At 43.3% G+C, this 243793-nt stretch overlaps 9 protein-coding genes across 11 annotated transcripts in view; 5 read left to right on the plus strand and 4 right to left on the minus strand.

The window, feature by feature from the left end:
* Positions 1-2280, plus strand: part of use1 (unconventional SNARE in the ER 1 homolog (S. cerevisiae)) — a 7335-nt gene extending 5055 nt beyond the window's left edge. Inside the window, exon 8 of the mRNA XM_030048963.1 lies at positions 1-2280. This exon is cut by the window's left edge and continues 267 nt beyond it. The gene's annotated coding sequence lies outside the window, so the exon portion shown is untranslated.
* Positions 2281-22365: 20085 nt separating this feature from the next.
* On the plus strand, positions 22366-109689 carry insrb (insulin receptor b). The gene is made up of 23 exons (XM_030049282.1): positions 22366-23712; positions 48378-48926; positions 86388-86596; positions 86796-86929; positions 94441-94580; positions 95243-95387; positions 96001-96215; positions 96765-96891; positions 97053-97303; positions 97546-97713; positions 97832-98030; positions 100502-100637; positions 101257-101410; positions 102402-102550; positions 103783-103939; positions 105145-105241; positions 105720-105787; positions 106003-106232; positions 107108-107218; positions 107431-107593; positions 107686-107815; positions 108057-108191; positions 108370-109689. Exons 1-23 carry the CDS (start codon positions 23619-23621, stop codon positions 108722-108724), a joined length of 4116 nt encoding a protein of 1371 aa, XP_029905142.1. The 5' UTR covers positions 22366-23618; the 3' UTR covers positions 108725-109689.
* Positions 109690-119600: 9911 nt separating this feature from the next.
* arhgef18b (rho/rac guanine nucleotide exchange factor (GEF) 18b) lies at positions 119601-167249 on the plus strand. Of its 2 annotated transcripts, XM_030050395.1 has the most exons (32): positions 119601-119718; positions 123574-123734; positions 123885-124537; positions 125851-126043; positions 126376-126502; positions 126916-126967; positions 127635-127679; positions 128212-128283; positions 129480-129588; positions 129885-130056; positions 139603-139670; positions 140277-140322; positions 142028-142244; positions 142976-143082; positions 145202-145342; positions 145446-145696; positions 146108-146233; positions 146388-146505; positions 146629-146883; positions 147098-147174; positions 147437-147615; positions 148022-148095; positions 148366-148551; positions 148736-148882; positions 149507-149625; positions 150081-150152; positions 150342-150389; positions 150932-151213; positions 152134-152283; positions 159681-160032; positions 161037-161180; positions 163528-167249. In XM_030050395.1, the coding sequence occupies exons 1-32, from the start codon at positions 119643-119645 to the stop codon at positions 163863-163865; spliced, it is 5157 nt and encodes a 1718-aa protein (XP_029906255.1). In that variant the 5' UTR covers positions 119601-119642; the 3' UTR covers positions 163866-167249. The 2 variants fall into 2 exon arrangements, with proteins under 2 accessions (XP_029906255.1, XP_029906256.1); XM_030050396.1 differs by lacking the exon at positions 127635-127679 and having other exon boundaries at positions 163528-163865.
* Positions 167250-184519: 17270 nt separating this feature from the next.
* On the minus strand, positions 184520-196548 carry enc3 (ectodermal-neural cortex 3). The gene is made up of 4 exons (XM_030050162.1): positions 196258-196548; positions 193789-194823; positions 192880-193657; positions 184520-184918 (listed from the first exon to the last, which is right to left on the minus strand). The coding sequence occupies exons 2-3, from the start codon at positions 194809-194811 to the stop codon at positions 192911-192913; spliced, it is 1770 nt and encodes a 589-aa protein (XP_029906022.1). The 5' UTR covers positions 194812-194823; positions 196258-196548; the 3' UTR covers positions 184520-184918; positions 192880-192910.
* A 3814-nt stretch (positions 196549-200362) lies between these two features.
* On the plus strand, positions 200363-202525 carry timm13 (translocase of inner mitochondrial membrane 13 homolog (yeast)). The gene is made up of 3 exons (XM_030049969.1): positions 200363-200609; positions 200803-200871; positions 201275-202525. The coding sequence occupies exons 1-3, from the start codon at positions 200490-200492 to the stop codon at positions 201371-201373; spliced, it is 288 nt and encodes a 95-aa protein (XP_029905829.1). The 5' UTR covers positions 200363-200489; the 3' UTR covers positions 201374-202525.
* A 646-nt stretch (positions 202526-203171) lies between these two features.
* Positions 203172-210635, minus strand: tmprss9 (transmembrane serine protease 9). Of its 2 annotated transcripts, none has more exons than XM_030049968.1 (16): positions 210498-210635; positions 209302-209529; positions 208962-209089; positions 208815-208882; positions 208529-208704; positions 208358-208402; positions 208048-208161; positions 207624-207789; positions 207061-207335; positions 206662-206804; positions 205566-205851; positions 205255-205368; positions 204999-205167; positions 204504-204769; positions 204107-204243; positions 203172-203431 (listed from the first exon to the last, which is right to left on the minus strand). In XM_030049968.1, the coding sequence occupies exons 2-16, from the start codon at positions 209444-209446 to the stop codon at positions 203270-203272; spliced, it is 2394 nt and encodes a 797-aa protein (XP_029905828.1). In that variant the 5' UTR covers positions 209447-209529; positions 210498-210635; the 3' UTR covers positions 203172-203269. The 2 variants fall into 2 exon arrangements, with proteins under 2 accessions (XP_029905828.1, XP_029905827.1); XM_030049967.1 differs by lacking the exon at positions 210498-210635 and adding an exon at positions 210320-210452.
* A 1024-nt stretch (positions 210636-211659) lies between these two features.
* On the minus strand, positions 211660-213710 carry lsm7 (LSM7 homolog, U6 small nuclear RNA and mRNA degradation associated). Its single transcript, XM_030048809.1, has 4 exons — positions 213584-213710; positions 213253-213343; positions 212946-213017; positions 211660-212170 (listed from the first exon to the last, which is right to left on the minus strand). Exons 1-4 carry the CDS (start codon positions 213587-213589, stop codon positions 212028-212030), a joined length of 312 nt encoding a protein of 103 aa, XP_029904669.1. The 5' UTR covers positions 213590-213710; the 3' UTR covers positions 211660-212027.
* Positions 213711-214437: 727 nt separating this feature from the next.
* Positions 214438-216550, plus strand: LOC115357947 (kelch-like protein 23). Its single transcript, XM_030049709.1, has 3 exons — positions 214438-215428; positions 215596-216004; positions 216185-216550. The coding sequence occupies exons 1-3, from the start codon at positions 214438-214440 to the stop codon at positions 216486-216488; spliced, it is 1704 nt and encodes a 567-aa protein (XP_029905569.1). The 3' UTR covers positions 216489-216550.
* Positions 216551-217619: 1069 nt separating this feature from the next.
* On the minus strand, positions 217620-234106 carry LOC115358110 (ceramide synthase 2-like). The gene is made up of 11 exons (XM_030049934.1): positions 234066-234106; positions 232895-233068; positions 229356-229473; positions 227135-227253; positions 225724-225781; positions 225454-225504; positions 223436-223528; positions 222341-222469; positions 220583-220689; positions 219931-220087; positions 217620-219741 (listed from the first exon to the last, which is right to left on the minus strand). The coding sequence occupies exons 2-11, from the start codon at positions 233065-233067 to the stop codon at positions 219532-219534; spliced, it is 1215 nt and encodes a 404-aa protein (XP_029905794.1). The 5' UTR covers position 233068; positions 234066-234106; the 3' UTR covers positions 217620-219531.
* Between the last annotated feature and the right edge of the window lie 9687 nt (positions 234107-243793).

A 243793-nucleotide genomic window follows, 5' to 3' on the forward strand; every position in this document is an offset into this window, starting at 1 on the left:
TTGGAAGGGCCAAGAACCAAAACAGTTTGGTTTGATGAGTTCAAAAGTTTAGACATTGGAAATTAAAATTGTTCCTCATTGTGAGCTAATCTGTTGTTTCAAGCGTAAGTCTCCCTTTTAGAAATGTATCAGAACTTAACACCCATGCACAGAGATAGAATATTTAAAAACAGACAGAGGGTGGGGGCTTGCACCGTAGTCTTCATGTCCCGCAGAACAGACTGTCTGAGCCTTAACCGTTATGCTCCTCCGTCATGTAGACTGATGGTCTACATGCCATACAATGCAGGTTTGCACGATGTACCCATCAGATTGAATCCAAGTTACATTTTTGTACAACAGTTCATTTTTAGCATGCATTCCTCTGTGGAACTTCATGAACCGTCCACAACCACTATTGGCAGTCCTGGGAATCCACAGCGATGTGCTTGAATTGATCGAAACACTAGCCCTAAAAATCTGATTTATAAACTGTACTGGATGTACTGAAACTTGAAATCTTCCACTAAAGTGAAATATATTTTTTCTGGACCAGGCAATGGATTGCAAACATCAGTTGCATGTTTCATTTAGTCTTGGGAGGGTCTGGAGGTGGTCATTGTGAGGAGGTTTAGAACTACAAGCTGTTTTACCCCCTAATGATTGAAAGGATAGTCTTCAATCCTGTTCACCTGTCATCTAATTGAATATTTAAATTTTTGGCAAGTATGTACATATCAGTGAGTTATTGAATATAAATGTACGTCGGGTAATGATAGAGTTGAGTTTTTTGACAGCTGTACGGGTGATGGTGCTGACATTGGAGGTGTAGATGAAGTATGTACGTATTAAATGACTGAGTGTTTATCCCCCTTTTGCTCTCATATCCAGGTTCAAAGAACACTAACGATGGCAGTTTTGTGTGCATCACCCTGTCAGGCTAGCTAGTTTTACAAAAGCATGGACACACTGGATCGCTCACTTTCATCCCAATCCCAGACAAGACCGTGATTTTCCAAAGCCTTGCTGTAGATGTTGACCTCTCACTCCACCACAGCTCCATTTCCCTGTAGTTTTCAAGTGTATTCATACAGTGTATTGTATGTGTTGTGGAGGCTGTGAATGACCGGCAAACTATGGCCTTCCTTCTGGAATAGAAATGCCCTATAGCACCCTCTAGTTGAAGAAATGTCTGATGTAATGACTCTGTGTGGCCAGTGTGTGTCAGGCGTGGCCTTAGAATGGCGGCAGATAACCTCCATGACCCCAATAGCCTGAACAAGCCATGAATCCCAAATTAACCCCACTACCCATTTAGAACTGATCAGAGGATTGAAGTATGGCTAAATAAAGACAGTTGGCTGCGGAATTGAGTACAGGACAACCACAGGGGACCTTGGGTAATCTTTTACATGTGGCATCTTCTGTAGTTCCCTCTTAGTCTAGTTAACATTAGAGCATCAGTGCTTGGATCTCTGGAACAGTGTTTTAGCATATATTAGAGCATATACTAGAGAAAGTGAAAGAGAAACTGCTTATAAGTTAGAATCAGGTTAAGACTGGCCCTGGTTGAGAGCCTGAGCGCAGACTGCAGTCTATTCTGAGGTGTGTGTATGTGTGTGTGTAGCCGTGTGGCTTGCCCAGGCTTGCTGCTCTGCCCCTGGCCCTTCCTCTCTCTATCCCTGGCTGCTGCCCCACCTCACGGCTGGCTGGGCTTAGGCCCGGCTTGCCTGCTGTGTATTTTGGGATCCCTGGGGGGTATTTCTGCCTGTCGGAAGCTGAGGCATGCAGGCCACCAAAGGAGACCAAATGAGGTTGTGTCAGAGCAGAGGAGTCATCATCCCTCAGTTTCATCACAGCTGTTTGCGCCTCCATTCTCGGGCTGTCGCTAATGCTCTCGATGTGCGATCAGCTCTCCGAGGCAGCAGGCCTGGCTTGAGGAAACTGGCCTTTGAACTTTTGCTGCATTGCTTTATCACTTGTGTGATTTATCAAATTTGTTATGATCTTGTTATCCCAGGTCTCACAAAAAACAATCCAGTGTTGTTTTGCCCACTTTCCTGCATAGACTCCAAAGCATGGAAAGTGTCAAGTCCATGTTGTTTCATCACCAAATGCTTTGAGCTCTGTGAGGCAGAATGGACACGCGTATAAAGGTTTATTAATGCAATACTCAGTTTAACCTCTGACCCAACCAAACTGGATGAGATCCCTCCTGTTCTCCATGGCAACAGCCTCAAAGTAGCAGTGGACCCTATGAGTTCACACAGCGCCTTATTTTAATAAATAATGTGAAATGTACTTGGTCAAGACTCCTCTGTTCCTCGTCCACCTAACTGTCTCAGAGAGGCGTCTGCGTGCGTTTGAGATGGTGAGTGTGTGTGTGTGTGTGTGTGCGTGCAGTGGCATGCTTGTAATTGGTTTGATCTTTAAACAGCAGAGAGCAGAAGAACAAATTGTTAAGCATGAGAGAACTTCCATTCCTCCACAGTACAGCACAGCACTGCAGCTTTTTAACACCCCAACACTCCAGTCTATTTAATTTAGTTTTTGGCTGCAGCTACAGTGAGGATTTGGGTTGCCTACAGAGATGAAGGAGATTTTTTTCTTTCTCCTTTTTTCTTTTTTTCCAGTTCCTTTCCCTGCCTCGAGGGTGCAAAAGGGTAAAGAGGGTTTTTTTCCTCTCTGCCAAAGTTTTGAATGCGCTATAATGTTAATGACCTAATGGGAGTGTAAAAAGGCTGCAGCTATTAAGCTTATAATGTGAGTCACTATCATACACACTTACTCCAGTTTATAGTGAGGAGAACCAAACTGCATGCCTCCTCAGTATTAGTCACTGAGGCATAAATTACAATCGTGCTGAAATTGTACAATTTATTGTTTTTTGCTCTTATTATGAGCCAATAAACCTCATTTGGGGACAATTAAAGCCCTATTTGGATGGACTAAGTTTTCAGGACAATGAATGTGAAGTAATAATTATTGCAGAACCCCTGTAATACATTTGGCCTATTTGGATGGGATAAAGCATCTTCGTAAAAAGGGGAGTTTCGACTCCATCCATGCATTGTTATCACACCAAAAATGCTCTATGCATCTTAAGAAGTCTGGTTTAGTTTACCCAAAATTTAAATGTATACCCACTGAATGATAAAACAACTGCAACAGTTCTTACAGATATGAAGACAGGCTATTACATCATAATTCTAGTGTAACCAATTATGCAGAAAACTAAAAGTGCTCTCAGCAGAGTGAAGGTCTCCACTAGGCGCATCTCCCCTTTTCCAGCCTACAGTCTACCCTATGTGCTGAGCAAAACTCAGGGAGACTCAGCTGCCAAATGTAGTGTCAAACAGTTTTCAAATTACAAATTACTGTCTTCTTGAAATATAACACAGAATAGTATTATATATATATATATATATATATATATATATATACACACACACACACACACACACACACATATATATATACTCGAAAAGCCTCTTAAGTTTAGCTGTTTCTTGTTCTGATTTTATACCTCTTACTTTACATATATAGGCCACCAGTCATTGGAAACCTCACAAGCTTTGCTCTGTCAGCCTGAAATTTTCCAGAGATTTTGCCAGAAACTGCTCACAAGCAATTTCTGGCTCTTTGCCAGAACTCATATGGCTTTTGATAGAAACCACATTTCATAAGAGCACAAATTAAAATAGCATAATTCTAAATCACCACTAAGAGGTCTCTTTCTCAATCTCTATGTAGGCTATGTAAGCTATTTTAACCCCTGCTCTGACACTTCTTACAGTGTGTGTTTTCCTGTGTGTCTTCTCTGTGATCTGTTGACTCCCTTGACACTAGTGTGTAAACTTTCCCAAAAAAAAAAAAAAACCTCACTCACGCACACGTCCTGGATTTCTTCACCTGCAATTAGAATGAGCACAGCCTTAATAGAATTTAAAAAATGAGCAAACTAGACAGTGAATGATGTGAGGGAGTGGTGTGGCAATCAAGGTATGAGTAGAGAAAGACAGAAAGAAGAAGGGAGTAATGGTGGTCAAGCGAGCTAGACAGTGAATGAAGAGAGAGGAAAAACAAACATTTTGCAAAGGCTTTATATCACCACAACCAGAGGTTCTTCATCATACAGGCATAACTGTGCACAGAAAATTTTAGGCTGATAGACCCAGTAGTTTGCAAGATTACCCGCCAACAGACAGACACATACACACACACACACACACACACACACAAGACCAAACACACGATCTCCTCAAGGCTGCCGCATAACAGAGATAATAAGCCTATTACCTCCTACAGATAAATGGTCTCACCCAAGCTACGTTTTGATTGCCTTTTTTTTTTCTTCTACGTACAGTTGCATAATAATTATGCCATGAGCTTGGACTGAAAAGAACTTGCACAAGTGCCTCCACCATTATCAAAAAAAAAAACAAACAAACAAACAAAAAAAAAAAAACAAAGAATAAAACCAGGAACAGTTATTTCCAACAGGAAGTGGAGAGGATGTGAATTTGCATCGTATCACCTGTTATTTCACAGCAGTCAAAAGTATGTAAAAGACACTGGATTTTTCAGCTGGTACTGTAGCGTAAAAGTTACTGAGATGACTCATTCGGATGGGGCTAAATAAGCGGAAATGCTCCAGTAAATATTACATGACCTCACCTACCCCCTTAAAATTAATCCTGGCCAAATTTTTTCTGTTTGCAAAATACAGAGTTATAGCCTACTTTTTCATGGTGCAGGTTTTTAGAGTTCACATACTCCACAGGTAAATCTATGTGTAATGGAAAGGTGGGCAGTCTTTGTTTTGTTTTGTTTTTTGACTGTGATGCTGATTCCCATGTTTGCCAGTGTCTGTGTTGTTCTCCCTTGATCTCACCAAGGTTGATCTGCTAATCTCTCTTGTCTGCACAGGTGCTTTGGATGTCTCTCTGCTTTGGTTTTACTGTTACTGTCTCTCTTGAGAGAAGTCGCCTGCCCTCCCTCCGTGTGTGTGTGTGTGTGTGTGTGTGTGTGTGGGAGGTAGGCTTGCGTATGTCTGTATCTGTGTCTGTCTGTGTGGTTGTGTTGTGTCTGTGGCTCTTCCCCAGCCTTAACACCCTAATGAGGGTTCCTCTATCTGACAAAGCTGCTTGCACAAGACACACACACACACACACACACACACACACACACATACAGCTGTGTTGTGGCAGCTCCTTGCCTGAAGTGCTGGAGTCGCTGAAGCACCTAGAAGGACCACTTTCACCTCTCTGATCTGTGACGGCTGAGGAGGTGTAGGAAATGGAACCAGGAAATGTTGGAGCAGGTTTATTGGGAGAGAATCACACCTCATTATCCACCGAGAGGCAAATCACAGATAGACTGACCGGCCGTAATAGTGCTACTCTGTTCCCTGCCTGTGCTGTTCAGTGTGTGTGCTGTGTGTCTGGGTCTGTGCGGGTATGCACGTACGCCTGTGTGTTTTGCCTGTGCATGCGTGTTTATTGCACCCCAAAGACCTAAGCTATATGTCATTCACAGCAACCCCCTATTGCCCCTCTATCCCTGCGAGTTCCCAGCCTAGTGTCAACATGTGGGTTAATGCACTGAACCTTCCAGCCTATTTGTCAGGCAGCGCAGCGCTGAAAGAGTCCCCAGTGAAAGAAAAACCTCCCTGCTGGTTCCTGCTCAGCCTTTGATGTATAGAGCCCAGGTAGTGCTGCTGAGAGGCTTAATTTCTTGGTTCTTTGCTCTTTCACCTTTTAGTGATTCAGGATTTCCCAGTGGGCAAGGTTTGAAGGCTGGAGCTGGTACGAGGCTTTGTGGCAGACAGGGGAGGCTGAAGCTAGCGGCTCGCTCATAAGACAATATAAGCTCAAGTGAGTGTTTGAAACCACAGCCAAAGCTGAGGTGAGAACCAGGGGTATAATTTCCACTGAGGAGGAGAGGAGGAGGCAGCATCCTAACCCACCCGCCCGTACACTCTTGACTTTTTATTCTTAATGTCATATAGAAGAAAAAAAATGCTCACTATAAGATTTCTATAAATACATTTCTGCATTTCTGTTTGCCTATAAATACAACATGATATTCAGAGATAGTTCTAGAAACATACTTTACATTACTGATGTATGAACTACATCTGTGATTTTGTTATCACATATGGAGAATAATCCATGATTTAAAAATTTCACAATAGTTTGCACCTCAAGTTATTTCGAATCAATGGAACTGGTAGTAACTAACATCAAACTAGCACATTTATATAAAAATGGAACCAAGTTGAATGTTATTGACATGTATCCACATCGACGCATGTAAGTATGTTTCAGCGAGGTGGTTAGTCTCGGAGTCATGTGAGGTTGTGTGACATGCCCCCGCCACCCTCCGCCCACACATACACCCACACACCTTCCAGGCCATGGTCACAGCCCCGGTGGGAACACAGCTGGAGCTGGCTGCAGGTGGCTTGGCGCTGGTGTTTGTGGAAAGCGAGGTCTAGAGTTTGAGCGTGGGGCTGGGAGTTGATTCTGTGAGAGATGAGGAAGCCTGGAGGCAGGTGGAGGCAGTCAGGGGCACAGGGTGCTGCATGTAGCATGGAGCCAGATCAGGAACAGGTTGTTGAGACTCTGGGCTTGACCTGACGCTGCAGCCGAGACTGGGACACGGCCCTTGGGAAGGGAGGGAGGGGTGAGGGGGTACACGGTGTATTGTTTAGCAAAACTGGTTGGGAACAGTAGCACGTCACAGGGGCCCACCTCAACATATTTATCCACAGGAGGCCCCGCGCTGCCCCAGCAGGTGCACAGTCCCTCCTAGAACAAGGGAGGCTCCTCAGGGTTGCACAGATTAGGGGTGTATGTGTGTGTGTGTGTGTGTGTGTGTGTGCCTGTTTGTGTATGTCCTCCTGTCTACCAGCCTCCCTTTCTTTGGTGTGCCATTCTCCTTGAACCACTGTAAAGGAACATTTCAAATTAAAATGAGCCTCTTCACTTGGTTAACAGGAACATTAAGTCTAAATCGGAATCAGAATCAGAAATGCTTTACTGATCTCCGATGAGAAACTGCCCTTATGAAAATGTCACATGTCAAACACAGATGTAAATTTACCATTCTCACATGTGAATATCGCCAGTCATATGTGAGAATGGTAAAAACACTTTCTAACTAACAACTAACACTTTCACATGTGAAAAGAAAATAACGTCACATATGAACTAGATATTTTCACGTGATTTGCTGTTCACATGTGAAACCAACACATTTCAAATTTGAGATTGAGATTGAGATTAACATTAATTCCACATTAATTCCACATTAATTCCACACACTGATGTGTGACTGGACACTTCTTATGTGGACTATAATTTTTATATGAAAACACATCACATGAAATCACAAGTGAAATCTGCACCTTCATATGTTAATTCCACACTTTTTCATGAGACTGGATTCTTCTCATATGGATTATAATTGATGTGAATGTGAAAAGAACAATATTTGACCTGGGAGATAACCTCATAACTTTTTTGGTGATATCCCGTTGACACTGAAGTCCAAATTAATGACAGTGCTAGTCGTTTACTTCAATATGTAGCCTATACAGTTATAGTTAGTCTGCATCTATATAGATGCAGAAAGCCTCCCTGTGAGTGACTAATGAAAGACTGACTTAGTCACATTTTACACCTGCTGAAAACCTGTGTGTACAGCCGGCTACAATGCTGAGATAAGTGTGTTATTTAGTAATCTCAATCAACTGAACAGAAGTCTGAATAACGCCACATGTGGGAGAAAAGCACTTGAAAAGGTAAACAACATAAATCCAGCGCCTGTGGCATCCGTCAGAGATGATCAGAAAACGTTTTAAGGCACAAGAGGAATCAAAAAAGAAATGTGGAAACCAACAAATGAAGCAACGGGAGGAGCTGGGGGTGTTTCGTTGCCACATAAGAAGCTTCATTTCCCCAGTGATGGAGCCAATCAGGCCTTATGCTGTGCTGCCAGTGACAGCCAGCAGCCACGGGCCACGGCGCTGATGACCTCAGTGTGTCACCTCAGTCAACACCGCAGCAAATTCAACTTCTGCTGGCAGCCGGAGCAGCCAGCGACTGTCAGTGGATCTGGATCAGCTGCTCATTGGCTGCATTTTAACGTCCGCGCGCGTTAGTGGTGTGTGTGCGCGCGCGTGAATGTCGACGTCAAATACGCACATCCGCATCACGTTATTTATTTATTTATCGGCTGCACTTGATTGATTTGTTTTGGACAAACAGCAAAGCGACGATGACAGCCGTAAAGGTGACGTCACGCGTAGCGCCGCCACGGCCAAGGCGGCATCAGGAGCTGTTCGTGGTGCTGAAAAAGTGAGCCTGGCCGCGGTCCTGGGGCCGCAGGACAATATACACTGTGTGTGTATATATTTATAGAGAGCCAGTATCATAGCATTCCAGCAATTGCATGTTCTCTCCCCTGGTCCAGGCATGTCCCAGTAGCCCACTTGTCATCAGGCTCCCCAACACCTGATGCTGAACTTGTTGACCCAGGTGACGTCTGAGCACGTGTGGCTTCTACTTGACTGCTTGTACTTGACCCCAGTCAACATATAGGCTTGTAGCACTGAGGACCATGCCTAAGGGCCCACACTGGATTTGACCACACCTTGACCAGGATTTGAACCTGCAGTCAGCAGTCAGTGGTATTAACCACTGAGCTATCCAGCTATAGTTCTATCAACTAATATACATATGTACACACACACACACACACACACACACACACACACACACACACATATGTATACACAGGTATATGTGTGTGAGTGTGTGTGTGTGTGTGTGTGTGTACAATACTAAATGTAGTAATTGCTGTTCTAAGATATTTCCAAGGGCATTTTCCTCCCTGAATGCATCTCCAAACTAACTACACAACAAGGTCGCAATGGTCGGCCTGTGACGTCACAGTTTATACATCGCTACGTCATTGACCTCCAGCCTCCAGCCTCATTGACGTTATTGACCTCGAGCCTGACTGGCTTAAGAGAACCCAGAAAACTCCAAAAACTAACAAGGAGCACTGGCACCCAGGCTGGGTCTAAGCATCTAAGGTCCAATGACCCTAAGCCTACCCATGCCCGCACCACACAGAGCTGCGACCAGAACGTGCTAACCAGGCTCTTTCTGGTGAGTCATCATGTCCCTGCTGCAACCTTTTATCCAAGAAGGAGTTGCAATGCAGGGCAAATATTCTGTCTGGTCTCACAGAAGACATTTGAATTACAAACACCCAAAGCTCTCTGGAATAGTCAAACGACATCCTGACTCCTGTGAGCTGCAAGTGAGACAGTGAGCCCTGTGGAGACTACTGAAGGCCCACCGCTGTTGGATGACTACCAAGAAGAAAAGGACACACTTGCTGAGGAGCTCCAGGCCTGCAAGGCTAAGATGGAAAAGCTCCGTAAAATCGTAAAGCTGCAGGCCATCACCCTCAAGGCTTTAGAGACAGACAACGAGGCTCTTGTCCACCTCCTGCAGAATCTGATGACTCAAAAAAGAGTTCCTGCAATGATGTGCAGAGGCTCTAACACTAGCTCCACAGTGCCAAACAGCAGATTGTGGAGCAAGAAAAAAACAGGCACGCTCAAAGAGGCACTTAAAGAAAGGTCCAGAAACAGCCAGATGCAAGCCATGGGCCTCAAGGCCGCTGACACAGAAACAGCACTCTGCAAAACCACAGGACACCATCAGAAGATGTCCTCTAGCACCAGTGGGGCCGCCATTAAGAGGGATTCTCTCTGACAGAGTAAGAAGATGTTTAATGATGACATGATGGTGTGCAAAAATCTCTGGACTTCAGCGAGCAGCAACAGGCTGCCATGCTGAGGTCCTCAGAGATGGAGAGGGCATTACACAAGCAACTGGTGGAAAAGAATCTGGAAATCCACGAGCTTACAAACAAGCTCAAGCTCAGAGACTGAGCAGCAGGAGGCTCTGGGCCTTGAGAATACAGCTCTCCACCAAGAGATGGATGAGCTGACCATCAGGTTTGAGGAAAGGTCGGCCCTTCATCATCAGCATTAAAGTCGAAACAGAAATAAGAAAAGCAGAAACCTCGCTGGCTAAGAAGACTCTTGAGGTCTGGGACAGCAACAAAGAAAAAACTCCAGAGGGGAAAGAGGACAGTGGAGTTCATTTCCAACAGTCTTCCAGCACTGATAGCATTTAAGGGACTTAGCAGTGGCCTAACCGGCAGCATGTGTACCACAAAGGCAAAGTCCTTGCTGCAGCAACCTGGGTAAAAAAAAAAAATGTTTTTAGATTTTTTAAGTTTAACCATTTTTAAATTCAATGACACTGACGCCGACGTCACCGCCATGCTCTTGCATCACTCTCATATCACTTGTGATGCCACGCCCACTTCACACCCATGTGAGGTTTTTTCATTATCAGATGTGACATACATAAGCAGTACATATCAGTGGTGCTGTGTCATTCTGTGCATTTCTTGAGGAGATATTCACCACAAACCTTCACTGTCCCGGTTTGCCAGGTGTCCCAATTCAACAATACGCACCTTCCTAACGAACTAACCTCCAGTTATTGATCAGAAAACCTGTCTGAGGCCCAAATTATCCACAGTAACCAGTTTCTTAGTTGAAAATTGTTGTCAGAAAGTGCCAACTCTACTGCCAGCTGCATTAAAATAGAGCTAGTCCTTTACTTAAGTGTTACTGTAAGACTTATATAGACACTTAGATTTACCTGTTGCATAAAGCCTCCCTGCGAGTGACTAATGAAAGACTGACTTAGACACATTTTACACCTGCTGAAAACCTGTGTGTACAGCGGGCTACAAAGCTGAGATAAATGTGTTATTTAGTAATCTCAATCAGCTGAATGGAAGTCTGAGCGACGCCACGTATAGGAGAAAAGCACTTGAAGAGATAAACAGCACAAATCCAGCGCTCGTCACAATGAAACAAAACAAAGAGGTAACCGCTTTGGAATTTCATGTGAAATTGGAAAAGATCTGATGTTGTATGAGGAAAAACACTGTGCTGAGAAAAGCACCGAATCCTTGACTGAGTTGTTATTTTGTAAAAATGGTGGAGACCAAGGTTCTTTTCAAGGGTACTTTCAACGTCATTCGTCAGATGTTTTGTCCACCTCCGAGAATGAACCAGTTGGTATGTCAAGGCCAACCAGATGCTCAGCGATTCATTACAAATACAAAAGTGGCAAAACACCTTTTGAAGGTTGTTGACACCATATGACTTGCTCCGTCCAAACTCAGTGCAGTTACGAATGTAAATGTGACGGTGTAACTGAGTAACTGAGACCCTTGTCAAAATGCATAGTGTCCAAGCATTATATTCAGGAAAATTTAAGGCTATGTTGTGTCCTGTCATGTTTTCTATGATCATATCCTTTATCATAGCCTGAAGTGTATGAGCTAATTCTGCCTGCACTGGGGGAAAAAAGTGGGGTGGATAGTGCAGGAGATGCTTTCTTCTCTAATTCATCATTTTCTAGCCAATCCAGATCAATGCTGATGTGGGTTATTTGGCTGTCGGACCAATGTCAGCCCTTTGTACTTGACTATTGATTCTCCTCTGTCTCAGTTTCCTGTGCTTTGTTAAATGACTGTCTGCCTCAGTTGGGGAGGACAGAGGGAAGATGTGTGTGTGTGTGTGTGTGTGTGTGTGTGTGTGTGGGTGTGTATAGAGAAGAGAGGGAGGGAAGATTGGAGGGTAAATTGTGAGCATCCGTACGGGTAAAAAGGTCTTCTTCTGTTTGTATTGGTGAAGGAGATCTGACCTTCTTGGAGGCAACGGAGCAAAAGTCGATGAGGGGGAAATGGAGTGGGTGGGAATGCCGTTCCTTGTTCCACTTCAATAAGAGCCCATCTACAGGAGGTTTTTGTGTTAGGCACTCCATCCTGTATTCCTGGTGCTGTGCTTTAGGCTAATATAAAACCATTTATGAAGGAATGAATGGCCCCACTGCTGCTGCAGTGGGAGGATATTTGATTTACAATATGCTCAGAAGTCATTGAGCTTTTACATCATATCTGGTGATTTTGTGCTGTACAGTACTGCAAGAGCCAGTACGATGAGAGTTTATCATATCTAGGCAACAGCAAAATGCAGCCTAGAAATAGTGTACATACACACACACATAACTAGGTGTTCTTGTAGCATCCACTAAATTATGCTATAATCTAATTCTGTGAATAAATACAATAGCAGAGCATCTAAGGGTGTGAATCATTGGCTTAACAGTGATCTATTTTGATTCATGATTCACTAGTTGCCAACTCCGTTTAAGAGCTATTTTCCTATTTGTAACAATTCAGTTTGACTCTAGTTTGTAAACCATGAATCAAGTCAACAATTTAATATTTACAGTGTTTAATACAGTAATACAGTATTTTTAGCCAAAAATGTATAATCCAAGACTACATTTGATTCCTCTGAAATGTGAAAAACAAACATACAACAGAACTGGTAAACTATTATTCATTGTTAAAAATACAACATTATTGTATTCTGTGAAATTACCACAATGATGTTGTTGTCTTTTAAAGAATTGTGAATGATTAAATTCAAGGGATTTTATACTAATTCAGGCCAACGTAATTTTCTTTCTGTCTTTCAGCAATGTGGTACAATTTATCCTCAGGCAATCAATCTCAGGCTATCAAGGCAATGACTGACTCATTACAGCCCAGTGGCATCATCAGAGTGAGAGATGATTAGGATGTACAGTAGGTCAACACAGCCTGAAGACTCCTCGGGATGTAAAGCTGCATTATTGTTTTAGAAAAGCTAAAACCATGGCCTGGAGCTCTGCAGGGCTCCCAGCCAGCCGGGTTTCACGGCCAGGTTCAGTCCACGTGCTGGGGGTTGGGGGGCTGCTTTGCGCTGCCTGCTTGTGTTCCCCCGCACAGCCTGGTGTGAAAATGTCAGTGTTCTGTAAAAATTTCACTTCTCGGTAAATGTCACGCTGTCCTCTGGAAGTCCAAGCAGATACAGTGAGAGCATCGGCTCCTGCGCCGGCGTGGCCTCGGCACTCCTGCTACTACAGCTCGATATTCCATTCTCTCTCATCTCCCTGACCATGTTTCTCTGTTGATCCCGACCTATCTATTATTCAGCTATATCACTCCTGTTCTTTCCAGTTTCTACCTGCCTCCCTCTCCCTCTCTCTCTCATGCCCTCTCTCTGCCTCCCCTTCCCCACCCCACCCGCCCTTCTCTCCATCTTCCTCACGCTGCAACACAATAACTCCTCACTCACAGAAGGGAAATGTTACGCCTGAATAAAATATAGCACCGGGGAGAAGGCTGTGAAAAGCCTTGACCTGCAGAGGTTAAGCTTACATTCAGCATCAGAATGTTTTCACTCAGAGAAGTTTGCCAAAACCCCTTTGCGTGACAAAACACGGCTGGATGTGGGATAATTCGGGAAATAAATGGTAACAGTTTTTTTTTTTTTTTTAAATAAACCTTTTCTGTCTTTTACTGCAAAAGGAAAGTAAACCCAACTCTTCTCACTCTTGAGTCTTTTCATTTCGTGGCCTGTGAAATTCTCTTTAGCCATTGATGTCACTGAGAAGTTAAACACTGATCTTCCTGTTTTTTTTTTTTTTTTTTTTTTTTTTTGAGAGACAGGGGCTCAGAAGACTAATGACAGCTCTGTTGACCATAGTTCAATGCCAAGATACACCAGCAACCCTTATCAGCTTGACAATTACAGATTGCTTTATTTTGAAGGAGGCCGACATAGGAAATCTATATATTGCTGAACAGGGAAGAGGAGACGGGAGGGAGGAGAGAAGAGAAAGATCTCACTGCTTTTAACACAGCAGCATGGCTTGTAAACACCAATGAACATCACACACACACGCACACACACATAAACATTTAATAAGGGCCAGTACATCTCTCACTGATGTGGTTACCACATGTCCCTAATCATCACATATCTAATCTTAGCCTCCATGCTTGATGGGATTGGTTATTTTTACACACACTCTGAATTTTGATGTCCTAATTTGGGCTATTTTTCTCTCATGTTTTCAAACAGGGGTTATTTATAGTGACTACTCACACTTTGCTCTCGCACAACAGGCCTCTTTTAGGCATGTTATCTCCCCACACACACACACGCACGCACGCACACACAGCCGAGCGAATGACACTACATTACAGTTATTCTTGCTTGCATAAGTCCGAGCTGCAGTTTGTTTGTTGACTCCCAGACCCCTTGCTGAACTTATTACAATCGTCCTACTTCCTCAATCCCTGACTTCCCCATCTCTCTCCATGTGAGAACATAAACAAACGGGGTTCTTTATTATTGTCGTTCTGGGAAGTTCGAGACACAATATGGCCCCCGGTTCCTCCCTTTCTCAGCGTGCAGAGGCCTGGCCCCGGGGTCACGGGGCAGCTATGTGGTCAGCCAGGCCTGAGGAGTGTTAAGTGCAGGATGTTGTAGTAGCGAGCCCCAGGGCTGTGGCTGGAAAAAGGCCCTGGGAATAGAGAATAGTTACGGCTGGCAGGCGGCTCCACTCTGCTGCTTTGATGCCTGGCTTCCCTCCTTCTCCTCCTCCTCTGGGAGCAAAGAACAGGCCACACACACTCACACAAATACACATACACTCATGCCACACTGTCAGCTAACTGACAAGGGGTCCAGGCCATTACTTAGGCTCCACTCCAAAGGGTCAGTAACAATAGTAACAAGCAGGAGGAAGTGGAAACTAATCAAGGATTTTGGCAGTTTGTTTGGCAACCATGTTACTTCTGATTTTGTTTGGGGAAGAGATTGTTCAGAGGGGGAAATAGCTTCGCGTAGGATGTGAGGGTTTACTTGCAAGAGCAGCAGACAAGTCTCTTGCTCCCCTGTAATTGATGGTGTCACAGAGAATGCAATCTGTCTTTGATCCTCGCAGAAGAAGTAGTTCTCACCTTGGATGTGGTGTTTGCAGCGTCCAGGATGGGCGGTGTGCGGCTGGGCTGGTTTCCTCTGTAAACACTAATACAATGCTGCTGCATTTATCCCGCCATCGGCCTGGCTCTCAGGAAGTAATTAAGTCTGTCCGGTTTTTCTCATTTTGGTTTGAGACGATCAGTGTGCCAGGGAGCAGTTCAATTTGCACTCTGACCTGCATTAGCCTCCCAGTGCTATTTAGGTGTCTGCATTGTTGAGGAAAACATCTATGTTGTTTACTTTTGCCTTCATTGCACATCTGCTCTACTTTATTCATAGTTTCTTTCATACTTTCTCGTTGTATAGTCTTGTTCTAATGTTGTACAAGGTCCCATGTATTTTCCAACAATTTCCTGGTAAGGTGAAAGGTCACGAAAAAACTTGTGGGTGTTAACTTGCTAGTAGTGCTTGGTAATGCATGGTACAAGCCCAATAAAAGTTTACAACTATCATTTTCAGTGTGAAATGTGAACTGAGCGTTTCCTGCTGCATACTTTGATTCAAACACTTGTACCTGGAACCGGTGCCAGTTCACAATGTTATTGCTTGAGAAGCAGGCAGGAATTGTACTCAATTGTACTTAAATTTGAAATGTTGCATCATCCTGAGCTGCTGTAGGTAATGCAACTTTAATTCATATATCCAGCAACACATGGTTTGCATTTGACAACAATCTGCATAGATCTGAATTAGCAGAGCAATTACTGAGCCAAACAAAAAGTCACCAAATGTAATGATGATATTTCCAAGGTGAGGGAGTTGGTATTAGAATCTTGAAGTATGCAGTTCATTATGCCAAAGAAGGTGCCGCCAAGTTAAATGTTTGCTGTCAAAAACAAGTGCTTTCTTATTGTCACCTAAATCACGTGGATTAAGTGTCAGTCATTTGGATAGGCTTGGCCTTGATGGATATTTTAAGCCAGGGTGCATGCCCCTGCCACACAAGGGGTCATTGTAAAGTCCTGTGTCACAGGAATCCTGGGAATTTTTATCCCTGCTCTGATCTGCACTCACAAGTCGCCCTGTTGCAGATTTCACATGCAGACAAGAACAGGGATTGACAACTAAAAAATACAAATGACATGGATGGGAGCAAGTGTGTCCAAGCCCAGCCCACCTACCTATCTCCAACGGAAATGTTTCTAAGGACTGAACTGCTCGTGTAGGGTCCATCCTGCATGTGCGTGTCCACGTGCATGCATTTACGTGCGAAAGGAAGCAACAAAACAACAGTGTCCTCATAGTCCCACTGTGAGGGGAAGTGTAAGAGCCAGACTTTGATGTTGTGCAGCACATACACACCGTTCCCCTGGGCCTGTGCTGCTTGGGATGGGCGACATTGACCTAACCTTGACTGTCCCCTGTGTTACTCTCATCTCCGTGTCTCTGCCTGTGTTTTGCTCTTGCTCTTGCCCCAGCACTATATGGATAAGGCTGTCACTGACACTTCCTCTCAGGAAGGGGACTCAGGTTCAAGCTTCCCCTCTGCTTTGCCTCTCAAGTTCCTTATCACTGACAAAACTAATCCTCTGGGCCTCTACATGGCCCCATGGCCCCATGAACAGGCCATCAGTGTGAGAGGAACAAGGAAAAAGGATTGGGTGGGCAGAGGTGAGGGGCGGGAGCAGGACAAAGGTGAGAGAAAAAGCAGAAAAAAATGGGGGGAAAGAGGGAGCCAAAAAGGTACGAGAAAAAGGGCAGAAAATAGGGAGATAATAAATGAGCCAACAGGGAGACAGAGAGGAATGCAGACTCAATCTGTGAAGAGAGCGGATGATGATTTGTAGAAGAAGAGCAGTGGGAAAGAGGTGAGCGGGGAGCAGAGGCGACCTTGACAGTCTAATCTGTCCACAGATAAGTGTGTTGTGCTCAACGTGTGGGAAAACAAGGCTCTCTGGGATGTGTGTGTGTGTGACCCGGGGTTAAGTGTCTCACACACAAACCAAACTGGAACACACGCGGATACACCACAACCAGCACACAAGATGGACTGTGGGTGTAATGCAGGGGTGCAGGCCGGGTTCAGCGAAGGGTCCCGCGGTTCAGGGCGTGATGACAGAGATCCAGCACTCTGTCTGTCCGTCTGTATTGTTTATTTTGAACAGCGAGCCACCCCTGATACCTCAGAGCTCGAGGAAAAACAATAGTCTCTTCTCAGAATGGACACGAACGGATTAAACGAATGGGTGAACAGGCCTCCTTAATGTTGGTTTTAAAAGGCTGATTAGCACACTCCCAGAGAGGAAGTATAGCTTTTCCCCCAGCAAAAAAAAAAGAAAAAAAAAAAAGAAAAAGAAAAAATAAGCCTGGTTTACGTTTCCTTTTATCTTGAGAACAGTTAGAGAATTAACTTGGTCAGGCTCAACGCACGAACAAGAGAAAATTAGATTGCATGAACAAGGCTTAGCATTCAGATGCTGCCTTTTGCTAAGTTTGCAGAGACCATTTTAGAAACATGCTATAAAAATGAATTAATAGTGAAAATGGAAATCTTCCAAAGCGGCTTGAAGTATCACATGTACCTAAATGTCTTGCCCTGTTTAAAAATTATATCATATTAAATTGTATTGTATTGAAAAAATATCATATCATATTGGAACTTATTTTATCCTATTGTATCATATCATGTTGTTTATACAGACTGAGAGAATTTTTTTGCACTTTTCAATAAGGTGGCAATAAATGCTGAATTTTAAATCTTGAGAATGAAGGTAGACGAGGATGAGGAAAGTTGTCCCGCTCTAAATATCCACTGTGAAACAGTAGCTTCCGTGGCTACTGTCCAAATCTGATGCTGAGACACAGGCAACGGTCCCTTGACAAGTGTGGTGAGGTGAAGAGGCTGAACACAAACACACACACAAACACATACACACACACACACACACACACACACACACACACACATACTCACCGTTTGATCCATGGAAGGGCTGATCAGCATATGTACTCTGTAATTCACAAATCCCCAGTAATGCATATCAAGCCGCTTTATGGATGACACAGTGTAACCTTGGTGACAATTTCATCTCGGGCAGAGGTGACGGATCAGACAGAAAGAGGAGGGGGTGTGGGGGGTGGGGGCAAACAGAGAGACAGACAGAGACACGGAGAAAGAGACAAACTGGAGACAGATCGCAACTCCATGGATCAATCTGAGGACCGGAGAGAGGACGGTTATCAACATGGATTAGGGCTTTTGTGCTCTATGTGTGAGTCTTACTGGATCACTGTACGCATCACAGTGCACATAATCACTGCGCTGAGCCAGGCGCGATGTTCTCTCCAAGGGCTTTAGCCTTCCTCTTCCACGGCTTAGTCTGATATCTATCGACATTGTCATCAGCCCACATCATCGTCTCCCTCACCTTCCCTCTCTCAGCTAAACTGTCTCACACTGAAAGACAGGCTGCACCTCCACTTGACCTGGGATCATCGTCAGCCAATTCACTTCAGTTCAGCTCAATTCAATTAATTTCAATTCAATTCAAACACTGGGAGTCCTGCAGAGGATGTTTCATTTGCTCTCAGGGTTTGCAATAAAAAAAAATGCATGTGGAAAATGTCATTGATTACCATTACTATACAAGTGTAATGCCTATTTATCAAGTAGAACATAACTATAAAATGTCTTTTTGATAAAATGGCACTGTGAGACCCCCAAACACTGCACCTGCACAGGAAGATGTGGTGCTCATGCTCTACATCATAAATTGTTTACAGTTTTTCTTTTTCTTTTTTTTTTTTTGTATTTCAGACACAGTGTAACCACATTAGCTTTTCAGAGATACAGTGGAAATTTGTTGATCCTGAGATATTTTCTGCAGATGTACCCAAACACAGAACTTCCTTTCGTCCCAGATAATGCGTTTGCAGTCTTATCAGCCACGTATCCTGTAGTATATTGTGGCGTATCCCTTTTCCTGTGTCACATGTGTATGCAGAACATCATGCTTTGTCCTGCTGGCGAGGCAAGTGATGTGAATCCAGCCATGTGCACCGCTCATTCACGTGAGAGGAATAGGTGGGGTACTCTCGTTTGTCTCCCTCTCCAAATGACAGTACATGTGATTGTATTGTGCTTGTGTGTACGTGTGTGTTTGTGAGACAGAGAGAGAGAGAGAGAGAGAGAGAGAGAGAGAGCATGTTGTTTGCCTGTTTGTCTGAGCTGCAGGCTGGGGCCTCAAGTGCAGAACAGCAAGTGCTAAAAGAGTACATCACTAACACAGGGAGCCATTTAAAGACGATAATCCAGGAACGCTTTGTCTGTTTAGCTCATGACCCTCTTCTGGGTGGACATAGACTCACTCACACACACACACACACACACACACATACAGAGGCTAAACAGAGGCTCCTGCTTCCTGGCTCCCCAGGCAGCTAATTACTGAGCCTTCCACACCAACAAAGGAGAGAATCTCCCTCCATTCAAACGTATTAATCCTTCCATTTACAGGCTGCAGCAGAGGCGACTGCAGGGGGAATGAGCGGGAGTTTGTTTTGCTTTGTGTGTGTGTGTGTGTGTTTGTGTGTGTGTGTCTGAGAGAGAGAGTGAGAGAGGCTGGAGGGAGGGAGCGAGACAGACAGAGTAAGCAGGAGGAGTTGATGCAGCAAAAGTGTATGTTTTTGTGGGGGATGAGGGGGAAATACAAGTGTGTGTTTATAATTCCTACATTTGCATGAATGCCAAATGTAAAGAATGCTGCTATCCTCTGTGGAGCTGTTAGGTCTCACCTGAGTGCTCCTAGCCTGATGAGGCTGAGGGCTAGAAAATATATTGAATGAACTGAAGTCCCATGGGAGCCAGACTTGCATGGGGCTGAATTTAAACCGCAGGATATAATAATATGTAGTGCGATTGGCAGATTTAAGTGAATAACACAGCGTCAGTTACATAGTGTGACTGCAAGGGCTCAAGCCCTAATCATTAGCTTCCCTTCGTGTGAGACTGGCTCATGTAACCCATGTGTCCCCTGCTTTAGGAAGTTTCTATTAATTGTTTGTAAATGACAGATTTAGAATATTCTCTATGACTGTAAATAATAGTAATGCCTGCTGTCATCTACATGGCTCTCATCTCATCCACCCAACTCACTGATAAATTACAGCTTCTGTCATCAGGACATCTTCATATGTTCCAGTCTGTAGAAATGACCAAACGTCCATAATCAGGTGGGAAAACTCCAATTCTGCCTCTGAGCTCTTGAGAAACGCCACAGTGTCAACACCCTTATGCGTGATAGGCATTACTTATTTGCAACACCCATGACCCCGGTGGAGAAACTGGCCCAGGCAAGAAGTTATCCTCATTTACCCTCCATGTTACACTATACAGATAAAACTATGTTGCACAAAAGCTTTGTGTGTGTGTGTGTGTGTGTGTAGAGATAACATGAGGTTTTAAAATAACACATAACACATTCTTTATTGAAATCCTTTACAAAGTGCTTGTTATTTAAAACATTGTGTGAAGTTGTCCTAAAGCCACACAATATATCTCTTGATAGAATCACATTAGGTTATTTTATTTGGCATGACCTATTTCAAGCTCCCTACTCTTCACTCTCTGGTCAGATTTAATCCTATTTATTCACAACATTGTATCCCTTTGTCCCCGTTTGACATTTGGAGTAAATGAATGGGTGCAAGTCATTTTTAGTGCCACCTATTGAACTGAAGTTGTAGTACAACAGAGGATCAGCAGCACTGCACAGGTGCTGCATATACAAGTATACCAGCACTCTAGGTAGGTTAATAGGATATATACACTGGTCAACCCCTGCTGTGGCACCGAAAGGGGAAGGAAAGGAGGGAGGGAGTGGTGGAAGAGAGGAGAAGAGAAGAGAAGAGAAGAGAAGAGAAGAGAAGAGAAGAGAAGAGAAGAGAAGAGAAGAGAAGAATGACCTCTGATTGTCGCCAAGCAGTGTGACTGCCAAACAGAGATCTGTTTTGACTAGATTCCACAACCCTTAGTCCTTCAGACCTGTGACATTTAATCTCACTAAGTCCTCATTTACTCTGTTCACTGACTAACAACATTCCACAGATTAACAACTACTCCACAGGCTCAGCAGAGCAGAGCAGTGTGTGCCCATCCCAGCACACAATCTGCACGGCATGATAAACAATTTACAGGAAGCCTTAGGATTCTATTCTATTCTATTCTATTCTATTCTATTCTATTCCAATACCCATGAAGTTTAGGCAAATGAAACAAATAGACTGTGGTCTGTTTATCATAAACTGCCAAGAGCCAACCACCCACTGAGTGGTGACAAGAAGAACTTCCAGGCAGTGTGCAGTTAAATCCCATCAATAGGACAGGTTTATTACAAGGATGTTTGTTATGCAAAATGGAAGGAACTGTAATGTGTACCTTCCTCTCTGTTTCCTGCCTGCAAGGACAAGGGAGCGTGTAATATTTACACTGCTCTGAGAGACACTGTCATTTCAGTATGCCTTCTGTAAAGTAAAAAAAATCAGCAGGGGATGAAATTAAAAACAGATTTTTTTTTTTTTAATAATTGCATGTTATTCTGATTGTTATTTAAATGTATTGGCCCATTTCAGTTGGTGCTATGTGCCACCTGGCTGTGCATGCATGCAGGGTGCTTGCAGGGTGCTATATTTGGTCCTGAACAAAAAAAAAAAAAAAAAAAAAAAAAAAAAAGGACTGCAGTTGCTTCACTTGTGGCTTCTCGGTTAAATGTTGGTTATTCCCATTGTTCTTGGCTACAAAATGGAAAAGAGCGTGCGCTGCCAGTTCAACTCGAGTGCCCTCCTCACCAGTTCTAAAAGCCCTAATTTCAAGGCCAAAGCCAAGGCAGACAAGGGCAGGAATACTCACTAAATTCGTGGTACAAATCTTGTCTAAGAATAGCTTCTCCACAAAAATACCCAGTTATACACAAGTGACCCCATATGAACTAAGTCAGCCTGTAACACAAAAGACTTATTGTTTAACTTGTTGACAAAGACCCATTATGCATGTAGTAGGAATAATAATAATAATAATAATAATAATAATAATAATAATAATAATAAAATCAAGTTATAGTCTCATTCACTATCTATATAATTTGCATCAGTTTGGCATTATTTACAATGGTGCATACTATAAACCAACTTCAGATAAATTTGTTGTCATGGTAAAACGGTGTATAAACTCTATTCCTTACACAAAAAGGTAGGCACAGTGAGTTTTACCCGGGTTTACCTTCCATTACATCCCTGACAAAGAGCAGCGGTCCAGCAGCAGCGCTCGGTCAGACAGTCCAGATCCGCACTCCGCGCAGTGAGTTGGCGGTGATCCGGTCCGGCCTTTGCCGCAGACCATGTGTGCCCCAGCTGACTGGCAGGACTTGTTTACTGGTGGAGAGACTCACAGAAGAGACGGAAAGAGGGGGAACCTGAGGGAGAGCCACCGCTAAACGGAGATCCAAGTTTTTACACTTGACCCTTCTTTTTAAGTCTTTTACGTTTGTTTACCTCATCGTTTTTGACTGTCGGAGACGGGATACTCACTTTGCTATTTTTTTTTTACTCTACCGCCGACACTGAAACCTCGTTTGTTTTGGATTAGCTAGCTAACGTTAGCTGTTTCCCCCCCAGCTAACGTTAATCTGAGAAAAAGAAACGGGCGGCGTGGTGGAGAGTTTTTCTCACTTCAAGAGCAACGTGCTAGTGAATGCTGCCGCTTTTTTTCGTTTTTCACGGCGACTGAAAAAAAAAGAAGTAACGCCCGCCTCAAGTTTTTCTGTGTGTGTGTGTTTTTCTTCCCCCCTTTTGTCGTTTATGGGTGTTCATTTGTTCGCGGCGTGGTCAGCGGGGGTGAAGGAGTTCAGAGGAAGGTCGTAGGGAAAGCTATCGCTGCACGTTTTTCCTGCACGTATTCAGAGGAGTTTCCTGGGATGTGCTCCTGTTTGTCTTTACTCGTCTTAAAAAGGTGAGCTTCCCGAGGAGATGCAGGCAGAGAAAGGGGGGATATAGCGACCTGTGGACTAAAAACAAAAAAGCAAAGCCAGCCAACTCTTGTTCTTGGTTTTGTCTTGGGCGATATCCATGACTTCGGCCCAGATCGACTGGACGAATCGAAGAGGAGACTTTTTTTTTCAAATGATGTGCACAAAATCTTCTCTCCCAGCTGTATATGAAGTGGGTCTTCAATCATTGAAGCAGTGTTTTACAGTGGAATGAGCCCGGGGCGAGTGGATCGCCTTTGGGGAACTCCTCACTAGCCCTGTGACTGGGATATTATTACTATTTTCCCAATTGGATTCATTGGAACACTACACTAAACAGATGAACGTGAACTATCGCATCCACTTATGGAAAATGAAGCTTTTTATTCGCACATGTGCCGCCAGAACCCAAGATCACGTTATTTAGTGGTCTGCATTTTCCAGGGCTCACATATATCAGAAACTTGGCTGGGAGGGTATTTTTGAAATTAAACTAAAACCACGTTGGACCCCCACCCGGCCTCTTCTCAAGGTGGGGGGGACATATTGACAAGTTGATTATATTGTACATTGCGTTTTGGAGAATGGTTTCTTACTTTTGATATTCCAACGCATTTGAAACAAACTTTGCTCTTCAAAGATCATAGTTTCTGAAAAAGCCTCAAGAGGAGAACATACCCCGAGTCAAAATGAGGCGGTGGACGATAAAGCTGCGAACACAAATTGTGCTTTTTATTGTCTGCATCTGCGTTGTATGCCAGTGTGGACTAATAAATGGAGAAAGTAAGTATTTTAATTTTTTATATATTTTCAGTGTTTCTACATGTTTTGCATACCACATTATCATCTAACTTGCATTTCATTATTTAAACTTAAACACATGTAGGCAAACTAATCATAGTTTAGAATTGCACAGAAAGTACCTCTGAAGTGTTTTTTTCCCCAAGTTAAGTCCAGGGAAATAAAAATATCATAATTCTCTAATGATTTTAGGATGGTACACAGCAAAAGTAAAAATCCTTGTAGGAATATTATAGTGATACTATAGGAGACAAAACCACCACAAAATATGATTTGGTCACTATAAACACACCGCTGAGTTGCAGTAATGTAGTGATACCACAGGAAGTAAAAAATATGAATTGTCATAAGGTCATTTTAACATTTAGCATTCCAGTTACCACAGGTAGTGCAAGTCCCCTGGTGTACTATTTCAGCATTATTGCTTATTTTCGATCAAGGAACTTAGAAAACAGTGCACAACTCGTTTTACTGTTTTTCCTTCATTATTTCAGAAAGTGATTTTTATTCATAGCAATCCTCATCTCGACGCGTACCCAGAGTTTTACAGGGTATAGGGTCTAATTAAGGGGCTGGTAATTTTAGTTTTCACTTGGCTGTGTACTGATAATTGATATTTCCTCGTAAAGTTATTGAGGAATATCCCCGCCCCCTGCCCTGTCTCTTAAAGATACATATTGTAGAGGCCTGTTGGATGCGTCAGCCCCAGGGCCAGATTAGTCGCTGTAACTGGACGAGGGTGGTCTGCTGCAGCGAGTCTAAACTGGGAGTTGCAGGATTGGCCCTGTGAGCGCAGCTAGGCCTCTCATGGCGACTAGCACACACCAATAACATACATACACGATGCCGCTGCTGCAGCCTGAACGTAAACACATTTAGCCACCGACGCTAAGAAGTTCCCGAAATCCCCTTAAAGTGGCGGATTAGCCTACATTACGCCCCAGCTTCAGTTTGGATGCTCGGATGGGCGTTATCCTACCGGGGAATGTCTTGTTCCGTGTTGTATTTTTATCAATGAAATAGGATTTTGATCGCCCACGTTGGACTTATAGGAACGTGGGATCAAAACAAAGCAGTGATATTTTGCGTCGCTGCATTTCACAGATAGAGAGTTACACCTAATGGTCCCGCTTGTAAATTGTGTAGGGACCTCGTCGTAACGTTGTTATCACTTAAGCGATGAATTGTAACCGGGAATTTCTTTCTTTCTTTTCTTTCTTAATTTTTAATATACACGATTACCGGAGAGCCGTGCCAGGGATGTAGTGGAGGGCATATACACTCGCCTTACCCATGTTTTTACTGGCTGTATAGAAGCGATCCACCACCTTTATTTTGCCACAAATCTTTTTTTGAATTCATATTACACATGCTAGTGAGCAGTGCTAAACTGCACACACAAATAGTGTATTTTAGGGAAAAACTTGTTGGTTGTCTGAAAGGAACTGATTTTTGTTTATAGCTGGACATTTCGGTTATGATGATATGCCTGTCTTGTTATTGTCATTTATCACTACATTATATACTGCATTTATATGAAAATGGTTGCATTTTTCCAGCCATTTGTTGTTTTGCACCTGCTACAGTATATTAACTGCATCCTAAGTGATTTTTATACAAAATGTTAGTAACTTGAATGGGAAGAAAATTGGGCCATATTAGTTTGTTAGAGCAGATACCACACTGAGCCACGTGATTAGCCTACTACTGTCATGCTATCTTCGTTTGAATTGATGAATGAATGTCTTCATGCAAAGCAGATCCATTGCGGTTAAAAGTATTTTTGAAAGTAATGCAACCATACAGACATTGAGTGTGTTTCTGTACATTTATTTTGTTTTTAATATTAATGTAGTGTTTTGTATTTGTACTTTTGAGATTTGTGTTTTTGCATTGGGATGTGAAAGAGATGTGTTACCCATCCATAAGGCATGTCAGTGCATGAACCAACTCCATGTGGTGATAGCAAGTGAACAGTAAGACCAAGATAAAAGGCAGAAAACAAACACCCAGATGAAATTGTTAATAAAAACGTTAGTTTTTTTTTTTCTTTTTTCTAGTTTTCTATTCTGTGGCATTAGTGGTCTTCCCACTCTGAGTTATATCACTTAAAAATGGCTCCTGAGGCCAGGTTCAAAGGAAATGTTCTGGGTATTTTACACAGGAGGCCCCTGAAAGGGGATCTTGTGAGACAGGACTGCTGGTACAACACCACCCCCTTCTCTCTCTCTCTCTCTCTCTCTCTCTCTCTCTCTCTCTCTCTTGTCTTTCTTTTCTCCCTTTCCTTTCTTTTCTCCTCCTATGTTTTCTCTCTCTCTCTCTCTCTCTCTCTCTCTCTCTCTCTCCCCTGTATCTCTCTGTCTCTCAGGAAGTGGGGTACTTGTCATTGGCTGTTTCTGGTCCCTGATTTATTCAATATTATCTGGGAAGTGACCATATTTGGCACTCTGAGACGTTTATAGCTGGGGGGGCAAACAACGACCAAAATACTTGGAATATTTCATTCTGAATCCACACGTTGCTTGACATTCCCACCTCAGTCATGGGAAAGGGGAAGTACTGATATGTAAACCACGCTGTGGCTGTGATCTGCTGACTGCAGGCTGGAGAATGTAATAAAGTGGTTTTTACAGGCGGTTGTTAGTTGATGTTGATTGGGTTGTTTGTCATGGAGCCGGTGAATGTGAGAAGACAGAGTTATCAGTGAGCAGCCCTGTGAAGGAACTGGTGAGCTGTTGTGTTCTCCTGGGCTAACTAGTGAAAAACAAGTTTTGCAACCAGGAGCCTTGCCCCCTTCTTGTTCCTCTCAGGCTTGTGAGCACAGCTCTGTTGGAAAGGCTAGTGTGCATGTGTGTGTGCATGCCTCAGTATGTATGCTGTATGCTTCTTTAATCGGCACTGTCAGACAGACTGCATGAAAGCCTCCAGAATCCCACATACTTTTAGACAATCAGAGTTAAATATCCAAAACAGTCTTCCTCACTCAGGAGGAGCTAGTCGAGTCCTTCTGAACCATGCTGGTGGAGTAATATGTTGACTTGAAAACAGGGTAGTAGTAACATGAAAGATATACTAATGGAGATGCTCTCCATATTATGTGTGTGAGTGAGAGAGTTTGTCTGTGGCTTGTGTGGAATCCTCAGGCACCCTTCACTGAAGCGCACAGTGGCATTTTCCCACAATGCCGTGCGTGGTGTGGAATGTGTTTGAAGTGGCCCACCCTGTAGGTGCCTGTGTGTATGTGTGTGTGTGTGTGTGTACACGCACATGCATCTACACACCAGTCAGACTCTAGTGTCTGCAGGATCATTTCTCTCAGCTCCTGACCTGCTCTCTTCTGGGCTGTCTGTGTTTTCTGTGTATCTGTGTGTATGAGAGAGAGACAGAGAGAGAGAGACAGAGAGAGAGAGACAGTCTAGTAGTGGAGGCCGTGTATGTGAACAGTGTGTCCTAGGGCAGCAGCGTTAAGGGGTGGGCTGCATGCTGTGCCCATTGTCTCCCTATACACCCAGTTCATCTAATGGGTGCATTGCATAACATGTGTCACCACAAAATAACAGGATAATAACAAACTGCACAATGAGCATTTGCCACAGAATAATATTAAGGTTGGACTGGTTGGTGGAATGAATGACATTTTACAGTCGATTTTTAGGCAGATTCAAGATTAAATACTCATCGCTGATATGAAGGTGAGAACAATATTTTCACTCTCTATTTTGCTTATAAAAATTCCTGCGTTTAGAATATGTAATATACTTGAGTATGCAAAGTGTAGTGAATGCTTCCCTGGGCTGCTGGGTAAATCATCAAAATTAATTTTCATAAGAAAACACTTTGACTTCCAGATAGACATTTATTTTAAGCAATTGATCAAATGTTACCCACAGTATATGGCCATTGTATCTCTTGTTCCTATGCACAGTACGCCTCTATGGAAAGATAGTAATATGTCTGATAGCTATGTACAGAATCATGGCTGTCACAATGCAGCCACACCATTGGTTGCAGATTGCCATTGTGTTTGGCTCGTCCACAGAGCCAACACACAGTCAGCACACCACTTGCATGTTACACTTGGGGAGTGTTAGCCAGGAAGGCAATATGTACTGCAAAGGGAAATTAACTGTTGGGGTGCCTTTCCTAAGTACTTCCTCCTCTGCGCTTATCTTTCTAAGTACCCTTTTCAAAATTTCCTTGCTTCCCCATTGCACTTTTTTTTTTTTTAAATCTTGTTTGCACTTGTGTGTGTTCCAAGCAGCCTTTCTTGCAGCACTCCTTGTCCAACAGCGATAGAAGTGCAGGATAAAAAACACATCCTGACCTTTGACTCCCACAATGCATCACTGTTTGATTGGCTGACAAGCAAAAACATTCCTTCAGCATGTTTGCTTGTGTGCTCAGCATTGTCTGCTTTTGAAAAGCACTTCATGACTAAGTAACGCTGTTACTCAGTTTTTAGTCATTAATTGGAAAGGCTTTTTTTTAATCTAGTCTTTGAAAAAGAGAGATGATTGATTAAAATGACTGAATGGATTTTTTTAAATGGGTGGTGTTGCTCTGGAGGTAGAGCAATCTTCTGGTAATCGGAAGGTTCCTGGTTTGATCCTCAGTTCCTCTAGAGCTTGTGTTGAAGTGTCCTTGAGCAAGACACTGAGCCCCTAACTGCCCCTGAGGGGCAACTTGGCACCTTGCATAGCAGCCTCTGCGATCAGTGTGTGTGTGTGTGAGAGTGAGTAAATTGGTCAATGTGAGGCAAACATAGTAAAGCTCTTCTAGTGGTCTGTAAACTAGAGAAACATTATAGAAATGCAGCACATTTATCATACAGCTGAGGTTTTTTTTTTTTTTTAAATGAGACACAGCATCCTGTCATGTGAAAAGAGTGAGGGATTGGAAAAAGTATGTGCGTCTGTACAGGTCTGTGTATCACAGGGCTGTTTTTTTAATGTGGAGCTTAGCTGATGCCCTGCTCTTTGACTCCCATTCCTAGATAGAGAACTATGACTGTTTATATAAACCTCTGCTCACCGCAAAGAAATGTGGCCTAGCTTGGAGAGGGGTGGGGGTGCGGGGGATCGCACACAAACACACCGAGTGCACCGTTACGCTATGCTGCAGCAATCTGATTTGATGGTGTTGTTGCTGTTTGGATCGGCCCTATTTTAACTGTCGGTGACTTCACACTGTAAAATCCAAGTTGAGCCATCCCTGTAATGCCGGGATCAGCAAGGGGACCCTTTGGGGCCCTCTGGCTGGTGGGACCAGACAGTGGCTGGGGTTGAGAGTAATGCTCAGGTTTGGGTGGAATACCACATGGGACTCTGTGTTGATGTGTTTGTGCAGCCTGGAGGCCTGGTTGTCAGAGGAGTCAGACGACTGTCTTGCAATTTGAAGGTTACATGTTGAATAATAGCATTGAAACCATCAATCAGATAGTTGATAGACAGAAAATCAAGTGATTGTAATTTTGATAATTGATTAATCATTTTAGTCATTTATGGATTTTATTTGTTTGTTTATTTTTTTTCTGGCACAGTCACAATTGATGGCACCCTTAGATAGCTGCCACAGTGATTAGACATCTCCTTATTTCACTGGTAACTGTCCCATTTTATTTTTTGTAATATTTATTAGGACTGGGTGACATATCAGTGTCTTAATATTGTTTTATGAAACCAGATATCATCTGGGATTTGAGATAATGTTATATCCTGATTAAGTGTTGCCTTTTTCTGGGGTTAAAAGCTGCAGTCAGAGTAAAGAGACACGATTCTCTGAACTTATTATACTGCTCTAGCTGTTTTATTATTTATGTCTACTCGCTTGTTCATCATATGCACACTACTGATGATTGTTAAGCAAAAACTCTTGCGTGTAAATATCATATGAAAACACAAACAGTCATCCCTACAATATCACAGAATTAATATTGAGGTATTTGGTCAAAGATAGTGTGATATTTGATTTTGTGCATATCACCAAGCCCTGTTATTGTTTTAATACACTTAGTGACCACTTTAATAGGGCCTCCTGTAGAATCTAATGCAATTCAGTGCAACAAATCTGTCATTAATTATACCTTTTTAAGAAAGTTTATAATGTTCAGTTTTTGTTGACATTGTGGAGAATGTGTAAATTTAATAATATGTTTATTTGTGAGGTTGTAGTTTGCAGAGGTCTTCTACTGGACTGCATTATATTGAGAGGCGTTTCTAATTTTTTGTCCTCCCTTTTCATATACATGAGGGGGACAGAATATTAGAAACACCTCTCAATTAATGCTGTCCAGTACAACAGCACCACTAACTATGAGCTCAGTGTCAAACACATAATTGAATTAATACCTCTATTAGTGTGACAAAAAGAAAACCTGAGTATTATAGGCATCATAAAAATAAAGTTTGTGGCAGAACATTTGTATTGGATTGTATTAGATTGTACAGGTGTACCTAATAATGTGGCCACTGAGTGTATATAGGTCGTGTGAATGTAAGCTGTGTGTTGTACCAACTCACCAGAACAAATTCCTATAATGCCAAACATTTGTTGATTACAGCTTCACTATGATCACTAAAATACTAAGATTTGCTTGCTTTTCTTTTCTTGTCATTTTATGATGAATACTTTTTCTTTCTGGTTGTTGGACGTGCTAAGGAACCAATTTGAAGACATCACTTAGGGCTGTGCCAGCTTCCTATAAGAATTTGTCATTATTTTGACACTTATTTTGACTGAATGATTTATCGATTGAATAAAACATTTTAACAGATTAAGTGTAAATGAAACTAAAAGTTGTAGATGACTTCAACTAGTAATGTGCCCGTCCCTGCCAGTATGTCCTTTAGCAAGAAACCAAGCCCCTGCCTGTTTCAGGATTGTCCCTCCTGGCTCCCTCTGCTCTCTGATGGCTCTGATGAAGGTCTATTTAGATGAATGTGTGTTTGTGTCTTTGAAAGATGTGTGAAGGAACAGCTTCGTGTTTACAGTGTGTGTAATAAGGCTTCTGAAAATGTGTGATAGAAAGTTCAAAGACTTTGGAGTAAATGTGTATCTGTAACCTGCTTACAGTGTGTGTATATTTATGCACCGAGACCGATTCCTGCCTTGGCATCTAAGCATCTGAGCTTATACCTGCATTTGTGTTTGTTTGCTTGGAGCTGGAGTGGCTTTGTAACTGAACCTGATGGGTTAAAAGTATTTTGAGGTCTGTCATATGACTAGAGCGGCCCTTCGACGCACAGCCCAGCGAATCTCTCAGTAGTTAATCACAGCTAGACCACCCCCAACACACACACACACACACACACAGCCACGGGATCCCAATGTTGATCACTGTTACAGCAGAATGGAATGAATTGATTTAAGCAATGAAATATAGGAATATTGGCTAAATATAATGAATGTGGCTTAGCCTAACTGATTGATCGTAGATGTTAGGCCACAGTTGGAGTTACATGTCACGGAGAGACCCGGATGGCTGTTGACATTTGTTATTTGAAAAATGAGGTTTAGTTTGGTATTGGAAATGTTGTGATTGATAATAGCCTGGTATACTCCAAGTTGACAGTGAAGTTACACGGAAAGCAGCTTTGGCTAAAACAATTTTGTTACCTCATTGGATTATGGAAGAGTTGTGCTGCAGTGCGTAGAAGCATGAAAAATAGTCCTTCTGTAGCTTTGGGAGCTCAGGGAGTGAGTCAAGATTTGAAATGGAGCTCATTGCGGCCTAAGACAACAGTTCGCTGCATGCAACAGGTTCTCCTCATGGGTCTCCCTGTAAACATCTCAAAAAATGGTCGCACTTTGCTCTTTGGGCCCTTGTTGGTTTACAATTAGGTCTCATTAATCATTGAGAGCTTAACATTAATCCAGTGTGCTCTTAATGGCTACAGGGAGTTCATTTGGTCATGTTGTGTTATTTTTACCAGAAGACGCTAGCTTGATTTTCCAGTTTGTGCAGCGTTATGATGCAAGAGTCGTCATTTATTATGTTAATGTTACGCAGCTAGCTTACACCAAACAGACACCTTGTATATGTATGTATGTCTCTCTGGCAGATACAAGTTAAATGTCTATATAACTACCTTAAACCTGACACTATTATGTGCTTATATGTATGCATCTAGATGTACATACACTAACCTCAGCTTAACAGTGAGACAGTCTACATGTTTGGGTATTGGAGCCCTCCTTTGCCTCAGAGGTATTGTTATTTATTTTTCTCTTCCATATCTTCCTCACCTTCCCCTTTCCCTCCCATGTGTTGTGACTCTTGGCTTCATCTCTCCTTCCCTCTCCACACAGACACTCCCTCTCTTCCCATATCCATCGCTCTCTCTCTCCCTTCCTCCCTCCCTACCTCCCTCCCTTCTTGCCTCTCCTGCTCTGTGTGCGTTTTCATTGAGGGGTGAGAGGGTTCACTCTCATCCACTGATTTGTTTTTCTTTCACACTGCAGATGCGCACAGCCTGCAGACCTGTGTTCCACACACACGGACACACACACAAACACACACCTGCTAATCCCACTCTGTATGGGGTGGGAAAGCCTCGTCTTTCATACCTCTTAAAGGTGTGAACGCCATCCATTTGCCACCTCTCTCTCCCCTCCCCCTTGCCTTTTTGTTTTCTCCTCTCTTATTAGGCCAGCTTGCTCCAGCTGGGCCTAAGTGATGCTTAACATGTACACCTGCACATCATGAACAACAGCACCCAGTCACATGGACCTCTGATTATGTTGTGTTTGCTGCTGTGTGTGTGTGTCTTTGTGTTCTTGTGCACCTGTGTGTTTGGTGCGTCCTTTTATGAGTGCTTATGGTTGTGTGTCTTATGTGTTTGGTGATGGGATATGCGAGTGTAAATTGGGTGGGGGTGGAGAAGGGGGGGGCTCTGTTTTTGTCCTGATGAACCAGCCTGAGATGGGTTACTATGGTGACAGCACTAGCTGTGCTAGTAGTAGTCTACAGTGCCCCCCCGCCTCCCCTCTCTACGAGTCTCCCCTCTGCATTTAACACACTTGTTTTGTCTCAAGGAATTGTAATTCATGCAGTTTTTAAATGTTGCTGATTATCAAATGTGGCTGTGCTGAAAGGGAATGCTGTGTTTAAAATCAAGCTTTAGGAGAGTCATTTTTATAATTAGAATTTGACTGATCTGATTTGATTTGCATAATAATTGGTCATTATTTGTCTGAATTGTTCAAACCTCTGAGGTCATTGGAGTCTTGTTTGTAAACCTAGGAAAGGAACCAGGACACTCAGCAGCATCCCAATGATAGTATGAGAAGCCTAAATAATAACTGACAATTGGAGATAATGTGCTTCATGCTAAGCCTTTGAGCAGGAGTATTGTTTAGGTTATACACAGGTTTGAGGTGTTTTTCCCCACCTTTGTCTCTGGGCATAGAGCCCTGAGCTTTTTGTGTCCTTAGCACTTACTGCTACATTGCAACTGCTGAAGGAGGTAGATGATACCCCCCACCTGCCTCGCTTCTTCACCACTTCTCACTGTCAACAGAACAACAGGTAGAGAGAGAGGGAAACCACCCGCTTCATGGAGAGGCAGTAATCACAGCATCTTCCTTTGCAGCTCATTCTTGCTCTGCTCGGTCCACTGCAGTGTCCCTGTTTGTGTATGCAGTTAATTGTGTCTGAATGTTTCTGTGTTTTTCAGTGTACCCCTTGTGTGCGTATTAGTGCATGTATGCATGACAGAGGACTGTGACGATATACTTATTTATTTATTTTTATTTTATTCAATTTATAAAGGACAGTGTGCACTTTCATTAGCTATTCAAGGAATAAAAAGATGACTTATTTCACAATATGATTTAACTTCATGATTCAGTGTGATCATGACATAATTTGCTGAAAAAGTTCAATGTTAAAGTATTTCAGAAGAATCATGTTTATTTCTGAGTCAAAAATCTGTCTAGCAACATTGTTGGAAGTTTAAAAGTGAAACTCATAATTTTGATGTACGGCTCGTGAAATTGCGGTGAGTCATCCCAAAATAAAGTGCAGGTATTATCACAATTCATTTTGTGCCCATGATACATATTGTCACATTTTGTATTGCGATACATTGAATAGTGATATTTTTCCATCCCTAGCAGGCATGCAAAGGATCATTTTTCCATATCTTTGCAGTGGCAGTATTTGGAAGTCCACATCTCGCATCATGTCAGCCACTTTAGCCGCAAGAAAATCTGAACGTGCCTCACAACACCATTGGCCAAGCAGTAAATCTGATCTTTTAATTATAGAAAGTACACTGGTGTTTTTTTTTTTTTTTTTTTTTTATTATTATTATCTATGACATTTGATTGTTGACGTGTACAACCCTTGATCTGCGCGTGCGTGCGTAGGTGTGTGTGAAGTAGTGAGGAATGGGATGAAAGCAGGAACATAGGCATACAGAGTGAGGGGATTGTCTCTGGGTGGCAGAACTGGTGACTTGCATCTGAGAGAGGGTTAGTGAGGGAGGGAGTGATGCCAAGATGGAGTGAAGGGGGGCAGAAAGACTGAGAGCTTGCGCCTAGTTTATGAGGGGGCCCATATTGAATGCTGCCTTGCTGCGAAATGACAGCGTAATGAATGGAAGTCATTTTACAATGCCGGCGCAGCCACAGACCCTCCACTCCGGGGACCCATCTGTCAGAGGCTAGGTAACAGTGAGTGATTTGTTGGCCAGGGGGCCTTTTGAACGTTGAAACGACGTCAGTGTTCCATCCATGCCATACCTAGCGTGCTCACGGATATCCTATATGGAAAAACCAACAGAGGGGGAGCATTTGAAAATCTTTGGGAATCGGCAGGGGTTCCTGTGGAAAAACAAACAGAGCAGGAAATATTGGTACATAATCAAAGCCTCGGGTCTGAATGCTTCACTGATGCTCAGATTTGATTAATAACAAGTTTATAAAAATCACATGTAAAGCCATGGAGTGATATTGTTAAATAAATAAATAAATACATAAAAAATAAGTGCTATGGCTGGACGCCCCGGTGGCTCACTGGTCAAGAGCGCACACCATGTACCAGGGCTTAGTCCCGATCGCAGTAACCGTGGTTCGAATCCGACCTCAGGTCCTTTGCTGCATGTCATCCCCTCTCTCTCCCCTGTCTTTCCTGTCTATCTCCACTGTGACTGTCAAATAAAGCAGAAATGCCAAAAAAAATGTATCTTTAAAAAAAAATAAATAAAAAAAAAAAAGAAGTGCTATGGCAGGGCAAAGATTTCTCTAGTGATTCTGAAATTTGGCTCAAGACTTTTTGTTTCTGTTGTTGTAAATGGAAGGAGGCATTGAAGCTGTGGGTGTAGGCCTAAATGCTCGAAAAGGGTAGCGGGAGAGAGGTAGGATGTGTGTGCGCGTGTGTCTGCCTGCATGTACGTGTGTGCATAAATCTGTGTGTATGTGAGGTTTTCCTGCAGCAGCCAGTGAGAGCTGGTGGTCTAACAGCACAGACAAACAGGGCATTAAACTGACCTGGCCGCTCCGCTTTCCATCCCTCCATCCACCCCTCTGCTGGTCCCTCTTTCCCATCCTGGTTCGTCAGATCCCTCCCTCTTGTCAATCCCCCTTCTCTCTGTTTGCTCCTGTACCTTTTTGCTCTCCCTAGCTCTCAAATTCTGCCTCATTTTTGCTTTCCCATCTCCCCTGCTTGTTAACTTGCCTCCTCACACTCTTTATAGACTCTGGCTTTGTCTCTCTCTCTCTCTCTCTCTCTCTCTCTCTCTCTCTCTCGTACATATATACGTATACCCAGAGTCTCATTTCAAGGCAGTTAGAATCAAATTATTTTCCCCTCTCTGGGTCTTTTTCTTCGTTTGCATCAAATTTAGAATTCAACTGTAGCTTGGAGTTGGCAGCCTTGCAGCAATCCAGTCAAATCAATAGGATTTGCCATGCTTGGGATGAGCTCATTCGTCCATTCACCACACAGGGAATACCTCTCCTAAACCCCTAAACAGTTATAGCTGGAGGTTAAAACTACCAAGTGTCAAAAGGCAGCGCTAGTGTGTTGAGCTAAATCCAGGGCAGGTGCAGGTTAGATCAAACCATTCTTGCCTTGTTTTCAGGCTTTCTCTCTTGTTTCCACAGCCTTTTGAAATCTTTTTTTCCAACTTTATGATATCTGTAGAAGCTTTATGAAGAACTTTTGGCTACTCATTTATAACATAACACACATTTTTACTTTATGGAAGAAGGGTTTGCCCATCTAAGTGCCTTGTTCATGGGTATCTTGATGGTTGTGGTTTAGGGGGCAGATTTTCAAAGCCAGGGATTCAAGCTTGAGACATTCTGGACACAGTCTTTCTTCTCATACCTTGAGGCTACACTTTTAAGTGTCTTTCCGCATGCAGCTTTAGTGTCCCATCACAACTCTGTCCTGTATTGTTAATTCTTGTGCGCCTGCCTCTTGAACTCTGAGCAGCTACGGCACAATGTTCATACATGGACAGACGAGCAATTAGGTAGAAAGACAGATTTCCAAGAAGGAAGAGACATTCTCACACACACACACACACACACACACACACACACACACACACACACACACACACACACACACACACAGGAGGGAAGAGGCTGACTTGGCAGAGCCAGCATGCAGGCGTAGCTCCTCCAGCCCCATGCGTAGCTCTGGTTTGTGGGTCGGTGTGTTGGTGGGGTTGGGCCCTGCAGCTGCTGCCGTGTGGCTGGAAGTCGAGCAGGAAAATGGAGCCCTGACTACCTCCCTCTTAGGCCGAGGCTCACCACACCAAGATGCCGCTCTGCTCCGCTCACTAACGTGGGAAGATGAAAAGGAACATCAGATGTTTTATGTATTACTCACTTGGTGCGTCTGTGTGTGTGTGTGTGTGTGTGTGTGTGTGTGTGTGTGTGTGTGTGTGTGTGTGTGTGTGTGTGTGTGTTGTCTGTCTTGTCTTGCTCTATATCTTCGCCACAGTCCAGTCTGCAGTTGATTACCTGCTCCCGTTTCATAGCCCTCTCTCTGTTCCTAAACGCGTTGACTATGTCAGGAATGCTGTTTCCCCCAGCATGCTTTTTATTTGTATGGAGCACCACCTGGTTTAGACGTTTTGTAAGCTGTGGCCAGAAGGGTGTTTTTTTTGTCTGTGTTTAGTTTCCTATTATTTTCCAGACAGTGAACATGTTGCTTGTTGTACATTAAGGCCTTGTTTATCATGGGAACCATGTGGTATTCTATATGGACATAAGCAGAAAGAAATGCAGCGAAACTGTAGGCCTATCTATTGATCGTATACATTTGTTGGAAAATATGTGTTGATACGTGCAGCTAGCAGCAGATGACTGGACGGTATTGAACATCAGGTTGCATGTGTATACAGACTTTGTTTTTTGACTTTTGATTGGGGTTTTCTGTTTGCTACAATGGTCTGAACATTCTTTCGAAGACCCATCATATCTGAGGGGGTTTAGATAAATGACGCTGCACTGCGCTGCAGGAGTGTGTGAGGCAGAGGGAGGGAGAGGGAGAAAGCAGAGAACTGGAATGAGGAACTGGGCAGTAAGGAAAAACCTCAGATACAAAGACAATGGCAATCTTATCTGCTATACAAAAGGACTGAGGCTTCTGAATTCTTGGCCTGTGTTTGCTATTATGAGACTGGAATCAGAACAGGGGGTGGCAGTAGGCTAAAGGTTAGAGAAGCAGCCTCACAACCGCAAGGTTGTCAAATCTCTGGGTTATCCTGGAAAATCTGGGCAAGAGGGCTGCATAATGCTCTGCCTTCCCTTAATGCCTTTGAGCATGACACATAACCCCCAAGTGCAGTTTTACTGGGCAGCCACTAGGAGTGAATTTGAATGAATGAAAGTAAAAATGGCTGCTGCTGAAAAAGCGCTTGTTGTCTCAGTAAAACATTGCCTGGTCAAGTAATTGTCAAACCTATGAAACCTAAATGAAATTCCCTTTTATTTTTCTCAAAAAGATTTCAACATTGCTACTTTGGCTGATGAAGATGCATTTTTTTTTGTCATAGTGCAGACTAATGATTTAAAAATGTTTTAATGTATTTCATGTTTTTTAATGTTTTGTTAACTTTATTACATATATTTTTTTAAAAAAAAATGTTTTTATATTTGTTTTACTTGTGTTTGACTTTTTCTAACTTTTGTGCTGCAAAAAGGTCTACCATAAATAAAAAAGATTTTTAGATAGGTTTTTAGATGAGTCTTTCCAACAAAAATATGCACCTTTGTAGGCCAAAATGTGGATTTTTTAATATTGCTTTAAAGAAATAAAGGGAATTTTGTGCAGTGGTGGGGTGTTTACATTTCAAAGGGTTAAAGATGCATTATCAAAGTCTAATGTCCTTTAAAAGCGTAATGAAGTAGTTGAGTGGGAGACAAGACAAGCTTCATCATCATACCACACACAGATCCATACATGTGGATGCTTGGTGTTGTTAGGATCTTGAGAGCAGTGATCAGTTGCTATCAGACTCTGTCATTTTAACAAGACGCCAGACAGGGCAATGCAGGCGTTTACTTTTGCTCTGCTCATCTCTCTGTTTACATCCTTTCCTTTCTCTTTTCATCTCTCTGCTTTTTCATCTTTTTTCTTTGCTACTTTGCTACTGCCCCCTCCATCTCATCTCCTGTCCTGCTCTTTGCTTCTTTTCTCCTCCTCTTGCTTCACTTTTGCTCTCCTCCCTTCTCGCAGCCTTGAGTCCAAGGTCAAACCAGGCTTGGTGGAATAACAAACAATAGTGAGTCATTGTTTTGAAAACAAGTGACAATGACCCAGCGCCTCGCCTGGCCCCCTCACTTTCTTTTTCCCCTTCCTCTCTCTTCCTCCGTGTTTATAATCTGTCTCTTTGTGTCCCTCGGTCTCTATACTTCTCCCCCTCCGCCTGTGTCCCTCCCCTCCTCTCTTCTTTGCCAGTGCTGGAGGGTAGAGGGAAGGAGGCGAGCCAAAGTCACCAGTGTGATCTGATTTAGGCCTCGCTCTTCTCTTGGCCGGCCGTCTGACAGCTCAGGGCCTGCATGTTGCTCTTTTCTCCCTGCTTCAGTCTGCCACAGCCTGGCCCTGTGCCACAGCTGTAACGGGACCCGATGTTGTATATAAATAGGCTGGGCCGCTCTCCTTGCCATGCTCCTCAATGGGAGGCAGAGGCAGTGGAGGAACAGGTGCTCCCCCTACCACCCATACCCTCTTGTCTCCCCTTCCTCAGTTTCTCCCCCTCTCCCTTTCTCCCTTGATCCGATGTCCTCATGTGGAGTACAGGTCAGTCATGATACACTTGTTAGTGATTCTAGTTTGTCATATCACTTGGTTGGTCGTCAGTAAATCTAATATGCATTAGCCAGGTATTCATTACTTCTGTTTTGTTATTTGTGTTTTTGTTTTTATGGCACACCGAGCCTATTTCTTCTCTACAAACTGCCCCCTTCTGTCGCTTTTTCTGGCACACGCACTCTTTGTTTTAGAGGTACAAGTTGGTACATGTTAATCAAAATGCCTCTCATGCAATTTCTCAGCATCATTTTTCACTGTAGAAGCCACAGCTTGGCAGTGGGCGCACAGGGAGCTGGCTTTACTTCTCAGGACTTTCCACAGCTATATTAACAAACAAACGCATTTTTCCACTGGCAGTCCACTTGGCATTGAAGCCGCATATTTTCTCTCCCGGGGTTTGTTCAGCAACTGAGCCGTTGACAAATCTATAATCGGCAGATCACCTCATCAGTGGCAGTGTCATCCCAAGCTGACAGAGAGAGGAAACTTCTCACGGTCCAGAGTTAGCCACCACCTGGTTTCATGCTAGCCAGGTCTGGTTTCACGCTAAGCTAACGTGTGGGCTGCCCTTCCCTAAAGTGAGAGGCAGAGGCAGGCCGCTCTTTGGGCTGCCACATCGACGAGCCGCCAGAGAGGGCTCCACTCTCACCTTCTAAAACTGCCGCTGTGCTCCACTTTCCCACTGCCAACCAGCACTGGGCTAGCCAGTCTGCTACTATTGGTAGATGCGTATTAAATTCTCTGCAGGGAGCGCATCTCTAAAAATAAGATAAGGATCTGTCTGAAATTGTAGCTACATTATGATGGAGGCTGCAGCTGTGGGTGCTCACTGAATAACAGCCTCACAGATAGTAGTTTCTGATATGACCTCAGTTACACCCGTCACGCCAAAGTGATTTTGGAGATGTAATCATGGTGATCTAATTCTGTGAGGTTGCTTTGCTCGGTGTCCTCATGTTGCCTGAAAATGTCAATTGTCACTTTCCCTGGGTCTTTAAGCGTTTGTTTATGGCATACATTCCTGCTTCAGATTTGATATTTGTGTACATTAAAAGAGAGAAAGATGAGAGAGTATTGACATGCAATAAATATCGGGAGCTTGAATTAAATCTATTCACGATTCTCTTATCCAGAGTGACTTTCAGGTTTCAAATATTACATTGGTTGCATTGCAGGAAGCCAATAGTAAGCAGTCAGAGGCACCCTCACAGTATTCCTGAGATCCTAGTGTATTCATGAAAGTGACATACACAAGTAAAAGAAATAAAAATCTGAGCTAAGAAGAGAGGTAAACGGATTTTTCCCCCCAAGTCACAGTGTTGTGATGATGTGCTCTAGCCCATTAGTCCACAGAGCTTTGATTGGCTGTTTGGATAAATCTAAATCAGATTTTTTTCACTATGGCTGGATTGTGTCCACAACATGAGGAATTCTTATTAGATCTTGAGTTCCACTGCCTCCAGATCACAGCTAGAAGATTTGATAGCTGATTTTCTCTTTTCTGGCATGTCACTTTCTAATCAGAAACATTTTAATTTACAAGTACAATAAACACACACTATTTGGACTTTATCAATGCAAAGACAGTTTGACAGCACATAGTGACACAAGATGGAAACTGCGGGACAGATAATCAACAGTGGATTATACATCTATTCAAGCAGCATGCATAGTGACAAAGTGTGTCCTCAGACCTTTGCTTTAGAGGAGGTGACATTTCTGATGATGCAGTTGCATACATATTTTAAAGATGGATTTTTTAGGTTTTACAAATATATATATATATATATATATAACATTTTGGAGTGGAACCCGGTATTTGTTCGAAGTCATCTCCATCTATCTCCAAACCTTTTTCTCCACTGTTTCTGTTTGTCTGACACCCCCCAACACCTCCCTCCTCCTCTTCTCATTCCTGCTGCCAAATTAAGTGTCAAATAGACAGGGAAGGCGGGTGGATGGCCCACATTTCTCCTATAGAGGTCCACAGTATGGTACAGTACGTTCCAGCCTCTCCTCTGTTATTCCATTCTCCGCTCTGCTCCTATACAGGCCTCGAAGCCTCCCTCCCCCGGCCTCATTAGTGGCTGATTGGGTTGTTATTGTAATTAAGAGCTCCGGGACAGCCAGTGAGAGCACCAAACTGTCTGCTTATGGGTGGTCCTCAGTGGGAGGGTGGGCTACAGAGGGGTCACGGTCATTGTCCCCCACCCCCCTGGTCAACGTCTAGCATTCTTTTCTATATCACACAGAGCTACAGACTGGGTTTTGGGTCATTACACTTGATTCAAACCGTCAACTAAACCTGCTATTCACTTTACCATTACAAAAACTATTTTATAACAAATTTGTTCCAATTTCATTTTGATTTGTTTAGGAGTAGAAAAAAAATTATTTATTGAATTGAACAGAAATCTGTCCTTGAGTTTATTCATACCTCTGGGTTTCTCTTCTAATCTACCTTCCATGAGAGTTTGTGATGTGTGTATTTATGTTTGTGTGTGTGTTTGTGTATGTATGTATGTAGCCTGTCATGTAACGGTGGTCTATAGGGGTCTTCCATTCATGCATGTGAACCCCAAACCTTCCTGGAGGCCCCTTACGTCACCCTGCGTGCCTGCCTGCCTAGGCTCAGGTTACACTCCCACCCCCCATCCTTTTTTTTTTTTTTTTTTTTTTTTGCCTTTGACCCTTTCCTCCTCTCCCCCTCTTCTTTCTCTCCCCAGTTGCGCTCGCCTCCCCTCCCCTCTCCTCTTCTGCGCCTCTCCTGTCTCCCCCTGCTCCTAAACCTGGGAGGAAAAGAGGGAGGAGAAGTCTCATTGTTTTAAAGACACAGCGGCCCTCGGCGCCAACCCTGACTACATAACATTTCTATCCCCACCCTGTCCTCTCCCCTCTTCCTTCCCTCTAACCCCATCTGTCCCGCAGTGACCCCCTCCCCTCTAGCCAGCCCTCCTTCCATCTCTCCCTCGTTGCTGTCAGTCCAAAACAAGACTCCATTTTGCGGCGCGAGCTCCCAGCAGCCCTGTCTAGTGCTTCCCCTCGTGGCCCGCTAGCGTGTCTTTGTATCAGTAAAGCTCCTCCAACAGGAGCCATATGTTAGCATGCGTCGAGAGGAAAAGTATTTCTTACTTATAGAGGAAAAAAACCCTCAAGAGTCTCTTCTCATTTGAGAAGGTCATGTTTATGTCCTCTGTGCCTCTTGAATATCATTGTGTTGCATCCTGCCCACCCCACCACCCCACCCCCCAAATGTTGCGTAATGTAGTTTATGTTGTTGTGTTGCACAATAGGTGTCCAGTTAGTGCTGCAGGCCGACAGCAGGTGGGTGGCCTGTAGGCCTGCGTGTTGTGTCCAGCAGATAAGGCAGGAGGGACATGGAGGTGTAAGGTTCCTCTTATCACTGGGAATGACACCTTCTGCACTGGTTTACACATCTCTATCTCTCTGTTTCGATCAGTTTTTCTTTATCTCTTACTCGTTCTCTCTCTGTCACCCATGACAACAACACAGTGGAAGAATTGTGTATTTATTTGCTTGTTGTTTATGGAACTGACGGCCTTTCCTGTTTAAATGATGGAACAGCCAGTAGGTTAACAGGTTAGATTGTGTGAATGTGTTGCTACCGCAGTGGCTTTGAACAATTGTATTTGTTTACCCACACAGATTTAGTGTTTGTTTGTTTTGTTTTTTTTAAATGTATCCCAGCACGCGCCTTATCTGATGGGTTGAATAAGAGCTGAAATTGGATTCATTGTCCTTTTACCAGTTGGTTTTGGCTAGCGGCAAGGCTGGCTGCACACTGACTTGTGCTAGGCTGAATAGACTGCTTGTCTGGGTGTGTTTTTGTGTGTGTGTGTGTGTGTGTGTGCGTGCATAAACGTGCAGGAGAGAGTGAGATGAAGAAGGAAATAGTAGCTGGTTTACCACAGTGGATATTTTGGTGGTCGTTTAATTTTTTGTGTGAAATTATAAAAGAAAAATGCATATATACATATATGTTTTCTGGTGTTGTGTCAAGGAGGAGTTTTAACAAACTGTGTGTATTTGTGTGTGTGAGTGGAAGCACATGTACGTCACTGTTCACATGGAGGTGAATTATGTATCATTCACAAACACGGGGTCAGTTGAAGTCTGACATCCCCACGTTGACAGAAAAGTCATCAGCCAAGGGGGGTGACATCAGAGATTGGTCGCTTCCCTTTCCTCTTCCTCCTGCCTGCCTTCCTCTCTGTCTGTCTGTCTGTCTCAGATAATTGATTGGCGCTGAGGTGGAAGGGAAGCGTGCAATGCAGAGTATGTGTGAGAACCGCTCAGCCTCAGAGGTCCCACCACCAATACACCGACCAAACCCTGGAGATGGGTGTGTGTGTGTATCAATGGGCACATGTTTGCATTTGTGTGCATATTAGATTTCCAGCCATTATGGGGCTCACTTCACTGTGCCCTGGGATTCAAATTGACTCCCTAACCTGTGAACCGTCATTAGCTTTCAGTGTCGCCCATTAGAAGGTGAGATCAGTAATTGAACAGGGAACACTAACCCTAAACCTGTTCAAAGTGTAACTTTGACTTGAGGGTTAAGTCTTGGGTTTAGTCCTGACTCACGAGCAGCCACTTGAAGTTTTTTAAGTTAACAGCCTGCTCGCCTCATTTCAGTGTCTGTGGGTGGCTGCTGATTTGGACAGAAGAAATGGTTTCACTAGCAATGAGGTGAACACCATTTTCATGGCTACGTAATGGGCTTGGGTTTGATTGCCAACCAGTTCACATGATTAATTAATTAATTAATTATTTTTTTTTTTTATTTTTTTTTTTTTTTTGTCTGTGTCCCAGCAATATGAATATAATGGAGGACAAATGTCATCCCCCCTTGGTCCCATCAGAAACTGGAAAACCACTCTGTTGGCTGTGCTTAACCATGACCAGACACCAGCCTATGGACTCAGTGCACTGAGTCTCCAGCTCTTGATGGGTCTCAAAACTTTAATACAGTGTAAAACCCACTGAAAAATGTAATATTGCATGTTCTTCATATGGTCCAGGGTGCTTTCTCTTCATAAACAGCACTGCAGACAAGGGAGGCTGAAGAATATGGTAAAAAAAAAAGAAGTCATTGTCATTCATTTTACAGATACTGCAATTGCAATATGATTCACAATTTTAATAGATATCATTTTTGTATTACAGATTTCATTTTCACTGAAAAGGCTATTAAATTGATGGTGTCATCTGGAAAATACCATTTGCCAGGCCATCTCTGTAGCACCATCATGCTTTATTTTCAACGATGTTTTGTTACACATCAGCTGGTGCAACTTCAATATTGCACTTAGCCATATTAGAGATTAGTAATATTGCGATAACTTGTTCAGCCTTAGTATATGACATTGAAAACATCACTGTTTGGATTTGCACCTTTGACAGTTTGGTCTGCTTTGTTGGTGTCCAATTCTGTGGATATCAAGAGCACACATGGTGGCTTGGGGATATATTTTCTAATTAAACAAGAGCAAGGAAACAGCCTTTAGTTTTCATGTCTTCTTGTCAGACTTCTAAGTCTTCCAGTCAGTTTTGAAACATCCTCTTAGTGAGTTATTTCCTTGAGAAATCGGCGTGTTTATGCGAACTGGTGCTAACCTGTTGCTATGGAGAGCTGTTGCCTTTTTTATGATGTTTGTCCAATTATGTCTATAGGGACATGATGCAACTCAGCCTTCCTCTATTCTTGGCCTCACTATTGTCTTTCAATCGCTAGTGGCCTAATACCAAGATCCACCTTGACACACATGCACGCTCACATACAGAGGTTATGTGTACACACACACACACACACACACACACACACTCTGTTTGAATAGTCAGTACGCTACAGGCTGACCATTGTAAAACTGAACAAACGAACAGACAGCGGCTGCACTTGGACTTACACCATGTACTGAGGTGTACAATCGACCTGCTGATTAGTATCTTACTTGGACTAATGCCTTTCATTGAAAAAATTGTGCCACTATGGCAAATAAGACCAATCTTATATCAACACACTTGGCTTTGTTAGGTTCCCTACATGGGCATATGACAGGATTTTGGAATTTGTACATTTCCTATTGTATGTTTCTCTTGGTGAAACTGTTTTGGTATGGTAAAGCCATGATGCTCTAGAAGCAGAAATTACTACAGGCAACTTGGCACATACTGTGCAGTATTTACGTGAAACACTAGTGCTCCCTTTATGTGGGGAAAACAATATACGCCCTATAATTATTACCAGTGTAGACCTATCATAAGTTGGTTTAAGTATTTGTAATAAACGTAGCTTTATCTTTACATTGTCTGATAACTTTTAAGTTTGGATAGCTCGTCCTGATTACCAACAAAGGTATTTTGCTGTTGGTTTAAACTGTTCAGTTATGACAGGCCTAGTTGGCTGCTAGCCGTTCAAAGAAGGCCTCTCATTTCATTGATGCACTGCTGTTCAGAGTTTGTACTAGAATTGTTGACATGTTTGTCTTGTTAACCATTAACAGTGATAAGTTAATAGGTAGCTTACACCTGGAGGATGATGAGGGTCAGCAGCAAATACTCCATGGCAATAGTCTGCAATGAATTCTCACTTTTGCTTCAGTGAGTGTGTGTGCTTTTATTAGATTTGGTCTTTGTTAAATAAACAAATGGAAGAATGGGGAGAGATGGCAAGCAGATGAGATCAAAGTCCTAGCTTTTATTGTCATATGCACAGTTAAAAAACATGTTTCCCTGTACAATGAAATTCTTCCTTTGCCTTCCACTCTGAATGCCATTGTCAAAGAAACACAAGGAATAGAAAAAGACAATATCAAATACAAGGAAATAAGTAAATAAAATAACAGTGGTGATAACAAGAAAATAAATCCAAAGACTACTATTTGCAATATAAAATAAATGGTGATGATATATTGTGTTTGGGCAGAATACTATGTACACATGGTAGGCCTATATATAGAGACATAAAATTGTACATTCAGACAGTGAGTAAATGTCTGAGTATGCAGTGTGCATTGTGTATGTACACCTGCGTGGGTGTGATGCTTTGTGTATGTTAGGGTGGATGGGATCTGTTATGGCCCGAGGATAAACACTGTCCCTCAGCCTAGAGGTCCTGCATTTCATACTTCAGTACCTTCTGCCAGAGGGTATAAGTGTGAAAAACCTGTGTTGGGGGTGGGTGGAGTCTGTGATGATGCTGCAGGCTCTCCTATGGACTCTCTGGTGGTAGATGTCCTGCAAAGGTGGTAGGGGAACCCTAGCGATCTTCTCAGCAGTCTTGACCTCCCTGCAGGTGTTTGCGTTCCCATACTGCACAGTGATGAAGCTGGTCAAGATGTTCTCTGTAATGCAACTGTAGAAGCTGCTGAAAATGTGGGAGTGTCATGCCGAATTTCCTCAGTCTCCTTAAAAAGTGCAGGGGCTGTTGTGCTTTCTTGATCAGCTGGGTGATGTTACATGTTCAGGAGAGGTCATCACTGATGTTGACAACCAGCAATTTAAGGCTGCTTACCCTCTCCATCTCAAACTTGCGGATTGATTGGAAGCAGCTAAACAGATGTAGACTGAAATCAAAGTGCTTGCGATTTGCATGAAGTCAACTGACTGGCCACTGCCCCCAACACCTGCAAATAAGCAGTAGTGCAGACCCGTTTTCACTTTGTGGATGACATTGTTACAGTCTAACATTGTTAGTGTTAAAAAAAAAAAAAAAATTGGATTTTGTTTTTTTACATGTGTAACTTGTATCAGTTGTAGTGTGTCCCTGATGACAACATATTAGGAGTTTGTAGTGCAAACAGTGTTTCCCTGTGTTGGTTATATTCTTAGTGAGGCTGATGTAGTCGCATTTGTGAGACATGATACTACCTATGTGTGTGAGCACAACTCCTGTAAGGCATAGGCTATGAGGAGGCACACATGCACTTGTGAAAAGGAGAACAAAACCCATAGACATCCATTACAGAAATAAAATAAAGCATTTAGTTAGTTAGTATACTTTAGTTAGATTAATTTTCCACTGCAGATTCAACAATTTAAGCATAATACAATGCTGCACAGCTGCAGTAATACTTGGCATACTGATTTACAGAGTGTATGAAGCACTCTTCCCTCCCATGTGGTGATTTCCTCTCACACCACTGTAGAACAGAGTGGAGTTGTGGATCTTATTGTTATTAGTAACAAGCAGTAGCAGCTCCGCTTTTCCGTCTGTACATCTCTTAGAAACTGGCCCCTAATGAATTCTCCATTCCTCTGATGTGTGTGTATACACATATGTGTGTGTGTCTGCTTTTGCCTGTCCAAGTACAGGCATATGTGTGCGTGAGCGTGCAGCAGCTAGATTATGAATGAGTAGAGAGAAGCGTTTTTGCTTCCAGGCTTTTATTTTTGTTAACCCTTTCTCATCTGCTTCATTCAGATAAGATGGTGCCATAAGATCATTTCCTCTCAGGGGAACTACTCTCGGAGCCAATGAAAACAGAAAACGTGTCTGTGACTGAGTGATTTAATGGCAGAGAGACTGCCTCATGGGCACTCAGATAGTTGAGGGGTCTGAGCGAGGCTGCTTTTGTGAATGGCTCTGCTCTACTTAATGCAAATCACTAGTGGTTTCATGTCTTAGAATAAGAACGACCCGTTGATGCTCATATCCAGTTGTTAGTACAGTAGCAAACTGAGGCTCTTTTACCTGCCAGGCATACAGGCCACATTCAAGCAAATTGCAGGCAGCACCATATCACTTCATTTGCATGATTTTTGTGCTGTCTTCATTATTTCTATGCAAGTAATTAATACCCAATAGCGAAAAATATACTCAGGTGGGTAAAATGAAAATGCATCATCACCTCTGCTGATGTGCCCTTGGGCAAGGTGCTTAAGACAAAGCTTTAGAAATATTACAGTGAAGCATGGCAGTGCTGTAAAAGGATGTGTATAGTCAGTGTGTGTGGCAGCAAAATAGGAAGAGATGGCAGCCTGGTGAATGTCAGAGGGAACTCCGTATGACCATGTACAACCTGCCGAAACAACCAAAATAGTAATAATAATGATGATAATAATAATATTTTCCCCTCAGCAGCATCAGACTGTGGTGGTAGAAATTAATGTGTGGTGGATCATTACAGTCTTAATACTTTAATTGGAAACCTTGCCGGTAAATGTTTCCTTTTTTGCCAGTTAAAGGAGTTTTGTCAGTCTGAAAGGTCGTCATTTAAATCAGCCCTTAGCAGTTTTAAATAGTACACCTTTAAGTTGACTACAGTAATGCATAGTGGTGGTTGCTAATGTATTCCCCTCTCATTTTTATCTTTTATCTTTATCCCCATCTTCCTCTTCTCCATCCCTCCAGTCTGCCAGAGTAAGGACATCCGAAACAATGTGACCAACCTCCAGTCGCTGGAGAATTGCACCATCATTGAGGGCCACCTGAAGATCCTGCTCATGTTCAAGACCAAGCCCGAGGACTTCCGCGGCCTCAGCTTCCCCAAGCTGCGGGTGGTAACCGACTACCTGCTGCTGTTCAGGGTCTACGGCCTGGAGAGCCTCAGCGAGCTTTTCCCCAACCTGACTGTGATCCGTGGCAACAATCTCTTCTTCAACTACGCCCTGGTGCTGTTCGAGATGCTGCAGCTGAAGGACTTGGGCCTCCACAGCCTCATGAACATCACCCGAGGCGCCGTGAGGATTGAGAAGAACCCAGACCTCTGCTACCTGGCCACTCTGGACTGGTCGAAGATCCTGGACTCAGTAGAGGACAACTACATCATGGCCAATAAGAATGAAAAGGAGTGTGGAGATGTGTGTCCTGGCACAGCACAGGGCCAGACCATCTGCCCGCAGAACACCATTAACGGACACTTCAGGGGACGGTGTTGGACACAGAACCACTGCCAGAGAAGTAAGTCTATTTGTCTGTGTGTTTTCAAAAAAGAGCGAACACCTTCTTGCATCATTCTTTGAAATATTGTAGATACTCCGTCCTTTTCTATATAAAAACACCCATTAGGAAGTCGATTGTTCTCAGGCATTTAACTGCTCCAGGTGGCCTGATAGAGGCCAAATTAAGAAAAGAGTGACATTATTTTACTCTGAGAAGCAGAAGAATTTCCTTATTGACTGGCTATTTTGCACAGAGGTGATAGTATAACATCTTCCCAGAATCCATCATGTTCCTTGTTGTTAAGCGGCCCGTTGAGACACATAATGAGAACATGCACCGGAGATTTTTCCTCCCAGAAATCAATTGGGGCGACTGATGTTTTCGCTCCAAATGGTTTCCCTAATGATTTCTATGATGTGGAGGAACACTCTTAATATCAGCAGTCAGGGGTCGTGGACACGCCCCACCCTCTGATTAGCATACATTGACTGGAGCATTGTGGGTAAGTGTTCTGTAATTACAGGCTTAGAAATCAGCTTGATGTGTGAAATCACTCAACTGCATTGTAAAAGGGGGAACTACACACTGACAGGTATGCATTATGGGAAAAACATGCAAAGAAAGACAGAGAGTAAGGAGTGAGGGTAAGAGTAAGGGAAACCTAGAGAAAACAGACACAGACAAATGTGATTTATAACAGCACGTTGTTTGCTATGAATTATACAGATTTTATATCCTTTGGTTAAAAAGAGCTGTGGGTTGGCTTAATGCTGCTGCTGGCCAGCCAGTGTGTCGGTCGGTCAGTCACTCAGTGAGTCTTTCCTCCCCTGCCCTAAACACAGAGAATGGCTTCTATTGTAAGACACACAGAGAGAATGCTTATTATTTTTTGAAGGCGATTATAGCTTGTGTTGTTTTTTTTTTTTTCCTGTCTGTGTGTCTGACTGAGAGGCTAGCGTTCAAAGCACGACGACCTCGGCCATGTTTATCCTCCAACAGTGACTGTTACAGCCCGCATATTATGTTGGCTCCTCGATTTTCTGCCAGACTTAACTGTCGGGAAAGCATGATACAGGAAACATCTCTTTGTGTGTTTCTCTCTCTCTCTCTCTCTCTCTCTCTCTCTCTCTCTCTCTCTCCTCTCTCTCTCTCTCTCTCTCTCTCTCTCTCTCTCTCTCTCTCTCTCTCTCTCTCTCTTTCACACACACACACACACACACACACACACACACACACACACACACAGTCTTGGAGATTTGACTTTAACAAGTATGTGTACAGCGTTCCAGTTGAATGGTTGAACCGGCCATTTTTGGCATTATAGCGGAAGAGTAATGGAGCACAAGCATGTGATTTCCAGGACTTCAGGTGTTTTGATTGCAGCTCTCTCCTTCATTTACAAAGGGGATCTTTCCCCCAGGTTTTCTCAACTTGTTTCCTTCTTCTGTGTGTTGTACTTTGAGTCACACACTTGAGCACTCCAAACCTGGTGTCCCAGTGTGTGGTGAAATGAAAGGCAAAGAAATGGAAAACAGTTTTGGTTCATGTAGAACTGGAATCGATTCCAGAGATAGACAGCCAAGGAGAGCATTAAAAAAGACATGAATGTCCATTGAGAAAAAGAGAAAAGTGTGTGTGTGCATGTGCGTGCGCGCTTTGCTTCGGAAAGGCCAGGGGAGCAGGTACGACACTGTGCTCCGTGTCATGTGATAGATACCAGTTTAGTCAAGTGCTGTGTGTCAAAGCAGGAGCCATTTCTAGAACATGATGCAATGCATCTCTCTCTTACTGCAGCGAGGGGAGTGTGTATGTGACTTTGTGGGGGGCATGCATGGGGATGGTATGTGCGCACGTACTGTAAATGTTTTTAGGTGTTTGTGAGTGTGTGTGTGTGTGTGTGTGTGTGTGTGTGTGTGTGTGTGTGTGTGTGTGTGTGTGTGCATGCGCGCGCATGTGCACATGTGTTTGCGTAGTCCCCAGCGGAGGTAAGAGCTCCAGTTCCATACTGCTTTAGACACGTGTCTCTCTCCCTCTCTCTCTCTCTCTCTCTCTCTCTCTCTCTCCCCAGTCATCCAGCCATTACTACCCAAGGCCCCCTCCATTCTCTTTGCTACACCTATAGCAGCCAGCCATGAGTTTACTTCAAACTGTATGTCCTGTTAGTTCTGTTATGACTGCTTTGCAAAAATCAGCACCGCTTAAATCTGTCTTTGATAATAATAATCAGAGCAATAATAATAGTAATATTTCAAGCTCATTGTACATCTCATAGCACTTCTTTACACAACTTCATATTTTGTGATGCAACAGGAATCCAGAGCATGTCAGAGCCTCACAGGTTGGCCTGGATGAGATGAAAGCATGTAAGATGTGAACAGGGGAAAAAAATTGTTTGTTTCCTTGAGAGCTCATGCAATGCCATACAGTGGAACATGTGCTTTGTGGCGGGTTCAGGAAACTATAGGATCTTTTAATTAGGGCTTCTGAGAATTAAAACTCACAGTTTACAAACTTAGATGCCCACATACACATGCGCGCATGCACACACAGACATGGGCACGGGGCGGAGGAACATTAGATGGAGCATTAAAGTTTATGTGTGAGTGGAAAATGTGGGGTTGTTTTTGTTGTGTTTTTACAGGGTTTCAGTTGCCTGAGGTAAGAGCCAGGGGAGAGCCTGCATTCCTCTGATCCAACGCATGCTTCTCACAAGCAGGAACACCACTGTATTTGTGTATAAGTGTGTGTGTGTGTGTGTGTGTGTGTGTGTGTGTGTATGTGTGTGTGTGTGTGTGTGTGTGTGTGTGTGTGTGAACCAACAAATGTCATATTTAACTGCATCCTAAGTTACTTCTTGGTAACCCAAATAGCCTGTGAGAGGTATATGATATCTGACATTCATTGCCCAGTGCTTTTTTTCTCACTTTGTGCGTGCATATGTGTGTGTGCAAGAGTGTGAATTTTTGTGTGTGTGTTTGTGTGTGTATATGTATGTGACCAGCTGTGTGCAGGTAGCTGCGCGGATGCGGAGGTCAGTCCAGTAGTAGGTTTTGTCAGACACTCTCAGGGTGCAATTTTCTCAGCTTTTACAAGCTGTCACAAGTCACTGTGGCTTTGCTGCCTGATTGAATGTTGCTGGTTGCTCGCTTTCCCTCTGGACGATGGTAGTTCAGTATTGTGTTGCGGTCGAGGATAGTAGTCTGCTGCATGCGTACTCTGTGTTGTGCTGTAGAGCTGGGTATCAGAAAGTCCCAATTTATGACACTGATGCTGTGTAAAGGCACCAAAAACCTCTTGAAAAGCCTTAAAAGTTTGTGTTTATTCTCTGTGGAAATTCAGAAGGATTCTCATTGTGTAAAGGGAGGTTCTACGTCTGATTCTGTGCTTGGATGTCCCTGTAATTCCTCAGGAGGGGATCAAAATTATCAACAAAAAAAAAAAATTGCATTTATGTACTTGAGTTTATATCAGACTGACAAAGAGGGGGGAGCTGACAGTCATTCCAGGATAGAAGAGGAAGGAGGGCTGTCAGGTTGGAGATCAGCAGGGCAAACGCAGGGCTTGTGGACTACTGTTACCTCCTGCAAATGAGACAAACAGAATGCGTAGGCCTGTGAATAGAACCCAGGCACGCACAAACACCCACGTACACACACCCACACATGTGCACACGATGTATCCGAGATGAGTGCTAAAGTTTGTGCCAACGTACTCTGGCATTAGAAACATAGATTTGGGTAGAACAAGGCGTTTTTGTTTCTCAGATTGGTGTATTCTGAGATTACTTTCTCAGTAAATGCCATAAAAAGCAATCTCTTGATGTGTCTGTATCTTCATTTTGTTTATGATTTTGAATTTAAGAGTTCACCTGTCCTTTTACACACAAATTTGGCCTTCTGTGGAATGAGAAACCTAGGGAAACTGAGTGTCCTTTAAATATAAGAGTAGATGTTTTTTTTGTTTTTTTTTTTTTCTTTCCTTTTTTGCTCAAAAAGAAGGAGACATTTTAAAGATATTACACTGAACAAGATACACAGAGTGGACTACATTTACAGCTGAGACAAAATTAAGACCAAAGAAATTAAGGAGGAGAAATTACCGAATTTATAGATGAGACAGAATTTGAGTTACATAAGAGACGCAGGGACAGATGGATGGACAGACACACTGACAGGCAGATAACTAGATGGAGGGCAAGCCAGAGGTCTACATTTACACAAGGGAGACAGATAGAGAGAGAGAGGAGTAGAGATGGACAAAAAGGAACAAGGTGGAATATATTCACAGATGAGGGAAAGAGAGAGAGGGAGCAAACAGCCAATCTCCTGTTTAGATAAGGCTCTATCTGTTGCTGAGGCTTGGCACACTCTGTTCAGCCTCACAGACACCAGTCAGCTCCATGCTTGCACAATACACACACACACACACACACAGAGGAAGAGAGAGAGAGCTTTTCAGGTCAGAATTCACGTAGCCTGTGGTTGGATGCTTTGTTTGTTTGCTCCAATTGTTTTCAGGCACGCACATGCAAACACACACGTGCGCAGCTGTAACTCCACCTCACAGTGACAAAAGCCATGGAAGACAAATGTCCTCTCTTTGTCACAAACCCGTTTTGTATGTTCATTTGTGTGTGTCACTAGGTGTGTGCATACTGTACATGTGTGTAGTTGTACCGGCCTTTTCAATCGAGACTAGAAGTGCATTAATGCCCACATCTGTAAGAGCATGGTAATCTGGTCTTATGACTGATTTAAAAATTTTTTTCAAATTTTCAGAATAAGATATTCCAGTAAGTGGTCAGCCTGTGAATCTTTGGCTTCTTCAGCTCAGTTTGAGACAACAATTCAGTTCAGTATTTTTAGCTAAAATATTATGTCTGTTAAAAAAAAGTGAAATAATGTAAGTGAAAAAAGTTTAAAAAAAAAAAAAGAAAGAAAGAAAACAAAACAAACAATCAAAAATTAGTATCAATTGAATTATTAATTGAATGAATAAATGAATCAGTTGAAAGCATTTCATATTGATTCAGGCTAACTTAGGAGTGATTCACTCTGTTTGTTTCCTTTAGCAGACCAGTGCAGTCAGCACTATTTATAAAAAAGAAACGTTACACAAATGGTATTATACCAATTATCAATATTTTTACATTGGAACCTGTGTTACTTGTGTGCACCCTGAACATTGTATGTTCATGTTGTTGTCTTAACTAGTTGGCAGTCATGGCTGTCACGGTAATGGAAATTGGCCTCAGTGTCATTTCCATTAGTATTTGATTTCTCGTGGTATGTAGTGAAACTAGAGAGAGCAGAGGGTTACATCAGGGTCAGAGAGGAGAGAGAGAGAGAGAGCGATAGAGAGGAAGAGTCTAGAAAAAGAGAGGAGGGGAATGGAAGGGGTTGGGCAAAACAAAATAAACAGAGCAAAACAAACATGGCGGGGTGTTTCAAGTGTGACTCCCAGGTACACACACACACACACACACACACAAACCCACACACATTTTTGCCAGAGTGGCAAGTGGCCAAGCTAGAGCAGGCTAAAGAGAGAGAGAGAGAGAAAGAAAGAAAATGAGAGTATTAAGGATTGGCGGAGCTCAATGAAACATGCTGTTGGCCAGCACCCACAACCAAACAAAAACACGTCCTAGCCCAGCCTCGTAGCCGGGGTGTAAAACTGTCTCCTCTCAGGACTCCCAGACTCCCTTTCTCGCCTCGCTCCTGTTCTTCTGTCCTCCTTTCTCTCGGTCTCTCCCTCCGTCTCTAATGAGAAGTAAATGAAAGAGTGTTCCTGAGGCCGCTGCTCTTAATTTGCCATTTACTGCTCAATGACACAGAGAATGCAAGAACACACACACAGACAAGGGGACAGACTGCGTGGACAGTGTAAAAGTTTCTCTCATTAAATGGTCACTGCTTGTATTATAGGAGACAAACTAGTCTCTGATTTCTGTATGGAGTGTGTTTGTGTGTGCTGTCCATGCTCCAGGTGCTGACAGATGAAGAGTTTTGAATCTGATACTGATATTGATACGTACAGAGCAGGATCACAGATCAGACTTAACTTGTTTGTGCAGTTGTTTTTGTGATAGTTTGTGTTTCCCGTTCCTTACTAAAAGAGATTTTTACTTTACGTGGGAAGACAGGAAGGGAAATTATAAGAAATGAAGACAGCAAGTTACTCTTGTGGCTCAGTCTGTTGCATTTGAACAACAAAATTCTTTGTGGGAGTTTTCAAAATTCACAGTTTAAATTTTTTTCCCCCATGGATAACAGTCAAATATAATAAACTACAAGCACCAATAATATCTGTGGATATGAGACAGTCCAGATAGAGTTTTCCAAGCACTTGCCTATAATAGTGGTGTCCTGATATTTTTTGGAACTGGTGTTCATGCACATGTGGTTGTATGTACACTATATATGTCCATATGTGTATTCACTGAGACCTGACATCAGCTCTCTCTCTCTCGCTCACTCTCTCTTCCTCCTTGCGGCTGCGGCGGGTTTGGTTTCTGGGCCACTTGAACTTTGACCCAGATGCTTTTTCAGTGAGAAGGGACTCGAGTTAGAAACGCTATCCTAGCTGTCCTCTGGCTCACTGGAATATTGGAGCTGCCTGGAAATGGGAGCGTCACAGCTTTGATATAGGCTACACTTCCCTGATACACAGTGAGAGCTATGCAGTGAATCCACAAACCTGAGGTGTCTGATGAGTACCCTATCCTAAGGAATAACTGTGTGTGAGAGACATGTCCCATGTTAGCAGCATGTGACCGGGTGTCCGGTTTGAGGTATGTAGCCAGGAGCTGGTAGGGTCTGTGGGGTTCAGCTGGTACACATCAGTTCACATCAGGCTTGGGGTTAAGGCTCATGAATACAGCTACAATGATTATTTCGCTAGATATTGGGATTATATTTGTTCATTACAGCTTTTTAGTATGACAGTTGGAGGAATTTAATTGCTATATTTGGGTGAAATCGAGGTGTACAGTTGTTAAATTATTGGTTGTGCCACCCTGGTTCTGGTCAGTTCTTTCAGTTCAGACACCACACAGAGTTGAGTTTCTTCTATACCACCAAAAGGGAAACTTTTTTGCCATTCTTATATCCATTATTAGAAGTTGTAGAAGTATAAAAACTCATTATTTAGCGACTTGACATGGATTGATTTCCATTTCTGATTCCATTTTGAATATAGGAAACTGAAAGCGATGCGATCCTGATGGTGATATACACTATCACACACACTTGCATGGAGAACTGCATACATTTGTTCTCATCTTTCTCTCATTCATTACTATAGACACTGGCAAGCTCCTCTTTGATGCTGTCCATTTGTGATAGTTAAAGCTTTTCCCTGGTGCCTTGCCTTGCATCCACACATACACACACACACACACACACACACACACACACACAAACGCATATGCACACACTCATGCCTGCGCTTGAATTACCATGAATATCTTATGAGGGATAGGGAGGGAGAGGAAGATAAACAAAGTGAGAGAGAGAGAGATAGAGGGGATGAGAATAGGGTGTTACATCTATTGGCAGCTCTCAGTGGTGGGTAGTCTCATCTACCTGCTGTGTGATGCACATCACCTTATTTGGACATTGCTTGCAGAGTTGGGGATGTTCCCCAGTTACAACATTGCACTACTGACATGCATGAGATGCGCTCAAAGGGACTCCATACCTATTGTTCCCCTTGCCCTTTCCCAGAATGTTTAGGTTGTAAATAATTATGCAATAAATAATAAATCTAAAGAAATAATTACCTTTAAGTTCCTGCCTGAACCTTACATAGGGAGGGAGGGAGGGATCGAGGCAGGCAGATAGAGAGTGAGAGGTAGTAATCATGCTCTTGTGTTTTTCTTCCTGGCAGTGTGCATCTTTGTTAACGAATCCAAATTAACTTTGATAAGCTGGCATCGTGTGTGTGCTTGTGCATATGTGTGCACGTGCGCGCGTGCGTGTGTGTGTGTATGTGCGCTGTTCTGCACTCAGCACGGTCCATTCATTCAGCGTGTGCAGTAGCAGTCAGGCAGCGCTAGCAGAGAGCCCCAGGGGATCTGGAACACTCTCTCTCCTCTCTCCTCCAGCTCATCAATGGACTGGCACTCCCACACCCTGCTCTGCACAAGCACACACACAAAGTGCACGTGCATATAAGTATGCGTAACGGTGCACATGCAGATCAACGCATGCACAGTACATAAACGCTCGCGCACAGAGCCAAGTGGAGCACAAACATACACACACGAGGCTAAGTGGAGCACATAGCCGCTGCTGTCCACTATTGTAGCTGAAGCAGTGGATTTGCTGATTTGAGTGTGGAGCGGATGGGGGCTTCTGAGGATACCAGCATGGTGGAGTGAGATGCATAGCAACTGCTGCTGCATTGTCTGTGTGTGTGTGTATCTAGTGAACAAGGACACACATTTTGTATCTGTTAATGCCTGTGCTTCTCTTTTGCATTTCTTAAGACGCACTGAGTTAAGTGAGGACAAAGAAATACTGAGAGGGAAACTGGTGCACTTCACTCAAGAGTAGAATAGTTTGGTTCACAGTTATGGTTTTGGCATTTACAGATATAGTCGTGTGTTGGAACAGTGCATGTGTACGAACACGTTTCTACATATTAATTTCTGTGTTTCTCTGTTCAAATGTGCACGTGCACTTCTCTGTTTCTGTTTGTATTAGTGTGGTGGCGCTGAGGTGTGGAGGAAAGCGGGTTGGCAGGCAAGCGATTGTTGCAGCCTGAGCTGTCTGAAAGGACTTCCTCATTACTTCCTGCCTTTGTCCAAAGCACTTCCTACTGCCGAGCTGTACAACTGGGCCCGGGGGAAGGCTGACGGGGCATGGAAGGGGGTGGGGGTGATTGTGATATCTGTATGTGAGACAGGAAAGGACAGAAGTAATGTTAGACAAGTGGTTATTAGCCTTGTTGATCTGCAGACAGACAGAGCAATACGAAGCCTTGATGGTGCTGCAGATATCCATTTCTGAGAACCAAATTTATCACAAATTATGAACATTATGATCCTCATGGTGTGAAACACTATGTCAGATGATCAAGCCAGCCCGCTTGATGAAATAAGAATATGGGGAGCTTAGAGGAGAGAAGAGCAATAAGGATTGCATAACATGTTTGCTTGTGTGGAGGAAAAAAAACACGACCCTCCCTCCAGTCTTAGGAAGGGGATTGTTTTCAGGTGTTGGTCGAATCTGATGACTGCCTGCATGCAGTTCTGTAAGCCTTCACCCTTACACTTACACACACACACGCACACAAGCAATAAAGATGTAATGATGCAGGTTGATCAGCAGTAGTCCATTCCCATAGTATTATGCCAACATAATTCAGTGCTCACATGTCTGCAGGTGAACACAACCAAACCTTAACATAGCAGCCAGGATTGTAGCACTCATATTGAGCCCTCTCTCTGCACCCTCTGTTGGCAACACAAACACTACAGGCACTCTGTGATGAGTGAATGCTACTACTACTGTCTAGGCCAAACCAGTGGCCATAGGTATATCTGACATTGCATGCTGGGTGAAATATCTCAAAAAAGCTTTGAAATATCCACCAGGGGTGAACAGTAATGAAGTAATTGTCAAAACAAAACTGAACCTGTAACACCACAGAATCTGAATTAGTGTTGCCGCACAACCACAGTGTTTGTGCAATATCAGTGTGTTACAATATCACGCTTCTAGTAAAATGAAATCATAGGAAACTCCACCAGGTGATTTCACTGATCACCTCACCTCCAAGCAGAGAGAAGGGACTAATCAGTGAAATCACCTGGTGGAGTTTTTGGTTGGAATGAAAACCTGCAGCCTCTCGGCCCTCCATGGCACCAGTTTGACACCCCTGATCTGACGAGTGTGATATCTGGTAAATTGCTCTCTAGGATTTACACAAGTTGAAATTTAGGAACACATTACATTAAAAAAATTCAAAGCAAAGTTCTGAAACTGTACCCTGAGATGCACATAACATTTTTATTGCTGAGATTTCTGACTTCAGACCTTCAGAAAATACATAAAATATGAAATATAAAACACATCAACCTGTATAACAATTGGCATTAAAGATGCGTTCTAATTTCCAGGCCAAAGAAAATGACAAGAATAAACTGACAACAGAAATTTGTTCATTATAGCAGCCCTGCCACATGCCTAGATCAGCATGAAATTAACTGGCATACCGTACCCTGGTCAAAACACATACCTTTCTTTATATCATTAAGTCATTGCTGGTTCCACTGGATTAAGGAAGTTGAGTGTGTGTTCACACACGCTCTTACAGTCTCAGCCCTGCTTGTTTGGCTCATTAAGGGCTTAACATAGTCTGTAAGCACAGCTACTATGTACTGTATTTGGGACATCTGACGCTAGTGCTTCAGCGAATACTTGGAATTTCATTGGCGGCTTTGAGGTGGTACGACAGCTCGGATGAAGGGTTCGGGTGGGATGTTTGGAGATTTGAAATTCTCAGGAATTTTGTTGTTATATCACCTACCAGGGAAAGGGAACAACAGAGCAGCATGTTCCTTGTAACCGAGCTGCAGAACAACAAATTATATATATATATATATATATATATATATATATATATATATATCTATAATGCAGCTCAGCCGCAGGGATAATTCTTTCAAACCTAAATTTATTTCAAAGGGGGCGTATCCTGTTTCTTACAGCATGGTGCTTTGATCACAATGAAAAGTGAATAAACATCTCGCCGACTAAAATCTCGACTGACCGTTCTAAGGGATGCCCACAAGTCAGTGCTAATAATTCTAAGTAAAGGCAGTAAAGCAGCCACCCCCTGGAGGCTGCAATGGTGCGGTCAGGGGAAGCTTTGTCTATTTAAGGCGATACTCGTGACATTGGGCTTGGGATTGGCAGGAGTAGGACAGATGTAGGGTCACATTATAGGGAGAATGTGACCCCAAGTTGACCGACCCAGGTCAGGGGTCAGCTACTAGGATATAAAGGCTAAGGGGGTCAGAAACTAGTCGGCCATTTGCTGGGCGTAGCTATGGGATAGTGACACACACACAGATTCCAGGAGAGCTAACCAAGACTGCATGAACCAATGTGGAATAAGAAGAGGTTGGTGTGTGTCTTGGCCTACCAGAAGAGACAGCAAGATGGGGAGAAATATTTCCCCTTCTGCTCAGTTATTCCAGTAACGACACATCAAGACATACAATTGTAATGGATCCAAAATAATGTATATGAAACAATGTTGATTTCCTGTCAGACTGAACAGCCAGCAAGCTCTACAGTAAAAGTAAAATATCCTCTTCTGACCCATAAATCTTCTTTTGAGTAAAACTAGCTGCTCAGTAACCTGTCATGAAGTTTTAACGAGAGTCAATGTTTTTTCCCTCTCAGGCATGTTTCTTCAGCTGGAGCACTTGCAGCAGAGAAGTTTCAGTTAGGTATCTCATGAAGAAATCTCCTATTTCATCAAGTCAGGAAATGGTGTCATGCAGCATCTGCTTAACCCTGATGCCAGTCTACCATCCCTCTGTCATGAGTAATGGTTCAGCGGGTGTGTCACCTCGCGCTGTTAGCATCAGCACACAGATCGGCACTGCTCCAGTGTGCAAAACAGGTGCATTCCTCAGGCCTACAGCTTCTCTGTGTCTCTTGTTATGGTATTTGGTATCTTGTGTTGAGACTTGCAGCATTTCTGAGTGGTAGAAATGTTAGGAGAAATGTTAGAAAGTTTACACAAAAATACCTAGAGTTGTGTGGGTTGGCTGATGCGCTGGAAAATTTCCCTTTTCAGGTATAGACAACAAAGCCTAACATATCCAAAACCATACACAGGAATGACTTAGGGCTTTTAATCAAAACTGACCTCTGTTCTGTTCCTGGATGCAAAGAAGCTGCAACCTGCTGACAGCTCTAAGTTTCATCCCAAGCCACAGCTGGCTAGCTCCATCAAATAGGGCTTTTATTGAAGCTGTAGCCTATGTATGATCATCCAAAAAAAAAAAAAAAAAAAAAAAAAGCTACTTTCTTCCCAGAATGTTACTGTCATCATTTCTCTTCTCCATTAGTTCTCTTTCTTCAGCTGATGTACCTGCCTTACTCCCATTGCTGTCATGAAACACTATAGAGCCATTTTCTTCTGCCTCTCCACTCTCTTGTCCTGATCATGACAGAATGGTCCCATGTTATAAAAGCAAGGCAGTAAAAACATGAACCCAGCAAAGTCTCTCTGCTACCTTCACCATCTTCTCTCTCTTCATGATATAATGAATAATTCCGGTATTTTTTTAACCTGGGTGCTATTTTTCTGCCTTTTGGGATCCGCATGACTGATAGGGATAAAAATTGGTCCAGTATTGAATGAGAACACTTCAGCTGGCAGCTGTGAAATGGGCTCAATGTAAACACACAAGCTAAGGTTGTCTATTAAATTATTTCCACTGAAAGTATTTGTTTTTGCCACTGACAGACTCAGATCGTTATTATAAGTGTCTGACAACATTATGGAAAGGATCCCTACAGAGAGACATTTTCAGCAGGTCTCTGTGCTGTTGGAACAACATTTTCCTTTAGGTAAAAGTGCTTTTGTGTAGGGTTTGATATGATAATCCTTCTCGCTCTGCCTTAATGCATCCTTCAACAACAACATGGGAACAGAGCTATAGGACCACTGTAAAAATGGCTTCTTTCTAACTGATAAGTTGCAGTCACGGTTATGGTATGCCCACACCATCTCCACGCCTCTCCGGACTACGCTGACGGCCCCATTTCCCTATAGACGAATGATTAGTGTTAGTAGTTTTAGCTAAATCTGGTCAGGGTGTCCTGTCTGTCTAGTTGTGTTTGTGTGTGTGTAAAGACCTGTAAGATAAACTGGAGGAACCTCAGGCACTGCTCAAAAAGAGCACAAATGGCTGTCTCTTTCTTTCTCTCTCTCCATTTCTCTGCCGCTGCTTCTGCTGCTCCACCTTGTGTCAAAGATCCTCCCTCTGCACTCCCTCCCTCCCTTCTTCCTCTCTTTTTTCCTCTCTGTCCCTCTGTTCCTTTGCTTTGTGTTCGTTCTCTCTCTCTCTCTCTCTCTCTCTCTCTCTCTCTCTCTCTCTCTCTCTCTCTCTGTCTCTTTTCCCCCTCCCTCCCTCTCTCTTTCTCTCTCTCTCTCTCTCTCTCTCTCTCTCTCTCTCTCTCTCTCTCTCTCTCTCTCTCTCTCTCTCTCTCTTCCTTTCCCTCGCATGCTGTGGTATGCAGACATGCAGGAATTTCTGGGCCTCAAAATGATAGACCAAACTTGTCAGCTCTGGCTCCCGTTACTAAAGATGGCTGCCTTGGCAGTGTGTGCGCCTGTGATTGGTGCACATCTGAGTTACTTCCCATGTGATTGGTCGTAGCATGTTTGTCCACAGCTCATATGTTGCTGGCACAAGCATGTATTTCTGTGTTTTGTTTGTATGAGGTAGAGTCTCTACATGGATTAGAGTGATTTTTTTGGGGGGGTTTATTTTTGCTTTCTCACTCCTGTTTTCTCTCTCACAGTGTGTGGAGCGGCTTCAGGGACATACGTGTTGTTGCATGCTGGTATGTGTGTGTGTTTGTCAGTTTGTGTGCGTGTGAATGAGAGGTGTCTTGTAGGCACCACTGTACCCAACTTAGGTAAAGTGAAAATGGGAGAAATGTTTTAGCACATAAGATGAGGAGAGGAGTGTTTTGAAATGAATGTTAGAAGGGGGGAATGAAGAAGTATGCAAAGAAGGCAAAGTTTCTCTCTAATGTAAACCTCTGTGGCTCCTATCAAGGCTTCTGATTAGCATGTGAGGACATACCAAACACAAAAAATGTGGCTTTTTGTATATTTTTGGCATTTCAGCCTGTATGAGACAGGCCAAAGTAGAGAGAGAGAAAAGAAAGATTGGGAGAGAGAGAGGGAAGAAGATGACTCAAGACAATAAAGTCCTAGGCTAGATTTGAACCCCGGACGTCATGATTACAAGGTGTTCACTGTAGCCAGCCGAGCCACAAAGATGCCCCAAGATGGTTGTGTATCTGTTATGGATCTGGTCTGAATGAGTGCATGCAGTGTGTGTGTATGTGTGTGTGTTATCATAGCCAGTTATGCCATTCTTGAATTGCCTTATTTCACTTTTACGTCAGACATAAATAACGCATTGCACCCTGGGATCAATACAGAGGTAGCTGTAAATTCAAAGTAACTTATCCTGTTGACTTACACTGGATGGGAGTGGAGCAAGTGCCAAACAGCTGAGCACCAGTTAGTCTCACCGTGTATTGTTGCATTATCAGATTTCAGTATAAAATCGCATATAGTGGAATTAGATCACATGTAGCGAAAATAGACAATAAAAAGATTGAGTATTTTCTGGGGGGCTTTGTGGGTCTTTTCTTGATTTGAAGAAACTAAACTCTGTTGAAGACAGTGTTGAATAGGGATTGCAGCCCATGCCTGATATAGACTATGAGCTAGCGAGTTAGTCTTTCATGGTGTACTTGTGTTTGTGTGTGTGTGTGTGTGTGTGTTATCGATTAGGCAGCATCACATACAGCCCAGCTAATATTTAGCATGCCTTGGCTGTTGCTCCGTTGTCAGCAGCTCTGGGCCTTGTGACGGTATTATTGTAACTAAAAAAAGGTTCTGATCCTGTGCTCAGGTCTGAGCCTGTCACACACACACATTACACAATATATACACACATACATGCACACACAGAGCACTCTCTCAACCATGTTATGCTGTGCGTGTATATGTGTACATATGTATTCTCAAATATCAGCTGAGAAATCCTTGTGCAATTTTGCAATTTCTATCTTGACAGAACAGGAGAGGAATGCGATTTTTTTTTTTTTTTTTTCATGAAGAAATTTGTCGTCATGTGCTGTCGGTTTTCCTCTTTTAGCTTGTCTGTGTGTACTAACATATGACCAACATGACTGAATTGGGGTTAATAAGATCAGCTGGATCCACAGTATTTCTGGTGTGTGTGTGTGTGTGTGTGTGTGTGTGTGTGTGTGTGTGTGTGTGTGTGTGTGTAGCAAGCATGTGATCCAGTGTAATTCACAGCAATCTCAAGGGTGGTGCGGTGGGTTTCTAGCAGACACACAACTACAACCCAGTCTATCTACAATGTCCTTCTCAGTGTAGCTGTTGTAGAAGTAACAAACCAGATAAAACATGGTCTACTTTTTACACTCCTTTTTTTGTGTATGGACCACTGTGCCTGAATGGGAAGATGAGCAGGGACTCAGAAGTCAAGTGGGTTTCTGAGGTTGACAGATCCTGATGACAAATGACATTGCTCGTCACCCACATGAGGTTTGGGCCCCCCGAGTGGAATGCTGGGGAACGTCCCCTTATCTCCCACCATCTCCCTTCCTGAAGCCTGCCTCAGCCAATCAAGGCAAGCCATGCACAGAGAGGGGCCCCATCTGGCCACTTCCAATGAGCTAATGGGCTGCAAGGGCTTATGGGTAGAAGGGAGTCGGGGAACAGAGGTGAATATCTATGTGTGTGCATGTTTGTACATACATTTGTTCAAGGGGGGAGGACACAGGTGGGACCTATTTTATGTGCGTGTCTCTGTGTGTGTGTGTGTGTGTGTGTGTGTGTGTGTGTGTGTGTGAGAGAGTTTATCCCTTGGCTCTTTCCAGAGTGGGAATGGGAACACCATGGGGAGGAACTGGGCGGGGCTCCTGAGAGCGTGACCAGCGCCGAAGGGGCAAATGTTAGCAGAGGGTGGGGGAAGCGTGGAGGTCAGCATAAACAGCTGGAGATGGGTGCTATGGATCAGAGAGAGGGGGAATAGGAACATAGAGGAGAAAAGTTTTAAAGTTTTTTTTTTTTTTTTTTGATATTTGGTGGGTTACAATTACAACTTTACGAAGAAGAGCGCAGATCTGTGCTCATGTACTGACTTGTTGAAGGACAGCTAATTACACCAAAGTGGTTTTGCTGTGTTCCAGTGATACAGCCTCTGGAAAGAGAAAAGGAAGAAAGTCTTGAAAAAATCTAACCATATAGGCTAGATATTACAACATGTAATCATTGCATGTTGTCTCTCGCTTACTTTCTTTTTCCCTTCTCATTTGAGGCCTGTGTTGTCCATATTCTCTGTCACTCACACTCTCTCACACACACACACACACACAGAGTCACTCACTCACTTCCCTGGACAGTCTCGTCCCAGCCTTGCTTCAGGCCTGTTGAGTGCCTCCGTGTACGGTGTTGTGTTGACTGCTGGCCTTGGTGAAACAAAAGCAGCCACATTGACTCACAAAGCAACTGAAGCGTTTGACACTGATGGAAGAGGAGCAGGTTATTGAAAAAGCAACCTGGGCTCCTCATAAAGAGATTTAATACCTGCCTGATGAGGAGGGTATTTCAATTGCTGGATCAGGAAAGTATATTTCAAAATGTCTCATACATTTTGCTGTAGTCACTACTGTACTGCTAAAAAACATCTCTCATCCATCTGGCATTGACAGTTCATTTCAGACATTGAGTTTTACTGCCTATGATCATAGATCAGAACCACACAAGGGAGGGCCTACGCTGCTTCAATGAAAAACTATTCTCATGTAACTGCGATTGGTCCCAGAAAGCCTGATTGTGCACGACTAATTCTAATACACTGTTGAATCAATGAATGTGCAAGTGGATGGGTCAGTGGACAAGTTCATCAATTCATGAATGGTTGAATGGGTCAGTGAATGAATGTTTTGAATGAAAGCCTGCATGTCCAGCAGTATGCTTTTTACGACTGGGGCTGTCCTATATGGCCCTGTAAATGTGATTCACAGTCAGTGCCCCGGTCTTGTGTGTGTTCGCCTGCATATGTCTGACACCTCTGATGAGCGGAGAGCGGCGATGGAGCGATGGATGCAGAGAACAGCTTGGATGACAAACACGACGCTAGGTTTTCTTCTAGGGGAAGTACGGCTGTAGGAGGGACTGTCTGGCACTCCATAACTCCATACTGTGGGCAGTATGTGTATGTGTAGATTGAGACAGATGCTCTGGTCGCTTCATTTCACATGTACCCGAGACAGAGATAAATTTGCCAATAGCACTCTTCTGGACACCAGAATAACAGCCGTGGTGACGCACAGCGCTCACCCTCCTGTGCTAAGCGTTCTGATTGGCTGCATGTCTCAGCTTGAGCCTTGTATTGGCTAAGTTTGTCAGAGCTTGCCCGGCGATTGCTGGACGTGGTTGCGGCAGTGGCCCGATTGATGGGCAAAACAAATTGTTGTGATTTTCTATTAATTAACAAAGGGGCTCTAACTTCATTTGGTAATCTGGGTTCTTCAGTGATGTTTTGCTCAGTGACAGCGAGCGGTTAACTTGATTAGATGACATCTATTTTTTGTTGGCTTGTTTGTGTGGGGTTTTTTTAATGTTTTGAGATGTTTCAAGCAGTCCCTTATTTTTTTCTTGTCTCATCTCCCAGGTTCAAGATTTTTTGTTTTTTTTTTTTTCTCTGTAAAATAAATGAACTTAACAAACAAGTGTAGGTTATTTTCACATTGTCATAATTTTAGTGACACAGCACCTGTCCATGGCAGCGCACTGTTTTGCTTGTGCACAAGACCAAACAGTTTGAAATATTCTGCTCTGGTTCACCAGTTAACAAGTGAAAACTCCAAAGTAGCTTAACTTTGTACTCTAGAAGAAGTGAGTGTGCCGGCACAGTTTGTGAATCATACTATTTATATAACTCTACCCACACCATTGTGAATGGGCCCCTGAATGAACACTTCCCCATTGTGGGAGTCAGCCATGACTGCAGATAGCATCAATCAGGATACCTGCTCATTGTTATCTCCTGTTAACTCTTGTTAACTGCTCTCCCCCTGAGCATCCAGAGCCTCCCATCTGCACTGATTCAATTTGGCCCCTCATTCTACTTTTCAAAATCTTATTACACACACCCATGCACATGTTTGCCTCTGTCTGTCCTAGGCTCTGTGGCAGAAAATCATGTGTCTGTTGTACACAGTGGTGTTCTGGCACCGAAGCAGATATTTCGTATTGAGAAACGAGAGAGAGAGAGAGAGAGAGAGAGAGAGAGAGAATATGTGGAGTGCAGACCTCAATAAGAGTGCATGACTATTCCTGTTCCGACAAACCACTAGCTGTCCAACTGACACATGAACTCTCTCTGACTCACACAAACACACATACACACTGCAGGATTTCTTAGAATTACAATACAGTTGCAAGCTGCACTGGAGTCAACGTCCTTCCTTCCTCAGTCGCCTTCATTCCATTCTCTTAGTCCACAAAAAAAGTGTATCTTATTGTTTTCCAAACGTGTGCACATCAACACTGGATGGCGTTTTTTTCTTCCTTGCCCTGATCAACTGCTCTTTTGTGTGCGACATGAATGCTCTTAGTGTGTGATGCTACTGCAGCATTTAAGCTTTATTTAACATTTATTTAAACAGACAAGTCAGTAAAGAGGATCGTCTTATTTAGATCAATGAATAGTGTAAGTCTGAACTGTTTTGAAAGTGGGAAAGAGATGGAGTGGTTCAGGGATCTTGTAATTTACTGTTCAGCCTCCTGTAAGTGTCATAAACTTCATTCACTGAAAATAAAGGGGCTGGCTTGAGTATCCAAATCATCCACTCGCCCTTTCCTCCTAACATCCAAGTTAGGGTCCTGCGAAAGCATTTGATATGGTTTATCTATGGTAATGAGCTGCATAAGGGTGTATATTTGGGTAAATGTGTAATATCAGTGGTATGTTCCACTTGGGCTGTTAGTTTTCCCATTCAGACTTTTAAAGTTGCTGTGCTCTTATTGAGGAAGAGACTGCAGCTCTGGTGATTGTCAGAAACCACAAACCAGAGTTGAATGGATTGTGGTTACCTCAGGGGACTCATTGAAATTAACTTAGATTAACTGCACACCAGCCAGTGTTAGTCATAGAGATAGAAAATCAAGATATGCACGATTGAAATGGTGAATTTATGTAGAGTAGACAGGAGTTAAGGGACATTTTGTTGTCCATGCTGCCTTTGTTATTCCTCCCTGTTGAATTAGCACCAGCAGAGGTAAAGCTCGCCCACAAGGCACAACGGGTAGTCTGTCGCTCTCCTTTTCTGTCTTTCTCCCTGTTTACCTCTGGCTGCTGTGTTTCAATGAGAGGCTTTTCTTTTTGTGTGACACCCACCCACCCAGGCTGCTTGCCTGCCAGAGGGGCCTCTGTTGACAACACCTGCGCCCCCCAGGATAAGCAGGGCCTCTTCAGCCCCCCCCACCCCCCTCCCAATACACTTTTCCCTTCTTAATGCCTGTGTTTTCTGTGTGCATTCTTTATTCTTTTGTCCTATAGCCTGGTGTACATACATTATATATGTACATGTGCGCGCACACACACACACAAAAACACAAACAGGGGAGCTTGTGTGTGGCTGGACCCTTCCCCTCCAGCAGTCACCCCGCTGTGTAAATCCCTGTGCTTGGGTTTGTTTTTCAGTCAGACGCCCATGTGCCTGAGCCTGGCCCATAGCTGGGGCTCCTCTCTACTTGCTGCCTTAGCCATCCACATCATGACTGAGCAGCAGCCATAATGGGCTGTGAATGTTTTCGGAATAAAACAGCAGCTCAGACACCATAGTGCCTGCTGCCAGGGGCGTAATTGGCCTAAGTGAGCATCAAGCACCAGGATGAGCAGTTCCAAGCTTGGTATGGCTGCTGGAACCTAATGCCTAAACCTGAGGCCAGCAGCGATATTGACATTGACTTTTTTTTTATTAAAGCCAGACTCACTGTACACATCAGACAAGACCAGTAAGCCAAGTATAGCTACAGAACATTCAGACACACTGAGCACAACTCCCTGTTATAGGTCACTCTTCAGTAAAGCATGCAGCAACATGTTATTATGTCCCAGCGGAAGATAGATGATACACTAGATTATGTGTTTTGCATTTCTGATATCTGATATTTGCATTCTTTGAAATGGAATATGAAAGCCACGTGCACTGGTGTTTGGTGTTTGTGGCACACAGATTTGTTTGAGGGAAGATGTCTAATATTTTAATCTTTAGATTCAAAGTGTCGTTGCCATGACTGTTATGTTATCTTCCTTTATTTCTGCCAAAGTAGGAAAAAAGTGCACATTTTTCACTCCTTAAGCAAATAGTGTGTCTGCTGTTGATAATCTTGTTTTTGAGGAGACACCTCACCAATTCCTGTGCCAAGAGAGAAAAACAAGATGGGGGAGGGGTGGTGTTTGTCAGAGCGAACTGATCAGAGAGAGACAGACAGGGAGGGAGGGAGGGAGGGACGGTGAGCGGGAGAGGGATGGAGGGACAGAAACGGAGAAGTCTCCACCCCAGGCCACTGCAGCCACAGCACTCTGGCATAGAGAAGGTGTTGTTTTACAAATTGTTTTCCTCGTAGAAGCCATGTGGCTGCATTCGCTGGCGTTTCTCTCCCCTGCCTTACTCCATCTTCATCTATCGTCTTTGGTCACGCCCTCCACGCTGTTGCTTTTCTCTAGCTCTCCCTCCCGTCCCTCCATCTTCACCCCTCTGCCTGGCCCCCCACCCTCCATCCCTTCTTGGCTCCCTCCCTCTGTCCAGCCCTCCTATATCCTATGCATATCCACATCACTGCATTCGGTATTGCCTTTCTTTCAATTTACACGTGGCGTGTTGACTGGAGCGTTGATCTCACTCTCTTCCTTGTTGTTTTTCTATCTCTCTCCCTGAAAAAGAACCAACCAACCCTGCTCTCTTCTCGCATGTCATGTTATGGCAGGCCGGTTGACCACAGTGTTGCTAGTGTTGGTTTATGGCCTTGTTCCAAATCTCCATGAATGCTGTTAATCTCACATGGAGGCACATGGTCGTGTGTGTATGCTTCCATGTGTCTGTTAGATTGCCTTTGCATCTTGCATGTTGTGTCTAAGAGGTTGCCTGCCTCCATACAGCCTGTTTAAAATGTGGCATCTGACGTGAATGTGCGCACACACACAAACACAAACACACCCATCCTCCCTTCATTCTCCGCTTGACAATTAATAGTGTGTGCTTATGGCAAATCTCTTTAGCCTGGCAGTTATTGGAACCAAGATTTTAATTAGGGGAGGTTTTAGAGTGGCGCACGCTGCATTAGCATTACAACAGGGACATGTTTGAGGGGTGGACAGGCTGGCAGACAATGAGCCATCATCCTAACCAGCAGGCATATCAGTCCTGTCAAATAGAGAGCAGAGACGGCAACGTAAACTGTGATGTATGCATGCTGTGTTGGTTTAGCATAGTCTAGACAGAGATGTGATATTTCAGGGTTTTTTCAGGATTACTTTTAGGATTAGCTACTGTGTTTCAAGCTTTTTTTTGCATCCCTTGTCATATCCCAGAGTCTGGGGTCATGTTGTCTGACCCAGAACAAACCCTTGATGTCAGTGAGACCTTGCGGTGATTAACTGAATCATTTTGAAGCCTTTCGTATGGGCCTGGAATTTGATCTGGATCTAAATGGAAATTGACTTGTAAATATGCCTGTACATCTGCACTATTTTCTGTTCCTCCTGCAGCTCTCCTCAGACACCACAGGGCTTCCTCTCTCGCAATTTTTATCCTGGTCGTGGGACTGATACGCATGATCCACCATTGAATAGGATGGCTGTTTTCAAAGCAGCTTTCATATTCATATGACCATGTGACTTGAGACTTGAGGCATGCTACCATTAATGTATGTTAGCTGCATTTTTTCCCAGCCTTGATTCTAATTGCTCTATGGACAGCATCACTCAGTGCAGCATTGCAAACATGTTAAAATGTTAACTTTTTTCTGTGGAGGGCCCCTTAGATACTTAGATTTTGAGATCCATAAAAGTTCACTGAGCCATTTATAAACCTGTTTTCCATGAAATCACCAGAACCCAGTGCTGGTTCCAGTCTGGTCTGACTCAGCCCAGGGTCTTTCCACTAACCGTTCATCTCAGACTCCTTGTCATCTTCACACACCACTCCCTCCCTGCATGCAACCAGTGCAGGACAAAAGGAAGAAGTGTTGTGATCAGAGAAGTGGCTGACTGAAAAAGTGGAGTAAACAGAAGCAGGAGTCAATTGCTTGCTGCCCTCACACAGCTCCTAGATCTTCCAGATGTACTTTGACGCATTCAAGCTCAAATCGGAGTTCACACTGTTTTGCTTATGACTAACACTCTCCATCATCAGCCCCTTCACACCAGCCCAGGAGACCCCTGGCCAGTCTTCTTGGCTGTTTTCATTGGCCGCTTGCTCTGCTGATGGAAAGATGAAACTCAGTGAGGTCAAACTGAGGCTTCAGCAAGTTGAAGAGAGGGTTGCAAGAGATGATGTTTGTGAACTGGTAACCACAATTTCATGGCTTTTTGAGGGCCAATAACTTGTTGCCATCATGTCACAGTTTTTTATCTCAATTTTTCTTTTTTCCATAGACTCTGTAGCTGAGTGGACCTTTGCATGCTGAATAGGTTTCATGACCAGTTCCTGTGAAACCAGTGCCAGAGTTTTTCAGACAATGCAACTACTTTTTCTCTCCTTTTTTTTTAAACAGGCAAGGGCTTGGTCAGACTGACATTTACCCTTATAACATTTGCAAGTTGTTTGTTCCAGCCCTGTTAAATACTTGCAAATAATTGGTAGTGTCTCATTTAATCTTTCTGAAAGAGCAGATGTGTGGGTTTTGCTGCATGGGAAGAATGTCCTGAACCGCACCTACAATATGTTATGAGTCCAAGCAGGCATAAATTAGCGATGCATTCAGTTTGATTCAGGCTGGTAACTGTTGTGTCATTCTGTAGTTGAGGGGTCAGGGGTTGAGGCGCAGGAAGGGAGGGCTGCTTGACCCAGAACAAAGGACCATAGTACAACTGCATGTGTCTGAAACATGTGACCTGTGTACTGTATCTTTTGTGTATGTTGTGCACATGAGATGAGGCAGTGTTTATGCTTGACCTCTTGACAGGCCTGTTTCTCCTGTGTATGATGGAGAGTTTCCCTCCTTCCTCCCTTCCTAACTGGCCTTCCTGAGGCTGTTTGGGATAAGAAGGGAGGGGGAGGGTTAGAGATAGGTGGGTGGAGACAGATGGGGGGAGCATGTTCAAATTTGTCTTGGTACAGGGAGCATTGAGTATTATTAAAATGACATCTGGCCACATTTTAAAAAATCATGCGTCCCTAATTAAATGGCTGATAAAACTGACATGCTTAGACCCTTGTTGGTGATCAGTGGGACAGATATTATTTGTAGTTATTTTTATGCTTGGTTTTATCATAGCTGCATGCCAGGTAATAAAGATTATCATAGGAATTTGTTTCCAAGTCAATTTAATTAACAGTTGTGACTGACAGTGTGTGAATTGTCCTGGTTTGGCAAGCCCTACTTCATCTCCAGGGAGTGCATATGCTAAGAATAATCAGTAAATGTGATTTCAGGTTTGCCACATGCTGTATATAAGATGGTCCTGCATCAGTGTTAATTCGCTAGTGTGTGCTGCTGTTGTAAACAAGACCTGATGTTATGTGTGTGGGTCTGCTGGACGACCTGACCCTGCAAGTTCAAGATCATATTGGAAATGTTTTGATGTTGTTACAAATACAAGTACTTAAAATTGAATGTCTGTGGTGAAATACCCTTAATGTTTATCTTGTTTTCCTGTCTATATAATAAAACAATGAATATTTATGTTACACTTAAAAGAGTCCAAAATTTGGAAGATTTTTCATACGTCTCAATACTTGGAAAATTCTTTAGAAATATATAAGATATCATCAGATAGTGATCATGGAGCACTAAAAGTTTTTTTTTTTTTTTTTTTTTTTTTTTTTTTTTTTTTTTTTTTTTTTTGACATCTAGCTATGTTCCTGGTTCTCTGGCCACCAGCTGCTCTGTTGTGCGTGCATGCATGCATGCATGCGTGTGTGTGCGTGTATGTTTGTGTATTTGTGTGTGTGTGTCTGTACCATAGCTTTGCTCTGCTTAGTGCTATGCTGTGAATATGAAATAGGGCAGATAGCATCTGCACTGCAGCCTTCCCGCCCCAGTCCCAACACTGTGCCTGCTGCTTAGTACAGCTGGCCAGCCCGCAGAAAGACAGGAGCACCAAGCCTGTGTGTGAGCCTGTGGGTCTGCGTTAAAGAGGAAGGGGGTTAGGTTTATTTGTGTCTGTGCGGTTCTCTTGTTTATCTACTCGTCTCCCTGGCTGTTGTTTCTGAGAGACTTTGTTTGTGTTTACGTGAGGGGATTGATTTCCTCTCCCTGTGCTGCCGTATTTGTCCTCACATTTGCCCGTGTGCTTGTTGCTATGTCTTTATCTGTGTCTGTGTGTCTCTACTATTAGCTCCTCACTTATCAGCATGTCAGTTTGGTTTAGATGTGAGAGGAGCCCAATAAAAATTCCACAAATCTTCATTCACTTTGAATTTTGCCCCTGAGCAGAGAGGTATTCCAAGGGGAACTTGGTCTTAGTGCTTTCACAGGCTAGCTGAAGATAGTAGAAAGTCTTAGCGCTCAATCTGGGCGGTGTTCTGGGGTTTGGCGCTCGTTAGGGAGCCCACTGTTTGGTCTGGCAGTGCTGAATCTTCGTCCTGGTCTCGCTGGCCATCTGAACTCAAAGCCCCCGAAATACAAGGAGACCAGGAGAGAGCAAGAGATAGAGGGACAGGAAAGAGAGAAGGATGGAGTGAGGGAGGAAAAGAAGAGAAAGAGAGAATGCATGACAATCAGCCCTTTGATAAACATTTTCTGGGTGTCGACTGAGGACAGAGAGAGGGTGACTTGAGTTCTCCCTCTCTCCCTCTTTCTGTGGCTAATATGAGGAGATAATGGGCCATTGAGGCAGAAAGGGAAGGCTTAAAAACACCTTAGTCATGACTGGGCCGCCGCTCAGTGCCACTGATTAAATTACCCAGATGAGGCGGGGTATTTATCTAAGCACAACTGCAATCCATAAAACTGCACTTACAAGTGCCCAGTTAAAGATGTCAAATCACTGTCTGCAGCTCTGTGTGTGTGCGCGTGTGTCTGTGTGCGTGTGTGTGTGTGTGTGTAGGGCTGGTATGTGGTAGACAGAAAGTAATGTTTAATGTCATTTAATTTGGGCATTTAATTTCCTCTGTGTGACATGCTAGAAGTTGGAACTGCAGTCGTCTTGTGTAGCCAGACTTTTCCCCTCAGATCATTTCATTTGGGCTGACAGGAGAAAAGTCTGCCTGAAGCCTTGGTCAAGTGGGAATCATGGTCAAGAAAAACCCACTGAAAATTTGCTTCAGCCAAGCTCCATTTAGGGTGATGTTAAAAAAAAAATAGGTGGGGTATTGACGGGCATCATCCCGTGTGTTCATTGGCTAGTTGGACTGCTTATGGGAAACACAGGAGATGATTGGACAAAAATAAAAAGCAGGAATCCCTGTTCCCCTGTTAAACATCATTTTAGCCAGCCCAGAACCGCAGTGGAATCAATGGCGCCGATTATCTCCAAATCCAGTCCACAGTATTTGATGTGCGTGTCACTCCAGGCGTACCACTGACTTGACAAGGAGTTGAAATCCGCACTGACCCGGCTTGTGTGAAGAAGATGCAGAGTCTTTAGAGAAAGCCATAAAGAATGCCTGACTGCTTGACCTGACAGCAGCCCGCTCCTGGTGCTGGGCTTTTGTTGACTCGCTGAAGTAAAGGGTGTTTGTTTGATAGAGGGTGGCGAGTGTTTGTGTCTACCCGCTCCCTTTCTTGGTGCATACACAGTTGGGCTGAATGATACGGTGTAAAAAAAAAAAAAATCATACTGCAGTTATTTTGACAGACATTGTGAATACAGTATGATTCCCAATTTTAGTAGGAATCTGTGTTGCACCACAATACTTCATTGCTCACAGCATTTTGTCACACATTTTACCCTAAAAATGTGGCTCCTGCAATTTTGATGTTGCAGTTTGCCATATTGCAATTTTGATAATATTGCGATTAATTGTGGAGCCCTAATATGATTGTGTACCCACTACCTCTGTGTTAGTGTGTGTGTGTGTGTGAGTGATTCTGAGTGTTGGTGCTGTGAAGGCAGATCATGAGGTTGGTGATGCAGGCGTCTTGTTCACTAGATGGATGTTCACCAGCCGCCTCTCTCCATCACCTTCCCGCTGTCACCAAACCGCCCAGTCAGCAAAACATGCTGGACCTCTGCAAGTGTGTGTGTGTGTGTGGATGTGGATGTGTATCTGTGTGTGAGAGAGAGGGACTCAAAGAGAGTGTTGAGTCCATGACTATGTGTACAGGTGTATTTTGGCCTTTCTGTGCATGTGTGAAGAGTGTGTTGACTGCAGTAGTGTCTGGGTAAGTGTGTGTGTGTGCTGTTACAGGCCCGTCTGTTTTTTGTGTATTTTGTTTGTGTCTAGATGTCATAAAAAGTGCAGCCAGCAGTATGCTGCGGCTGGTGGCAGTGTGACAAAATTAAGGAGGCGAGGAAGGATGGAGAGGGAGGTAAGGAAAGGAGATGAGAAGGCGAGTGGAGCATTGAACAGCGGGATGAAGAGGGGAGAATGACTGGGTGGGAGGCCAAGAGGGAGGCATAGAGAGGGGAGTAAGAGCGGATGTTTTTTAGGAGAGGACAGTAAGGGAGTGGTGAGGGCAGCCATCAGTGGGACATATTGATTTTAGCCCCATCCTGAGCGTCTGTAATGAGATCTAGTGGCTGTGGCTTTCTGGAGGAGCAGATCTGTCACCTGGGGCTAGACTCTGTGGCTGGGGGGGGGGGGCAAGGGAGGGTCAAAAGGAGCAGAGGAGGAGGCAGGAAGGAGGAGACGGCTGAGGGGATGAAGAGAGTGAAATGGGAGAGCGGTAGAAAGCTGAAAGGGATAGAGTGAGGAGAGAGATGGAAAGTGTGTGGCTTTAGGAGAAGAACGACAAGACACAAATGATGTCTGGAGGGGAATCTACGAAAATGCCTGTTAGGAGCGAGCTGCTAATTACTGCAGACAGTCTGTGTCTTGGCTCATCTCCATGGCAACGGGATGGGCCTATCACGTGTTGGCAGGGCTGGCCAGTACACAGGAAGACACAGGCAAGCAAATCAATGAACAGACAGACAGACAAAGGAGGGAGCAAAACCATATTCATTAAGCCACATTCACCCTTTCAGTGAGTGTGCGCATATGTGTGTGTGTGTGTGTGTGTGTCTACATGCATGTGTGTGTTTTTGTGTGTGTATGGATACATGTATTGGTACTGGATCGCGTGGTGTCCCTCTGCCAATCAGTTGAGACGTACTGTTACATAAAAAACTATTTTCTTCTACTCTTTGCATGAAAATATTTACTGCTAAGGGCAAATGTAGCCTGGGAATGTGAGAAGTGCTCTCGTGATCAGAAGGTTGTCAGTTTGAATCCTGTGTCAGCTGGGATCATCTGGGTAGTGGAAGTGAATAATAAACTGTACCCTCACCTAACAGCTGCTGCTGGGATGCCCTTTAGCAAGGCAACAAACCTCCAATTGCCCTTAAGGAGCTTTAGTGGCCAGCAGTAGTTGTTACACTAGGCAGCTGCCAGATGTGGTGTGTGTGTAACTGTGTGTGAATGAAGAAGAACCCTGCCAGAAAAGAGTGTGTATGCTCAAGTCAAACTTCCCTGTATGAATTAATTTTAATTTTAGTTTTGGTCATAATAGCCACCTTAATCCTTTATGAATTAAGCCTGGGCAATATTGACCAAATCAAATATCACAATATCTTTAACAGTGTACAATATAGATATCATAGAGATGACCACTGGTGCTTTCCTGAGGTAATTACATGTGAGGTTTTTGATAGATTGTTGTTATTAATATGGATATGATGACGACGCAGCCGACAAGTCTAACAAGTTCATAAAATTGTATCCTTTTACTGTAATTCAGCCTTTAAAACCAGGAAAAAACAACACTTATGCCATATCACAATATTCTGATACAAACAGTCCCAGACATTATCTAGTCGTGCATCATAATATCAATATAATATCAATATGATGCCCAGCCCCTTTTTTGAGGTATAGCTAGCTTGATTCCACTAGCCTCTTTCTGAGTCCATTATATATGACAAAGTCATTAAGACTCATCATTTTCCAGTCTGTGGACAGCAGGAACCATCAAAGATATAATTAGGGTTCATTTTAGATTCTGTACATGTACACATCTGTTGGAGCTTTGCCATTGAAATGAATGGGTCCACCTGTTCTATATGGGGGATTGATGACATTTATGTAAATAATAAATAGACATGTTGGGGGAGCTATGAGATTATGCAGTTGGGAAATTATAGTTTTACAGGTTGAAAATAAAGCTTTTAAAATGTATGTGTGTATACTTCGTGTGTGTGTGTGTGTGTGTGTGTGTGTGTGTGTGTGTGTGTGTGTGTGTGTGTGTGTGTGTGTGTGTGTCTGTGTCTGTGTCTGTGTCTGTGTGTTAGTAAATATATTCATGGTCAGGAGAACCCAGCATCACAGCGAAATAAGTTGATGACCTCCAGGAATCGATTTGAATTGAATCATAATGTCCCTGCCAGTGCCCATCACTTTCTATGAGTATGATGTCTACAAGTAACCATGACATTTTCACCCACTTAACCTGCTTACAAAGGTGTGTGTATGGGTGTGTGTATGAGTGTGTGGGTGGGTGGGGGGCGCTTTACTAGCTCGGAGTAAAGAAGATTTAGTGGAGCGATTACAAGGGACAGAGAGACCCCTGCATGAACTGTGTGTGTGTGTGTGTGTGTGTGTGAGGCCCTGGTCTCTTTCAACTCAATCCAACCCTCAGTAACCCAATAAAGTCAGGGTCATTTAGTTAACAGGACAAAAACACACACAAACACACACGAACAGATACTGAAAATCAATAGGAAAGCTCCAGTCACAGTGCTCGTGTAATGTAATTTCTGTTTAAGAATGTTTTCTGATACAGGTTTATCTTCAAAGATTCATGGATCGACTTACTGCTGTTTGTGTGCAGTGGTGTTTGATGTTGTCCATATAGGGTCACACACACACACACACACAAACCTATATTAATGTGACTTAAAACAATTTCTTATGATTTTCTACACTGTTGGACACTAATTCTCCTGTCCTATGTGGCAAATCCCTCGTGGTATTTTCCTCAACTAATGCAAAACACGAGTATTTACAAATGCTGTTTGACATATGCCTATTGTCTACGTTTGTGTGAGTGTGTGTGTGTCTCGATCAGATCACTGTGACACATTGACGTAAACCATTACAGTAAATGTCCTGGCATAGTGACCGACCCAATCTCATTACTGAGTGTTGTGTGTGTGTGCGTGTCATACAGAGGTCGCCCCTCAGTCCGTGAATAAACCTCCTCTGCATAAGACCACATGGACACGCATAAATGTCTTATCCAAACATTTACCATTTTGGATTCAAGCGTCAGTGTGTGAGTCATACACACTGTGTAAAGAGACACCGCAGAGCGTCATGGTCATCATTGTCTTGGTGACAGCTAAGCTCAACAGGATTACAGCTGATAGAATGAAAAGGAGATGTGGTGATTGGTGGAGAACTCCCCTCTCAGGCTGTTCTCCCACAGTTAACACAATACTTGGTTAATTTGAGAGCAGATACACACTGGGCTAATCGTGGGGAAACACTGGAGGCCAGCGGCATCCAAGCACTTGCCTCCATATTGTTGCTTTCATCACACAGGAGAAACGTGCTCCTAGAAAATATTTTTTAACCGTGTGTCTCACAGTGTTGCTGGAGCTATTGCACGTATACATTTCCCCTCTCCTCATGGCATTTTATTTGCTTCCTTCTTCCCATCTTAGTCCTTTTCACTTGGTTGTTCATTTCAATCTCATACAAATTGAGTAAAGAAAGTCTGGAAAAACAGACAAAGATCCTTCTCTTGCAGATTCCTATCCAAACTATTATTTTTTATGTTGTATCTAAACTGTCATGGTGAAAGTTAAGACAATTTTTCATTAGACTCTGAAATGATAAAAATGAATATATCTGTAATGCTAATAGGTATGAAGAAGGGCTGGCATGTACCCGGAGGCTGTGTGTGTGTGTGTGTGTGTGTGTGTGTGTGTGTGTTCTTTGTTGGCAGGACTGGTGATGTTCAGAATGTGTTGGCTTGAGGCTGTTTGTCCTTTTGCTACCATTTCTCTTCATCAAATCAACTAGTCTGTGGCCCCAGGCATCTCTTTAACAACAATGAAATGCCCTGTTATTCATGGGCACACACACTTGAAACACACTTTTTTTTTTTTTTTTTTACCTGTCCAACTGCATAATATAGACATACAGACAAACAGAAACAGACAGACACTCACACCTCGGGTTCTCCTGCCTCCGCTGTTTGCAGAGTTGCTTGCATAATGGCTGCTCTTTATCTGTGTGTCAATAAGCTTAAGAGGGAGTGGCTGTGAGAGAGAATGAAAGGAAGGGTATGGCTGTATATACTTCACTTTTCATCCTCTTATGTGTGTTAGGAAAAGTATGGAAAAAGATTAATCATTTTCTCCTCACAAAGGTTTTTTTTCTGTCTAGATATGTGTGTAATTGACCATTTTATGTAGCTTTGCCCCCAGTATTTCTCAAGTTTTTAAAACTGCACCTCCAGTTGGTACAAAGATAAATGATGAATCGAAACAAAGATGAAACCATCTGCAACCCCCCTTCTAAGCGGGACATACACGCCACCTCATTGAGAGAAAGAAACGCAATCAGTTCTCACGGTTCAACACTGACAACATGAGGCCGGTTAGGAGACGTTTGTTCATGACAGGACCTGCAGAAATTACTCAAGGCTATGTGACATAACTTGTGTAATAGTGTTACAGGAAACATGCATAATACAGCACCGCTCAATGTGAAACACTGCAATGGCTCATGATGTTAAAATCTTACATTTTCAGTCAGCGTAACAGCATAGCATACCTCGGTTAGCTTTGCAGCCAACTTGGCATCATGTTTAAGTGTTTTGTTCTGCCTCAGGTTCCTCTTCCTTTCAGTAGTAATACCAATGTTGATCATTTTTATGACCTGAATTTGAGAAGCATACCCAAAGTTTTCCAGTCTTATAACCTGCTGGTGTGCCATATTTTACATTACACATCAGTCGTTGGAGGATGCAGAGTTGGTTTAGCCTGGACAGCTATAAAAGGTGGGAGGGTCTCGAGCTTTAGGGCAAGAGCTTTTTTTATGGCCCATAAAAATACATTCAGTTAATACAGGGGACCACAATAGGGCTGTGTAATATGACAATATATCATGGGATTAGAGAAAAATGTCTATCAATAGGGATCTTCCTCGCCTGCCGTTGTCACGAAAGCTGCTTCATGGCAGTATTTTTCGTCACTGAGTTGGAGTTCCTACTTGTCTTGAATGCACCATTACCACACGTGGGCTCAAATAACAAACAAACTTGGAGGAGCATGACACAGAACGAAACTCCCCACAAAACTCGGGTGCAGAGCAGGCCTGAGCCCGATCGAGACAAGATGAGGCACTTGTACTGTCTTTGGGACATGGCTTTGACATAAGTCTGACACCGACCAGAAAACAGTGTTCACCAAATATGCTGTGCAGCGGTTCCCACGTCCGACTCCGACACAACAAACCTCTCCCACCATTGACAGAAGAACCATGAAAGGCCAGACAGGGAGAGGCTAAAGATGTGAGCCAACGGAAAGCAAGTGCTAAAAGAAAACGTAAACATCAGTACTGTTCAATGTCACTTCCAAATAAAAGGACAAAAGAGAACGTGCCTTTCATTTGTATTGAGTTTGTAAAGCTACTTATCAAAAAGTAGTCATGACCTGTGTTTGTTTTATTTATTTATTATTTATTCATTCATTCATTTTTGTGATTTGTTTTTGGTCTTGTCTGGTTTATTAAACAGTCACAGTGGAGAGAGACAGGAAAAACAGAGGGAGGGAGAGAGCGGATGACATTCAGCAAAGGGTCTGGGCCAGATTCAAACCAAAGCCACTGTAACTTAGCCATAGTATTGGTAAGTGCCCTACACATTGAGGCACTGGGACGCCCTGATTTTGTATATACAATTTTTTCTTATCAAAGTTACAAAAAGCAAACTATGTTGTGATATATCTTGTTATCAAGATATGAAATTATCTATATTTTGATAGAGAATGTTTTCCATATGGCACAGCCTAGACCATAATAATAAGTGTAGAATGAATACATTGTTAGTTGATCCCTCCACCACATCTTTTGACCTACTGAGGGGACTGTAGGCATGACGAAAGTGAAAATTCTACACAGACTGCTTTTAAGGTCTGGGAAGTTTGTGGAATATTGGAATGGAAAATGGAAAATGTGTATGAGCCCTGTCACATAATTTCTGCTCTTTCCCTTCTCTTCATTCCACCTCACCTTGCTTACTTTTGCTCTCAACTCCTGCCCTTATCTTTCGCTCTCTTACTGCAATCACCTTGTTCCCGTTCTTCCCTCCCTCCTCAGTCCCCCTCCTGCCTGGCCATCCTGGTGATTACATTGTTTTGTCACACTTATCAATACTGCCAAATGAAGTCAACAGAAGCAGACCTTTGCCTTGCTGTGTGGGTTGTGTGTGCGTGCATGCTAGCATGTATTTTGACACTGGTGACGACAGCAACACTCCCTCTCCTCCCTCTCTCCCAGGGATCTGTGTGTTTTTGTTTACACTGTTTCCCCTCCCCCCTCTCTCTTTCCCCCTCTCTCCCCCTTCTCTCTCTCTCTCTCTCTCTCTCTCTCTCTCCTTTAGTCTCTCAGGGTGAATGTCTAACATCAGATCACTAGAAGCATTTATAGCAAAGCTTTTGAAGCTTAGGACTCCCACCGTAGCCAAATATAGTAAATGTGAATCCAGCAGCTGTGTGTGTATGTGTGTGTGTGTGTGTGTGTGTGTGTGTGCGTGCGCATGCGTGCGTGGGAGAGGGTGCGTGAGTGTATGTGTGCGTGCTCCTGAGTAAATGGCTCTAGGGTAAAAACGTGTTTGTTATTGTTCCCAGCGCTTTGCCTGTAGACAACACTACCAATTAAAGGGGAGGTTTTATGTGTAAGAGCAGGAAGTGTTGCCGTGTGTGGCTGCGCGCTATTGGCTGCCCAGCCTCTCCCATGTTCCTTCCCTGGGGACTGAGCAGCCAGGGCTCTTTACTACCACAGCCAAATGAAAGGTAAACACGGCACACCTTTGATCAGGCTTTGCATTTAAAGCCCTTACTGGAACTGTATGTGTTTAGGGAAGCAGTGAGCGAATTATTGAATGACACAGTGAGGTTTGCACGCATGTGTGCATGTTTAGCTTAATGAGAGATGAGCTCTCCAGGATGCTGCTGCCTCCTCCTCCTCCTCTTGTTGTGGAAGCACGAGTGAAATCATCCTCCATCCGTCTCTCCATCCCCCCATCCACCCAGCATGAAAACAAAACAAGGCGTTGTATGAATGAAAGTGGGAGGGGCAGAGTGGCCTAGAAAGGCAGGCAGGCAGATAGAGAGAGAGATAGTGGTGCAAGGCAGGCTGAGGCTGGAGAGGAGAGGAGGAGGAGAGAATGGAGAGGAGCACAGTGGAGGAGGAGGAGGAGGAGGAGGAGGAGGAGGGGATGAATGAATGAGTTAGCTGACTGGAGTGTGTTTGCCAGAGAAGCTAGCTTGTGTAGCTCAGCTCTAGCGTGAGCAGAATGGGAATAACGCTGCTGCAGCAGTGGTGCTAGCGCCATGCTACTGTAGTACTCCTGCTGAGAGTGCTGTGCTGGGATATGATTGAAGCAGGAGAGGGGAAGTGGTAAATATACCCCTGAGGATAAAAACCCTTTACACTGAGAGAAGAAGAAAGGATAATATCTGGGCAATACATTGATTTGCCTCCTGTTTTTATTTTTATACCTCATATGTAAACAACTATGCACATTTCCTGCTTTCTAGCCCTATATTCATTGCAATCAGCAAAAGGCTGATTTACTCGCTTCATCTATTGGCCTGCCTCCAGTCTCAAACTTGATCTTTTTCACCCAAAGCAGCAGCAGTGGATCCAGTAGTATCTTCCCTGGTACGCTGGTTCCTTGGCCGTGTCTGCCCCCTGTCTGCCCCAGTGAGGCCAGGGTTAACCCTGGGCGTCTCTCCTCCCGACATGGAGGAGGCCATTGAATGGCTGCCTCCCCCAGCCAGCAAACACATTGGCTGAAGCTGAGGGTGGATCTGGGGCCGGAGCAGCACTCTGGCATGGATTTCCAGCTGGAGCTGGATCAGGAGTGTGCCTCAGCTCTCTCTGCTCCGTAATGGAATGGCGATGGGTGGTCACAGCATGTACACACACAGCAGACAGGAGAGAGGGGGGAGGGCTGGAGAAGAAAGAGCTATGCATTTTTTTCTTGTGAGGGCAGGCTCTCCAGCTCATGGTAAAGAAAATGTAGAGGAGTGATCAAGAGTTGGAGAGAGAGAGACAGAGAGAGACCCCTGCATGAACTATCTCAGAAGGTCGGAGATGGTGTATTGTTCTACCTTACTTGTCTTCTCTCTTTCTCTCTCTCTGTTTTGCCGCCCATCCTCCCTCTCCTTGTTGCTCCTTCAGGCCCCTTATCCTAAATCTCCACAGCCACGGCCCTGTCTGTCCTCTCAGCTTTTACTCAGGCAGCACGATGGGCAGCCCTCCCATGCAGGAGAGGGGTCCTAGCTGTTTCCGTGGCAGTGAGAGCTCATGTGATGTCCTCACAGATGTGGTATCCCTTGAAGGCTGGTACAAAGTGCCCCTACTAAATGTTTTTTTTTTTTTTTTTTGTCTTCAACTCATTTTTCTTCAATTAAAGAATAGTTACACTGGTTAAATTTTTTATCATTTGATTGTGTTATGTAGTAGATATTTTTGAGTCTAACATCCCACAAGTTAGTCAAAATAGTGAGTTCCATAGAGGTTATCAGTTTAGCTTGGTTTAGTTTATTTGCACAATAATGAGGATACAGATTCATTCAATAGAAAAGACAGTACAGTACATTACAGTGCCTGAGTGGAAAGAAGCCTAAAAGGCTTATTCAGAGTCCTCCCCTTATTTAAACCAAAAATTTAAGAACGACTTTTCTCATCAGAAATAAAACTAAACAAACAAACAGCACAAACAGTATCTACATACACAAACACACAAACAAGCATAAACAGAAGGAGGAAAAAAGAAACAAACAAAAAACAAACCTAGAATAAGTAGATCCAGCAGCCAACAAAAGCATCTAACATAAGACTCAAGATGAATCGAGAAATATTTTTAACTGTGTCCTAAAAGCTGGCAAAGACGATAACGACTTCAGTGTCATACTCAATGAATTCCACAACTGTGGATCTCTGAATTTGATTTTTTTTTTTTTTTTTTTTAAATGTCTTGATGTACAGCAATGCGGGAAATGGAATTTTTTTGCCTAGTTGAATATGAATCAGTGTCTGATGATAAAATATAAAAATTGTGAAAAGAATCTGGAATTGCTTGTAATTCATGTATTTAAACACAAAACAACTCATCAGATTTGTCTTTGACTGACAGCATTGTCTGAATTGCCTCGGTGCTTTAAATCCCCACCCATTATGGACTCAGAGCAGTTGAAAATATACCAAGTAGTGCTGAACAGTCACATTTTGTTATTTTGTTTTGTAATTTTGTTAATTGATTGATAGTTATGAAGAAAAAATGCCAATTATTTGCTGTTTACTGCTTCACAAACACTAAGGTTTGCTTGTTTTTCTCAGTTTCATATCAATACAAGATACATTTTTGTTTTTTGTTTTTTGTGTGTGTGTGTGTTTTGGCTGGTCAATTTTAACGTATCATTTTGGGCTCTGATAAGTTGTTGAAAGGCTTTTGTCATTATTTTTATTGCCAGTAATGCTAAGAATACTGACAGCTAAGTATTTGACCTTAGTTTGCCCTACATACAGTTTTGCTTATTTCGTTAAGCATTATTGTTAAATTTGCGTGTGATGGCTAAGCTGACAGTATACTGATGACATGATGTGAGATACTGATTAACACACAGGGTCACAGACAGGAAATCTAATATGGACTCAGAGTTGTCCTATATTTCCATATTTTTTAGTCTCTTCCCCTCAGACCTGTACATGGGACGGATTAGATAGTAAAAACACCCAAGATAAGCAAGTTTGTTTTCACTCTGTTAATAAGACTGTTATCCATAATGGAAAATCAGGAAACTTGCAAGAGCAGGAAACTTACTTTGTTGTCTAAAAGTCAGAGTGGCTGGTAAATCCCAAACTATGACTGTCACACTTGACTGCTGGAGTTTTTTCTAATAGTATTGGGCATTCAGGTGATGCTCTGTTACCCTCCAAAGTGGCTGGTAGATTAATGCAAACTTACCAGCTACAGTAAACACTTGCGAGCTTGCGGCTAGTAGTGATTTCCAATCCTGCTCTCCATCAGTCAGTTGGTCAGTCAGTGAGTCCTGTTGGTTGCCCCTTGACCAAGCAATAGCAACTAGTTCATTAGATCATTGCAGGCCACAGGTCAAATCTGACAGCTAATCCAATCACAACTGACACTCAGCTTATTTGACCAAGTGGTAATTCCCAACAGGTCAAATCAAACTTGACATGAGCCAATGACGTTTAAGTTTGAGCCCATTAGCAATTAGGTGACTAATCTACACTTGGTTGGCAGGAAACATTTGAAGAGTTTTGGTCTGATCATTTTAACACTGGTGTTATCAGTGCATCATCTGATCCCATCCTTATGTTGATATGTTGTGTTGCCTCTGCTCTTTTTTTTTTTTTTTTTTTTTTTTTTTTTTTGTAATAAGAAGCATTTAAACGTTTTTTTTCAAATACAGGATTCTTTCCGTGGGCAGCACACTATTCTCATTTTTTTCCCAGAGTAAGAACAGCTGTAACACATCAAAAGGTATCGAAAAACCACAAAGCCTTGCAGAGAATACCTTTGGCTTTGTATCATGAAGGCATGCACATGTGTGTGAGTTTACGTGTAGCTTAATGTGTGCACCCTCACTGCTCTCATATCAGAGCAAACCACCACTTGGTGGCCACTTTGACCCTGGGGTTTTCCTTTGGTCAGCCCCTTCCTGTTTTAATGTTTTGTGAGAGGTTTTACTCTGGAGTGACAGAAAGTAAAGCCTACAGACGGTCCAGTGCTTTTTTTTTATTTGGTACTTTCTTTTTCATTTTATTTTGCCTCTGCAGTCTTGTTGCTGTAAAAGCAGTATGTTTTTTGAGTGTTTTTGTGGATCTTGGGCGAGTCCCAGCGCTCTCCCACTAGTTTCCAAATACCAACCAGACTATGAGCGGATGTAAAAACACAACCTGGGTGCACACGTGTCGCTGTGACCAGGGGCCAAAATAAAGCGTTATTGATTGCAGACACAGATGTCCACGTCCATCAAACATGATACTAAGCACCTCTTACCTCTCTCTTTCTCCCTCCCTCCCTGCTTCTCTCCAGTGTGCACGGACAACTGCAAATACGGCGCGTGCAGCCTCCAGGGCCAGTGCTGCCATGACCAGTGCCTGGGCGGCTGTTCAGAGCCGGGGAACTCCAGCAGCTGCGTGGCCTGCAGGAACCTCCAGCACGGGGACACCTGTGTGGAAAAGTGTCCTCCAGGATACTACGTCTTCAGGGGCTGGCGCTGTGTCAGCTTCTCTTTCTGTCAGGTTGGTTATGGGCAGATTTTCAAGGTTAACCCACATCATATTAGCACAAATGCCTGTGACACACTCATAACAAATGAGATGGTGTATCACATGACTCATTCTTATCCAGCTTTAAAGATAATTTAATATAAACACTCACTTGCTCTCTCCCCGTGTGTGTGTGTGTGTGTGTGTGTGTTGTCCCTGTTGCTCTGTCCAGGACCTCCACAACCAGTGTAAGCAGACAAAGAAGTTGAACCAGGACAGGGAGTCAGGCTGCCACGAGTATGTCATCCATAACGGGGCCTGCATACCAGAGTGTCCTTCTGGATACACCACCATCAACTCTACTACGTATGTCTGACACACACACACACACATATATATGCCATTCACACACCACCCTCAACGTGTACACCTGCACACTCACTCAGGAACACACACGTGTACACAAACAATAATATTAAAGCGCTTTGGTATGGGCTTGGTCCTAGAATGATACCACCATCAACAGTGTCACTTTATTGATGGTGGCCGTCACTACATGATCGTAGATGTAACTGTCACCCACAGCAACCCATTCCCCATGACCTCATCCGTACAAGTGTATTGTGAACACTCGACACACACAATAACATTTGCACAGGTGAAGTGACAGCAGTTGGAAGTTGATCAAACAAAAAGGGTGAAATACAAGTATTTTTATTTCCATTGTGGAAAGTCTTGTTTCTCCTGTGGAGGAGGAGCTGGGCTGTGGAGAGGACAGTGAGTTAGATGTGGCAATAAAGGAGCAAAGAGGGCAAAACATCACCTGTTCTTCTGTTAATTACATGCAGGTCCTCAAGATGTTTGTCTGTGAAATTACAGACTAGATGTGATCATTTTTTAGTGTAGTTTAGATGTGTCATTTTTAGGGTGGTCAAAGTTAAGTTTAGACTTATGGGGACAATATTACATTTTTATTAAATATTCAGTATCGGCCTTTTGGTATTGTTGAAAGCAGATTTGATGGAGGCATTTTTTTTATTATTATTAATAACTTAATTTATTTTTTTTTAATTTAAGCATAAATGTTTCTCGCCATTAAATAGGAGTAGGGTCTCAAACGACTTAATTTTTTTGTCATGAAAGTGGTCAAATCTAAAGTATATCCACAGTAAGTATCTGCTATGAATTTGGTCTGAAATATCTGACTAAGTTGAAATGTTATTTAAGTACTTTACTAAGTACTGAGTTGTTGGTAGTTTGCTAAATTATAGTGCTTTAGCTGTTGATTTGGACTAAGGTTGATGTACGCATTAGTTGGCAAACTTTTTCGCAACACACCGCTTATACACACACACACACACACACACAAGCACACAGTGGCATCAGGGAGCTAATTGTGTGTGAAGGAAGGAAAAATACCTGCTGTGTGTGATCGTGTCCTGTCGAGGCCCTGGATGCCCCTTTTGTGTCCAGGCAGGTTTACTGAGGCCTGTAGATACAGCAGCTCCTGCCAGCCCAGGGAAGGCAGACAGCAACACTTGATCAACTGCTTACAAGCATAAAAACTTCATAAACTGTTGTTAATTTGAACAGTAACTACATTTATTTTATTTTTTTTAGAAAGTATTAAGTTTGTTTGCATACAGCATTTACTAACTGGTAAAAAAAAACAAAACAAAACAAAACAAAAAAAAAACTTTACAAACACCTATATGCACAAACATCAGTTGATAACACAAGACAAGGTGTCAGTAATTTAATACTAATATAACAATAAGCTGATCATCAGTACAAAGGTCTTATACAGGCACACGATGCCACACGACATCAATGCATATGCAAATGAAGTAATCTAATTTCATTTGGGCTAAATGAGTCCCTGGTGTTTTTAAAGTCTCATTCTCAGTCTGTTCTCTGTCGTTATAGAGTCACAACCAAAGTAAAAGCCTTACCAAAATGACATGAGAGAACAAATGTTTGTACACGGCAGTCGGTGAAAGTTTTTCAGCATTTTAGTATGCTGCTTATATGCTTACATTTATTTTACTTTTGGTTGTTCAGATGGATTATGTGTTGCAGAACTGACTTTGTAACAGAGCGGAGGAACATTTCTAATCTATCCAAAATGTTGATTGTTTTGGCAGTAAGGCTGGGGTGCACTGGAGTGAAGTAATGTGATTGGGTCTTTACACACCTAATAGCCAGTTATTTTCCTATTGAATGGATTATTCACTAGGAAACTGGGCTCCATGTTATAGTCTTTCAGTCAACTTTCAAAGTTGTCCAACTCAGCAAGTGTAAGCAAATTCCTTTTGCTCTTCTCTGCAGTTTGATCACAACAGTGAATTTATGGATTTTCTGTGTGTTTGTTGTTCCATAGACAAAAGTGTTTGGTCTTAATTTGATTGGATTGATGTTTATCAGCAATAGAGCTGCAGTTTCCATACAGCTGTAATTGGTACATCTCCAAAATGTTTTTATGGTTTCATGGATGATGTGTGGAGCATATAGGTGTCATCTAGGTTTGCACAGTCCTTTAGAGAACTTTTCATGTTGGTGAAAAGTCATGATCAAGGGCTAGGGCTGCACTAATACCGTTTTTGAAGCTGATACAGATATCCAGTATTTTCCCACCAATAAAAGCTGATATTTATATTCATATTTGTAAGAATCGTGTTATAAATTCAGGTGAGGCTTTGCAAAAATGCTTATCTTAACATAATTGTTTTTTAAACAAAAGACTGATTGTTTTATTCTGTTGCTAATTTGACAGTTGTATTAAATGACACACTCCTAGATTTATTTAAAAAAAAAAAAGATCAAAATGCCAGTTCCATAATTGGCCAAATATTGGCAGGATAAAAATAATATTTGACTAATACCATTGATTGCTTTGAAAAGCTAATATTCGCTGATGCTGGTTGTCTGCCGATATATCAGCTCATCCCTGGTAAGACTTTGAATGTAAAAGCAATCTCACAAGCTGTCTGGACCTCACTTGGTCCTTTTTCAGTTCACAGCTTCGTCTGGATGTGTTAAAAGCAAGGGGACAACTATGTAGCAATGCTGCTGGTAGTAAGGAGAGAGAAGAACATTATTGGCATCCTCACTTAGCAACAGTAGCTGTTTTAAGGACAGGCCTGCTTGCATGTTTTGAAAACACATACTTAGAATTGGGAAACATGGCCAAAACATCATTTTCAAATAGAATTCAGACCCATAAATACTCCCCCTGTCCCTCTGCGTGTAGACAAATCTGATGAAATATCCATCATAGGAGCTGCCCAAGTGAAATCATCATCATTCTCTGCCAAGTCACGTATCAGGAAAAACAAGTCAAATTGTACGTACATGCTTCAAGGATATTTAGGTTATCAAACACCAAACTTATATAAATAAGATAGTTCTTTCCGCTTCCTGCCTCCTATGTACCAAATACTGTGAATACTATGAGCTACTGTAAAGCGGGGCTCGATCCTGAGATGGGGAGTGCTTTTCGCTGATATCAAGACAGAGATGAGGACCTTACAAATAGAGGGTGGAGTTGGAGGACAGACAGAGCGTTAGTGAATGAGGAGGAGGAGGAGGAAAGAGAGGAACAGAGCCGTGCATTTCTTTGAGTTTGTTCTAATAAGAGCAGGTTGTGTGTTGGAGGTGTCTGCTGTGCCAAAAGCCACAGGTTGCTGGATGATTGATGGTGTTTATGTGTTTCTGGTATAACTTTTTGCGTGCATGTGTGTATTTGTGTGTATAGGTGTGTGTGTGTGTGTGTGTGTGTGTGTGTGTATAGGTGTGTTTGTGTGTGTACATACGCTTGTTTTGTGTGTGTGTGTGTGTGTGTGTGTGTGTGTGTGTGTGTGTGTGTGTGTGTGCAGAACGTGTTTGTGACTACATTAGCCTGGCCCTGTAAGGTGTTTGGCCGTGTTGCTTTTTCCAAGTGCAGTCTGGGGGAAATGTCCACTGTGTCCAGATAGGGAGAGGTATAAATAGATGTATTTATTAGGCAAATAACACACACACACACACACACACACACACACAGTGAAAAAGCTTTTTTTTTTCACTTATGTCCTACATTAAATGCCATAAATCCCTGCTGCTTCTAGTTCACCCAGAGGGGACAGTGCTGAGGACATTTCAACCAAACTTGACTCTCTCTCCCCCTCCCTCTCTCTCTCTCTCTCTCTCTCTCTCTCTCTCTCTCTGTATCTGTGTATGTCTGTGTGTGTCCATGTGTGTCCGTGTGTGTGAGAGACTTTCTCTTACATGCCAGCCTACAGGGATTATCAGGTGCTTAGGCAGCCTGAGGCATAAGGCAGAATGGTGTCCTTTGTGTGTATGTGCCTTAGTATGGATGCATGTGTGTGAGCATTATGTGATATACCAGACTTTTCTTTTCCATTGGGATTGTGCTGGAGTTGCAACATCAGGGTGTGTGTGTGTGTGTGTGTGTTGTGCTTCTATGGTTTGGTTTCAGTAGGAGCAAGCGTCATCACAGTGGCTTGGCTGGCAATGGCTACACCCAGACACACAAATCACCCACCCAGACAGCCAGACGGACCCACACACACACACACACACACACACACACACACACACTTAATGATGAGGATGGATGAGATCTAGGGATGGACGGTCCAGAGGTGGAGAAACGGCCAGGCTGGAGACTCAGAGGTTTGCATCATGTTTTGTCTGTAAAGGAGATTTTTTTTTTTTTTTTCCAGCTGAAATTGAAATCTGTCCTGATTGAGCCGTCCCGCTCAGCATCTCCGCCGTCCTCCTCCTCCTGTCCCTCCCTGTCTCTCCAGACGGCTCGCTGCACTCTGTAGGCATTCGACCTTTACTAACATCCGTGACGGCATTTGCTCATCTTTCCTGGAGTCTCTGACAGCGCGGCATTGTGTCTGTATGTGTGTGTGTGTGTGTGTGTGTGTGTGTGTGTGTGTGTGTGTGTGTGTTGGTCTGGTTCCGCTGGACCGGGGCCCAAACCAAACCCAAGCGTCAGCTGCGGCCTCTGTTCTAGATGGTTCTAGCAGACCCTGAGGCCCGAGTCACAGAGTTCAGCTGGACAGATATACACTGTCCCTTTAAGAGCCGCCGCCGGACCCAGCCTGTCTGCCTGTGTGTCTCTGTTTTTCAATACAACGGCCCAAAACATTCTCTCTTTCTACGCTGCAACTAGAGCGTTACGTTTGAGAAGCTGAATTTACGATTTTCCATGTGGGGGGAGCGAGAGAGGCAGAGTATCCGCTCGAGTTTTTCTTCTCACTGTTGTTTTGGAGAGGTCATTACAGAGTGTTTCCACTCAGTCACAAGTCATGAGGGGGGGAAACCATGCAGATTTGGCCTCCGATTTATGTGAATTATTAAGAGCTTGATAAGATGGAATCTAGGAGAAACCGGGCGTGTAATGGGTCATTTGGCACTGTCAGGGTGGATGGGGAAGGCCGGCCAAGGACCAGAGCAGCACGACTGGGATTCAGAGTTCACTGTCACTATGGAGAGCGACGTCTGCGACAGGGTCTCGCCGGTTTGGGGGCGAACTCGGGGGCAAGATTTGTGTTTTGTGTTGTGAGTGTGTTTTGAAAGTTGGAGGGATTGCACGGGCACATGCCATGCTTGTGTGCACGAGTTTGTGTGTGTGCTTGTGTTTCCTGGGCAGGGGGATTATAATAAGAGCTGCATAAACACAGAATTAAAACAGGGTGAGCTAGCAAATGGCAGTTCATGCAGTGCTAGCGTGGCCCCCGCAGTGAACAATAGCAGCCTTTGTTAGCTGTTCCCAGGGCTTCGGGGCTGCTTTAAATAGGTGGCTGTTAAGGCTGTCTTTTGATGCCATTGTCTCCTCACCCCTGAGTTTTGGAAGCCTGATTGGACTTCTTCACAAGCCGCCCCCCCTCACACCGCCCCACCCCATTTCTGGATCGGGTTTTTCCAGGAATTAGAAAATTTTTGACACAACTCTCTTGTTTTTCTTCCACGGCCACCTCGGATCAGAGTGGCCCAAGTGAAGCATTCATGCAGGAATAAGTCGTGTTCTGTAAAACATAGCTTCACCTCGCCGACCCCCACCCACCCCGTGTCCCTTTTCCCCCCACCGACCCCGCTCCTCTCACTTGTTTGTTTTCCACATGAGCAGCTAACGGCCGGATGAGTGACGGAGAAACACCGCTCAGGACGTGGTGGAGGTTATTGGTCGTTGGGGTGTGATTCAGTTGCAGGGTTGGGGTGGGTGTCAGGGGCAACGTGTTGAGGGTATCCATGGTTGCCGACCAAGCTGGAGCCTTTTAGCTTATGTCTAAACCAGACCTGTGTGGTTGCAGAAGTCAAGGCTGGAAGTGGAATTAAAGAGAGGGATTATGTTCTTTCGAGAGGGCTTCAAAAAAAAAAAAAAAAAAGTGCTCAATTGTGAATGAAGCGTCAGGTCCCTCTTCTCTATGTGCTGTGTCCCTGGCTGCTTGCAAGACTACGCCTGGCTTTTGTGAATGAACTCCTAAAAGGCAATGCTATCAAGGCCACACAGCTCAGTGTAAGTGTAAGTGTGTGCGTGTGTGTGTGACTGTGTGCGTATAAGTGTGTATGTTTGCAGGACAACACTAACAGACCTGAGAAAGAAAGAGAGAGAAACAGAGCAATGCCTGTTGGGAACTGCAGCTGGTTTTCCAGCCATGTTGTTTTTGTTGTCTTTGATTGTCCTCTCTCTCTCTCTCTCTCTCTCTCTCTCTCTCTCTCTCTCTCTCTCCCTCTGTGTGTGTGTGTGTGTGTGTGTGTGTGTGAGAGAGAGAGAGAGAGAGAGAGTTTGTGTGTCGCACAAGCAATGGAACTAATTGAACCAAAGGATGAGAGAGCTGTCTCCCCTCTCCCTCAGTGCTAGTAAAAGGAGGGAGGCTCAGATGTGGATAGCAGATTACGTAATCTAATTCCTCTCCTAAAAGCCTATGGATTCATTACAGGGCTTATCAAATTAATTGAGAGAATTATACAGAGCTGCCTCTGAATCCATCAGCTCATTCATTAGATTCAAAGGTCCTGTCGATTGTTTCTTGTTTGAGATGCTTGGCTGGAGAAGCCTTTTCCTCACTGCGACACCAGTGTTTAACCAATTTTGGCATCATACATTTTGTTGCTGTTGCTTTATTTATGAATTCTGAACTTAATTGTAACTAGAAGTATGAGAAAACTTTTATTATTTGTTAATTAATCAAGTCAAATGTACTCATGAAGTGCTTTTAACAATCAGAGGGTAAAACACAGAAAAGAAGGAATATAAACAATAAGCACATCACAAACTTGCTGTGTTGTTGTTCTTGTGTGCACATGAGAGTAGATATGATGTACAATAATCAGAACAGATCCCAGTGTGTAGAGCAGAGTTTGTCAGATGATTATCAGCCAGATTTCTCTGAAAAGATTAGCCCTGCTGTTTCAAAATGCCATGTCATCCCCCATCACATAGCATTCCAGTTTCATTCCATTCACTCCTTCGCCATTCCATTCCTGCCATATCTGAGCGCAGAAGCATTCTTGGTATTTTCTTGTTGTCTTCTTGAAAACCAAGTTTGTTGTTTGCTGGGAGTTCAGGCATTTCTCTGTGACGTTTCGCTGACGTCTCAAAGTGTCTCGACAGTCAGCTTGCCATGTAGGAATGCGAACGAATAGCAAAAAGAGTGCGTGGCTGTGTCTCTAAGCTGTTCTGTAAATTGCAACCTCACATGTTGTCTTGAAGCAATGGAAGCTACTGACTGCTTACATTCAGCAATGGTGGATGACCAAGTTCTTACGCAGACCGGACACACATTTTTTTCTTACCACATTCACTGTGATCTTGTTGTTGGGCCTGTGACCTAACCTGTGTGCATCTCTGTCTTTCTGTGCAGGTTGATCTGTTCTCCATGTGCAGGCCTGTGTCCCAAGCTGTGTGTGGGGAACAAGACTATAGACTCTGTAACATCAGCCCAGGCTTTGAGAGGGTGTACTGTACTCAACGGCAACATGATCATCAAGATCCGAGGAGGGAGTAAGTGCAGCACCTCACCAGCTGACAGGCCCAATAAACAAACGGGAACTGGTTCTCTCTTACCTCTTTTCCACCAAGCCAGTTTTAGGGCTGGTTCAGAGCCAGTGCCTAATCTCAAATCAGTTCTTTGAAACGCAAAGAACCAAGAAAACTGGTCCCACAGCGGCACCAACTCTTTGCTGGTCTACAACAGCAAACCACGTTCATCAGCGGCTGGGGGCAGGGTTATCGATCATATCAGTGTTCAAACAGCAGAGTTGAGATCCTGCTGAATACTTCAAAACGTCACTAAAAGCTCAGTTAGCCACATCAAAACAGTTGTGAACCTCTGATATTTTTTTACAGTGTTTAAGATACCTAATGATACCTTGATGAAAACTGGTGAAATGACCTTTTCTGGTGGGAAGTTGTTGATTGATAGATCAGATTTCTCAGCCTGCGTTTATGTATTTGTCTTTCTGCAACAGGATTGGAGACCACCTGTATCTGCTGGTCATTGTCTTTCAATGTTGTTTTCAATGTGAGGTCCAAGGACCCCCAAGCGTCCTTGATGAAATAGTTTGAAAACCCCTGGCCTGTGCCATCAACTGTCTGTCAGTCTCCTTGTAGCTAATGTATCAGTTTCTCTAATCACCTCTCTCTCTCACCCTGCCTCCTTGTAGACAACATTGCGGCTGAACTTGAAGCAAACTTGGGCCAGCTCGAGGAGATCACAGGCTACCTGACCATCCGCAGAGCGTACGCCCTCGTCTCGCTCTCCTTCCTTCGCAAGCTGCGTGTCATCAGAGGAGAGCAGCTGGAGGGAGAGTAAGTCCTCCTCTTCTGGCACTGTATTCATTCAATGGGGAGCTGTACTTTCCCGTTTTACTGTTCATGAGTTTGGCATATTGTAAATATTTGATGACAGATGATGTAAAATGCATACATAAAACACATGTAATGTTTTTCCCGCTTCATAGCTAGATTGTATAGGCCCAGCTTTCCCAGCCTTCAAAATGGCTGTGGAACCTTTGGTTATTAAAATAATGAAAACAATACCTTGTGGCCATTAATGAACTGAAGAACTGCTTTCATAGGCTTTTGCATTGCACTGAATATACTGTAAAAAAAAAAAAAAAAGAAAAAAATGCAGTCTGACTCACTTACATTGAACAGTTAGAAATAACAGATTGATTCCTGTCCTGAAAAAATAAATGCTTTCATCTGTAGTCGTACTCTAAATGTGAAAGTTTTTTCTCAGCCTTGTGGCTACTGTTGTTATTTACAGTACAAAAGAATAAAAAAGAGGAGAAAACAAGAGACCTTTTGTCTTCAACTAATCACATTGCTCTGATGAAACTTCCAGTTATATTATTTAAATAAGCTGTACATCATACATGGTGTCTAAAATCCGCTCTCTCTTCCCTTCTGCCCCTCACAGTTCCTTCTCCTTCTATGCATTGGACAACCAGAACCTGCGAGAGCTTTGGGACTGGTCCAAGCACAACCTGACCATTCAGCGTGGTCGCACATTCTTCCACTACAACTCCAAGCTCTGCATGTCTGAAATCCGTAAGATGGTGGAGGTGACGGGAACCAAGGAGCGCAACCTTAAGAACGACATCGCAGTCCGCACCAACGGGGACCAGGCTTCCTGTAAGAGAGGATGTTATGTTGTATTTCTGAACCTGATTAAGACATAGCTACCACAGCCTACCCTTTTCCACCTCTTCACCAATAAAAATTAAGTTTAAAAATGTCCGTTTTAGCCCTTTTGACGCAGTTCAGGTATTGTTGTGATCTTGCAATATCGAGATGAACACAGTGTTGATTAGTCTAAGATTTCTCACTGTCAGCCTGTTTTGTCTTGCTTTCTCCCAACGTTCCAGTTCAGTTTTGCTTTCTTTGGCATTCTAGCACTTTTTATCAGCTCCTCTTCATGCAACAAATAACCCCACACGCATTACTTCTCTGTGTTCTCTGTGTTTTTCCTCAGTTCTCGTCTTAATAGTTCCAATTACCAAAAATGCAGAGAAGATCCATGCGTGCATGAATCAGCATTCTTTGTATGGTTTTAATCATTGAGTTGCAGTTTCCTGCACCTCCAAGTACAAAGCAGTGGTGTGCAAGATATTCCACTCGGTTCCTTTGCTCTTTTACCAGAGCCGTTCACTATAACCTAACATTGTCCTTTTTGTCTTGTAGGTGAAAACCGCCTGCTGAAATTTACCTTGATCAAGACCTTGTCAGATAAGATCATGGTGAAGTGGGAACCTTTCTGGCCCCTTGACTTTAGAGACTTGCTGGGCTTCATGGTTCTCTACAAGGAGGCGTAAGTAGCTGCCAGATTCCATGGGACCAATGCACCATACATGAGTTAATTACCAAATCAGATGCACATAGTTAGTCACAATGTGTAATTACCGTCAATTAATCACATTTGATTTGTAGTTTTTGGTCCATGCCTCTCACATCTCCCTCTCTTTGTCCCAGGCCGTACAAGAACGTGACTGAGTTTGATGGACAGGATGCGTGCGGTTCCAACAGTTGGGTGATTGCTGATGTGGACGCACCTCCCCGCGCCACGGAAGGCAAGGAGCAGCAGGAGCCAGGGTACTTGATCCGCCCACTCAAGCCTTGGACCCAGTATGCCATCATGGTCAAAACGCAGCTGTCGGCGTCTGATGAGCACCAGGTCCATGGAGCCAAGAGCGAAATCATCTATGTCCGCACCAATGCGACCAGTGAGTCACAGAACTTTTAAAAGAGAAAACACACCCGCACACACTTGAAAATCTCATTCTTCACCTCAGAAAAATACTGTTTTTAGAGATTTGGTGCAGCGTTTTGTATGTTGACAGCTGGTTCAACATAACCATAAGATCGTAACATGTTGGCAAAATCACTGCTTTTGTAAAGGTGACACACAGTGGAACACTTTTACACACTTTTTAACGCTGTTTCTTCTTACTCCTGCCCCTCTCAGAGCCCTCAGTGCCTCTGGACCCCATCTCTTCCTCAAATTCCTCCTCCCAGATCATCCTGAAGTGGAAGCCTCCCACCAACCCCAATGGCAACATCACCCACTACCGGGTCATCTGTTGTAAACAGCCCGAAGACAGCGACCTCTACAAATTTGACTACTGCCTGCAAGGTTGGCAGCCATAGTTTGCTCCGTTTGTGTAATAGAGAATAGCTGCTGTGGGTTGATACGCCAGACAACCCACCTCACTCTGTCTGTTTGTGTCTCTCTGTCACTTTGACCCTTTCAGGAATGAAGCTGCCATCGCGCACTCCGACCCACCTGGGCAGCGAGGACGAGCAGAAGTGGAACCAGACTGACGAGCCCGCTACCGGGGCCAAGTGCTGCGCCTGCCCCAAGACAGACATCCAGCTAAAGAAGGAGCAGCAGGAGTCGGAGTACCGCAAGACCTTCGAGAACTACCTTCACAACGAGGTCTTCGAGATCAGGTACACAGACTTGACTGATATTAGGTGTCTTAAGTCTGGTATGAACAAATGAATTTAACAGCCTTTTTTCCGGAGCTGGTGGTGGAAGTAGCTAATGTGTGAGCCCTCTCTCTTATTTCTCTCTGTTGAGAGCTGCACATTCATGGTACCGATTAGGCAGGATGTATGGATGGGCTAATGAGACGTTGCAACCCTCTATACCAACCAAGCCAGTAGGAAATCCAGCAGGTTTCTAGGTTAGACACACGGCCTGGGTTAGATCGCTGGCCTCTCAGTTACTAGCGCTGGTAGTCTTAATTTTGTCTCCTACCCTTAGGCAGATGTGATTAGCATGGCCTCTGTACTTGGATCGCTCCATTTTCATACCTGAGGCAATTTTATCAGGAGAACAAGCAAACAGAGTTGGCTGAGAGATGTATTGATGATTGAATGAGCCTTGGGCTAGCAGACACACATATAAGCACACACACAATTTATCATTGTCATACAGATTTTATGTTTGTTTTCTGCGCTGTAGGTACAGACATTGAAGCAAAGATACACACATTCGCCACACTGTGAACTAATTCAGGACACCATAAGGTGATCACACGGTTATTAACAAAATGCTGCTTTTCCGTTTAAGAGACAAAAAAATACCTCAAGTAGCCGCTTCTGTGAATCTTGGTTGTGTGTATGTGCACACACTGTATGTATGTGACCTATAGGATGTTCTGCCAACTCAAACAGAATTGTAGTCACACAAGTTTACAAGAACAGGAAATTATTTTTCATTCCTGACATTCTTGCAGAGGCATGTTGAGAACTTAGTGTTACAATGCAGAATGACGCAGCACAAGACTGACAAGTTAACAGTAAACAGACAACAAGTCACATGATGGACATTAGTAGATTATCCATATCAATAAAAACACCATTGCCTGTAGCTCATCCTTAAATATCTTTGAAATATAGGCTATTCAATTTCTGTGATCATTTTGTCAACCAAGGACTTGCGTTACCCATCATCCTTAAAAACTAGAACTTTTCATTTTTTGCTGTCAGGCATTTTGTAAGCATTTCATTCACATTCTTAATTCAGATATTTATAAACATTATTATATATATTACAGTAACACCAAGAGGAGCAGGTTGTTTGGTGGCTGTTTGTGGCGGAGCAGGAGGAATGCTGGAGCCCTCCCTGTCCAGCCGGACTCCATTGCCCCTTTTTTGTCCCAGACACCATGATGTGTGTGTCAGTGTGGCCCTGTGCCAATTCTGCCTCATCCATCTGTGTGTGTGTGTGTGTGTGTGTGTGTGTAGGGTCTTGTTTTTGTATTGGGGGCTACTATGGGGGGCTGAGGATGGGACATGCTGATTGTCTGGGCCCCCATGCCTCTACCCTCTCCCCTGAACAGAAAGACACACACACACACACACACACACACACACACACACACATAGTCTTCCTTCAACTCTCCCAGGGGAGTGATTACTGTGCCTATTATCATTCATGCCAGTCTGGGGTGCAGTCATGCAGACTCCCTTTGGACACACACAAACACTTCGTCTCACACACACCTCAGCTGGACTCTGATCCAACACTGTAGTGTTAGCCAAGGTCACTCTCATACACTGGAGTAAACAAGGAACTCCTCATGCTCTCCTTTGCCATCACACGAAGGGATAAACTTGAGACTTCATGTTTTCTCCTGCTTGAATCTTTGATAGACACAAATCTGGTCCCACACCTTCCCAACGCAATGAGAGAAGCTTCACTGCAGCTTACAGTGTGTTGCTTGGCCCTTAGATGGTGATAGCTGAGAGAGAGTTGTTTCATTCACTTTCACTAGGCAGTAATTCAGTACTGTTTTATACTAAGGTGTGCAGCAGAACGTGAACTGATATGTGTTTAAATTTAAGTTTATGACCTCCATGATGGGCTTAAACTCAAACTTCTGACATTTAAATGAAGGCAGTGTAATGCTCATTGGTACCACCCAGTGGTGAGGGTCAGTAGCTGTAGGTGCAGGGCAGTATGTCATAGTTGTGTTTAAATATCATGCAGCCAGCATTGCTACATGCTGTAAAGGTCAGTGTGTGCAGAGGGCAGAGGTCCCCTCCAGCCTCCTTCACACTACCGCTCCATCTTTCCACAATCCATGCAACTACTTTGACTTGAGCACCTCCTGTCAGTAATTCTGCATCATAATAATGAAAATTCTGCATCATAAGTATGAACAGAGGTTCCACTAACCCAGATTAAGCCCTGTATGTCTGTGTTATGAAAGCAGATATACTATGGCAAGACAACTTTATGAACATCTTGATAATTGGTCCCGCCTCAACTCTGAGTTATTCATTCCTGAGAATTTCAAGGCGAATCTCCCCAAAAAATCTGCCTTTGTGTTTAAAAGCTTTCTCCAGTCTGTTTTCCAGTGGCATTTTACCTGACCTTTGCTAACTGCTTCCCCACTGCGCTGTCTCTCCAGACCGTATCGTCGGCGACGCTCAGTAGGAGTTGCCAACGCCACACAGACCCATTCTCAGTTCCCCACCACACCCCCCAGCCAGCCATATGGCTCCACCACGCCCGGCCCTGCCAAGGAGGACAAGGAGGGATCCAAGGTCTCATGCACTTTCTTTATCATATGCTGTATACACAATATAATCATTATACGTTCTCATTTTTGGGTCATTCATTGTTTTAGTGACAAATTGCTGTTTATTAGATTGCTGAGGGTCCCACCTTATTAAAAAACAAACAAACAAAAAATGGTAGATTTACAATCATGGGAAACGTGCAGAAAGAGAAAATGAATAAACATGTCTTAGAAGGTCACAGGCCATTCGTTTAAAACTATTTGTCACAAGCTGCTTGCTGTAATATTTTCATATTACCAGAATTACTTTTTACCTCCATGTTTTATCCATTGTCATAAAATACAGTTGAATATGTTATATCAGTTTATTGAAGTATCTAACTATTTTAATGCACCCTATATAATATTTTTGTTTTTCTATGAAATAATAACAATTTTGAAGAAATCTTCAGTTGGACCAGAATATGCTGATTTCCACGAAATGGCCTGTAAAATGATATCTGCAAATAAACATAACCTTCAGTGCCTTCCAACAATCTTGTCTTTTTATAGGTTATGATTTGTGTGTAAAGTGAGACTGCACATTAAATCACTGATGCCACCGGAGTGATGTGACCTTATCTTCTGTCCTCTCCTCTGCTCAGGTGGAGCTGAAGGTGTACACCAAGGAGTCAACAGTCATTTCCAACCTGCACCACTTTACAAGCTACAAGATAGAGATACTGGCCTGTAACCATCCCACCGACCTGAGCCGCTGCAGCATGGCTACCTATGTCAGCGCCCGCACGATGCCTGAGGGTAAGGCCAAATGCAAAATCAGACTCTCAGACACACGTGTATGCTTGAATACACATACACACACATGCACTTGCCTTGTACATCTGACACTGATATGCACATTCGCTGATTTTATTGCATTGAGTCTGGTAGTGCTAAAATCCACGTGTGGCTCCAAGATGCACCGAAGTTATGATCACCCTAAACATAGTTTAATTTGGTCACATTAATAACAATGTGAAGATTATGTGCAGAATACAGTAGCTATTATAACTAACTAGAATGAAAATGGGGATAAACTTCAACCTGCAAATCCAACCGGGAAGCTCACACAGATCAAACAGGTAGCAGGCAGCTGGAGTAATAACATATTAGTCAAAATTATCTGTAAACATATTTATGACCAGGGGAGCAAGATGAGGTGTTTACATTTATAAAGGAGGTTTTAAAGAAGTGGTGCCCAAAGCAGTCCTCAAGGTTCCCCTGTCCTGCAGGTGTGAAAGAGTTGTTTTAAAGAAGAATCTGTCCATGACAGTCTTCACTTTGGCAAAGAAAGTGGGAATCAGTGTGTACAGTGGAGATGCATTTTAATGCCAGTTGTAAATATTATCCAGCTAAATCATATCTTCAGACAATCTGCATAAAAGACGCACAATAAACCCGTGTGTCAAGGGTCACACACACATACACACAGTGTCATACGCTGTCATGTTAAAAATATCAACACACAAATATATATCTTTTCAAAGCTGATGACTTCCGTGCACATGGAAACATATTCTAAGCCACTCTCCACTCTGCTGTACTCTTTTGTTTTTCAGTGTGATAGCATCGTATGTACAGTACAGGGCATACATTTGTCAGGCACCGTGCCTGGTTTCAGGCATACAGCCATTTCACATCCGTAAAAAATGTAATTGAAAATAATGTATGCATATCCAGACACATAATTTTGTCTAGCTTTAAACCTTGTATGTGGTAAACATGTTTCTTTACATGTGTGACCCTACAGAGAAGGCCGACGACATCCCAGGCCCTGTGACGCACGAGATGATTCCAGACGAACCCAACTCTGTGTTCATTAAGTGGCAGGCACCTCGTTCTCCTAATGGCCTCATCATTCTCTACGAGCTGTTCTACAGGAAGGTTGGAGATGTGGAGGTCAGTAGCTGTGACAGGAGTTACCAGGACTGACTTTGTAAGCTGGAAGGAAGGAGACAGGGAGGAGCACAATGAGGGGTAGAGGGAATAAAAGAATCCATTCCTCCCTATCACGAGGAATAATCTTGACTTGCACTGTAGGAGGGAGGGGAAAAGGGAGAGAGGCATACAAGGAGAGGTGGATGTCAGGTAGGAAGAAATCCAGAGAGCCTGAGGAATGATCTGCATTCACACTGGGGAGTGGGAGCAGGAGACAGGCGAGGAAAGGATTGCTGTGTACACTCTGAGACCAAGTTGTGCTCTGTTCCTTATATAGATAGAGGAACAAAGAAAATATTTGTTTACTAACTCCCAGTGCTACCAGTGTGTGTGTGTCGATGTTTTCTGTGCCGTGCGAGTGTTTGTATGTTATTGAGATTTTTGTGTATGCATGCGTGTGTGCACGCACAAGTGTGTTGTTGTTTACTTGCTGTGAATGTGTGGATTCATCTCTCATTGCTATTCATTGCTGCACTGCCTGACCCTAGGAGCCAGTAGCAGCTCTGTTACCATAGCGACGGAGGCAGGAAGGAAGAGTAGAATGCAGTGGCAGGGATGGACTGGCGTCTCAGATGACATCTCTAGTGCACCACACTACACTGAAAACACTCTGCTTACTTATACACCCCACAGCCAAAGCAAAAGGCTCTGGATTTATACAGAGTGACACTTATAGCACCAGAAGGTCCACCCTAAGTATCGGCTTCATCTTAGCGTTGGCATGTGGCAGAGCGCGTAATGACTTTTCCAAATAAAGACTGAACAAAACGAAATCATTAAACACTGCAATATGTTTGATCCAAACCTCTCATGAACTGCTCTGTCAAGTGAACAAGAAAATTATCAATGTTCAAACAGTTTTGTGAAATTTCTTCGATGATACCTGCAATGGAGAATATTTTGTCTTGTTTTTTGGACTCTCAAACTTTTTTAATACTGTTGTAAATGCTTATTCACATGCCAAGATTCCTCTGGAAAGCTTTGTGAAGTGTTCATTTCAGAATGAGCCTGCATGCACAGTAATATTTTAAATAATAATTTTTGGTCCTGAATATCAATGGTAGTCACGTTTCCTAACATTTGTGTCTATTAAACAACCTACATTGTGGAGGAATCTGGATAAACAAGGTTCTGTTCTTCTGAAGGCATTGCTGGAGTTGATTTCACTCTTTTTTTCTTCTTTTTTTTTCCAGGTCCACACAGCCTGTGTGTCGCGGCCAGCTTACATCAAGTCAGGTGGCACCAAGCTGCGGCTGGTGCACCCTGGGAACTACAGTGTGAGGATCCGTGCCACTTCGCTGGCAGGAAATGGCTCCTTTACCGACACCACATACTTCTTCATGCCCGACAGTAAGGCTGACAAACTAAAATTAACTCAATCCTTCTTATGTGCCATTAGAAACAGTTTGGTTAGACCGCAGTTTTACTCTGACTAACATTTATAAGCATGTAGTTGTGGTATTAAGAAGCATGACCACATAACTGTCTAAATCTAACTAGTGATTAATAAGCATATAGCTGTGGTATTTGACAGTATGGCTACAGCACCGTCTTAATCCAGCAGTGCGGTTAGGCTTAGGTTTGGTATGTATGTGCATCCTGACAAAACTACAAAAACATTTCCATTCTAAGAGAAAAAAGTGGTGGCTGCTGAAACTTCACCTGCTCATGTTTAATACCTTGTAAACTACTTTACAGGCCAATGATATGCACTCATGCAGCACATGCACATACACAGACACACACACAGACACACAGACACACACACACACACACACACACACACATACACACACACACACACTTGTCCGTGTATTTGCACTTCATTTACATATGCTTCTCATTCATTCTCACTTAGAAATTTATAGGCATTACCACATATATGAGTAGGCATTCACGCAAACATTTTAAGTCAGAATTAATTAAATGCAATGAAAGGGCTTCTTTTGGACTATTTACATTCTCATTCATTTCATTCTCATATTCTCAAATTTGCTTCAGAGAATGAGAACATCAATATATATGTAAAAATGAAGGCAATATACACATAATATATATGTAAGTATTTAATTAATTATACAGATACTTGCCTAGCAGGCATGTATTACTCACATGTGTTATTGTTGAAGTTGTAATCAGTTGTGTAACTGAACTGAAACCTGAAGACCAAGTAGTGCTGCACTTCTAAATTCAGTGTCTATGCTAGCTAAAGCAGGCAAGCCTAGATAGACAGATAGATAGATAGATAGATAGATAGAATAAATTAAAGACTGTAAACTTTGTATGTGTTGGCCAGATTCAAGTATGTGGACATTTGTTTTAAGGTTTATATGTTGTTGTTATTGAAAATATGTGGAAAATGTGTTGAATTAAGTTCTACTTTAATGAGTTTCTCTTACAGAAATGCCCTTTGTCACAGTAGCATTGGGGGAATTAGACATATTATTACTTTGTAGTAATATGTCACTTTGTAGTGATGGACCTTTTAGGTCCATCACTAGCCTTTACTCCACACATTTTTTTCCAACGTTGAAATCCGTTGTTATGTATTGCAGAAGACACCAGTGTATTGAAGATTGTGATCGGTCCGGTCATCTGCTTCATCCTGCTGCTCTTTGTGGGAGGTGGCGTCTTCATGATCTTCAAGAAGAGGTAAGACATGCATCTGGCATGCCGCCCATCAGAAATGTAAACCACCCAGGATTCATAACCAACACAGATTAGACCAGGGGTACGCAACCATGTGCCATAGAGCACCGAGAGTCTGCAGGTTTTCACTCCAACCAAAAACTCTACTAGGTGATGTCCCTGATGAGTCCCTCCTCTCTGCTTGAAGGTGAGATAATCAGTGTAGGTTTTGGTTTGAATGAAAACCTGCAGACTCTCAGCTCTTCATAGCTCATGATTGCTTACCCCTGGATTAGACTGCAGGACATCAAGGAGGAAATGGGGTATTTTTTTTTAGCTGGAGTATAGAAAACCTTCTATACTCTAGTTCTTTGCCTGCTCCTACCTACATGTGTGCCAGGACAAGTAAACAAGACAGATTCTGTAAGTAACTAGAAGGAGAAGGTTCAGACTGAAATGCAGTCTTAAGTGTTTCTAACTATTTTTTGTGGTTGTCTTACAGGCAAACAGAGGGCCCCACAGGACCTCTCATCGCCTCCTCAAACCCTGAGTATCTCAGCGCTAATGATGGTAAAACCTTTAAGTCAGCTTTACTCAGAAATACATCTGGTCTCATGTCTCAGTTGATAAAGCATGGTATTAACATTGTCACAATTGGAGTAGAGTCCCAACATCTATTCATGCATCTATACATGCATCTTGTGCGGTGTTACTGTAATTAAAAATAAAAGTATTGCCTTAAGGGTCCACACAACCAAATTGGTAAACTCGGCCTGTTTGTGCAGTGTATGTTCCAGATGAGTGGGAGGTGGCCCGGGAGAAGATCACGGTTCTGCGAGAGCTGGGTCAGGGCTCGTTCGGCATGGTGTACGAGGGCCTGGCCAAGGACATTGTCAAGGGAGAGCCAGAGACACGCGTGGCAGTCAAGACAGTCAATGAATCGGCCAGCTTGAGAGAAAGGATCGAGTTTCTCAATGAAGCCTCCGTCATGAAGGCGTTCAGCTGTCACCATGTGGTACGATGCTGGAACCTCGCTCTTTCTTCTTTGAACTCTTTCTTTTTACAGTTCCCTTAGTGGCTGTTGTTAAAGGGTTATTGAAGCAGCAAACAGTAGCCTTGTCAGTGGCATTGCAGCTTTCAGACACTGGCTGAGACCAGATCGGACTGGACTTTGTACTGTAGAAGCATAACTTGTAGCAACATCGCTCTTCTGCCATATTGACTCCCAGTTCGACTCCCACAACAAGCGCTCAGAGTTAGTAAGAGAATGGACCTATAATCAATGTTCACATTTTCTTACCTGCCATGCAAAGAGGAACAACTCTTGGAGATAAAGTACTTTTGGATAGTTTTTCCATCCTGAAGTGTAATACCAGAACGCATCAATACTTTTCTGTGGCTGAAGGCTTTCACCAGAATACAGAGACAAGTTGTGAATAAGAGGTAGCAGGTTATATATATCATGCAACGACGGATCGGTGCAGACTGTAAAGATGTCACTGATGTTGGAGGCAGAGAGTAAACGTCACATCCTCCAAGGAATCCAGTCTTTTTCAAAATATTTTTACTTTTCCTCCAGAATCAGGCGAGACGTTTGCTTGTTCAGGGTCGCTTGCTCTGTAGTTTGTGGTTATGACGGGACAGTATTTGGGAGGCAGTATGCCACCGACATCACCAAAATCACTGGAAGTCATAAATGGATCGCACTCTGAAAATCAGTTTGGCTGGTGAAATAGAGAACTTGGTTTTGGAATTGAATTTACTTAACTTTTCAAGTGTCTTAAATCAAACCCCATCTATGAATGCCTTTGCAAGTATTTTATTCTGACGTCTTTGGTTCGACTTCGTAGACGGTGGCATGAGTGTCTGACCATGTGTGTGTATGTGCAGGTGCGTCTGTTGGGTGTGGTTTCCAAAGGCCAGCCCACCCTGGTGGTCATGGAGCTGATGACCCACGGTGACCTGAAGAGCTACCTGCGTTGTCTCAGACCGGACTCTGAGGTACGTTTTATTACATTTCCATCTCACTTTTCACATTCTTACAGTCTCATTTTGACACCTTCCTCTCAAGACACTTTGTTAATAATTGTGTCCTCATCTGACCTGTGTGGTTAAATAAATGAAAAACAATCCAAACTGTTTCTAATGGCTTAAATTTAAGACTTGCCCGCATTGCTGAGCATGTTTTTTGTATATATGCATGTGTCTTGTAGAACAACCCATCAGGCCGTCCTCCACCCACGCTGAAGGAGATGATTCAAATGGCTGCAGAGATTGCAGATGGCATGGCCTACCTGAACGCTAAGAAGTTTGTCCACAGAGACCTGGCAGCCAGGAACTGCATGGTGGCAGAGGACTTCACCGTCAAGATCGGAGGTACAAGATCAGAGATTTTACTCTGTGCCTACTTTGGAAGTTATTGTTACTTACAGACTGTATCATAACCCTGCTCTCTCTCTTTCTCTCAGACTTTGGTATGACACGAGACATATATGAGACTGACTACTACCGCAAGGGAGGAAAGGGCCTTCTTCCTGTCAGGTGGATGGCTCCGGAGTCTCTGAAGGACGGAGTCTTCACTGCTCACTCTGACTGCTGGTAGGTCACCATCGGGATGCAATCCTCAGTCATTTCTAATGGGGCACAACTTTTTGTGCCTTTCATATCACAGTATCATCATTGCTCCATCAGGGTGAGACGATGATCACTGCTAGGATTTAACGTATTGACCACAACAAACATTAGCAGGGAAGAGCAAAAGCAGTCAATGTGCCGTTTTTGTATTCGTGGTGCACTTTAGCAAGTTTTCATTTTTACACTTGTGCGTCTTTGTCTCCAGGTCTTTTGGCGTGGTTCTGTGGGAAATCAGCACACTGGCAGAGCAGCCCTACCAGGGTTTATCCAATGAGCAGGTTCTCAAGTTTGTCATGGACGGAGGCTACTTGGACCGGCCGGAAAACTGCCCTGAGAGGATGTGAGTAAACAATAAACAAAATTTATCCAACGTGTCTTTTGTTGGAGACTTTTTACGCTTTGCGCATGCATGTCCATGTTCTCTTGTCCCTGCACTCCATCACCTTCCACTTCTCCATTCTCTTTGTACTGTTGACACATTTTTCTCCCTTTGTCCACCATCCTCTCCCGCCTCCCAGGCACAACCTGATGCAGATGTGCTGGCAGTACAACCCCAAAATGCGGCCGATGTTCCACGAGATCATCGAGATGCTGCGAGAGGACCTGCACCCGTCCTTCCAGGAGGTCTCCTTCTTCTACAGCGAGGAGAACAAAGTTCCCGAGACGGAGGACTTTGACCTGGACCTGGACAACATGGAGAGCATTCCCCTGGACCCGTCCTCGTACTCCCAGAGAGAAGAAAGCCTGGGCAGGGACAGCGGGCCCTCAGTGGCCCTCAGGGGGAACTATGAGGAGCATGTCCCCTACACACACATGAATGGTGGCAAGAAAAACGGACGAATCTTATCGTTGCCCAGATCCAGCCCTTCCTAACATTTCCTGTTTCTTCGACAAACTGAGTTAAACTCCCCCCTCCTCTCCCATCCCCTAAACCTCCTTCTCCACCTTCATTCCCTTCCAGTCCATTTTCTTTACCCTCTTTGTTCCTTTCTCATTTTCTGTTTTTTTTTTTTTCATTCTATTATTCTTGCAGAAGCCCTTCAAAAAAGAAACCGATCTCAGGACTTTTTATTTTCTTCCTCATGGCTGCCAAGCAAAGGCAAGTGAGGGATGCAAATACAGTGTAACATTTTTTTAACTTCATCCACAACACATTGGACTTTCTATAACCATATTACCTATCTATTGTTTTTCACTATTGCCAAGTTTCCAGGACTCATTGTAATGGAAACAGAGAAAAAAACTGTGAACACAACAAACCTTAGACAACCAGAAGGCTGCTTATGCTCAACCTCTCAAGACTTGTCCCTCCACTTCTCCCATACCCTACCAATCTGCATTTTGTGTTGCTTTTTTTTTTCCAAGTGAAATCTTTTACTCAGATAGTGGCCTTTTTATATGTGGCCTATAAACAAAGAGAAGTGTCTATCAGCGCTTGTACTTATTTCCTTTGAACAATGACTTAATCAGTTTGGAACTGTTTGGAACGGTGGGATGACTCACAAAGACTTGATCCTAGAACAAACGTCTATTCGTAGAGGAGTTTTGTTTTGTTTTGTTTTATTTTGGGGTTTTTTTTGTTTTTTGTTTGTTTTTTGTTTTGTTTTTTGTTTTTTTGGTTCTGCAGAATTCCAAACTACACACAGATTCATTGGGTGTTTGGTGAATAGTTTTAATTTATTTGCTTTTATTTTTTTATTTTCATTCTCTTTCTCTCTATCTCTTTCTCAGTTTTATTTCTGTGTCCTCACAATATGGCTGAAGGATATTTAAACAGTTAAGAATTGGACAAAAGAGTTCCTCAGACTGACCAATAGCTGCTGCTTTGATATATTTTTAGTGGGTATAGAAATATACATACGTATATATATATATATATATATATATATATATATATATATATATATATTGGTAGTATATATGGAATATTGGTATTTATATATCAATATTTTATATATAATATATGAAATATTGACATTTTTGTATATAGTTCATATTTGTAATATTTTTCATCAGAAGCTTTGCTGGTAAAATGTTTTTCTTTGTCAGTTTTTCCTTCTGGGTTTTTTATTTTCTTATTTTTTTTTATCCCCAGAAATCACACTGATCTACCGTCAGTGCTCTCTGTGTCTTAGGCCTCCAGCCCCCTTTCTACTACTCTGTCCACCTGGGCAGGACCAGGGGGAAAGCCCTAGAGTATTGTCAACTCACAGCATCGTTGTTTTTTTTTTTTTTTTTTTTTTTTTTTTTTTTTATAAACTTTGTTCCCACCAAGAGCTGTCATCATTAGGAGGCCACTTTGCAACGAGAAAACCAACACAATAACCAAAAAAAGCTTTATATAAGGGGAATGAGGTCCTTCTAGGTCGAAGTGCACCTGGTGTATGTTTGTCTCTGTGTCTGTTCTTCCTCTGGTCAGATTGAGCTGGAGTCGAGGTCTCTATGTCTTTTATGGGTTTATAACATTCACGTGATTGTGTCAGTCGTCTGTCAGTCTGTGTTTATTATCGGTGAGGTTAGGGAGTGTGTTTAGAGCCTGTCCTGGCCCAGTGATTGTACTTCCTTATGTTAGCTTGACAGTAATGCTCGTCAGTTCCATGGGTGCCGGGTGGAAAATTAGCACCAGCCGTCAGCCAAATTCAGGCCAATTGGACGACAGAATCTCCTGCCCTGACTCTGGGCAGGGTCGCTCCCTTTTGTGTCCATCACCATGTGGCTGGTTTACGATCAGTGCCGGAAGCCTTCAGCAGCTAGCAGGAGAGCGGTGGCACTTCCTCCCTCGCTGACCTGAGATCCGGCTCAGCGCCGAACCCCAAAGTCAGATGTAAGGTTTTGATTAAATTCACACATTATGGTCGCGCCTCTCGTCTCCCCGCACTCTCGTCGCTCTCTTTCAATTAGGTTTGCTCTCCTGCCCTCTCTCCTTCCTCAGTCTCCCAGAGGAGTCCCACTGGCTGTCAGGCTCTCTGCTCAAAATCAGGCTGCTGGAATTTTCCACGTTTTGTGGTCGAGGGCTGGAGAAGGATCCGGAAAGTTCCGACTGTATTCAGAGTCCACAGCAGGCAGTGGAGAGAGGGGCTGTTACTCTCCCTCTCGCTCTCTTTCTGTGTGTGTGTGTGTGTGTGAGAAAGAGAGGGAGAGTGTGTGAGTGATTGTTAATCCTATTATTCTCCCTTCTATCACATGTAGTTATGCAGTCAGGACACAGTGTACAGCAGCCATTTCACTCAGGTCTGACATTCCAGGATTTAGTTAGAAAACTGCTAGTTCCCCTCATCCCTCTGTTTTGCCTGCCCGCTGGCAAAGCTTATGTCATCACCACGCCCCGACCGATATGCACACAAGAAACACTTGACTTCTTATTTCTTAAATATCTGGTGGCAGAAAACATTTTCTTGAACCTTCAAGAAGCAGAAATTAATCATTACATTTTCTAGAAGTCAGAGTATATTTTTCGGCAACATGTTTGTCCCTTCTTGCCGGGAATCAGAAACATTCCTGTCACTTATACCCTCATCATGCGAGACAAAGCGACAGATTTCTCAAGCCCTCATAGCTGACCCTATATTTTTGTGTAATTAATTCATTACCACTGTCATGAAGAGCCTAAATGCTGCCAGAGTTTCACAGCAGGGCCTGCTGGATCTCCATGGATCTTCACAGTAATCCCCTCTCCCCTCACTCTCTAACCACGTCTAGATGTGTCGTCCACGTAGACACGGGAAGTCAGCAGACGAGTGGAAGTGAACATTCTGTTCTGAACACATAGACCAGTGTGATAGCCAATCTAGCCAATCAGCATTCAGCACTTATACTATAGCCAAAGTGTTGGCGGCTTTCTGTCAACAACGTAGAACCCACAGAATTGGAGTCATACAGAGCGGAGAAGCTGCCTCCATCTTTTACCAGTGCCTTCTCAAACCCAGAGCCACGTCCAGGCTAGTGATATTGACTAGTGTAACACAAACACACACACATACACACACACACACGCGCGCGCCTCTGTGCTCTCTCCACATATTATTTCACGGGACAGAAGAGGCATAGAGATAGAAACTGCATCTACATTGTGGAACTCAAGTTGTCTTTTTAGGTTGGAGTTGTTTTCTTTGCGAGGAGAGGCAAGTCTTCAGGAGAGTGTGTCAGTTTCTGTCAGCTTGTTGTCAGTGTGAGGTTTGAACAGCAAGTTCACTCAGTGCTTTAGTGACGACACTGTGGATCGGCCAGAGTCTGTGCTGTTGTTAAACCACCATGTTGGCACTCAGACACGCCTAAGGGTATGATGTACGACATAGATTTTAGAGAATTATTCTGAAAAAGTAAAGTCTTGGGGCTTTTGTACTTTGTAAATAATCTGTGACATAGTTTGGAAAATGAAACTAGAAAAAAAGAAGAAAAAAAAAAGAACTGATGCCCTTTGGTTGTGTGTACATGACCTTGACAAAAGAAAAAAATGGTGGACATCTCGTCTTGACCTTTGACCTATGTTTCTTATCTTGTGGTGGTGTACACACACATATGCAATTTTTAATTGAGATGGTGCCCATATCTTTGAAATACCAGATATCTTATTTATTTTATTATGATCATTGTCATTGTATAAGAAGAACCCAGTTAGCTTTTTAGTCGAAGCATTTTTAAGGTGTTCGGAGTGGAGCGATTTAAAAGCCTAGTTTGTTTTTGTACAGGTGGAGTAGCTAGTGACGAGCAGAAGGAGTGCTAGTTAGTTAGTAATTGTTGTCGTCTTTGTGTTTGGCCAGAGTCTACCTCAGTGCATATGGAGGAATCAGTCTAAAGAGCCTAAATCATCCCCATCAGTTGCTCAGTATCCCATCATTTCAGATGATATCAAACCAAGTTTCAGAGCACATTATCAAAACTGCTGAATTTCTTTTCCCCACTACGTCTCCTCCTTCCACTCCCTACTCTCCCTGTGTCCCAGCGGGAAGCTCTGCAACCTTCGGACAGAGACTTTGCCCAAGACCACTACAATGTGTTCAAATTATGGGGGCCGATGTTTTGGCCAGATGTTTTGCTCATAGACAGTCCTCTGTGAAACAGAATGGTTTAAGCACAACATGTCAAGACGTAGTGCTATCCCTCTGCTTAGATTTAAACCTACAACATTGTAGTAAATCAGGCAGGAGGGTGGCATTATGACGGGCGGTCTGTCCTTTTGATTAGTGCTACCAAATGACTCGTGAGCTTTGCTTCCCCTGGGCGCTGGAAGAAGGAGCGCAGTTCTAGTACGTCTGTCGCCCGTTTCCTATCAAGACACTAACCTGGTCTGTACCGACTGCTCTGGACTGACTGTGCTGCAGCAGCGGCGCTACTGGTTTCTGGGGATGTGACGTCAGCATGAGTCAGATATAAAAACGATGGGAATGTCTTGACTCTCGATGCATATCTGTGATCACCAGCTTGTGGCCAAGGCCATCCAAGCTCTGGACACTTTATTTGATCACATCTAGACCAACCTGTTCTGTCGATGCCCTCACTTGTTATCTGTTGGAACAGGATGTCCTATTCCTCATCTTCACTCTCTCTCTTTCTCTTTCTCTCACTCTCACGCTGTCTCTCTCTCTCTGTCTATCTCTCCTTGGTCAAAAGAGTCAGCATTCAAATCCCAAGGCCTTTCCATATTTCCTCCAGTCTTTGTCAGTTTGTTTGTTTCTCTGTTCAGATGTCGTTTCCCAGATTTTTTTTTTTCCTTTTTGTGTAATTTTTTTCTACTGTGAATATCAAAAAGATGACCATTATTTTCTGATGCCATGTATTGGATGTGTTTTGGCTGATCGGGACGTTGATGTCTGGGCTGGTCAAAAAGTTTTTAAAGAGGAGGATTCCCCACCCCTCGCACCCCCGCCCGCCCCTTCCCTTCCCTCCCCCCCTTCCTCACAGAGGAGAGCTGGACTGGGACAATCCTGTGTGCCATAAGAACTATTAACAGACATGAAAATCTAGATTGTAACTTTCGTCTCAGGGAGGCGGCCCGATGCTTTGTGATTGGAGGAGAAAGAGGATGAGGAGGAAGAAGAGCTACCTACCTACCTTTTATCTACTCTGGCTGAAGTTCTCAGCAATCCTTGGAGAAGATGATGGAGATGTTAAAGCCCTATGACAAGTTTTCAACAACAAAAACCCAAACACCCTTTCATAATATCAATCCCCCGCCCCCCCAGTCAAGATAATCAAGATCAGGAGTAAAAACATCCTCTTCTGACTCTGATGTGATGTGGTTTGGACTGCCCCCTAGTGGCTGGATGGGAGTGATACAGGTCAGGGGTGGCAAAGCAAACAGGGCCCCGACCCATAGTGCCTTGCTCAGACTGACCGCCCTCCTGACCCCTCCCACCCTGTCCCCCCCACCCAGCTGAACCATCACCGACTGGCATGTCTCCACCAATCACTCGAGGATTACTCACCTCCAAAAATTCAAAGAAAACACACAGGAGTTCTGTTTTTTATGCATTCTGTAGACAGGAGATGGGTTTTTCTTTAGTCGTAGCTGCAGAGAAAAGGCAAACACTCTTAACTGCTTGGCGATATCATACTGTAATTTGGGATTATGTGAATGATGATGTTCATGGTGTTAAACCAAAAAAGAAAAAGAAAACACCACGTTGAACTCGTGTCTCTACTCTGCTAAGCTCTGGTTTGCTTTGTGCATGGAAAACGAACCATCTATACCAGCAGACAGCTTGTTAATTTGACGCTAATTGATTTCGCTTCCCAGCAGCCATCATCGATCTGTTTTGACAGCGATGCCCCAAAGCACATGTGAAAGAAGAAGAAAAAAAAAAAAAAACGTACAATGAGCAACAAGTGATTGCATGACATTTGGGGGCGTATTAACGTCCCATTTGAAATGCACTCACTTGTCAATTTTCGCAAAAAGAATTAATTGATAAGCTCCAAACTGTAAATAGCAGCCGATATCCCCTTTTCTGAAAATGAAAGCACTTGATTTAGGGAAGTTTAGGTTTGTTTTGTTGAACTCTGATGACCTAAGACGCGGTCGGACAGAGCATGCTAGTTAAACGCAGTGCAGGGTGAGAACAAAGCATTGTATGTATTATTGTTTTAAAAGCAAAGAAAAAAGTATTACATTTTAGAGATGTTGATTTTTATTTTTATTTTTATTTTTTTTAGCCAAAATAGGGAGGGCAAATACAATTACTTTTTTCTGACTGTAAACTTTTACTACTCTTGTACATTATGAATTTAACGTTGTTATCAATGTGTATATAACTTTTTCTAAATAAAATTAAAAAGATAGATTTTTTTTTTTTTTTCGCTCATGATGACACTACCCCACTACACAGAAAAGAGCAGAGTAGAGTCTGTCCATGTACTTTTAAGGGAGCAGCACAACTCCAGTCTGAGGGCTTTTACCCTGTGTAACAAGACATAATGTGGCCTGAACTGTTCCGAAGTGAACCCCGTTCTCGATGCGATGCATGTTCCGAATGTTTGGCCGACAAGACGTCATGCATTTTGACCCCCGACCCCAACCACGCCCCCACCCCCACCCCCACCAAGTCACCTCAGCATGTTGTCCAGAAAGCCTTTCCTGTATCACAAATATCACAGATGTTGTATGGAATTGAAAAAAATATTACTGTTTCTGATGAGTGGACAGAGACATGATGTTTAGTTTGCAAGTGTTTATTTTGTTTTGTTTTATTTTGTTTTTTTTTGTTTTTTTTTTCTTTTTGATGTGAAAAACTGGAAAAGACCACTGCACGTTGTTAGAGGGCGAGGGGAAAAAGTGATGAAACCGTGAATAAGCTAAAGGAGGAAGGAAGTGTGTTCTTTACCGACGTCCCAGTCCAGTAAGGAGACTGTAAAAAGTGTTGAGGTGGCTGCTGAGCTCTCTGTATAAAGACAAAACACTTTCACCTCTCTATGAACTATGTACTAAATGTCGTCTGTCAGCATGATGATGAACTGTTTCTCCTTGTTGTTATTGTTGTTGCTTTATTGATGAGAGACACACACACACACGCCGCTTAAAAATACCCATTTGGCCGTGAGGGGAAAAAAAGAATAGTGATTGGGATCCTCGGCTCTGAAGTGTGGTGTCGGCTTTGTGTTACTGAGGTGCCACTTTTGCAAGTTTGGGTTCATTTGCTCGAGGCGGGCGGGGTGTGTATCGTCGTAGCCCCCCCCCCCTTCCTCCCCGCCGACGACCTGAGCCTGTTTGTTACATCACAAACCGGTCAATTCATCGTCCAAAGAAACAGGCTTGAGGCAAAGCAGCCACTTCTTTCTAAAGGGTCTCTTCGAAGTTAACCTGTCAGTTCAGTGGTCTGCTCCAGTTTCCACAGCAACAACAACGCCTTGTATCTGTCTGTCCTGGCTCCTGTGCTGTATGTCGTTTATTATCGATAGACTTGTGTCTGTATTGTCCTCGGTTGAAGTCTTTACCATGGCTTTCTTTGTGTTCTCTGATCGCTGCTTCTCCTCTTTCTCCCTCTCTCTCTCCCTCTCTCTCTCTCTCTCTATGTTGGTGCACAGCGGTGCCCCTTCTCCCCCCCTCCCCACTCTTCTTTCCCCCAGAATGCTGTGTGTAGTCTTGCAGGATACCTCTTTATTAAGCGTAATGTCATTTATTGTCAAATGGATATGCTGATGTATTAATTGGGATCTGTTGTGTATACATTATGTTTGAAACATCGGTGCGTATGCAGACGGCAGGTGTATGTGTGTATGTACAGTATGTCAAAAAAAAAAAAAGAAAAGAAAAAAGAAAAAAAAAAAAACCCAGCCCACAACCACAGAGATTGCTTCATCCCTCACACTGGATCCAAATGTGCCATTATCTTTATGTATCACATATATCATCATATTCACACACACACACACACACACACACACACACATACGCACGCACAGACACACAAACACAAAACACACAAACAGAAATACATGCATATTGTACAGGATCAAAAATGTGCCATGACTAAATAAACGCTTGACAATTTATTTTTTCTATGTTTTCAAAGGAGAGCCAAGCAGTGACATGTACAGAAAATGTTGGAATGATATGAAAATAAAAATCTTGCTGTGTGTAAATTATTCAACAATTAACTGTTTATATTAAAATTATGAATAAAATTATTGGAGAATATGTGTCTTCTCACACTCTTTATCCACAGAAAGTTGCATGTAACCACAAATTGAGGGATGAAACCAGTCAGCAAGTTTATTTTTTTGTCTATATTTTTATGTTTTGGTGAAATTTTTTGATACTCCCACACTACATTTTCATTGCAAATTACACTTATTTATTTATTTGTTTATTTTTTTCAGGTCAGAAACAAAACCAGAAACAATCATGAAAACAGTGCCATAGTCAGATTATTTTATTTCATTTTTTCCCAGTTGTCACATAACCAAGAAATGTTTTTTTCTGAGAATGTACACTCTGCCCTGCCTCATCCTCACAGCTCGTCCTCATGAAACACTCCACCAGAGCAAATCACTGGATGTGCCTTGCTCAAGGGTACAGCATTCTGTGAGAGCCGCAGACAGCGATTCTTATTTTGTTTTTCCCTGCCCAGATTCCCCAAGCTGCTCTAACACTGGAGGTAAAAAAAAAAAAAAAAAACTCGCTGGTTAATCCACCGCTGCCCTCCCACTTAACCTCTGCCTCTGCTGCAGTGGAGGCTTGTCTCCTCTTGAGCGTGCTGTTGGGTCTGCTTTAGGAACATCAACAATCAGAGGAAATGATAACACAAGTACAAAGAAGAGATTACTATCAGCAGACAGTCTCTTCAGTTTTAATCTAAATGTTTAGGCATATTTATTTTAGATAAACGGGACAACAATAATCAATATTATTCTGCCTCCTCTCAACACCTGTAACATCTTCTTTCCACTTTTTATGTAGTCCTTTAAATGCTTCACCACGTCTCACTGCCTTTGAGTTGAGTGAAAACTGCAGGCTCTCACGCCCTCCCCGTGCCAGGCCTGCAGCATCCATTCATGCACACGCTCGGATCTCAAAGTGGAAGATAATGAGCAGCGGCATCAAAGTTTGACTCTACCTACGCGGTGTCACAGAAACCGCCATGAACGCAGCAAGTTCCACCTAACCCCGTTTCTGAGTGCAGGCAGGCGTAACCGGCAGAGACTCTGACATGCAGGAGGCAGGCCTGCACATCAAGGTCATGATCTCTGTGGTAGCTCTGTGTGTGTGTGTGTGTGTGTGTGTGTGTGTGTGTGCACCTAGAATATTCAACCATCACGACTGAACCTGCTGAATGGGTGTTGAGAGTGTCTCAGGTGATGAAGACCATCTGAGCTGTAATCCAGAGAGTGTGTGCACAGGTCCGTCACTGTCAACAAAGGATTCAAAGTAAAAGCCACAGTTCCTCTCAGAAAAAAAAAAAAAAAAAAAAAAGTGTGTGTCACCCCAGCCCCTGTGTGCGCTGCTACATTTCAAATAGGCAATGATGTGTGAGAGCCACAGAGTTTCGTTTTGTCTTCATGTGGAAGGGCACAGAGAATGAGAAAAAAGAGGAAGCAGTGTTGAGATCCTGTGGTTGGTGTTGTGCACTCACTGTACGGACTGTAAGTCACACAAAACAGGCCCAGAGCGCTTGTCTGCTCTTTGCTCGTCACTGTTGGTTACTTTCTGGACAACTGATGGGATTTACGCTGTCATCTGCCACCTATAATTGCATGTGAGTAGTTTTCTCATTGTCTTTTTTTTTTTTTTTTTTTTTTTGCTGTTGTGCCGTGTACTTGACCATTTCTGTATGTAAAAGCACATCTAAGCATTGTCTATGAACTGAGAGAAGAGCGTTGTTTCCACTCGCCTGGTGTAGTGTGCCACTTCAACTGTCTGTGGGAAAGTAGGGGGACTTTTCCACTTGATGTGCACTGGGCTGAATTTGACAGTCATCGATGGTTACACTTGTGCAAATTAGGAAGCGCAGTGGTACAACAGTTGTCAAGGGTAATAGCTGCCCATCTAATAGATCTAGCCGTTATTAATGCATAAATCCTCCCCCTGTAATGACCATTCTTCATACTGGGTTTGCATTTTGAACCACTTCAGTTTTGCTCCCCTTGCAGCTGATCTGCTGATCACATTCCCCGCGAGTCAGAGTGAGAGAGAGAAACAGCGTGACAGACAACCATGCGCTGCTTAAACCTGACAGTCTCGATTAATTCACCGCTACACTTCTCCCCTTCTCTTTCTCTAATGCCGCTTCACCTTTAAACCCTTTGCTGCCCCGCGCCTCCCGTGGCTCGCCTTTCATCCAATGAGCTTTCAAAACGCCCGGAGTCAGCGAGGGTTCATGTTCCCATCGCTTTATAGTGCACACTACAGATGGCCGGCATGTCCAAAACAAACCTCTGCTCTACCTTCACTACTTCTCTTGTATACTGTTCTTTCTTTCTTTTTCTTTCTTTCTTTTCTTTCTTTCTTTCACCCCCCACCCTGACCTCTTGTACTGGAGCCTCTAGTCAGGTAATCCCCAGCCACCAGCTCCCTGATCCAAGCCTTGGATTCTCACTCTTACTCTTTCATTTTCTGTCTTTCTTGCTTTCTCTCTCACTCACACACACACACATATAGGCTTCTTTCTCCCTTATACTAATTGACTCCCCTCCCTCCAGTCTGGCATCCCCTGCCCCCCTCCCCCTCACCCCTCGGTCCTGTGCTCTCCCTCTCCCTCCCTCTCTCTCTCTTTCTCTCTCTCTCTCTCGCTGGTTGCCAGAGCTCCAGTGTGAGCGAGCCCCGGCTCCAGCTGGCCTCCCCCGCTGCGCTGCTCCCATGGCGGACTCACCTCTTAACAACTCCTGGCCCTCCTTCTCCAAACTCTGGATGAAGAGATGGTCCTTCAAGAGAGGTACGCAGGTCTAGGGTCTCATTTCACGTTGAAGTGGCATCACGCAGTGGAGGTAAGGGAGGACAGAGAGGGGATGACATGCAGCAGAGGTCATGTACGAGACGTGAACCTGTGAGGTGGAGAGTGCGTGACATGTGCTTCAGCCCGCTTTTGGCTCTCTCTTGCTGTCTTCGCTCTCACCTCTCTGCTTCTCAACTCCCTGGCCTCTTTCATTCACTTCTCTTTCACAGAGATGTGGCTGGCCTCGATGTTTGCGGTGTATCAACGGTTGCAGTTTTGTCTGTTGAGGCTTTGTAACGTTCGGCAATTGCAATTGCAATGAGTCATTTCTAATCACTCAACTTATGTATCACACACCAGTGTTTTTAAAAGCTGCGGTTATGACTTAGAAATAGGTCACAGGAAAGGTGAAATGGTCCCTGAAGTTAAAAAATGTAGCCTCTGATTGGAAAATGATCATTTGGTAACTGTCATTGACTATATTTGGATGCTGTAGCATTTCCAAAGCTTTGCAAAATAAGATTTTATAAAATACTGTAGACTGGTGGGTTAATTGCCTGAAAAAAGGAGTTTAGTTAAATGGCGCTTGATGCAGCACCCTGGAAAGGAAGTTTGAAAAGTGTTGCTTTATGCACCACAGAAACAATAAACTTCTCAATTTTTTTGTTTTTCCCCCCAGCCTTTGTCTGGTGCTGTTAGCATCAGAGGAGGGTGATGTGTTCGACACGCTGAAGTTGTATAGGAAGCTTCCATTTCACTCGAACTGCTCGGTGCCGGGCGCTCGCTGCTTTGAAACACTGGTCTAATGAATACATGATCAAAGAGGATCTGTAAGATGACAGTTGTTTTGATGTGTGCTCTGACCTCAGATCTAACAGCCTCTGTGTTCTGCTCTCACCTACACACAACATCTGTCACACACATGCTCACACACACACACACAATCACACACACACAATCACACATACATGCACACACACATACACAGACAAACAGACTCAGATCCCACCATACCTGCACACGGTACATGAATCATCCAGGTACTGAATGGTCGCCACAGCCTCAGCCCAAACAACAAGAAAGGTACCGAATAGCGTGTTAATGCTGAATGACGTGCGAGTGAGATTTTATCTTTTGTCATCTGCAGTTTCTGCAACAGGGCTGCATATGTGCTCCATCTGTGTGTGTGTGTGTGTGTGTGTGTGTGTGTGTGTGTGTGTGTGTGCCTGTGTGTGTGTCACAGTCATCTTAACCCTATTGAGCAAGGTGTTTATTATACCACTGACTCTGCTGGGAACATATCTATAGACAAATCTACCTCCTATTGTAAATACAGAGGCTTTTAATAACTCCCTCCTTGCGCTGTACGTAATGAACAAACCGGATCATATGATGTCCCATTTCCCCATGTGATTGAAATGGAGCTTGTGATTGTAATGGTGAAAATGTGATGGTGCTTTCTGGCAGACGCAATGTCATTTCCTTCTCTTTGCAAAAGATGAAATGTCCTCTTTTTCAGGCAGCTCTAAGAAAACACTTGGTGTTGCACTACACGTTTGACTCATATGTGGGCACAAACAGTCGACACCATGCATAACATAGTCGTTTTATTTCCGTGCTTACCAATGAAAATTAAAAAAAAAAAAAAAAAAAAAAAAGGTACAGGTTTAAGTTCAACTTTGTTTAAAGCCAATATCACTGTTTACAGTCTCAAAGGGCTTTACATGTTAACAAGTTTAAAAAAAATCATATTGTTTTAGTTGTTCATACAAGCTGAGAGTTGAAGCAATTTTTTTTGGTCAAAATTACTTTGTTGATATTGTTTCTTTTTCCACACTGAATTGTTGAATATTTTTATAGAATGAAATAAGGAGAACTTATATGCCACAGTAGAGAAACTAGAGCATTTCCAATAATCGTCTTAGGTAACTCTACATTACACCACTGTATAGTGTATGTGTCACACAACAGCACCCTATCCAGCTTTTATCTAGTTTGGCAACATGATTATGATTATTTAATACAGTTTCATAACCCTGCTTTTATGGAAAACATACAGTTTAAGTGAGCTCACTTTAAAAAAAAAAAAAAATCAACTCTTTATGGGGCTTTCTGTGATTTCAAATGATAAAATACAGTAGTTTTAATACCAGACCAGTTAGAGGTACTGTACTAATGTGAGCAGCCAGAAAAACAACTGACTATGACAGAGCCAAAAGCCTCATGGAGAACCTGGGAAGCCACACACACACACACATACACACACACAAACACACACACACACACACACATGAGTGCGTGCACGCACCTGGGCACGCACTTGTTTCATCCCTCTGTGATGTATTAGCAGATATGAGAGGCCAACCATAAAAGGCTACAGCAGCACTACAAGACAGCATCAAGCAGTAGCAGCAGCGGCGGTGTCTGCAACAGCCGTCTCAGTTTACACTTCACACGAGTGAGATTTGGACGCAAACAAATTCTCCCTCCAGCGGGGACCTTGCCATCCACTGCGCCGGTGATTTAGTAATATAGAAAATAGATCTATGTCCATCTGTGTGTTTATGTGAGAGCATCTCTGGCTGCCGCTCTGAGGAGGGGAGTGGATGCTGCTGGTTTATAACAGGACATGGTGTCGGGCTCCGAGTGTGGCCCAGCTGAGAGCTGCACTTCATTTCAATACCGGAGCTCTCTTCCAGTCACCACATTATAAAAGTGGAGGTGACTGTCTGCTGCTAACATCACCGTCACACACAGATCTCTTTAACTGGAGCCGGGGGTCCTGCAGGGAACTTCATGAATTCTTCAGTTTTGTTTTCATTCATATTTAATGCCTTTCATTTCAATTCAAGATTATTTAAAGGGTTAGGCCCCTCAACTTTATCTATAATCCTAGTCTTATACTATACCTCTGCTTTATTGGCCTGGGAATCATCATTCACAAGCTGCTTTTGAGTGTCTTTTATCATTCCCTCCTTAGTGAAGTCAAGGATATGATAAAACTAAGATTTGTGGTGCAGAATCTATGTTAAACCATAGATCTAGTTTTCATCAGAAAAAGGAAACTGTCAACTGTCAGGACAGTTCTTCACAGTGAGAGTTGAGTCAGGCCTTTTAGAGCCAAGCAGCCATTAGGCTTGGGTTCACAGAAGTTTGAAGTTTGTCTTATGTAACATCACTTAGATGGGCACGGTGGCTGAAATCCTTACAGTGCACACGGGCCTCTCAGATGCCTTAATAGACTCTTCAGATACTATCAGACACACAGGAACGTTGTGTAGGTAAACACAGCAGTGGTCAAGGCACCGGTCATTGTGAATGTTACCGAATATCAGATCACAATGTAAATTTTGCTTTTCCGATATGAAATGCAACAGATATTAACATTTCACACCCAAAATATGCAATGCCTTAGCCTATCTGTGCCTCCACTCCTCCTTCATATGGTTTGTTTTTAGTGTTCAGAGCTCCACGCTGCACCTTAAGCAGCTTCTCAGCACAGCTAAGGAATAAGCTCCAGCTCTCCAACACTGACATGGAAACTAATGCTGGGTCACCGGGCGGTTGCCAGTGGTGACGGTGGTTTGTGGCATCATGTGAATCAAGGAATCTGTTTATGCAATGGAAATGTAAAGGAGCTTTCAGGGAGAGGCTGGGGTCAGGGGCTGTAACTGAGCTTTGTTCCATTACACACACAATTGCCCAAATTGATTACACAGGTGCTTTACAGTAATGTTGTTGTTTTTACGCTGTGTGTTCCATGTGGCCTTGGTGAAGGTATTGCATTACACTGAAAATGTTTAAAGTAAAGGTATAGCTCATTACCTTTACCTTCCCATATCCACTGTTTTTCAGCATCAGAGTGTAAGCCATGTAGCGAGTCCTGTGAGCCGCCTGGTGCCCAGCTGAGCGGTCAGCCATTTGCCCCCAGTGTAGCTGGGACAGGGTCCTCTTCCTCACTGTCTCCTGCTTCTATCGCTGAGGATGTCTTTTTCAGTAACACCAACGAGGATGAGGTAAAGCACGCACTCTTCTGCCTTTGCATCATATTCCTTTTCATATTTCTTTCTCCTCTCTCGCATTGTTCACATCGTTCCCGTCCTTTCCCTCCTTTATCCCCTTAATGTTCCCTTCCTTTCCTCTGCTTTGGCTCCCTTCCTTTCCAGGATACCTGCTCAGTAGTCAGTGATTACGACTACCCTGGTGTGGAGGTGGAAAGCAGTGTGGAGGACCTGCTGGGCCTCAGCTCCTCTCTCAAAGACTCTGAGTTCTTCAGAGACCTGGAAGGAGGCTTGCTTCCTTCACAGTCTACAGCATCCACAGTACCCACAGCACCGGACAGCCCCACCCGGACTGTGGGCCCTCAGGTGTCTCTGAGCACGGACAGTCCCGCTATCAGCTGGCCTGAACAAACTTCTCTGAGCACACACTGCCCTCAGGCCAATGCACATCTGCCCTCCCCCCACAGACAGCCTGGAGGAGGATCACAAGAACCCTCTACCAGCTTTGTGATCACCCAGCTTAGTCCTCGGACATTGCCAGGCTGCATCATTGACAGCTGTGACTGTGAAGACCCTGCAGTGGGGCTTAGTTTGACAATTAATCTGAATGGACTATTGGGATCTATGGAGTCAGGAAAATACACCGCAGAAGTGGTACCACAGGGGATGATGGGACCAGGCGGAGTAGAGGGGCATCCAGCTAAGGAGTTAGATGAAGACCAAGACCTTGACAGCTTCCCTATCCTGGTCCGATCCATGTCAACCTCTCGCAGGCACAGCTGGGGTGTGCCTGTATCCCCTATTAACCTGGGGCGGAGGTAGGATGAACACACAGGTGGATGGATCAATGGATGCGTGTGTGTAGATGAATGAGTAAAATTCAGAAGATTCCCATTAGAACCAATGGAAATATGCCAAAACATCGCTTGCTTTTGGCAGAATTGTGGCATAAGTCATGTCAAAATTTATTTAAAGTGAATTTAACCCTTTACAGACAAGAAAATATATATATATATTTAAAAAAAAAAAAAACCCAGATAAAATACAGGCAATACTATACAATAAAGTAAGTAGTAAAAAACCTTAAATGCCAATCTTCTCATCACTATGATGGAATATTTTTTTTCTGTTGCTCTTAACCCTCCTATTATGTTTGGGGTCAATTTGACTCTATTCAATGTTTAACGTCTCTAAATAAATGATTAACATAATTTTTTTGGCTTCATATTTAATGAGTTTTCCTAATGTAATGGGTACTACCGGGTAAACATGAAATTCACATAATGATATGTTTTCAATGTCCTGTACACACTTTGTAACGCATCGGTTATAAATAACAAAAATCTGTATCTTTCTTTCCAATATTAGGTCAATCACTGAGATTTTATGCTGATTTGCATATTTTTTCATAGTTGCGTAATAGGAATACTGGATGTATAAGTGGGAGTGGGGGGGGTTATGTTTTATTTAAAGGGCTATTTAGGTCGTCAACAAAGAAACATAAAGTACCTGACACATAAACTTTGGTAACAATTTTAATTATAATAATTTTGTGGAGGTTTAAACTGCTGGAGTCAAATTGACCCCAAACATAAAAGATGCTACTAAATTTGGACACAACAGGAGGGTTAAAAAACAAACAAGGCATGAGGATTTCATGGGGGCTTGTTCACACATGAACAGTCACAGCAATGAGAACTTCCTCCTCGCTGAGACATATAACCAAGCTGAGTGTTTCACAGTTTGGTTTGTAGCTTTTTAACAGCTAAAAGTGTGAAAGGTTATAATGGTGTGAGAATGTGGGCAGAACACCAAAATGCGTCTTGCAAAGGTGAAAAATACAACAAAAGTAAGCACAGGTCATAGAGCGTGTCGCTCAGTCTCAGGGCACTGTGTGTGCAGTGGTATTTTTAACACACTGATGCACCGCTGCTGCAGACATGTACACAGAGAAAACACAGAGCACATGTGTTACTCATATATGCATCATATTATTTTTTTTTTTACCAAATTTATTCTGTTTACTACATGTGTTCCATGGTTGTTATTGCTTCACTGCTGGTTAAGATATATATTTTATTGTTTGATCAACTCTGCCTGAGCTCTGTGTCTCTCTCTGCCGTGTTGCCAGACTGAGTCTGGACACCAATGCAATGGACAGTGATGGAGAGAGAGAGGATGAGGAGGAGAGACAGAACAGTCTCTTCCCATCTTCCCATCAGCAGACCCACGACTGCCCAGCATGCCCTGAGACTGGCCAGGGGGACGAGCCAGATGGTCCCAGGCGGAGAGTCTCCTGTCCCAAAGCCAAGGAGACAGGCAAGGTAATAAGCCACCTCAGCAACACTCAGATACGTTATGCTTTTTGGCATTAATTTGCACTTTGGACACTAAATAAATGCAATAAATTCTTGAATATTTCATCCTGTGTCATTTGCAGCACTTTCAGAAAATGAAGGTAAATATTTGACAGACCACAATAACAAAGTAAATGATTAACTAAAATTTGAACAAATGACAAACTCACAAAGGCTAAGACTAACAAAGCTTTTGGCTGTGTGTATTTCAGCTAAATGCTGTGAGGGTGAAAAATGCATACATGCAGTGTGATGTGATGATTTTAAACTGCTTGTATATACTTTCCCTCTGATTTCAGGATGCGGGCACGCCTGGCAGACATCTGTACTCTCGTTCAGACATCCTCGCCACAGACGAATGTTCCCGTGCTGCACACGTTTCCCGTGTTGTCGAGACATCTAAACAGGCTGCCAGGGCAGCAGGAGGTGTGTATGTGCATATGTGATTGCATAACTGCACTGTGAAAATCTCAGTGTTAACCAGTCACTAAAACTCACGTTCAGTCGTAAAATCGTATTTTTCAAAGTGATCAAATCAAGTGAAAAAAAAATGTGCTTGTGAGATGAGATAATCCCACTTGTTTTCAATACAGTTTTGTTTATTTCAGGACTTTTTTCTGGAAACAAATATAAATATGTGGACACAGGGCATAATAAGGCAGATCAGCCGTGTAGTATAGAGAAAATGACACTTGATTCAAGAAAAATGTGGAAACATCATGTATGTGTAGGAAGTCCATGCATACACATTTGTCATGGTTCCAGTCCATAAGCAGTTACAAGAGGCTCTTACAGTACTTGTGACTTCTCTGTGTCTCTGTGACTCTCTTCTCTGGCAGAGGAGCTGGACCTTGAGGAGAACCTACAGTCTGCTGAGGGACAAAACCATATGTAAGTGTGCACGGTTACGCATCAGACGACTGCCATGTGTTGGGCTACATAACCATCATAACTTGGACTATCCATCTCCCCTACAGATTCAACTTCAGTCAGACTGACAGCTCAGTTTCAGTGATGCCCATTACAAAAAAAAAAAAGTGTTCTACTTTTGTGATTCACCTGAGACAACAAATTGTTGATAAGTTGTCTCAGAAGTGGTTCAGTACAGTAGTGTACTGTACATACTGTTCTGTAGTTATAGCGTGTTGTAGTCTGGTACAGCTGTCTAACTCCCACACAACAGAGGGGCTTTTCCCATTCCCTCTTGACATCTCTGCTCCATGTCATGTCTGCAACCTCCTCCTCCCCCAGCCATCTCTCCCAGCTCCTTAGATGGCCCCTTGGTGTCTGTGGGGGTGTGTATGTGTGTCTGAGGGAAGTGTGGATGCAGCAGACATGGGAGGATTCTTCTCTAAATCACAACCTGACACTCAGCTCCTAGCAGTCCCCTTCTCCTCTCCTCTGCTCTACTATCCTCTCTTCTCCTCTCCTCTCCTTTCCTCTCCTTTCCTCTCCTCTCCCCTCTCTCCTCTCTTCTCCTCTCCTCTCTCTTCTCCTCCTCTCCTCTCTTCTCCTCCTCCAGCACCCCCACTCAGTCTCAGTGTCTTGTTTGTCTTAGGCTGAAGGTACAGAAAGTTCTGCAGGAGCTAAGGCTGTACCATGGGTAAGTAAACAGGAGAGGGAGGTCTGCTTGCTCCTACCACTGTACAAACGCCACCCCGGTCTTCAGAGCCACAGCGGGGGCAGGGCAGGCTACAAACTGAGCCTGCATGCGTGTGTGCGTGTACACGCCTGTATGCATAACGACTGCACGTGTGTTTGCATTTGCATGTATGTGCACTAACACAGCATGAGAATATCTCTGGAGTAGGGGCACCGTATAGCTCTGCCTGTGGAACATGACATACATTTTCCAAATTTTCCAAAATAACTCAATTTGATGATGCTGAAATTAAATGGAAATGAAACCCAACTGAGTGAAACCTTAACTGTTTACTGCTGGCTAAGACACCTTTGGTTGTCACATGTTTTTTTTATTTTGCTCAGCAGCAATATTTAAGCATGACAACTAACACAAGTATAGCTTTGAGAAACTTTAAGTCGTGTATTTAAAGGCTTCAGCATGCTGTGTTGGCAACTCACAGCGTTAGAGATCTAAGTTAGACAGATTCAAGACATCTGGTTGTCTTCCACAGAACCAAGAAGAACAACAGATCAGAGGCCAAGGATTCAGGAAGTGTCACTTGGTACGAGTTCCTCTCGAATGAGTAAGTACTGACCTCATCAGTCTGTGGCACTTTAGAGTTACAGAAATGTGCACAAATCATGTAACTTCATAGAGAAACCCATAAAGTGCTTTTCACATAATTCACTGCTTAATTATTCAGTGCTGTGCGCCTTACTCATCTTTGTCCATTCTGCATGGAGGAGTATCAACAGTCCATCAAGGCTACTATCTGTCAGCCATACAGTAGGTTTATTGGAAACATCTACAACAGGATATGGTCGAACCAATTGTGACACCAAAATAAATTCTCACAAAAGTGAAAGGTGCTGATGGTTCAGCACCGACGTAGCTTACATTTCCTGTTGTGGAGAAAAAGTCACATTTTTTTTCATCACTGCTGCTGCTTCTATTTAGACAAATCACCCAGATGTGTAGCAGAATGACTAGATCTGCTGTATATACATGTCTGCAATATAGAAGTAGTGACTTGGTTTATGAGACAGACCTTTACAGATCCAGTGAAATTTAAATGAGTACAGAAAAATTCCACTTTCATTTCCAGCACAAGGGGCATTTTTTTTCTTTCAGTTCTTGAATGTGACATGGTACACAGTCTGGGAGTTAGGCCTTAACCTTCTCTATAACTGTGTCATTCACTGCAAACCAGTATTTCTATCAGTGGAGAACACAAATCCAGATTTGGAAATTCAGCAACATCCAGCAATAATGGATACACGCAGATTTTGGCTTGTTTGGCAAGTAGCTGGCTATTGTGAGTGTATATTAATAACCATGCATGTTGTCCACCATTTAAATCAGTCATTACAATCTTGTTGTATGTGACATGGTTTACACCAGGAAGTAGACTGGAGTAATAAATCTGTTTGATTCAGAGGAAGGGTTTTCCAAAAGGCACTGGTCAAATTTCTGCCAGTTATAACATTATAATCATTTGGATGACTTTACAACAACAGGTGTTGTGTTAAATCATATCAAGAAGTTGACGTAGCTGTTGGACCTTTAAGCATCCTGAACCGAGCATTTAAGGGACATAAGGCTTTCAAGGCAGCTTTTTTTATGACTTTATGAGTCCAGGTGATGTCAATACATTATGCATAAATATAAGTGATGAACTAAAAACACTAATGGATTTCTATTACGGTGGTATTTCCTGTACTTTACCACACCTTGTACATGGCAGACTAACTGTGGTTCATCCTCTGTTTCTTCCACCAGGAATGAGGAAGAGGAGGATCGTATAGAGAAGGTGGAGAAAGGCACCAAGGTGAAGAGAAGGCTCAGCTCTCTGAGAAACAGGATGACTGGCTCCTTCAATAAAGACAAGGTAAATCTATACCACATACACCAGTGTGATTGTCACTGACTGATTATTATCATAATACCTGATTTGATTTTGACATAGATGACGTTTCTAAATATCACAAGGACCAAATCCTCAGGTGTAAACAGCTGATTGCGAGCATGCAGTTAAATCACATTAATCTCCTTACACAAACCTTGTTATTTACCCTGCCTCTGATACAATTATGTGATGTGACGCCCAGCCAGGCAAAATGTGCAGCGCTGAAAGCAACGTAAATGCAAACATCCCTGTCTCTTTGTTCCTCCTGTTCTTTTCAGGGTAAGAACCGAGAAAAAGAGCAGCAGAAAGAGAAGGGGAAGGAGAAGGAGCCCAAAGAGAAAGCATGTGACAGCAGCAAGCATCAGTTGGTGCCAGGCGCTTTCTCCAGCTGTGCCACCTGCTCACTGTGCAGCAAGACCCTGCAGAGAAAGCATGGCCTGCAGTGCGTGAGTGAGTAACACCACAGGCACACTTTCACGCTCACCCACGCTTGTTTTTCTAGCGCACACACCCTGGCACAGGTGCTCTGCTCACACACATACCAACTCCCAGGCACTTTTTACACATACTAACCCACAGACGCGCTCTCTTTCTCGTGTCGCAGAAGAACAGAACACACACACGGCCACAAAAACAAACAGACGAAGCCATTCATACAAACATACCCAGACGAATAACAAAAACATTCATCATTTCATCCATGAGTATTCAAACTCATGTTATGTCAGTAGGCTTGTATCTGAACACACAGCTTCAAATACAACATATGCAACAGCACAAAAGTTTTCACTTCCTCTTCACAACTATGTCATAACTCTGAATGTGATAATCACACACCGGGCACCAGTCAGTTGGGTTTTTTTTGTTTTTTTTTTCTGCTCCTCTCCGCAGAGAAGTAGCTACTATTCCCTTTCAGATCCTCTTTAAATGGCAGCTGAACTTTGAACTTGTGAAATATTTCATGCCGAGGTGCCAGCCGCGCTGAACCTGCCCAAAGCTTTGCACATTCTTGACAGTGTATCAGGGGTCTAGTATCTGCTGCAACTCCTCACCAGTGTTACACAAGTCATCTAGCTACTTTTGCTTTTATTTTCTACTGCACTCACACCGTCTTCTCACAGTTGTTTATGATAACATATAGAGGACGAGCAGAGGGAACAACACCGTCACTCAGCCGTTCGTAGTAGAGCTGTGCTGGACATTTCAACACCCCCTGGCTCCTCTTTCTGTCACTCTTACACCACTCCCATGCAGCCTGCAGTTCTGCTGATAAGCCCTGCAATACATGATGAAAGACACATGAAATAGCCCTGTTTGTTTAGTACAGGCAGTATAGTGGGAATGCCTTGACCAAAGAATAAATGCTGCATTGCAAAACTGGAGATACAAATGGTTTGCCAATGAGTGTAAGGGAAGGATATTTTATTTTACTTTTCAGAAACTCTTCCCCTTGAAATCATCTTGAAATAGCCTTTTCTGGAGCTATAACTGAAATTTAAAAAATGAGGAGAATCTGTACAGGTGAATACAAAAGCACATACTACAGTTAAAAGCAGACTCTCTGCATTGCTCCAAATGCTTCATATATGTGCACAGCTGAAATGGTCCCCCTATCTGAGCGCTTGATGTTAATGCTTTCAAAATGAAACAGCCCCCTCCTCTCCTCCTCAAATCCTCCTGATATTCAGGCTCGGGTCTGCTCAGCCGCATGGATTTCTGTCACAACAGTTGCTGACATTATTGTAATCCAGAGACCGTCTTCCCGTAGGCCACGTGGTGCTGAAGGGGAATCCTCTTCAGAGACACTGTGTCTGTAAACAGAAGGGATACTCTCGGCTATGAGCAGCTCTGGTTTCAGTGTCCATTTCACATCTCTGAATAAAGTTTCCAGCCAAGAACAAGGAAATGGGACTATTCTCACTGTTACTGTCATTTCATTTCCTTGCCCCGGATTAGGGTACATTTGATCGCACAGGGTGTGAGGAGGTGCAGAGGCAGTGTTTCGAAATGCCTATATGTATATATATAAATATATTTTTTACCTCTCAAGAATCCAGTTCAAGTCAATTCAGCTCAATACTGATGTTTCATTGTTTCAGATGCACGTTTGTTGCAAGTTTCAACCGAGCTCCCTGCGCTCTGTGGGAGACAAAAGCCATAATATCTCCAGAACAGCCATAAATCTCGCAGTCAGGCGGAGGGAGGGAGGAGGAGGGCGGGGGGCATAATGTATGACTGTTTTGATTAGTGTGCTTATTAAACAAAGTTGTTCTGGCATATTTCACAAGGCACAAGGCACCACACATTCAGAGTGCTCAAGACCGCACTGCTACCTTTTGATTTAACATTAACCAGTAACCAGTGAGAAAACACACACACACACAAACACACTACTACACATACTGTCTCTCTCCCTCCCTCCCTCTTTTTTCCTCTGGGACAATTTCTCATTTATTAACTGTTGAAAACAGTCAACTTATGACTCTTAATTTCTGGTACCCATGTTAATGTCACATACATATAGGCGAGAGAAAACAAGTGAGTATCCCTTTAATTTGAACCAAGCCCTGGGGGGAATCAGCCTAGAATCAGCCTGTGGAATGCGTCGTTTGTATGCCAGAAATTGTTCCCAGTGGAGAGCAGGACACAAAACTGGACAAAACGAAGAGTGTGGAATACGTGTTTGTACTGATTTCAGGGGCTGCACTGATTTATCTGGCTTATGAACACACCACATCTTCTTTTCGATGTAGCTGGCTGAGATAAGCCCGGGTCCTGCTGAAACGGTAAGCAGCAGTGGTGTTAGTCTCAAGCGGGATCAGGTGGATAACTCCCGTTGTTTCGCTCAATGGACTTTCCAGACATCCTGGCCGCTAGCTAGCCAGCTAATGCTAAGGATACCCGACAGCTCTTTGCAGTTTGCTGCTGAACTCTTGCTGTTATATCATGTTTATGTAAGTTTTTCTGGCAAGTGGAAATCCGCTTATTTTCGCCTCTGCTGAGTGGTCGCTCATAAGTAAGTTAATTAGCCCAGTTACCGTTAGAAGCCACTTGCAGCCGTTAACGTTTACTAGCCAGTTAGCTTGTTAGCCAGCGTGCTAGTTTAACATTAACACCCCGCTTGTCTAAACAAAATAAGGTTAGGAGGCTAGCTAGTTAGCCTGGTTAACTTTAACCACTACTTTGTAGAGTTGGGCAAGTTTTTTTTTCCAGGCTGTGTTTGTCTTTATCCCTGAATGACGCATTTCACTCCGCTCCAGGTTGTGTACTTTTTCAGCAAATGTTAGTTTGTTTAGACTGGGTTCATCTGTTGCAGCTCAACAGGTGATTGCTAGCTGCTAAAGCTAGTTGTTTCAGTCAAGTCGGTTGTTAGAAATTGTCAGATTTAACAATCAAGTAGACCAGTACAGTGCACTGAAAGATTGTGGAATAGCAATAAATAAGATGATTCTCTCTTTGTTTCACCCCCTCAAAACATCCCTTAAATAGTGCGATCTGTTGTGTCAGGCTAGCCTCTATCTACCATAATTTTGAAGAGCCACAGGTGCATTTCTGTGTGTCTCACAGTATGTAGGTGTTGTTGAACTGTATAATCTGTGGGATGTTGTGGGATGCATCATAAATGTGAGTTTGTGTTCATTGTGTGGCTGGGCAGGTGATGCTCTGTATCAGTGGCACAAAGGCAGCAGGCAATAGGAATGGCCTAGGCTGAGGGGTGACCGTCCTGCCTGGCTCTGTTCACCTCTGTGCTCTGACTGACCACTCTGACTGGGTCACATGGTGCTAATTGTGCTTGGCAGGTCTGCCAGTGCATAACAGCTCACTCCAGTGACTCTGGGTCTCACCCATCTCACCCTGTTAGCACACCACTCCTCCATGCATCGCTGCTTTGTCTTCCAAAATGCCTGCCTCTCTGACTCTCTCCACTGACTGCATGCTTTGGGGACTAGCTGCCTTATCTCCACTGACCAGTTCACTATAATTTTCTCTTTACTGTCTGCCTACCTGACAGTTAGCCACCATTACTCTCTGTCTTACTGCCTGTTTCCATGACTGGTCAGGTGGACAGGTTAAGGTACCTTGGACAGACAGGCTGTTTCATCAAGAGACAAAATCGGGGCAAGATGAGATGCAGTACATTAAAACTGTGTAAGATTTGACTTTTTCACACAACAACCTATATCATTTATTTGTGCCGTGATATTTCTCAAGGTTACACCGCCTCAGGTTTCCCCTTAGCCCCCCTTGGAAGTGTCAGTATTCTCTGCTGGTCTGTAATGGTGATCATGGCTTTCCTTTTTGGGAAACCTGATCAGTAAGAATTGTTTTGCCTCATTCAGTAAACAGCTCCCCAAGCCCTAAGTCCTCCTGTTTCACTGGATGATGTCATCGATTGGCTGGCAGCTTTAGAGTTTGCCCCAAGTGTTGGTGTTTTTGTCCCATATTGTCTCAGTGAATTAGAAGTAGCTGCTCACACATACAGGAAGCTGGTGATGTCAGTGTTTGGCTGCTCTGTAAGAAAGTAACGCCTCCAAAACACTTGTTGTGACCTTTTTTCCTCTGACTTGGTCTGTACAATTAGATTTGGCCTAGACAATGTACAAACTACTAACAGACTATATACAATACAAACAATATAAATTATAAATAAGGCAAACAATATACATAAAGTGTAAAATGTATATGAATTGTGATGTATGAAAAGAGGAAAAGAAACTGCATCTGTGTCTTGTAGTTTTGCTATATAAGGATGTGTAGTGCCTACTAGAGGAGAGGAGTTGAAAAAGGTTGTGTCTAGGGTGTGAGGGATCTATTTCATTTTTCCCTGCCCTTTTCCTGGTTCTGGAAGAGTACAAGTCTGACCGGGTGGACAAAGGAGCATCAGTGATGCAGTGTAGAACTGGCTCAATAGCTCCTGCGTCTGACCAAACATCTTGAATTGCCACAGAAAGAGCATCCTCTCCTGGGCGTTTTTGGTGATGGAGTTGATGTTGGTCTCTTGTCGGAAGCTATTTTCTGCAGACTGGACAGGATATGGAGGACAGACAGGTTGGTTTTATCTAGGTCTTCACCCACTGCAAGAATAAGATTTGATGTGTAGGGAATATAGAATACACAGACTTAATACATCTGTGTTCCTCCAAGTAGGCTTCAGCTCAATATGGTGGCGCTACATTGTGCAGAGTTGCAGTGTGTGACATGAAATAATTGGGTGAAGATGGTGAGTTTATTGCACTTAATCGTTTAGCAAAGAGAACAGTCGGTACTGTAACTTAAATTGAAAAATGCTGTGGCATTTGAACAATGTCAATTTACCTGGCAGACATTTAGGCTCTAGCTATTATGATTACTACAAGAAACCTGTTTTAGAGACCTAAGCTGAGCTATACAACAAAATTATAGACAAAATCTAACATCATGAGAACTACAGTGCCACACTACAGCCTGGCATCATTGGTTTTGGTTAATACCTAATGGGCAGGGTTCAGTTCAGTCGTTTATATACATCATCAAAAGGTTGTTTCTGTTTGGATGACGTAACCTGATAGCACTTTCCTTGGAAGAACCCAGCCTTTACTATCTGGATCTCTGGCAGTTCTTGTCTCCTTCAGTAAGATAACACAAGCCAACACATTCTTTGTGGAGGGCGGGGGCAGCACAGATGGGTGATTTAACATGTTTTGATATGGCCACTTATAATGGTGATGATTATAAGATTAATGTCATCTTATGTCAACCTATCTTGTTGGAATATTGGTCAGGTCTAATGCATGTAAACCTAGCTAGTTGGCCCATGTGTCAGTGAGAACCTGCTATTTACTCTCTGAGTAAGTAGTAGTTAGTGGTAAGTTGTTCACATTTTCTCCCTACCAGGACAAGCCAGAGAAAATGATGCACACCTATCATTCTGCTGATCACAAGGTTCAGCTTGGCCTTGTTTCCATCCACGGCTCATTGAGTCAGTCAGTGGAGTGTGCAATTTACACCATAACTCTGCTTCCTGTGTGATAGGGTATTTACCACTAAGCAGATGTTTGGGTGTGGTGTTGGTGCCGAGTGTGTCCACTAGTCAGTTGGCTGCAAACCACAAGACTGACCTGAATTTACCAGTGTGATGTATCATACTGCCCAAGAGTTGGAGAGCTGGTCTAGGATCATTTACTGGGTCTGCTCAACAATCTTATTCATAATGAAAGAAAACAACTGAAAACTCATGTGTGAACTCAAACATTTGATCTGTCCACCCTGGCTATCTGGTACAGCCTTAAAGAAGATTGTAGGTATTTTTCAACCCAAGCTGTATAAACTCTTGATATCCATCTTTACAACTGTACATAGCACAACCTCAGAGCTAGCTTTAGTGATGAGAAATTCACCACTGGGTCAGCTTCTCACCAGCCTTTAGCACAGTCTACAACAGGGTACTCGGTTTTGGCCCCAGAAATACATTATAAATGCTCTACAGTTCAGACGAATATGTCTTGAAATTGTCCACTTAAAAATGTTTTCACATTGTGCTTTACAACAGGTTTTATTTCGTATTTTTGATAATACATTGCCTTGTATGCATCCAAACTGTTCTGCTGCTTAGTCGGCTAATGCTGTGTTCACAAGGACCTCAGACTCTGGAATTGCCATCTTGCAAATTTCGATAGCTTTGCATTCATGGTGTCAGTCTGGACATAGTTGATTGGTATTTTCTTTGGTATTCCACCTCTTGTTGTTGCGAGCACTTAGATATTCTGAGCAGACACTGGGAGCATCATGTTATCGCAGGTTGGGTGCTTACAAGACAGATATTACAATGTCTGAGATCCCATAAATGCAGAATTAGCTGCAGCGGAATGGTGTGGATGTGTACAAGGTAAGGTATTATAAATGCTAAATAAATCTCTTTTGAAAGCAGTGTTAACCATTTCTTTTATGAGTGGAGAATTTCTAGATGTATTTGAATGTGCTGTGAGTTTCCCATTTTCAAAAAGAACGTGTAATTTTTTTTAAGGCTGAAAATAAGAGTCCTTTTGGATTTGCTGAGGCTAGCAAGGAACCCCCACAAAGTGCTAGGTTTCTCATTGCTAAAGCTAGTGAAGTTGTGTTATGTATAGTTATAAATCAAAATTTTAACTTTGCTTGGTTTGGAAACACGCCAAACCTATCCTTGAATATAGCAACTTTTCTCCTGGTTATCTCTTGCTTTGCCACTTTGAGGTGAGTTGTAGCCACAAGTGACTCAGTGCTGACTGTGCTGCTGTTATCAGTAAATACTGAACATTGTTCTCTTGCTTAGCTTAATTTGTACTTCGTCTAGCAAGAAGTGTGTTGTGAATGCACTTTATAGGCATGATTAATAATGCTACACATTCCCTTCACAGATTTTGGTTTGTTCACTGATGACTCTAAGTGAGTTGGGCTATGAGAAAGAATTGCTGTGGTTTTTTCACTCCTTTTAGATATGCTTACGTCTCAGGTCTTCCTATCTCTCTGTCTTTAGCATTACTGTTCCAAGCCTTGCCCAGACAGTGTACTTGGGCTTTGATGAAGAAGAGTAGAAGATGTACTGGGCTGACAGACTTAATTAGACATTGAAGGCCCGTTGTGCTTTTTCCTCTTTTGTCTGAATGAGACTCGCTGGCAGAGAGAGTGGAATTTCGCACATTAGTTGGAGCGAGGTGGAAAATTACCTCTGGATCTGGCTGCTTGACTGCTGATGAGTTGGCTGGCTCACGGACTGGTCCAGTGCCCGTCGCCGCCTCTTAAGGTGAAAAACCAATCCTGTCTCTGGCATTCGTCAAGAAGAACATGCGTATCATTGAGGAACAATGGGTGACATCTGAATAGGACTATCTGATCCAAAGGCATAAGGTTTCAAAAGGTGTTAGTATTTGCTTTTTGCCTGAAGGATAGCTATGCTTTTGGTAAAACTATGTCTATTTTGTGGCTAGAAGTGGCAGAATGTAGGCCCACAGATTGTTAAATGGGACTTTGGTTGGTGCAGGATTGTGCAGAAATAGTGCAATGAAGTACAGACTAAGATTTTGCAATTCATTGTGGCCTGGTGGTTGTCTGAGCCCAAGCCAAAGAGGGACACAGCATCGGTGCTGAAGATTATTCAGAAGCCAGTTTCTGTTTTCTTTTCCTTCAGTGCAGCCAGCCATTGTTTATTGAGAGAGACGGAGAGAGAGACAGAGAAGAGCACTGAGATTGAAAATTAAGTTGACATAATAGAGGAAAACAGGATGAGAGAAAGATGAAATATTTCCTTAAATAAGTAAACTTACATATACATAAGCATCTAACTTTAGTGGCCGATTCTCCTTTCATACACACAAAATTATTATCCTTCTCTGCTTCATGCTTGTATGACACAGGAGCAATTTTGTTTTTGTGTGAATCTCCTTTGTACTGTATTGGTTTCAGATGTATAGAATAGGAAGCAAAAAAATGTGAACGGGGGGCAGGGCTATAGGAAGCTTTTACAGTAGGCAGCGCAGCAGTTAGTGGAAGCTGCTGGTGTTGGACATGTTTACATTGCATTGTTCAGAGGAGCTCCACCCAATGAACAAACCATGTAGCCTGGAGAGTCAAACAATCACTGCACCGCTCTGTGACTACAGCCATATGATATGTTTAATGTATGGACACACGCACTATAGCATTACAATAAGTTAATAAGCTGTTACCAAGTACACACACACACACACATTAAGCACAGCTGCTCTGGTTTTTGTCTTAAAGCTCACAGCAAGTATTGAGCGACCCACTCGGTGCAGCCTGATGAATGTTTGTTTCTCTCTAATTGCTGCATTAGACCAGGCTGTTTTCAACTCATCAACCCCTACCTCCACTGATCAGCCTCTATAGCATAGCTGCTTTGTTGTTATGACATATGCGTTAGTCTGTGCACAGGTGTTTTGCATTGAGGGCCATTTGTTTGTTGTCCATATCAGGGTGGTTTTACCTGGCTGGGTTGGGTTGAGACTTTGCATAGTGATAACACAGTTTGTCTATCCAGTTGAGTCCCTAGAGAGAGGCTTGTGTTGCATATCTTATACAATATGTAGCCAGTCTGCCAGCCCGGAGTGGCTTGGTTTCTTCTGGTGTGTTTTCCATCTGGTAAGGAAGCTGACCACACTGTATGTTTTTCCAGTTTTCTCCAAAACAACTCTGATTTGTATCTCTGCTAATCAACCTAAATGTCATTCCAGCAACAGTTTGCCCTACAGTGTGCTTTTCCTTTGCAGACAGGGATAGAGATGGTCAGAAAAAAAGATCAGTAAACCTAGGTATGGGTGATAGTTAAAAAAAAAACAAACAAAAAAAAAACATAATAAATATTACCACCCCAAACAAAACTCTACTTTTGGGGCACCCTGGTGGCTTACTGTGTAGAGCCCATACCACATATACTGAGGCTAACTTATCCACAGCAGCCTGGGTTTGAATCCAGCCTAGACCCTTTGCTGCATGCGTGTCACCCCTTGCTCTCTAGCCTGTCAGCTACCTTGTCACTACCTGCAGTGTAAAGAATTTTGCTTGAACTTGTTCCACCCTTGTTTACAGTTCTGACACATGTAGAACAGGCATCTGTATTATTATTGACCGACATTGGCCTTTCACAGATATATTGGTACTGCCTTATATGTTGTCCGACATGCATCGTTATTAATTTGGGTAATTTATATACAGATAGATATAACGATATATAGATATAGTGATATAGATATGCATATACACACATATAGGCCTATATATTCAGTGTTTTTTTTTTTTTTATATATATAAAATGTCATCAGTGGCCTGATGTCATTTTGGACAATGAAGTTTATTGTTAAACTGTAAAATATCCTGTCTCCATTACATATCTTTGTCATCAGAGTTTGATAACAACATTTAAGGGATTATTAAAAAAAAAAAAAAAAAAGAAAAAAGTAACGCCATCGAGGTAGAGCAATAGCGGCTACAGTGACTCTGAGTTGCTATTCTGCTGTCTTTCAGACTGTGCTGTGAACGTTCACAAGAGCTGCAAGAGTCTGCTGGGCGAGTGCAGCAACAGCAAGAATAAGGTAAACATTACAGTGGAATAGCCATAGTGCCTTCCCAAGTATTACTGCAAACGTAAACATTTAATCGTGAAAAGTGAGTATAGTTGTTATGACTCTATGCACACAAGGTTTTCAAAAGGTGACTAAATAAATGTGACATTCAGATCTTGCCACAGCTTTACATCTAGGTCCATATTGTTTCTGTACAGTATTCATAAACTATTCCAATGTAAACAAAAAAACCTATAGCCTCAAAATATATTTTAAATGTAAATACTCAGTCCTTATGTTAATATCAGAGTCATTAAATCTCAGAGGGGAAAAAACATCTTGAAGACAATCAAATACAAAATCGTTATTGATTTGACACTGATTTAGCAAAGGTGTCATGCTCTTAAGACAAGTCAGCTGAGGATTATATATGCCTCTGCCCACTTATGTGTCTCCCTTTGGAGATGGTGTATCCTTGTTAAGCAAAGTCCTTGGTCTTGTGCGTACTGCAGTACTGTCAAGAAAGTACTGTAACAGCATGCAATTTTTAGGCATTTCATAATCTGTCACTCAGCTGATAAGGGCTTGAGAGAACGTCCTTGAATAAAAGCGTTCTTTCTTTTCTCCTCTACACAGAGAGATTCTCTACAAAGGACAGCCCCATCAGGATCTCCTAACCTTGGTAAGCAGAACACATGCATGCACACACACACACACACACACACACACACACACACACACACACACACACACACGCCTAATGAATACCACCAACCAAGCTCACTTATTGGATGAAGGGAAGAGGAAGCAGGGCAGGATGCATTGATGGATAGCAAGGTGGCTTGGGGTGTTTGTGCAGTGATTCTGCCTGTCCCTTTGTGTCAAATTAAAGAGATCTGTTTGCCTCTCTGGAGTTTTGCAGAGGATTAGTGAGATTAATGGTGTCTCTGATGAACCCTGACTAAAGCTTAGTAGTATGGAGACTTTTTTTATTCCTTCAGTACTCATATCTTTCTCTTACAGTGTTATTGTAGTGCATAGATTGGTGTGTGTGAGTGTGAGTGTGAAAGAGAGAGAAAAAAAGAGAAAGAGTAGATTGGCCACCAGCAGGCTATGGTCAAAGGTGATAATTGGCCATGGCCAAGACTGCTTCATATAGTTTACCTACAGGGAGTTCTGTTCCTAGCAAATGTGAGATGTAGTTTCATCTATGTAGTACTGAAATATGTAATTCTTATACACTAGACATAATTATTAGCAGTCTATATAGCAAAAAAGGCGATTATTCACGGCAATCAATTAGACAATTATTGACCAAATAATTGCAAATTCTTTGACTCAAAAAATGTCAGTTTCTTGTTAGGGCTTTAGAGAAAAGAGAAATTTGACTTTTTAAATTTGAATTGCCCTGAATGTCAAAATAAATTGTTGATTTTGTTCAGTATTATGAGGTGCTCCCTGTTAGCATTTGACAGTCATTAAGTGAAACATTCAGCAGGTCTGGTTTAATTGCAGAACTATATTACATCCATCCCACAGGAGATAGTGGCGGCTGCAGCAGCAGCTTAAGTTAATCTCCTGTAGCAGTTGTTATTCTCTGCTTAACAGCTGGAGTCCTGTCACACACACCTGATTTCTCCTCAAGTCCTGCTCTGGCCAATCAGTGGCTAGAGCAGGGGGTCAGGGAAATGAGGGACAGACCGGACTGAGAAACAAGAGGGTGAGAGGGGAGGTATGATGAGAAAGTGCGAGGGAAATGTAAAGGTCATGCCTGTTTCTAGAAGTTTCCAGATGAGAGCGAAGGGTCTGGGCGGATCCGATATAAAGCTGCTTTCCTCTGCTCCTCTTGGCTTACATCAGTGACGGGCACAAAGCCTCATCTACCATCGTGACTCTTCATTCAAGCTTTACTTTGAATAGGATTGGAGGCATACTACTGCTTCTGCTACTTTTACAGCGATTTTTTTTACTATTTGGGTGATTATAATCCAGCTTCCATCATTCCTGCTCCTTTGAGACATCCAGGATGGAACTAGCGGTTAGCAAAGGCACAAGCCAAACCACGGAAGCCTCAAGGGCTCGCTGTAGGATTGGAAAACCATCCTCCTCTTCTGCCTCTTCCTGGGGTTTGTCTAGACATGTGGGGGTGCGTGCTCTGATGCACCGTGACCTGATCACCTGCCGTTTCTTAAGATCCCTGCCTCACTCTTGGCCGATAAAGTACTGGGGCCAGCTCAGACAGGAGTCGAACAAGCAGTCACTCGCCGCCACCTCCACCACGCCATCTCCTCATCGCTGGTCATCCTCCCGTTTGTCTCTCTCCTCTCCATGTTCCTGCTCCTCCTGTCACTTCTTTCCTTCATCCATGTCTCGTGTTTCTCCCCCAGTGCTGAAAGAGCGGGACAGAGAGCGGGACCAGTCCTGCCCAGCCTCACTCCAGCCTGTGGATGGCCCCCCAGGTTTGCTTTGTGCCCCAGGCATGACCATCCCTCCACGGGGAGCCAACGCCCAGCCGACCACCACCCACACTGCCAGCTCCGCCTCAGCCCCTCCATCCACCTCCTATAGCTTTGGCCACAGCCTTCATCACCACAGCAGCTCAGGGTCAGTACCTCCACCTTTCAAGTTAGACCCAGTCTTCCAAGTGGGGACTCAGCTTGGAAATAGATTTTGTGCTGAAGAGATTTCTCCGTCATTTATACTGTTTTACTTTCTTACTAGCTGGTTTTGAAAAGATTGCCTCTGGATGTTATTGTCCCTTTTTACTATCAATAAAGACATTAAAGACCATATCTTTTCTCTCCAATGTATAATGCTGTAGAGGGTCCAACACATTGGCAAGATCTGTTTATGTAAATTCTGACTATTTATAGGACATTGTCTTTCCTGCCGAAATACTGTTCTACCATGCTATCCTATGATGTGTATTTATAGCTGACATACTGAGGCAAGCTGTCTTGTCTGATTTAACAGCTTTTGGAAACTGAGTCTAGACTGTCCTCAGAAGTACTGTTGCTGCTGCATCACTCAGAAAGGTGTGTAGGGAGAGAAGGAGGTGCTGGAGAAGAGAGAAAGAGACAGGCAGACAGACAGACAGGCAAAGATAAAGAGAAGCAGATTGAAAAAAGAGATCAGAAAGAAAATGCAGCTGCTTGGGTTGTTCTCATCGTGTCGGATTTTTCTCTGTTTGTTTTCTTGCCATTGCTACAAACGCCGCTGTGGTCCTGAATTTGCGCATGTTTGCTCTTCAGTTTGGCAAGGCTACCACTAGTAGGGTTGAGTCGAGTCAGTTTCAGCATGTACGCCACCCTAGACCTATGGTTGTCCTCCCTCAGATCCCTCCCTGGGGAGATGGACGAGACTGATACCCTCCGCTTCAAACGTTTGAATGAAGATGCTGTTTCCCTTGCTCCATCCACGACCGAGTCCATCATCGTAGAAGGTGAGTTGACTGGCACAAAGTAAAGAATTTCACTCTTGTGATTTTCCATTCTTTCAAAATTCTTCTCTTGACATATGAAATTGATTACTTTGAGGGAAAATGTCCCCAACTCTTAGTACAATCTACTGTGACGGCAATTCTGAAAGCGCTGATAACTAATCGTTTCCAGTATCCACCATCCAGTCCTCAAGAGAGAGGTTGTTTTGTCGTAAGGTGTTTTCTTTTAGGCAGGGAGGAGAGTGTGTGCAGTGTATTTTGGGGAGTCAGAAGTGACCTCATCCTATCTCATTAAGCCGGAGTGTGGGAGAGAGAGACAGGCTCACTGGGTGCTAGCTGTCCACAGACAAAGCCGTCTTATTTTCCTGCTGCTGTGTTACAGGGTGTTGTGAACCATCAGACACACCCTTACCATGAGGGAGCTACTGCACCATTAATGTTGTACCACTCAGCAGCAGGGGATGACAAATATCTTTATTTTCCTTCTCTGCTGGTTTTTAGGCGTGACTATCAAGTACATCGGCATGGAGTCAGAAGATTTTAGTCGAAAATTAGGCAGAATCCAAATGACTCCGAATAAAAGTATAACATTTTCCGGTCATTGACTTTTCCCATTACCAGAGTTACTAACAGTGACATGACATTAACGTTAGAGGAGATCAAAGTTCAGAGCCGTAGTGTTTTCACCATATTCCTGTGACTATAAGATAATCATTTAAGAAAGAAATGCATTCATTTCAAACATTCAGCAGATGACTCTTTCTCATCCAGAATCACTTGTAGTGGGTGCAAAGCTGTGACGTACTGTATCGATGACTAAGTCGTACTCATGAATTCCTTTCTTAAAAAATGTATTCATTTGAATCGGTGATATCATCAGTGGAGAATAATAATAGTACTAATGCTAATTTATCCCTATAAGGCAAGTCTCTGTCAGCAGTGTCCCATAAGGCTGTATATCACCACGTACACATCCCAGCCTCTAAAAGATAGTTTGTTTTGTCCTAGCACATCTGAAACTCCGCTCTGACAGCACATCAAAAATTGACAAGATCGTATTGACTCCCTCAGCCGTCACTGAATTAAACAGACTGGTGACAGTACTAGGGACAAAATGCACATCTCTCCATTGTTTTTAACACAGTATTGTAATTCACACATATACAGTGCAATTCTCTGACATTAGACAATAACTTGAGGCCACTTGTCCCGTAACCCCGGTTCTGTTATCATTGGTGAGGTGTATCACTAAAATTAAAGACTTTGCTGGGTGTTTTGACTATTGATTGTAATGAAGTGTTTTAATGCTACATCACAGATTGACTCATGAGGTTGTCTATTACAGTCTATCAAGAAGTTGAGCTTGATGATGCAGTTATACTAATGGTTTCTGAGATGTCTGGTAGGGTTCATGTGGAAAGCACAAAATAGTAATTTGATAATTTGAAGTTTACTTCAGCTTTTGTGAAGTTTGGGATTTACACATAGAGTATGACCCAGCTGTTATGTTTGTTCCAGATACAACATATGACTGAGTACTTCATGTCCTTTCAGATCCCACAATTATACATTTTGCAGTATTTAGTTTCATGAACAAGAAACATGTTCATGAAATTTGAGATGGAAATTGTGTTGGAATGTGATCTGGGTGCTTGGCAGGAGTAATTGAAAAGCGTATTTCAGGGAATTGACATTTGAAAATGATCATTTGATATCTAAACTGCACTTGGTCATTCAAGGAAAGCAGTTACCTAGTATCCTTTGAAGGTTACTCTAATTTATTTTCATTTTTTGTCATGGTTTCACTTTATTAGTAATGAGGCTGCTCTTCAGCTAGAGGATCCAGGTTCAGTCCCACATATCTGCAGTGCGTCTACCCTACTCCACTGTCCTTTAGTGAATCCCTGCTTTTCTGTGGCAGACCTTGACCTCCGACTTTCCTGTGGAAGTGGGCAACTATGAAGAGAATCCGTGTTTGGTTAAATAACATACATAATTACAGTTAAAATTGGCTGGCAATTGGCATCGTCAGTAGAGTCAAGTTAGATGAGCACACCAGTGCTCAGTCAGATTTGAACAGTGTAATGTGTCATGTTATTGATGCCTTGGGTCCTGTCCTCAGATGCTCACTATGCAGCGGTACGGGCTGATCTGGAGTCAGATGCCCAGGATCTGGAAGCAGAGTCCTGGAGTTTGGCGGTTGACCCGCAGTATGTCAAGAAACACTCTAAGGAAACGGTGAAGAGGCAAGATGTGATCTATGGTGAGTCTGATGCCTTAGTTGTATTGCACTGTTTTTTTTATGCCTTTGGTGGATGCGGTATAAAGGGCTTGTTAAGTTACTCTCAGCTTACTGTCCTTCGCAGAGTTGATGCAGACGGAGATGCACCATGTGCGGACACTGAAGATCATGCTGCGCGTGTATGTCAGAGAGCTGAAGGAGAACCTCCAGATGGACTCAGGCAGGCTGGACTGTCTGTTCCCCCGCCTGGAAAACCTCCTGGAGCTCCACACACATTTCCTATCCCGCCTCAAAGAACGCCGGCGAGAGAACCTCATCACACCCAATGACAGGAATTACTCCATCCACAGAATGGCCGACATACTCATCACACAGGTATGGACAAAATAGCCAATTCATCAAGCACACACATCCATACACACGCATGCACACATGCTTTATGCTAGATAATAACCTTTTTACCAGAAAAATACAAGTGCAGACCTCTATCACTTTTATATATTTGAATATACCTTTATTTAGCTGCATTAAGGCCCATTGAGATTAACTGTCATTTTCACTGCAGACAGTGGTAAAAGGCAAAGTTACAGGGAAGACATGACATATATACATCACATGCAGTAAAGACATTAAAATGAGAGTAAGGGAAAAATGAAGGACTCAAGTTGGGGAAGCGGGGAGGGGAAGAACACATGAGTTACACAAACACAGACAGACAATGCTGTTGCTAAAACAGAGCAAAGAGACATCTGGGCTTTTGAGATGACAGGTTTCTTTGTTTTCCAGTTCTCAGGTGAAATAGGAGTGAGGATGAAGGAGAGCTACGGAGATTTCTGCAGTCATCACAGTGAGGCTGTCAGCTACTACAAAGAGCAGCTGCAAAACAACAAGAAGTTCCAGAACCTCATACGGGTATGACTGATTAGCATTGTTCCAGTTTTTTGAATAATTGTTGTGTTTTTGTATGACACTAAATCCTCTGGGCCTGGGTTTGTAATGCAACATTATGAATACACTTTCAAAAATATATAACCTAAATAAAGCTTGTCTGCTTTTAACTTTTCAGAAAATCAATAACCTGTCCATTGTACGGCGGTTAGGAGTGACAGAGTGCATTCTGCTGGTGACACAGCGCATCACCAAGTACCCAGTGCTAGTAGAGCGAATTATACACAACACTGAAGGTACAGTCTGAGATTTGCATTTCAGTAATAATTTAAGTGTTGCTCTCTGGTGGAAACAGTGAGAATAACACCTTGCTATGCCTAATCTGGATGTTTTTTGTTTGTTTGTTTTTTTGTCTTCAGTGGGCACAGATGAACATGAAGAGCTGACCCGGGCGCTGGGTCTGATCAAAGACACCATCGTCCAGGTGGATGCATTGGTCAACCTCCATGAAAAGGCCTCGCGACTCAGAGATATTCACAACAAGATGGAGCCAAAGGCACTGGGCAAAATCAAAGATGGCCGAGTATTCCGCAGGGAAGACCTGGCACAAGGCAGGAGGAGACTGCTGCACGAGGGCACAGTCAACTGGAAAGCTGCCTCCGGCAGGCTCAAAGGTACCTGACACATAGAACAACATGCTACGGTGCTGTACTCTCTTGTGTCACTGTGGGTTGTAGATTATGATTGGGCGAAACCATGAAGAGATATTAAGAATTTGCTATTTAAACCCTCTCTACTTGCTTGACTAAATTACCATAGAATAAAATGACATTCTGCCCTTTTGCAGGCTGAAGTCTAGAAATGTTGTTTCTGATCTCTGTCTCCCAGATATTCTTGGAGTGCTGCTGTCAGATGTGTTACTCTTGCTACAAGAGAAAGACCAGAGATATGTATTTGCTACAGTGGTGAGTGGTTTATCTTTGATCTGCCTGTCACTGTAACCATGTGCTGTAGCACAACAACAGTGTGTAGTATACTTGAGTGATGCACATTGGGAATACAGATGTCACTCTTACAGGTCTCATTTTGTCGGTAATCCATGACAGCTCTCTGCTATGAATGTCATTTATCAATTTATTTCTTCCGTTACTACTAATCCGAAAGTATGCCTTCTGTCTGTTTCTCTCCTGTTTCAATTTCTTTTCTTTTCTTTCCTCGCTCTTCCAGGACAACAAGCCGTCAGTGATTTCTCTTCAGAAACTCATTGTCAGGGAGGTGGCCCATGAGGAAAAGGCCATGTTCCTTATCTGCGCCTCCTCCAATGAGCCAGAGATGTATGAGATCCACACCACCTCCAAGGAGGAGCGAAACACCTGGATGACACATATACGACAAGCTGTGGAGAGGTAGCTGCAGTTCCAAAAAGACAGGAAATTCTTTGTGAGAAAGCTTGGAAATTGCATAAAATGTTTGGGGGGAAAAAGTTGTTCAGTCAGTTGTGCATATATTATTACACATTTTATGTAGATACTGTCCCACTCTAATTTTGCACAGTGAAATTTGTGGAAGTGGATCTTCAGAAGAATCTTCAGTAATAGGGCGATGTGGTGTAGTCAACAGTCATATTGTCCATACACCATCAACATCTCTCATATTGACTGCTTCAACAATGACCAAAATCTTTAAATGTATGCAAGAAACTAATGTCTGGAAAAAGCATGGAAAACATGTATGAACACTGTTCATTTTGCTTTTACTGTCCTCCATTGTGACACACACACACTTTTTCTGTCTTTCTTGTCTTTGTCTTAGCTGTCCTCATACAGAGGAGAGGCTGTTTAGTGAAGAGGAAGAGGCACGAGCTGCTAGATTCAAAGAGTTTCAAGGTAATGATAGACTTAACGGAAAGCCCTGTAAAATTAGCTATCGGCCACAAGGGGGTGCTCACTCCATTGTGGTAATCCTAACATTGCTACAGGTTGCTTTTGATTTTTCCCCTTTGGTTTGTAATTTTCTTCATTCTTGGAGGTCAGGCTCTTTAAAATGTAACAAAACCTTGAGGTGTGTTAAAGAAAAATGCTTAAAGTGGAGATGCACCGGAAGTAAGATTGAGCCACATTTTAGAATTAGCTCTCATCCTGTCCTATCTTTTCTAGAGCGTCTGAGCCAGAAGGATGCAGTGATCGTCCAGGCTCTGACTGACAAGTTGCAGCTGTTTGCAGACATGGCAGAGTCAGTGGCAGGTCTTGAGGACACAGCCTCACGCTCTAGACTGATGCTGCGAGGAGATGCCTCGGACCTCCAGCAGGGGGAGACTCTGCTCAAAGGAGCCATCACTGAGGGTACAGACCCAGAAATCCACAACATTATGTCTAGATACCAATCAGAAAGGACCTGAGCATGAAATTGTGTGAATTTTACAGGCCCATGTGTGCGAAAATCCACTCTATATGTTTATACCATTTCTCAGATTCCCCCTCTGTCCCACTTATTGACCTTCTCTCACTGTGTCTGCCCCCCCACCAGTGGAGAACCTGCAGAACCTGCTGCAGTCCGGAGTGAAGGAGGAAGCTCCCGCCCCTAGGTCGGAGGAGGGGAGCGGCTCTGGGGTTCTGCCCAGGAGAGCAGACACCTTTGGGGGCTATGATAGCAACCCCACCATTCTCAACAAGAGTGAGTCCAGCACACTGCACAGTCTGAGGAAGTCTACCATCTAGTCAATTTGTCACTTGTATTTTGATGGCCCTTTCTTACTGGACTATGTGAATAAATTGGGAAAATCTAGCAAAGAGTGTTGGTTCTTTGGATTGAATTTATTGGATGGGTTTTGTGTTTGAGTTACTTTATTCAATGCTTAAATAGCAACAATACACATGCTTAAATAGCAACAAAATACAGCAATTCAAGACAGCTTGCATATGGCTGCAGTAGTGCTGAAATGATTAGTAGATTTTAAATTATAAAATATAATAACCAAATACTGTGGGTCTGTCCAAGTAAGAAGGCATTTCTGAGAAATCCCTTTAGGTTATAGTAAGTTGAGATAGGCATTAGATACTGTTTTTGGCAACTTGTAGATCGAATGACTAATCGAGAATCATAATTCAAACAAAAAGAACAGGTAGTTGGAGCCTTAGGTTACAGTTTTAACCTGTATGTATGTGCACATATTTTCTGTGGAAATGTTTGTGTATTAATGTTTGTATGTATATGTATTTCTGTTGGTTTCTTTTATTCGTGTGTGTGTGTGTGTGCCCCTGTGTTTTTTATCTGTGTGTGTCGGTGTGTCTGTGCCAGATGGCAGCGTCAAGAAGAAGAACTTCTCTGGTGAGGCGAGGAGCAGAGACAGGAGCCAGAGAGCCAGTTCCGACCCTCAGCTCAAAGACCTCTGTGGCAGCCACACCCTGGAGCAGACGGTACGGGATCAACACACACACTCACACACACATACACACACACCACACACACATACATCATGCTCTCAGTCACAGTGTTATTTCCTGTAAATAGCAATAACCAAACCAAGTCATCTGGAAAGTTTCCATGTCCTCATGTTGACTGTGACCTGTTTTCTTAGGTAACCTTATTTGTTCATAAATAGATTAAGGTTTGATGGAAACATTGTGCTCTCAGCATCGCTTTGGCTTCCAGCAAATCCTTAAGAACCATCAGATAGACAAAGTATAATGACACACTGTCTACAAGGAGCAACATAGGACAAGCAAACCCTTTCACAGGATCATCTTAAAATTGACCTGACTTATCCTGTATAACCACACAGCTCATTTCTCACTGCTGTATTTTACCCAGTGTGTTTGTTTTGCTATTGGCTTAAGTATGACTTGGTCTGTGTCTGGCTGTTGTTGCTCAGGTCGATGAGAGCTGCTGCTCTCCCCCTGCCAGCTGGAACCGCATCTGGTCCAACTCTTTCCCTGAGGCTGAGGTTAGCTCCTGCTTTTTGATCCATCACCCCATGTTACACCACATTTCTGGAGCCGATCTTCATAGCCACATGAGCTCAGTTTCAAATTTTCACCCATCAGTAGTTTGCTAATCCAATAAAATGCTGCATTGTGTTGCAGTTGCTGGTGGTTGTTTGATTATGATGACTTTGTTTGTGTGTCTGTTCCAGTTCTTTGATAGGGTGCTGATGCTCTCCCAGAGGCTCTACAGCCTGCAGGTAATACCTACCTGCACCGTCCTCTCCAGTCTGTGTGCTTGATCCGCATGGGCTCACCACAGATAATTAGTGGGACAGCCATTCTTTAACACTTAGCAGGGCCAGGCGCCAGAGCTGTCTGTGTTGCCATGTTGGATCAAATTACTTGCTTCATTTTTAATTTTTTTCCATGTATGTCAGTGTCAATTTCTCTGCCTGCAATTAGTTTAGTTTTTCCCCTGTGCATAAATGTGAAACATATAAACAAAGTAATTAAAAACAGAGTGATAACACCCGCAGTGATGAAAAACACAGAAGGAAGAAAGCAAAAGCTATTAAGGGGAGAAAATAGATGCCTACAGTTGATCACCCTATTATATACAAATTCATCCTCTTGAGCACTTGAATCGGTATCGTTTTGAAATGTCTGTGTAGAAGTTATTTACAATACTGGTGATACGCACAAAGCATGGCATTTATGTGTCAGTTCACCATCCCACCTGATTATTTTTCCTCATGAGGACCTTACCTTATTCTTCTCCTCTCCCTTCTTCTTTCTCCAGGCCATCATCTCCCAGCAGGACAGCCACATTGAGCTGCAGCGGGCCTCACTGACAGAGCGGGCCTCCCTGCCTGGCCGCCACCGGGGGAACGTGCTCCTGGAACAGGAGAAGCAGCGGACCCTGGCTCTGCAGAGGGAGGAGCTGGCCAGCTTCCACAAGCTGCAGTCGCAGCACCGTCAGGAGCAGCAGCGCTGGGAGAAGGAGAGGGAGAGGCACCGGCAGCAGGCCGAGGCCACTGAGGCCAGGCTCCGACAGAGGGAGGAGGAATGCAGACGGCTGGAGGTGAGCCGCCTGGCCTTGTCCTGGTTTATGATCTAATTTCAAGTCTCCATCCAATAAACTGTTATTACTTTTACTTCCTGTAAAACAGTGGAGCTGTAATGGTGACCTCATGTTGTACCTGCTGGTGTAATTAAAAAATTTTCAACCAATGAAACGCTCACTTAATATTTGAACAGTGTCAGCCCTCCACCCATCCCATCAAATAGGACTGTGTTTTTGTGTGTCTCTGATATCCTATGTGACATAACCAAAATGTGTTACTAAGAGGTGTTACAGAATCCTCTTATTGTTCATGCTGGCTCACTGGAAAGACTCTGCTACATGTAAATAGAACTCAACCTTAATTCATGTCATTGGTAACACCTGTCACACAATGTAGGGTATCAGGTAGTCAGAGAAACACAGTTTAATTTGATGGGGTGGCTGAAGGGGTGACACTGTGATACAGTGCAGCTGTAAAGTACTTAAATGTAAGGTCATGTATAGTTGTACATAGGTTTTGCAAACTCACTTAAAAGTGCTGTGTCTGCAGTTCCTGTTTATAACCCCTGATTGTATTTTTGAACTTACTGTTGTGCAAAATGTATGCAAAACCTAGCCACAACCATGGAACATACAATTTTCAGTGCTAACGCTGCAACTTCATCAAGTTAAGGCACTAGAATAAATCTTTAAAACTTTACATAATCTCAGAAAAGGCTCCCTATGCTTTTTGTTCTCTCTGCATGGTTTTACTAATGACCACCTGCTTAACGTCCACTTACGGCTAGCTGTGACATGACACACATTTGCTAATACATGTAATTTGTATTTTCAAATTTGGCATGGTTGATCTTAATGATGCCAACAGTTAGCAAGTATATTTTCAGAGGTCCATATTGCTGTTAGACTGGGTGACATTGCCTTTGGTTTTGATGCAGGAGCGTCTGGCGGAGGAGAGGGAGGAGCTGGAGAGGCAGAGGGAGACTTACCAGCAGGACCTAGAGAGGCTGAGGGAGTCCACCAGAGCTGTGGAGAGAGAGAAGGAACGCCTGGAGCACCAGAAGAAGATCAAGAGGAAGACCATTGAGGTGGGAAAGTAGCAGTGGGGGTGTGGTGAAGATGATAGTCATTAATATGAAAATAATCCAAAACCATACTCCAAAATTTCACACAATATCACAATATGCATTAGAGCTAGGCAAAATGGACAAAATCAAATATTGCAATTTTGCAAATTGATATTGTGATGATATTGTCAGGTTGACAAATGGTGCTCTTCTAAGATATTTTCATAAGGGATTTTTGATAAACAGTCATTTCTAATGTAGATGAGATGACCAAGCAGATAGAGACCAACAACACTTATGGCATATTAGGATATTACAATAACCAACATCTCAGACCCTATATCACATAATGATATCACTGTAAAATTGGCATATGTCACCCAGCTCTAATATTAATAAGATTAGTTCAGTCAAAATAAATACTCAAATATTTCAAAATCATTATTATTATTATTAGTAGTAGTAGTATGTATGTATGTATGTATGTATTTGTTTTTATTAGATAAGTTTTTAAAAAACTTAATTGGACAGTTTTGAACTTTTGAGTCCAACATCAAGTATTGGATAGGATCATGAGATCAGCATGTTGTTGCACCCATACATATGTATGAAAGAAGAGGGGGTGTTGACTAAGTAGGAGTAAAGATAATAACTGAAGTGATGATGATGACAGATGAACAGTTTTCCTGTTTACCCACCTCGGGTCTTTCCTTCTTTCTTTCCCCCTGGGTGCAAATCCCACCCTTACTTTGTTTCAACTCCCACAGCCTGTTTATAGATGGATGTAATGATAAACACACACAACTGAACACAGCGCCAGCCCACTCACCCAGGAAACCACCTACGCCGGGCGCAGTCTTTTCTTTTTGGTTCTCCTTACCTCTTTTCCTCTTCTTTCCTCCCTCTCTCTTCTTACTTGCATCCCTCTTTCCCTCCGCTCGATACAATGCAGGCCATTGTTTGCAAGTTTCATGGGAGAGAAGCTTTAAGAAAGATCCACTGACTGTAATTTCATGCCTGTTGCTAATAGATCTGTCAAGGAGTTACAGTAAAGTCACTTAATATCAGCCTTTAGTGTTTTTACAAGCCTGAGTCACCATACAGGCTCTGTTTATTGGCGTTCTCTGTGAAAAGTTGAGATGAGGTAAGGTAGGCTCTGCAGCTTTGAATGTTATACCTTTACACCGGATGGACTGGTTTCTGATATACGCACACATACACACACACAGACACACACATACACGTGTTTTTATAGACCTGTTTGATTGTGATTGTCTCTATTCAGATCTAAGTGTCTGCCAGTGATGTCATCAGTCCCTCTCCACTGTCTGTGCTTCCTAACTGGTTGACAGATGCATGTCTCTTATCTGATTGGTCAGCATTTCTTCCCTCTGGCACAGCAGGCTGAGATGACACAGTATAGCCCCCTCATGTCCCAACATGTCTACAAGCCTATATACAACAGTGCATTCCACATTTTTGTTGTTTATATTTTTTCTGTTTACCTTCACTCATGATTTGTTTGGCCCAAACAGTTGCCCACCATGTCGTCCGTCCCCATTTCTGTGTGTCTGGCCAAGTATTTCATGGTAACAAGACCTTTTGATGACATGCCTCACTTCCTCGGAGTCTCAACTCAAGACGAGCCGTACACAAACACACAACCAGCTGACATGAATTACTGCCCCTATGCTGCACCCATCATCTCATTACTACAACAGGCTGGCCTTTGACTGTGGCAGGAGTCGAATCGAGAACATTCCACAGTGGCTCCTGGAAAACCACAACCTCTGGCCTTCCTCAGAAAGGGATTCATTGGCTTGACTGACCTAATCTCTTCTGATGAGTAATGCAGGGACCCAGATAATTACAAGGGCAGATATGGAGACAGTCTGTTGTGTAGTGTGTTTGTTTCATGCAAAGATCATGTCTGAGGGTGATCAGATCTAGACCTTATCAATACTCAGAAACCAATTAAATAAAGGCCTTGTGATGTTTGTTGCAGATCAGCTTACAAGTGTGAGAGCATGTTTTGTCAACATGCAGATGTAAGGGTATGCATCCATGTCTGCAAGTATCTTCACAGTTGCTTGAGCATTGCAGTGCTGTACTGTTGGCACTACCATGGGACTTTCGAGGCTTTGGTTTTGAGTTATTTGGAAATGGTTGGTTCCCCCGCTGCATCAAACACATCAAACAGTCTTTTCATCAGCTGTGACCTCAGGATCCGTTCCAGGCCCCGGGCCAGCCTGATATCAACAGACATTTAATCACCACCATCCAACATTAAGGCTCATCAGCTAACCCGTAGAGCTATGATTAGACCTCATCAAAAAGACATGCCTGTGTATGTCAGTGCATGCGTGCATATTCAAGTGTGTGGGCAAGAAATGTGCCTGTTGCGGCATGTCCTGACTACAGAAGAACTTCTCTTTTATGTTTTATCTCAACTGATCACACTTCGGCAATGTTACCACGGAAGCTCCCACACCACAGTACCACTGTAGCTGCTTTGCCCACAGTCTGCAGGCTGGATGCAGGATGGGTTGCGCAATTATCTGCTAGCGTCTTGATAAGGAATGGTTTGGGCCTTGCTTTTACTGGCATTTAGAGCAGGGAGAGGCCTTGTGTCTGATTGCTCAGTAAGATTGTGGATGAAACGTAATACAGCATGTGCAGAATCAAGGTTAAGAGGTGGAATTTATTGGATGTGTGTAACTGTCTGGAAGAGAAACGGCTTGGGGATGTCCAGCAGAGTTTTTTTTTTGACATTGATATCAGTGAAATTCCATAATTGTCTATTGATTTGATACAAGGCAAAGGCAGAAATCCCATTCAGTACACGCCTATGGTTAAAAACTTTGTCTTAACAAGTAAACAGAAAACTGTTTCAACTGTTTCAACATACAGGCAGCATGGGAAGAAGAACATTGAATTACAGTGCAACATTGGTCTGTAGCCTTCAAGTGGAAAACAAAGCAACTCAACAAAATACTGATTTCAGGCCAAGTATACACTAATCCGAAGATATCTGAAAACACATCTCTATTTCTCCATTTTGCCTTTCCGGCCACGCTAAAATGGGATTTTCATCGGCCAAAAATGGAGCTTTTCAAAAACACTCTACCAAGTGGGCTAATTTAAAAATGCCAGCTTGATGGGCTGCATGATGCACATACGTACAATGTATGATTTTGATATGATTCACGCTGGAACCAAAACAGTAAACATCACGGGTGAATAAAGCTAAACCTAAGCAATTTTAAGAACCTAAAGCATTTTTGGTATTTTGATTTGATAGCTTTTAAAAAACTGTGAAAATGGTATTATAGACAGAAAACAATTTGACCTAAAAACAGCATTTTCCGGTTTCTCTGGATTAGTGTGATCTTGGCCTTGGAGGAACTGTATGAAACAACACGCTGTAACAACAAATACAATGCTCTGATTGTGCTCTCATTTTAATTTACAGTCCAGTAAGCATGACTGCAACTTTAAGTGTTTCAAGTATTTAAACATACAGGCCCAGACTAAACTAGAATGAAAACACTGAGATACATCGTGAGGGATCAAGTTGTGTGGTACTAAAACACCGGTATTAGTGTTGTTTTCAAAATGTTGACTTGTTACCTAAGTATCGACTCTTGTCACATATCTAGAATTTTCCAGCACAGCAGGAAACAATGGGTATGGGGAGAAAAGGTATTTACATTTTAGCCTGACCTCCTGGGAAGGTATGGATGGTGGAATTGAATGAATAATTCTGGCTCTTCCCTTAACAACTTCTGCTTAGATTCCTCTAAGCAAAGTACTTAACTTCTCAACTGCCCCAGTGGAAATACTCAGTGGCCACAAGCAGAAACCTTTCAGTACTGGAAAGCTGCCTGGTTTGAGTAACTACACGGAAATGAAGTAGGGCATTGCTGAAACATGGCAAGCTCTGCAAAGTTTAAGAAAAACATTAGAAGGTGATTAGTAAAACAATGTCTTGTATCTGTATGTCCTCCACCTAGTTATCTCTCCCAAGGCCCCCAGTCTCTAGGCTGATTTATGACACTGAGGTCTGACTGTGTTCCTGTGGTCTGAAAAACCCACTGAGTAACTCTTAACCTTTCACACACTCACCATATACACACACCTAGATCCTTGTGACTCACTTCCCCAATCGGCAGCCAGTGGCAGTTGTTGTGTGAAGCCACAGCAGAGCAGCCAGCCTGAGGGGGGATATTTTCTCTCCAGCCTCTGTCAATGTAGCCGTTCCCACCTGTCAGCTGAACACTGTGTGCTGTCATATTTTTAAGCTTCCCTCAACTTGTATCTTGGCCTGCATGACTGTATATTTTCAATTTAATGAATAGTGCCTATCATTGGGTCACTTAGGTAATCGTTTACTTTGTTGTTGCTGTTGTAAAGGGTTCTCACAGGCCATGGAATTTGTAAAATTTTGAAAAGTCTATTTCGACAGACGGGGAAAGGGTCAGAATCAGATTTTCTTGATTCACTGTACATATGAATACACACGCAGAATTTGACTCAGTGCTTTTGTTGTGGATGCTGTTACACACAACACAAGGCATAGGCCAACAAAAAATCCAAAAACTAGAACAAACAATATGCCTTGTACTAAAAAATGTAATTAACACAGACAAGTACCCTCTGAAGTCCTAAAATTAGTGTGGAATAAAAGCTTGTAGCTAGTGCAAAAAGTGCAGGCTTGAGTTGGGGAATTAAAATTCTCAGGAGTAGAATATCATGGAGCCAGTTTCAAAGATCTACTAATTTTCTAGTGATTAGTTTTTCACCAAACAGTTATTTTCTATCATGTTCACATTGTGTTGATTTCCCCCGCAGAAAAACAGAATAATAAACTCTAAGAAGACATCTGAATGTTAAGCATGTTTAAAAAAAAAAAATTGCCAAAGACAGAAACTCATGTTACTTTTAAATAGATCATATACTATGAACATTGTATTCATGGAAAAACATGGGAAATTTAGGAAATTTTACATTACACATAAACTGAGAACCGTGAAATAAGTTGAGACTCAGGCAAATTAAAACTAGATCACTGTATGAATAGCTGCACCTTGTGTTTATCATCATAATAAACCACATGAATTATGTAGATGCAGCTTGATTTTGGAGCAGGCATAAGCTTAGACTGACAGCACTCGCTGATGGAATTAATTCCCCATGGATCAGAGCAGCTTATGACCCACAGAAATGTCAAGATATCACTCATGTTACAGCTCCACCAGTCATACACTCCAGTTCAGTTTTGGCAACCAGCATCCCCCGTCCCATGGCGTCTATTGTGTATAAGCAACACCGGGAGACAGGACACTAAGCAGTGTGTGTGCTGACATGGGAGTATCCAGGCAGCTTTCAGGATGAGAGGAACCTGGCTGTATAATTAGCCAGCCCAAGCCTGTCATTAATGGAAGCTTCTGGAAGTCAGCCAGTGCTAATTGTTTATGTGCTGTCAGTCAGGGCTCTTTGTGCACCCCAGCTAACACACAGTTTACTGCCCTGGAAACCCGCCGTTTGTGCCACTTAATGCTGAGCACCTTGCACTGGGAACAATGGAACATCTGTGTGCTGAGATGAGTGAGTGCTGAAAGAGGAAAAAATGATGGAGGGAAAAACGAAGAAAGGGGAATTTAGGGAAGAAAGGGGAGGTATGGAGAGTTTTCCCACCGAGGGGCCCCTCTTCTGCCTCAGGTCGAACTGTCATGCTCTGCCACAGCAGCTGGGGGAAGTTCTAGTCGAGACACACACACACACACACACACACACACACACACACACTGTTACAGTTGGATGGGTCTGCCCTTCATGCCCTGTGAAACACAGTCATCATGTGTTCCCTATCCCTAGGTGGAAGTAACCTTCATAGTCATCAATCACATAGCAGGTGGACTGTAGCGACTCTGCTAGGAGGAAAATTTTAAAGGGAATGTTGAATCCTGACTGCTTTTTGTTTATCAAGGTAGTCCTTTTTTTTTTTTTTTTTTTAAATAAACTAAATATTTAAACTAAATATCAGCTATTTGTAGCTTCAGTCAAGACATATCAGCAATGATACTGGCCTATAAAAATCCATATCAGTCAAACCCTGATCCAAAGTGATTTCAGCAGTAAAATTAAGACATTACAATCCTTCGGTATATTTATATTGGTGCAGTCATAAAGTGAACAGATAAGTCTTTTTGTCTGTCATTGGTTAACCTACCTGCAGTAAGGTCATGTGAACACAGTGGTCACTGGAGTTCTTCAAAGTCACCTTGTCTCCCTTCCTTCACCTTTTACCCCATTTAAACCTCATGCTTTTTCCAGGCTTACTAAATAAATAGTTATTTTGCCTTTGCCCACTTTAAAATGGTTTTGGGGCGTGTGTGTTAAGTGTTACCTTTTAAAAACAGCGTGATTATTAACATCTTTCCCCAGCACACTGGCTCACATCATCATGTACAGCTTTAATCTTGGAGCTTGCATCAGTGGTACACAGTACAAGGCCTTAATTCAGCACAGCGAACAGTTGCTTTTTGTTAATGGAATGCAACAGATCTGAGATTTTTAGACGCACACACACCACACCCCACCATTGTCATGATCCATTTCATTGAATGCAGTTCGTATGATGTAGCCTTCATCTGCACTTCATATTTCCCTCAAACCAGTAATTAAATGGACAATGCAGTCAGTGTCTTTTGTCTGCGGATGTCATGAGAGCTGTTTGCTTGTTCCCCTGCTTGTCTAACAGCCCTACCTGTTTAGTTAGACACGCCTTTATGTGCACACAGGGAGTATTAAGGGTTTTATGTTTCTCATTGTGTTTGTGTGTGTGTGTGTGTGTGTGTGTGTGTGTGTGTGTGTGTGCGCATTGTCCTCGAGCCACTTGGAACACATCAAAAGCCTGTACCAAACTTACCAAACTGTCTGCTCAGCAGTAAGAGTAGCATGTGTTTCTGATTCTCTCTTCAGCCCATAAATACCCTGCTCCTCAACAGATTGTGTTTCCTTAGCGGCACAGCGGCACACAGACGATTTATAGTGTGTGTATGTGTGTGTCTTCTGTGCTCTTAGAAGTTGTTCAAAGTTTTTTCAAAGACAAGCTCTCATACATAACCCACAGTGCAGGCTGCCTCCACACACACACAACATGCAAACATGAGGTTCCACAACTCAAATTCCAGGCCCAATCCGACCGCAAATATGGATAATTACAGTGCAGAGTTGGGAAGCTGTCCTTTGTGAACTAGGAGACTAAATTTGAAGTCTTGTATGATGATGTTTGCAACAATTGAAGATGGCTTGTGACCCTCCCCCAACATTAAATCACTCCCAAACAACTAACATATACATTTCTCCCTCTTTTTCTCCCTGTCCCTCTCGTGCTCTCTCTCTGCCTTACTCAGGTGGCTCCTCTGTCCAGTGCTCTGAACGGGGAGCTCCTCATGTCTTCCAGCATCACCAGTCCGACTAGCGTCTCTGACCTGCCCCTGCCCCAGAAGCCCCTGGTGCGCGGAAGCCTGTCTGTTGCGCCGGCCGACTACCTGGAGCGTCCTGAGGTGGCATTGCGGCGTGAGGCAGGCAGCACTGCCCTGCCGGTGAAGACGGAGGTGCCGCTCCATCTCTTCAGCACGACCAACCAGCAGCACAAAGCCGTAGGGGTGCAGCAGCAGATCCCCACCAAGCTGGCAGCCCTCAGCAGGGGCAAGGAGAAGGGAGGCAAGGGCGGCAAGGCCTCACATCGCACTGACAGCACTGGTAAGGTTTTAACATGCAAAATACTAAATACTAAATCAGTCAGCACGGTGTCCCAGTGTATAGAGAGACTTTCTAAAACTAAAAGATCACTGGCCGAATCCTCAAAATGTCCTGTCAGTGTCTCTGAGTAAGACGTTCAACTTAGAATCCATGATGTGAGCCCATCTGGAAAAGCACATAAGCTAAATGTGCAACGTGCGGGTTCTGTATATATATATATTTTATCTACCAATCTTATCTGTGTATAATTTGAATATATTAGATTGGATGAAAGGTTCTTCACACTGCACTTTCTTGATATGTATACCATTCTGGAGATGTTCATGTAAGTCTGCCAGACATTTTACACATGATTCTATTAATCCTGCAATTTGCCATATGTGAAAGAATGTAGTTTGTATTGAGGAAAGTTTTCAAATCTCTATTTGCTATTATATTGCTCAAACAGCGGAAAGAAATGCAGAGTGCAGGAATGTCACAGCAGATGAAAAGGGAGGTGTGCAATTTTCCCCTGTCATTGTTCAATTTTCCCCACTCTCCTGCACCTTGCTGGGCGTACATTTTCTAAAAGCAGTTGTCTACAGTGTATCAGACTAAGGTGACTCATACAAATCACTGCAAGTATGAGCTGGTTCACAATGTCTCAACCAGCTCACATTGATTTTTGTATGTTCCAGTATTCTTAGGGATGATGCATATAGTACAGTGAGAACCTGCTGCCCTGTGTGAGTCCTTGTGTGTCTTAAGGTAGCTGATTCACCATTGAGTCAATAATATCCACTCTTTTTATGGCTCACATGAACATGACCTGACCAGAGCCTTATTAGGGTCACATTAGCTCTCTCCACCGGGTGTCCCCTCTGATAAATCTAACGGTGGCCTGTGAGAGGCTGGGCTGCTCTACTTTAGTATCACAATCTAATTTCGCAGTTTAATTACATTCTCGTCCTGTTTTTCTTGCACTCTCTTCTCTCCCTCTTTCCACACACCCCTCCCTTCCTCAGCCTCAGTGGATATGAAGCAGATGCTGCCGATGAAGCTGTCGGCCAGAGATGACAACGCCCTAAAAGCCAAGCGCTCCATCAGCCCCAACCAGCAGCTCCAACTGTCTGCCCCTCCTCTGACCCACTCCCTTCTTCACCATGCAGGTATGTCATCTCACACACAAACACACATGCACATCTACAGCCCTTCAGTTTAAACACACACACACACAGTCCAGTCACATTCCCCCAACTCCTCATGTTAGAAGTGGGTTAACACTGATGCACACAAACACATGAGCACATTCTCCACCTGGGCAAACCCTGCCCCACCCAAACACGCTCTGCTCCAAAGCTTGCCTTCATGCCCAGCCTCACCCTGTGTAAACACCTATCATTGTTCCACATGCTCTCCTCTGATTAATGGCACTCGGCACTGCTGACACAAGCACTTTTAACACTTTGATCCTCCACCATCATAATTACCATGAAAATATTGGCATGATTTTATGCAGCAGATTTCAGTTAGGTTGATTGAGACCAGCTGTATAAATAAACTTGTTTTTTTTTTCAGTAAAAACACAGTAGAGATGCTGTAGTAATATTGTAGACAAAATAGAGCTTAAACCATTACATATCAGTGGTGCCAAAAATACACCCAGAAGGCACCAGTACAATCCACTACAACTGCCATAAAGTTTACTTTTATGATGCCTATAATTTTTTGACACTCTCATAACAGTGTTAATTCAATTATATGTGTAGCATTGAGGTCATAGTTAGTGGTGGTGTTATTCTGGGCTGCATTTTATTGAGTGGTGTTTCTAATATTCTGTCCCCCTCATGTATATAAATTGGGGGGACAAAAAATTAGAAACACCTCTCAATAAAATGCAGTCCAGTACAAGACCTCTGCAAACTACAACCTCAATCATAAACACATAATTAAATTTACATTTAATGTCATCAAAAGCTTAGCTTCATAAACTTTGTGAGGGTAGAATTTATGATAGAGCTGTTGCATTGAATTGCAATAGATTGTGCAGGTGTATCTAATCAAAGTATTTATTGTCATGCACACTTAAAACAAGTTTCCCTGTCCAATGAAATTCTTCTATTGTCTTCCATTCTTAGTGCTGTTTATCAAGAGGCACAAGATATAAAAAAAATTCTGAATATAAATATAAAAGAGAATGAGTAGTAAATATCAGCAGATAAAAGAATAATAAAAAAAAAATATCCAAAGAACATTATGTACAATATACAGAAAAGTGTATAATAACATAGTATACATACTATACAGAGTACTAATAATGTGGCCACTGAGTTCATCTATAGATAGATAGATGGATTATAGTGTCCTATGCAGTTTGGAGAGAGACTTTTCTTTTCATCTGCTGAGTCTGCATTTAGTTCCCAGAACATGTTTCCTACACATGTAAGTTGCTGAAGAGCCACTGCAGCTGAGAACTGTGTGCAGGCAACATGTCTGAGCAGAAAAAAATGAGGGTTTTAATGACAAGATTGCTTTACTAAAACATTGCAGAGTTAAGCTGTGCTCTTGCAAAGCTGACACATCTTCACTCTGTCATATCATGTGTTCATTGTAAAGTAAGGAAGGCATGGTATTTGCAGAATTCACTTGTTCTGGCAAGGATTTACTGCGGTGCGAACACTGTCCCACCTCTACCAACTTAGCATTTAGCCCAGCAACACAAGCCTCCAAACATGGCAATGTCACTTACTCATTTGCTCATACAGCCCATACAGCCACTTTGATCTCTAAACAGAGTATTATACTTGGAAAGGCTTGAGAAGAAACACTGAAAGAAGCACTAACGAAACATGTCAGAAAACACTGTTGTCAGTATACAGTAGTCATCAAGAACTCCATGTCCTCGGGGTGAAGAGACAGGCGCATATTTGGTTTGGGGTAGTGGAACAGACAGACTGAGGACACAGAGAGACAGGCTTTGTATCTCATACATTTAACAATTCAAACGCACATCTAGGCAGCTCTCCATTCACATTCACTGAATTGATTCTCAAAGACACGGAAAAAATGTGTCCCGTATGAGTTCAGTATGGAACGCGGTTTTAACCTACTTTACAATTACAGGACAATTCCATAGACTATTTTATGTGGCAGTTGGTGAAACTATATGAAACTAACTATTAAATCATTTACTACCTGCATTCTTGAGCAACAGTCATATGCTTGGAACAATATATAAAAATAAAACTTTTAACAAGGAAATTCAACAGAATTTGGACCAACTGCGGTGGGGGAAAAGTTGAAGAACAAAAGACATCAGACAAAGTTTGGCCAAGGGGGCTTGCGCAGAGAACACCAAAGAACTCAAACCAATGCTTCTCCTGAAGTCACAGGTTCTTGCAAGACATCTCTTTTGCCCCAAAAGTTCTACTCTTTAGCAAGTATACTGGGGTCTTTATACTGCTAGCTGGGAGAGTCTTTAACCACCTGATGTCTTCTGCTGTCCATCTCTTCCAGATTCACTTAGTCCTCCAGACAACATTGGACCAGACAGCCAGTTGTCCACTTCCACCATCACCTCCCACCCCCCCTGTGTTCAGAAGCCCCCCATTCCTCCTGCCCAGTCCCACACTCAGCCCCCAGCTCAGCCTCCCACCCAAATCCTCAACCCTCTCCACTCACAGAGCCAGAACTCGCTCCACTTCCCGCCCCATCTCCAGCTCCAGGGCCTCAGTCCCAACTCTCAGCCCCAGCTGCAGGTCCATGTCCACGGGCTCAGCCACAGCCACAGCATGCCCCCTCCCTACAGGACCACCACAGAGGACCTCAACAAGGAAGACGTCATCTTCTTCTAAGCGCATGCTACAGTCCACTGCACTCAGATTAATCACTGATCACAAAAAAGGATGTTCTCCTCTCTCCAAAGCTGGTCCCCGATCAGCCATGCAGTCCATTCCGCGGAGCTACTTGCAAACAGTTAGCTGGCTCCGGTTGTGTTCAGTGTGGTAACAAAATGCCTCACCTCAATCTGTGGAGGCTGAGTTGTTTCTTAGGTTTGACCAGATAAAACCTCCAGAATTGAAGTGGTTTCAGTGGTCCATGGCAGGGAGCAGAGGGCAGGCCTTTGGCAGAGCTTTACTGGCTCACACAGAAAGAAAAAAAACTCACAATTCATTTTTTGAGATGTCATTTTAGAATCAAACCATTCCCTGATAGAAGAGCATATATTTTAACCCCTCCACTGCATCTTCCCTTTACACGAGCACTGCTTCTTTTATAAATTTTTACAGTTTTATTCCTAAACTCAGTAGCAAGTGCTGACAAGTATGAAGGGGTAAGCTTTGGTGAAATGAAGGCTTTTTATAACATGTGAAGGTTGAATGAAGTAAAACCAATCCAAAGACAGAGCTGAGTGAAGGACTGAGACCGGTGGATTTGGCTGCGAGTCCAGAAGGAACATTGTAAAAGAAACACTGTTGGGTCCATTTCAAGAAGCCTGAAGCACCAGTCAGGCTGGTTTGTGACAACATGGAGAAAAGGAGGACCTGGTACTTGTGTTCAGAGCGGGCCATCTGCTTCTTACGGACATGGAAACCCGAGGTGGTCCAACTCTTACCAGGAGAACAGCCTCTGCTTGATGTTTGTGACGAGATGTTTCTTTTGCACAGTGTAAATACTCCATTCCAGACAAATGAATGAACTTGTATGGACTGAATCTGTATTGCTTGGTTGTACAGTTGTCGATATTGTGAAGGTTCATTTTATTCATTTTTTTCTTCTTCTTAATCATTCTTATTCCAGAAGGCTAAAACACTGGAGTGCAGAATATTAGCATTGCCACTGATGGTGAAACATGACTTGGATTTGGTCAATGGGTTAGTAGTAGACATTTTTTTTTTCTAAAAATTAAGAATGTCTTATTTCATTTCAATCAAGAACTACTGTCTTATTCTTGTAGCCATTCATGCAGCAGCTCGTTAGTTTTAGGGGTACATTTGCCTTTTAAATGCTTCAGCTTTTCCGGACAGCTAAACTCCCTAGAGAAATTAATGTGGGCTAATGAGCTATCAACGGAGCATGAGTAATGATCACAGCAGAGTACATCATGTAAGTTAATATGGGCTGAAAATATTAAAATCTATCATGATAACAGTATAAAATATAACTTGGTGCTTTTGCACTAATTAGTCCAATGAATTTATTTATTATTCCCAACAGAAAATGGCTAGGATTAAACAGATTAGTACAAAAAGTGGACTACAGACAGTGAGGCCACAGTTTTAATCATCTAATCAATCAAGTCCCAACCATTTTGTTCCTGAGCTTAAACGAGCCCCTATGTAGCTTCTTATACAAAGGAAAAAACGTCTCTTTACTCAGATAGTGCTCAGAGAACACTTGTTCTTAAAAGCTGCTGACGTGTACCATATATCATACTGGTTTTCTCTCTCTCTGGCCTATAAACATAAAGCATATTCTGTAGATCCCCAGGACAAACACGTAGGTTGTGTTGTGTCGATAATTGAAGCATTTTAAAGTTTATGAACTCCCCGGTTCAACCCGTTTGAAATGAGTCCAAGAAAGCCCCAAGGTTTTCCCGTAAGCCAGGTAATAAAGTTTGTGCGAATGATAGGTGGAGTTTTTGAGAACTCCTGCAAATGGAGCTTATTTTGCTGACATGACATATTACACAGCACCAGAACAAGTCAGCTGCGGCAGGTCGGTATATCTTTGAGATATACCGACCTGCTTTAGGATGTCAGTTTTAATTGAAGCCCCAAGGTCTCATTGACACTGTGTTTATGTGATCGCCGATGACATTTCATTAGCCGGGTCTTAAATCATCTTGTGCCTGACAGACAGGTGGTGCTCTGACGGCTGCAGCGATCCCACAGCAAGAACCACAGTCATCTGTTTTCCAGCATTTCTGCTTTCATCTTTTTGTCTGTACATACCACGAGCCTGTGTTGATACTTACAAATCACCAAGTAGGTGACAAGTTAATGTTTTGGGCAAAAGCATCACAGAAGAACTTTGCATTTCTCGTGGGAATCTACAAGTTGTTTTTTTGTGTGTGTGTCCTTGTCCAGACGAGTTTGGGCTCAAGCGGTGACCATTCACCTAGTGTGAGCTTGAGCAGATTTTCTGAGCATTTCTGTCATTGACTTTGCATTTGTTATGTATATTCTGTACATATGTGATCTCTTCCGCACTGGCCGCTTCCATGTAATGCGTTACTAAGAACATGAATCAGATATTACCACTGGCCAAATGTTTGTGCATACATGTGTAAATATACTAAGCACAATACACACATGGATGTGTATGTACAATGCTGTATGCCTGGGAGATGTGGCCCCACAATCATGTCAGTGCTGAGATATAAATGAGCTGAAAATGAAGGTACGCATATTTAATATCCTAATCTGTGCTGATGTAGCATTGAAGTCAGGGTGCGCTGTCTCTTGTGTCTCTGGTACTCTTACGATGACTAACACAGATATTTCACCTACATCATTTAGCAGTTGTGTTGAAAAAAAAAAAATCATCCACTCGTTTCAGTTGGTTAACCAAAGAGACGTTCAATCGGTTGGGTTCCACACCGTGTTCTTAATGTGAAAGGTTTCTGACACTGTGATGGTACTAGACAATGAAGTGGTATCTCATGTAAAATAAGTAAAACTGTAAAAACACCCCGTCCAATGAGAGTCAGTGACGAGTGTGTTTACATTACATGCATACTGTATTCCAGACAATAGCTCATGTCCTGGTTCATTTGGGATTTGCTGTCTATATGCAGCCTCATACATCACAAATATTCCTGTAGACATGGATGAACGCTATTCTTAATATGACCATGAAAGACCATAAACAAAACTCAACAACAAATGGAAAAAAGGTGTTGACCTGCCTCTGTCTTCTTAATACTGTCACATCCATGTTTGAGTTTCTCCCTAACCGCATCTGATCTTGATTCAGGGCTATTGTAGAAGGGATAATGTTATTTATACACACCCGCCCTTAAACGCAACACTTGAGCATTGCGAATAACATTGGAATATTAATATGCATGTAAACACACTCCATGGTTTTTTTGGGGGGGGTGGGTGGAACCTTATAAAATTTTAATGAAGTGTTTTTCATGTTGTGACAGTTCAAAGTGTGTGAAGGCTTCTGAAAAGTGTCTCCTTTAATGAGCTTTGGGATGAGATGTTAAACAACAGTAAAAAAAAAAAAAAGCAGTACGAGAGCACTTTACCCATTTCTACTCACAGGTACAGGACCTTTTTTTTTTTTTTTTTTTTTTTTTTTAAATCTGTGGATGTTGACAGTAGAGACGGACGCTGCCAGTCAGTGCCACCGTTCAGATTAACTCGAGTCTTAAACATCCCCTCGCTGTACTGAACCGCTTAACTCTGTGCTGTCTTAAACTCGGGAGCCAGTTAGTCACATCACTGTGCGTGTGCATGTATATGTGAGTGTGTATGTGCGCGTGCTTGCCGCCAAAAACACATGGGAGCGCTCCTAGCTGACTTGGTTCCAGCTGTGTGTTTTGCACACACACACACTTGCATATATTGGACCTGTAACATGTAAATAATCCTGAACATATTTCATTTCCTCCGCCAATTTACACTAGTCACTTTGGATAGTAGCATACTTGAAGGGGAAAATGAATGTTTATAATGCATATTGTTATTGTCTGTGAACTTTTATTTACCAAGAGCTGTCTAATGACATTTGTAGCACACAGCGAAAAAAAAAAAGATTTTTGTACCATTTTATTTTATTCACCGCAAGACATTAGAGAGACCTGTGGACACAACTCTGCTGCCTTAGAGAAATCTGAACTTTAGTAATAAAAAAAAAAAGGCTTGAAATTGACTTGTTGTATTTATTGACTTAATTGTTGCCATTTGAGCGTTTTAGTCATAGCTTCATATTTGGAATATTACTGTTTGGGGTAAACGTCAAGCACGCCATGAATTATTCCCAAACAAGTTAAGTTGTATTTACAAGGATTTTGGTCTCTTGTTTTTTCTCTCAGCAAGTACCACATGCGCATGTAACATGTAATTCCGCCTCATTATTTAGATCCCTGTTCATTGCTCATCAAAATAATCCTGACCACCCATTTAGCTCGGACTTTAGCCATCCCTGTGTGTGTAGGTGCAGCAACAGAGCTGTTGACCCTGTGTTTACGCAGCCTGATAGCAGTCATTGCCAGACAAAGGTCTATTTTCAGGTGCTGCGGTTGGGGCTGTTTAATCCCTTTGTAGCCCTCTCTAACACGAAGGCAGCCCAGTTCCTGTGTTATTGTTATTCTGACTGGGAAGACGCTACAGTAGTGGCCAGTTTTATTGTCCGCTGTCATTAGTGGCTTTCCTCTGTCTCCTTTCAACAATTATTTTTCCAGGCTGCTGTGCCCTGTGGAGGGAAGCTGCATTTACTCGCTCTTTGTTTCCGTCTCCTCCCTCCCGCCTTCTTCTCCTCGCAGCGCTCCGCTCATTTCGAGTCTCTCCCTCCTCGTCTCTTCCTCTCTCATCCATGCCTCCTCGGTGCTCAGAGGCATATTATGTGGTGCAATTTGTAGGAAGTCAGGACTGCTGTAATTCTGTGTCGGAGGCTCTTCTCACCGCAAAGCTAAACAAACAAAGGATGCAACACAGAGACAGACAGTCGGACAGACATCCCTGCAGACTTATAAAACGCTGAGCCAAATTTTAGGGTGATTGTCAGTTACAACAGTTGGTTTCCATTTGGTTTGCCGTTACATGCAAATCCTACAGCTTTTCCAGCCCTCGGGACCGTGCAGATTGGGACAGAGTTTATCTTGGCAAGCGTAACCGGGCAGAGCACATGGGGATGGCACTGAGCACCAGCGCTGCCTCTTCACCAGACCGCATCCTCCAGCTTGTGTCTGTGTGGGTGATGTGACAGAGGAATGTGCTGCACGGCTGCTTATCTGCACCTAAACTGATGACCTGAGTGTTGTTTCACCGCTCCTGACTGACACAAAGATCCTCTTGTTGAAAAGGCACAAAGCGCACTCTATCCGTTACTCTGCCGCTAACACCCAAGGTGATTATGAAGAGATAGCCGGCAGTAAAACGGCTCTCAGTCGAGCCAACTCGCCGGCTGCTTTGACTTCTACAAACTCTGCTTACGTAACCTCCTTGGCAGGCCGGGGTACACTCTGGGAAAGGCGTTTAAGAAGCTTCAAGATAAGGGATTTTGACTTTTCAGGTTGTGGCCTTTATCAGAGATAGATGCCTGCAGAACAGTAAAGATCTATGGCCTGCAATAAATGTCAAGAGTGTGTCTCCCCTGGCAACAGCGCCTGTGGCAGAGGTGTTTTCCGTTTTATGGGTTGCAAAGTAAACTTAGATCGAGTTGTTGTGGGCCGGTTTGGGGGATGGCAACAAGCTGGGTTCATAGTTCTGCGATGAATGAATGAGATGCATTGTTCCTCCAACCTGCTTAACTGATCTTCCATCTTGAATCAACAATGGGCGTCCCTGTGCGGGGGCAACGGTGAAAAGGCCTCCGCAGCACAGGTTTATACCGGCGAGAAATCAGATCAGGTGGATGCTATTGTTCTGCCAGAGGAGGCGCCTCAGGTGAATTGAAAGGGGGGAGATGGATTATAAAGGAAGTGTGCTTCGTGCTGACTCATGCTTTGTGCTCCCGGGATTTGCATTTTGCAGTCACCTGCGGCCAGGTCATCGCCTCGCCGGTCCAGTTTTACCCCCCCTCGCGTCGATGCGCTCATTATTCCGAATCAGGAAATGCTGAATGCAGCCATTGTGGAGGATCGACCGGCTCCTGAGAAGAGTAAACAAGTTCGATTCTCATCTAGCAGCGCAGCAGTGATTCATCATGACTTCAGATGAATCAACAACCAGCTTAGCTGAGATTTATGAAGACAAATTTTTGGTTGATTTAAGAGTTTTACCCTCGGTTTAAGAAACAGTTTAATGAATGGAAGTTATTTTTCTATTCCCCTCCTGGGATTAAAGCATTTGCGTAAAGCTTGTAATAGGAGTGGCAGCAACTCGCTAACAAGGTCCCTGCTTCACCGTTTCATTATACGATCAACAAATCAAAGGTTATTCTCAATCTGCACTAATATTCTGCATTGTTGGGTAAATACCACGCCTCATCTGTGCCCCGCAGCCATCAGCCAACTCACATTTTTCATTTCTATTTCAGGATGCAATTGTTCAAGGCCGATGCTGTGTGGGAGGTCTCTGAGGCAGTTGCAAAGATGGAGAAAGAATTCCCCGCACAAACACACACACAAGCACATTCACACACACTTGCACACACATTTTTAGCACTTAAAGTCAAACACGACTGATGCCAAGACAAATAGCCTGCTGGCAGCGAGCATGGAAAACCCTCTCCATCTCAGAATGTGAAGATGTGGGCAATTTAAGTTGCTAAGTTTCCTCTTGGACAGAGCGAATGGAGGGTTCGTGCACAGTTTTGTGCCATTATCAAAGTTGTTCCTGAAACTCGAAGCCAAACACTGGATAATATTTTTGGTGGGTGCACACTTCTTTTAAGAGATGGGAATTGGGACAAGAAAAGATTGTTGTTGGATTCAAACAGTGGAAAAGCGCAAGAGAAAGCAGCCTGATAGTAAATACAGATAGTGACGTAAAGTACTCATAGTAAAACGTCGAGGGAGGGGGGGTGTACTGTTAATGCACTGTGAGTGGAGAAAGTGCTCTAGGCTTTAGGTAAGCCAGGTGAAGCAGATGCACTTGAGTCGATAGTGCACTTAAACCTCTCAAGGAGTTCTCTAAGAGCTTTTGTTGTCCCTTTCGAAGAACACAGCCTGTAGCCATGCACTTTACTCCGGCAGGGCCAATGCACGGTCATCAAAAGTAGACAGAAGTAGTTTATTTTGGCCACAAAAGGCATTCTTTCTCTGTATGTGTCCTGAGTTATCTCTACAAGTACAAAACCACCACAACATTTTCTATCTCTGTTAATCTTTTTCTTGCATGTAATAGTAGCTGATGTGTCAGCTGGAGCAGGAGAAAGGAGAGAGTGTTTTCTCGAAAGCCCAACAGACAGGCTGCCTAGTCAGGAGAAGAGGAGCGCTGCGGCTCCAAATGGGCAAACTGGGGCGTGAGTAACAGCTTATGGCTTCCTCAGCCCAGCTCCAGCGCTTTCTTCTTTCATCTCGGAGAGGAGAGCGGAGCTCATTGGAGCTCTTCGGGAGGCCAGCGCTGCTCTGCGGGGGGGATCTAAACACAGCCTCTCTGATTTAGGAGCTGGAACGGAGCAGTCGCCAGACTCCCACCGGAACTGGCAGGGCTGGCTGGCTGGCTGCTGTTGTTGTGGAGAGGAGGGGGGCGGGGGAGACGTGAGGACGCTGCCAAAAGACCAAAAGGCCACTAACTGCTGCAACACAAACACCAAAATAAGACAAAGCTGGTTGTTTTTGTGTGAGTCAATGGGTGTACAGCAGAGAAAGGCAAGAAAAAAAGAAAAAAGCTAGTAAAAAGCAAGAAAGAAAGCGAGAAAGAAAGAAAGAAAGAAAGAAAGAAGGTCTTTGTGCAGCCAAGTAAAGGTGCAGCCAACCTCAACTAGATGTGATGTTCAGACGTCTGATTGAGATTAACATGGTGTGTTGCTCTCATGCCAGTAACACTGAGCTCCAACATCACATCCTACTGCCAGTCTGCTGATCTACAAACTGAAATGCTGAACACACACACACACACACACACACACACACAGTGCTCCAATATCCACTCTGTCAGGTTCACCTTTTAACTCTTTTCACAGATCTGCCTCTACAGTCCTAACTACGCTTATGCAACTGAGGGGAAACTATTTGCAAGTGTAATCACAGTTGGGTACACACACATGCACACACACATACACATACTCCACATGCCAGCACACACACACACACACACACACATATGTACACCAGCACCCACATGTACGTACACACACAGCTTTTCATTTGTTTGTTTTTTGTCTGCGGGTCTTATTTCAGACCATTTTCCCGTCATGGACCTTGGCAACGTGTCTTCAAGTGCATTAAGTTGGATAATATCATAATATGAGAAAAGCCTCTGTGAAAGCACACTCATCGACTGTAACGTGCACAAAAACCTGTTCAACCACTAACAACAGAAGAGTGCTCTATTGTTCCAGTGCAGCACATCTCCCCTCTTCCTCCCTCCTCACTGCCTCCTCCTCTGCTCTCCTTCCCCTCCATAGGGTTTCTCATTTATTTCCGTGTTACCCCTCTCTCCTGTTTTAATTATCTTCTCGTCCCTCCGGGGAAACGTCGTGTGACGGCCAATCAGAGCGCTGCAGTTGGCCATCGCCTTCTTTGAAAATAACAACAAACTCACTCCAGTTGTTCAGCAGCCCTCAACAAAGCAGCCAGCAACCATCAACTCTGCTTTACGGCCTCACCGTAAACCACTTAGAGTTGTGCTCTTGCTCACGACGTGGAGTGAACCTTCTCTCCTGCGTCTCCTGCCCTTTTCGAATCTGTTCTCTGAGCCTGAAGAGCAAGTCTGGGTCTTCAGGGAATTTGAGGAATCTAACATGAGATGCCGATCACGGTCTGAGCTCATCCAGTCTGCGCTATGCGTCTGTCTGAGCATGTGTGAGCGTGTGCACGTGCGTACGTAAGTGTGTGTGTGTGCGTGTGTTAATATAGTGTGTGTCTGCTTCATTAGTTTTCTATAAGCCCCTGTGTGCAGCTCTGAATGAGGAGGGAGGAGGGAGGATGACACACGTCGACCCCAGACGGAGGCAGATGCTGCTGACACGTCCGAGTATCTCTCTATTGTATTATTCATCCCAGTGTCACATCTCATCTGAAGTGATCGACCAAACAGGATGCAGCAGCCGGGGTCTTCTCACACACACACACACACACACACACAGGCGTGCACCCATACACTCACACGCGCATGCACACAGACACAAGTGCATGCATCCATACACCCACACAGATGCACAACATACATGGCTGATTTTCATAATGTTGATTTGATGTGTCTCTGTGTGTGTGTGTGTGTGTGTATGTGTGCATGTGTGGGTGTGTATGTACATGTGCTGGGGGGCAGATTTACATCTGCTACACTCCAGCTCTGAGGGCTTGCCAGGCTGTGGAAAATGCTTTTGAAGTTTTTTTTTTTTTTTTTCTTGTGGGGTGGGGGGGCTTTTGATTGGAGAAGCAGGGGGGCTTTGTAGTGGTGTGTGCATGTGCGTGTGTGTGTGTGCATGTGCATGAGTGTATCTGTGTCACCTCAGGCAGCATATCAAACCCTTCCATGCCACCCCTACCTTCAGCAGCCCCCCTCTTTTGAGCCTCACTTCAACCCAACTGGGAATTTATCTCTGTTTTATTAATGAGAATAGCAGGAAGTCGCAATTATGTAAAAGAAAAATCCCACTGCTTCCCAACACAAAAGGCTTTACTGTGGCTTTGTGACAAATAGGATGAGAAATCTATCTTTTTTGTACCACACGAGAGCAAGTATGCCCGGCTTGCCTGGAATGTCGGCCGCGCGGTGTCTGCCGTGTCCACTCCCTCTGCCCACGGCGGGGGCTCGTCGGCCCGTCGGGGGACAAAGCTTTGTGTACTTTTTCTCTGAATGAAACTGTCCTCCTGTTGACTTTGTGACGTGACAGGGCCTCACAACGGCTCTTCTTGCAAAGTGCATACTCCAGATGGTCCTCCCATCTCTGTGAGGGGATGAAAGCGAGAGTGGGCAGAGCATCTTAAAAATGCCATTTGCCGGAGAGGCTTGCAGCACATTCATGAAGGCGTGGGCTGGTCGCATCGATAGGACAGATATCCCAGCTTCCTGATGCAAGCCATTTATGGGCACATTGGAATTTGAATTTGAAGGCAAATTGCATTAAAATAGCTAAGGTTTGTCTTTGCATGTGTGTGTGTGTGTGTGTGTGTGTGTGTGTTACAGTCAGCCCTACGGCAGTAAACACACAGAACTGTGCAGTGGCTCATCAAAGGCCTGAATGTTGAACAATCAACTCTCTGACTGTCAAGTCCACTGCCTGCCTGCCTGCCAACATGGCTCTCCATTCCCCTCATCTGTGGCAGCTTTCCTCCTCATCTCTCCTCTCCTCTCCTCTCCTCTCCTCTCCTCTCCTCTTGTCTCTTTTCCTCCTCATCTCTCCTCTCCTCTCCTCTCCTCTTGTCTCTTTTCCTCCTCATCTCTCCTCTCCTCTCCTCACCGCTCCTCTCCTCTTGTCTCTTTTCCTCCTCTCCTCTTCTCTCCTCACTCTTCTTTCTCTCCTCTCCTCTCCGCTTTCTTCCCCCTGCAATTTACTGGGTAATTATTCCATTGTGTAAACAGCTATTACTGTGGCCAAATGCTGGCAAGCCTGAGAGCGCGCTCCTGTCACAATGCTCACATTTCTCTCCCTCTTTGTCGAAGCCACAGGTCTTGCCTGCGTACACACTGTCAAAAATAGAAGCTGCACAATTCATCTGGAGGAGAGAGAGGGAGAGAGAGAGAGAGAGAGAGAGAGAGAGGCGGTTAAATGTTGTTTGAACAAGTCCTAAAAACCTCTGGGAGCATGCATGCACAAACACACACATACACACACACACACACACACACACACACACACACAGGGCCTCTCTATTACAGACTGATTACATTATCACCCTTCCATGTCAAGCCTTTGTGGCACAGCAGCACCTTAATGTTAATGATATGGGCAATTGTACTAATGTCTTTTGGCTGTGAGATGAATTGTGCTAAACCTGATTTAAGCACATGGGGTTGATCATGCCCGCCCATAAAAAAACAAAAAAGCTAACACGGATCATTGTGCATGGATTTAAAATACATGCTGCTCAAATACATCTGTGCTTGTGTTTTAAGGCGTTTCATCATTTCTTTTTAAACATTGTGGACTCGAACCAAACTGTAAACCACAGTCCCTCACATGCCAAGTGTCCTAACATCAAGTGTCCATAATTAAAGCAGCGAGCTTTATTTATACACAAACACTCTCTGAGCATTGTGACATGCAGGAGCTGTAGTAACTCATGTGATGCGAATGATATTTGAGCTTGTCTCCTTCAAATAAACAAACAAATAAATTCAAAACTGATAAAGATCCAGCTCATAATGTTATGCAGGGAAAGACAAAGGAAAATGGACTTGTGTAGACGGTCCGTCATACCACAGAGCTCAGTGTATACATGAAAATTCAAAATTATGACATCATGACAAAATTATCACGGTTTTTTGGTATTGTTGCATTATTTTTAAAATGTGCTGAAAACATGAAATGCTCACTAATTACGGTGACCAGACATCCCCGGTTTCTGGGGACAGTCCCCGTTTTGGATGACCTGTCCCTGGAAATGTCCCCAATTTAAGCATATTATCAGTGTTATATCTCGTTGTGCACAGAAAGCCCGAGCGAGCAGAACGCACTTGCCATGCCCTTTTTTTTTTTTTTTTTTTTGTCTTTTTTGGCTTGGCTTGTATTGTTTCCAAATTGTTTACTCTCTGTCACATTAGACCACATAAGTCATCATGCAAGGGACAAGGTTTTTACTGTATCAACAACATATTAGCCTATAGAGATGTTGATTCATCTTTTATTTTGAACTGGACAGGGGTTCCATCAGTAGCGAATTATTGACCCAATTAAGGGTCACGTTCTCGCTTTTTATACCATAGTTTATTTTAGGTTTATCTGGTTAATATCTGATTGATGGTCGTTAAATGATCAAAAGAATGTGTAAAATATGCATTCTTGGCACATGCTGGTGTTTTTTTGCTCGTCTATTTGGTTAAAATAAATGAAACTATAATTGTCCCCATTTCTTTATTTCATCGTTATAACTTTTTTTTTTTTTTTTACCTCAAATCTGGAAATGTCCTCCAACTTATCACTAATGCACACTGAAATCAACTCCCTGTGTTTTGTACCTCAGGTTAAATTATCAGTGGCCTATGAACAGTAAAATAACTCAACCAGTGCCATAAATTAACACATGAAATGAACAACACAAGTGTTCAATTTATATAAAGCAGCAGGTACTACTGGCAGGTATAGTCTGCTGGTGGTGTCTGTCCATGTTGAACACGTTTACAACCTGTTCAGTGGCAGCTGAATTTAAAAATAAAGTAATTACACTGGGTGGTGAGTACAAACACTGCTAATGTAGCTAATGAGGCTAATGAGGCTAACGCGCTAATGTGACGTCGTGCTGTAAAGGGAGAACCTGCAGACACAAAAGCTGTGTGTTTATTTGAGTACACAGTGGCGACGGTTAGCCTCCATTAACATGAAACTAATATGACGTTAGACAGAGGAGAAGCAGAAGAAATGACCGGGCTGAAGGCGACTTTGGATGATGTTAGCATACACCATGACTTTTAAAAAAACATGTTAAGTTGCTATTTTTAAGCATTAAACTTTGAAACGGTGTAACTATGTTTCAGATAATTTGGTTAAAAGCCGGTAACTGTTTCATTTCTGGTCGTATACGCAAAGTGCATTTGAAAAGTTTTTGTCCAAAATTCATCAGCATTATCTATCATTTAAAAAAAAAAAAAAAGACACCCACTATCCCACTGTGACTGCTAGCCATGTTATCGTTAACAAAACTATGAAATAACAAAAACTAGATGTGAAAAAACATTTTAATCTAAATGAAATAAAAGCAAAATCGAGGCTTTACAAAAAAAAGGTAACTGAAACTGTACTGTGTGTTTACAAAACGTTCTAATATAAGCCAAAATTATCGAGACAGTTGCCATAATTCTCGTCTCTCAGTTTATTTGGTTGGTCATCTATCCCGAATGAATACATTTTTTTAAAATGCTATGTTTTTTGGTTTTTTTTTTTTTTTTTTTTTTTGAGTTTATGATTTTTTTTAACCCTATAAAGCCATTTGTATCATCTATGATGCACATTTTCAATTCCGTTTTTCGTTTTCAGTTTAATCAATACTGTTGTATACCTTTGAACACTTCCCCTGTTCACCCTGGACCATACCATTGGCACTTCAAGTACATATCATATATCATACACCAGAAAGGTCGTGTAATAACATATTTTTTGATTTTTCTTTTTTATATATATATATATTTTGTTATAGGACTAAATAAAGGGTTCAATTTTTTTAAAAAATGGAATTTTCTGCCAATTCTTTCATAGTTCAGGCTTTATAGGGTTAATAATGACTTTTTCTTACTTTTTTTGAAGCTCGCCTTTGACAGATACCCCATATTACAAGAAGGCCAAACCTAACAGTGAAACTAATAAAAACTAAGCTAAAAATAAGCATTATCAAAATATAAAAACTAAACTAAACTAGAAAACCTGCTTTAAAAAACCAATTAAAACTTAACTGAAACTGAAAGCAAAAAGTCAATATGACATAAAAAAAAAAAAAAATTAAACTAATGAAACATGCTAAACCCTGACGACCTTACTGCGAGTGTTGGATTTCATGTTGCACAAATATTCCATGATTTATGGCATTTTCGAAAGAAACTTTAATTATACAAACTGTGGCTGTAAACTCATTTATTGTAACTTTTGAGACGAAGTTCTGGCATTTTTTGTGATCAAAATTCACCTCTCCACATGTTCATTATCTTTGACTGTTACTGTACTCCTCTGAGATTAATTTTTTTTTCTACTAGAGGACCATTTGGACATCATTTTAAAAAGACAGAGAGTGCGAAACCTTTTTTCCAGACTGTACGTCAAACCTGTAGCGCTCCTTACTTGAGGATGGCCCTCCGCCCAGACAGAGCCTCATAACTCTCACAATCTAATGTCCCGGTGTGCAAACGTCACGGCTCCACGAGAGCTGTGTGAGCCGACCTGCACGGCTCCCGAGTCGCCCCGGGCCCACACAGCTCAGACTAGACAGCTCCTGCGTTTGCTCCAGTGGTTAGGCTGTCTGACTGGCTGTCTCACACTCTGTTTACTCCTCATACACTTTCCCAGCCAGCCAGCTCCGCTCCGAGCGTCAGAGCTGCTGAACGTCCGGTAATAAGGAGTAGCTGTGGTGGAAGTTGTGTGTGTTTCTCAGCAAATCATGCCAAAAAAATACAAATGAAATGAGATGGATTGAATTTGACGGAGAGTGTGGCTGAAGACACAGAAATGTTGTTCCTCATTCCATATTGGTGCCAATAAAGCACATTGCAGTAACCTGGGGTGAAGAGAGACAGACAGAGAGAGAGACAGAAAGTGAGTGAGTGAGAGAGAGAGAGAGAGAGAGAGAGAGAGAGAGAGAGAGAGACGATGTTTGCCTCTAGAGCCTGTTGCCATGGCAGGTGAGGACGGAGAGTTGTGCGAAAATGAGAAATGTAGATGTGGCTCCCCAATAGTATTGCAATCCTAAAATGGCCTCTATCAACACAGACACAAACACAGACACACACACACACACATACACACACACAGGCATACACACACATTATAATATGCACATATCCTCAGACCGCAGTCTCACCTAGAAATTCAGTGTACAGTGTCTCCAACACACACAGTCTGAGGTGACTGCTGTGGTTTGACCTCATACACACACACACACACACACACACACACACACACAAACAAACAAACACCCAGCCCCTCTCTCACTGTCTGTCTGCGGCCTCAGATACCTACACCACACATTAATCAGCCCTGTCACACTATTTCAACACTCACAAACACAAACATAAATCTCCTCGCTCATCCTCCATAGCCTCGCTTGTCATGTCGGAATCAGCCGCCGCGTCGATCGGCCGCCGGGAGCGCTGATCGCCAGGATTTCTGACCGCACAGATTTTTTTATAGCCTTCACTCAACCAAGGGGAGGTTTCACTGAGCAGCCGAGAGGAGCTTTACTTTCACTTTACTTGGACATGAAGAGGAGAATCTCACACATTGTCCCAAGCTTGTCTCAAGAACCTTATTGAGTCACATCAATCTAGCCGGGACCTTTACGTCTAAGCAGCAGGTGATTGACACAACCTTATTAAGGCTAAGGTCATCATACATCAAGGAAATTCAAGCCACCTGGGCTGTCTATTAGGACCACAGCATCATCCCGCTTCACACTGAGTTACATGCATTCTCTCCTGGGAAGTGCACGATATGACTACAGTTTGCTAATGCTGATATTCCCTGCCAGTCTAGTGATTCAAAGCAGCAGCCTATTGGTTTGAATCTTATTTTAACTGGGCTTTTAATTATGAGCTGCTTTAGGATCAATATCTTGTGTAGCCTAAAAGATCACACTGACATGTTAAGTTCATCCGGTCAGGCTGGAAACAATATTTGTCAGGATGTAACCACTGAGTGAGACAGGCAAAGGCCAGTTTCGACAGATCCGCCTGTGATGTGACCATAAGGTGCGTATCGATCTGCCCCCGGCCTCTGTGGGGGTTTCCTGAGCCAGCCTGCGGGGGCGTGTGCCGGGCCCCCGTGGGGAAGGTGGCTGTGGCCTCATCAAGGCGTCTTTGTCCCCTGGCCGGAGCAGCCGGGGGTCCCAGCTGCGGCTCTCAGGCCAGCAGACACACGCCGATATTTGGGTGGGGAGACGGAGTACAACCTCTGTGTCCGTTCCACCTCGCTGCCTCCTTTCTTACGAGCTAACAAGAAGCGGTAACTGCCTGTCCTCTTCCCCCCAGCACACACACACACACACACACACACACACACACAGCCACACAGAACCACCAAACCAGGCCACCACTGACAAACACACACTTTAAACATAAACTCACATGCAGACAAACAGCCACATGCCCCATGTATCCTTCAGCGCAGATTGTTGTGGCAGTTTGTCCTCTTTATCTGCCCTTATTCTCCTCCCCACCTCCCTCCCTCCCTCTTGCTTTTTTTTTTTTTTCTCTCTTTTGGCGGCCTCTGAGGTTCTTTTGTCTCCTGCCGACTTTCAAATGTCTGTTTATTCGCGGTGGTTTAATTGTGTCGTCGGCTGAATCTGTTTGAAATTGTTGGGTTTGCACATTTTGCATTACAATAGGTCCCATTGACCGGGCTGTCCGTCCCGCTGTCCAGTGCCAGGTCCCCTTTCAGAGAGGGGTGTTTCATCTTTTTATGCATGTCTGCATTTTGTTTAAAAATCCATAAATTAATCTTTGATGCTTCCCTGTGCCTGCGCTGGCACCACCGCGTCCACATGCTTGACTGGACGTAGCCCGTTACAGGGATGATGTCATGGCAGCAGAAGGGGAAACTTTTGAGCAGCCGCTTGTTTACGTCCAATTAACAGTGGCCTTTGAAGTTTTAACAATGCAGTGGCATTATGTCACCCGTGTGTCAGTTTGACAACATCAGCTCCAGATTTTATGTAATTTGTTATACAAATCATTTCATGCAACTTATAGGCAAAGCAGTCAGTGGCGGTGCATGTGGGTCACGTTGAACCTTTTGAGTGGAGTACTTGGTGTTTGTAGCGCCTGTAAACATTTAGAACACTGGGTGCTATCTTTAAATATTTAAAACATGATGCTGCACCAATACACATATCTGAGGAAAGGTCATTTGATATTCAAATCATGGAGAGCTCAACTTGCAAACAAGATGCAAAATATCCAGATGGCTCTTACCCTTGTGTGTCTGCAGCATTTTATTTCTATCTATCTATCTATCTATCTATCTATCTATCTATCTATCTATCTATCTATCTATCTATTTGCTCATTCTTTCAACATGTGCATCTGTTTATCCATCTATCCTTGCATCACTTTGGGGTCAGAGGTCATCGTTGTTGTCCAAACATGTAGGTAAGCCCTGATGTGGGTTGCAGTGTGTTGGTCATTGTAAGTGCATTTTGCCATGTAAAGTAAAGGCCTTTGAATTTTGCAGATTTGGATTGAATGGTTTTGACTTGCACTTTACATTTTCGATTGAGACCATATTCCACCCATGCAATGCGCCCCTCAAAACACGGTAATAATCCCCAAGAGAAGCGTCCCGTCCCAGCAGAGAGACTGACTGACTAATGAGGAGGGAGGAGTGGGACAGGACGATGAAATACAAGCAGTGGTCAACGCAACAGGGCTTCGGGGTGTGATTCTATAAATGTTGGAGTTTATTTTCATCCTGCCAAAAAGGAATAATAAAAGATCTACCCAGAGCAGGAGCTTGATTTAGTGTTGCCACCCAGTTGCAGTGTTTAGTGAGTGTTCAATCATACAGTCAGACTCCTCTGTCTAGGCCACAGTCCTCCCGCTCCGTCTTCTCCTATCCTCCACTCCCTCCATCATTGTTCACTGTTTTAAAAGTATAAAACCACATTGTGGCCACGCAGGCCCAAAACAGGCACTTCACACATCTTGAAAACACAACTGGATTAAGTGCTGACAGAGCTTGAAGAAAATCAAATTAAGCATTTAACCACATTAACGCCATTAAACTTGAGCTGAAAACAGCACGCTGGAGTCCATTTGGCCCGGCAGGACAACATAAATATGAAAAAAGGAACAATTATATCTGTATTTCATCAGACCATGACAGTTTAAAGGCCAAATTCTAAAAGGAGTTACAACTTTATGGCTTTACAGTTCAAACACAAAAACTAGATCGCTGAAATATCAGTGCCTTTCAAGTGAGTGGCGACTGGAGTTGGAAATGGATCGCAGCTTGTTCATCAGAGCATCAGATATGAACAGGCAAGTCCGCTTTGCTAGTTTAAAGTAGTAATCTGTGACCTTCTCATATAAACATTTTGCTGTTTTCTAATCACTTTTGCAGCTCAAAGGTACAGCAAGCAATTTTTCAAAAGTTATACAAAGACAAGGTTTTTTTTTTTTTTAATGGAGTGCGTGATGTGGCTTTGAATCGCAAATGGGTTTTCACTATTTTTAAGCCAGCTCAAACATTTTTTTGAAAGTTTCACTATCACTATCACTAACTGATAAAGCGCCACAGTGATTCAACCTACAGCCAGTTTATGGAAGCATTAGCACTTGCAACATTTGGTGCTCTAACCAGCACTTACTGGATTGGTCTTTGCAGAGAAAAGTCCTCTGACACGCCGGAGGTGATGCATTTTATAGAATATCAGCAGTTTGTTTTAAAATAAACAGAGCCAAAACTTGGTACTGAACACAGGTAAGTACAGAAACTCCAGCTTCCTCGACAGAAAATCAAAGGAAAAAGACATCACAGCGCAGGCCGTAACTGCAAAGTGCAAGCCTGTAAAAACGCCACAGAAATGACTGCTTAGCACCAAGGATGCCACCAAAAAAAACAAACAAGAAAAAAAAAAAAAACACAAGAATTTTGCTGATCACCACTTCAAACTGCGAGCCTCCAGGCATCACATTCCCAAGCAGCTCTCTGCGCAGAAGGATGGGTACTTTCCTCTCTGCCTCATCCCTGCCAGCCTGCAGGAATGCGCCAACCGTATTCCCACCCAACGCCCATGTCTCTCTTTGTCTGTAAGGCGGCGTTTCTCACGAAGACCTGACCGCCGGGGTATGAGAGGTATGAGGAGGATTACCACCTGACTGAGCAGCATTAGCACATTCTATGAGGTTTGGGAGTGATCATGTGTTGGGCGTGTAGTCCTGTGTCTTGTATGGCAAATGCCAGAGGAGCGGTGGGAGCCAGTTTTTCACATACCGCATAACCATATATGGAGCTGAATCACACTTAGAGGTGTTTGGGTTCAAGGAAGGATGCTTTTAGAGGTTACTCAAGAGCACACTTTACATCGCCCACAGTCATGTGAGCGGGGCAGGTGGCAGCACATACAGCGTTCATGAGTTTATTAAACCTGTGGTGAGGGGATGAGCTGTTTATTTTATTCTGACAACAGATTCCTCGGTGCATAAACAGAGGGGAGGAAGGAGACGGGCGCTCTTGGTAAATACCAAAACCGCTCCTAACCTGAAATCTGTCTGGAAAGTATTCCAGGCACGTTGAGAGTACCTGTGTGATTATATGGCTGCCAACGCTGTTTTAGTGCCACAGCTGCTGAATTCCACTCATTCCCTGGAAAAGACGGGACAAACAGCCCGATGTGTTTTTCAACCAGGTGACATTTATTGACAAGTTATGACTCGCAGAATATGGACACGATATCTTGACATGAAGTACCAGGTGGAGTTTCACTAACAGCTTGATATATTGTAACAGCAACTCGTGTTTATATATATTGACAACTGCAGACCTGTTTGAATCTTTGCACACGGAGCAAATTCAGATTGTTGAACAGTTAAAATTAAGAAACTCAGTTATTTGCTACAAAAACGCTTTGATTATTCACACTACCCCAGGTGGGCTACGACGAAGATACAAAATTAAGACCGTTAAGGAAGTTTTTTGTACAAATTGTGCAAATCAAAGGCTTCTACAAATTAATTACAAGGCAAAACTTAATTACAAAAGACAAACTATACACACAAAAGGCTTCTATTTCCAATAGTCAGTACAGAGAGAAAATAATAGCCTACCTTCAATCTATTTGTTAACTAGCTTGGGCACACCTCTTTCCCCAAATAGTCATCTATGTCCACAGATATACTAATGTGGGCTAATTAGGTTTTGGCAAAAATTGATATTTTAAATGTATTTATTTATTAGTTTATCTGAATAGGGACAATGCAAATTTACATAGCAACATTTTGCTGGTATACACAAGCGCATGAAGCTGATGCTCTGCATAGAGAGAGTAGCTAATGCTAGTTCAAATCAACTCCCGTCCCTAAGTGTATTCTTAACATTTCACTCCGCAAAAGTGTAGATGAAAGGTATCCGAAGAGATGTGAAAAAATATTTGAATCTCGTTAAATATCTTGTACATTCACAAAAACATGTGAGACAGACGAGCTTTGATGGTTGAACTTGCAACAAGTACAGGCGACATCCATCTACACAGAACACAAACTCTATACATAAACCCTGAGACACAAAACACATTAAAAAAAAAAAAAAAAAAAAAGACATGATTTGCAACGACATAATTTGAAATGACGGCTTGAAACAGAACGCATCTTCTTCAGTCGTCATTGGTCACATTCTCTCTGCCGAGCTTGTGTTTTAAGTTGAGGAAGAAGATACAAATTTAGTTGACCAAAATTGAGGGAAGCTCGAGTCCAACATCTAAAAATACAGAGTAAGATTGTTTCTGTGCACAAAATCATACACTTCCCCAAACGTCCTCCCTCCTACTGCTATTCCAGGCGTAGCAGAGGCCTTTTTCAGTCCATCAGCAGTCGAAATAAATTACACCTGAGTAACAACACGACGCCCAGTGTCAGGAGAGGAGAGTCGACCACAACAACGTACAGATTTACAGGGGACTGGGTTTTTAGGTTGGCCACATAACAACATGCTATCACCAGACAGTCATTGACAACACAAATGAGTCCACGTGGAGGGTACAGAGTCTTGCAATGACTACGATGACACAGATGCTGTTGAGCAGTGCCGGGGCGATACAGTCAGTGCTTTTCCGCAGCTTATTAGCCCCAGGGAGCAGAGACATGAAGGGGTGCAGGCAGCCGTTTCCCTTTTTTTTTTTTTTTTTTTTTTAAATGCAGAGACCGGTCCGAGGCTAGCTGGCAGACCAAACATTCCTAATGCCCAGAGCACACATCTATGCTATCTGTCAGTTTCTGGGCTGCGGTCAGTGTGCTGGATGGATCGAGACGGCTGAGAAGTCCCTGCAGTATACATGGCAACCGGGGCAGCTCGGGCTTTAGTTGCAACGTGGGAAAGTCACACAAGAGGCCTCCGGTCTCCCCAAACCGAGCCTTTGGTCCTCCACATATGTGATGCAAGGCTCGACGGGACCCACGGCAGGAACACACACGCCCACTCCTCCTCCTCTAGAGCATTCCATAGCCACCGAAGGGAGACACACGCCTGCATTCCAGACACCACCGCGGATCTGGGGAGCAGAGAGAGAGAGAGAAAGAGAGAGAGAGAGAGAGAGCATAAAGGGTTAGGCATCCGAAGAACTCAAGAGGAGCTGCTGCATGAGGATCCTTCGCCGCTCTGTAAAAGCTGACCACATGACCAGAGGGCAGCCTGGACCCTCCCAGCCAGGGCACACACACAGGAATGCAGAAGTTTCAGTCCCCCCACATTACAGATCAGCTTATCACCATGCCATATTATCATCAGGCTTACCCACATAGCGTTAATAATGCCTTGGGACGGGGCATTATTTAACCAAAGTCCCCTGGCATGCGGGATTAGGCCGCTCGAGCCATTTATGTCACTAGGAAATTAATATCCGAGGGTGGCAGCAGAGAATACCCCTCACTGTAAAAAATAAGCCGCCATGGCTCTCCATTTTTTTTTTTTTTTTTTTTTTTTTGAGTGCAGACTGCAGGGGAGATGCAAATACTGAGAACCAAAACCATCCACTCATTCTTTAATGATATGTGTCAGGACTGCGGCCCTTCTTATCATCCGACTTGGAGTCCCTGTCTGTGCTGAGTTGCGCCAGTTTCATTACAAATACTGTGGTGAATTCTTCGGGCTCCAGAGCTGGAGTCTCTCTCTCATCCTCGTCTGTCTCTGCAACCTCAGACAGATAATTTAGCATCTCATTACGCTCCCCTGCTGTTATGGTGGAATGCTCCAAATGGATTTTTTGGGGATAGGAAAGAAATGCGGACATGATGTTTATCTCTGATTTGCATAGTTTTTATGATAACTCAATTCTTCCACGGCGGATGGAGGAAGCTGCACGTGTGTCTGTGTGTGTCTGTGTGTGTTTGCGTGCGCTCTCTAACCTTAAGCAGAAAGAAAGAGGCGACAGTTACAGGCAGACTCTGCTGGGGGCTTGTTTGGGGAGCCTAATGAGTTCTCATTACCATGACTGCAAAGGCGGGCTGATACTACAGAAGCCTCTAGTGATCCATAAGCATCTGCTACTGTTACACACACATCGCTGCCTCAAGCGCCACGGCAAACTTAGCTCGAGCAGTGTACTACTAGCACCACTTACAATGCACACCGGGGACCCAGCAAGAGGCTACAAATAGGCTTCAGAATAAGCAGCAGCACAAAAAGGCATTCTGTAAGCAAATCTAAACTCTAAACTGGAGCAACGCTGTGCTTGTATGTCACGTTGGGGCAATGCAGCACACTGGATTCTTACAATATTTATCTATGAAATAAAAAAAATGCAAAGGGGTGTGCTTGTTTTCCTCACAGGACGCGTGGCCTGAAGGCAGAACGCAGCTATCTACGGTACAGTACAGTTACTTGCAAGACTACTTCAGTCTCGCCTTCCTGATCAAAGCTATGTAAAGCTGCAGCAGCGGCACACGTCACGTGCAACGGCAAGCCTGATGGAACTTTCCATTGCTACTCTGTGTGTGAACGAGTGTGTGTGTGTGTGTGTGTCTCTTAAGTTCTGCCACTGTTTTAATCTCTCTGAAGTGCAGATGATGAAGAGCACACCCCTGCATCTGAAATACACCGTCACTCTGCTCTGCTTCAACCACCACAATATCACGGTTTCACCAGGGCTGCAGCTTTATATTTAGTCGTCTCTCTCCGTGTTGCAGCGGGAGCTGTTTTTCACATGAATGCTGATCTGCGTTCACGGTGTCAAGCCACCTGCATGATCTCAGCTCAGGGCAACGGTGAGAACAGGGCTCAAGTGTGTATACAACAGAATGCATTTGATAAGAATCAAAAAGGCCTCCCTGATTTCTTTGCTTGTTCAGTGAGTAAACAGTGCAGCTGAATGTGGACTTTGTGCACTTTGTGCATCACCGAACTGCTTTGAAATACTACAAATTGTATTAAGGGGAGCAAAAGTCAGTACAACCATCCAAAAACACTGTCGGTCTGCCGTTATCAAAATGTACTCAAGTCAGCCATTACACAAGGGTCCTGCTGTCACCTGAAATGATCTCCAGCCTATTTCACAGTGGCTTCATTTATTATCTGTCAGGTCAAGGTGCATAACACTGAACCCTGAGCTCAAACCTTATGCATTATATGGATACACACACACACACACACACACACACACACATTCAGATACAGAGCTAGGCAAAACAGACGGGAAATGACAAGCAAGCAGGACATATACTTATCTCCTGTTTGAAGATTTTCATTTAAATTTTGCATTTACATGTCATCAATGAAGCACATCCAAACCATGCAAACAGACTTTTACATGATGGCTGTATCTGCTGTTAGCAGCCTGTAAAATAGCTTTAATGAATAAGTCTGACATGCTAAATGCCTGGTGTGGATCTATGGGCTGATACAATAATAACCACGGCTCTCTGCTCAGAGCGATGGAGAAAGTCCATGTGTCCTTGAGCCGGCCAAACAGATGGGCTGGCCACATATGAAGTGATGGGAACGGGCACGCTGAGGTTAAACTCCACTCCTCGTGTCCGTTGCCATCGGTTATCTTCTCCTACACATGGGAGCAACGCCAGATTGCGTCCTTCGATTACGCTGGACCAAATGAAAATTAACACAACAGCACAGGCTTGTGTGTGATGATTTACCAAAAACTGTCTTCAGCACCTAAATATGGCCCTAAATAGTGCACACACACACACACACACCTAATATAAATGAAACCAGTGGCACCTGCATCGCGACATTCACCCCAGTTTCTTTTAGCTTCGCCGCGTCTCCGAGTGCATCTGCTCATCAGCACCTTCCAGAAACCTAATTACCCACAATGCACCGCACCAAAGCTGAGTCCCCTTTCTTTATCTGTCCCTTGTGTCCAAAGAGACCTGTGCCATGTTTACTAATGACCGTCTAGAATTACACTGTATTGACTACAGTATGAATCACAGTCACAGTTCAGGCAGCCCCGTTAATTCTCCTCATGAGTTTACATTCGTTTCAGAGTTGAGGGTGAGGGTGGGTGGGGGGGCGTTGGGTGGCACAGCGGCCCCACAGGAGGATAATGAGCCGTGTCTTACCATTGGTGGCGCCTGATAAATCCTAGCAAAAACATTATTCTCCAGTGTTGGATTGCCACTCGTAGTGGAACAAAGAGAGCCTGTTTGACTGAGTATGAGCCACTCCAGTGCGACTTCAACGGGATAAATATTATGTAATTCAGATTAATTACCAAGATGACATACCCTGGCCCATCCCAGCTGGCTTTCCGTAAAGGCCACGGCGGCTGCATGACAGCTCATCGCTTTCTGAGGAGGTAATCAAATTAGTCTGGGCGATTATTCAGCCATTTTAAGCATATTTCTCCCTCTTCCTTTTTGTTAGTCTCAGCATGGAGAAAGGACCAATAAAAACTCCATTAGGTTTATGCAAATTTAAACAGCCGCGCTGACGGCCGTAATGTGGCAGATTGATTACTCAGGGGACTGAAGACGGAGTGTGTGCGCATTCTAGATCTGTGTGTGTGTGTGTGTGTGTGTGTGTGTGTGTTGGGGGGGGGGGGGGGGGGGGGGGGGGGGGGGTGTCGTTGTTGTACACAGATGCCACAATAAAAGCCTCATTCAGCTCGTGCTCCTGGTGGCCCTCACAGCTAGGCATTAATAAAACATTAGTATTGAGTGTGTGGGGCCTCCGTGCTCCTCCTCCCTGATCCCACAGTGACCTTTCCATTTTACAGCAGCTGTCTGGGGATGCAGGGAGCCCGCCGAGGACTCTCCCCGCCGACCCTTGACCTCTCCAGGTGTACCCTATCACACAGAACCGTGCCCACTTCACAGGGCCTACGCTGAAGCCGTTAAAAGGAAAATGCTTGTGTCTGTGATTTTTGTGCGGGGAGAGGGCTGATGAGGAGGGAGGAGGGCTGCTGAAAGAACAAAGGCTAAAAAAAAAGTAGATAGGAGGGAAAACAGCTAACAGTCACCTCTAGAGCCTCCTTTCAGTGGCTGAAAGGAGAGCGAGAGCTGAACTTTGTGCAGGGATCTCCAGTTACATCCTGTCTGCCTGTAGTCTGTCTACCAACAACTGAGCTGGAGGCTCTCTACCCCCCGGCAACACCAGATTGCACCCTGCTGCTACCCTGCCCACCACCTCCAAAACACACAATGATGAAAAGAATCACTGAAAGGCAAGCTGGCAACTGTAAGGAGCCTTGCAGGCGAAAGTGCAAATGTAAAAAAAAAAAAAAGCGGGGAAAAGAGGCGACGTAAAACTGTGTAACGGGTTTCTTCGCGAGGTTTTGTGTTTACAAGTCTATTTGATATCCTGGAAGAGCCAATTCTCTCTCCCATCTGGACCATAACGAAAACAAACCGTAATGCTTTCACATTTACAAAATACTTTTCCATCAACAGTGGGCTCGGGGCTGGCACTGGAGCCTGCGGTTAGTCACATCTGGAGGAACGCGGAGGCCGAGAAACTAGGTGCTGACGAAAAGACCGGAGAGGGTGGTAATCGCACACAGACCGCCGGCCCTGCCAGGACAACCCAAATGCCTCAACCGCAAGGCAGCATCAACAAACCTTTACTAACGGGGGTCCAGGCCACACCTTCATTCCTCCCAAATTAGAGTAAGGATGGCTGGCTTTTTAAAGGATAGGCAATGCCAGCAATGCGACGCCTGTGTGTACGTGTGTGTGTGAGTGAGAGAGAGAGAGAGAGAGAGAGGGAGAGAGAGAGAGAGAGAGAGCAAGTAGTGTGGAGTGGAAAACAAGAGTGGTTTCACAACTGCTTAAAAAAATATCACAAAAACAGCACTACTGAATACTGCAACAGCTAAGGGACTGGTGGTTTTTGGCCCCTCGTAAACATGAAAGGAACACTCACACACACACACACACACTCACACACACACACACACACAATTATTTTTCCCTCTGACCCCAGTTGAAAGTTGACAGCCTTGGGAGTGAAGTGTATTTTTAGGCAGGCGTTAGTTTCGGCTGCCAAACGGCGCAAAATATAGCTTCGCTTCTCCTGGTCTTACTCGCTCACCACTTCATCTCCTCCTCTCCATCTTTGTGTGTGTGTGTGAGTGTGTGTGTGTCCTGCTGTGTGCCTCGCTCTCTTTCCCTCAGCTCCCTCCTTATCCAGTTTTTGCTGCTGCTACTCCTCTCCTCTCCTCTCCTCTCAAGCCCCCTGTCACGGGTGAGAGAGAGACAAGCATCTTGGTGCTGTGGCGTCAGCGTAGGACGCCTGCTTAACAAGCAAGGCTTCGGGAAATCTGAGCTTTTTCCATCGCAGCTGTAATTAAACATAAAGAGAGTCGGCAGCAGGATGGTAGCTACCGTAACTGCGACAGCTCACAAGGATTTGGTGCCTTGATCTTTCATAGCCAGCCTGTCTGTCTCCATCCCAGTCTGCAGCCCCAGCCCAAAAAACCCAGTCCAACACGAAGGCAGTTGTCCCCGACCCTCTCGGTTTCGCCACATCCTGCTGTTTACTGTAGACAGAAGTCATAAGCCCTGGGCTTCTCACTTGCTTCTGCTCAGCTTTACTTCCAAGCTCTTGGCAGCATGCAAAGGAGAAAAATCATTTTCTTGTTTTTCCTGTGACAGAAAAGACAGCCAGTTGTTCCACAGCACAGTGCGGTACAATTTATCCAACCTCCAGTCCTACAAACTGAGAAATCTACCAACCTGACCTGCATAAATAACACTGTTTGCGTATATTCAGCGAAACTGTTGGCATTTCTTTCTTCATAAGGAAGAGAAGCTTAACTCTAATTTTAACTGGTGAAGGGACACTGCAGTACATGGACTTGGTGTATTTTGATGATGATTACCCTGGTATTTACCATATTTCAAGCATCCAAGCAGTTCATTAGTTCAGCCGACCCCCATGCCAGAGGGCTGTGGGGCAGCACAGGGTTCACATTCATGAGGTGCATTCACATCACTGGTCAACCTTCTTGAAGCCAACAGCAATATGTTACACAGTCCCCTTTGTTCAAGTCTACTTTCACTGTGGGGATTTGTCTTCTTAGCTGACTGACTGGATCTTTACGGCAAAGGAGCTGCACCTTAAATCAATGAACCTGTACTACAGCAAAAAAAAAAAAAAAAGGTACAGACAGTGCTTTAGGAAAACACCATCTATTGTGACAGCTTAATAAAACACAGTCCTTTGTTTGTACTGATAGATCTTTTGACTTTAAAATTTAATTCCTCTGATAAAGATGTAACCAAAAGCCAAAGATGTGAGGCAAGTATCTATTTTCCATCGGTTGCATCAGTGCCAAAATGAGAGCAAAGAAGAGGCCCTGACTCATGAAACTTTAACCAGCTCTACCACCACCGGGCACACGTCAAAACAACCCGTGAAATACCACCGTTTCCTTTTCTCATTCCATCTAACACCTGCCCCCCCCCCCCACCGTCCCTATCTGTGACAGCTAATACACCTCAGGGAAAAATGTATCATCTCTTATCGGAGCGAAAAGGACATGAAGCTGTGAAAACAGCCACCTGTCGTTTCTTCAGGCAGATTCTCCCTCAGGCTAAACGATTTCCACCGGCATGGTATGTTACAGTTTCGTCAACCATATCCGCATTCTCTTGAAATAGAGGCTGCCTTTATTCCGTCCTTCCTGGATTTCTGATGAGATTACTGATCTGACTCTTATTACTTTGAGTAGCACAAAAGAGCTAGCACTGCTGATCCATATCATATCCCACCTCGCTGAACTGGTCGAGCAAGGCACCGACACTGCCAGGGTTAGGGGCAAATTGCTAAAAATAAATAAATAAATAAATGGGAAAAAAATTATAGATTGTGTGTGTGTGTGTGTGTCTGTGTGTGTGTATTTGTATGCATGTATGTATGTATGTATGTGTGCGCATATATGTATGTATGAATGTATGTATGTACATATGCATGCATGTATACACTCATAGTACCAAAAGACATTTTTAATAGAAGCATCCCTCAAATGGTTTGTTGAGGACTTGGAGGCAGATGGGCTTTTGAAATCTTTTCAACGGCATTAATATCTTGTAATTTGTGTATTTTATGTGATGATACTACAATTTTAAAACTCGTAAAACTAAAAGTGGACAGCTGGTCCACTTTTTTGTTTTGGCTCTCTTCACAAACTTTGCCAATTCCTACTCATGCCCCTCTGGCTCCAAGCCCTCATTATTTTAAATGGTGTGTGACACATCGCTCTTTATAACTTACAACAGAAGGATACATTTTAAAGCACTGATTCATCATGGCCAGCTAGTTTGCACCCAGGGCCAGCCCTGCAGCGCAGACCTGCCCAGTTGCCTCTCTGGCCCTACAAGCACAGACCTGACTGCCGCCTCTCCACCTCGCTCCTGTCAGTGACAGAGGTTTGGTGCTGTAGCTCTCGGCCTGTAATTACCAGCCCTGCTGACATTCCTCCTGCTCTCTAAACCAAGACTCCACCATGTTTATCCAACACCCATCCGTCACAGCAGCTAGATAATGTGTAACTGTAACCACTAGCAACCCTGGCAACAGTCAGAGGATTTAAACTGGCCTTGACCAGATCTGACTGACATTCACCTAGGAGGTCATGCTCGGTGAAGAGAGACTAAGTGACATGATTTTAATTGATCAAAATTAGGGCTGCGCCGTATGGACATCAAATGTCACAATATATTTGACCAAATACCTCTTCCTCGAGATTCTGATAATAGAGTCGGGATGGCTATTGTGAAAAATGGGGCTTTCATAAGATATTTACACACACAAGAGATTTCTGATAAGTTCAGAAAACACTTATGTTGTATCATAAGATCCCAAATCTCATACAATATGCAGTGTCCTAATACAATATTGATATATTATGGATACCTGGCCCAAGCTTACTTAAAATAAAGATTTCTTGTTGACTGTAAATTCAGATCCCCTAGTTATCTAATATAAAAGGACACTATAAATCACAGATATCAATGATACACTGATGTCAGATGAAATGAAGATGAAATTACTCACCATAGAAACCTCAGCGAGTCTGTACATCTCTCTAGGCTGAGAGGTACTTCCATGTGCTGACGAAGGCGGTGGGGATGAGTGAGTAGGGCACACTGGTCACACTGTCCCAAGAATCAGATGAAGGGTCGTAACAGTCAAGTGTCTTGCACCTCTGAGCCCCAAAGTAGCCCCCGACCACGTACAGTCTGTTTCCTGACGCCACCGCATGGCAGCTGATCCGCTTGGCCGTCACGTCGCCAAACTTGGACCACTGGTACGTCTCGCTGTTGAACCGGTAAGCAGAGCTGGCCGAGAATTCTGTGTCCCCACCGATCACGACCACGTGATTGCCGACAACCGCCGCAGCCGTGTAGCGCCACAGCTGTGGGCAGGCGGCCGGTACCGTCCACCGGTTCTGGCACGGGTCAAAGCACTGCACCTTGGGGAATTTGTCTCTATTGACGCTGGTGCCGCCAAAGGCAAAAAGTTTGTTCTTGGCACCGACCACGGCAGCATTGCTCACGCCTTCTCTGAGCGGAGCCACCAGGGTCCATTTATTGGTCTGAGGGTCATACTGCTCCACCTGTTTGAGCGACACAGACGGGGAAGCTGGGAAGGAGCCCGCAAGAGACGTATGCCCCCCCACAACGTACAGCATGTGGTCGAGCTCAGCAGACCCATGTCCAAACCGAGCGACCAGCATAGGTGCAGCTTTGGACCACTCGTCGTGTAGCGTGTCGTAGACCCAGACATCTTTTGAAGCTCCGTTCTCAGACCCACGCCCGCCAGTAACATAGACCTGAAATGAGACACAGTGAAAGGAACCTCATTATGAATATTTATCATTGTGTTGCATGCATACACTCAAAACAAAACGCAAAAAAAAAAAAAAAAAAAAAAACACTGCACACAACCATATTAGATACATACCTTACAACCAATGGCACAGGCACTGCATTCTTTCCTGGGGCTGGGTATGTCTGTTTTAGGGGTGATCTCCTTGGTCTTGTTGTCAATCATGTAGACTTTATCGCACATGAACGTCTGTCCTCCCAGGAGCAGCAGGGCCTGGCTGACCTTTCTGGGCCGCGCACAGAAGCCTGTTACAATACCGTCGTTCTGAAGGATCCTCATCTTGCAGCGCACAGCGTCCTCTACGATCTCCCGTCCCACCTTGTGGCCCATCACCAGCTCCTCCGAGGCCACATTCTTCAGCAGGTACGTCTCGGGGAGCAGCGCCAGACGGACGCAACGTAACAGCTCGGGCAGTTCGCTGTGCCTCCGCTCCATGTCAGCCTTGACCCAGTCGATGACAGCTTCGTACACCAGGCTTTCATCCTCCACCTCCAGCTCTTCACTGAAGATCAGCTCCTGGACTTTGTCTCTGGGGAGGCTGAGGAAGTCTTCTGTCCTGTACAGGGAAGCAAAGTTTGCCAGGCACATCCTCCACGACAGCTCGTACAGTCTCTGGCACTGGTGGGCGTCTGACAGCAGCATCATCCCCAGACAGTTTGACTGGTGGAGATTCCTCTCTAGAAACTCCGCCGCGGCATCCCTGATGTCATGGAACTGTAGCATGTCGCCAGCTTCTAGGAGTGACTCAGCATTTTCCTCGTTGATGATGACTCGGGCTGAGTAGGCATAGTCAAGCAAGAGCTCGAGCACTTCCGGGTGGAGAGAGTCATGGAAGTTGACCTCAGCATCGCGGCTCTCCCTGAGGCCACCGCTGAACATGGCCTCAAAATACCGGCTACAGGAGGCCAGGACGGCCCGGTGGCAGGGGAACGCCCGGTTGCCGGCCTTGAGGACAACATCTGTGAAGACTCTCCGTTTGCGTAGCAGGTTGAGCTGAGTCAACAGGCTGTCAGCATGGGACGTCTTGTGGAAGAGCTGGATGTTCATGGAGCCGGAACTGGACCGAGACTTTCTGTTTTCGTGGTTGCTGACAGACATCCTGACTTGGACCTGGAAAGGGAAATGGAGGAACAAATCTTGTCAGTGGAAGGAGCCACTCTATTTTATCGGTTTATTTCATTTGTTTACAATAGACTGACATCGCCAAGAGGAAGCAATTGAAAAAATATGTCACACCCTCGCTTTCATGTGGCGAACAGCACTCCTCTACTTTTATGATTAAATTGAACTCCCTATGCAAATGGATGATGAATAAGCAAAACAAAAAGCCGTTGAGCAATAAAGTAGTCATCGTACTGTATATCAGTATATTGGATGACTTCGGAAATGAACTTCAGACTTTACAGAGATGAAAGACAATCAGATACGCTGCACCCCTACAGGAGAGCATGTGTAAACATGATGTAACAAAGGGATTATCACTACAAAACCATTTATCAATTTCACCTGATTCTTGATAAACGCCAGTAGCTATAAATGAACTACATTATCTTTGTTTCTTAACGTAGCTCCCTGTAATTAATGCTAAACAAGAAAAAACACCTGAGTGTGATGAATACATCGTATCTTTCCACCCCTATCAACATTTCAGGCCTGTGAGTCACCTCTAACCACACTGCAAGCCAATAAATTCCTGACAGCCTGTTCTGTTCCCTTGCTGGCTCACATACAAGATGTTGCCAAAGGCAAAGCTTTCAAGCCCACATAAGATCTGACACCTCAGAACAGCTCCAGCTCCTTGAGGAAAAAAAATTATGTAAGGACTGTGCAACAGATGAAAAATGTATCATTCTTTTGATCATCTTGTGGTGGATTTAAACAACTTCCAACTGCATGCCTAAAGTTGGAGAGCATGCTGGGATATAAATGACTGGCCTGCAGCTGAATATAACATGATAAACCAAAGTCTGAGGATATTTTTTTTTTAATTCCATTTCTGATTAATAATAATAATAGCAGTAATAATAAAAATAATAATTGCAATTAAGTAGCTCAACAATATATATATATATATTTTCCCCCAGAATTCCTCTAACAATAAGGCCTGCTAATTTGCACGGATTTCTTCTTGGGGGGTGGACTCCAGTTTGCAAACAACTTGTGAACAACCAAATAAAAATATTCCCCCATACAAACATGCATTGTTTTACTCTAGTCAAATTTATGTCTGCCATTCAATCCCACGGAAAGAGGAACCGAGGACTTCCGTGCAGGGATCTAAACCCGAGCCAGCGTGAAATCCAATTCGTTTTGTGCCGTAAATGCAAAACCCCGGTCAGCATTTCAGCATGCGCTCAACTTTCCTCCCAAGTTAGCAGCCTGAAACATTCACGCTGCTACTATGGCCAGCTGGAGCAGGAAATCAAAGGATCGGATGTTACAAGCTGTAACTAAAGTAATTACATTTCGGAAGTTGGAGAAATGTCACACAAGCACGTATCGTGGGTGATCGATAGCTTTTGGGGATTATTAAATAATCCTTACCTAAATCGCCTCTCTCTTTGGATCCCTCCGGACGCTTTATCTCGCAACTCGCCCAGCCGCTGATTGTTTGGGGTTGTTGAACAATTCAGACAAAGCTGCTTTCCGTGTCTACAACAATATTGTGTCCTGAAACGCTGCGATGAGGGTGACCCATTGGTATTGGTATCCCGGTTGTTGGTTTTTACGCACAAGATGGTTTTTTAAAAAGTTTGTGCGCTTGGCAGTCCTCTCGAAAGACACGCAGCCCGCAGAATGAGCTTTGCACAGAGAAAGAGCAAAGGCACTGCTGGTGCTCCCGGTGGCTCCTCCCACTCCCACTGGCACACAAGCTATTGTCCAATGGGCTCCAAACCTCACAGAGCTGCCCATCAACAATTAACCATATTCATTTCTGGGATTTAAAGTTTTTTTTTTTTTTTTTTTTTTTTTTTTTTTTTCTTATCAGCCAGAGGGTGCACGAGGTGACAGAGTCCTTCAACGGTAGAACTCAGGTTTAAGCAGGTTTGGATCAACTACTTTAAAATGGGGTCATTACAGTTAGGACACCGGTTATCTCATCAGAATTACAAGTTCAGAAAATCTATTTTAGGTTTGCATTCAAACCCAAACACTATGACTTTTTCATAAGCAGGTAAACAAGAATAACTCACTTTTGAAGTAACACAACTTAAAGCATTCATTTTTGTGTTTGGAATATATAACGTGTTAGTGTACATGTTTAGAAGTATATGTGTCTATCCAATGCCTAGTTCAAGCCCCTATCGTTGCTGTCCAACCAAAACCTTGTACCTCCATAATTTCAACTTTTCAAAAACTAATGAAAACAGTCTAGGTTGATGACTGTACATTTTTCAGTTTATGTAATTAGTTTTGTAAAGGTTTCATAACCTCAAGTGTTGCAGTAACCCACAAAGGAGCATGCAAATACTCAAATTAAGTTAAAACATGAAAATCACCGAAATTTGAGATGCAAGGTTGTCACTGGACAGTGATGCAATGTTGCCAAGCATCTGCCCTGCTGAAGTGCCCTTGAGCAAGACACTGAATCCATACCAGGTCCACATTCTTCTCTCTCTCTCTGACTGTGTGCATCTTTGGAAGGGAGCATGCAAAAGAGACTTTCCTTTTAATAAAGAATCAGATATATGATCAGAACCTGACTACTTCGTTAAGGTGACACTAACCAGAATATGCATAACTGTGAATTGAAGAACACCAAACGCCATCTTAACCCACTAATCAGCACCAGGCACAGCTTTGCCCCCTCTGTGCGCAGGCTCCACATAACCAAATGGTCTTAATGATCATATGGCAGGTTAAAGTCTTTATGAATTCTTTACATTTTCTCAAGGATTTGAGCAATCATGGGGTTTACAGAAACCGTATCAAGAATGCGTCTCAGTCACAATCAGTTTTATTGGCCACGCAAATCTGCACAGAAAAGCAATTAGCACGTGGTGGAAATTCACTCCTGTAGGTCACATAATGCAACACAAAAAGTAGAGTAAAATTTTAAAGGCAGAAATTTCAGGAGCAGTTTCTCCCTCTTTGGGTGTGAATGTATCCAGGAGTGGTATGTAAAAGCATAAATTGTGTATAAAAGGTGCAAGTACAAAGTTATAAAATACAGTTGAAATACAGTAGGCCTCTTTTCTGTACAGCATTCACATGGTTCTCTTCTAGAACTTGACTTATTGTACTGACAGCTTGTGATGGATAAATAAAAAATCGGAAACACAATTGTAGCGAATATGAGTGTTTTCAGCTCTGCAACTACTTTGCATGGAGCCAGGGGACGAAAAATGATCATCAAGCAATAGATTGGAGAGATGGCGGTCAATACAACAGATGCATCTGAAAGACTGAGGAAAATCAATGATGGTGTTCATATTTGGGGTCTCATCAACGTATTCCAACAACAGAGGCTTTGGGTTGGCTCGGCTGCCCACCCACCTCATTGATCTTCAAAGCAGCGTGGGACCTGGGTTCACCACCGCCGCCATCAACACCCCAAACACCACCACCAGCTGGCCAGGGTCGATGCCACACAGCTCAGGTTTCTTCTCTCTCTTTCTGTCTCTCTCTCACACTCTCTCCCCCTCTTACTGTCACTCAGCAACTGCTTTTGAAGATTAAAAGCTGCTGCTCTGCTCCTCGACTGTGTGATTTTGGGTGTGTGTCAGTGTGTGTGTGTTTTACAGAAGCAGAGAGACTTATTGAGACAGTCAGCTTTCCTTTTATCTATTGTTTCCCGCTGTTTCCTTATGTGAGATTTCTATTCTTGATTGGCTCTTCTTGATCTTTACTTAGGCTAAGTCAAATGTAACCTCACAGTTTGACACTCATAAACACACTCATAGGCAGAGCACATTCTCCCAACCATTGTTGCCAGTGCTTGTTGAAGCCTCCCAGCTCATTGAGCCAAATGCTTTCATGCACACAAGTGTGCCAAAAGGAGATTAAGAATTTAAGCAGATTAGTTTAATGAACTCATGATTGTAATCTAGGGTTAATTCATTTTTACTGCACTTTAACCCCAACCCCCTCCCCCATCCAGACCCATGGCTTTAGGCCAAAATGGTTTGTGGACATATGTGTGTGTGTGTGTGTGTGTGCATTGTGTAACTGGTCATTAATTACTCTTAGGCACGCCACTAATCAGACCCCCCACAGTTATTCCTCAGTCCTCCCAGCGCTGCAACAGGCCAGCCAAAGGGTGCCAGTTTAAATGACAGTAACCGTCACTCCATTGTTGCCTGCAGGCCTACTGTACTATGTATTCATTCACTCATGGCAGGTGGCCGTCTGGGTGAGGTCACCCAGTCTGAAACATAAGGAGAGGGGTCCTCATATCTGGGCCTCAACACAAAAACAATGCAGAGCCTCTAACGACTATTTATACATGCAGTCAACTCATGGTGTCCATCTAGTTTTATTTATTTTTAACTCTTATTTACTCAGGCAAGTTGACTAATAAATTGTCCTTATTCACAGTGACTGCCTGAGAACAGAATCAAATGGTGATAATAGTTTCTGGAATGCATAAAGGGAGTATGGAAAATCCCAATCAGAGTCACACACTGCAGGGGTTTACTATCAAGGGCCCCATATTATCCCCTTGCACAATTTTGTCTTCAAAGATATTATTGCTCAGCATAAGAGTGATGGTCTTCATTATGTTTTGTAGATGAATGTAATTCAATTAAAAGGCTGTTTATTTAATGCACTGAGTCCTCATAGGCACAATAGTCACAATACAGGGCTGTGCTTGGCTGACAATAACAGCTCCTACAATATTACAAAGAGGGCAGGAGAGGTGAGATGTTATCAGGTCAAATTCTGTAAACCTATCCTGGTAAAGACTTTAATTATCTTGTGAAATGAGCCAGCTAGGATTCATTACCTGGAGCTTATCAGAACCATCTGTTTGAAATAAAATGGATTTTTAGAAAATTCAATAGACTGACTTTAAGTCCAACCACTCCAGCAAGACCTAATTTTAACACATCAAGGCTACATTAAAGAATCATGATCACATAAAGAATAGGAGACACATCTGAATTCTCATAATAAGGCCTTTTTAGAGTGAAAAGTAAAATCTGATTCACTCTTGCAGAGTAAAATTATGTATTGGACTATAGTGCCACCGTGTGGAACGCATGTGTGTGTGTGTGTGTGTGTGTGTGTGTGTGTGTGTGTGTGTGTGTGTGTGTGTGTGTGTGTGTGTGTGCGCGTGTGTGTGTGTGTGTGTGTGTGTGCGTGTGTGTGTGTGCGTGCGTGCGTGCGTGCGCGTGCGTGCGTGTGTGTGGTGACAGGCTGTCTCTTAGCTATTAAACAATATGGGAGGCGGACGCATCATGCAGTGACACATTTGCATTTCAGTGACTCTATATTGTCCCACTCGCCCAACATCACTCACCAAAAACAATTTCCTTATTTTCTGGGTTTACTTACTTTCATAAAAACAAAACAAAAAGAAAACTTTGAAATATCATTATACACAGTTGGGGTGAACTAAATTGTCATTAGTGCCGGTGCAAGCGGTGTGGAAATCGCACAAACGACAAAAAAACTACTTTTCCCTTGTATGCGTCGTGCTTACGGAAATGACGTACGCACCCTTCCGCCGCTCTCAAGGGCAACTAACGTTAGCTAACTTATCGGGTGGCCGTCCACACGTGCACCTACACAGCAGCACCGGAGGTTAGAGCTCGCGGCCGGGACCAGGGGACATGGACGGGTTTGGTTCGGACTTCTCCTCGGGGGGAGCGGGCGGTAAAATGGACACCGGGACGATCATGGAGCAGGTCAAGGTCCAGATCGCGGTGGCTAACGCGCAGGAGCTGCTGCAGGTAAAAAACATGGGGCAGTGCTGGCTAGCAAGTCACTAGCCAGGCTTACCTATCTTACACCTGGAGACACTGTCCGTCACCTGTACCTCGCACACTAACTAGGCTCGTTACTGTCTTTCCTTGTTTGTGCTGGCTTTAGCTGCAGCGCCATGTGCGAGTGAATTAATGTCTTGTTTCTGGCATCACGTTGCAGAGGATGACTGATAAATGCTTCAAGAAGTGCATAGGTAAACCAGGAAGTTCGCTGGACAACTCTGAGCAGGTATGTGCACAACTTGGAGCACTTCAGTAGACCCTGTATCAGTCTGCAGGGGGTCACTGTCTCTGAATCCTGTCTTTAAGTACTGCACGTTTATGTTCCAGGTCTGCTCTTGCATATCTCATTCTTTTAAGTGATCATTTTTTCTTGTTAGGCCTGTTCAAGTTATTAATAGTGCTCAACCAATCAACATTAAGCCCTTTATTTATTCAGGTGTGCAATACTAAAACAGTAACATGCACAGCAGGGTTTTCTTAGATCTAAGTTGGGAAACACTGCATGTAATCAACACCGGGAAGAGTGATCCTCACCATTGCTGTTTCACTCATAATGATGCGTTTATATATTGATCTGTCATGCCACTTCATTCTGTGTGAATAAAGGCAAACTTTGCTTGTCGCTGCAGAAATGTATTGCCATGTGTATGGACCGGTATATGGACGCGTGGAACACCGTGTCCCGCGCCTACAACTCCAGACTACAGAGGGAAAGAGCTCGCATATGAACGCCCTCCCTTCACCCTTCACCCTCACCCTCCCCAGGCTGCTGCACCTCGACTGGCTTACATGAGGCAGAGAGCACGGTGCGCTGTGTGAGGCCGGGAGCTGTGCACGGGCGTGTGACGGCAACACACGCACACCACCACCTTCTCCGTGATAATGCTTCACAGACAAGCGAGCAGAGCCTGCAGATTCTAGCCATAACAATATCTCTTTGGACATTTTACATTTCACCCCGAGGAACAGTTGAAGTCCGACTACTGTTATCATTATTATTATTATCAGATGGTGTTTTTAATGTGATAAATGATTGATCAGATGGTTAACAGCTGAGCATGTATTGTGAAGCACTGTGGTGGGGATGTGACGTCCCCTGTCCACTGGAGCGCCACAGCTTTTGTTTTTGCAGTATTTCAGCTGGCATGTGTGTTCACTACAGAATGTGGCTTCAACAGGAAAGAAAAAAAATCTTCTGCCCAACATACTCGTAAGATCAGACGTGTCTTTGAGCTCCAGAGCCTGTATCATCGGACACCCAGTGCTCATTTACATAAAGACAAGGATGAACAGGAACCAAGTCTCAAGTTCTCTACAATAGCTCCCTAAAATACAGCGTCAGCATGGTGCCCAGTCTTGTCAATGTGCGTGTGTTGAGAGACAGAATATGTGTGTGTGCCGAAAAAGAAGAAACTAGTACAACTAGAGCCCTTAAGGAGCAATGAAGGCTTTTTTTTTTTTTTAAGTTGTTTCATTCACCAAGGAAAATTTAGCAGCAACTTTGTATTTTCATAACCGCAAACCTGACATTAAGCCTCCAAACAGTCCTATATCAGAGTACGCCTCGAGAACAAAACTGTTTTGTCTGACCTGTTTTCTAGTTGTCACTCTATCTGCCGCCCTTCACAGTAGTGGGCTTGTTTGAACAGGGTCTGCCTTGCTGCAGACAGGGTACTGAACCCTTCTCAGCTTTGTGTGCACGGTTTGTCAGATGTCTGGGAACCAAAATCCCCCTTTCATCCCGTTTACTTTGTATAGAGAAATAAGAGCCAAAAAAAAAAAAAAAAAGCCAGTGAACATTATTTGCTGTGTGTTTGGGAAGTTGCGCTTGTGACCGAATGGAGTAGAGTTCATGAGAAATCAATAAATCCTGTCAATCAAGTTGGTCTCACTTGTTGGGTTTTTTTTGTATTTATTTTCAGAAAGAAAGCAAATCTGTCGAGGCAAATTGTTACGAGTGGCTTTTATAAAACCTAAGCACACTTGTGGGTACCCCACTTTTCAAAATGATCCTAATAGCCACTTTTTATACAGAACTATTTCCTGCCCCGATATTCTGCCTATAAATAACCAGTTACTTCTGTAATAATGAATATAATGAAGACAAGAAAGAACACCAATAAATGAACCACATATATTCTGAAGCCCACACAAATGAAACATTACACAGCTCAATGTATGTTTACCAGGACAATAAATAACTGTAAAATAAATACACAGGTTCCCATTATGCATGAGCTAGTAGACTGTCCATATGCCACAGCTGAGGGTGGTGTTATTTCTTCAGTACACGTTGGAGAGAATGGTCCCAGTCCTGATGATTGCACAGTGATACAAACAGCACCCATGACCAGTAGATGACACAGGTCAGTATTCTGGAAATCGGAGTCTGTCATGACAATGAAAACATACCTGTCTATAGAGATTAAGGTGACCTGTGTGTGTGTGTGCGCGCGCATGTGAGTTTGTGTGTTGACTGTTAACTAGCACAACTAGCACGACTCAAATCCATCTTGTACAGTACAGTGTTGTGGAGAAGATGTATCAGGACTATCCACCTCCTCTGTGTGGATTTGTCATCTCTCTTTGGGTACAACTGCTTTTTTTTTTTCTCTTGTATGACTTCAAAATGGCAGGTATCTAGATATCCACTCCCTGACAGATGTCACACGAGTGTAAACCCCCGGGAAGCCCATTCGTCCACATCCATGCCCCCAGCTGGTCACCCCAGCAACAAACCACTGGCCAGAGAACTGGCGACAAGTCAGCGGCCCTCCAGAGTCCCCCTGAAAGACAAAGAGAAGGAGGGGCGGAATCAAGACAGTGACTATTTTTAAATAAATCCATTAACTCATATTTATCTCTGTGCTCCCAAGTCTCTGCTAAAAAAGGAGAATAAAACAATTGATCAGAGAGAAGAGAGAGAAAGACAGATGAGGTACAAAGAGAATGTCACTTGGATAGCTTGTTAGATGCCAGGTGCTTTGACCGAGACAGGAATGCATGAGGGTTTCCTTACATAAGAAGATTACAGAGAGGGAGATGGCGAGAAGGGGAGCGCTGTATTTTTAGGGAGGAAAGTCTACTCTCTCCTGTCAGATATGCATCTTTCACTTAAGCACAGCAGTGTCCCTGAATCAAAAGCATTCACAATTTCTCTGACAAGTTTGCACCATAATCATAAAATCAGATGCCATGACTTATTTATATCCTACATTTTGCTTAAAACCAAGTTTTAAACCCCCCAAAACTGAAAGGCAAGCCTTTACTTTGCTCTGTCTGGCTGAACCATCCACTGTATAAAGAATTATCTGGGCCATGGCTGTATTTCCCAGAGCCTGTGAGCCCCAGTATAATCTCAGTCCATGATCTTACCACTTGCGTGCTGCCAAGATTGTGCCGGCCAGATGCCCGGCCCCTTTCCAGGCTGTGAAAAAGCTGTTTGTGCCACATATACCTACCAGACAGGTGTCCCTGCCTCCTTCCATGTAACCAGCACACATCATGTTAGGAGTCAGCCCACCACCATATGACTGCTGGCAGTCTGTTTGGTCAATGATGTTTACTGCAGCCTTCTGCAACAGATTGGTGAGTGAACCTGTGGAAAAGAGGATAATTCAATGTGTTTCAACAGCTTATGCATTTTCACAAAAACATACTATGATTACCTAACTGAACACAAAGGAGTAGTTTTCTTCAATGCATTTTCCACCATAAGTTTTTAGCCTTTAAATGGAATCTGCATTTAAAAGGTACAGTCGTCCAGTTTGATAATGCACCATTCATACTGTTTATGCACTAGTAAGGTGCATTTGAGGACAACTGCAGCCTATGTCAGTATGAATGCAAATCACTCGCCTCCTTCCCTCATGGATCCCCAGCCTGCGATGTAGCACTCAGCATTCTTGAGGAAGCGGTGGACCGGAGAGGGGAGACACACAGACTGGATGGTGTAGGACCTGGGAGCTGGTACAGCCAGCTCCAGCAGAGCCACATCATAGTTCATGGTGGTGCTGTTGAAAGCTGGATGGATGATGACCCTCTGGATGGGGATGACCAGGGCTCCCACCCCAGAGCGCAGCACAGAGCCCAGGCTCACTGACCAGCCCGAGGGGTTGGGGTCACTTTGGTGTGGGAAAAGAATGAAGGCAGTGTTGTAACATGCTAAATACCATTCCAGCCAATACAGGTACAATACAGGTTATTTTTTGAGTACATGTAATGTCAAAGCAAAATTTATCAAAAGCCACATAAAGTTTCAGCTAGGTTAGGGGATTTTAAAAGTTTGTAGAGAGCTGTGAATGAGTGCTTTTTTTTTTTTTTTTTTTTTTTAATCCAGCTAAGAGACGGTACCTTTTCAAGCAGTGTGCTGCAGTGAGTAACCACTTGCTGTGGATGAGTGTCGAGCCACAACGATGAAGTCTCTGGTGTTGGAGACTGCCAATCCAAGGCCACTCCCCTCTACGAGCTGTCACTCCACCCACAATCCTATGGGAGCCCAACGCAGGACGCACACCACAGTCTGAAACAAGAAAAATAAAAACAGGCCTCAAAAATGTTTCCTCGTTTTGTGTGCGCACTGTTCTCTATGTCTGCACTCAGAACTGACCACAGTTTCTTTCATCAGCCTGGTTAGGGCAGTCCAGGACTCCGTCACACTCAGGGTTGATCTTGCTGATGCAGGATCTCGCGCTGCACTGGAAGTTCCCACTGCAATTCACAGCTGAGAGATAGATAGACAGAATAGACAATGAGTGTTAGGCTACAAGCAAATTACTGTGCAGTGTATTTGTGGCACCATTCATGACTGACTTTTCCCAGACTTGATTTATTATATTGCATAATTACACACAAGTTTTCCTTTTGACACAGTGAGTGATGAACATATGATTAAATGAATCAAGTCTCCCAGGACATTACAGGGTAAGGCTGGGAAGGGTGACACAGCCGTGGCCACGGTTCTGGATTCAGGTGGGTCGTTTAATTTGTCCCACGGCATGGTAACTGGTACACTGGGAACATCCTGGACATGGTTTTGGACCAGGCTGGGATCTGTGTGGCTTAGAATCCAGTTGCGGAGTTTGGTAACACGGGAATAGACCCCAGGCCTGTTGATCTGGGCACAGCCAACGCCCCAGCTCACCACCCCGGCCAGGAAGAACCGTCCCGGGGCCTCCTCACACACCAGGGGCCCTCCAGAGTCTCCCTAGAGGCAAAATACAGGAGCACTGAGTCTTTAACAAGCATGGTCTCATAATATCACTATTGCCCTGTGGAAACCTCATAACTCTGGTCATTTTCCTGTTTTAACTTCAAAGGAGGGTTTACATGCAGATCAAGAAAATTCTATGAGCCTTGGGACTTCTAAAAAATGAACAAACAAACAAAAAAACTGTGGAAAAATGACATGGTGGTCAAGCTAAAAACACGGCTATTCTTATTACACTTTAGATTTCGGAGATGCAAGGTTTTATTTATACCTTTAAATTACTAATATAAGTGTGGGGCAGGGCAGCAGGATTGTAGTGAGTAGGATGCAGGTTCAAGTCTCAGTTCTGGACGCTCTGAAGAGAATTTCTATACTGACATCAATAAACTGTCAGAATATCATACATTATTATTTACTTTGATCATATGACGGGCAGTGGATGGAATAAGTATAAAATCTATCTGAATTAAATTCAGTGTGCTGTAGTGTGAGGCTATGACTGAGGTTTCCCTGTGTATGAATCATGTTGCTCTACATTTCAACCATGGCATACTAGCAGTACAAAACATCCTCTTGGAACAATAAGAAACACCAGTATCAACCTACAGGCCTGTATTTTTAGGCTGGTGTTAACAGTTTCAACCCTTGGTATACATTCAAGGTAACAAAAGAAGAACAGATCATCAGTGTATTTATAGAAACCTAGCTGCAAGGCAAAAAGCAGTGTGAGAAAAGGTAAGCTGATAGCCCATGTATAATGATCACTGCCTTCTCTGTACTGTTTTCTATAGTTTTTCCAGCACTGACCTGACAGGAGTCCACTTTGCCCTGCAGGAACCCAGCACACATCATGTTGTGAGTCACAGCCCCTCTGTATACGGATGATTTATTGCACACTTTGGAGTCAATTATTTTCACCACTGCTTTTTGCAGTGTGGGAGGCACCTCAGCTGAAAAAACACAAGAAACACAGGACACCAGAATCACCCCTATTACACTTGAACATACAGCAATGGAAATGGTCTTTTGTTTGGACATGGATTTTCAGCACAAGAGGACATACATCTCTAATAACTACATGAACACAGAAAACAGTGACAAATGCAGTCTGGTCAAGGAGGTGATCAAAGTGAGCTCCTTTTCTCTGTAATGTCCTGTGCTGTGCTGTGCTGTGGTGTACAGTTGTATTTTAGCAGACAGACTCACTGTTGAACTGGGTCAGCGCACCCCACCCTGACACCACACAGTTTTGGCCCGTGGCGAATGTGTGAGAAGGGGCGGGCAGACACACAGGCTGGATGTAGGGGCTGAAGGTGAGCGGGGTCTCCAGCTCCAGCACAGTCACATCGTTGTCTGTGGTCAGAGGGTTGTAGTGTGGAGACACTATGAGCGACTTGATGTTAACTGTTTTGGACTCAGACTCTTCCCCACTCACCAGTCTGGCCCCGACCAGGGCTGTCCACTCTTTGGGGTCATTGTCCCTAAGAGCAGAAGAGTAGGGGATAACAGGACTCTTGTTTTTTTAATTGATTTTTAAAAAATTTCCCTGTTTTTCACCTTATTGGGCATCTGACTTACTGAATAATACTTTCTAATGATACAATCCTCATATTTTCTCCTGGATTAACTAGTATTTAAAAAAAAAAAAAAAAAAAAAAAAAAAACACCCAAAGCAGAGGGAAATGCCTGTGCTACTTCAGAGATTTCTAAATTCATTAATTTGGAAATAATAACATATTTGTTGGTGAATGATAGCAAATGAAGCCTACCTCTCAAAGCAGTGTGCCGCACTGACCAGCCAGCGTTCATTGATGATGGAGGCTCCACAAGTATGACGTCCCTGCAGCTTCAGACTGACCTGCCATGGTAGCTCCCCTGGCCGGGCGTCCTCTCCTCCCACCACACGATTCCCCATGGCGGGACGGGTACCACAGGCTAAGGAGAGAGGGGGTAAGAGACAATCCGAGACGGACAATCCAAGGCAGAGTACAGGAAAGAGAGAAAGCGAGGGAGAGTGAGCATAGCTGTAAGTCAGTAAAATCTATATTTACAATACAACCTGGTTTTGTTAACACTGTATATTTCTCCATTGTGTGGCAACCACATATTCCCTTGAGTGACAAGAACTTAGGGCTTCAAATACAATAATGGCAGGGTGTTTTACACCAATTTGTAATTTGAAGAGCCCTTTACCACAGTGCGCTTCATCTGATCCATCCGCACAGTCAGGGATGAAGTCACACTCTGGATTGGATTTGGTGACACACTCCCCGTTGTCACAAACGAAGGTGTTGTCAGGACACCTGGCTGGTGAACATGGGAAGGTCAGGCCGATGGGGAGATAAGCAACAGGACGGAAGTTAGAAAAGCAGGACATATGATATAGACAAGTACAAGTACACACTTTGTAATGGCAATAGATAAGTAAATGACACTTAGAAGTGTTTTCACAGATTAATGTGTCAGATGGGTTTGCTTCATAGCGCAAAGGATGTAAACTCACCTATCATCTCATCTCCAATAGTATAGAATGACTTGCCACTTGCCCCTATAGAGAGACAACTCACAGTTAAGAAATCATAGTGCTTTGGTAAAATAGCACCCTATGCTAATAATTACATCAATGAAAAATCTCAAAATGGACAGTCAACTGATGACAGTATAGTTTTCCTACCCAGTAAGATGATAGTGTTGATTTCTCCAAAGTCAGGCACCTCTAGTGATTTCGCGTGCAGCACTGAGTTGAGCCCCACCCTCAGCAAGTCCTGAACAAAGTTGTCTGAATACTGCTGGACCTTGGATACCCTGAAGACCAGTCTGAATGTTGCCATCACATCGCCATTAATGTTACTGCAAAGAAAGGAAATGCACAGTGTGGCGGCCTTTCCATTTGATCTGTACACTCCAGATGCAATTCTTCACTTTAAAAAAATCCAGCCATTAGTCCAGTTCACACTTACCCATAGGCAACAATACTACAATCAACGTAATGATGTGATACTGATGAGGCAGTGAAGACGCTTTTAACCTGTAAGAAAGTGAAAATCAAGAGTAAAACACAGTGAAGGACAAATCTGGCACTCAGAGTGGCACCGGTCGGCTCTAACCTTGGTCTTCAGGACGGAGGACAACACTATGGAGAAGCCGGAGCTCTCGTCCTGCAGAACAGGGTCGTACTTCAGACCCCTCAGCTGCACTGTTTCCATAAAGTAATGCTGCTCCTGCACCAGGTACACTGGTAATGGCAGAGGGGAAATGGTTAATACTTGAAGATGGCATATGTAATTAAAGAACATAAATGCTCCTGGAAAAATGAGTCATTTGATAAGAAATCTGGGCTTGATAGAGAATAGCGTATAACTACCTACACATTAAACCTGTATAATATGTAGTAAAAAGGTGTATTTGGTTGTGTGGTGATCTTGATGTTATTGTGACTGTACCCACCTACAAGCAGGCCCACACAGACCCCGATAATGAGGAAGATGAGGAGCGAGGCCAGCAATATGCTCCTGTAGCAGGCAGGACTGGAGGGAGCAGAGGAGGCTCCTGCACAGGACCACTGCCCTCCTCCATCTTTCTTCACCTCCATGTTGGATTCACAGCACCAGCCTCACCACTCACATTCCACTGTCTCCAGCATCATATTTGCCCAAAAGACAAAACGAGTCAGGCCTGGATTTGATGGGGGAAAAAACAATTGCTGGATAATTCACTGTATTCAATATTATTTGAAATCTTAGAGGCTCTCCACTCCCCACCCCAGGATTGGCCTGGGGTGGGGTGTATATAAAACCAGGATGAGATGTCAGAGGAGACACTTTGGCTTCACTGTGTCTCCAACAGGATTATACTGCATGTAATAGAAAGCCATTTAATAATGCATGTAATAGAAAGCCAAGTAATCCATTTGAAAAAAATAGTTTTTCATGCGCATATGACGCACTATCCCAGACAGCTGATTATCCAACAAACAATACATTCAACAATAATGGGCGCGGTGTTCATAAGGATAAAGGGATGGTGCACCATTTGTGAAATTAATCCAAATAGTGAGAATGCATTTTGGAGACACACTGGCTACAGCCCTGCTGCAGGTATGAAAGGTGCACCTGGCTGGGACGAACGAAACATCACAATACACCGCCTAAAGTAACAAGCAGTGCAAGCTCCGTTCGGGATTGCTGACTGTGATTATATGGGCGTGCGTAAAAGAGACCAAGGAGGCCATATTGCTTGCCGATCACAAATTAGATGCGGATAAAATGTCACAGTAAAAAACAAAGAAACATTCGTTAAGTTTTACAGCTTTCTGATCGCAAAATGAGAAAGTCCGGACTCCCCGAAGACATTCAGCGCTCCAGAAATTTACGCACGTCGACTCCAGGTGCGTTTTATTGTTTGATGTCCCACTGTGGGACAGTAAACAATAAAGTCTTTATATTCTACAACTACACTCACTCACCTCCTCTGTGTCAGATGCCTCTGAACGCTGACATTCACAATATACTGCAGTTCTTAGTGGGTAACTTGGCGCACACAACAATAGACGCATGAATGGAAGAGAAGACACCGGACCAATAGGTCCGCTATTTGTTCCACCTGCCAAGGGGCGTGCCGTGTCAGTCCTGGAGGCAACTCACCTTTAGCTGAGCTGGTCGACTCAGCCTCAAAAATCCCCCGCCGACCCTCCTCCCAACTGCCCTGATCCCTCTGGGCTCAGAGGCGCTTTTTGGTTACACCCCGGTGTGCACAGGCATTTCTACTGTCTCCTTACAACTCCCATAATCCCCAGGTAAATAAAAGCACCGGTGTCCTTTTACACACTGCAGTATACAGAAAACTGGAGAAAAAAATACAGTTAGAAAAATAGTGCAGTCCGGGGCAGGTTCTAAAATATATGGTGGAAAGTCGACATGCCTTTCACTCCCAGGCTTGCAGGTGCTCCATTGACACAGTGACTGAGCAGCAGGGGAGGGGCAAAGCGCGCTGGAATTCTCCCTTTACCTCTGGCTCGGTGCCCTGAGCTCACTACACTTGGCAGACTATTAGGCTTCTTTTACTAGGATTATAGTCACACTACTCTGTTTCTCTTATCGCTTCTGGTACCCTTAGCCCACCATGCCTTTAATGCTCCGCTCGTGACAGGCCCAGATCCAGTGGTATTTGATTTGTTCAGCAGAAAGATTGTACAATTTCACCAGTTAAAGTGTCTTTGTGTTAGGTGAGACGTAGAGACAAAAAAGTAAGATTGAGTCTAGAAGAAGACGCAGTATGACCAATTCAAATGTGTGACAATTTAAGCTGCCAAATTTCTTGTTTACAATCAATACTTCCTCTTATCTCAAGCAGTAACTGGAGGCAAGTTTTTGACAAAAGTGCTTAATTTGTTTGACTTGTGTTTGAGGAAATGCACAAAGCACCTCCTGCATCCATCCAAAGAACAATCCTAAGGTAAATCAGTTTGCATTATCCCCACCCTGTTTAAAAGACCTCCCAACCCAAACTACAAATGTCTCTTTGTATGTGTGCGGATAGGCTTCAATGGCTTATGTCCACACACAACACACACTTCCTCTATCTCAATAAACACACTTAAACATCTCAATCATAGAGCTCAGTTCTTGCATGGGGAAAAAAAATTACAGTGGACTCAGACTATAAGAGAAAACAAGCTCATGTTGATTAAAATTGTCCAAGTTTTCTTGCATGTTTAAAATCTACATGTGAAATGCTGCCATCTAGTTCTCCCTCTGTGTATACAAACTGCAACAGCAAGGGAAAAACACAATTTTAGAGACTGGACAAATATGAATTTTCAATTTTATTTTCTTATCAAAAACAAAGAACAGTAAAAAGTTCACTTATTTTGGATAAAAAGAAACAGTACTGTTAACACTGCCCAAACTAGTGGCTCTTTACAACTCAAACGTCTTATCAAATTTGCACAACAGACACAAAAGTGAAGTGCGATCAAGTGTCATTTTTCTAACCAACATATGATTCCTCACAACAAAAATCTGCTTTGTCAAAAGTATTTTTACTGTGACATGATTTAAAAGAAACAAAACAAAACAATAAAATAATGATTGTGAAACAAAAAACTGCTTCACAAAATGTACAAGTATATGTGCGTGTGTGTGTGTGAGACTGAGAGAGGAGAGAGGTGTGTGTTAGCCGTCCTGCTGCTGGATAAATGGGTTTGGTATCGCCTCCATGCCATCCTGAGGACAGATCAGCACTACGGACGTCCCTCTGCAGACCACCAGCCCCAGCTGCCTCGTGTCCTCTGTCAGCTTTAACTGGTCATCTGGGTCTGGACAGACAAGGATTACAATCAAACAACAGTCAGAATTATAGTTTTAAACTCTTTAAAATGAATCAGTCTTTATTAAAAAAAAAAAAAAAAATAGGGGTGGAAAAAAAATCAATTCATTTAAGTATTGTGATTCTTTTTTTTTTTAAATACATTTTTTTAAAAAGTATGTCATACTAGGTTGTCAGCAAGGGGACTAAATATTGCTATAAAGTCAGGCTAAATTTTGGCGAGGGAAAATCTGGCATAGCCATTTTCAAGGGGGAACCTGACCTTTGACCTTAAGATATCTGAATGAAAATGGGCACCTACAGGCCTCCTCAACATACAAATCTCCATGTCAAACGTGGTGGATGAACGTTCCCTCGCTTATTAGCCAATACAGTAGCATGAGTGACTGATATGCGGAATGGTTGGGATTCGTCTTAGATTCAGCATACATACAATCACAGCACACAATATGTCGGTCAAAAGCTTGTTTGATTCACATTGCTTGCCTCCACCTGCCATATGGTCAAAGAAGATGATGGGAAAACAAACTACTTTTGACCGTTGAAGATGATTGCCAAGTGTTTTGTACCCTCTTTCTGTATATATATACACAAGTGCAAACATTTCATTTAGGGGTTTAATGGCATGTGTGCTGAAAGCAGGGCAACATGAAACTGTCATACTTCCATCATTTGAGTTTGGAGGCTGAGGTGATACGCTCTCCAGTAATGTAGGGATGAGACAACATGTATCAGCACATGCAGTGTGTGTGTGTGGCTCTTACCCCTCATGTACTCGATGGTGCCGTCCAGCACCAGGTTCAGCAGCGGGTCGAAGCCCTTCAGGACGCCGCTGGCTGCGGACACACAACGAGCCTCAGCGTCACATTCAAGCAATCACGTACAGACTTCTGTGGGGCAAACTCAAATCTGAAGTAGAGATGCCTTTCATGTACGATTCTCTCCCTGCCATAGCACTGATTACAATAAACAAAAGCAAACAAAAGGGCTACATTCACGCTGAAGCACAGTGTTACCTCAGTTAACTAGCTAGCCGTGTTAGCCGGTGTTTACTGACTTTAATGTACCCACCTTCTCGACCCCCTTGAAACTTCACACGGATTGGTTTGTCAATGTATTTTGACAGGTCGAAGATGCTCTCCTTCTTCTTCTTTTCTTTGTCCTACACAGAGGAGAACAGCATTGTTTTGGACAAGTCAACGTGAGTCAAACAGCACAGACACTAGCAGTTAGCTTTGCTCCGCTAACACGGGGGCACGCCGTGCACTCGGCCCGCAAACAGCTGTTATATCACTCGTATAATATCACAATAAAAACTGCTCGCCAACAATATTAGTACGAATATCTGTGTGTTCACAAACAATGTGCAGTGGGAATGGAAACGAAATTCATACGAACTCACCGCCATGTTCACAGAACGACACGGAAGTTCAACTTTGAACTGTGGATTTTTCCACCAATCAAATCGTCGAGCGCACGGAACTGCGCAAGTGCCCCAAAATCAATTTAATATTGATTGATACAAACAGATTTTACAGACAAGACTCTGTAAAATATTTCAAGCTCTCTTATAAACCCTGCGGTATTAATAATAATAATGAATTAGTCCTAATATTATAATATGCCGTTGCTTCTGATCTATTGTCATTTTTCTGGGCTATAATCTTTACAAGTTTTGTGTTTGTAGCTGTTTTTCTCGACCTGGTGCCTCTTGTAAGGACAGAGGTTAGGGTTAGTGAGGCTTACGTGCTTTAGTAATAGTAAAACAACAACAACAACAACAACAAAACACTAATAACAAAATAAGCATTACCACTACAACTACTACAACGATACTGCTACTACTTATAATAATAAAATATTATGTAACATTTTACATGCAATCAAACTGCTTATATCCGCTTTTTTGATCAGTTAAGTTGAGTTTATTAACTGTACTACCAAATTTCTAGCAAACTGGAGAAAGTGCTCAGAGTCACAAATTCAGTTGTGTTGTAAAATAATAAAATACAATGGAGTATTCAACAGAATTGGAGAGAGTCCCTGTTATAATTATTCGCTGGTTTCCAAACTGACCTTTTTGTGATATAATTAGCCTTGGCTTTCCAAACTGACCTCCTTTCTCTGTTGCATTAGCGGGGAGGCCAGCAGGGAGTCGGTGGCAAATAGACTATTAATACCACTGCTCTAAAACCAGAGAGAGGGAGGCACCGAGGCAGCAAGCGGAGAAGTGTTGTTGTGGCTGTTAGTTGTGACATGGCCTGCAGAGCAGAGAAGGAACTGGAAACTCAGAGCTTTACAGTCACAGCTCCCTCTCAGCAGATAAACAAACTGGAGGAAGATGAGTGTGATTTACTTAAAAAAGAGCCTGAATCTGAGCCTGATGGCATTCCTGATGCCATGCTACAAGTAGAGGGAGAGAGGTTTTATGTCAATCGTCACCGACTGGCTGTCCAAAGTCCTTACTTCAGAGCTCTGTTCTTTGGCTGTGGCATAGAGAGCAGCAAAAGGCAGGTTGAGATCAAAGGAGTCGATCTGGAGCCCTTCCGGCTCTTGATGGAGTACAGCCAGACATCCATCCTCCCCCTGGACAGGGAAAACGTTCTGGGAATCCTTGAGATGGCAGATTTCCTCCAACTGGAGCGAGCCAGGCTGCTGTGCTGTAAATTCCTGGAACGGGAGCTCCACCTCAGCAACTGCTTGGGGATGATGGCCTATGCTTGGCAGCGGGGATGCACACAACTCTACATGGCAGCCAGACAGGTGGTGCTAACACACTTCCCTGCTGTCGCCTCTGAGGAAGACTTCCTGTCCCTGTCCAAGGAGAGCATGGCAGACCTTCTCGCCAGCGATGACCTGTGCATCCTCAAAGACGACCTGGCCCTGGAGGTCACACTGCGCTGGACAACTTTTGACCGTCAACGAGAGGAGCACTTCCTGGAGCTAATTGAGTTGGTGAGGCCAGAGTGCCTCTCTTTGTCCTATGTCACTGAACTTTTAACCAGAATCAAAGGGTCTGACCCAAAGGCCAAGCTCATCTGTATGTTGAACGAACATTTCCCAGCATCTTGGTCTATGGGCAGGTCATTGCGTAGGACCAGGGTTCGAGAGACTCTGTTTGTCCTGGGTGGGCCTCATGATCAGGAGAAACAGGCCCTCTACCAGTTTCACCCCCTCAGTGGGAGATGGCAGAGCTGCGCCACTCTGCAGAGGAAGAACCTCACACAGTACTCTGTGGCTGCAGTAGGTAATGCTTTGATTATCAGGATGTTCATGATGGTAGCAATTTAGCAAAAATGGTGATAGGCAAAAGGGTTAAATAACGATCATAATGGTATTATTTACTGTCCACATCCATTACGTAAATACAGGAATTCACCAGTGTTAATTTTCTCATTCTTTTTTATCGTATAGGAGACAATGTGGTGGTGACAGGCGGCTACTTCCGAGATGTGCTGTGGTTCAGCGTGGACTGGGTCAGGATGTACGAGTGTGGGAGCCAGCGCTGGTTTGATGGGCCGGCCCTTCAGAAGTCCAGGCACAGCCACTGCTCCGTGGGCCTGGACTCAGTGCTGTACGTCCTGGGGGGCAGCATGGACGAGGGGCTCGTGGCTGATGTAGAGAGGCTTGTCCTGGGATCAGAGGGCTGGGAAACCATCAGCCCAATGGTGAGGGCCGTGGAGCGGGCAGCCACTGCTACTCTACGATCACGTATTTATGTGGCTTGTGGACTGGATGAAAATGGGGAGGTGTACAGTGGAATTCAGAGGTACGTGGTGGACGCTGATCAGTGGGACGTGGTCTCTTATTCTCCATTTCCACGGTGAGTGAAATTTCATATCAGGTGTACACTTACTTTTTATGTTACACTCTTCTTTGATTTTTGAAATATGATGACTGGCATATCATGTAAATGACACCAATCAGGTTGACAGGAGAATAACTGCACATGTAATGCCATTAAAATTACATACACTCATTTGTATTTGGGTCCCATCACCAGATATGACCTTGTGGCCACAGAGCTCAACGGTGCCCTCTACCTGTTTGGAGGCCAAGCGCTGCGTCTGGACGTGGAGACAGACGAGTGGACCGTGTTAGAGGAGGAGTTCCTGGACAGAAAGTTTTTCTGTGGCTGCACGACGGTCAATGGACAGATATACCTGGTCAGTGAGAAGAAGATCAACAAGGCATTCCCCAACATGGCGCTGCTTGACCCTTACATAGACACTTGCATTGAAGTGGAAGATGCCATACCCTGCCCCGTGCCTGTAAGAGGGTGTGTCACAATGCGAATGGTCACATGATGTGGCTGATGTGACTGAGTGAGGTGAAACGACAGTCAGCCTACTGTAAATGTATACCTGTGGTCATGTGTGTTAGAAATTAGATTTTTTTATTCACAATGTAAATAGACTCTCTGCATGAATTGAATTCAAAATATAAAACATATTTTCTAAGTAGCAGACACAGTATAAATTCTCTTAAACAGGTTTTAAATGAACATGCATTTAAAGGTGTACTGTGCAGCACTGCTAAGGGTAGCTTACAATGAGGACCGTTTAGATTCAACTGGCAAAAAACATGGAATAAAGTGTAATATGATGGAAAGTCACACAACCTCACTAATAATTATGTACTCATTACACATTTGTCATGCTTCAAATAACCCCCTTGGCAATTATGCCCAGTGCACCTTTAACAGTAGCAAACTCCACTGCAATAAGCTTTGAATGAGACTGCATACAGTGCACTGTTGTTCAATAAAAGTCGTTTATTGAAAGTGTTCAACTGGCCACAGAGTGAGAAAACCAACACGATTGTGCATTCATGAAAGAATAAAACCAGTCACGTGTTATTACCATGGCAACCATGGCACCTTTCTCATTCTAACAGTTATACCTTAGCTGTATTTCTAATAAAAAATAAATAAATATACTAATAATCCCATTGCGGTCATTAGTGTGATTCATTCAGTGGATCAGCCCTTTTAGTGCACTGCAAGTTGACCATCATTGAAGCCAAGCTCAGAAACCACTTTCTGTGTCTTTAACACTTCTGACGGGAGAGGCTAAAAAAACACAGTTGCAGTTTGTGGACACAGCAACCACTTGTCTTACATGGTTGCACATAATAAACTTGTAAAAATAAATGTAGCACACACTTTTGGTTGTGATACTGTGTATGTGTGTGTAATGTCTTCTGTAATCTAGGCTGTGCTGTTGACAGTCATAAAGCCTTGGAGACCCCCCTGTGGACGAGCCAAGCAGCTGAATACAAGAATATACTGAATAATGCTCTTAGACAACTGAGGGCTAAATCTTCAAAAATATATTGAAAATAGCATTTACTTAGTGTTGATGCAGTAGAATGAAAATAATTCCTAAGGCACAAGATTCTGTGGGTAAGAAGATGAAGTTTTTTTTTTTTTTTTTTTCTGAGCTGGTCCACATAGACCAGGGTCGAATAAACTTCTAGAGTAGAAACAAAGTGGACCTGCACAATTTTCTATATGTTGTAACATGTAATATGTAGAAAGGTGTGTGGGTTCATTCAAAGATGAAAAAGCCTGATAAAAAAGAACTTTAAAAAATTTTTTTAACCACATAAAGTTCTGCCTTGGTAATCATTTTGAGAATTCCTTTTTTTACATTCTACTGCCTCAGCACCAAATAGAAAGAGCAAGAGCATCTTTTCAAAATTATTCATTTAACTTTTTCCTAGTGAGTAGCTCTCTTAGTCATTTTTTCTCTGTTCAACAACACAGCCGTTCAGTCTCTGGGTCTCGTGTCGCACAGTATTCCAGTGTTTGATGGACAAAACGCATCGCGGTCCACAAATCTCTGAGCAAAAAGCAAAGAATTTCCTCTGCTCCTAGGAAAGTGGCAGAATCCAGTTTATTCATATCAAAATACGCTATCCAAGTTTATCAAAATCATTAAACCTTTACATTGCAGTGAGACATTCCTTTCCTCCAAGCCATACAGCATTTTACATCTTTAGACAAGTCGACACTCTAAAACATCATGTCACATTTCAGTACCACCCGCAGTGTGGGTACTTTTCAGGCTCACCGAGGCACTACCTGGCTCTCCAAATTCTCAAGCACAATACTGGAGCAAGGACGACCCTGCCCATGTATTTGTCAAGTAAAGGTATCCCTACCAGCACACAGAGCTAAATGTCAAGTGCTTGTCACAGAAAAGTGTAAAAACAGTAGCCAAGGCACAAAACAAAGTCCAGTAGCACAAACTTGAACAAAAATCCTTGTGGTGAAATCATGCTGCTAGCTCTCTTGTCACATTCAAAGTAGAAAAAAGCAACAAAAATACACGCATACTGAAATAAGTCCCTATCTCTAAAACATTTTTTTTTTTACAAAGGCATCATCATATCAGGCAAGGGAAGCGCCTACTCTACAGGGATATGTTCTTCTTTTTGTGCACCAGGGGGCGCCACAACTATTCTAAGTGAGTTTTGAACATAACAGAGACAAAACCTTGCACAGAAAAATATAACGTATTCCTCCAAATACATCTCCAAGGAGTTTCTGCTGCAGCTATTTTACATAATCTTTCAAAGAGTAAAACAAATTAACTGATACTGTTACCTATTCAGTATGGTGCTCATAGAAAATTAGGCTATACATTGGTTTATCAACATATTAACTACAATCAGATTTCTTTACTTTACTAGTCTATGTACAATCAATCCTGTTGTGAATTCTGTATAGGATGCCAGAAGAATGAGCTATTTCTACAAGGCTCTAGTGTGCTCAGTTTAAAAGATGTAATTTAATAATTAACATTAGTTTGAGTTTGTATTTTAAAAATAACCTAACTAAAATGGGGTAATAAATGGAATACAAATGCATTATGACAGAGTTTAAGTACTAATATCCTCAAGTATTTACAAATTATTCATTACTACACAGTGAAGCAAACGCATAAGGCATGAATATAAAATCTGAGGGGAAAAAAAGACAAACAAGGTAATTTACACATATAGCAAAGGAAATCCAATGTTTGATTGCTTGCCCAAATATATAAATATATAGATTTTTTACAATATGCAGTATCATGGGTATCATATCTCCATTTCCGCTGCTTATAAATATTTATGTGACTGTCTTCTTTTTGCCCACCTTGACCCATGGGTGACGCTAATGACACATATCTGTGTGTGTTTATTTACTCCAGGATAGGGCCCTGTCCTGTTCTGAAATCATAAATGGACCATGTTGGATGCACTATAAATATGAATCGTATGTCAGTAACCATTTAATTTCCAGTGATGGGGAGGAGATGCGCACCTTGTGCCTGGTGAGGCTGTTTCCACGGGACAGTTTTACTATCTGGCTTTAGGCAGCCTGCTGCTCATACTCCTCTGGTTGGTCAGGTTGTTCAGGACACAGTTGTTTGCCAGCGACGCCAGTTTGGAGTTGATCGCTCCCTTTCTCTGCTCCCAGCTGCACTCCTCCTCTTCCTCCTCAGGCTCCTCCTCCTCTTCCTCATCATCGTCAACCTCGCTCTCCTCATCGCTGCGTTCATCTCGCTCCACCTGGAGAAAATAATGACTCTATTTAGCCAAGTGCAACTCATCGCCTCGCTTACTACACTTGATTTATATCCCCAAGAACAATCTAAATTAAATTAAAGTACATTATCAGCTATTATTATTATCAGTACTCCCTGCACAGTGACATGTTTTCCGCAGACGGCCTGGTGCTGAGGATGCACAGCCTCTCACCTTGCCCAGGAACACAAACTTGTAGACCATGCGCAGGATGAGATAAGCCCAGAAGATGTGCAGAGCCTGCAGCACTAACAGCAGGGCATTGAAGAAGTAGTAACCAAAGAAGGGCTGGAAGAAATCCATAGACACCACCAGGGTTGTGTGGATCACTCTGAAACACACACACACACACATGCACAAAATGTCAAATAATAATCGTACACTCAACGTGGGCTTTGTTTCTTCTCATTCTCATAACAGCACAGTGACCAGGTGTCAAGTTGTGCAAATCCTCATCATCAACCCATTATATATTATAAACCATCAAGACACTTAAACAATTACAAGTGCTGACCTACTCTAATAGTTGTATGCAGAGACCAAGCTACTTGACAGCAGTACAACAGCAGGTGACTTCAAATATAAACACATTCATGACACCTATTTGATATATTAGATATGATATGATAGATTTGACTGATATTAAAATATAGCATCAGACCCATATATAAATCTGTAAATCAGTAAGCTGTAAATCCAGATTTTTTTGTATCACTGCATTTCATTAGTATAGTAATATCAGAAAAGCTAGCTGTTATATTACCATGGCGGTGACAGGATATCTCAGAAATAAACTTTAAAACCACACACCACCATCATGTCTCACCTGCCAGGGAAAACCACCAGTCTGGTGACCAGGAAGACCAGGGAAAAGATGACAAACAGCGTGTCGCACGTCTTCCTCCAGCCAGCATAGTTAAACATCTTAGCAGACTTGGAGAGGGAAAAGGATAGCCCTGATTAGTTGCCACAGAGTGCAAAAAGAAGGCTCAAAGCATCCTTTAAACAGCGCAGAGGCCACAGGTACAATAATCAGTTTTCATGCAACATCCATGCTGATTCCTGGATTTGATCAGTAAGAATACTAATAATTGTGGGCTTCAAGCTGACAGCAATTTCCAGAGCGACGCACTGTGCAATGAGTGAGCAGATAGAGATGAAGTGGCTGAACCTGCAATCTGTTTGGTTACAGGACAGTTTCTCAAACCATTAGGCCACCTTGACCCTGTTTTGTAAAATTTACTTTATGCTGAGAGAAGCACTTTATTTGAAATGAAACTTACAACAGAGTGGCACAGCATATAGTAAAACATCACTTATCAGGCAATGGCAGCTACTCAACTACTGCAGTGTTCAAATGAAGGAGACAGTCTGGTACTGGGACAATTTCTAATCTAAATATAAAACAAGCATACAAAATGCTCACTATTGTATAATAAAGCCTTCTATGAGAATTTACAAAACAATTTGTCTATTATTTGAATGGGACATCTGTTACATAATAACAGAGATACTGAATTATTGACAAAATGAAATGAAAATGGGAATAATTAAAGGTGCATTATGCATGAGTTCATGTAGGCTCAACTCACAAAAAAATGCAATAAAATAGGCACCTAATTTATCAGTCAGATTGAAGATGAGAACCACATAGACTCCACCATCAAATTCTGCACTTATCCCATATTTTTATCAGTTGAGTCTAAAGGGTACCCACTTAAATTGACCTTCAGCAATTTTAAATAAAAAGAATCTTGGATTTATTTGGTCAGATGGTCACTTTAGACATTTGTAGTTCTAATAATTGGGTGCTTCAATGGTGACAGTCCTGCTACAACAGTCGTACAGATGTGCCGACCTGTGTGATGTCACCGGTGCAACCTGACGCCTGTGCTATTGTCCCCTGTTCAACTTGCATCAGAGGACAGATGGCAGCCAGCCACGCCTGACTGAGGTCACAAGGCAAGCTCTGCATATTTCATCAGCTCCGATATGACAGTGCCAATCATTATTTTTCAGATGGTATCAGTGAAATGTGACACCCAGGCAAAACAGCTCTTTAAAACCAGGGACAATGGGCTCATTGTCCTTCAGAAGGTTCAAATTCAGCAGCCAAAAATGGGATTTTTTATTTTTACCACATTCTGTAATGCACTGCTATTTACAACTCCTGTGTGTGCTGCATTACAGTAGACTCGGGATTATGTTGTGTTAGTGAATACACAATGCCTGTATTCAAGTCAAGCTCCCCATGACCTTTTAATGAAACGACTGTCAGGGGACTCGGAGAAGAATGAACAAACTGCACAAAGTCGAGCGCAACTTGTTTCAGCATTTTCAAGCGCTGCAAATCACTGCCCCTCTTCGCTGTAAACATTCATTTATCTTTCTTCTTTTATCATCCTCATTTTGTGCTTCCTCAGTCCCTTGCCTCTTTCTAAAAAAGCACAATAAGATCTGTGATGGATTTATCCTGAAATTACTCCTCAGATTCATAACAGAAGAATGAGGGAGGGACACCTCAGGGACATTCGAGAAATAATGTTTTAGCATGGCCGACTGAATTAATTTGCTGGTATTTTACCTCGAGAAGGAAGTCAGAGGAATCGTGGACCAGCATCACCAGCGTGCCAACCCTCACATAGTTGGCACAGTAGGAGAAACCAATAAGGAATATGGTAGCGATGTGATGGATTATCTGCTCCTTGAAATCCTGGAACACACACACACGCACATAAATACAAAAAGACCACACAGTATTAGAGAGATACGGTAAAACTAAGGTTTCAGCAGTTCTGCATCTGTGGTCATGTAAATCAGCCCATGCACCGTAAAGGCAGATTTACATACGATCCAGATTTATTTGCTGTTATGTTTCAAACTCAGACGTCTTTGATCCGCGGCTTAGAAGCTCAGATGAAGCAGCGCTGTACCTGAGCCCAACTTCAAACAGACTTCAGTTCAACTAGACCTACTATGTTCACCGCACTTATGGCATCTTTATAGTGAGCCTCCACAGATTTTGAGAGGTTATTTATTATCTTAGCAAAACAGTCTGAATGGTTTGGCTGCACTACATTTGGGTTAGGTTGGTTTTGTTTCTGGAGGATGACAGCCAGCAACAACTCAGCCCAAAGATCCACAGATTTTTATTTCTTTTCTTTCTGTGCTGGTGGATTTTATAGTATGAGGAAGTAAATAAACCCATACTTCAGTGGGAGATGACTCTAAATCCTGCATCACCATGCAAAAACAGTCCTAAACTGGGTTTGGAATGACAACATTTGCAAGTACACAAAGTTGTGATGTAACAGGGAATAATCCGATGTATAATCCTGTATTAAGTGTAATCGTGCAAAAGGGGGAAAAAATTACCCGCCGATTAATGGTGCTATCAACATTCAGATTACACAGTGTAAAACATCAAGTCCAAACGGAGGTTGAGTGATGACATTTGGCTTTTGGTTTTGGCCATTTGATTAAAAGTTTAAGTCTGAGGCACCAGATAAGAGGAAACATGAGATACAAATCAGAAATGTTCACTGTAAGACTAAAAGCTCTTCCATTTGGCAACAGGAAGTTATTCTGAGATTTAAACTGAACGCGTGTGTTCGTGTGCATGCAATGTAAGTGTGTGTTTGTGCGTGTGTGCATCCATGAAGATCAAGATTATACTCACTTTTCGCTTGACGTCCACAGAGACGCAGAGGAGCAGCGACCAATAGAAACCCAGTTCCAATATGTAATACCAGTAATGCTCCTGAGCCACAGGCTGGAGGACAAGGGAGGGGAATAATTGTTGAAACTGACATGATCATGTGGCTGCAACACATGTATTTACATAACTGCACTTATCTACATAGTGGAAGGCAATCATCCTGTAGATGAAGCTATGTGCGTACAATAACAAGATAACATCTAATCAGCTCATGGTATAGAGATGTTTAAGTTACTGTGCAACAACATAGACAGGTATGACTTTCACCTTTCTCACATTAGCAAGCAAACTAAGTAAACCCCCAACACATTTTGGTCAAACTACTGGCAGTTGTCTCTTCATACAACCATGAGCTAATCCAAGTGCTTGTGTTGCAAAAAGACAGGTGTACTCCTGTACACACATTAATAAAACAGCAAGGAAGAGGCTACTCAATAGCTGACAGGCTTGAATGGACTGATATTGCAGACTACCTTTGGCTCTGTCCCACACTTGTGTGCTGAGAAAGATCTGCAAAGAACCCTTTGTCCTAAGAACTACTGCAGTCTGCACAGCTGAGCATTTACAACCTGACTCTCTCTGCTGTGTGTGTGTGTGTGTGTGTGTGTGTGTGTGTGTGTAGTGCTGAAACAAGAGAAACCCACGGTTCAGCACACCTGGAGCACATGCTTGACTAGTTTGGACATAAAAGAGCTTCTTTACACTCCCATACACACCTCAAACCACAGGTTGCTTTCAAAAGTAGGAAATGTGTGTGTCCTCAAAGAAAGTGAGGATGCACTGGCTGAAATGTAAACACCAAAACCCTTCACAGAGCATGCAGCACTCCAAGTCCTTGGAGCAACACAATGGAGGGAAGCCGACTGAAACATCCAACCCCTAAAACAACACATCCTCTCTCTCTCTGCTAGAGGCCATGAAACCACAGAAAAGGAAACGGTCAACAGTTTTATGGCACAACTGTAATCAGTCTAACTGCAGATACACAGAGCAGTAGGTATGCATTTTTTTCTGCTGTTTTTTTTGTTAGAGTTCATGACCCTCATGGGGAAGGGCTGGGTCCCCAAGAGGAATGTCTGAACTGCTGGATGAAAAGGAAATACAGAAAGAACATTTGAGCAAAAGCGGAGGAGGGAAAACACCTAAGCATACCTACCGCACGGATGAAATATGAACCTTTGAAGCTCAAGGCATGGATATTAAAAAAAAAAAAAAAAAGAAATCCATAAACATAAAAATAAAGGAAGTGGAGGAATGGACATGAAAGTTAGCCAGCGGGCGAAGCGTACCAATCAATATGAGGGTCTCAAAATCCTTCCAGACAGCCTGAAGACTGGGGCTGTAGGCGAGGCAACCGTTAAAAACACAGTTTGTGTTTTTGTTAATGGTATTAGTGTGTTGCCCAAAGGTGTTGGAGAGTAAAGAGCAGGTTGAATTTATGCTGCAGTTTGATCTAACTCTGTTCTGTACAATCTAAAAATGCACAGGTCTGACCGAAAAGAAACAAGACATGAATTAGAGCACAGAGAGAGAGAGAGCTTTTCTTGCTTTCTTAAGATAGATTTATCTGTTTTTGAAATATTAGCTGATTCATTTCCAAATTGAGGTGATAGTTTTTCCAAGTCTTTATGTCCCTGATGATTGGTTCAATTCAGCCTGGGTGTCCATTTTTTAAATACGTGATATTGCTGCTTGAGGCTTGGGAACTTTTTGGCCTGTTGGCGGCGCTGCAGTATAGCAATCAGTGTCATTTTGTGGATGCTGGACATGTAAAAATGCATCATTTCCCAAAGTTTTATAAGATTTGACCCATCACTATCTATTAGCTATTGAGAGTGAAGTTTTGACCTGGTGATGGCGCTGTGGTGTGCCACTTAGGCTTATATTCAAAATGCTGGAGCCCAGGGTCAAAAGCCATCATTCTCCCAGGTTTTTGTCGAAAACAGACAGGCACAGGTTGGAAATTGTTTTCTGCTCACCTGTTTCGGGTAGCCCCTCCAACATTCTCGGTGGTCCCACAGCCACGGAGTCTGAGGCACAGAAACAAACATCAGCATGAACCGGTCACACGCTCTAACTGAGCAAATTACAAAATGAGCTATAGGGTCACCTAGTGTCATGAAATGCATGTAAGCAGTAGTGCTCACTCCCAACAAAATATCAGCTACAAGGAGGGCCAGTATTGTACCATTCTTATTCTTTCACTTTGTGCAAATCGTATGCAAATGCGATTAACAAAAGTGACTCACATGAAATAGACAGCCGAGCCCTCCTGTGAATGCTATAAGGTAGAAGAGAAAACGCCAACTGACAAAACAAACAAAACAAACAAACATCATTTCATGCCATCCGTCACTGTCAGTATGAATCACTCTTGACACATTCATGAAATTTCAAAAACAGAAGAATGCTGCATTCTCATACCTCTATATATATGTGCTACAACTGCAAAATGTGCATTGCTTTTGGGGGGAAAAAATGATTTATATATTTATTTGTTTTGGAAGCACTCGTGACTCTGAGCTCAAAAATTACTATTTTGTGCCCAAAAGTAAGGAAAACAACATGCTTTATTTATGTGATAGCCTTTGTTTTGTATCTTACATTGCAAATGAACCTCTTTATTAACAGGGACGTTCTCTGAAAGATCTCAACAAAGGCCTGACAACACAACATCTGCCAAGTACAAGAAATAACAGGAAAAAAAGATCTGTGGCTTTAAAGCTTCAGTAGGAAATTACACACTGGTGGCTTCAAATGGCAGTGAAAGGCAACAGTTTAAAACATCAACACTCAGACATCAGTAAACTGCATATAGGATGCTCATGTTGTGACCACCCTGACCAGTCCATGACGCTTTATACCAAAAAATAAATAAATAAATAAATAAAGGGATGAGACACCCCTTTTCCACCACAGGAACTGTCTCCACAACACAGGAACCAGGAACTCTTCCTCCTGTTTCCACTGGGGGAACCAATCGCTCTATTTACTCTTTGAGTTCATGGGCCACCATCAAGCCAATCAGTGTATTTTTTATCGCCTGAGTAGGAGGTCAGATTTCCAACCCAGCTGCAAAGTTTGGCTGCTGTAGCTGTTATGGTTTCAGAGATCCAGATACTAAGAATAGAAAGAAAGAATCAATTTGCCCAAGCAATTACGAGAGGGCTACTAGCACAGACCTGAAATTATTGAAAGTTTATTCTAGCAAAAGATCATTTGACTAATAACAGAGAAAAAAACAAACCATTTGTGACTGTGCGCTACAATTTTCAACCCTTATTTTCTAGCATCCTTGACCTCAAGACAGGCTTTCGTCCTCCTCCTCCTTGCATGAGCTTCACTGTTCACTTTGCCCTTGAACCCTATTCCAACAGCACGACCCGGGAACTGGACTCCAGTATGCTTTGGAGCAAAAAAGGCATATCAGTGGTGAGTCCAGCTTTCCCTCAACAGAGCATTCACTTGTTCTGTACTTGCTCTTAACTTTCGATTCATCTCCTCCTGTCCTGCCGGTGCCTGACACCATAATGTCATTTGGGCAAATCATGCAAATCTGTGACAGGATGCTCATCCCCGTTGCAGCCGCACTGCAGGATTTAGGCTGATAGAGAGAGAGAGAGAGAGAGAGAGAGAGAGAGAGGGAGAGAGAGAACTCACGAGGCCTCGCAGAACTTCTTGCTGTTGCTGGGTCGGTCCTGGTTCCGCCTGTGTCTGAACCAGGTCTGGATCTTTCTTTGGGAGAGTCCACATTGCTTCACCAAGGCCACCACTTCGCTCTAGACACACACACACACACACATACACACAAACACACACACACACACACACACACACACACACACAAAATGCATAAGGTTAGGTTTAGAATGGTGGTGGTGCATTTGAATTTCTGTTATTCCATCACTTTGACATTTAGTTTTGCACAATGTGACCTGCTGGCTGCAAGCTGCTCTCTCGCTCTGCAGGATGTGGTGCAGCAGGTGTGATGTATTACCAGCCTGAGCTCATTACTGCTCTCCCTGGCGGCTGCTTTATCACTTCATTAGAGAATGCAGACATTACAAACCACACATTCTATCTATTCTGCTCTACGTGGAGGACTCCTGCAGTGACAAATGTGTTCAATCCAAGTATTTGTTTTCTGCTGACTGGTGTGTAACACGATCATTGTTTGTCTCCTTGTATTGGCAAGATACTTAATTATTCTAAAAGTGTGTCATTCTGTGGGAGAGTCCAATGTTTCAAGCAAGTTGGCTTGATAGACACAAGCAATACAGCCCACATCTGAGTTTTTTTTTTTTTATTATTCGGACATGTTGTCTGTCTGTAGCACCCTGGGCTAAGTGTTGTAACATATTTTTACAGCTTATGTCAAGTACTTGGCATCCTTTAAATGTCCACTTCTCAAGAAAAAAGGAAATGAACCTGTAGTTTTGTTTTGTTTTTTGTTTTTTTAGGGAACACCCATGTGCTTTTGGAAATTCATGGTTTTGTGAGAAGGTCAAGAATACTCTCAACCTGTGGAGGACCTTGTAAATGGTTATTGACAAAACTGGAGTTACGAGGATCTCATTTGACAGCAGTGTTGTGTGGTGCACTGGTGAACGCATCAATCTTAGATGAATCAATATCCTCAGCTGTCTGCTCTGTAAAGTGCCTGTAGCCTGGGATATTCATGGTGGAACAGCAACGGTATCAGACAGATGCACAGCCCCGGCCTCATGGAAACGGGGGATTTGCAAATAAGTCAGGACGTACACACACTCAAACTGCACACACTACTGAGTCACTAGTCCAGACAGGTGCAGAGCCCTGCATGTCAGCACAGGAACGTCTGAGTTCTGATGCCAAGTGAAACCAAGAGACGGGTGGAGAATTTCCATGTGAATCTAACCTTCGCTGTTGCTTGACCGCACCTGACAAGGAAGATAGGCACCTGAAAATGAAGACAACTCTCTCCTGTCTTTGCACTATGAAACACACAACCACGAAAAATGAGACGAGCCTGATGTCGTAACCACTTTTCAATGCATGGGTGGTTGGAGCGATATTGTGAGGATTAGTTTACTTTCCATCCAAACTAGATCAACATCCAAGGTGTTTTAAAATTCGTTTGTGTTTATTTCAAAAGGATATAAAAGGCAGCTGATGACAGCTGGACAGACAAGCCAGCTCAATTTTTACTGTAAGTGGGATGTTTAATAAAGAAGCGGCATCATTACACAGTGTAACGCGGACACACCTAAAACAAAACATTTCTTGCATCAAGTTGTTGTATCTGAACATGCCAACTATGACAGTGTCAGCTCATCAAGCGCCTAGCGTGACTCACATGAGCTGGGCGACTCTCTGTGAACTTCCTGTTACTTACCTGCAGCGACTTCCTCTTCCCTGGGCGAGACAGACGACAACTCATCCAATTCAAAAGAACCACACAGTCACACAACCACACCCAGCCACCCAGTCTAGTGTGTTTCACCTGTTGCTTCAAAAAACACAAAAGTGAAACTGTCTCATACATTTGTCTCATGCATTTTTTATCATTATGTATTTGTAGAGGTAATGCTGCAAATTTGAGGGTGACACTCATAATGAGCTGACTTCTCCAGGCAAAAACTCCCATCAGACTTTGCACCTGTTCTGCAGGGTTACATGGCATACCTGTGGGAACATGCTTCCAGGCAGTTTGAGGTCTGCATGCTGCGACAAATTGAATGAATGAACTCTGCGAGGCTAAATACAATCACCCGAAAGGGGAACACAGCACAGGATGTACCAATGTGTCCCGCACGCCAATTGGTGGCTAATTCCGTTAACAGTGGCGCCAAGAGTTGCTAAGAGCTGTGTGAAGCGTGTGAAGGACCACAGGAATACGAACCTGAGAGGGCTGCCGATTGTGCTGTTTGTAAAAAGCCTCCAGCTTTGGGACAGAGGGGGCTCGAATGCGAATCCGGTCCTTCACGCCTAAACATCGACTTAACGGCAGGGCAACAAGCCTGGGAGGACAGAAAACAAAAGACAACGTTTATGTCTTCCAAACAAACTTGAATTTTGACAATACAAAAACTTGGACTGTCAAGGCACAACCATTACAAGTGCTGTGAGATCAACAACAGTGCAGCGTGTGAGCCGAAACACAGTACAGTACAGTGTAGTGGGAACAGGATCGCTCATTATTCTGGTATTGACAGGCTGCAGAGCCACTTCCAGAGGAATACTGTGACATTTGGCCAGACCGCCTTTGTCATTAGCTGATATGCAATCAAGAGACATTTGATCTGTGTTTGTGTGTGTGTGTGTGTGTGTGTGTGTATGTGCGTGCATGTGTGTACACTTGTGTAGGTATGTAACTCTATCACACAGATGATCACCTTAAGGTGGACAGGGAGGGGGAGATCAGGGAGGGGGAGATCAGGGTGGAGGAGGTCAGGACAGCTTTACACCGTGACACAAGTGCTCTCCGGTTACAGGAACCTCCACCCCACACACGCTCCTCCTCAGAGTCAAATACAAACAAATCATTTTATCTCCTAGCTGATTGCCTGCTACTCGGCTCTAAACTAAACGTTAAAAGCGACTCTTCCACCACAGCTATCACACAGCCAGGCGAACAGACCGATGCACGCACACTGACACGCATGCTGGTATTCAGCACGCAGGATGCTGTTATTTACTGTACTCTGCTCCACTACAGGTCTGATGTAACTAATCCTGCTAATAAATACCTGATGAAGGTAGACAGCAACAAAACAGCGGCACAGGTCTGACGGCAGCAGCCCTGGCCAGGTGCACACCGTACAGTACCCAGTGTCATACATGGGCTGATAAGGAAAAGCATGCAAAAAACAAGTTTCCTATCTGCTCCTCCATCGCATGTTTCCAAATCCTGTCTCCGGACATTTCTACCTGGAATTCCTGTTAGTCCTGCCACAAACAACCAACCACCCGCCACCTGTGTGAGTCTGGTGTAAGCCTTTTACAACTTGACTGTTGAGGCTGAACATTTTAAAACACTACCATGTTTTAGATTTATACAGTCAGCAAGTTGTTGGTGTAGTTTTGATTATGCTTTTGGTAACACTTTATAATACGGAGGAAAAAATCCAGAATAAACTGCAAGAGAAGAAATATTGAATGACTAATTTCTGATTTTTAACTATTTCTTAGGGTGTAGACGAGTTATCATGTTCCTGAATACATCAAGTATTTCAAAATGTATAATATTAAGTTTCTTAAATACCAACTGTTAGATTACATGTTAATTAACCATGACCTAATTAGCAATTTCAGGATAACTGTGAATTCTCATAATGACCAGCTACTTAATGCACTGCTCATGATTAACTCTGAATAAGGTGCTCAGATCATTACTTCCTTATTACCTCTTTATTGGCTGTAATGTTTGTGTTCCTTGTAGTAAACTAATAATTACATGTGGTTTAGCAACATAATTCATTACCTACTATGCAGTACTTGATACAGAGTTGTTCAGGAACAAGGTGTTAACTATTTGTTAGCTGGCAGTTAATGCCTGTTTTTTTTTTCCTTGGGAATTACCCAGGAGTTTTTGTATCTTGCTGTGAGGTGTTACCATCCCTTCTTTGGCCTGAATTGAATTTTAGCATCTCTTTTACAGGAGAGACTTAACCAGTTTTCTACTGTCAACCAGCCTTGCTCGAGGGAAACAGAATTCAATTTGTTCAGCTCTTTTTCCCTGCTGGTCTGGGAATTTCAGCTATATGGAAGCCCATTTCCGCAAGCAGAAAAAAAGAATCCCTATGGAAAATCATAATTATGAGGTAAAAAGTCGGAATTAAGAGATTAAAAAAAAAAATAGAAATTATGAGATGGAAGAGTTGAAATTATGAGATAAAAAGGCAAAATTATGAGATAAAAAAGTCATAACTATGAGATAAAAAAGTTTAAATTAGGAGATAAAAAGTTGAAATTATGAAATACTTTGACACAGCTGTCCAAGTGCAGCAGCTCTTCGGCATGAGTTGTGTTGGTGTGAGTTCTGTTAAATTTCAGATGGATTGTGAGTACACATAGATGTGACTTTACAACAGATGAAATACTTAATTTGCTCGCTGATTCACATGGACTTTCTGAAGCAAATGCACCCTTGAAAGAATTTTAAGCAAGAAACAGGTCTGGCGTCGAAAGAACAAAACCGATGTGGCTGAGGTGGCAACTTTCACTGAACAGCTTCTGGAAACGGTTACAGATGGATTCACCATGCACACATTTTATCTCATGATTTCCATTTTTTATCTCATAATTTTGACTTTTTTGATTTAACTTTTTTTCCGTGGAGGAAATGGGCTTCCATACAGCTAGTAGCCACCAAAATAAAAGCCTTCTCATCTGCTGCCCTGCATTACTAATTGTAGAGGAGGTTGATTCACTATTTGCATTCTTATTTGCTTAGGTGCAAGTCCTTTTTGTTGTACTTATACATATCAGTTTTGCATAGAAGACTATTGTTTCCCTTTGAAAACTCATCTGAACCTGGCCAGCTGGTTGTTGAGTAAACTCTGAAGACTTGAAAAAACACGACAAATGTTAAATGAATGTCCTCATGTATTCTTATTTACTTTAGTCTTTGGTAATACGGTGCATTAAAGAAGCTGAATGTTTACAGAGACTAAAATGTAAACTGTCATGTTCGTCTGCTCATCTTCACTATCACACATCGGAGATAAGACCCAGTCCCTCATGTCGTCACTGGTGTTTTGACCTTCACTGTGAGGTCTCCAGATACCACATAAAGACATTCATAATAAGCACAACTGGGAGTTTTGCAGAGTTGTCCTGTCTTTTGTTCTTGCTGGTGAGTACTATTTGTCCATAATTACTACCCTGAATCAGCATCTTTAGCCATTCAAGATCAGGAAATTCAATTTATCCCATCACTCCTGTGTGTTACTGGGCTGCATCAGCTATAGGGAAACCTCCACCATCATCACCACATCTCTCTCTGTCTCACTCTCTCTCTCAAACACACACACACAAACACACACATCAGGCTGAACCCAATCTCCCTGGGAGGAGAAAGGGCTTTCACAACATCAGCAGCTAAAACTGTCTACTCATGAAGTCTGCCTCCCACTGTCTGTCCAATCTCCATCCTCCATCTGCTGGGAACACTCCTGAAGGGTAAAGGAGAGTCACAGGCAGCTCAGCAGAGAGCAAACCAGCCTGCAAATCAATTAAAATACTTTGACTCATTTGCTTACACCTGCTGAGAGTCAAAAGGGTTGCGCTTGAAAGGGGAATTTTTCATGGCATCATTTACTGTATGTCTTAAAGCATTCGATCGGTTACATAGGCTTCCATTAAGATCATAATAATATGCGTCTGTGACTTGAGGCTGCAGGATAGGAGGATGCGAGGATGCAGGCAGGTATGACTCACCTCTCAAAGACGTATCTGAACACGATGAAGCCGAAGGCCAGCGGCAGGGTGTAGAGGAGATCCCTGGGCATGGGGTAGTGACCCTCATGCTCCATCTCAATGTCCTGCCAGCTGATACCAGGAGGAAGCCAGTACTCCTGCTGCCACAGCCATTCATCCAATATGTCCTCCATCCTGAGGAGAGGAGAGGAGAGGAGAGGAGAGGAGAGGAGAGGAGAGGAGAGGAGAGGAGAAAAAACACAAGATGTACCATTTGAGAGTTTGCCAGTCTCCAAAGCATATCCAAACTGTTTAAACATTGATGTATTTTTAATATTTATGCCAAACAGCAGTTGAGGCCCTCTAGATTAGAAATGAAAAGACCCAGAGAGACTATAAGACATTTTGTTCCAAAGTTCACAGTATCAGTGAGCACCAGGCCTTCCTCCACACCGTACATGTTCTCTAGTTTGGAGTAATCGTGTTTTAGTCCGGTGCCAGTGTTAGAATTAGCCTTTGTCCTGCCACCCAGGTTCATTAAACCATAATACAGCGCTTAGGTTGCTCCACCAGACAAAACAGGCCCTTTGTGGCCCCTGATCCCAGCAAAAGCCTGAGTGACTCTCAAGAAAACGTGAACAATGCAGCCTTAAAGCAAGTAAGACTTCAAGTCCTCACATTCTGTTATGCGCGCGCGCACACGCACGCCACACACACACACACACACACACACACACACACACACACACACACAATTTTGCGATAAGAAATCACATGAATTAAAGCCGATCGGATCGATCAGCTGCTACATTGCTTTCGTCACATATTCATATTGATTGTGGTGCCGCACAGCCTGATGAGGTTTGCCGCTGCGCTGCATGGAGCTGGCAGGACGAACCAAAACACGGCAGAGGGCTGGGAGGCGCGGCCAGAGACCAAGCGTGGAGGAATAATAAGACAGCGCTTTCTCTACACAGACAAATAATAATAATTTTATTCTAAGAGCAAAACTAAATTTGGGCTATCGATAAAGCCAAAGTACCCAAGAAGCCCGCTAGAGCCACACAGCCCTGACTGAACAGCCCGATCAGCAAACAGCTGTCGTTATTAAGCAGATCAAGCTATTATATTCCCCCGGATAATCAATAGCAACACACAAATGTTATTAAAGAATACGCAATATTGCGGTTACCTGTCGGCGGTCTTGTGATGGGGATGGGAAGCGCGCAGCGGCAAAATGGGCGAGGAGGAGCGTTTGACGCAACCTGCGCCTGCTGGGGGGCGGAGGGACGCGCTGTCATCGTCATCCCCATCATCTCCCTGGTTTTTAAGTCACAGCATGCGATGAACATATGGCCTTTATTTTCTCGTCCCCAGAAACAGGTTTTATCAGTCGGTTATCATAGTAACACAACACGCCACGATTCTGACAGCAGTTTTGCTTTCCCATGTGCAGCACATTAGACACGCTGAGTGATTCACCGAAAAAGATCCACCTTAACAAGACACTTGGCCTCTGTATTTTGTCAAAACAAGTGAAAAATTGTCCCAGTGATGTGAGATAGTTACATTCCACCCAAAGGTTTCACTCAATTTTTAAAACCAAGTGTCAACATCCTGAAGTAAAGATGAATAATCCAACACACACAGTACAGTTATTCAAGAAAAATGATTGATTTATAGAATTCTAACCTAACTCCACAGTCACTTCTTCACTTGTTACAAAAGTTAAGAAGTAAAAAAAAAAAAAAAAACCTTTTTTACAATTATTTTTACAATTATCATCAAAGGTGATGTTCATGCCTAATCTGCCTGAAACTGAGCATCTTTGCTCGTGGCAGCGTCAGATGTTTTGGCTCTGAGTCAACACAAAGCAAAGTTAACTCACCTCGGAAATTACCTGAGTCTGACTATGTCACACTTCCCTCTTGTCCCATTTTTTCTTAAGGTGTGCAAAGAGAAATGAATAGTGTCTTACAGGAGGAAGTGCATGGCCCAAAATAGGGATTCACACACAGGGAACAGACAAGGAACATTTTAGTGGTTCTTTCATAACCCTGCGTTTTTGTTTCCTGCTTGCCCTTTCCATATACCATTTCTAAAGGCATCCTCTTCCTTGCACCAGTAACTGTATAGCAACTAGGCAGCCAGAGGTCAAGCAACCAACACAGTCAGGAGTGAAATGGATCAGACAAATCTACATAAATCTGTTTTGCAAAACCAGACTGTGCTTAGGGGAAACCCACAGAATACAATGGGAAACAATGCAGCATTGGTGGACTTTAAGAAAACTTGCTTTTTAGATACTAATTATTCAAGTCAATATTTTCCAGAATACAGGACGGGTAACCTGCACATGTCTCATCACCATTTAATTTAATGTTACGTTGTTACTTTTGGCCTTGTAATCCAATAAGTCTTAAATATGTAATTCCACAGTATATCATTAATGACATTCATCAAACAGAGGACATGAAAATGTTTATTGTCTAGGGTGGGACCCAAGTCAGAGAACAATAGCAGACTTGGCAGAGAAAGGGAATTTCTGTCACTGAGATCAATCAACAGGTGAGTTAGAAAGGTTGAGAGCCATGCTCACATGACGCTGCCTCTCATACCTTTCATAGTGTAACAACACTAAGAGAGACACGGCACCCCCGGGAAAATTCCAGATAGTAGTTGTTTATTTAGCCAAATGCATAATGAGCTTTACTTTTCTGTGCATTTCAAAAAGCTAAAGCTGTGAGGTAGATTCTTGGAGGCAGATGTTGGGCTGAAACTTAGGATGAAAGTTGCTGAATGGCTGAAAATTGGGCTGAAATTTAGCATATAAAATGACTGCTGATGGGCACTTCAGGTGGTCGAGGCAGTTTGGCAGCAACATTTTTTTCCTGCTATCAAATGATTTCTTGAAAGCCATCAGTTTTGAACCTGAGGGTTTTTTTTTTCTTCTGTTGACATGGTTTTTCTTGCATATTATTCAGAAACAAGAGATAAATACAGGAGTTCATCAAGATGATCTTATGTTACACCCTATATGGCAACAGATATCTTTGCAGAGTATATTCTGAGTTCTTGATAATGTGTCAAATGTGAAGAACCTGAGACCCACAAAGAGCACCGTTGTTTGTTCCAAAAGGGTTAAGATTTCTCATCTTGGCTGCCCTACTGACCACCTGTAAGTCATTCTCCCATAGTTTTTCCTCCATCATGTAGGATTATTCTGAATTAACTAGTTAATGACCATGACCTGTGTATCATTTGAGAGCACTCTGCTAAGTTAAACGCACATACATGACATAGTGGAAGAAGTGGAAGCTTGGGTGTTCCCTTTTAAAAGATCACCATGTATAATAACACTTGGTTCTGTCTGTTTGGCAGCAAACCAACCTCTGTCTCTCCATCTTGCTGTTTTCTTTGGTGGGGAATTTGAAAAAAGTGCATGTGCCTCAGAGCACCTGACAAAAGGTCGAGCATGTTGCAGTCCGAGCATGTGACACTTATGATGAATTGATGAAGAGATTTTTCTGTATCTGTGGGTATGGACGTCTGAAGCTGAGGGGGACAGGTTTTTCAAACAAACATGTGATCATGAAGTGTAACTTGGAGGCATATGTTGCAACGATGAACACTCTTGAATGTGCACCCACGCACGCACGCACGCACACACACACACACACACACACACACACACACACACACACACACACACACACACACACACACACACACACACACACATACACACACAAACACAGAGAAAATAATAGGACGTATTCGACAAATTTCTATTAAACATATGATCTCACTGACTGATTTATGGTTGAAGGTTTATCTTCCCTGTTAGAACCAATTGCTGTGTTGCCTTTGTCCCCCAGCGCGGCATCACAGACACCCTGATGAAGCTTCTGGTTGACAGATTTGGCCGTGTTGCCCTGACGATAGCATCTCTGTGGTGTGGTGAATGTCTTTACCCCGATTGGGTGTGATCTGATATCTGTTGTGTTTTTGAAATTCCAGATTTAATGCTTTTGATGTCTTCAGACCTGTAGGACAACCCTTTCCCTGCACAAACACTCACACAAACAAGACACAGACATGTGCATACGTGCACATGCACGCTTAGGAGGGCGCGTGACATGCAAACATGCATACAAGCACACGTTCACATTTTCATGCACCCTCATTCACCCACAGAAATAGACTCTCTTTGCTTCCTCTTTAGTAACCCAGGGTTTACTTGTCACTTTGCTTTTTGTCACCAGGCTCCAGGCAAAATAATTTTGCTCCTTAAAGTAAGACATGAGGGAATCTGCGAGAAGTTATTATGTTATTACACGTGTGACTGAATGTGGCCTGACAGGAATTATATTACTTAATTAACCTCAATTACCCTGTCAAAACTGGAGGCATCTATATACGTGTTGGCATAAGCACACATGCCTAAATACATAGAAACAATGGAAAGTGATATCCTGTGACCTCAATGAGCAAAGAGGTTACAACATCTTAAAATAGCATCACTGCAAAAAAAAAAAAAAAAAATCAACTTTGTGTTGATTTTGAAACGAGGCCCTAACAGTTTTACAGTGTGGGTGTTCATAAAAATCGGTGTTAATGACATTAAAACTCTCTCTCTCACTCTCACTCTCACTCTCACACATTCCCTGACTCTCTCTCTCACTCTCGCTCTGTGTGTGTGTTGGATAGCTGTCATTGTTGTAATGAGCAGAACACTGGTGTCCAAACAAGTGTGACAGCCTGTGAGCTCATTTCCTGTCCCACAGCCAATCACAACACAGATGCACACACACACAGTGAACACAACACAGAATAACACTTTGAACCTACTCAACCATGACCTACACAGTATAAACTGAATAAATAATATTGTTTGTGTATATTTTCAGGAAAATAATTCCTTCTTTCCCCATTTCAACTGGTCGGCCTAAACAGCTTTAACAGGTTTATTTAAGTTTTTGGCCTATTTATACGACATAGTCCTCACCTCTCCTCTCCTCTCCTCTCCTCTCCTCTCCTCTCCTCTCCCCTCCCCTCCTCTGTCCTAGTGTAACTTATGGCCACAAGAGGGCCACATTCAGCATTAAGGCATAATGAGGATAAAAACACAGCAAGTGAACACAGGAAAGTGTCATCACTTGCAAATCTCAAATACCCCTCAGTCACAGAGCAGCCACCATCCACATCCACTCACGTCTCACGGGGCTCTGCAGGGCCTTGGGAAGGATCATGGAGGCCCCTGCGAGGGCCCTGGCTCCTAGCTGGGTACCCCTCTGTTCCTGGCCAACAATAACACAGCCGGGGAGGTGGGGAATGTGCACAGGAAACCAGTATTTCACAGCAGAAGCAGTGGCGGCTCTGAGCTGAGCTGAGCGGCTGAAGGACCCGGACGGAACGCAGTCACGTTTCAGCTGTGGTCAGGAGGGGAAACACACACACCACACACACACACACACATGCACCACTTTCCCACGGGTTTTGACTGGGGATTACAGTGCGCACACAAATGCACACATACACACTCTTGTGCATGCACACTCACATGTACCCATTAATACAAACACACACCAACACATGCAGGTCAGGGACACATGCATAAGTTAAACACATGCACATTCTGGCCTATTTTCCAATGTACCGTCTGATTCTCAGTTCAGCTCAGTCATTTATTGTCCCCAGGAGGGGAAATTCAGCTTGCAGCGAGGTACAATGAAAACAACTGAAAACACAGTGACAATAAAAACAGAAATAGAAATACAATTGCACATAAAACACTACAGTAAAAATCGATTCAAATGCATAAGACAGGCCAATAATCCAATAGTCCAATAACAGTCCACACAAAAAGCAGGGATGAACAGCAGTCAGGTGCAGTGCATGTGAGGGGCTATTCACACAACTAGAAGGTGCAATTATTACATTGTGTGCAGATTAGGCTTGTTCTCTCATTCTCTCTCTCAGTTTCTCTCTGTCACGCTCCCACACTTTTGCCCACACAAGCTCTCCTGTCCCTCCGTTTGTCCACTGTCCCCCCCCCGGTCTCTCTCTGCAGTGACATCCTCTGTCGTCCCCCTCTCGCTCTGCCAGGTGTTTTGTCGGCTCCCTGTGACTGCTAACACAACAGGGCCTCTGTTCTCAGCTGCCTGTGCAACACTGCTGGAAGCTCTCTCTCTCTCTCTCTCTCTCTCTCTCTCTCTCTCTCTCTCTCTCTCCCTCACTGTTTTCCCCTCTCTCTCACACGCATGCTGTCTTTCTCCCCTCCTTCTCTTTCCCTTTTCTGTCTCTCTCCCTCTCTCTCTATCTCCTTCTTTCCTCTCCTGCCATTCCTCCAACTTTCCACTGTTGTTTCTCATCCTGTTGTTTTTGGCGGCAGCTCTTCCTCAGACCCCCGGAGTGAAGTCCGTTAACTCCAGCTCTAAGCTCTAAAGACAACAGAGCAGGCCTCCCCTTCTTACCCCACACCCTCTCTGAGACTGAGCTAACACAACAACTTGAGGCGCACATAAAAATGTTGCTCCAGGGCTAATTAGAAGTGCCACTTATTGACGATGACTGACCTCAGTCCTACACAGGACTATAAATCATTACCACTAGGTTCCAGCAGAGGGCAGCAGATATTGTGGTGTCCTCAGATGTCAGAGCGTATGTCTGAGAGCCTGGTGAGTCCCAGCTATCCTGGCTTAGCATTAAAGAGAATTTATGATTTCTAAAGGAAGTCTGAATCTCTCTTAACTCCTTTGTCTAGGATTTAATTTATTCATTTGGATTTCAAAAATGATAAAAAGAAAAGAAACAAAAATCAAGATGACAAAATTCAAATGGTGCGGATAAGAGAAACTATTTCAGAAATTTTTCCTCTGAGCTGAAGAAGTAGGGCTTTGAGAGGACCATATGTCTTCCTCTCTGCAAAGTGCAGAGGAGGAAGAGGAACAGAACTTGTTACTTTGCTAGTGTTTTACTTTGGTAGGAGTGTGTTGCTTTATTAACTTTTGTGTGGCAATAGTTCTTAAAAGCAGGTTAGTAAAGTAGCTAAAATGAAACAGTGACAGGTACAATGCTCCAACACTACAATACAAAAAACAATGCAGAGAATAATACAATACACCATTTGCCCCAATATACACAGTGTCACACAGCTTGGAAAATAAATAAATAAATAAATAATATAAAGTACAAATGCTATTTTAAACATCTGAAAGTGGCAGATTTGAAATGTACTCAGTAATGCACTCAGAGAAAAAAGTTCACTTAATTTGCAGAAACAACAACTTTGTTTGATGTAATCTTTTCCATGCAACCGAGAGCATAGAGTTCAAACTGTTAATTGGAAATTTGGAATCATAAAAACATGCACCAACAAAGTGAACCTACATTCTTCCTCTCTTCTCTGCTGACTGAGTGTTTGCTGTGAAAGGCTCCATTATTTGTCAGTTTATGATGGTTTACATTCTGATGCTTGTAGAGAAGCTATAAAATCTGTACACTGTGATGGATGGGATCAAGAATGTAGTTCAGCACAATACTTCAAAAATCTACTTTACCCTTAATCTCCAGTGTTACCTTAAATTTCCCCTTTATTGACCTAAAATTTTGTTCTATATCTGCTTGTTTGTTCTATGTCGCTCTTATATTGAGTGACATTTCTCAACCCCAAAAAGCAATTGTTTTAACCTTATTGCAACTCGGGAGCTGTCTTATTTACACAGTGTACCATGTGCATTCAAAATACATGAGTCATTGTAGGAGTTAGTTCATTTGTACTGGATCTTCCTGTACCTTCAGCGGTGCACGGATCACTGCGATAGATGGAAGGATAAATTTGTTTCACCATCTAACTTCTCCTGAAACAACTGTTGTTTAAAAAAAAAAAAAACCACAACATGTATTTCAAACACACGATTCACTGTGTAAACAGGACAGTGCCGGAGTTGCTGTAAGGTTTATTTTTTTCACTTTGATGGAATCAGGCTAAAGACTCCCATAGACTTCAAGGGCTCTAGTTTCGCAGACCTGGCGAGGCGGGGGCGTAGCGCAGATGCGCTTCGCCAACTGGGTGTGGCCAGGCGGATTTTCCAAGTTTGGCACGCCGTGCTCGGTGGCACAAGTACTCCGCCGTCCCTCCTACCGGCGCAAGGGAGGAGAGAAGGCGTGGAGTGGGTTTGACACAGCCGATTCACATTTAACCAATCAAATGAGCCCCTGTCCTTGCCTTTAAAATGCGCTGCGTGAAGGCGTAATGAAAGTTTACACAGCTGACATGGAGGTCTATTGCCGCAGGCGGAGCGGAGCTCAGGAGAAAGGCGCGGAGCGGAGACCGGCGAGCTGTGCGGACACGTCACCAAAACCTCACAGGCAGGCTTCCGGAGTGTCAGGCACATGAACGATGCAATAAATACCGAAAAAAACACTATTCAATGCTACGATCACAATCAGCACATACATATATCTCCATATCAACTGTCCCGTCACAGCTGATGTCAGATCAAAGGAGATTGGCACCGTTTGTGCTGATCGTGAGGTTTTGGTGATGTGCGCCAGCCAGCCAAACTTCCACTGCGCCGGCTCCGCTCCGCCTTGCGCGGAAAGTAGACGTGGTTTCAGGAGGCGAGCTTTTGGCGCACCTCGGCGAAGCCTTTTGGCACAAAACTGTCACTGCGCAAAGTTGAATCTGTCGGCACCTCCCCCCGCTGCGCCACCACTCCCATCTCCGCGCAAGTCCGTCTGCGAAACTTGGACACTGTCCGCCTCTCCCGTTTCGCCGGTCGAAACTAGCTCTGCGCGGGGTTCGCCTCACTGCGCCACCCCGCGCTGCGCCGGGAAACTAGAGCCCCAAGTCTTTATGCTAAGCTATCACAGCAGAGATGAAAATGGTATTGAACATCTTGTCTCAGTCTGGGTAAACATGAAAAAGGGTATTTTGCCCAAAATGTTTGAATATTCCTTTAAGTAAAAATATAACTATTGACTATTCCCACCCCTGGTAATGTTGATGCTGTTGACTCAACAAAAGAGTGCATCCTATGTACAGCAGTCAAGTGGGCAAACATCATTAATGGCTACTTTGAGGTGCGTCCTGTTCACCAAGGGCATGGTGGGTGCAGTTTTCCAAATAAAGTTATTTTTTTTGGAAGGCTCTTTGGAAGAGAACGTCTGAGCTAAGAGAGCAGCCAGCTGTCTGAGTATCCCTCGCATTCTGTGTGTGTGTGTGTGTGTGTGTGTGTGTGTGTGTGTGTGTGTGTGTGTGTGTGTGTGTGTGTGTGTGTTTGCGTGTGTTTGCGCGTGTTTGCGTGTATGCTCAGTGAGAGGTACATTTCCATCCTTCAAGGAGACTTCAGAGGTAAAAGTCAATAAACCTCATGCAAGGAAGTTTGATTGTCAAGTATAAAGTCAGCTACAAAGCCTCTCTCACCTACTTGTTTAAGGCCTTAATTAACAGGCAAACGTTAAGTCAAATGGAGGGTACGTCATTGGCTGTGTGAGGCTGGGGGTCAGCCTCTCATATAGTCTCACTCTGGAAGTATTTAAGACACCCCGGGGTTGTTAGCCATAACCTCCCAGAGAACCAGTGCAAGGTATTGGCGTCATTGTCTGGCACAATGGGACACAGTTTCAGAAGATATTGTTCTTATAAACAGAACAATAATAACAAGGTCGGTAATGACAAGTAAGCATAGCATAGCAACTTTAATTTTATTGAATTTAGATAAAACCTTTATAAAAGTTAAGCTTTTAATTGTATTTGCAGGTGTGCTCTGCATACCAGGGCAAATACGAACAGCGTCTCTGACACTGGAACAATGAGCCGACATACAGATCCGCTCAGACAAACACGCCTCAAGCCCCAAGACAAAACCATGAAAAGAAAAAAAAGGAAAATATTGCTATTAAAACAGCTATTAACCTGACGCAAATTTTTCCATGTAAGATGATCCGTACAAAACAGAGAACAGACAAGAACATGATGTGGAGTGGAAAATGCTTAAAAAGATAAATATGCGAAAAGCAATGCAGCCCAAACCATTGGACACAAACAAAGCTGGGTTAAATCTTATTCGCAAATATTTTGGGATGTTTATTTTAAGCTACTTGGAGTATCCGATCGTCGGGCATTTAGTAGGCAGAAGTATAGCAGCTTCATGTTCAAATATTTTCCTTTGACTGTCTAAACTTTGGATAACCCGCCAGAGGTGAGTGTAGGGGTCCAGCTCTCACCTTAATTCTTACATAGCTCTCGTCCTAGGAGCTCTAAAACCTCTTGAAAGAGAAACCAGGTGAAGCAAAGCAGTAAAACCATTGCTATCGGCTGTTAAGTCCCTTCCCAGCTAACGGTACACCTCACTAATGACCTGCAACTATGTACAACTCCTGTTCAGCTTCATTTGCTTGGGCTAAAGGTCACAGGTATTCCCAGGATTTTGTCTGTTTTGTCGCATTCCTCAGCAGGAAAGCGAGATCCCCCACTATTTCTTTAACTACTCAGTCCTGTTTCCATTCTGGTCAAGGTTTCAAAATTCATTGCGCTTGAAAATCAAATTATTATTCATTGGTTCCTTGAATGTGAGCGGAGTGAGGGGGTGGGGTGGGGTGGGGGGGTTGTTTTGGAAAAGAGAGGAAGAATATGACACAGGGCCAAGAGGGTGTTATGACTGACAGATTGAGAACATGACATTTGTATTTTCCAAAGGTGAGCGGGTCACCTGCCCTTATTAACATATTTCCATAGACTTTATTAGACAGTAGGGAAGACAAATGGAGACAGGCCGGGTGATTTCACAACGCAAAATGAAGGTGCAGGAGGCCAGACTTGAACTTTTTGCTAAAGGGAGGGAGGTACACACGCAGCTGGGCAAGAGAGGAATGTTTCCAGCCATAAATAATTCCTCTAGATTGAAATATGTC

The sequence above is a fragment of the Myripristis murdjan genome, chromosome 4 (assembly GCF_902150065.1).
Source record: "Myripristis murdjan chromosome 4, fMyrMur1.1, whole genome shotgun sequence".
NCBI classification, from domain to species: Eukaryota; Metazoa; Chordata; class Actinopteri; order Holocentriformes; family Holocentridae; genus Myripristis; species Myripristis murdjan.

Bases quoted from the DNA above. Each gene is read 5' to 3' on its own strand.
- timm13 (XM_030049969.1), top strand. From the start codon at position 200,490: ATGGACGGGTTTGGTTCGGACTTCTCCTCGGGGGGAGCGGGCGGTAAA. The intron at 200,610-200,802 runs GTAAAAAACATG...ATCACGTTGCAG, and splicing joins ACGCGCAGGAGCTGCTGCAG to AGGATGACTGATAAATGCTT. The intron at 200,872-201,274 runs GTATGTGCACAA...TTGTCGCTGCAG, and splicing joins CGCTGGACAACTCTGAGCAG to AAATGTATTGCCATGTGTAT.
- lsm7 (XM_030048809.1), bottom strand. The intron at 213,018-213,252 runs GTGGGTACATTA...GTGTGTCCGCAG, and splicing joins GTTTCAAGGGGGTCGAGAAG to CCAGCGGCGTCCTGAAGGGC. The intron at 212,171-212,945 runs GTAAGAGCCACA...TTGTCTGTCCAG, and splicing joins CACCATCGAGTACATGAGGG to ACCCAGATGACCAGTTAAAG.
- enc3 (XM_030050162.1), bottom strand. From the start codon at position 194,811: ATGTCTGTCAGCAACCACGAAAACAGAAAGTCTCGGTCCAGTTCCGGC. The intron at 193,658-193,788 runs GTATGTATCTAA...GTCTCATTTCAG, and splicing joins CCTGTGCCATTGGTTGTAAG to GTCTATGTTACTGGCGGGCG.
- insrb (XM_030049282.1), top strand. From the start codon at position 23,619: ATGAGGCGGTGGACGATAAAGCTGCGAACACAAATTGTGCTTTTTATT. The intron at 97,304-97,545 runs GTGAGTCACAGA...TGCCCCTCTCAG, and splicing joins TGTCCGCACCAATGCGACCA to AGCCCTCAGTGCCTCTGGAC. The intron at 101,411-102,401 runs GTAAGGCCAAAT...GTGACCCTACAG, and splicing joins CGCCCGCACGATGCCTGAGG to AGAAGGCCGACGACATCCCA.
- tmprss9 (XM_030049968.1), bottom strand. From the start codon at position 209,446: ATGGAGGTGAAGAAAGATGGAGGAGGGCAGTGGTCCTGTGCAGGAGCC. The intron at 206,805-207,060 runs GTGAGTCTGTCT...GTGTTTTTTCAG, and splicing joins TGCGCTGACCCAGTTCAACA to CTGAGGTGCCTCCCACACTG. The intron at 203,432-204,106 runs GTAGGTATATGT...TTTGTCTTTCAG, and splicing joins GAGGCAGGGACACCTGTCTG to GGGGACTCTGGAGGGCCGCT.
- arhgef18b (XM_030050395.1), top strand. From the start codon at position 119,643: ATGGCGGACTCACCTCTTAACAACTCCTGGCCCTCCTTCTCCAAACTC. The intron at 123,735-123,884 runs GTAAAGCACGCA...CTTCCTTTCCAG, and splicing joins GTAACACCAACGAGGATGAG to GATACCTGCTCAGTAGTCAG. The intron at 148,552-148,735 runs GTACAGACCCAG...CCCCCCCACCAG, and splicing joins CAAAGGAGCCATCACTGAGG to TGGAGAACCTGCAGAACCTG.
- LOC115357947 (XM_030049709.1), top strand. From the start codon at position 214,438: ATGGCCTGCAGAGCAGAGAAGGAACTGGAAACTCAGAGCTTTACAGTC. The intron at 215,429-215,595 runs GTAATGCTTTGA...TTTATCGTATAG, and splicing joins GTACTCTGTGGCTGCAGTAG to GAGACAATGTGGTGGTGACA. The intron at 216,005-216,184 runs GTGAGTGAAATT...TCCCATCACCAG, and splicing joins TCTTATTCTCCATTTCCACG to ATATGACCTTGTGGCCACAG.
- LOC115358110 (XM_030049934.1), bottom strand. From the start codon at position 233,067: ATGGAGGACATATTGGATGAATGGCTGTGGCAGCAGGAGTACTGGCTT. The intron at 222,470-223,435 runs GTGAGTATAATC...TGTGTGTTCCAG, and splicing joins CTGTGGACGTCAAGCGAAAA to GATTTCAAGGAGCAGATAAT. The intron at 219,742-219,930 runs GTGAGAGGCTGT...TATTTTCTCCAG, and splicing joins AGTTTGTGTTCCTGGGCAAG to GTGGAGCGAGATGAACGCAG.